The following is a 288,358-nucleotide window of genomic DNA, read 5'->3' on the forward strand; positions in this document are numbered from 1 at the left end:
ACAAAATAAATAATAAATAGGTACCATTGCTGAGGTAAACGCTGACCTGTGGGAAAGAGAGGCCCTTCAAAAATGTAATGACTGATCGGGAAAAACTATTGGGATTAAACACTTGTTGCAAATAATAATATCCACACAGGAAATCTAAATATTAATAATCAAGAGTTAACCACTCCCTGATGTTTCAATGGGGCTTTTAAAATTCCTATTTCATGTCATGAAGTGGGAGAAGGCCTACTGGTAATGTTTACTTTCTCAAGAAAAGATCTAGTTTAAAGGGGCCGGGTATGTAGCAGACAGACAGCAAGAGGAGCCTTCGGCAGTACTTTAAGTACATACACATGCATGTGTGCATTCCTCCCTGTACGCTCATGGATGCCAGAGCCAACCTTTTTCTACAGAAGTCCTGGCTACCTTGACATCCTGCCCAGGTGAGTGCTAAAAGCTGATCCTCTGTATTGTCCAAAACTTGGATTTTCATCCATTTGCCCATGATTTTTTATGAAAGAAATAAACAGAATTGTAGCCTGTTCAGACTCCAGTAGCTTTCCTTGCCAACTGACTTGGACATAGCTGAACAGAATCAAGCCTGAAAGTGAGCAGGGTCACCTTTCATGTCTGCATGATTCTGTAAAATCTGTAATTCCAGGGAAGTTTAACTGAAGCTTGGTTCGCCGCCTCAGCATCTAACTAGGGACAAGAGAATCTAACAGAGACCACCAGTCATTGCCAAAGGAGAAATAAAAAAGATTGTTGCTGCTGCATTTCAAATTGTATTTCATACTCTAATGTTTAGTTGACTCAAAACGGGTGGGCCCAGCTGTGTGCTCCTAAGACAAAGTAAGGACTTTTGGTCTGACTCAGAGACTGAGTTTATTAACCCCAGGACTCAAAGCAGGAACCCTGGCCGGAGCTCCCACGTTGCCAGGGCTCCTCATGTGCTCTGAGTGCCCCCACCATAGCTCACTTACTGACTCTTCTGCCTCTTCCTTGTGTGGGGGGGACCTCCTTGCAGTTGAGGCTTTTTTTTTTTTTTTCTGTATCCCTGTGGCTAACATTGTGACTAGCACATAACAGGCAATTATGTTTTTTAAATATAAAATTCCTTTCTTCCCTCTAAACGCCCTTCAATGAGATAGGAGTTGTGAATACAGGAGAATACAGTGCACACCTGCAGGAATTTTTAGGTAAGTGGAGGCAGCATATCTCAGTGGTTAAGGGCATTGTCATGCCAGATCCCTATTGACTTCAGGAAGGATAGCACCAGATTCAAGAGGCCAAAGACCAAGAGCCAACAAATGCGACATAGGATTTGTTGAGGGGAACTTACATAAGAGGGATCCAGTGGCAACAGGCTGGACAGGAGAACCACCACTGCCTGCAGAAAACATGCAGTTTATACAGCACTTTCATCTAACACCCTCCCGCTAACAACCTCCACCTGGCAACATTCATTTACCATGAAACAAAGGGCCTTAGCCCCCTGTATGGCCCATGTTCCAAGGGCTGGGCCAGGGGCTCAGATGTTCCTCATAGATAAGGAATGAATCTCTGGGTAGGCCACGCTTGGAACAGTAGACACACATTCAGATGCGTCTGCCACACAGGGTCATCCTCAGGGTATACTTAAGGTTAACCGCAGTTAGGCGCATCTGCCATACAGGCATGATCTCCAGAGTCATATTGCCTGGGTTTGTATCCTACTCTGCCTCCTACTAACTGTGTCACCTTGGGAAAGCCTTGACTGCTCCATGACTCAGTTTCTCACCTGCAAAATGGAGATAACAATAGGTCCCATCCCATGTAATTGTGAGGATTAAATGAGTGTGTGTGTATGTGTGTGTGTGTGTGTGTGTATATATATACATATATATAGATAGTGCTTGGAACAATACCTGGTACATTAATAAGAGCAATATAGGTGTTATTTGTGATTATTGTGATTATTATTCTCATTGTTATTAAATTGGCAGAGAGCTTCCCGACCCCTGCTCTCCTTAACAGCCCAGAATTTCTGGGGGATGCTCCTGTTGACAAGGATCTGATCTGGTGGAACAGGGATTATGGCCAAAGATAGATACATCAACAAAATTTAATCCCAGGTCATGCAGCTTGAACCTACAATCCCAGTCACCCGAGGATAAAGGCCCAATACTTTAGGAAGAACTGGCTCCTTCCCTGTTCCCTTGCCCCCTCAGCCTTTAGACTCCTGAAGACTTTAGTACTCTGTTCTTTCATGGGAAACAATGGCAGCAGGAAGAAAGTCCAGAATCAGATGCTAGAAAAAAAAAATACTGCAACAAAAACAAATGGAGGAAGAGGTTGAGCTCTGCACACTCTCCATTCAGGGAAGTGGATCCTTCCATGTTTTACTTCTCCAGACTATCATTACCTGTTATCCAGTCTATCCCAACACATGTGTAACAGGCCTTCTCCAATTCATCTTACACTGATTTTAATTGAGTATTGCTAGAGCTGGGGTTCTCAACTTTGGTTGCACACTGGAATCACCCAGGGAGCTTTTAAAATGATTGATATCCACACAGAGATTCTGATTTACTTTTTTCAGAGTGTGGCCTGGGTATTAGGATTTTAAATAGTTCCCAAGTGATTCTACCATGCTATCAAGGTTAAGAACTACGGCCCAAATGTGTATAAGAATCACTGGGGAACTTGTTAAAATGCAGATGTTTGGTAGGTCCGGGGTTAGGTTCTGAGATTCTGAGTCTCTGATGAACTCCAAGGTGATGCAGATTTTGCTGGTCCATAGACCACACTTGGAGTAGCAAGGGCTTGGAGAGCATGATAATATGATTCCCTTGTTCAATAACATCATGGGCTTCCACATAAGATATCTCAGCCTGGCATCTTAGGCTGGCATCAGAGGCATTTAAAGACTCTAACAGCAATGGTTGTCAAATGTGATCATCTGAATGACTTCTGGGCAGGTTTAAAAAATTACAGATCCTTGAACCCTATACCAAACCTACTAAATCATAATATTCAAGGTACAGCCTACACAGGGTATTTGAAAACACTTCCCAAGTGGCACAGATGATCGACACACTTTAGGCACTGTGATATGCTTCCAAAATAGTTTTCCAGACTCATTTCACATCAATTCAACACACAAACATTTATTGTACCTGCCTCATGCTAGGTCCTACGGAAACAAAGATGAAACTAGTGTCATCCTTGCCTTTGAGGGGTTGGTAAGATAAATGACCAAAACTAGAATATTTACTATTCCCCAGGCATGGTCGAAACACTCACATCTCTGCTAACGGTCTTCTCCTTTTGAGAATGTCTAGGTTCCTCAGCACCCAGGATTGCCTGTCCTGATCAATCAAGGCAGACATCGTCTTTATCCCATTCGAGCCTCCATTCTTATCGCTCAAACTTACTCTGCTGGGTATTAAAATAGAACCAGAGAAGAAAAGGATTTACCAAACGTGAAATACAACAGTTGGCCTTTATGTAGTGACTTTCATGTGCCAGTCATTGTTCAAAGCACTTTACATATGTAATATTTAAAAATTCTCAAAATAACCTTATGAGATAGGTGTTATTACTATCCCCATTCTGAGGACCGAGGAAAGGGAGGCAACAGAAAAGTAACTTGCCCAAAGACATACCAAGCAAGGTTCACTCTCAAGCCTTATGCTTTACTGCCAAGTTGGTGACAGGGCTGACACTGGAATACTGTAACTTCTAATTCTCAGGCCTGAGCACTTTCCTGCTCATCAGTTCCTGTTTCACGACTTAAATTCAAGCACACGGGCGAGAACGAAGTCTTACATTCCCCACAGTGCCTAGTCAGGTTGCAAGCACTTAGTAGGTACTCGATAAATTGATTGGATGAGCTGTCCCATTGAGGGGAGGGGAGAAATGGGTAATGATTTAAACAAACAACAACAGCTATACAAGAGCAGCGACCTGCAGGTCTCACGTCACCGCCAGATCCCTCTTGACTCCCCCGCCAGAGAAGGAGGACCCTCCCGCGCGCTTTCGGAACGTCGGTGGCCCGGCTTCGGCTCTGCGCTCCATCCTCCCAGCCAGCAGGTGCCCCCAGACCCCCGGCTCCTCCTCCGCCTCCGTCACAGCCTCGTCCTCCCCCTCTGGTTCCTCCGCTTCCTGTTCCCTCGATCCGGGCCCGAAGCTGCGGGCGCCCGGGCGCCCGAGGCTTCCCGGTACGCTCCGCCAGGTAACCGCGCGGCGCGAACCGCCGGGCCGGGGTGGGCACCGGGTCCGCGCGGCCCACTGGGGAAGGAGGCGGCAGAGGGCCCGGGCTGGCCTCCGAAGGGGAGCGGGCCTCCTCCTGCCTCGGGCGCCCGAGGCCTTCCTGCGCCAAGCTGCGGCGCCAGCCGGATGCGGGGATAACGGTGCCTGGCTCCGGCTCTTGGTCCGGGCGTGGCCGAGCGTCGCAGGCACCGCGGCGCGGAGATGCGAGCGCCGTCTCTGCGAGGTCCCGGGACCCGCGCTCACCACCAGCCACGCCAGCTCCAAGGCTCCTGCTCGCCAGCCTGGCCCTGGAACGGGAGAAACCAGGAGAGGAGCCTTGGACCTTTGAGCGGCGATGGCCTTCCAAATGCCCTTTCGTTCTTTGGCAAAAACCAAGAGCAAAAAGCCGAAACCCACACAGGGAGTTCCCAGGGTCATAGAGTTGTGTCTGCCATTTACGAATGTCTGTTCTTTTATTTAAGTGTTTGTAAATGGGCTACTGTTTTCTCTGTTCTGCCAAGGAATTAGGATTCAGAGAAGAGGACTCTAAAAATACTAATAGGCATATCCAAATGAGCTGATCCGCATTACTGGCCAGTGACCCTGGCCTTTAGAAGGAGATAGGGGAGGGCAGTTCTCTTCACGCGGGATACTTTGTATTTCTGGCCCTTACTCTGAGAATTGGCCTTGATATTTTACAAAGTTTATTTCAGAACTCCATGTCAGAACTGGACCCGACTGTAGAGTTCTCCAGTCCTAGTCTCTTTCTTTCCTTTCCCTTCCTCTCCTTCCTCCTCCTCCTCCTCCTTATTTTCTTTTCTTTCTTTCTTTCTTTTTTTTAAAATGGGGTTCTAGAGGTTAAAGTGATTTGCCCACACTCTTATGGCTAGTCTCTCTAGGGGCAGAGACAGAATTGGAACCCAAGTCTATTATGGACACGTACTGTTTTCTTGAATGGAAATCTGATTTCAGATGAAAGCTGTACAGACCTTGACCTTCATGACGCCCTCTCTGGATAGCATTCTTGGGAAGTGGCTTGTGTATTGACTTCCACAGATATTATTTCACTGGTCAGAATAAGGTTAAGCAATAAGCATAGCCATGCAGACAATTTCTGCTGAGATGAAGCAGATATCTGATATGTTTTTGACTTTTTATTTGTACGTTTCAATGGAGGAACTAATGAATACTAATAACAACATCTTGCTCATTTTTAGATTTTGGTCCTGTGTGACCAAATTGACTCAGTTATAGCTGTTCTTGTCCTAACGTATTTGTCACCAGTACAGCTTTCTGGCGTCATTTCATTTTTAACTGAATAATTGCCTTAAGTATATTTTTAGATCTCAACAAAACTCCCCACCTCTTGAACCTTAGAATCCTTCTGCTTCACTCTTGGCAAATCTTTGGGTTGGATTTCAGAACTGAATAAAGCCAGGATTTCCCCCCAACCTCCAAGATGTCTGGACTCTTTGTTTAGTTCTATATTTAAGTTTATTCCAAGTATTGTGTTTGACTGATAAACCTGTGACCCAAATCCAGACCTCAGCTGAATTAAGTATCAGCTTAAAACCACATTAAACTGCCATGTGTCATGTGACCTCTCACAGAAACCAAAGTGGCAGTGTTCTATTTTTTCATGAGTGCTTTTCATTGGGGTTTTTGAACTGTAAAGATATTATTTAATACATATGCTTTATTATTTGTGTATTATTGTCCAAGCTCAGTCATCACTGGAGGGTTATTATTGACATTTACTTATCATAAAATGTGATGCCAGCCTACCAGCTCAGAGTGCGGTTCCTGGTTTCCAGTTTACAGCATTCACCAGTTGCTAATATGTTATCTCTGAGGAACTTGGAATTATAAATACAGCCATACTTAAATAGAAGATTCTTGGCTGTGTAGATAAGGAAAACAAGATAAGGCAATATATTTGAACTATTCTATAATAGAAATGAGGACATATACACAAAATGACCCAATGCTGTTTTCTTAGGGTGCATTCTTTGTTTTTCTGGTTTTGGTCTTTTCATCGCAGGATGGCATTAGCTCTGTGTCTGCAGGTGCTGTGCAGCCTGTGTGGCTGGCTCTCGCTCTATATTTCTTTCTGCCACCTGAATAAGCACCGAAGCTATGAGTGGAGCTGCCGGCTGGTCACCTTCACCCATGGAGTCCTCTCTATAGGCCTCTCTGCTTATATTGGCTTCATTGATGGCCCATGGCCTTTTACCCACCCAGGTAGGTAGGGGGTTTTCCCTTAGGGATTTATGATTTGGGGGTAGTCTTAGAAGCATGGGACTTTTAAACAGAATTTATACAATATTGAAGAATAATTCCCATTATAATTTTGTATTGGAATCCTCATTCTTCTTCATTGTTAACTCTGATATTGTCACTTGTTTCTGCTTTTCATAACTCTCTACTTTTAAAATAAATTTTAAATTGCTTGTTACAATTTAATCAGAAATATAAAAACCATAAAGCCAGTATCAACATATTCCAAAAGACACAAATAGAACTGTATTACACATATTGTTGTCAACTTGCAACTTTTACTTGACTGTCTACTCAAAAGACAGCATCTTTCCATGTCTATGTTAAGAGGATGAGATGTTCCTTATCCTATTTGTTACTAGATGTACAAGTGTTACTTTCATAAGTATGCAATTTTTTTTTTTTTTGAGATGGAGTCTTGCTCTGTTGCCCAGGCTGGGGTGCAGTGGCTCAATCTCAGCTCACTGCAAGCTCCACCTCCTGGGTTCGCGCCATTCTCCTGCCTCAGCCTCCCGAGTAGCTGGGACTACAGGTGCCCGCCCCCACGCCCGGCTAATTTTTTTTGTATTTTTAGTAGAAATGGGGTTTCACCATGTTAGTCAGGATGGTCTCGATCTCCTGACCTCATGATCCGCCCGCCTCAGCCTCCCAAAGTGCTGGGATTACAGGCGTGAGCCACCGCGCCCAGCCAACTATGCAAAAATTTTACCCCCTTGTATTAATTGGTTGGGGCTGCCATAACACAGTACCACAGAGTGGGTGGCTTAACCAGATGTTTATTTTCTTAAAATTCTACTCAAAAGACAGCATCTTTCCATGTCTATGTTAAGAGGATGAGATATTCCTTATCCTTTTTGTTACTAGATGTACAAGTATTACTTTCATAAATATGCAATTTTTATTAAAATTCTAGAGGCTACAAGTCCAAGTTCAAGTTGTTAGCAGGGTTGCTTTCTTCTGAGGCCTCTGTCCTTGGCTTGCAGATGGCCGCCCTCCCACTGTGTCCTTCCATGGTCACCCCTCTGTGTGTGTGTGTGTGTGTGTGTGTGTGTGTGTGTGTGTGTATGCATGCATATCTGTGTCCTAATCCCTTCTTTTAAGGATAACAGTCATATTGGATTACTCTAGTTACCCCATTTTAACTAGATTACCTCTTTAAAGGCCCTATTTCCAAATACACTCACATTCTGAGGTACTACTGGTTAAGGGCTTTAGCATATGAATTTGGGGAGGGGGGACACAATGCAGCCCTTAACTCCCCTGGAATATAATTTTTTAAAATATTTCTTTAGCTTCTCTTTCCGAATTTCTGAGTTTTCCCCCCAAACTGTCAAACCGATGAAAGCAACTGTTAAGCTTTGTGTTTTATATGAAGGTTCTAAATGGTTTCAAATATGTCAGGTCCTTAAAACCTACGTTCCTGGACATGAGCACACACTAACTTCTGGGGCCCTCTCCAGAATCTACTTTCAAGATAGGTTAGGGCCACTGAGTGTTCAATAACGTAACCCATTAAGCTGAGAAAAAAAATCTGACATTCAGGAAACAATTATCCAAGAGTCTGGAAATAAACCTTTAGCAGGGTAAAAAAAAAAAAAAAAAAAAAGTGTAGGATTTTAATTGAAGAAACAAAATAATTGGATTTTATGCTGTTCCACGGAGAGGACACAGATTATTGCCTGTGTTCACTGAAGAATGCAAACTCACTGAAGTCAGATTCATCAGAACAGCATTTCCTGAGGTCTGAACATCATTTAGTTTGATAAAGACCTAGATTTTATATTTTAGTCTTTCTTTGGCCCTCATTAAAAAGCATGTGCCTACCATTGTTTTTGTTTTCGTGTTCAGTAAGGTTTGAAAGACAACAACATAGGACCCCTGTGCAAGGTAGCACAATTCCCCGTCACTCAATTTGCTTCCGTCTTGGTTTATTTCAGGCTCACCCAATACACCTCTCCAAGTTCATGTCCTGTGTCTCACCTTGGGCTACTTCATCTTCGACTTGGGCTGGTGCATCTACTTCCAGTCTGAGGGTACCTTGATGCTGGCTCATCACACATTAAGTATCTTGGGCATTATCATGGCCCTTGTGCTTGGGGAATCTGGCACAGAGGTCAATGCAGTCCTCTTTGGAAGTGAGCTTACCAATCCCTTGCTACAGATGCGCTGGTTTCTCCGGGAAACAGGACACTATCACAGTTTCACTGGAGATGTAGTGGACTTCCTCTTTGTGGCTCTGTTCACAGGAGTGAGGATTGGTGTAGGAGCTCGCCTCCTTTTCTGTGAAATGGTCTCCCCCACGCCTAAGTGGTTTGTGAAGGCTGGGGGAGTAGCGATGTATGCTGTGTCTTGGTGTTTCATGTTTAGCATCTGGCGCTTTGCATGGAGGAAGAGCATCAAGAAGTACCATGCTTGGAGAAGCAGGCGGAGTGAGGAACGGCAGCTGAAACACAACGGACATCTCAAAATACACTAGCCAAGGCTTGCTCCAGATTATGGATTGGGTTAAGTCAGCCATGGGAACCAGGTTGGAAATATGACTGTTACGGAATTATGCTTATAACAAACTTAGGTTTCAAAAAAGGGCTAAATTTATGGATCAATTTGGTCAGTCTTCAAGCCGAGCATATATCAGTATTAAAACACCAACTTCTACAGTGGCACAGTTGTAGAAAGTGAGAATACTCCATGGTAGTTGGGAATAAGTCAGAACTGTGAAGTGAGTACAACTGGCATTTGTTTTCATTTGTGGTGACCCTGGGTCCTCCTGTCCCTGGGAGGTTTGATGTTCAGGCAGTTTAGAAAGGAACTGAAAAAAGATTAGTGCTATTTCTTGTTCCTTTGAGAACTAACTCTTTCAATAAACACTTATTTCTGCTTTTCATGTATCTATTTATCTAAGTTTACCCCATTTACTATAAAGTGAGGGGCTTTCAGAAAGAGACATGCCTTTGGGATTCTGAACATTAGATCGGGGAATTGGGCCGCTTAAACAGAGGGGCGTAGGAGGGCAGAGTGAAACTGTGGCAGCGAAGAGGAGCGTTACTGAACCACCTATACCAACTGTGCTAGAGGTGCCCAAGACCACTGCCAGGTTCCATAATTCTCTAGGAGGACTCAGTGGACTCAGCATATAGTCTTACTCATAGTTTTGATTTATTATAGTGAAAAGATTAAAAGAAAAATCGGTAAAAGGAAAAGGCACCTGAGACAAAGTCTAGGGTAAAGCAAGCATAAGTTTCCAGAGTTTCTCCCAATGGAATCACACAGGATACGCTTAGTTCCCCTAGCAGTGATTTGTGAAAACGTGTGAATGGGCTCTCTACTGGACAAGGTCATTACAGACTCAGTGCCCAAGGTTTTTACTGAGGACAGGTCACCTAGGCAGTCTTTCCCTGGCAGATAGCAAAATTCAAGACTTTCAAAAGGAAAGCAGGTGTTCAGCATAAGCCATATTGTTTGCAGAAACAGTTCAGACACAGTAAGCCAGTCTTATCAGTTAATGGTGGGAGCCCTTCCAAAATCTGAGTTCCCAAATGCCGGCCAGTGGCCAACCCTGTAATCAGGCCTCTCCAAGGATAGCAGTTTAGGCCTGCTATGTTAACTCTTTTCTGCACAAAACCTGTAGAGTTAGGGCTTTGGATATGAGATGAATGAAGTGTGGGTAGATTTACTGAGTCCTGTTATATGGGTTCTGCCCTACCAGGAAAACTATGCCAGTTCTCAGGGCTTTTGTGCATTAATCTCCAGGCATTTGAGGCTATGACTAAATTCCACAGGGATTTATCATGTGGATTCCACTGTGCTTGAGATGGCAGTTTAGATTTCAGCTCTGCTGTACATATTGCAAACTAGAACCAAAGACTTTAAAGTGTGTACTGGCCTCAGGGGGATGAGGTCAATTTTTTTTTTTTTTTCATTTTAGATACATTCCCTTTTAGTACTCCTGCTTTTCTTATTTTTATAAAATGGTACCACTCTATGAAGAAACTAATACAACAAGGCCAGTCTTGAAAGGAAAAAAAATAATAATTCTTAGTGTGACAGTCTCCAAGAGAAGCAAGAATATAAGCTTAGAACAAGGGGTTAAGAATCAAGAATTCCTGGGTTCTTTTAACTAATTTTGCTACTCACTTACCAGATCATTTGGATAGGTTACTTGTTTCTTCTTTGCCTGAGTTTAAACCTATTGTGAATGAATGAAATACCCTGTAGTATATTTCATAGAGACATTATATGGCATTTTATTAATGGAGGTCTTTCTTGTAGGGCTTTTATGAAAACATGAAGTATTTATTTATGTATTTATTGATTATTTATTTTTACCATGTTATTTAAGTCAATGGTGTTTGATTAGCTCAGTGGGTGAGCAAGCATATGGTGCGACTGGAGTCAAGTCTGGTCAGTAGGAAGTGTCAGTTCATTCCATGGCCACTGGTAATCTAATGTAATGAGTGGTTTTTTTTTTTTTTTTTTTAGAGATGGAGTCTTGCTCTGTCGCCTGGGCTGGAGTGCAGTGGAGTCATTCGACTTACTGCAACCTTCGCCTTCTGGGTTCAAGTGATTCTCCTGCCTCAGCCTCCCGAGTAGCTGGGACTACAGGCGTGTGCCACCATGCCTGGCTACTTTTTGTATTTTTAGTAGAGACGGGGTTTCACCATATTGGCCAGGCTGGTCTCGAACTCCTGACTTCATGACCTGCCCGCCTCAGCTTCCCAAAGTGCTGGGATTACAGGTGTGAGCCACCATGCTCAGCCATGAGTGGTCTTGAAAATGGAAAATGGTCTTGGCCACAGAAACCAGGCATGAGGGAGTGGTTGGAATGGTGTCAAGTCATCACTGTTCAGGAAACAGTAACTTTAAATGCATATTAACAGTGCATCTTTAAAAATGAATGTCATTTGGTTAAAGAGTTTTGCTGGGCATTGAGATAATCTGTCAGCATCTCCACTTCCTGTTTTTTTTCTTAATTTCCACTTTTTTTTTTCTATGATGAGTGCCCCTAAAATGCTGGTGAGCTTCTTTCCAACAAAATTGCAGTCAAAGTAGGATGCTGGGGAATGCTGATTTTAGCAAGACTCGGAGAAAAGAGTGGCTTGGCACATGAGCTTAAAAAAACAGAAAAAAAGCTGGCTCTTGAATTTTGGCACAGTGCAACCTGTTCCATACCAGATAAATGAACAGGCTTAATCTGGTACCAATTCTTTTTCTCTCTTACTCCTCAGAAATGAAGGGACTGCAGATATTGTTTTGGGAACACTTTCATGGGACTGTATGTAGATTTTTTTGAATGGTGAGAAATCTGAATAATTGGTAAGGGGAAGGGAATCCCTCATTTCAGCTTTTCTTGATGTTGTTACTAATAACTATGAAAAAACTTCTGAGAGAACAATGTGAACTGAAGATGACTCAGCAGTTAAGATGATGCTAAGTTTTGAAACCACAGGTAAATGAAGGGCTAATGAATGTGTGGTGTACTCAGACAAAATGAAGTACTCATTTGCACTGGATTACTATGTAATGATAACGAACACTGTTCAAGAAGGATTTATATTTCCATAAGATTTGTACTAAATTTTATAAAAGTAAAACAACTTTTTATATATCCAGAGTCTGGCTTTATATTTTTGTGGTGGTTTTTTCAAGAAGTTAAAAAAAGCCTTTTGACCTGTAGAAATGTTGACCTGTGTTCATACTTACTAGTGAATTTCACTAATCTGCTGTTCATTATCCATCATTCCCCCTATTTTGTCATTTTGGGGAGTAACAATTGACATACAGAAAACAGTTTGCCAAAAGAGAGAGGAAGAACCTTAATGTGTTTCTTTTTTTTTTTTTTTTGAGACGGAGTCTCGCTCTGTCCCCCGGGCTGGAGTGCAGTGGCGCGATCTCAGCTCACTGCAAGCTCCGCCTCCCAGGTTCCCGCCATTCTCCTGCCTCAGCCTCCCGAGTAGCTGGGACTACAGGCGCCCGCCACCTCGCCTGGCTAGTTTTTTGTATTTTTAGTAGAGACGGGGTTTCACCATGTTAGCCAGGATGGTCTCGATCTCCTGACCTCGTGATCCGCCCGTCTCGGCCTCCCAAAGTGCTGGGATTACAGGCTTGAGCCACCGCGCCCGGCCTTAATGTGTTTCTTGTTCTGCCACCTGTTTGGACACTTGCCTTGAAAATGGTGATGTCAAGTGAGTTGACATCAGAGACATCATCTGAAGACAGCTGGAGGCCCTGTCTTGAGGACTGTACTACCAAGGCCTAAAACAGTCTGGGACGCATAGTAGACACTTAATAAGCATGTTGAAATAATGGACAAGAGGATGAGAATGTGGTTTAGAATAATCCCCATTGGAAAACCTCCTCAAAGAGCATGTCCAGCGGATTGGGTCATCAATGTCATTTTTCTAGGTAAAGTAATACTGACCCTGAGGAGTGTGTTCTACCTAGACTGGCTTGACTTTCTGAAGGCATCCTATAGTTAACAGCCTTTACAACAGTTGAGCTACCAGCAGCTTTAAAGAGGCTTTCGGGTTTTTGTTTGTTTGTTTGTTTGTTTTTTAAATCATCAATGCTTTGTAGGTGACTATAGAGATTTTCATCGTTAAAAAAAATTAGTTCTGGAATGAATAACCACTGCTTAATTCAATCTTTTGCTTACCATCTTCTGAAGCTTTCCCACAGCAAAATGCCTTCTTTGCTCACAGCTAGAACCGTGGGTCTGTTTAAGTTTGGAAAGATCTTGAAAGCAGCTTGCCAAGAGGTTTTGTATGCAAGGAAGAGAAGGTGAATTAGGAAACTTTCCCAGTTTGTTTTATTCCTGAAGCTTAAGTACTGAGGCTTCCCTCAAGTATTAAGGGAAGGGAGGAACTCATTTTTAAAATGCATGATTTGATGAGTCATTGGGTTCAATTAATTTGATACTTAACACTGTAACATTATTAGAATAGGGGAAAATAAGATACTTAATACTTTTAAGAAAGATTTATTAAGTTTGGGAATAAGGTTTGCATTTTGGTCAGTGTGTATCTATAGAGAGATAGATGAATGGGATTCGTTCCAGTTACATGTAAACACTCAATTTAAGAGTCTTCAGGGTAGAATTGTCATGCTAGGATACACCAGCAGGTGGCAATGTGTCCTGGTTTCATCATTAGGAAAGTGCCTTGGCTAATCTGCTTCTATTCTTTCCAAAAATAAACATTACAAAATTAGCTGGCTGTGCCTTGAACCTAAAAAATCGAGCAATAAAGAGTCGTCTCTGGCCTCTGTTTATCTTTTCCTTTTTTTTTTTCCCACCCCCCCCCCCCCCCCCGTTCTAACTAACGTCAGTGTGAGCTCATGCCTCTATTCGGGGATAATGATCCTTTCATGAACTGTTGTGGAATGACTTTTTGCAACAGCATTGTTAAGAGGTAATTGTTTCCTCTCTCCACATCCACTGTTTATTAGATTTGATTTGCTACTTGGATTCCACAAAATGGCTGAAATTCCTTGCCACCAACATAGGTTTACGCTCAAAAGTCTGAAAATAGTTGGATAAAGGGAATAGCCACTTTAGACGTTTGCAGGCAGAACTGAAGACCTGTATTATATACGTGGTACCTAAATTGCCATAATACTGAATTATTCAATCATAAAACTAGATGGGTATCTAAATCTCTCTACCCAGCAGGGGGAAAAAACGAAAAAACGTTTGGAACCCTTCAGAGAGAACCGTAATGCTATCTACTGGATAAATATACTTCGTTTTCTTCTCCCATTTCTTTCCACAACACGCTTGTTAAGTCGCCATGGAAAGCACCATGCCTTCTCAATTTGGCAAATAACACATTTCATTTTGCCAAGGCAAAAACAGCCTAAAAGTAATATTTATACCGAGAAGCCCTGGCTGCAGTCCCCAGCTGCTCTCCTTCAGCCCTGCGCCTCCGGCTCCCGCCGCGCTCTCCCTCCGGAGCCGGCAGGTGCCCAGGTAAGCGGGGTCTGCGGAGGCAGCGAGGGGCGCCGGCGGGTCACTGGCAGAACGCTTGCAGCCAGAAGACAGGAGAGAGAGTACATTCCCTTAAGGAATAAAAGTTTCCAGGACAAGGGGGGCTGGTAATTTCCAAAGAGCCTCCCGGCACGATGTCCTCGAGATCTGGGGGGCGCTCTCGGGAGATCTCTGGTGAAAGTAGACTTAGTACAAACTGGCCTCGAAAGAGAACGTCTCGGCACTCAGGGGCCCAGGCGCCGCGGGAGGTGGGTGGGCCTCCCGGGGCTGCACGGGTCCCACTTCCCTCCGCCCCGCAGGACTACTTTTTCGCTCCCCCAAACAGGGCTCCGGCGGAGGCGTCCTTCAAGGGCGGGAGCGCAAGCCTGAACGGCGGAGGGATCCCGGGTGAGGCGGCTTCCCGAAGTCAGAGGGGAGGGGGCCAAAAAAGTCGGCGGGGGACGGGAAGCTCGAGCTCGCGCCGGACGCGGCTAGGGCCGGGAAGCCAGAACCGGAACCGGAACCCGCGCGCGCGCCCGCGGTTGCGCGGCCCCCCACCGCCGCCGGCCTCCTCCGCTGTCTGCGCGCGCTCCCGCGAGGGCCTCTAGAACCCGGCGAGCCGGCCCTGCGCGGGGAGAAGCCGCCGCCTCCGCCTCCGCCTCCCGGACCAGGGCTTCCAGGCCGGGCCGGACGGGCATCTCCCGCCCCTCGCGGGGAGCGTCGGGGAGTAGCCGCCGCCTCTGGCGACTGCGGAAGAGTCCGGGCCTCAAAGGGATGGGGAGCAGCCCGCGGCGCTGAGAGACACGGGTCCCTGTCACCTCGGGCCGCGGGACCCCTCCCCTGGCGCCCGCGGCTCGTCCCAGCACCGGGAGCCTGGTGGGGGCGGCGAGCAGAGGAGGAGCCCCGGGCCCGGGACATGGAACCGCGCGAGCCCGGCGCGGGACGGCCGGAGACGCGGCCAACGCTGCGGCCAGGAGCAGCCGGCAGCCCCAGATAGAGAGCCGGGAGGGAGGGCCCCGGCCCTTGCCGCGGCGGGGAGTTCGAGGCCCCGAGACTCCAGAGGAGGAGCCGACACCCGTCCCTGAGCTGATCCCGCCCCAGCCCCGGCGGGAGTCCCGGGTCCCCTTCCCACGGCGCGCGGACTTCTCTCTCTGAGGAAGTTTCTCCTTGTGCCTTCTGGAGGATTTCTCGCTAGCTCGACTCAGTCTGGACTGACTCGCTCCCTGGCTTTCTCAATTTGTTTTGGGAGATAACTTGTTTTCCTCCAACCCGCATCCGTTGACCCCTTCCAATCGGATGGTCTAGATGACTGAATGGACTTTTGAGTTGGACTTCTGTGTCCCTGACGGAGTTGGGCCTGATCCCAGAGCACTGGGGGTGGGGAGGAGGTGTTACTGTAAAATGCAAGTTGGATAAAAGGAGGACCTCTCGCCAAGGGCCCCAATGAGTGGCACACAGTCTACTATCACCGACAGGTTGGTATGAATTCCTCCTTCGCTCGGCCTCCGGGAATCGGGTCCGACCTAGCAGGGGAGTCGGTGATTGCAGATTGCCTTTGGCCAGCGAAATTGACAGGCAGAGGAAAGAGGATTGTTTCGGAGCAGTGCAGTTAGCCTGGGGTTGCTGCCGAGTTATCCAGTTGATTGGCTTTTGGAAATGTAATTTTTCCGGAGAGAAACTTCCCTCCCGATTCTCAGAGAAGGGGGAGGCAAAACCATTATTGTGGTTTTCCGCCTGTAGTGTGCATTAGGATTGTGTACTCGTTTGGAAATCAGAGGAGAAGGTCATTTTGGGTGAAGGTCGGTGCCTGAAGTCGGCTTGGTATTCCTGTATTATTTCTCAGCTTTAGCCCTGTCCTGCAGTAGGTTCTCAAGACAATTACATTTTAGGAATTTCTACCTGTGAACTTAATGTTGAGCCTACTGCATGGTGACCTGGGAACTTGATCTCTTTGAGATGTTGACCTGCACAGTGTTTAATTATTATCTAATAACTTTCCAGAATGTTGACATTACCAGTAAGTCACAGGTTCTTGCTGGAAGCAATGTCCAGGAGCTGAAGAAATGAGGGTAAATCATGGGGTTTGCTTTTAATTCTTGTATTTAAATATTTCATCTTCCAGAAACACTTGGCGTTTAAGAGATATAAACCGTAAGCATAGTATAAGCGCGCAGCTGAATTTGTTGAATTCTGTGTCTGTCCTTTATAGCACTAACCAGTGTTGCATGGTGGTTTGTGGCGAATGGAGCTAGACCATGTGTGATTGAAGTACAGTTTGCTTATCCTAAGTTACTTTTGTTTATAGGGCAAGGGATAAAAAGCATATTGATTCCTTGACCACATTTCATTTCTCAATTTCATTGTGACACTGCATGCCAGTCCGAAATGTCAGCTTGCTTTATTTTTAAGTTAATCTTCAAATCATTATATCATGAAAAAATAGATCAAGTCACTGAATTAGAGGGTCAAAGCTCTTTGATGAAAAGTGCAACAATAGTGCTTCTGCACAAAGTAGTCTAATTTCCTAATAAGAGTTTTACCCAATTGTAAGACTCATTTGTTGATTTTAAAAGGGCCAAATTCCATTATCATACCATAACAGCTACTCCAGAAACAGAACTTCCTCTTCCTGTTGATGCTTTCCAGCATCACATGAATGTTCACTTAAAAGAGTCCGTTAAATATTTAAAGTATTTATATTTACTCTTTGTGTATTTTTCAAAGTGGGTTTTCATTTTCAATGAAATAATTTTTAACTTTTCCAAGAATACACTTACTGTAAGTATTGACAATGCTTATCTTGCTTTCTTCTGGTTATCCCCATTTTTTCCCTTTCAGGGTGTTTCACTTCTGAGAAGTCACTTTTATGGGTGTGGGGATAATTGTTTTCCTGGTTCATTCAATTATGGCTCTTTCTGTTGAGCCTGTAAACAAAAGTCTTAGTAGGAACTAATGTAATGTTGGTTTTCATTGCGATGCTGAGGTGTTTCATTTATAGAAACAGAACGAACTCATTCCACACACAAGTGAGTTAAAAGCCCTCAAGTAGCGATTTTTCCTCAGCATTGCTTCTCAGAGATTTTCCTTGTCTTCTCGTTATCTTGGAAATAGAATCTTGGGACTTCTATCTTCTTTGTAACTTAGATGGCATATAAACATTCAATAAGGATGAAATTGTTGAAAGCCTGTTTTTTTTTTTTTTTTTTTTTTGCCAGGCACTATGCTAGGCACAAGAGATTACAAAATGAATATTGTAAGATTAATCTGCAGATTGGTTTGGGCATTAATGTTTTTTGAACAGGTTCAGGTGCTGCTGCCTAATTCTACATTTTTTTTTTTGTTTTTAAAGAAAAAAATCTTGGAAAGCCAATTAATAAGCACTACTGAGACCTGTTTCGTAGGAATTTTTTTTACTAGGGTCTCTTTTTATTAAGAATTATTCTTATTTGACCACATTTAAATATATTTCATAAATATAAAGCATCTGTTTGCTGTTAAGATAGTAGTTGTTCCTAATTTGAATATATGTTGTGGTGAAATCTGGAGGTACTGGTTTAGTAGTATTTCTCTGCCAAGGAGTCTTAACAAAGTTATGAGTGTATAATAGTTTCTAGCTTTGTCTTAGCCGTACCTCATCCTTTTTTTTGCAGTGTCTAGCTCTTACTGTAGGTATATTTTGCTGATTCTAGAGCTATTGGAAAATTAACAGCGCCAGTGTAGCTTTTTAGATAGAGATCCTTTCAAGTTTGAAGTGCTGTATGTGGTATGGCTTTGTTTCGTAGAGTGTGCAGAACCACCAGGCCAGCTGTGTGAGTTAGAGTTCTTTCATTGTGGTGCTTCTGACTACAGAGTCTGTCTGTCCTCAGTTGAAATCAGACTAGCTGGTTTTGGGCGTTGTTCTGTTTTGCAGTTTGTGGCAGGCGACACATGGCTGAACAAGATAAGGGTTTTATTCTTGTGTTAGGGACGTGCTGGGGCTGGGATGGAATTCAGCTATGTTTAGGCTCTGATTGGTCACTTTGGATACTTAGAACTCTGTTACATCCTGTTATTATTTTGCAGTTAAATCAACACATTTTGCTTGCTCTCTTCTCTTTCCCTTCATCTTTTACTCCCCATTCCGCACCCGTTTTCTTAAAACCTAAAACTCGAACTTTTTAAAAAACTTTGAACTCAAACTATGTTCACGGTAGCTGTTACTTCTATGTAGTATATCCAAACAGCTTTTTAAAAAATTCTAAGCAATTTATGAGCCCTGGAGTTTGTAGTTTTCATCATTTAGAATGAGCACTTGACAAGTGTAGAAATGTCTGATTGCTGCTTTTTAGTCTGCATTGATTGCTGCATTCAGTCTTAAAATATATCCCAATTTTTTCCAGTCCTCCTACATGTCTTTCTTGTATCCCTGATAATTTAGGGGTCCTATAGCAATTGGAGTTTCTTCTGAGAGGTAGAGAGGAGAGAATGCCCTTTCAGTAGACTCAGTAAATGATTTCAGGCCAGTGTCTATAACATTGAATTTTCAGGGACAGTACAGGTAGGAATGTTATAAGGTTCTTCCTTGAAATAAATGGACTTTGTTTTGGCTAGGGCTTATGAATTTTGTAGTTTTTGATTTATAGATAAAGACAGGTTTTTGATTTAATTTGTGTGTGTTTTTTTTTTTTTTTTTTTTTTTTGAGACGGAGTCTCGCTCTGTTGCCCAGGCTGGAGTGCAGTGGCCAGATCTCAGCTCACTGCAAGCTCCGCCTCCCAGGTTTACGCCATTCTCCTGCCTCAGCCTCCCGAGTAGCTGGGACTACAGGCACCCGCCACCTCACCCAGCTAGTTTTTTGTATTTTTTTAGTAGAGACGGGGTTTCACCGTGTTAACCAGGATGGTCTTGATCTGCTGACCTCGTGATCCACCCGTTTCGGCCTCCCAAAGTGCTGGGATTACAGGCTTGAGCCACCGCGCCCGGCCGATTTAATTTTTTTAAAGCACTGAATTCAGCTTTAAGCTGTTTAACTTAAGCAAATTTTTTAAGTGAGTGTGGAAACCTGTGACTTTATATGCCTGTACCCAGTAATTAGCATTTTCATTAATGATACTTTTTTCTGTCAAAATTGCTATATAATGCTTTTGATTAAAAAAAGAGTTACTCATATTTATATGTTATTTTCAATGTTGCATGAGTCATCTCTCTGCAAGGTGAAATTATTTGTAACCTTTTCTTGTAAAGTCAGCCAGTCGATAAGTACAAAATTGAAATGGGGGCTAAAGATCACAGTGTTTTGTATTCAGTTTTATCTTTGCCTGTTTAGTTCAGTATAAAATCTTGAGTCATAAAAGTATGCAATAGTACATTCACTTGCACAGTTTTACATGAGTCAACATGCAGATTCTAAAGTAACTTTTTTTTTAAAGTACAGTGTTGTAATCTTCCGGATTAATGGTACATTTATATGACGCTCATATTCAATGAGGTGACAAGAGAAGCTTTATTTGAAATCATTACAAAAATATGTTAACCTTGGAATACCACTTAACACATTGGTGGTTTCCAGTTGTTAACATGTATATATCATTGAGTTAACATGTAGGGTTTTTTTTGTTTTTTTTTTTTTAAGTCTTGCTCTGTCACCCAAGGTGGAGTGCAGTGGCGTGATCTCTCCTCACTGCAACCTCCGCCTCCCAGGTTCAAGCGATTCTCCTGCCTCAGCCTCCCGAGTAGCTGGGATTACAGGTGCCCACCACCACGTCCGGCTAATTTTTGTATTTTTAGTAGAGACAGGGTTTCACCACGTTGGCCAGGCTGGTCTTAAGTCTTAAACTCCTGACCTTAGGTGATCCACCTGCCTTGGCCTCCCAAAGTGCTGGGATTATAGGCTTGAGCCATCGAGCCCAGCGGTTTTTTTGTTGTTGCTGTTGTTTTTTTAACTAAGTTTGAGTTTTTAGTTTAAGAAATGAAATTTGAGGTGAACATTCATGGAATCTGTAAATGGTGAATTTTATACATTTTTCTGTGGAGCATTGCGATTCCAGGGAAAACAGTTGGAAAATATTTCATTATACATATGTGGTTGCCTCTTCTAAATGTCATCCAGAGGTGGGAGTGAATTGCTTCCCAAACTGATATGGGTCACAGAAACAGCAAGATAACATACTGGTTCCCAGGGAATTGAAGGGACTCTTTTGTATCATGGTTGTCTGAGATTATTAGAAATGTTTCTTATATAATTTCTTGTTTCCTAGAAATTGACCATGACACATTTTCAAGAATAGTAGCTTAACTTCCTGTGGTCTCTTCTGTGAAAACTTGGTTTTGATGATGTTCTTGAGCTTTATTTGAAGACATGCTCCTTTCCCTTATAATAATTACAGGTTTTCAAATTAGTGCCATGTGAATTAAAATTTTTAAATCAATAAAATTACATTTTTGCCACCTTTTGAGTAAAATACCATCATGTATGTAATAATATCCTGTGGTAGTATAATTCTTTAACATTTACAATATTTTCAGTTCAGTACAGGGCAGATCATGTTTCTGTCATTTACACTTTAAGCTAACTCATACAGTTTAAGTCAAGATTATGCAACTAGAAAGGACAGACCCAAGATTTTAGCCTTGATTATCTGGCTCCCAAGTCCCCCAAGGTGTTTTTTTTTTTTTTCATTTTAAATTATTGTCTTTCTTTGTACTGTATTTTTCTGTGCTTTTTTCCTTTAGTAACTCTCCAGCTTGATGAAATCAGTTGAATTTTTCTCTTACAGCATACTTTCTAGTACCTTACCCATTCTAATTTTAAATATCTCTTGAGGATAAAGCTTTTGTCACTTCCTCAGGAGACTGAAGCACAATCTGATAGATCTTGCTGTCAGGAAGTTTTTCCTGATCTTTGGGTCTAACTTTTCTTTTCAGTTGTCCTGTTACTTGTATGTACTTGCTGTACCAGGCTAAATAACGCTCTCCTCCCATTTTATGTTTGTATGGTATGATTCTAAATGTTTCAGACGGTTATTCATTATGCTTTCCGGTCCCCTTCCCTTACTCTTTGCTTAGCCAAGCTGTATACTTTCTGTTGATCCATTGTCTAAAAATCAACTTGTTTCTCTTAATATTTTATTAGCTTTTTTCTCAGTTGCTCTCCTAGTGCAAAAATACGGGTAAAGAGATTCTCAAGGTCATGTTGATTCAATTTTATTTTAGATAGTCTTTAGAATGGATACGAGATATGTCACAGTCAAATGAAACACATTTATACAAACAGCATGATTACCCAAATCAACTAATTAAGCAATTACTCATGTTCTAAAAGGCTTTTTACAAAGCGATTCTTTCAAATATGAGTACCCTCAGTGTAACAAATGTTATGAATTCTGTGACAGAAGGGTAGGGTATAGAAATAATGTTAGCCACTTTTGTTTGAAAATCATCTTGTTGCAATATGATGAAATACATCAGGAAGTTTCTTATTTTTTCTAGTGGTTTTCCAGTCCATTATCTTAAATTGTAGGTCAAAACATTCCTCATTGTTTGGTTTATTTTTACCTTATTGTTTTGTCTCCTCTTATTTCCACGTATTAGTGAAATAGCAATGCTTAGCAGTATTTTTTTCAGTAAAATGGATATTGTGAAAATTGAAATATTTTACTTTCTTGCTGTTGTATTTACAAGAATTGTTAATGACAAGACACAGTAATAGAAAAAGTGCATCTTTAGATTATTACAAAATCTATAAGACTGTAGACCTTTTGAATATTTTATTAGCATATTTTCTTTGGTACTAATTTAGTTTCAAATTATTGAAATAGATGTCCTTGTTTTGTATTTTGCTAATATTAATATTTTATATTTTGGTAATATTAAAATTTGCAAACATGCCAAATTTAGAGCATTTTACTTTTTCAACTTAGAATATCTGGAATCATCAAGATAGTCATACAGGAAAGACCACTGTAAGGCAGCTTCTAACTCCAATAGAAGCCTATGAAGCTAGTGCCTGGACAGAGGCTGTGTCTAAATTACCTGAGCATATATTGTTGACTTTTTTTTTTTTTTTTTTTTTTTTTTTGAGACGGAGTCTCGCTCTGTCACCCGGGCTGGAGTGCAATGGCCGGATCTCAGCTCACTGCAAGCTCCGCCTCCCGGGTTTACGCCATTCTCCTGCCCCAGCCTCCGGAGTAGCTGGGACTACAGGCGCCCGCCACCTCGCCCGGCTAGTTTTTTGTATTTTTTAGTAGAGACGGGGTTTCACCGTGTTAGCCAGGATGGTCTCGATCTCCTGACCTCGTGATCCGCCCGTCTCGGCCTCGCAAAGTGCTGGGATTACAGGCATGAGCCACCGCGCCCGGCCTGTTGACTTTTAGTAAAAGAAAAAATACACTAACTTTACCTCTTGAATTAGCATGGACCAATGCAGTTCAGATTCATACCAAAACAGGATCTTTTACTAATTCAAATGCTGAGTCCTGGTTTTTGAGCTCATAGTCACATGACAGGCCTGGGTAGCTTCTCAGTGTCTAGAGACAAGCAAATCGACTGGCCAATGAAAAGTAGGTTTCCTGTCTTGGACTGCAAGTAACAATTCATGCAGAAACTGGAACTATATAAGAAAGGCTGGTTTTAGTTAATGCTTTCAATTAGCTGCTTGTCACACTGCTTTTTCTTTTGGTGTTATATAACACATTAGAGTCATTTAAAGGTATGCTCTCATACTACAGTTTTTGTCAAATATTACATATAAATGTTGATTTTACATTCATACACTCAAAAGATCAAAGAGGACTTTGTAGATCTTTTGTGGATTCAAAAAAATGTAGATTATTTTGTTGTAGAAAAACTGGCCAGGTGGAGTGGCTCACGCCTGTAAATCCCAGCACTTTGGGAGGCCGAGGCAGGCAGATCACTTGAGGTCAGGAGTTCAAGACCAGCGTGGCCAGCATGGTGAAACCCTGTCTCTTTTAAAAATACAAAAATGAGCCGGACCAGGTGGCACATGCTTGTAATCCCAGCTACTCGGGTGGCTGAGACAGGAGAATCACTTGAACCCGGGAGGTGGAGGTTGCAGTTAGCCAAGATTGCGTCACTACATTCCTACCTGGATGACAGAGCAAGACTCTGTCTCAAAACAAAACAAAACAAACAAAAAACAACAAACTGAAGACTTCATCAGCCTCTGAAGGACTGATACCTGAAATTGATCTTGTAATGCCGAAAGTGGCTATATGTTGTCCAGAAGAGTAACAGATACCCCAAATACACTTAATACACAAGAAATCTTGTGAAGGTGCTTAGACATATCCTTCCATAGATTTTAGACGGGTTATCTGCCTGTGTTCCAGACACAAGCCGATATGTTGTGGTTTGCCCAGTACGGTCTCTGTGGTTTACTCAGAGGAAGTGGTTCTTGTGGATGAAGGTCTGATCTTTTCAGAGATTGTTGGTGGCACATGCACTGTCAGCCTATTTCCTGTTTTATTGGCTGTTTAGCAAGACCTTCTCAGGGCAAATGCTGCTGAAGAGGTATTTAAATATTTTGTATTGGCAGGATAGATGGTTATAATGATGTATTATTATATCACTACCTCTCAGCTGATACGGGAGTTAAATTAATGTTTGTGAAGTGCTTTGAGATCCTGGGATGAAAAGTACAGACATGTTCTTAGTCATTTGCAGGTTACTGCTATGTTCAGATATTGCTCTCTTGAAGTTAAAACATGTTCATGTAGTGAAGTGTTATTCTATCAAACTTGATTTCTGTAACCATTCAAGTGTTGTTTTATCACAAGAGTCATGATTAGAATTTTTCCCCTTCTTTCAATGCTCCTTTATTTTTACCCTATAAGAGTTTCCTTAATAGATTCCTTGCTCTAGTACTGGTTAAGGCATATTTACCAAACTTGACACCTAGCAAGCTTGTCCAACCGGCCTTATTTTGCTGTTGTTCTTCTGTTTTGTTTTGTTTTAGGCTTTCAGCAGCCTGAAGCCATGGTTTCTAGTTTCTGTCTCTAGTGATAAAATGGAAAAGAGGGATGAGGCAGGGGCTTTATTGGCCCAACCAGAAACAGAAGCTAAGAACCCATGACTGTATTCTCTCTCTTGGACAACCCTGACTAGACCAAAGTTCTTTGCCAGTTTAACTGGCATACTAAAATAATGAAATTGTGAGGATTTCCTTTGAAATTAGTAACTGTACCATCCATATACAAAACACTGTATTGCTTTGCTGAAACCTGAAATTGAGCAAACTGATAGAAATGCATATGACATACTCCTATACACACACACACACACACACACACACACACAGTATTTAGCCTTGGACATTAAAAAAATTAACAATGAATGGGGGCAGGGAGAGGCTTTATCTAAAGCTAAATTGTTAGCTAATACTTGAGTTCTTCAAGGGTATAAGAATAGTTCTTCATTTTTAAGTAATTATCGGTAGGCTTATTATATTTTTATTTTTATTTTTCAATACTGAAAAGCAGAAGGAAGAAAAATAAACGGCCCAAATGATCCAACTACCCAGATGCTGCTGCTCAGGTTAAGCACATACACACACACACATACACACACACACAAAATTCAAATCATATATAATGGTATAAAAAAAGTATTCCTACACACCTGTTAGTTTTCATACCCTCTCCTCATAGGTAACAGTAGTTAAATTTTTTTGGTTTATCTTCTGAAACATTTAAAAAATATACCAGCCTATAATTTTATTTTTTGCACTTACTCCATAATAAGTGTATCTGTCAGCTTTTGCTAGGTTATGCTGCTATAGCAACACTATGAAATTTCAGTGGCTTGCAACACTGCTTTTCTTCTTGCTTTTGTTACACCTTGTCGTCTGTGGATTGACTGCAGCATTGCTTCACGTTTCTTATTTTGGAACCCTGGCTCAAGGAGCATCCCCTGTCTGGGCTGTGCCATTATTGTGGATGAGGGAAAGAGCAAAAAAACAGATGCAGACATACAATGGCTCTTAAAGCTTTCACTCAGTCATGGTGTATATCACATCAGCTCACATGTCCGTGGCCAAAGCAAGTCATATGGTCAGAGCTCACTGTCAGTGGGGTAGAGATGTATATAGTCCTTCCACAGGTGGCATTGCAAGTCGCATGATAACAGATAAGGCTGTATAAACCTCTTAAGGAAAGTGGAAGTTAAATAATTTGGAAGAATAATATAGTCTACATCAACAAGTTCAGTAAATGCTTGTTAAATGGGTTATTTGGAGTCCTTGAAAGTTTTTTTTTTTTTTTTAAGTGGGAAATTCAAACATAAACAAAAGTACAGAGAATGGTGTCATTAACCTCCATGTTCTCTTCATTACTTCAGCTGTTAACAATGTATGGACCATCTTGGTTTATCTGTTTTCTTTCCCCCCTTCTCACTGGATTATTTTGAAGCAGTTTTTGGATACTATAATTTCACTTACAAGTATTTCACTAAGTAACAAGTATTTCACTAAGTATTTTTAAGAGATAAAGTCTGAAAATGTGACTTCTTATAGTAAATTATTACTGTCTGAGGTAATAGTACTATAGACTGATAGGTATCAAGCAGCAGAGCACGTTAATAGAGTGTATCTAGAATTTGACAGCCCGACCTTGTTTTGATTTCATTTTGAGTATTTCTGGAGGAGACTTACAACAGAATGTCATCTACTTTTCCAGTCTCTCCTTTTCTCTCTCTCTCTCTCTCTCTCTCTCTCTCTCTCTCTCTGTGTGTGTGTGTGTGTAGCAGAAGCAGGTAATTAACCTCTGGAAAAAATAACATTGCAACAGATTTGATTTGCAGAGGTTTCATTTCTCACTGAGCCTCTGTTGGAATGATGCCAATTGAAAGGAATCCCAGCTCTTAATGGCTCCAAGTCTTCTGGGAGCTCTCGGTGATGTTATTTTCTTTGGAGAAGAACATCAGAATCATTTATAAAAATCCTGTGTTCACCCATGCCATTTGCTCTGTGGAGAAAGGATCTATCATATCTTTAAGATGATCTCTAAGATGATATAAAAGTAAAGAAATTCATCTATCTAATTTTAGTGTAGAAATCATTAGTGCCACTTTCAGCTGCTCACGTTAGTTTGTCTTGAGGGCCTGAAAGCCTCCATTTTGATTCAAGATGTCGTAGATTTTATTAACATTCAGTATAGCCAGTAAGTTTGTCATTTCCATGGTTGTAGGGAATATGAGGCATTCTGTTATGGATCTAGGATTACAGTTTCACAGGACATTCTTTTTCGGGGGGTTGTTAGGTAATAAACAGTGGGACACAAAATAAACAGATATACTCTCTTCAGTTTGTAGATTTTCAGGTGACAATGAGGTGGCAAAAGAGGATTTGTGCAGCTTAGGAATTGAATTATTGTATGTAACATGATGGAAATATTTTGATATAGTACCACTATCAAATTAATTTTATTTTCTTAACTAACTTCTTTCATTGTGTACAGAGACACTTATATTACAGTAGTCTTTATAGATATCCAAATAGTTTTAGTTTTTTCTAATTACATTATATTGCTAGTCTCATTTCAGAGTCCATGTAGGAACTACAGTAGAAAAGTAGCTATCATTGGCTTGTAAATAAAATTACTTAATTTTGAGTTTTTCTTGGGAAGGAAAAACCAGTTTTTCAGAATCAGTGGAGTTGATTCTGGCTTTGGTTACTTGGGACAGTATAGTCTATTTAAAATATAAATAAATAAAAATTTGCCCATGAAGAATAACTTTGACTTGCCATGATTCATATTGTTTTTCTGTTGTTGTATCACAATTGAGAACATTAGTTCTAGAGGTAATAGTTTGTCAGTACGAGTTGAGTAGCTCTAATCCAAAAATCCAAAATCAGAAATGCTTCAAAATCTGAAACTTTTTGGGTGCCATGTGCCACAAGTGGAAAATGCTATATATAAGTACATAATACAAACTTTGTTTCATGCACGAAATTATTTACAGTAGTGTATAAAATTACCTTCAGGTGGGGGCCAGGCATGGTGGCTCAAGACTGTAATCCCAGCACTTTGGGAGGCTGAAGCGGGCGGATCACCTGAGGTCAGGAGTTCGAGACCAGCCTAAACAACCTGTCTCTACTGAAAATACAAAATTAGCTGGGCATGGTGGTGCATGCCTGTAATCCCAGCTACCCAGGAGGCTGAGGCAGGAGAATCACTTGAACCAGGGAGGTGGAGGTTCAAGTGAGCCAAGATCATGCCACTGTACTCTAGCCTGGGAAACAAGAGTGAAACTCCATCTCAAAAAAAAACCCAAAACAATAAAAAACAAAAAAAATCCCTTCAGGCTGTGCATATAGAGTGTACGTGAAACAATGAATTCTGTGTTTAGACTTGGGTCCTATTCCCAAGATACCTTACTATGTATATGCAAATGTTCCAAAATACAAAAAAATTCAAGATGAAACGCTTCTGGCCCTAAGCATTTTGGGTAAGGGATACCCAACCTGTACCTTTGTTAGGATAATATACTTGTACCTTGGTTGCGTTTTAGTTGCAATTGTTAGTTGCACAATTTGGGGGAAAGTTTGAGGTCTGTATAGTAGTTACTGTATTTACCAAGAAGCCCTGCATGATTAGAATTCTTGAGACAGTTATAAAGGTGAATTGGGTGTGTTGCCTGGATGTGAACAGTGAAAAAGGAGAAGCTTCTCACCATGCAATTATAGCTTAAAAGGATACAAGGTACAATTCTGTTTCCGAATATAGAAAGTAACTCAAATACTATATGGATATGTAATAGTAATTATATTGATTTTGACTCCCTGGCCAACTTTTTTTTGAAGCTATCATTTTTGTCAGAGATAAAAAGTAGCTTTTAAAGGAAAGATATCTTAGCCCTTAATTGTGTATGTGTGTGTGTGTGTGTATTTATTTATATATTTTAGCCTTTGTAAGAGAGGAGCAGTGGAAGGGAACTGAAGGATGATATAGAGAAAAGAGCCTGGGTTTTGGTGTGTTAGATTTGTTCTGTTACTAGCTGGGAGACCTTGGGCAAATTTACCTCTCATTAGCAGTTTAATTTTCTCATCTGTAAAAATGAGAATAATACCTACTTTGCAGAACTGTCATAAAGATTAAATGATGAGAGTGTGTGTAAGTACTTAGCACATAGAGAGGTCAGGAAGTTATAGTAGCTGTTATTATTTAAACCTCAGGAATTAGCTAGGTTTTCCTAGAACTTTTGTCTGTGCTTGTGAAATCATTTTGAATCCTTTTGTATTTTTAGCAGCTGTGGCTAAGATAGTTTTTTTCCCTTGCTGTGATAATAATTCCTTATCTTTTATATTTCAGACTATTTTTATAATTAAATGCGTTTGCGAGTGAGGAATAGATTTAAAAGAGTTATTTCAGTTCAGACTGTGGAACATCTCTTCACAAAATGGGTTAGATAGTTTGGATTGGCAGTATACTTTTAAATCTGCCTTCGATCACTCAGAATTTGTCCAGTTCTGTATTTATTAACATTAGTTCATTTATTTATTCAGTAAATATTGAATGCCTGTTCTGTGTAGGTCATTGTCTTGGCTGTTATTTTGAGCTCTTGCTACCTGCTGAATTATATCTTAAAATGAAGAAATTTACCTGATAGAGTGATATTTATTCATCTGTGCTGAAGATTAAAGTGAGAAGTATGTGGCCGGGTACAGTGGCTGACGCCTGTAATGCCAGCACTTTGGGAGGCCGAGGCGGGTGGATCACGAGGTCAGGAGATCAAGACCACAGTGAAACCCTGTCTCTACTAAAAATACAAAAAATTAGCCGGGCACGGTGGTGGGTGACTGTAGTCCCAGCTACTTGGGGGACTGAGGCAGGAGAATGGCGTCAACCCGGGAGGCGGAGCTTGCAGTGCTCTGAGATCGCGCCACTGCACTCCAGCCTGGGCGAAAAAGCGAGACTCTTGTCTCAAAAAAAAAAAAAAAAGGTGAGAAGTATGTGTATTTGGGGGAAGTTGTGGAATGAAATAATAATGATTAAATTGATATTATTTCCAAATTAAAGAAACTGTGGTTACTTTCTATCACATACTGTCTTTTTATGTTTTCCTTTTTATTTTATTTTTCAGTTTAGTTATATTTCAGTGAACTATTTAGACCGAAATGGAAAAGGCATTGGTGTAAGTTGAAATCTAAGAAGTTTTAGATGTTTATTGCTTTTGAATAGAGGAAGTAACATTTTAAGGATTGGGCATTGTTTTAGTCACTACTTGAAGTCCCAACTACTCGGGAGGCTGAGGCAGGAGAATGGCGCGAACCCAGGAGGCGGAGCTTGCAGTGAGCCCAGATCGTGCCATTGCAGCCTGGGCGACAGAGCAAGACTCTGTCTCAAAAAAAAAAAGGTGAAATTAAGGTGAAATTTAGGCCTATCAAGATATTTGGGATGTAGGAAAGGAATATATATATTATTTTAAAATTTAATTTTTCTTATTTATTTATTTTTTTGAGACGGAGTCTCGATCTGTTGCCCAGGCTGGAGTGCAGTGGCATGATCTTGGCTCACTTGAACCTCCGCCTCCCGAGTTCAAGAGATTCTCCTGCCTCAGCCTCCCGAGTAGCTGGGATTATAGGCACCCGCCACCATGCCTGGCTAATTTTTGTATTTTTAGTAGAGACGGGATTTCACCATGTTGGCCAGGCTGGTCTCGAACTCCTGACCTCAGATGATCTGCCTGCCTCAGCCTCCCAAAATGCTGGGATTCCAGGCATGAGCCACTGCGCCCGGCCGGATATTACATTTATTGAGTACATATTAAGTAAGTACTGCACACTGTTTTATGTACTTCCTGTGCATTGTCTTTTTTAACCTTTCAACTAAGCTTAATACTGCCCCTGTTTTAAAACTGAGAAAAATGAGCCTCTGAGAGGTTCACTAATACCCAAGCTGACATAGTTTCTAAACAGAAGACTTGGGATTATTACTGCAGTGCCCACTTTTTTGAAACTACTAGTCACAGTCCTGCTTGTGGTTATTGGCTCATCTAGATCAATCAATTGGATGAAACCCAGAAAGTAGATTTTGTCTTCACCAGTACCATTAAAGTGTTGCCTTTACATTGTAATTTAATAACTACATCTTATTCTTTGTACTCTTAATCAGCTGCTTTACCTATTTTCTTTTCCAGATTTCTTACATGAGGAATGTTGTCTCATTTGCTCTAAAGAGTGAACCTAAACATTGTGTTTAGGCTTGTTATTAATTGCTTTAAATATATACACATCTGTAAACATTGTACTTTTTTGATGCCTCATCTGTGTTGCTTATGGATCATTTTCCATCATAATTATTTTAAAGTTCTTTTAAGAAGTTTAAGGCCTATCTCATATATGTTATATATTAATAGTAGATAATCAGACCTTTGGAAGCATAAATTATATAAGTAAGTTGGGCTGAAGTTTTTTCCTACCAAGAATCTGTGTGTGTTTAAGTGGCAGTGGAGATAATATTGTATTTGCATTGTTATAGTGTTATCTTTATCATTTGGTTTATATTTTCTGCTATTTAAAGAAAAAAGGTTTTGTCTTTTATAGCTATAGAGGCATCTTCTGAGCCTTAAAACACTTTTTTTTTTTTTTTTCTTTTCCCCTTGTGGGTGGGGAACGGGGTGTGTGGCAGTGACCCTATGCTTTGCCTCTGCCTGAGTTACAGGTGTGCTTTGTTTGTCTGGCTGGGGTTTGTGTCTCCTATCCTCGGGAGGGTGGAACCAGTTTCCCAGGGCCTGCGCCCTACCTATTATCATCCTCCCCATAAGGGGATCTGTTGCGTGCACTTATGGGACCACATGGTGCTCCAGGCAGATAAGCCTCTTCCTGCCTACATCAGAACCAACATAGCCCACACACCTGGGAAAGCATGCCAGGGTGAGTACCCCAGGTGCCCTATACTCCCAGCCCATCCCCCTTCTTCTTCCCACTCACCTGGAATCCTTGACCCAAGGCACTACCTGTTGGTTCTAATATCCTGATGGACAGAATCTAAGAGTCCAGCAAACTCCGAATCTGAGGACCTCCTTATCCCTTTAGGAACCATCAGTTAATCTCATGATTTCAGAATAGAACCACTGGAGTCAATTTCAGAAGTTTTGGTTTATCTCAGAACCTTCAGATCACACTCATAAGCTTGGGGACAGCCTCAGAACCTTGGGACACATCTCAGCACACAGGGGTCATCAGTCATAGAACTTGAGGTCTGTCTCAGAACCTTCATGTGAAATTCAGAAGCTTGGGGAATCCCAGGACCTTGTGCCTGGCGTTACACCGTTGGGGTCAATCTCAGAACCCTGAGGACAGTCACAGAATCTTGAGGTGTATCTTGGAATGGTGCAGTCAGCCTGAACCATGGGATCAAGTTCAGGGATGTAGGAACAATCTCAGAAACTTCTGGCCAGTCCTACTGGGATCAATCTGAAAACCTTCAAAACAGCAACAGACTCTTGTGGTCCGTCTCAAAACTTGAGATTATGGGCTAAAAGGGACCCTCAAGACTATCCATCCAGTCCCTTCCTGGAATACGAGTCACCTCCACAGCCTCCCTGATCTCGCTGTCTAGTCTTTGCTATGAACTCTCCTCGATAGGGATACGTGGCCCCTGCCCACTGCCGGCCTCTCCTCTGGATGGCTTCAGCTACAAGATGATGTCTCCAAAATGTGAGAATCATTTTTCTTTCTTGAGACTGAAATCTGTCTCCTTTATCCCACATCAGCCCTCTGAGACCTCTGCAGAGATTTCAAGGCAAGACCCATATGCTCGGGGTCAGCTTTGTCCCAGACTTCCCACCCTGGGTTCCTCCCATGGCTTCCAGATCGCCACCTGCCCTCTGAACACCGTTATCCCTAACACAGTTACGTGTTTATGCATTTCAATTTTGAGCCTATAGGATATCTCGTACTGCAAAGGAAAAGTGCATTGGGAATGTCTGGGGTGCAGGTGGATGCCCAGCCCTATGCTGGGTGATGCTGGGGGAATCACAGCAGGATACAGAGCCCCAGAACCCCATGGGGTCCCAGAGGAGGAGCCCAGAGGAGGAAGCGGGACCCTACCTGGAGGGGCTGCCTCCGATCTCCCCAGAGACTGGGGTGCAGTGAGAGGAGAAGATAGGAGATGCCTAGAGACCCTGGCCCCACAGAGATGCCCATGAGAAGAGGGAACATCCCTGTTACACTATTCTCAAGAGCTGGGAGAGCGTTCTGAGAGAGAGCCTGTAATCCCAGTCAGCCCAATTACGGATAGGAAAGATGAGGCTCAAAGAGGGCTCAGTCCTACCCCAGAGTGGTTGGGTGAGTCAGGATTAACAAGTCCTCTTTCCCGTTCCCCTGACATCTTAACTGTCCCCACCATGATGTTATGCTGCTGCATTTCAGTCTTCTCACTGGCCATCTTCTTGCATTCCAGCTTGACACTAACTAGGAAGAAGAGAGACCATAGGGGTCCCACACACCCCATATGGGCCAAAGTGAAAAACAATGTTACTTTTTCATCTCATTTCTTCTTTGTAAATGACCTTTTTCTGAAATTCTGTGACAGGAATCATTTTAGTTTAGTCACTTTTTATCTTATAAAATGGAGAGAAAAATTGCTTAAGAGATATTTAGGCGTGTTATTTTTTAACCCTTTTTGGTTATAAATTGTTTTCTTTCTTTGTCTTAGTAACCCCAGAAAATTTAGAAGAAAATCTAGAAGAGAGGTAGGCAGATTGTTGGTTTAAAGAAGAAGCCCACCAACTAAATCTTTTATTGAGTAAAGTATTGTTTCTAGGTAGAGAAAGATTAGAGAATTGTATTGAGAATTTTACTAGGTTTGGGATTTACAAAGAGGCTAACATGCATGTCTTATAGATGTAGAGACTTTATAGCCCTTAGGGACATCTGCAGACATCCGCTATGCTGAGTTCTGGGAAGCTGCTTTTTCCCATGCTTGCAGCCTCCCTGTGGGGTAAAGGTCTGTTAGTTTTGCATAAATATTTACCATATCTCATTTTAGCTAGCATTGCTTCCTCACACTGTTAGCAGTAAGGAGACCTTTGCTTATCCAGCTTGAAAAATTTACTGTTATCGATATGACTAATCTGGAGAATGTTCTGTCATCTTTGAGCATTGATGAAGTTAAAAAGTCAGATTGGCAAAAATAATGAGGGGGGAAAACAACCGTTCACAGTTGACAAACATTTGCCCATGCTTGTTTTCCCATATTTATTTTTTTAAATGAGAAGGTTATTACACAAGCAGCATTTCAGTCTTGTCACACCCAATAAATTATTGTTGCTTTTATATGTTTATTTGTATACTAGTAGTTTACATTTGCATTTACTATACTTTTACAACTGTTTCCTTATTTTGTAACCATGAACACCACATTCTACATATAAAGCCTCATTCTAGGTACTTTATAAACATTATATTTAATAGATATAATATTCCCATTTTACAGATGAGAAAAAAAAACTTAGATTCAAAGATGTTGATTGACTAAATCAGTATTGCCCAGCTAGAAATTTTTTTGGAACCAGGTTTTAAATTCAAGTCTTTCAGCAGGGCACAGGACCTGTGATTCTAGTAACCTAGGAGGCTGAGGTGGGAGGATTACTTGAGCCTAGGAGCTCCAGGCTGCAGTGAGCTATGATTTTGTCAGTCTACTTCAGCCTGGGCTACAGAGTGAGATTCTGTCTCTTTAAAAATAAAAAATAAAAAAATCCAGATCTTTTTGACTCTTGATTCATTATATTTGCTACTGTACCCAATTTTGTGTTACTCCAAATGAAAAGATTCAGCCAAAGATTATTTAATCTCTTTTAATATGAATTACAGGAGTAATTTCTAAGTTGTGTTACAGGGAATATCCAGGAGACTTTAATAGGAGTATATTTTTTTGACTCATGAGCCCTACAACATTCAGGCATTCAAGGCCAAAGGTAGAATGTAAAATGATATTAAAAGGCAACCTTCAGACTTTGAGTTTATTATTTTAAAAAAGATCCAGCTTATTATGGGAAAATGGCCTAATCCATTTTATTAGTCAAAAACAATCCAATATTTGCCATTTCATGTGATTCAGGCTAGGAGCAATCTAACAGTATGACTGCATCTTAGATCTTGTCAATATTTGATAGGATTCTACTTTAAAATTTTTGTGTTTTGTGTCTCTTACCTTCTGCTTCTTCACTCCATATCTTTAAAAAAAAATTTTTTTTTTTTTTTTGAGACTGAGTCTTGCTCTGTCTCCCAGGCTGGAGTGCTGTGGCATGATCTTGGCTCACTGCAGTCTCCGCCTCCCGGGTTCAAGGGATTCTTTGGCTGAGCCACCTGGGTAGCTAGGATTACAGGTGTGCGCCACCACACCTGGCTAATTTTTTTTTTTTTTTAAGTAGAGACGGGGCTTCACCACGTTTGCCCAGCTAGTCTTGAACTCTTGGCCTCAAGTGATCTGCCTGCCTCAGCCTCCCAAAAGAGCTAGGATTACAGGCCTGAACCACTGCGCCCGGCCTCCCCTTATCTTTTTGCATGTACGCTTTGTCTTTATTGTCATCGTTAGGCTTCTGATCTTTCCTTTGTTACCCCGTCTAAGTCCTCTGCTCTCCCTCAACCTTTTACTTATTTCTGGTTGAGTCCTTTTGCCATTCCCTGCAATTTTCTGACCATGTAGTAGATACCCAGTAGGCTTCCTGGATTACTTGGTTTTTCTGTATTTTGCTAAAAAGTTACTCCAAAGATGATACCTTCTATTTTGACTTTTCCCACCCTTTATTTACCTATCTAGGAGGTAGTAACCCAACCATTAATCTCTCCATTCAAAATACATTTATTGACTAAAAATTATGTGCTAGGCACTGTAATGTTTTCTACCCATTATTTTACTTAATTCTCATAATTACTCTGTATGGTCATGGGTTTGGTATATAATCATTCACAGGTGAAGAAAAAGAAAGTTTAAGTAGCATGCCTAGTGAGTGGTAAAACACGGATTTTAGTATGAATCTCTCTGACTTCCCAACCTGTATTGTTTTTTTGTTGTTGTTGAGACAGTCACCCTCTGTTGCCCAGGCTGGAGTGCAGTGGCGTGATCTCAGCTCACTGCAACCTCAGCCTCCTGAGTAGCTGGGACTACAGGCATGTGCCACCATGCCTGGCTAATTTTTGTGTTTTTAGTAGAGACGGGGTTTCACCATGTTGGCTGTGGCTGGTCTTGAACTCCTGACCTCAAGTGATCCGTCTGCCTCGACCTCCCAGTGCTGGGATTACAGGTGTGAGCCACCATGCCTGGCCCCAGCCTGCACTCTTTAACACTATCCTATACTGCTGGTTATGGTCAAAAGTTGAATCAGGTACTGTTTCTGCCTTTTAGGAACTTCGAGTCTAATAGAGGAAGACAGAGAACTAAGTGTACAGGGCACAGTGGAGACTCAAAGGAGAAAAGTCATTACTTTTTGGACAGATCACAGTTTCATAGAGGAGGTGAATCTGTTTGCTGAATCCTGGAATGTGGGATATAGTTACTGGACAGGTAAGGGATAGAAGAACAATTCAGGTAAAAGAGACAATCAGGTTTTTTTGAGACAAAGTCTCATTCCATCACCCGGGCTGGATTGCAGTGGCATGATCTTGCCTCACTGCAGCCTCCACCTCCTGGGTTCAAGGGATTCTTGTGCCTCAGCCTCCCAAAGTACTGGAATTACAAGCATGTGCCACCGCAGCTGGCTAATTTTTGTATTTTTAGTAGAGACGGGGTTTCGCTGTGTTGGCCAGGCTGGTCTTGAACTCCTGACCTCAAGTGATCTGCCTACCTCAGCCTCCCAAAGTGCTGGGATTATGGGTGTGAGCTACCATGCCCAACCAAAATAAGGAATATTAATAAGGACATAGAGGTGAAATAACTCACATTTTCAGTAACTGCATATAGTTCAGTGTGACTGGAGCATGGAGGTTGGTGATGGACAAAGCAGTTGGTAAAGTTGGAGTAATAGGTGGTACCAGATTATAGAAGGTCTTTTAAGTTATTCTAATGAGTTTGGATTTTAACCTCTGGATTGTAGGGAGCCACTGAAGGCCTTCAGTCAGAGAGGTAGTCAGCATTATGTTATAAAAGATTCTTTCAGTGGTAGCGTGAAGAAAGGATTAGTCTTGAGCAACATTTTCAGGGGCAGAGAAACCAATAGTGAGACATTTTTCAGTAATCCATATGAAAAATGATATTAATAAATTCCTAAACTGAAGTTGTAACAATATACTTAAAAGTAAAGAGACAAAGTTATTAAGAAGATACTAAGAATACCAGTAGGGTGAAAGGTGTGTGGTCAAAGTGTGGGTCTTTCTGGGTTGTATCCTCTGGTGGGTGTTGGTAATACTTAGCAAGATGGGGAATGTAAAAGGGAGAAGGGAGGGTTTTGTTTTGTTCTGTTATTTTTGTTTGGTTGACTGATTAGATGGAAGATGGAGAACAGAACAGACATCGTAAGGGATAGATTTAGTTTAAGTTACTGTATTCGTTATCTGTTGTATGATAGATTATCCCAAAACAATAAACTTGCACAATCCACTATGGTAACCACCAGACAAATGTGGCTGTTTACATTTAAATTAGTTAAAATTAAATAAAATTGAAAATTCAGTTCCTCAGTCACACTAGCCACATTTCAAATGTTCAGCAGCCACATGAAGCCAGTGGCTATGGTACTGCTGGTTGATCATAGAATGTTTTAAATTATTGCAAAAAGCTCTTTTGGACAGTGCTGCCAAACATTTATCAACTCATAGTTTACTAAGATCAGAAGTCGATGAGCAACTTTGCTGGGTGGTTCTGCTTCAAGGTTTCTCATGAGGTTGCAGTCAAGGTGTCTGCGACTAGAAGCAAGGCCTTCAGGCATCTGAAGGCTCAACTGCAGCAGTGGGTCCACTTCCAAGGTGACTTACTCATGCTGGGCAAGTGAGTGCTGATTGTTGGTAGGAAGCCCTGGCTCCTCTGTTGGTTGGTGGACTTCTCTATGGGGATGTGTGAGGCAGCTGGTTTTGCCCTGAGGGAGTGGTTTTAGCCAGAAAGGGAGGTAGAAGCCATAATAACTTTTGTGAGCTGACCACAAAAGTCACACTACATCATTTCTATAATCTATTGGTTATACAGGTCAGCACTATTCACTGTGGGAAGAAACTATACAAGGGCATGAATACCAAGAGTCAATGGGGGCCATTTTGTTTCTTTGAGATAGGGTCTTGCTGTGTTGCCCAGGCTGAGGTGCAGTGGTGTGATCATGGCTCACTGTAGCCTCAATCTCCCAGCCTAAAGCGATCTCTCACCTCAGCCTCCCAAGCAGCTGAGACTACAGGCATGCCACCATGCTCAGCTAATTGTATTTTTTTTTTTTTTTTTTGGTAGAGATAGGGTTTTGCCATGTTGCCTAGTCTGGCCTCAAACTCCTCGGCTCAAGCGATCCGCCCACCTTGGCCTCCCAAAGTGCTGGGATTACAGGCATAAGCCAGTGTGCCCAGCCTATTGGTGGTCATTTTGGAGGCTTCACACCACAGATACTTATGGAATATCTGGGTACAAGTATCTAGTGGACAACTAAATGTATAGGAATGAGTTCTTAGCTAGTGCTATTATATTTGTGATGGTAGTTGAAGAAATTTGAATAGGTGAAGATCAACAAGGATGAGATTGCACCAGAAAGACAGTTAATATAGTATCTTGGGTCACATGTTTGGGGAGGACAGAAGTACTTTCAAAGGCTGGAGGAACAGCTACAGGGAGTAGTAGTAGAACAGGCAGGGGGGAGTACATTATAAAGGAAACCTGAGGGGATGAAAGTTGAAAGTAGAATGTAATTAACATTGTTCAGTAGTTAAATAAGAGTGACACTTAACAGTCCTTCTTTCACAAGCTATTTCTTGAATACCTGTGCGGAGAACCAGAGAAAGATTGGTAGATAAATAAGACCGAGTCTCTAATAACACATAATAGTATATGAGGAGACAAGTTTGGGAGGGTTTCTTGGAGGAAGGTAATATTTTAAGGTAGAGACTCTTTAAAGGGTAAGGAGGTGAGTTGGGTATTTTGGGGGTGTGGTGGTAGAGATATGGATACTAAAATGGACATTTTAGACTATGTTAGATGTGGAACACTGCTAGGATATGAAGTTTTGTGATGAGGGAAAGTGGTGAGAAAAGAGGCTGGAAGGCCAATTAGAGTAGACTTGAATGCATGCCTGTTAAGGAACTTGCCTTTATCCTGCTGTTTCCCATACTTAAATTTGGATACTACTTTAGTGATTTGCTGTAGGCTTATAACCCCCTAAACTGTAAGTTACTAAACATTTTTCTTTAATATTATTCTTTATTATTTTATTTATATATTTATTTTGAGACAAAGTCCTCACTCTGTCACTCAGACTGGAGTGCACTGATGCGGTCGTGGCTCGCTGCAGCCTTGACCTCCCAGGCTCCAGTGATCCTCCCACCTCAGCCTCCCAAGTATCTGGGACCATAAGTGCATACCACCACATTGGATAATTTTTGTATTTTTTTGTAGAGATGATGTTTCACCATGTTGCCCCAGGCTGGTCTTGAATTCCTGGGCTCAAGTGATCCTCCTACCTCGCCCTCCCAAAGTGCTGGGAATTCAGGCATGAGCCACTATGCCTGGCCAGTAATATTACTTTTTGAACTTAGAAACCATTTCCAAAGGAAACTTCATTTTGTTATAAATAGAAAACCAGTATTGTTTGCTACACATAGAAGGGAATAGTAGAAAAAATATAAATGATCATTAAATTAAAAAAAATTAGAAGTGGAATGTTGCAATGCATCCTTTGATACAGAAAAATGCCCACTTGGAAATAAGTTCCTCAGTGAGAAGACTATTTTTGGTCAGTTAGCAATAAAAGGGCCTTTACTTGAGTAGTGTTTGGTTTCTACCTAAGATGAGATTTTAAGGTCATTAAGACAATTCCATTTTTAAATTTTGATGTTAATAAGCACCAAGAATCACAATTCTCAAGTCTGCATACTTGGAAAGATCATAATGCAGTTAATGGTCAACTTTGTCCAACTTTAATTCAAGCACTAACAAAAATTAAGCCCTTTTGTTCCAAGAAGCCATCTAAAGTAATTTATAGCAGGGGTCCCCAACCGCTGGGCCAGGGCTGCACAGCAGGAGGTGAGCTGCCAGGGTGAAAGAGTGTTACTGCCTGAGCTCCACCTCCTGTTGGATTGCTGGGGGCGCCTTAGATTCTCATAGGAGTGCGAAGCCTGTTGTGAACTGCACATGTGAGGGATCTAGGCTGCACACTCCTTAGGAAAATCTAATGCCCAATGATCTGAGGCGGAACAGTTTCATGCTGAAACTGTTCACTCAAACCCCCATCTGTGGAAAAATTGTCTTCCACTAAACCCGTCCCTGGTGCCAAGAAGGTTGGGGTCTGCTGATCTATAGAATCTATTCTTCTGAATGTGTCATTTATTGGACATCTGGAAATGGAGAAGGGATTTTTTTTTTTTTGTCTACTCTTTGTTGCCATCCAGTTTGGAAAAATTCTCACAAAAATTTTCAAAAATTTCAAGCCTCTTTTACAATTTTCAGAATATTTCCAGTGAGTTTTTCAGAGGAATCCTTAACTGGTCCTTTCAGAGAGGAAAAAAGTCTCCAGCTCACCTACATATCTCATAGTTCTGCTTTCACATTTATCTTGTTCACTTTGTTTTGTACATGGAATACTTAAATTTGTCAGGATAAATTTAGGTTGTTCACATAAGCAGATATATTTGTCAAGATATGCTTATTTGCAGAGCCTGTCTCAGTCATGCACATGATCTCACAAACTGAAGATTTCTTCCAGAAATATTTGAAATTTTTCCTGCAGCTCAAAGGGATGCATGAAGAGTTTTCCACTCTTTTTGCCAAACTCTGTATGTAGCTCCAATTTTGAAGTTACTTTTATAAGGTTTTTAATAAATGGTTTCGAACTGTAATGACTAACAAAAGGCATGTGAATGATAGTGCTAGAGATGCTGCTGCCAAAGTATCAAGAAAGTATCGTGCTTGATGTTAAAAAAGAAGCTTTGGAGTGTCTCAAGTTGGCTGAATACATTTAATGAGCTATTAGAGGAAACATGGTAAAGATGGATGGTCATTTAGGAATTCTGAAGTCCTATAATATCAAGGAAGCTAAACATGATCAAATCTTGGAGGAAGTGATCAATATAGAAAGAAGGAGGAGGAGAAGCAATACTTTGGATACTAAGCAGTAGTTTCAATACTAAGTTGAAATTACTTAGCTAACCTCAATTTAATGGACTCACTCCATTTTCTCTGCAGAACATGACTTTTACCCAGTCAGTTAAATGCTTGTGTCTCATGGCTATTTGTACTGTGTCTGAATGCTTCTACTTCTTCCATTTGAATTGTATAATCTCAACCGGTTGTACTTGAATTGGAATTAGGTGATTTAGTTAAATATTATGAAAACTGATGAAATCTGAGCACCAAAAAGAAAGTTATTTCTATAAAGAGTGGGCTGTGTTTGCTTTGGAAATAAGAGTAGAGACTTGTCACTGAAAAAAAATTCTGTCAAATTAGACATATATACAAAACAATTATTATTTGAGAGGTATCGTCTAGATTATTATGAATGTCTTTCACTTCTTGCTCCACTCTAAGGAAACTCAAACAGGAAATAAATCATAGCTGATATATTTTAGGATAGTTTATACGAGAAATCTAATGGGACACTCCAATCAACAGACCCTTACTTAAAGAAAAGGCTTTGATCCTACATTGTAAAATTGGCAAATGAATGTACATTTATATAAATTGAAATAAAGTTTAAGGTATATATGAATGTTTTTAAATTATTTCTTGCTTTAACTATTCTTTTCCATTAAATGACCAACCACTGGTACCAATGGATTGGATAAGACAGTTTTTACTGCATGAATAAAGGAGGTTTAAAAAAAAGGATACATGAAATGCCTTCTTTTTGAGACTGCTACAATGACCAAGTTACAAGTGTGCTGATTAATTTATTATCCCTGTTTCCAGAAATGTCCTACTTGTATTTCATTTTTAATATTTTTAAATTTAATAGTTTACATATCCTCTACTAGTGTTGCCTTCTGTTTGTAGCAAGTAATACTGGTTTTCTATTTATAATAGTGAGATAAAGTTTCCTTTGGAAAGAAAAGTAATGTTACCTTTAAAGAAAAACATTAAGTGACTAATAATTCGGTGCTTATATGACTGTGGCAAATCATGAAGATAGTATTTTAAGTATGGGAAACAATTGCTAGCCAGCAAGATAATGTCAAGTTCCTTAATACGAACTCACTTCTTGGCCTTTGTCTGCCTTCTCCAGCTTCATGTCTCACTACTTTCTCTTACTATGGACTTCATGTTGATCAAGTAGAGGCTCCCCCTCCTCAAAGAGAGTCCCTAGGCCAGATTCAGAAGATGATTGGTAGAGAGGGAATTTTTTAGCTTCTGAAGACAGTGCTTTGGATGGAGGAATATCATGCAACTTAGGACAGTGCTTTGGATGGAGGAATATCATGGAACTTTCGTTTTCCAGCTTTATTGAGCTTTGCCTGTCATATTCACTTTTTTACAGGGGCTTTTTGGAGATAGGGTCTTACTACATTGTCCAGACACAATCATCGTGCACTGCAGCCTTGAAGTCCTGGGCTTAAGTGATCCTCCCATTTCAGCCTCCCAACCAGCTGGAACTACAGGCTGGAACCACTGTGCCTCTTATTTACTTTTTTGTTCCCAATACCTGGAAGAAGATTGGCAGTCTGTAAATATTTAAAGAGATGTACGAATAAACAATTCTAAATAAGGGTTATGTTGCTGTAGTGTAAGGCCAAATCTTGGGCACCAAACAACAACAATAAAAATTCAGAAAAATCCCTGAGCCCGTCCCATGCTGTACTGGGAGCTTCATCCTTCTTTTTAATTGCAATTTAAGTAATAGTTTACTGCTACAAGAGGGTTGTAGTAAAGCAGAATTTCTTATACTATGCAGGTGGGGATATAAATTGGTTTAAACTTACAGAAAATAATATGACGATATAGTTCAAAAGCCTAAGAAATGTTTAAACTTTTTGAATTAGTAATGCCAATTTTGGTATATATCTCAAGACATTAAGGATATACAGTTTTAGCTGTCAATTTTATACAAAGAGGTCACTCACCATTATTTTAGTAGGGGCAAAGAGGAACCAAAGTAAGTCTGGTGCTTCTGAAGAGGTGGACCTAGAAACTGGGATGACAAGGAACTCCCAGGGGACTGCTGTTAATAAATTATGTCATTTGATAAAATAGATGTAAGCATTAAAGACATTTTCAAGTAAACCTTAGTGAGGAAATCGTTCATGATCTATGAAAAGTATGAGATAAAACTTCAAATATAATGCCAGTTACATTTTTAAAAAACATTCATATGATGCTTTTAAAAAGACTTCTAGGACATGTACCACTATTTTTTTTTTGGCCGGGTCCCACTTTGTCGCCTAGGCTTGAGTGCAGTGGGCACAATCACAGCTCACTGTAGCCTCAGCCTCTCAAGTAGCTGAGACTACAGCTACAGGCACACACCACCATGCTCAGCTAATTTTTAAATTTTGTGTAGACATGAGCTCTCACTATGTTGTCCAGTCTGGTCTTGAACTTCCGGGCTCAAGTGATTCTCCCACATTGGCCTCCCGAAATGGTGGTGGAATTACAGGCATGAGCCACTGAACCTGGCCTATACTACTTTTTAACAGTGTTTCTGGGTTGTGAGATTATAGATGATTTTTGTTTTATTCTTCATACTCATCTATTATTTTCTAGGCTTTTAACTATGAATATATATTGCCTTTGTCATGAGAGACACTTTTGCTTTTAAGTGAAAACTCTGTTTAGTTTTTATTTATTTATTTGATCTTTATTTTAATGAAAAGATAACCGTGCTGGTAAGCTAATAGATGATTGGAAGGAATAATTCTTGAGACTAGGAATGCAAATGAAAGACTGCTGGGAGATCTGAGAAGCTCCTGAACTAGGGCAGTGGTGATAGAATTGAAGAGGAATATGGTGATCAGTAAGACATAGGAATAAAGGAAAAAGAGGGATCTAGGATGACTCCCAAGTTTCTGGGCGTTTAAATGTAATACATTTGAGATGAAAGTTTGGCTCTTAAAAAATATTCTCATTTGGGGCATGTTTAAATTTAGTGAGGTCATTAACAACTTCAGGTTCCTCGTATACTTCAATTCTTTAAATGTTGCCAAAGGTCCTACTTCTAATTTGTTAAGGTTAACAAGAAGAAATAGATGATATGTCTATGAAGACGTGTTTCTGACATCTGTCACCCTATGGATTGCCAGTTGATAGACCTGGTTGTCTTGATAAGTATTAGCTGACTCCCCACCAGTTTATTTGCACCACTTCTGAAGCAATAAGCTTGGTTGAAAAAGGGCATCTTCCAAGTAGGGAAGGATACTTTTTAGGTCAAATTATAGAAATTTACATGTATCCCTGTTAGCACTTCCAACACCAACAAAAGAATAGACAGGAAAAATGACCCTGCCAGCTAATTCTCCGTTATAAGACTTTGGAGAAAAGGTTCCATTAAAAACAGAAAAGAGTCTGGGCATGGTGGCTCATACCTGTAATCTTAACACTTTAGAAGGTCAAGGTGGGAAGATTGCCTGAGTTCAGGAGTTTGACACCAGCCGGGGCAACATAACAAGACCCTGTCTCTACGGTAAGTAAAAAATTACTAGATGTGGTGGCATATGCCTGTGGGCCCAGCTACTTGGGAGGCTGAGGTGGGAGGATTGCTTGAGCCCAGGAGTATCAGGCTGCAGTAAGCCATGATTGCGCTATTGCACTCCAGCTTGGTGACAGAGTGAGATCCTGTCTCAAAAAAATAAAACCAGAAGACAAGGAATCTTTCTTGAGGACCCAAATTTGATTTAAATTTAGATGTACTATCTGTTTTGGGAGAGTTACTTTATTATTATTTAGTAGAGACAGGGTCTCACTATGTTGCCCAGGCTGGTCTCCAACTTCTGGCCCCAAGCAGTCCTCCCACCTTGGCCTCCCAAAGTGCTGGGGTTACAGGCGTGAGCCACCAACCCTGGCCTTAAGTTATTTTTTTGATCTTTTCATGACATGCTGTGGGCAATAAAATAATACAATGGGTGATCTATTGTTGCAATTCAAATATGGAGTTCCTTTTTCTTCCACAAAAGTATTAGCTGATTTCTTTCTTTTTCTGACTGTGAGAAACAGGTAAATTAACATGACAATGGTCTGCCCCCAATGTCTAGACTCAGATTTCTTAAGTAATTTTTTTTTTTTTTTGAGACGGAGTCTCGCTCTGTCGCCCGGGCTGGAGTGCAGTGGCTGCATCTCAGCTCACTGCAAGCTCCGCCTCCGGGTTTATGCCATTCTTCTGCCTCAGCCTCCGAGTAGCTGGGACTACAGGCGCCCGCCACCTCGCCCGGCTAGTTTTTTGTATTTTTTAGTAGAGACGGGGTTTCACCGTGTTAGCCAGGATGGTCTCGATCTCCTGACCTCGTGATCCGCCCGTCTCGGCCTCCCAAAGTGCTGGGATTACAGGCTTGAGCCACCGCGCCCGGCCTAGACTCAGATTTCTTAATTTGAATTTTTCCATCTTCTCCACTCCAGGATCACATGACAACATCCACCGTTGGTGGATAGAAATCGAGGCCGGACGGGGTGGCTCACGCCTGTAATCCCAGCACTTTGGGAGGCCAAGGGAGGCGGATTATTTGAGGTCTGGAGTTCGAGACCAGCCTGGCCAACATGATGAAACCCCATCTTTACGAAAAATATAAAAAATTAGCTGGGTGTGGTAGCACGCCAGCTACTCGGGAGGCTGAGGCAGGAGAATCGCTTGAACCCAGGAGGCAGAGGTTGCAGTGAGCTGAGATTGTGTCACTGCACTCCAGCCTGGGTGACAGTGAGACTCCATCTAAAAAAAAAAAAAAGAAATAATTAGAAAAACAATAATAAGTCACTGCCACACTGGCAAAGAAGGGTTGAGTAGTTTTAAGAATCTTAGTTGCTGTCCAACAGTCTTATTGCCTCTGATTCTTTTGGTGCTTGCTTACTCAAGTGGGGATCACACAGCATAGGAAGGAAATAGCAGATCTGTGCTTCTGTTTACATCTCAGAACTGTAGTATGTGAATAGTTTTGAAATTTTTCTTATACAGTTTTGGGAGAAATTTGTTAATGGAAGTTTTAAGGATTATAGGGCAGCACAAAATAATTTCTGTTGTTTAGATGCTTTTAATAATAATAAAAAAATCTGTTAGGATACTTTTTCTTTTTTTTTCTTTTTTACTTTTTCTTTTTTTTTTCTTTTTTATTGTTTTTTGAGATGGAGTCTCACTCTGTTGCCCAGGCTGGAGTACAGTGGCGTGATCTTGGCTCACTGCCATCTCTGCCTCATGGGTTTAAGCAATTCTCCTGCCTCGGCCTCCTGAGTAGCTGGGATTACAGGTGCACGCCACCATGCCCGGCTAATTTTTGTATTTTTAGTAGAGACGGGGTTTCACCATGTTGGCCAGGCTGGTCTCCAATTCCTGACCTCATGATCTGTCCACCTTGGCCTCCCAAAGTACTGGGATTACAGGCGTGAGCCACCACGCCTAGCCTAGAATACTTCTTGAGTGATAAAATAGCTGAGTGCAATGGCTCATGCCTGTAATCCCAATACTTTGGGAGGCTGAGGCAAGAGGATTGCTTAAGGTCGGGTGTTTGAGACTAGCCCTGGCAACGTAGTGAGACCCTGTCTCTACAAAGTAATTTCACAATTAGCTGAGAGTAGTGGCACACACCTGTAGTTCCAGCTGTTTGGGAGGCTGAGTTGGGAGGATTGCTTGAGCCTGGGAGGTCAAGGCTGCAGTGAGCTTTGATTGTGCCACTGTACCCCAGCCTGGGTGACAGAGCAAGACCTCGTCTCAAAAATAAATAAATAAAAGATAAAATAAGACTGAAAGATTTCATTATGAGATAGAGAAGAAAACTTATATGGAATTTAAGATAATATTCTTAGGTTTGAGTGGCCTCTTTTTTTGAGTCTCACTCTATTGCTTTGGCTGGGCCACAGCGGCATGGTCCTGGCTCACTGCAGCCTGAACCTCCTGGGCTCAAGCAATCCTTCTGCCTCATTGTCCATACTGTCTATCTATCTCCATGATAACATCATCTTATATCATGACTGCTGACTAAAATCCTTAGTAGCTGGCACATGCTACATGTACAGGCACATGCTACAATGTCTGGCTAATTTTTTAATTCGTTTGTAGAGACGGGTGTCTCCCTATGTTGCCGAGGCTGGTCTCAAACACCAGGCCTTGAGATCCTCCCACCTTGGCCTTCCAAAGTGCTGGGATTACAGGCGTGAGCCACCACGCCTGGCCTGAGTAGCCTTTTTATTAAAGGGAATTGGCATTTGTTTATTACCTGGTATGTTGTAAGTATCAGGCTATGTACTTACCTAACTTAATCCTGACAGCATTCCTATAAAGCAGATACTTAAAAATTATTTGTGAGGAAATTAAGGTTCAGTGACTTTCAGTAAACTTGCTCGTGGTCACACAATCCATTGAGTGCTTGTGCCAGGTTTTGATCTCAGTCTGACCAATACCAAAACTCATTTTTTCTATGTATGTTTCCCTTTTAGAAAGATTTTCTTTTTTTAATTTTAATTTTAATTTTTTAACTTGTAGATTCAGGGGTACGTGTGCAGGTTTGTTATATAGGTAAACTCTTGTCATGGGGTTTGTTGTACAGATTATTTTGTCATCCAGTTACTAAGCCTAGTACCCAAAAGTTACTTTTTCTGTCCCCTCCCTCCTTTCACCCTCCACCCTCAAATAGGTCCCAGTGTCTGTTGTTCCCTAGAAAGATTTCATAAGTAAATGTCATCTAGCCCTTAAACTATTTCTGTTTGCCAGCATTTATAATATAGGTGGTCATTCTTGAGCTGCTGAAACAGAATTGGTTTTGTCGTTAGTGTCTAGCTGTCTCCATGATAACAACATCATCTTTTATCATGACTGCTGACTAAAGTACTATATTCTCAAATCTTTTTTTTTTTTTTCCCCTGTGACAAGGTCTTACTCTGTCCCCTAGGCTGGAGTGCAGTGGCATGATCTCAGCTCACTGCAGCCTCTGCCTCCAGGGTTCAAACAGTTCTCCCACCTCAGCCTCCTGAGTAGCTGGGACTACAGGCGCACGCCATCACGCCTGGCTAATTTTTATATTTTTAGTAAAGATGGGGTTTCACCATGTTGGCCAGCCTGGTCTTGAGCTCCTGACCTCAAGTAATCTGCCTGCCTCGGCCTCCCAAAATGCTGGGATTATAGGCGTGAGCCATCCCACTTGGCTAGATCTTTTGTTTGTAATTGAAAACTTATAATAAATTTCAGAGATAAAGGAGAGCTATTTCAGAACTGGTACTTATCAGTAAGTTTTAGGGAGTTAAAGTCAGTGAACTGGTGGTATAAGCCATTTAATCATTATGTTTATCATTTTATAGAGACTGATCGGAGTAATGCAGTTTCAACAGAAGTAGTCTGTTTGGGGGTATACAAGAATTTTTATTCTTTAAGCTAATTAATTCTAAATTTAAAAAAAGGAAAATACCTGAGAAACTTACTCTCTCGGTGTTACTGCACAGAAGTCTCAATGTAGCTGCAACATCTGATTTTTAAATTTTGTTTTTTTGTCTTATACTTGGAATATTTGGCAATAAAGTAAAAAGAAAATAATATAATGTACATCCATGTACCTACTACTTAGCATTATCTTTTTGGGGGACGAGGTAAACAAATAAAAATTAGAGATGAAATCAAGGCTCTCCTGGGTATTTTCCCCGATCCAGTTCTCTTCTGCCCCTTTCCGGAAGTAAACATCATAGTAAATTTGGTGTTTGTTGCTCCCATGCATGTTTTTATACTTTGGCTATGTGTTATGTATCTTCAGATATTATGGAAATTTTTGCAGATTTTTTAATTGCCTAACATTTGAATTCATATATATTCAGCAATGTGTTTTATTAACAAAATATCAATGAAAATTACTAATTATAAGTGTTGCTATTAATAGTGAATGTTAATAAAATATGAATATGATATGAGGTAGGGATTGAGTTTTATTCTTCCATGTGGAGAATCAATTGTCTTGCCCCATTCATTGAGTGCAGTCTGTCTTTTCCTTACTGACGGGCAGCACTATCCTTGTCATACATAATGTTTCCATTGTTTGTAGGTTTCTGAACTTTCTAATCTTTTCCTCTGGTTTGACTGTTTCTGTACCAACACCAAACTGTCCAGATTACTTTAGCTTCATAAGCAAAGTAGGTCCCCTTACCTTGTTTTTCTTCTTCAAAATTTTCATTGCTATTCTTAGCTTTTTCTTTTCTCACATGAATTTTGGGATCAGCTTGTCAGGTTCCTTTAAAAGTTTTATTTTTTTTAACATTGTAATTGCATTGACTAGTTTAGTTTGGAGAAAATAGACATTTATGATATTGTTTTCCTATACATGAATGTGGTTTTTCCTTAGACATTCCAGATATTCCCTTATGGTCTTCAATAGTAATTTATAATTGTATCCAAAAGTCTTAAAACTTTTTAAGCTAAGCTTATTTCTAGGTACTTTATGATTTTCTCTGCTTTTAGAATGGTTGGTCAGTCTCTTTCCCTCTCCTCCTCCCTCACTTATTCTTTTCCTTCCTGTTTCTTCCTTCCCATCCCCCATTCCAATCTCCTTTCATTTTTTTTTTTCTCTCTCTTTCCCTCTGCCCTTCCCTCCCTTCCTTATCACCTTTTAATTTTATATTGTGTTGGCTGACAGTTCTATTTAAGGTAGTGTGTTATAGAGAAAAGTATATGGAACTTAGAGTCAAAATTGCTGGAAATGAGTCCCCGCTTCGTCCTTCAAGAATTATATGATAATTAAGTCAACTTTTCTGAGCCTAGTTCTCCTAATCTGTAAAAGGAGAATAGTATTTACTTTTATACTGTCTACCTCACAGAATCAAGTGAGATATGTGCGTGAGTTTTTTCCTAATTAAAAATTCAGTGCTAAAAAGAGTTCTTTCTAGGGGGAAAAAATGCCGATTTCCCCCAACTAAAAGTATAGACATTTATTAAAACTAAATCTTCAGGGCCAGGAGCGGTGGCTCACGCTTGTAATCCCAGCACTTTGGGAGGCCGAAGCGGGCAGATCACCTGAGGTCGGGAGTTTGAGACCAGCCTGACCAATATGGAGAAACCCTGTCTCTACTAAAAATACAAAATTAGCTGGGCGTGGTGGCGCATGCCTGTAATCCCTGCTACTCGGGAGGCTGAGGCAGGAAATTGCTTGAACCCGGGAGGCGGAGGTTGCCGTGAGCTGAGATCGCGCCACTGCACTCCAGCCTGGATAACGAGAGAACCTCCGTCTCAAAAAAACAAAAAACTGTATCTTTAAAGAAGAATACCTTAAGACATAAACTTATTATTTTGACTCTTAAAGATTATAACGCTTATACCCCACTTCCTGAAAAAGGATGTGAAATGATTTATAGTAAAGGCACATGAACATACACTCACCTCAATTAGAGATGTTAAAAATAGAATATCAAGTTATTACAGTGAGATGAGTGCAAATATAATTATGAGGGCTAATACAGCCATTGTGATTAAGCCTTTCTGCTTTCACGATGCTGTGGGAATAAGGTAAATATGATTTGGTTCTATTGGTGCATGTATTTCCTCCTTTGAGACAAACCTAATTTTACTCCCATTAAATTAAAAAAAATACTGTTCACTAAGGTTTCAAGACAAGATTGGGAACAATATCTGCTACGACAGTTGCATAAGTGAAAGAGCACTTTTTCAAATGGTTTTTTGAATGACCATTACTAAAAATCTAAGGGGAAAACAGAAAGCAGCACTCGCTAAAACTGATTCTTTGGAAAAACTAAGCCAAGATTATTTAGATAGCTTATGATCTAACTTGTAAGGTACCGAGTTGGTTTATAACCTAGAGCAGTGATGCTTTCAACATTTTTGCGTTAACAAATATGAACTTTTGAATACTAAAATTTTTGGTGATACGCTGAAGGCCACTAAAACTTCCAAGGGAACATTAGATAAAGTAATAGTAACTATAAGGTAACCACTAGTACAGTAAAAATGCCTTATAGTTACAAATGAATCCAAAGCGATCTCTATTTTACTTACCACTATTAGCACTGCAGTCTGAGTTTGATTAGAACTGTTTACTCTCTAATCTCCTCTGATCTTTTTTTTTCTTAAATTCAGGAACCAAAATATATGTTCTCATATAGATCTACCATCTTGAACATTGGCTTGAAATTATTTAATGCCTCTGGATTGTAGTTATTTGTGCTTCACTACACACTGTCATATACTGGCCCAGTACGAAGTTCTTTCTGACAAGGCTTTCTACCAGTGTGTTATTAACTAGTTTGCTTTATATAATTCAGTTCTGCTCTCAAATACATCTAGGCAAGTAACCAAAGGAGTGCTTGGTTAACTTTCTGCATTTGAAAGATGTATTTATGGAAGACTGAAGCTTATTTTTTATATGGTAAAGCAGGTGCTCAGTTTGTATGGGGCTTTTTTCCCTACAATTTTTCAACGTTTTGTAGAAAGCAGGCAGGATTTTTGATAAGATAGGCCTGAGTTCAGATCCAGGCTCTACCATTTGTTAGCTGAACAACCTTGGAAAAGTTATATAGCTTCTCTACCTTAGCTTTTGTCTCTTTATCCCCAATGTCTCTTATCATGTCTACTTCATAGGACTTCAGATGTGAAGTTTTTAAAAATTATCAAACTGTAACTTACTGATAATTTTCTGCTTAAGGGCACTCTAACTGAGGAACCTACCCTTAGAATTAAAAATAAATGCACAAAATAAGCTATTAATCATAAATGTTGAAAAGAGCTATTCAGTATTACCAGTATAATCTAAACTCAAACAAGATGTTTTTCTTAGAAGTAATCTTTTCTAAGCATAACAATGCTTTAAAATAACTATTATATAAAATTTCTGACATAGATAAAAATTAGAATAGCTTAATGAACCTTCACTGACCTGTTATCAGCTTTAGTAATAAAATACAGTTTAGATTAATCCTTTTCAACCATACAAGATATAAAGTGACAAAGTCCCTCCCTTCTCCCAGTTGTTTAATATGATGTACCTGAGCTAGCCACCATTAACTTTCTTTACAAAAATGAAATCACCCCATAGGTGCTGTTTTGTAGCTTGCCATTTTCATTTAACAATATAGTTTTTAAAATATGTTTTATTTCCATGTGAGTACCTATGTTCTGTGGCTATACGACATTCTGTTCTCTACAATGTTCTATATAATATGCTGGCAGCAAAACACAAAGAGTAAAATGAGGGATGTTTGTTTTATCCACTGCTGTGTTCCCAACACCTATAACAGTGCCTGCACATAATAAGATTCTCAATACATTATTTGGTGAATGAATTAACATCTAGTTAGGAAATGTATTTCTATTATTGGTATAATATTCTATTATATAATTGTATAATGATTTATTCAACTAGCAGAATAATGATGCGTGGTAGGACTTTGGGTTTTTTCATCTTTCTGTTTTTTCCCCCTTGTATGTTTTTTCCCCCCCCATATTCTCTTCAGGGAGCAACTATTACCTTGATAATGGTGGCAATTTAAGAAACTTACTTTGAGAAAATAATTAAAATATGAAAAATGTTTGTTTTGTTTGTTTTTGTTTTTGAGACGGAGTTTTGCTTTTGTTGCCTGGGCTAGTGCAATGGCGAGATCTCGGCTCACCGCAGCCTCCGCCTCCCGGGTTCAAGTGATTCCCCTGCCTCAGCCTCCTGAATGGCTGGGATTACAGGCATGCGCCACCACTCCCAGCTAATTTTGTATTTTTGGTAGAGACGGGGTTTCTCCATGTTGGTCAGGTTGGTTCAAACTCCCAACACCAGGTGATCCGCCCGCCTCGGCCTCCCAAAGTGCTCAGATTACAGGCGTGAGTCACCGCGCCCGGCCAAAAAATGTATTTTTATGGACACCCGTAACTAAATGTTTTTCCATCTAGTGGCTGGTTAACCAAGCACGATTCCTCCTGTTTCCTTTTCCTATGATCATTTCAGAGTATAACCATTGTTCAGTGTAGGAGAGATGCTATGACTTTTAGATATGCTTTTTTTCATAAAAAGGAATTGCCTAGTTAGAATTTTTTAAAGATATCTCACAATTCAGCAGTTTTGACATTGCTAGGGAAATTTTATCCAGGGATACAGAAGAAACGTTCATTCATTTTTATTTAAGCACCTATAAAGAGTAGGGGGGTACTTATGGCAATACGGTTGGGTTACTGTTTGTGGCTAAATGTGTGTGTGAACATTATGACATTTGATGAAAACAACTTCATTGAGCTACCGAGCTCTCCAGCTGATTTTTCTTCTTGGCCTTAAAGGTTTACAAGGCCAAGGATCAATCTCCTCTGGAGTAGATGGCCTTATTTTAGCTAAATACGGATTTTAAATACGCGTTGTGATAAAAGTGATTTTCTTCTAATACAGCATAGTACAAGTTAACTTCCAGTATGCAAAATTGACCTCGTGATTTTTAGTTTAATGATCTCGGTTCTCATGTTCTTGCAAACACACAAAAAAAATAAATATTTTTAAAAAACTTTTTAAATTGTGAAAAACGTATATGATGGCTCCAGTGAAGATTATGCTTTTATGACTAACTCATTACATTGAGTCATACATATTAATGATTCAGATTACTAACATAGCTCTATTAAGTTAAATCCACCATACAATATACAGGTATTCTGTACTTTGAAATTTCATAAATTTGTGGATGTCAACTCTCAGTTTAGAAGGGTATACTAGTAATGTGCTTTTACCGACGAGATCTTCAGATTTACCAGCAAAATGAAAGAGATTGGTATTTTCACTTTAGTTTCTCAGTGAAAATAAAGAATGGGCAGATGAATGGCCCAAAGAGCTAAGAGAGAAGACTTAATTTAAACTCAAATAAACATGCCCAGAATGACTCTCTCTTTTTCTGCCCTTCCTCCTGCCACAATTAGCCACTGTATGCCTCAGGTTTTAGGCAAAGTGAGTCTCCTTATCATGGAAACTGTGAACATTCATTAACAACTGGTTTTACTTTGAAACTTAAACAGCAAACACCAAAGAGTGAATTGTTGGTATAATCCATGGGAGTCTTTTGAGATTGACGTCAGAACACCAGTACAGCTGTATAAGCATTGGGAAGTATTTTTAACATCCCTGTTAGATCATCTTTTTGACCTTTCCTTTTATGTTTTCTCTTTTTACATTAAATAGTTAAAAAAAAAGAGCTTTACAGTATTTTCTACCAACACTGTAATGATAGTCTTTAAAAAAGCACCCATACAATTATTTTTTTGATTCCTTTCACCTTTGCAACTTTCCTTTACCCGTAGTGTTCCGAGTTCTGATGGGGTAGACTTTTGTTTTGTTTTGTTTTTAAATAAAAAGTTTGTTTTTGAGAACAAGGCTAGATTTACAGAAAAAGAGAAGCTAGAAAAGAACATACACCCCATACGCATGCTCAGATTCCCCTATTATTAACATATTACATTTGTATCGTACATTTGACACTGAACCAGTGTTAACATTAATCTTAATTAAAGTCTGTAGTTTATTCAGATTTCCTTAGTTTTTACCTATTATTCTTTTCCTGTCCTCAGAAACCACATTATATTTAGTTTGTCATGTTCCTTAGCCTCCTCTTGGCTGTGACAGTTTCTCAGATTTTTCTTGTTCTTGATGGTTTCGACAGTTCAGATGAATACTGGTCAGGTTTCTTGTAGGATGCCCCTATGTTAGAATTTGCTTGATGTTTTTCTTAGGATTAGACTGGAGTGTGGGTTGTTGGAAGGAAGATCACAGAGGTAAAGTGACATCTTCATCAACTCATGCCAAGGGTACTTACTACCAGCATGATATGTGACTATTGATGATGCCCTTGATCACCAAAATAATGTTTATCAGATTTCTCCAGTGTAAAGTATTGGTTCTGGTAGGAATATCCTAGTTAGGTGAATTGCTCTGGTAATTGCTTGGGCTTTAGTTATTAAATAAATCATCATATTGATATACCACCCATTGAAATGTTACAAATAATGTGTTCAGAGTTGAGAATTAGATTTTTTAAATGTTCAGATTGTATTTTCAAATTGTATTTTTGAAATAAAGGTTTCCTTTCCTGTCAAATTCTGAAGATTTTGTTTATCTAAGGGAAAAACTTAGGTTCCTGTTTTAAGTAGGAAGTTAGAGAGGCTGGTCGGTTTATCCACGATTTAAATTCTAGACACTGGGACTTATTTCCTTCTTTTTATCTTCTAAAGAATAGACTTTGGGATATAATTTACATATAAAATTCATTATATTATAATTTTTATGGGCATAGATATTTATGGAGTACACAAGATATTTTGAAACAGGAATACAATGCATGATAATCACACTGAGGTAAATGGGGTATCCATTACCTCAAGCATTTATTCTTTCTTTATGTTACAAACATTCCAATTATACTCTTCTAGTTATTTTTAAATTTACAGTAAATTATGGTTGACTGTAATCACCCTGTTCTATCAAATACTAGATCTTATTCTATCGAACTATATTTTTGTATCCTTTAACAATCCCAACTTCCCCAACCCCCTACTACCCTTCACATCTTTCTGTCTCCATGAGTTCAGATGTTTTAATGTTTAGCTCCCACAAATGAATGAGAACATGTGAAATTTGTCTTTCTGTGTCTGGCTTATTTCACTTAACATAATGACCTTCAGTTCTATTTAAGTTGTTGCAAGTGACAGGATCTCATTCTTATATATAGCTGAGTAATACTCCATTGTGTATATGTAGCACATTTTCTTTATTCATTCATCTGTTGATAGACGCTTAGGTTGTTTCCAAATCGTGACTATTGTGCTTCAATAAAGATAGGAGTGCAGGTCTCTTTGATATACTGACTTCCTTAAGTTCACTCATTTTAAGTGTGTGCTTTGATGAGCTTTGACAAGTGTGTATACTTTTTAACCACCACAACCAGCATAATTAAGATATATAACATTTCTATCACCCCCAAAAATGCTCTCTGCTTTCTGTCACAATAGTTTTGCCTTTTCTACTTCATATAAATGAAATCATGTACAGTATGTAATCTTTTTGTGTCTGTCTTCTCTGTCTTTTTTTTTTTTTTTCTTTTAAGGCAGTCTCTGTTACCCAGGCTGGCTGGAGTACAGTGGCACAAACACAGCTCCCTGCAGGCTTAATATCCTGGGCTCAAGTGATCCTCCTACCTCAGACTTCCAAGTAGTTGGGACCACAGGTGCACACCACCACACCTAGCTAATTTTTTAGTATTTTGTAGAGATGGGGTCTTGCTGTGTTGCCCAGGCTGGCCTCAAACTCCTGGGCTCAAGTGATCCTCCTGCCTTGATCCCTGCGAAGTGCTGGTATTACAGGCATGAGCCACTATGCCCAGGCTTTCTTCTCTTTCTTTAGGCTTAATGCTTTTCAGATGCATCCAATTTGTTTCATATAGTGGTAGTTTGTTCCTTTTTCTTACCATAATAGTATTACATTGTATGAATAAATCAATTTCTTTATCCATTGACCTGTTGGTGGAGGTTTGGATTGTTTCCAGTTTTTGGCTATTTTGAATAAATCTGAACATTTTCCTGTAAGTTTTTGTGTAGAATATATTTTTCTTTCTCTTTGGTAAACATCTCAGAGTAGAATTGCTGAGTCATATGGTAAATATACAATTAACTTTTAAAAAATTCTTTTACTTATGTTTTTAGAAATGGGGTCTCACTATGTTGTCCAGGCTGGTCTTGAACTTGGGGATCCTCCCACCTCAGCCTCCAGAGTGCTGGGATTACAGGTGTGAGCCACCACACCTGGCCTTGATTAACTTTATAAGAAACTGCCAAATTGTTTTCCAAAGTGCCTCTGTCATTTTACATTCCCACTAGAAATGTGGAAGAGTTTCACTTGTTCTACATCCTCATCAACACTTGGTAGTATCAGTCTTTTTAATTTTAGTCATTGCAGTGGGTGTGAATGGCATCTCACTCTACTTTTTATTTGCATTTCTCTAATGATTAATGATACTGAGGACTTTTCATTTGCTTATTGGCCTTTTGTTCTCTTTTGTGAAGTGTCTGTTCAAATCTTTTAAGAAGTTGGCTTGTCTTTGTCTTATTATTGAGAGGTAAGATATGGGTCCTTTGTTAGTTACATTTAGAAAACGTTTTTCTTTCTGTTTGTGGCTTGTCCTTTTATTTCCTTAACAGTGCCTTTCAGAGAGCATAAATTATTAATTTTGATGAAGTTTATTATATCAACTTTTTATTTTGTGTTCGTGCTTCTTGGTCCCTATCTTAAACATCTTGACTTAACCCAAGGTTGCAGAAGATGTTCTCCTAATTTTTTCTAGAAGTTGTATAGTTTAGCTGTTATGTTTAGGCCTGTGATTCATATCAAGTTAACATTTGTATATGGCGTGAGGAAAGGATTAAAGTTTGTGCGTGTTTTGGCATGTTTTCCAGTACCATTTGCAGAAAAGACTGTCCTTTTCCCATTGAATTGCTTTGGCATCTGTGTTAAAAACTTAATAGACTGTCTATGTATAGTTGTATTTATGGTTTCTTTATTATGTTCTGTTGATCAATATGCCTATCCTTATGTCTTTATTACCTTAGCTTTAAGTCTTTAAATAAGGTAATATAAGTCTTCCAATTTTGTTGTTTTCCTAAAAATTGTTTTGACTCTTCTAGATCTTTGCATTTCCATATGAATGTTAGAGTCAGCATGTCAATTTCTATTTAAAGAAAACAGACTGGGATTTTGTGATTGTGTTGAATCTCAATCAGAATGTGGAGAATTGACATCTTAAATTATGTCTCCCAATCCATTGGCATAATCTCTCCATTTAAGTAGTCTTCTTTAATTTCTCTATAAATGTTACATAGTTTTCAGCATACAGGGCTTGCACATGGTTTGTTAAGTTTATGTGTTTTGAGGTTATAAATAGCATTTAAAAATTGATTTTTAATTGTTTATTGGTAATATGTAGAAATACAATTGATTTTTGTATGTTGATCTTACTGTTACTACACTTGCTTTTTGGTGCTTTTTTATATAGATCTCTGGAGTTTTACATAACGTCATGTTATTAAAAAGTTTTACTTTAAAAGGTGTACGCCTTTTATATATTTATTTTCACTGTCTTACTCATTTGGCTAAAATGTTAAAAGAAGTGGTGAAAGCAGACATGTAGACATCTTTGCATTGTTCTCAATCTTATGGAAAGCATTCAGTATTTTACCATTAAGTATGATTTTTTTTTTTCTGTACTCTTTATCAGTTTGAGGAAGTTACCTTCTATTCCTAGCTTGTACGAAATGTTATAATTAACAGATACTGAATTTAGTCATATGCTGTTTCTGTATCTGTTTAGATGATCATATGGCTTTTCTTTTTTCTTTTTTTTTTTTTTTAATTTGCCAGGAGGTATTTTCATCTGAGGCTTTTCTTTCTTAGACTGGTGATACAGTGAATTACATTGATTTTTGAGTGTTAAACCTACCTGGCATTCTTAGGATAAACCAAATCCCATTTTGTTTATCCTAATGGTCTCTTTATTATGTATTATATATTATTCTTTTTATTTATTGATAGATTTGGTTTACTAATATTTTGACGATTGTTCTTGTTCCTTTGTTCCCAAGGGATATTTTTGTTCAGTTTTCTTGTAATGTCATTGCCTTGTTTTGATACTGAGACAATGTTGGCCTCAGAAAATTTTTTGGGAAGTGTCATGTGTTTTCACTTTCATTTGTCATGTGTAGAATTGTTACTTCTTCCTTTAAATACTTGTGATAATTCACCAGTGAAGTGAGTTTTCTTTGTGGAAATGTTTTTCAACGAGCAATTAAATTCACTGCCCCCTGAGAGTACCCACTATTCTGACTTCTAGTACCATAGACTAATCCTTAAACTTTTTTTGGATTAATTTTTTATTTAGAGAAAAGTTGCACAAATATGAGAAATCTCACATAGAGTTCCCATACCCCACACCTAGTTTTCCTTATTGCTGACATCTTACGTTATGGTGGTATTATCTGTCAAAACTAAGAAACTGACCTCAGTACATTAGTGTTAAGTAAACTTCATACTTCATTTGGATTTTTCCTGCTTTTTCATTAATGACTTCTTTCTGTTCTAGGATCAAATTTTAGGATACCACATTGCTTATATTTTTCATGTTTCCCCAGTGTCTTGGTTTGTGACAGTTTCTCAGTTTTTCCTTGTTTGTCACAACCTTGCCATCCCTGAGGACTTTGTAGAATGTCCCCCAGTCTGGGTTTGCCGCTGTTTCTCAGTATTAGACTGGGTTATGTGTTTTTGGAAAGAATCCCCTTTTCCTCTCATCACGGGTACATGATGTCCACGTGGCATCACTGGTGATGTTACCATGACCACTTGGTTAAGATAGTGTTTGCTAGGTTTCTTCACTATTCTCTGTTAGTCCAACCTGCACTTTGGGAAGGGGGAGGTATCTACATATATGGTTTGAAATTATTCTGTAAGGAAGATTTGGATCTTTCCCCACATTTCTCTGTTTATTCAGTCATTTATATCAGTATGGACTCATGTATATTTATTCTATACTTTGGGTTCTAATGCTAGGTTTCTTTTCTTTTGCTTAAATTGTTTCAACTTTGACTATTGGGAAGGTTTTCCAGTTAGTCTTTATGTCTCTTTCATATGCCCCTATCCTTTTGTTTTTTGAACATCTCCTGATGTACTATAAGATGCTCCAGGCTCATCTTGTATTCTCTTTGCACCAGCTGTAGAATCAGCCATTTGAAGGAACTAGCATTCCTTTTATTTAGGAACCAAAATGTAGTTGCTAGGTGTGCTCATTGCTATTGGAGTATCGTTGCTTTTAGGCCCTCTCAGGGGACAGAGCTAGGTAATATCTGTGTGTATACTAACCCATGTATACACACGCATCTCTTAATTGTTTCTATATGTATCAGTTTGCATATATGTTAAGTTAAACATGAGTTGATATTGATGTCTCTGATTATAATCCAGTACCACAAGGTTCACTCTAGTCCTCGTTTCTTGTTAATCTGTGACTTCCTTGTCCGACCATGAGAAACCTGGCTCTAGTCACCCCTTATCCATTCACTTATTTGTTCAACCCATGTACACATGAAAAGCAAATTTAGAATTGTTACCCCAAACCCCATGAGTACAGTATTTATGTACAATTTCTTTTGTCATTAGCCTTACAATTTCAAGTCAAAACACCGTGTTCCAAAGTTTGTTAGGTTAGCTCCTTTTTCATCACCCCTTCAGTGAAGTTATGTCATACATTTGTAATGCAGTTAGTTTCATTTGTTGCAATCCACATTTCATCTTGGGATCTTCTGACATTTTGGTTGATGTTAGTGGTTGTTGTTTGGTTAACATTTGTTGAAGTTCACTGTCCTGTGTTGTTCTGTGGGTTCAGACAAATGCAATGGGTCATGTATTCACTACCCTAATATACAGAGCATATCCTGCACCCTAAATGTCCCCCTGTGCATCCCCTTTGTGGTTAAACACTCTCCTTTCCTCTAGTCCCTAGCAACTACTAATCTATTTTCTGTCTTCTCTACTTTTGCATTTTCCAGAGTGTTGTATAAATGGAATGATACAGTCTTTGGGTTTTTCCATGTAGTAAAATACATGAAAAATCTAAAGATTGTATCAGGCTTCTTTCATGTAGTAAAATGTATTTAGGATTCATCCATGTTGTGTAAATTAATAGTTCATTGGTTTTGAAAAATGTTGTAGTATTCCATTGTGTGGATGAATCATAATTTGTTTTTTCATTCCCCCTTTAAAGGCCATTGTTAGTTGCTTTCAGTTTTTAGCATTGGGGGTAAAGCTGCTGTAAATGTCCATGGCCAGGTTTTTGTGTGGATATAAGTTTTCAAGTCCCTTGTGTAAATACCTAAGAGTGTGATTGTAGGTCGTATGGTAACTCTGTGTTTAACTTTTGACTGCTTTTGTTCTTTATAGAAATGGAGTCGTGCAGTATGTGCTCTTTTTTAATCTAGTGTCTTTCTTTTGAATTGTTTATGACATTTATCTGTATGAGTGGTCATAATTCATTTGCATTATTGACTAATATTCTAATGTATGAGTATATGGCAGTTTTAAAAATCCATTCTACTGCAGATGGACATTTAGGTAGTTCTAGTTTGGTATTATTACTAACAGTGCTATTTAGGAACCTTCACAGACATGTCTTTTTGTGAACATACATACACATTTCTGCCTAGTTGTGGAATTTGCTGGTTCAGCTTTAGCTGATTCTACCTAATAATTTTCTGGAGTGATTGTACCAATTTATATTCTGATAAGTGGATATAGTTTCTAGGTGCTTTATATCTTCATGAGTACTGTATATATTCATTCATTCTATTTCTCTCTCTCTCATTGTGGTTTTAATTAACATTTCCTTAAAGTTGAGCACCTTTTTATATGTGCATTGGTTATTTGGATATTCAGAAAAATTAAGAAAATTGTAAATTTCCTCTGGGCTCTGAAAGCATTGGGATTTGGAATAAGGGGTGGCTTCCATTAGAAAAGGCAGTAAGGGGGCTGGGTGCAGTGGTTCACGCCTGTAATCAATCCCAGCACTTTGGGAGGCCGAGGCAGGTAGATCATGAGATTGAGACCATCCTGGCTAACACGGTGAAACCCCATTTCTACTAAAAATACAAAAAATTAGCCGGGCATGGTGGTGGGCGCCTGTGGTCCCAGCTACTCAGGAGGCTGAGGCAGAAGAATGGTGCAAACCTAGGAGGCGGAGCTTGTAGTGAGTGGCGATCAGACCACTGCACTCCATCCAGCCTGGGTGACAGAGCCAGACTCCATCTCAGGAAAAAAAAAAAAAAGAAAGAAAAGGCAGTAAGGGAAACAGTGTCTTTGCGGGAGAGCGAGGTGTTGGTTAAGGCAGCGTTTGGAGTGCATTCTATGAAGTTAAGAGTGTAGTGGTATTTGGTTTCTTGTAGAAAGAGTCCTAGGGCAGCGGTCCCCGACTTTTTTGGCACCAGGGACCAGTTTTGTTGTAGACAGTTTTTCAGTGGGACTGGGAGGGTGGTCAGGGGAGGACAGGTAGTGGGATGGTTTCCGTGTGATTCAAGCGCATTACATTTATTGTCTACCTTATTTTGATTATTATTACATTGTAATATATAATGAAATAATTATATACTCACTATAATGTAGAATCAGTGGAAACCCTGAGCTTGTTTTCTTGCAACTTGATGGTCCCATCTGTGGGTGATGGGAAACAGTGACAGATCATCAAGCATTAGATTTTCATAAGGAACGTGCAACCTAGATCCTTCTCATGTGCAGTTCGCTATAGGGTTCCTGCTCCTCTGAGAATCTAATGCCGCCACTGATCTGACAGAAAGTGGGGCTCAGGTGGTAATGTGAGTAATGGGGGGCAGCTGTAAATACAGCTGAAGCTTCACTTGCTCACCACCTGCTGTGTGGCCTGGTTCCTAACAGATCATGGACCGGTATTGTCTGCAGCCCAGGAGTTGGAGACCCCTGTCCTAGAGTACACAGTGAAAAAGTTTGATAGAGAGGGGAACAGTGGAAGATTTTGTTGGAAGAGAGATGTCACGTGATTAATGGATGACTAAAGTTTTGTTTGGTGATCTAGGATGATAGTGATGTTGAGACATGAAATTAGTTGGCTTCAAGTTCTAAGCTGTCCTGTGTGAGAAATTGCCTCATCAGCCAACACAGGCTTTGACATATGGGGAGCTTAGTGTTTCTTAGGATCCTTGGGCTGATCAGAAAGTGCCAAGCATCAGAGAAACATGAGACCTCGATATAGGTGGAGGAAGTCTAATGATAGCGGCAGGCAGTAGTCTAGTCTGACTTGTTCTTAGCAAATCTAGACTGTTATCTTGATCAGTAACTACTTCTTTAGTAACTACTTACAAGCTTCGATAAATTTGTTCTTTCATTCCACGTGAGAATCATTAGTCTATAGTTTAGAAGATATACAGAACGTTTTAAATACATATCTATACCTTTATGTAATATATATATATTATACCTGTATTTATATATAATATATATTTTTTGACTACCTTTGCCAAGGTATGTGTTCCCTGGAAGCTGATTCTTCATAGATCACTAACTGTAGTTGTGAGGTTCTGTGAGTTCCTTCAAAATTCACAGAACCTTGAGCTATAATTTATGTGGATAAAGTGATTAGTGGGATTTAACTATCCTAAATTAGATATATTCAAATGTTTTAAGGAATATGTTTTATAAAACAACGTGTTTTTCATTCATTACTTATATATTGATCCCAGAAATTGGGTGCCTGCAAATTGTCAAGTTGGGTTGATGCTTCAGAAAAGGAAAGTAGAGGTTGAGTCTTCTTAGTATAGCAATGCATTTTTTAGAGCAGTGTTTGAGGCAAATTATTGTTTTAGCAAAATTACACGGCTTCTAGGGATTGGATTGCATGAGTCTGTCTCTTGTTCCTCCCTCATTCTGCTGTAAGTGGCCAGGCTGCTATAGTTAACAGAATGCCAGACATAGTGCCTAGGGCATAGTTTGAGACCTGGGAAGATTCACAGTAATCAAACACAAACAGACAGCGTAGCATGAAGAAATTTCAGTCCTCCCAGACTTGCTTACAGACTTAATTAGGCTTATTGGGGCAGAAAATATTTTTCCTCCCCCCATGTTTTAAATCTGTTTCTCCTCTACTCCCACCTCCTGTCCCAGATTTTCTACTACCAACAAAAGGAGATTTTTTTTTTTTTTTTTTTTTTTTTTTTGGTAAATCCTGGCTTATTTGGTTTATCTGGCTTTACGAAAAGGAGCAGTAACAACAACTGAATTTTAAGGTATTTGAGGGACTCCGTTTTTTGGCACTGTATTTGGGAAATTCCCAATTTAAAAATCATACTGTATTCAAGAAGAAAATTAGGGGTTTTTGTGGCTTTATAATTGGATCTTTTTTGCAAGTATTTTTAATTTTATGGGAGCGATTTGTCCTGTTCTGCTAAAGAATTAGCCAAAGCCTTGCTTTCTTTATATTATGTATATTTTCCTGAGTGTTATTCTAGGGAAATGTACATGGATGCTGTTCTCTGTCTTTCCATTAGCAGCGCAGTGTTGGGCTTCGGATGATGATGGTAGATGATTGGGGGTGGGAGAAGAGGTGGGGTTTCTTCTTACCATCCCTCTTGTGGTCAGTAAAATCATCTGACAAATGCCTTTCCAAGGATATCGAATGTATATGTAAAGAAAAAGCTTAGGATTGCTAAGGGAGTGGTATTTTGGTGAAGATTTCATTTTCTTCTACTCCATGGAAATGAGCCTTTTGAGCTTTTGCTTGTCTGCTGATTTGTCCGGTGATCCAGGTAATCTACAGCAGTCTTTGTTTTCTGGGTTGTGTATAAAATGGAGCAAAATGGTAGAAAAATAGCTTCAGTGAAAGGAATGTACCTGTAGCAGGAATAAAATAAAAAGGAAAAGGATATTTTTACATTGTTCATTATTATTTCTTACAATAGCTTTTAGGATTTTTATCATGTTTTAAAAAACCTAATTTGACCTAAGGAAGAAAATTCCTAGTTTTGAAAACCCATACCTTAATTGCTTAGCTTTAGAACAAAGGTTTTAACATCCAGCATTGCAAGGATATCTTTATTCAAAAGAATAGGATGCAGCATTCTTCTGTTACCTTTTTAGAACTGAATTGGCATAACCTGTCTTGAATCTTAGAGACTTTGACGTATTGTTCTGTGAATTGTGATTTAATTATCTCATGCTTCAGGATGGTTAGTTCCCTTTGATACCCAAGAGACCATGGATGGGATATGGGGGTGGGGATTAATATTACAGTGGGGGAAGGGAGTGTTTTTACAGAGTAATCTTCCTGTTTTTGCATTGGAAACTAAATTGAAATATATAATCATTTGGAAAACGTGGTGTCCATGGCACCAAACAGTCTTATCAACTTGAATTATTTTTCCCTTTGTTCAGTTTGTGGTATTTTTGCTCCTGTCAGCTAAAATGTTGATTATAAATTTGAAGAAGCTGCCGAGTTGCCGTGATGGCACTGGAATTGCATTCTGCTTTCTTTTTCTTTCCAATTATAGCTGCAAATACAAGAACCAAGGGATGCACGTGAAAATAAGTAGTGTAAAATGCTGAAGATTTTTTTTTTGGTTTTCTCTTGAAAGTATTTTTCATGGTGAGAATTATTTTCTTGTGGACAGAAAGAGCTAGGACCATAATTTATGACATTAAAAAGCATTTAAGTGCTACGGACTTCTCTATTTAGGAAAGACAGACTGAAAACATGTTGAAGACTGAGACTGAAAGCTATGGAGCTTTCAGTTAATTCGATTATTTACATCATGGTGATATGAGTTATCATACTGTTTGCACATTTTGAAAGCTGTTTGACTCCTCAGAAGTATTAACAAATTAACAAATTCTTACTGAGCATTTACATTATGCTAGGTACTTTAGATATATATTGGGTTTATAGTCTAGTAGAGGATATAAAAAACTCATGCATATGATGTACCATTTTTGGTGCAAGCATGTAAGTATTGCAATGTTATATATTTATGTACTGACATGTAGGTATTTTACATAAGCTACTACATTTAATCCTCATAACAACCTAGTCATGAAATTATTGTCATTCTTGTTATCGCATGCACATTAGTCCAAACAAGCAAACAAAAATGGTCATTCACTTTTATAGATGAGAAAATTTACATTTTGAGAGGTTAAGTAATTTACCATAAGTAACAAAGCCATGAAGTGATGAAGCCTGGGTCAGTCAGACTCTAAAGCTCTTTCCACTGTTTGTATATGAATAGATTAAAGCATTTTTATCATGATTATTTGACATCACAAATAGTGATGCCAGTGAGTGGAAAGGAGATAGGGATCCTAATCTTTATGCCAAGAACCGAGTGATTGAGCAGATCATTTAACATCATCTGTAAAGTGTGAGGGTTGGACTAGGCAATCTTGGTTCATGATTCTATTCAGTGTAAGATTTTCACATATGGTCTATGGAAACAATTCTCATTACATTAGAGTTTTTATTATATTTAGTTTCTGTTACTGATCGTTCATAATCTGCTGTACATGTTGGAGCGTGTGTGGTGGGGAGGGGAGGGTGATAGAGTGCATATCGTCTTCTATATTATGTACAATATACATTTATTTATTAAGATTATTATTGTCTGTCATCTTCTTCCCTTCCCCCAAATATGTCACAAGGACCTAGACTAGTGCCTGACTACATAGTATGCAGTTATAAATTAATTTTTTGAACGAATGAATAAATAATAGACTTGTATAGTACATTGGCAAAATATAGAAGTAACTTCATAATTCTTAACACCAAAAGATTCCCTGGGGGCCAAAATTACTAATCTTTCTATTACAGTGATCATTTAAGGAACTAAGTGTAAGAATCTTAAAAAGAAGAACACCTACGAAACAATCAAATGTAGTCAAGTAATCTTAAGTTTGCTGGAATTGCCCTTTACAAAATTATTGGTAGTATAGAACTTGGTAACCATAGGTTTACCCAGCATTCTATTTGAAAATACTTTACTAAAGCACTCCATATAAGCAAAGAAAAAAAGCAGCAAAGTTTCTCTTTGGTTTATTTATGTGTTGTTGTATAGATAGTCTCAAATGCTGTAAATTTACAATGGGTAGAAAATATTCAGACCATTGAGTCTTTTGCTTAAAATATATTTCATAAAGTATAACATAACGTTTACTGGTAGTTTTGTTTCATTTAAACATTAGGCTTCTTGAGAGTTTTAACAGTTTTATTGAGATGTAATTGGTGTATAATAAACTGCCTATGGTTAGAGAATAATTTGATAGATTTTGATAAATACACAATTAGGAAACTATCACCAAAATTAAGAAAATAAACATATTCACCCCAAAGGTTTCCTTGTGCATTTTCATAATTTCTCCCCACCTTCACCCCTCCTCACCCATCCCCAGGTATACCCATTGACTCGTCTTTGGTCCTTATAGAGTAGTTTGAATTTTCTTGCTTTCTTTCTTGTCATTATCGATTAATTTGCAGGTCTTTTTGTAAGTGAACTCACATAGTTTGTGCTCGATGTGGTCTCTTTTACTCTGCATAATTATTTTGAGATTTGTCTGCGTTCCTGTGTATCATTAATTCATTTCTTTTTATTGCTGAATGATATCCCGTTGTGTGGATATACCACAGTTAATCCATTCAGCTGTTGAGGGGCATTTGGGTTGTTTCAAGTTTTAGACTATTAGGAATAAGTTTGCTTTGGACATTCATGTACAGGTTTTTGTGTGTACATAAGCTTTCATCTCTTAGGTAAACAACTAAGAGTGGAATGGCTGGATTATGTGGTAGGTATATATTTTAACTTTTTAAGAAATTGCCAAACTGTTTCTCCAGGTGGCTGTATTGTGTTACATTCCCATTAGCAACATTCCAGTTGCTGCACAACTTCACCAATAGTTGGTTTTGTCAGTCTTTTTAATTTTAGCCATTTTACTGTGTGTGATGGTATCATATTATAGTTTTTATTTGCATTTCATCTGATGACTAAAAATGTTAAACATATTGTCATGTGCCTATTTTATCATGCATATGTCTTCTTTTGTGGATTATCTGTTCAAATCTTGTTTTTAGTTGGGCTTTTAGTTATTGGGTTGTAAGAGCTCCTTATATGTTTGGGATGTAAGTGCTTTTATTTTATTTTATTTTGCAACGGAGTTTTGCTCTTGTCTCCCAGGCTGGAGTGCAATGGCGCAATCTCGGCTCACTGTAACCTCCGCCTCCTGAGTTCAAACGATTCTCCTGCCTCAGCCTCCTGAGTAGCTGGGATTACAGGTGCCCACCTCCATGCCTGGCTAATTTTGTATTTTATTTTATTTTTAGTAGAGATAGAGTTTCACCATGTTAGCCAGGCTGGTTTTGAATTCCTGACCTCAAGTAATGTGCCTGCCTTAGCCTCCCAAGGTGCTAGGATTACAGGCATGAGCCACTGTGCCCGGCCATAAGTCCTTTTAGATATGTGATTTAGAAATCCTTTCTCCCAGCCTGTGGCTTGTATTTTCATTTTCTTAGCATCCTCTTTCTCTCTGTAATACTTTTATTGAGATAGAATTCACATTTCCTTGAGCAACAGTTTTAAACTTTGAATTCTAATTTATCATTTTTTCTTTTATAGATTGTGCTTTTGCTATATCTAAGAAATATTTGCCTAACCCAAGGTCACACCTCTTTGCTCCTGGTGTTATAGTTTTGGGTTTTACTTTTAGGTCTGTGATACATTTTCAGATAGTCTTTTCATTTTTAATTTTTGTGGGTACCTAGTAAGTGTATTTATTTATGGATTACATGAGATATTTTGATATAGGTATGCAATGTGTATTAATCACATCAGGGTAGATGGGGTATTTGTCACCTCAAACATTTATCTTTTGTGTTACAAACAATCCAGTTATACTCTTTTAGTTATTTCTAATGTACAGTAAAATTATTTTTTACTATAATCACCCTCCACTACCCTTCTCAGCCTCTGATAATCATCCTTCTACTCTCTGTCTCCATGAGTTCAGTTGTTTTAATTTTTAGCTTCCACAAATGAATGAGAACATGTGAAGTCTGGCTTTCTGTCGCGGGCTTATTTCACTTACCATAATGACCTCCATTTCCATCCATCTTGTTGCAAATGACAGGAACTCATTCTTTCTTATGGCCAAATAGAACTCCATTGTGTATATGTACCACATTTTCTTTATCCATTTGTTTATTGATAGATACTGGCTATTGTGAATAGTGCTGCAATAAACATGGGAGTGCAGATAACCCTTCGATATCCAGGAGTGTCCTAAATCTAAGAATGTGTCATATTATTTTTTCTTTATTTTTTCTCCTCCTGCTGTTCTGGGTCTCTACAGTGTCCCGTACTCCTTTGTTTTATTTGCACACCTGGGTAGTGCCTTTCTAATCAAAGGATAGTTGGATCTGCATTTCACGTCTGTGATCTTTATGTTTAGGGAAATCCGTTTCCTGGTCAAAGCCTACCAGACTTCCTTGGTATCACTCCAGAATTTAACAGATTTGGCAAGTATGTTTTGTAGTTAATGGTTTGAGATCATAATCATTTCCTTCATGCTCCTTCTGCCTTCTATTTTTGCTTTTAGTATTGAGGAAGGTTAATGGAATAGAATTGCTTTTGCTCTCTCCCATCTTTACCTGGAATTGAACACATATTTATTGAAGGAATGAGTGGTTTGCAGGAATGTTGCCATTCAGGTGGAGACATGTTTCTCTTCAAATGTATAGCTGGCAAGTTGCCCATATGACACAGAGATATTAACTGAATTCTCCACTGAGCTCTGGGATTAGGAGATACAGATTGTGTAGGATTGGGAGTTCTTTCTATTGGCTTATCTTTTCCTAAAACTGTATAACGGGATATGAATACCTTTCTACCTAAGTATCTCGTCATTATACTAGATCTAGTTTTCTGAGTCTCACTTGTGAAAGCTTTTGGTTAACTATTAATAAAAAACTGTACGAAGGGAAGATGATAATGGTTTTTGTTGTAAGGTGGTAGTCCAGAGGTTGAAAGCAAGGGTTCTAGTTAGACTGTGAGGTTTTGAGTCTAAGCTCCCTCATCTACTGGTTATATAGCTTGTATATGTTACTTAACCTCTCTGAACCCCACATTTCTCTTCAATAAAACAAGGCTAAACATTTTACTTATCTCATAGAATTATTGTTATAATTAAATGAATTAATGCATAAAAAGTACTTAAAGCAGATATTGTAAGTATGCAAGTAAAGCTACTCAAGTTTTAGCTATTATTGTACTGATTTTAATTGTTAATTATTGTTCTTACAGATAATGGATGACGTGTTTGGAGCTATCACCTAGCATAATTTTTGACTACCAAATGTAGTTTGAGACTTTTGAATGTCTTCAGCTAACCATTCTTCCCAAATGAATATTTTTCAGGGAAGCTAACCCCAGGAAATGTGACACAGTTTACTGTATTGTTCCTTACCTCTATGATGTATGTTTATTCTAGCCGGTTCATCTCTTCCTTATACACAAGTTCCGCAGAATGATTTTTTTCTAATAAGAATTAAGAAACCTTTGTTCTGATGATGAGCTCATTTAAAATTGGGTTTAATTTGATAGAAAATTAAACTAGGTTTCCTTAATGGGGAATCTGGCCAATCACCATCCTCCACCCTCCCAGGGTAGAATTTTTTCCAGGAATTAAATAGCTCTATCTAGCAGGGTCTTCCTGCCCTTGGCAGTGGAGCAGTACAAAGGCCACATTGAGCATAGCTGCTGGGGAAACCCTTTTTCCTTCTCTAGCCTATAAATGCTGTTCTGTCTCTGTGAAAAACCCTGACATCAGCTCTTGGAAAAATCCAAATACTTGTGTTAGAACAAGGCTGAAACACTTGCCTGGGCAGAGACTAATGGCTGAACTATAGTTCTAAGTTTACCAGATTGCGTTTCAGTCTTGTTATGCTTTAAAAAACAAAATAAAAACTATGAGTTTCAGACAATACTCTAGAGAAATTAGGGTAGAAAGCACAACTTAATAGCGCCTCCCATTCTTTACTAGTTTCTTCTTATTTTTCTCTTTTTTCTAAAAATCTACCTTCAAGATAATGTGAAATTCTTGCTTGAGGAGTGAGGGAGAGAAATAATATATCAACATTATAACCTTTATGCAGTGTTTCCCACATATTAGATGCTGCCTAAGTATTTGATGTTTGAGACAAAATAAATTGTAAACAAAACAGACTGTACTTAACTTCCTTAGTGTTCAAATTAGATCATGATGTAAAACTCTCCAGTGGTTTTCCATTATATTATGAACAAACTCTAAGCCTGTTTCTGTGGCTCACAATCTTACATTAGCTGGCCCCTGTCTGCTTCTGTGGATCTCATTTCAGCACTACTCTACTACTCTCTTGGTCATTTTCTATGCTTAAGCCACAGTGGACTTTGTGTATCTCAAATACATTTATCTGCTTATCCTTTGTGACTCTTGTACTAGCTGTTTACTTTACCTATAATTCTGTGGCCCAGATCTTCCTATGGTTGGCTCCTTCATTTAAGTCTCAGCTCAAATGCCTCTAAGATCTTTTTTGAATAAAGTTAAATTAATGTGTTTAGTCAAATAATATATTTTTTTAATTGCACTTACCATGATTTGAAGTTCTTTGGTACAGTTATTTTTTTGTGGAGTTTATCTTCCTCCTGTGGAATGTAAGCTGCTTGAGAGCAAGGCCCTTATTTGTTCACTAACGTAACCTCCAGTATCTTGAACCTCCTGGCATAGGTTGGTGTTTGTGTAACTTTGTATGCACTTGGTTGCCTGTAACGGAAAACACAAGTCAAACTGACTTAAGCAGTAACGCATTTACTGGCTCACATAAAAAAGAAATCTAGAGGTAGGCTTCAGAGATTTTTGATTTAGGGACGTAACTATGTCAAGGGCCCAGATGCTTTCCATCTTTACAGTGTTGCCATCAAAGTCAGCCTCATCCTAAACTAGTCGTTAAAGATGAATGCGAAGTAGCTGTTAAGGCCGCTTGCTTCTTCACTGAGGTTCAGTGGGAGGGAGAGAAAGAAGTTTCACATCGTTCTGTCAAGAATAAGGAAATACTTTCATAGATGCCACCAGTGAACTTTGTTTCTACTTTCATTGGCTTTTTTGGAACCAATTGCTTACCCAAGAATGGAATTACTGTTAGGCCAAAAAGGCCCATCACTGTTGCTACAGATGGGGTTGGCTTGACCTGAGTCACCTGGACTCAGAGGGATAGTAGATAACGGAATAAAATTGGAGTTCTCTTAGAAGGAAGGCTGTGGTTTCTGGAGTAACTTATGTCCTCTATAGTTCTCAATAAAAATGTATGTAATGAGTGAATTCATGTAGTAAAAATGTATTGAATTGTCAGGCATATGCTCAGCACCATAATACTTAATTAGAATACAAAATCAAATAGAATGTGGTCCTTGCCTTCAAATAATTTAAAATCTAGTGAGAGAGTCAGACAAGTTAATTTAATATTAATATTGCTTTCAAAATCAGTTGATTAATTAAAATAATTTAATTTAAAAGATGAAAAAGAGTAAAGGGGAAGTAACAGATGAGATAAAAAGCAAATAGCAAAATGATTGACTTAAATACATCAGTAATCACACTAAAGGTAAATGGTCCAAACACCCCAATTAAAATGTGTAGACTATCAGATTAGATGAAACAGCAAAGCCCAACTGTATGCTATAAGAAACACACCTTAAAATTAAAAATACACAGTGTTTAAAAGTAAAAGGTTGGAAAAAGATGTGCCCTGCTAATCTACATTGAAGGAAAACTAGACCACATTAATATCAGATAAAGTAGATTTAAGATTATAGAATATCAATAGGGATAAAAAAGGTAATTTCATACTGATAAAGGGTCACTTTAAAAAGAAGACATATCTAGGCATGTATACACCTAATAACAAAACTTCAAAATTCATGTAACAAAAACTGACATAACTGAAAGGACAAATAGACAAATCTACAAACATTGTCAGTTATTTTAGTATTCATTTTTCAGTAGTTAAAGTAGATAAAATAAGCAAGGATATAGAATACTTAAACGATACTGTTGACCAATTTGATTTAATTACATTTTTGGAACATTCCAGCCAACAACCAAATACTTCTTTTTTTTTTTTTTCATGTTTGCAAACAAACATGGGACATTTACCACGACAGACAAAATTCTGGGCTGTAAAGTAAATTTCAATAAATTAAAAGGATTCAAGTCATACAAAGTATGTTTCCTAGTCACCATGGAATTAAATTAGAAATCAATAAAAGATCTTTGGAAAGTCTCCAAACATTGGAAAATAAATAACACAATTCTTAGTCAAAGTAGAAATAAAAAAGGAATTGGCAAAGTATTTTATATTGGATGCAAATGAAAACACAACATATCAGAATCTGTTAGTTGCCATTAAAGCATTACATAAAAATTTATAGCATTAAACACCTGTTAGAAAAGAGAGAAGGTCTAAAAGCAATGACATCAACTTCTTTTTCTTTTCTTTTTTTTTTTGAGACACGGTCTTACTCTGTTGCCCAGGCTCAAGTACAGTGGTTTGATCACTACAGCCTCAACCTCCCGGGCACAAGCCATCCCCACCTTATCCTCCCGAGTAGCTGGGACTACAGGTGTGCCCTGCTAATTGTTTTTAGTAGAGATGGGGGTCTCATTATGTTGCCCAGACTGGTCTCAAACTCCTGGGCTCAAGCAATCTTCCTGCCTCGGCCTCCCAAAGCACTGGGATTTCGGGCATGAGCCACCACACCTGACCAACTTCATTTTAAGAAACTAGAAAAAGAAGAGCAAATTAAAACCAAAGCAAGCAGAAGAAAAAAAAAATAGAGATGAGAGCAGGAATCAGTGAAGTAGAAAACAGTTTAACAGTAGCGAACATTAACCCTGAATCTAGTTCTTTTGAGAAAATTAATAAAATTATTAAACCTCTAGCCAGCTGATCGGGATGAAAGGAGAGAAGACAAACATTACTAATATCATAAATGAAAGAGGTGACATCATTACAGATTCTTCAGATATTAAAAAAGATAAGGGAGACTGGGTGTGGTGGCTCACACCTGTAATCCCAGCACTTTGGGAAGCCAAGGTGGGCAGATCACTTGAGGCAAGGAGTTCAAGACCAGCCTGGCCAACATGGTGAAACGCCATCTTTAGTAAAAACACAAACATTAGCTGGCATGGTGGCACGAGCCTGTAATCCCAGCTACTTGGGAGGCTGAGGCATGAGAATCACTTGAATCCAGGAGGTGGAGGTTGCAATGAGCTGAGATGGCACCACTATACTCCAGCCTGGCCAATAGAGCAAGACTCTGTTTCAAAAAAAAAAAAAAAACAACGATAAGGGAGCATTATGAATAGCTTTATGGCAATAAATTTAACAATTTAGATGGAATATGGTTGGTAATTTTATAAATTCCAACAATAATATATATAATATGTAAGTATATATTACATATACATAAAACAGGAAAATATGTAAAATACATATGCACTCTGTGTGTATGTGTGTGTGTAATGACTGGGTAGGTTTTATGCCAGGGTACAAGATTGGTTCACCTTACAAAAATCAGGCAGTGTAAGTAAATGGATGGTAAATGGTGGTAACTAGGTTTCTCAACATCTGAAGGGAGCTAAGCAAGGGAGAAGACTGAAATGAACCCGATGGAATTAGATTAGAATTAGAGGTATCAGTATGAACTCCTGCTGAGCTTAATATAGATACAGATATATGGATAGCTACAGAAACAATTATAGATATGTTGTATTAGCCTCTTCTCACACTACTAATAAAGACATATCTGAGACTGGGTAATTTATAAAGGAAAGAGGTTTAATTGACTCACAGTTCCACATGGCTTGGATGGCGTCACAATCATGGCAGAAGGAGAACTGATTTTCAAAAGTGCAAAAGGCAATTCAGTTTCAACAAACGGTGCTGGAACAATTGGATTTCAATTGGATATCACACTCTATATAAAAATTACTACAAAATATATTGTTGACCTAAAAGTAAAATAGGAAGTCATTCAACTATTAGAAGAAAATGTAGGGGTAAATCTTTGTGATTTGGGGTTAGGCAAAGATTTCTTAGGTATGATACCATAAGCATGGGCAGTGACCTAGTTTCCAAATAAAGTCACACAGGTATGGAAGTTAAGACTTCAGCATATCTTTGGAGAGAACACAATTCAACCCACAACTATAATGGTTTCCAATTAGGACTGCTTTCATGTTTAATACAGAGAAGCTGAGAATTTCTATATGCACTTAGTGCTTTTCACATAGTACATAAGAAATGCATCTTCCACATTTATGTTTACTCTTCAAATGTGTTGGTGTTGTCATTAATAAAACACAAGTTCTCCTGAAAATATTATAAATTGTAGCTTTGGGCATTTATTCAGTTTGTGGATAGTACAATAACTGCTATTATGTATGTCCCTGGGTTTTGTTTGTTTGTTTGTTTTCTACTTTCAACAGAAATAGGGAGTCTCTCACCGATTTCCCGCCTCACTTTGTCACTTGGGCATTAAAATAATTTTACCCGGGCCCTTTGTCTTACAAGGTCTGTTGCCAAAACAGCTTCTTCAGCTTCTGCTGCTGTTTCCATAAAGATTTGACATGAGTTCTTGCAAGTGATCTAGGGGATGAGTGTGTCCTCTCTCTTCTGTTTACCTAGTACCCACAGAAACTCCTTTCATCTCTAGTCCAAACTCCCATCTGGATTCCTTACTATAAATGAATTCATCCCAAGGAAGAAATCAAGGGGGAGTGTAGAACTTGGGTTACAAGGATATTTGTTATAACATTCTTTATTATGCTGAAAAATTAGACCCAGCCTAAATATTTACAAAGGGAACTTGTTAATTAAATAGTCATATCACAGGATACTTTGGAGCTATCAAGAATTATTTAGAACTATATTTTTAAAATATTTACCTGATTTGGAAGTTCAATGTATAAAATAAATAAAAAACAAAGCAGCTCTGATGTGTGGGGAGTCTAGAGCCCCATCTACACACTCCCGCTCTGGGAGGGACCTCTTCTAAACCTCTAGAATTTTATGGAGCACAGTTTAAAACCAGCACTGTAGTGAAATATTTAATATTGTAAACATATGTTGATGTTTTATTAAGTTAAAGTTATCAATATGTCCAGTATGCTTTAATTTTTATGAAAAGAAATTTTAAACATTGTATACAGAAATCTATCTCTGTATTGGGAAAAGATGGGAATATGTGCATAAAAATGCTGGGTGTTGGGATTATGGGTGATTTTCGTTTCCTATTTTGTCTTTAGTTTTTAAAAGTTTATACATGTACTTCTGTGGACATAAAGAAAGTGAGACATTTCTTCATATTGAAGAGGCAGAGAGAACCATTGCTTTATAGGAAACTACGGTTTGTAAAGACGGCAGTCTCATTACTCAATCCCTTGAGAGAGGAATTATCTTGAAAATGTAATAAAAATATTAGTAACAGATTTACTAGTGTCAGTGGTCTTGTGTGTTAAGTATATTAGGATAAGCCACATTTGTAACAGCTAAGGGAGAAAACATAGCTTAATGTCAGTGTTACACAGTGAACTTTGTAGAGCAGTGATTCTCAATTCTGAGATGTTATAAGAGGAATGTCAGAATTCCTAAAACACTCATCCTCCAACCTTTCAAATTCGGTGCTGTGGTGAGCCATCGTTACTGATAAGATTATATCCCACTTGTGATTTCTTTGTTTTGGATCAAGAAAAGCTTTTGTAAAAGCAAGTGTAAAATGGCATGCATATCATTCATTTCCTCATAAAATCAGAGGTCCTTTTATCTATGGTGGTTTGAAAGTCTAGGGTATTCAGATTTGATAGCAGAAAGTGTGGTTTTTTGGTGATGAAATGAGTAGATTGCTCATTCTGATTGAGGAATTGTTAATGTTTGACACCAGAACCAGAGCACTTGTGAAAAGAAATCTCTTTGGTACAAAACCAAAAATTGAATTACAGCATTTGTTTTAACTATAGCCAATAAAAGTATTTTTAATGAAAAAGAATTTCCTCAGAAGAAAATGCTTTCTATGAATGCAGAAGGTGTTATATAGAAGATTTCATCGTAATAATATTGGTTATGATCAGTTTTTTTAGTTTTATCTTTACCTGTATTTTATATTCATATAGCCTCTAAATTTTACATATTATCCATAATACATTTCTTATATAATTAAAAAAATTCTAAGTAGAAAACACGAAATATGCTCAATCTTTATTCCATTAGAGTTCTACTTGGAAAGTGTTAATATATAAGGTTTTTATTTCTCCATAAGAAATAGACCTATACAGTCAGGCACAGTGGCTCATGCCTGTAATCCCAGTGCTTTGGGAGGCCGAGGCTTGAGGATTGCTTGAGGCCAGGAGTTTGAGACCAACCTGGGCAACACAGCAAGACCTGGTCTCTACAAAAAAAGTCTTAAAAAATTTAGCTGGGTGTGGTGGCATGTACCTGTGGTCCTACCTACCTAGGAGGCTAAGGTGGGAGGATTCCCTTCAGCCCAGGAGTTTGAGGTTACAGTGATCTATGATTGTGCCACTGCACTCCAGCCTGAGTGAGAGAGTGAGACATTGTCTCCAAAAAAAAAAAAAAAAAAAAAAAAAGAGAAACAGAGCTATGTCAAGTTAATTCAAGGAGATTGTACACATTTTTAGAGCACATGAGAACTAAGTTTATACTTTTCTGATTTCCTGAGTTTCCTTGATGATTTTTTGGTAAATCCTTGTCTGTTTAGCTTTGTGGCATATGTATGACCGTGGTTGGGCTTCTTTGCACTCAACCAGTGAATGCATACCAACCGTAACACCTGAAAGTAGGATCATGAGTCAATACTCTGTGATTTGGGGTTAGTATAGTTTTGGTTGTTTTTCCTTCTCCTGAGATTTCAGAAATAAAAGATTCCTATTCCTGTGATTTTTTTGGCACACAGTGAGAAATCTTTAATACATAAGATAAGTCATCATTAACTTGTCGAATCACTTTTTCTTGCTGCAGAATGATATTTTTATGAATGCCTTAGGTTTTTTCAATTAAAAAATGCAACCGAACTGCAAATATACTATGATTTAAAGTGGTAATAGCAATTTAAATTTTGAGTAGTACTCTTTTTTTAAATCATAGAGTGCTCTATGTTTATTCAAAAAAGTGAAATATTATGACAGTATTTTATATTTTAATTTTACATTTAAATAAAATTCTCAAGCTCAGACTGAAAAGTAAACGCTGTATGTTGGAGCTTGTCTCAACGACACTTAAAAGCTAAGACTTTCTACTTTTTCAGAAGTACATTTATATCTTTTGGCAAATGTGTAGAAAGCAGCCTGTCCTAACAAATTTTGTTCACCTATTCTCACTTCAGTTTATAGATTTGTAAACATTTAATCATAATATATTTTATATAAAATATTTATGGGAAAAATGCCCACCCTTGATTAAGAGGACTTTTTTTCTACTCTTATTTTTATTATTTTTACCAGTATATTCTGAAGTAGAGAAATGTGAAATGAGATTAAGGTTTACATTCCTAGCAAACAGAATCATGCATTGCCCCATTTTATAAGTCATGAGATCATTTTGTAGAGTCCAGTTTATTGTTTACCTTTGTTAAATGACATTAATATCTCTTCCATAAGCATGGATTTGATGGTTTGGATGGTGTTTAGTGAGGTGAGGATACTTGTTTAAGTATTTTGAGGATCTCCTCCTTTTCTGGCAGTTCTTTCTACTTGGTTTTCTGAAGTGAATATAGTCTTAAAAGAAAGTATAAGGTACTAGTAGTCAGATATTCATGATCACAAATGAAAGTGGTGGAGAAAGCTTTTAAGAAATATTCACAAAGGTGATAATTTTCCAGATTGTCAGTGAGGAAATGAAAGTCTCTAATAAGCTGTTATATTAATTGTGAGCTACATTTCTCAGTCAGCAGCAACTAATAGTCAATCTATAATAGCTCCAGCAGAGGGAATGAAAGTAATTTAGAAAAAAATTTACTATTTGATTTGTCAAAGTGTGTCCAGGAAGTAAGAGAGCCTAACTAAGGGGCTGTTGTGCATTTAAGCTCTTCGGTAAAAGTGGTGATATACTAAGCTATGTTTTGTTTTTTGTTTTTGTTTTTGAGACGGAGTCTCGCTCTGTCGCCCAGGCTGAAGTGCAGTGGCGCGATCTCGGCTCACTGCAAGCTCCGCCTCCCGGGTTTACGCCATTCTCCTGCCTCAGCCTCCCAAGTAGCTGGGACTACAGGCGCCTGCCATCTCGCCCGGCTAGTTTTTTTTTTTTTTTTGTATTTTTTAATAGAGACGGGGTTTCACCATGTAGGCCAGGATGGTCTCGATCTCCTGACCTCGTGATCCACCCGTCTCGGCCTCCCAAAGTGCTGGGATTACAGGCTTGAGCCACCGCGCCCGGCCCTAAGCTATGTTTAAGAAGGTAATTTGAGATTTTATATTACATGCTAGTGAATCATTTTTGGATTTTGTACCAGAACTGAGCTCTTTGGTCCCTGCCTGTCTGTGGTTTGTGTTGCAAGGTCCAGAGGCTTAAAACAAAGAACACCATGGGAAATTCTCCATGAGTCATTCTGTCAGCTGTAGCTTCTGTTTTAGAGTCCTTCGGATATAACTAGTGTTTTAATGTCAGCTCTCCTAGCCACTTTTCATGCTTTGGTTCTATATGCTAATAAAAAAATATGTCATTATGGCTATTGTATTGTAGATAATGTTCAGACTTTTTTCCCCCCCCCCAATTCCACAATTTTTAGTTCTTTTAATGGCTCTAAGCTAGACCAGTTATAAATTGTAGGTGGTGAAAGGGTTTATGACTGTTTATTTTGTTGTTGCTGCGAGGTAAGCGGGTGGTCATTTAATACTTTTGGTTCTGTGAATCTTACTATCCAGAGAACTAAAGATTGAATTGGCAGTTCGGCTGGAGTCAGCACTATGTGCTAAATCCCTGTACTTAAGGGCTCTTATGTATTGCAGACAAATGTCCTCTTAGCTATTTTGTTATTTTGTGAAAAATAATAATAATAGAGCAAGGCAGTTCAGATTCATATTAGTTTCAAATTTTAAGCACTATGTTTTAAGCCGTTCTAATTGTTTTGTAGAAACAGGTAAATTAAAAACTTAATTTAAATCCAGCCCACAGGATGCCTTAATCACCTTTGATATTTTAAAGGAGATGAGGAAATAATGGACTTTTTTGCTAATGAGTGGCAGGTATGGTCAACACAATTTCACGACGTTTGAAAACACTTTTTCCTACTTTTCAGGAAAATTTAAAGTGCAGATTGCAACCCGATCTTTTTCTTACAGTGTAGCATCTGAGGAGTTTAAGTTTTGGCATGAATTTTCTATGATACAACTTGGTAAATTAAATCTGTGGTTTCATCACTGGCTTTGAATTATACATTTCTATGCATTTTACTTAGCTAAAAACTTATTTGAATATTTAGTCTTTAAATTTATTTTTTCTTTTCTACTTAATTTGAATACATATCACTAACATTCAGATGTTATTTTTGTTCTTCTTAATAGTAAATACATAAGTGGTTACTGCTTGCTAGGCAGTGCTTCTTATTTTCCAATTTAATCCCAAAACAAATTTGTGAGGTGTAGGTATAGGTATTAGTAATTATGTTTTAGAGGAGATGCTTAAAGAGGTTAAGCAACTTGTTCAAGTTCAAACACCTATTAAATTGTGAAACTAGAATATTAACCCAGTTACGTTTGTTACTGAGGAGTCTGTTGCCCCCCAAGGCCTTGAAATTTTAGGGAATTTTCATTTATAACAATCAATAATACTATTCCCATCCCACCCTGTCCATTTCTGATTTGCAATAGTATAGTTTCTGCACTGATATTTACATCATCTTATGATGGTTGAACTTTAAAATTACCTTAATTGTTGTCTAATTTGCAGAGTTCTTTGTCTAGTAACTCTTCTCACTGGAGTGGGTTCCAATAAAATGGTGCTGTATTTCACTCATTTCAAGTTACTATGTTTTTTCTCCTCATTTTAACATCACTAAAATCAGAGTGTATCTACTAATGGAATTCTTAATGATTCTAAATTTAATAGGTAACATTGTTTGACTGCTAATAAAATCTTAACCACTATCCAATGTAAGAAAAATTTGTTTAACCATCTCCCCTTCATTTCAACCATTCCTTATTAAGAAGAACCAACTAGAGTCTCAAATGCTCCTTTATAACTAAACCCAGGGAAGACATATCTAATACCCTAGAGGAGAGAGAAAAGGGTATGAATTCAGGTTTGAGTGTGATATCAGCATTTCTTCTCATATGGTTTCAGAACACTTCACACTCAAGTATTGTCAAAAGGCTCTTTATGCACTGAAATCAATAAAAGAAAAAAGATTTCTAGTAGGCTATTTATTATAAGCAAATATGTGACAACATAAAACTTTCTGGTCCTTTGCAATTTTTTAAGTCCAGAAGAAATTCTTTTTAACAATATTAAAGGACTATTCCAGTTATAAAATTGTGTGTTTGTGTATGCTCGTTAGAATAATTAAACTTGGTTAAGATGTAAATCCTACTCTAGTATACATTATTTATTGGGTAAGGGTTATTTAACTACCAAATCACATTTCCCTCTACACTGTAATAACACATTGGGAAGGACCACCTAGGGCTTTAAAATTAGAACTCAGAATTTAACAAGAAAAAGGCATTCTGAGTTGAGAGAATAAATGTATTCTGAACATTTAAGGCCTTTGGTTAAGATTTCTAAAATGTAGCTGTGCTTAATATACAAAATCAAAAGCAAAGGCAGGCCAGGAGCGGTGGCTCACACCTGTAATCCCAGCACTTTGGGAGGCCGAGGCAGGCGGATCACTTGAGGTCAGGAGTTCGAGACCAGCCTGGCCAACATGGCGAAACCCCGTCTCTACTAAAAATACAAAAATTAGCCAGGCATGGTGGTGCGCAGCTGTAATCCCAGCTACTCAGGAGACTGAGGCAGGAGAATTGTTTGAACCCAGGAGGCGGAGGTTGCAGTGAGCTGAGATCTTACCACTGCACTCCAGCCTGGGTGACGAAGTGAGACTTCATCGAAAAAAGAAAAGAAAAGAGGAGAGGAGGGGAGGGGAGGGGGCAGCTAGCCACCATATCCCAGTGACTCAGAGACTCAAATTCCTGATAATTCTTTGCTTTATTAATCATGGTTCTTCATTTTGGAATTTGACTTTTTCTGCTATCGATTAATAGAAAAATATACACACACACACATACAAGTAAACACAGTATATTCATTGTTGACCAAATGTCCAAGTTATCAATATGATATTTTCAAAAACCAGGCACAGTTTCATTAGGCACCTGTAACATTATGTCATAATCACATACAGCTGTTCTACATAAATATCTAACCAAAAGATACTGTCATTATTTCATGGTTAGACTACACAGTAGACAGGGACTTAAAAATATAGGAGTTTTGTTCACTAGAATTTATTTCATCAGACTAATGGTTGAACTGATTTATTGTTTAGAACCTGGCCCCTTTTTAGCTTTCAGACCTGTCTTTCTGTAGCAGTTATAGTATTGATTATCTACTCTTCCTTCCCTTCTGGGACAGCCCTTTCTCTTTTCTAACTCATCTTCTTAATCTCCTTTATTGGCTCCCACCTCCATTCTCAATTATGCAGATGCTAGTTTCTCCCCCAAATTTGAGCCTCGGCATTTTTTTCAGATTTCCTTGTTTTAAATTTCAGTGACCATCAGTAGGTTGATGACTCAAATCTGCAACGTTAGCCCCAGGCTTTCTTTGAGGTTCTAGCTTTCTATTTCCAGCTCTCTGACTACATCTGTCTCAATATTCAGCATATGGTAGGGATTTTGCAAAACTATAGGATTATCTTGGTGATTTTCCTAGCTGAAGCAGAGAGAACTAATGAAATAGCCAAGAAGGTTCTTGACATTGTTACTTATGCATATCAGCATATATGTACACACATATGTACATATGTATTTATTTGCTTTAGCAGATACTTTAAAGTAGAATTCAATGATTAGAGAAAAAATTATGATTTTAATATTATTTGAGAAGTTCTTAATCTATACTTTATTGAATGTAGTAAGTAGATTATGATAAGCAAGTTAGACTGTGGCTGTAGTCCTTGTTCATTTTCTCATTCCATTTTTGTCCTCTTTTTTCCTCTCCTTTTTCGTTACCTTGTAAGAGAAAATAGCTCAGGAAACTGGTTTACAATCAGTAGTCTGGGAACTTCCGGGATTCTTTACCAGCATCCCCCTGAATGTTGCATTCCCTGACGCAAGCAGCATTGTTTTAGGGTAGGAGTTTTTATAATGGCTGTGAGGTCGAGTGGCTAAGGTTGATAAACGACAGTTGTTATCCTTTGCAGAAACTCAGTTGGAATCCTTTTCTGTCAACTTGTATGTTCATCTGTAAATTAAGAAACATGTTCCCATTCCCTTCCTCTCCCACCTCAACAGTTAAATGGACAGACTGCTTAGGAACTCCTATTTCTGAAGATTTCGTGGTCTTCTGTAAAGTCAGTTTGTTCTCTAGAGCAGTGTCATCTTGTCCCAGAACCCCCTTTACTTATTATCACTACTTCTTTGTGAGTTAACATGCTATCACTGATTAGGAAAGGTCTTAGATTCTTTGTCTTTTTCTATGGATAAGTTTTGGTTTAAATAGGTGTCGAAGGGAATTGTAAGTCAGCTTGTGTTTTAGAGGTTTTGTTTCTACCTCCATGCCAGATGAACTGTAGTCATTGAAGTATCATTGTATTATGTTTATTTCTTAACTGTCTTTACTAATAGGCTTTTTAAAAACCCTGGTTTTACTGATGTTCTTAATAAAGTACTGTTCCTATTACTAATCTTTACATAAAATGCATAGGTTGAAATAATTTAAAAGATAGAAATGGAAACGTGGGATGATATTTGAGAAGACTTAGATTAGCATTTATATATAGCATCAAATGCTTATCGAGAAGCTTCCATCAGTATTCATTTAAAAGAGAGACAACCAGGAGGAAAAGCTGTAGTTCTTTCAGCTTATAGGACCCCCCAGAAAAACAAAACAGGAAAGTACCCTTTGTTTTCTACTTTTGGAAGGTATTTTTTGTAACCGATAGTACTTTAATGTTAATTTTTTTCTAGATATCTGTTATTAAATCAAAACCTAATAATTGAGGATCATGATGACATAGATCAATAGTGCAGTAATCAACACCCAGATATTTTGGGAAGTAGTGTGAAGTGATGGGAAGGAAGGAACTTTCCCTTCTAGGAAAACAGTGAGAATAATATTTTAACGACAAAATATTTATTTTTGTCTTGATCTTTAAAAATCTATAAAATGGAAAGAATATCTCTTCATAGAGATTTCTTTTTTCAAGATTAAATGAGATAATACATGTGAAAATAATTCATAGCGTTTAGTAAGCCCTTTATAAATTTAGCAATTGCTGTTATTGGGATTTTTAAAAAGAAAAGCTATATTCTAGGACAGCTGGTAGTAAATGCACTGGCAGTTTAAGATTTAACAAAGTAGTTAAGATACTTAAACATGGTGTTCAACTTCTTTTTCCTGCAGTTTATTGATTCTTGCTATTGGAAAGTTACCATAAGATTTAAATCTCTTATTCAGGTTCAGTAGGATGAATAAATTTAGTAACAAAATCTTATAAGTAAATTAACTCCATCTATCCTTATTTTTTCTTTGTTTCAGGTTTCCCCTCAAAAAACCTATAAGGTAAGTTTGCTCAATTGCACTTCATACTCAAGTTTAGGTTATATTTTAATTATAAACATCCCTTTGAAATTATGGTGGATTTTTGTGGTTTTTAAGAATGTGTATTCAAGTAATTCAAAATTTCAAAATGTTTTACAAATTTAAAATATAAAAGATGTTACTTTTTCTGGAAGACAGCATTGTTTTGATAATACTTCTAATGTAAGCATTTAAAAAATTTGTTCAAAATGATATTTAAGGTCACTCTGAAGAGACTTAATTTTAAAATCTATTTGTGACTGTTTTGAATTATGAGTAGCTTGGGAGGTGAAAATGGAATGCTAATTTTTGATGTATTTTATCACTTGTGTGACTGTAATTGCCTTTAGTTAATGAACTTTGGCACTAGTTTAGTCTTAATTACTTTATTTTTTATTTTATTTTATTTTTTTTGAGACGGGTTCCTGCTGCATGGCCCAGGCTGGAGCGCAGTGGCGCGATCTCGGCTGACTGCAAGCTCCGCCTCCCGGGTTCCCGCCATTCTCCTGCCTCAGCCTCCCGAGTGGCTGGGACTACAGCCGCCCGCCACCACGCCCAGCTAATTTTTTTGTATTTTTACTAAAGACGGGGTTTCACTGTGTTAGCCAGGTTGGTCTTGATCTCCTGACCTCGTGATCTGCCCGCCTTGGCCTCCCAAAGTGCTGGGATTACAGGCTTGAGCCACCGCGCCCGGCCTAGTCTTAATTACTTTAAGACAGTGAAGAAAAAATTCCAAAATGTTCAAATATATCTATGCCTGTATCCATGTCTATATATTTATTCACTTCCAGGTGTTAAATGCCTCTTCCTCAGTATTTTTGCTTTCAGCATTTCTTCTGTTATCTTAATTATCATAAATATAAAATGTAGGTAGCATGTCATTCCTAATTATTATATTTTATCATTTTTAGTGTCGGCATAGTCCAGGATCCAATGCTAATTAACCTTGGCATTTCAGTGAATATGTGTATGTGTACATGTGTGTTACTGTTATGGTCTTGTCACCCAGTCATTATCTGGTCAGTGTAATTGGCTAAACCATAGAAATAATAATAATAATAATAATAATAATAATGTCATTTATGCTTAAAGTGGTTGGCTAAGACTTCTGTGGCTAGAACTACCTAGGCAGGCTTAAAATGAGGCTTGCCTAAGGCTTGCTTTTTAAATTTTAAACCGTTCTCATGCATGCTGTATTTATGCAGTGATTTTGAACTTGACATTTCATATGTAGAGTTGGAGAATGTGTTTAATTCCTTTTAGGCACTGTGTCTTTTTTTTTTTTTTTTTTTTGTCTGTTAAATGGAAATAATAGTATTGACCTGTGAAAACCATACAAAAAAATTGTAAGCAGTTCCTTCTAAGAATAAAAGAGACTTTAATGCTGAATACTATTTTTAATTATCTTAAGCACTTAAAATCAAGTAAATAGACTGTGTTTCACCAAAACTTATTGAAAAATGTAATTAGAGAGGCTTATGGTGCTGTGTAAAGTAAACTGATTTCCTGGTTTCTCTTGTAAGATCCACTTTTGGAATTTTAAATTTTTTATTCTAATGATTTTCTTGCACTAAGCTTTTGATTACTTTGCTTTAATTTAGGCATGGAAGTATTTTGAACCGAGAGTCACCAACAGATAAGAAGCAGAAAGTTGAGCGCATTGCATCACATGATTTTGACCCCACAGGTAAAACACTATTCATTCTTGCAAAGAATATTGAGAGTAGTGAAGTTCAGAATAATAGAGCTTAAGCTACCCGAAACACTCAGAAGTAGTTGTTCAATCTGTTTTAGGACTCTCACATTCCTCCAATTATATCATAATAACACCTTTGCATTTAGCAGGAATGCAAGCATTTTTAACTTCCAACACTGTACATTCCACTACAGAAGTATCATTGTAGAGTATATTATATCTTTAAATAGTGATAGTAATAGAAATGATTATATAATAATTGGAGATTTGGTCAAATCAAGGACTCAGTATTAAGTTGAATCTTGGTATAAGCAGTAGTATGTCATAAAACCAAGGCTCTAGCAACTCTACACTTCTGTAGTCATCTAAAAATTCAATTGTGATTATGGTGAATTGGAGTTTTAGATAAATCAGTTTCACAAATTAATGATTGTCTCATTTTAGAGTAAACAAATGAATAGAAATCCCTTTCTCTTCAGGTAAAAAGTATTCTGAACGTAAAGAACTGTCTTTCAACCTAAGCAATGTTTCCTAGGGTTGTCACGTTAACAGACTTTCAGACTGATCTCCTTTTATAACATACAGGCTTTTGCTTTCTCCTTGTAAACTTACTCAGTATTTGATTCATAGAAAGTGCTTGGTAGTCTTGCTTTTGTCATTTGAAACTGACATATATTTTTTGTGCACATACTATTCAGTTGCATGTCCCTTTGACAAGAGACGAAGTAAATCCTGCAATCTCAGATACATAAAAATAATGTATCTATTTTTAGGTATTTTTACTTAGAAATATAATTTTAAATATAGAGAATAGTATGTTTTATGTATCTAAGACATTTCATACTTTATTAGTATAAACTCCTTTATTTTGAAAAAATATTATAAGTATTATCTAGGAAGCACATAGCTAATCATTTTCTGCATTTCGGGGAGTAGGTAAAATGAAATTCCAGTCATCAATTTAGGAGGCTTTGGTGGTAGGAATATGTATTATGTCACTTTCGGATCTCCATGAAGAGAGAATTTTCCATTCTGATGCCTAATTTTGTAGTCATGGGGCTCAGAGGCTTTCATTTACATGATTAGATATTGTCTTGCCAATAAGGTCAAAAGTTTCTGCCCTATGTTCACAAAAATATAATCTTGTTAGGTTTATTTTGTATCTATGTCTGTGCTGTGCCCATCTCCAAAGACAGATTTAAACAAAGGTGTATGCAGTGCTTCATAATAAGATCATTATAGCTTTTAGTGCTTTTGTCATCCCTACAATTATCAGGTGATATATTTTGTATACTATTCATGTGTTGTTTTGTTTGAACATATTTTTATTGCACTGTCTTTTCTTCGATAAATCTTTAAAATATGTCATTACCTGTGCTGTTTGTGACTATTCTAAGTGCTGTCATCTGTGATATTCATACTTTGTGTTTGCACGATTTAACTTGATCATGATTCATTCTTTTTTCCCCATGAATTTTTCCCCTTACATTGGTCTCCATATTTTCTATATCTCTCTCCTTTTCTCCCGCTCTTGTGCAGATAGCTCCTCCAAGAAGACAAAGTCTAGTTCAGAGGAGAGTAGATCCGAGATATATGGTAAGCTAATGTAGCTAATTCAGACTTGCCCTTTGGAGCTTGCTTCATGGTGTTCCTTTTCTGTTCTTTTTTTTTTCTTTCTTTTTTAAAAAATAACTGCAGCCTTTCTTGTGTCTGCTGTGCATGGCATGATCTACCGCAGGGAAAGGGAGCCTGGGGTTTTTAACGTGCCTGTGATGTGGAAGCTTAAGGTTGCTAGAAACTAACATTGTAGATTAAGAGTAGGCCACATTGCCCATCTTCTCCCGTCTTGTTTATGGTAGGAAGGTGATTAATATGTTTGGGTCAGGTTCCTCCAAATAACACGAATGGGCGTTGAATTCTTGTCATCTTCTTCCCACGTCTCATTTGCAGAGTTTGGATTATGAAGAATTTGAGGAATTAAGTCTTTTCCTCTAAGTATAATACTGGCGTAATTTAGATATATTAGCAGTTCTTTGGAATTTTTATTTCATTTTTTGTTTGTTTAGTTTTAATTGCCTCGTCATGTGGAAAAGTCATTCTTGTATAATTTATCCACGATGGCAAAAATACGTAAGTATTTTATTTTCATAGCTTGAAGAATTTGTGCCTTTGAGAAGTTTCTCTGAAGCTTAATTGGAATGGGAAAATTTCAAAATGGTACCTTTTAAAAATAATCTTAACGAAGAGCAAGTTTAACCTGAGTGGTCAACTTTTGCAGCAGATGATTGAAATGCTAATATTTATAGACTGTGTCCTGTCTTCCAAAGATACGATAAACCGTGTTTGTGAAGTTCACACCTATTTTCCCTTTTCCTTTGCAGTTTTACCTGCCTTCTTTCCTTCTTTTGGGATCTGATTAGGGTTTTGTTTTGGAGTTTTTTGGGTTTTTGTTTTTTGAGAAAAGTGAATAGGAGAGGAATGACCTGGAGCTAAGACTTTAAAAATAATTCTGAAAGACTGATAAATTATTTCTTTTTTTAGGAAGATTCCAAATTTGGCCTCAAAGGGAAATCAGGTCATCTTTAATAGAGCCACAAGTCTATAGAGTAGAAGTTCCCCCAGGTGCAGATGTTTCCTAGCTTGATATATAGGAGAGGAAAAAAAAATACAGGAATTGCCCTCCCCCTTTTAAGACATTTGACAGTTCACAGCTGCTGGCACTTGAGCCCATAATAACAGATACTTTTTAGTATTATGAAAGCTCAGTATTTGGTTCAAAACCAGTTAATGCTGCTATGTTAAGACGTATACACATGTTTCTTTACTTGGGTTTTTGTGACCAGTGTTTTTTCTGTGTATAGCTTTTACAGTAGTTCAGCAGTAAACGTATACTATGCCTTGTGGCACATCAAGTTTACGCTTTTTCTTCCTTCCAGAGTATTTTGGCTACTGATAAGTAAGAAATACCTAATTCCTCGAGACTCTATCTTTCTGTTCTGTATAAAGAGCTTTCTATAGTTTATCCTCTCCTTAGGAACATGAACTTTATCTTTATAGCTCTGTTCTTTTTCAGTAGCCTTTGCAGTGTTCTAGTTCATCTTCCTCTCCATTTTCCTATATCTGCGATGTGTAGTTAGAAGTTTGTTGTGTGCTTTGGATGAAGACTAACAATTTAGGAACCTCTGACTAGAAATATTATACTAGTATTTTTCTCAGCAGTGATAGAAATATTATTACTAGTTCAGACATGCCATTGACTTGGTAGTGATAGAAACATTTTAAGTGGTAATCGGAAAGTAAGGTGTGGCATCTCTGTGTGTGTGTTTTTTGAGAACCCTTGAAATACCTTTTTTGGAAGGAACTGAGTCCACAAGTCCTCAAAAAGTACTCGTTGGAGGGATGAGTTGATTAGAACAGAATTAGTATGCTAACATAAATCTCTTTGACATTACAAATATTTTATAACCTGTGTGAATAGACTTCTTTAGATTACATACAGTTAACATAGATGAAAAAGTCTCTCTGGGAATTAAAAGCTTGAAACTACTGAGTAGAATCATAGCAACTGGTGACATTCTACTTTAGTGTAGGGTCTTATAAGCCCACTTCAAACTTCTGAAATTATACATTGTTTTCTCTTGGGGTAAAATTCCTTAGCTGGGTACTTAACAAAAATGCTAGTTACTCACATATTATTTATTTTAAACTTTCTTGGCTTTTTTTTTTTTTGAGACACGATCTCACTGTGTGGCCCAGGATGGAGTATAATGACATGATCATGGCTCACTGCAGCCTCAACGTCCTGGGATTAAGTGATCCTCCTACCTAAGCCTCCAAAGTAGCTGGGACTACAGGTGCACACCACTCTACCCAGCTGTTTTGTTTGTTTGTTTGTTTTTTTAATAGAGATGAGGTTGTTGAAGGAATGATTTGCCCGGGGCGGGGGAGGGAGAAATAGTAGAGACAAAGTCTTGCCATGTTGCCCAGGCTGGGCTCTGTCTCCTGAGCTCAAGCAGTCCTCCCACCTTGACTTGCCAAAATGCTGGGATTACAGGCATGAGCCACCGCACCCGGCTTCTTAGGCATTTTTAGAGCTACTTTGTGAAATAGATTTACTTTGTACATCTTAAAAGGAAACCAAGTGTTTGCTTTGTATTGACTTTTTTTGTTACGTTTCTGCCCAGTGTGGTCAGTCGGTTATTTATTCCATTTCCCCTTATTTTTCCCTTTCTACCTGTTAGAGTCTGTTAAATGTGTATGGATGTGTTTTCTGATCTACAATTTTAATAATACTTAATTTTAATAATACTTTTATGGGTTACTGTAGGAAATGAGAGATTCAGCAAGTGAATTCTGAGTTAGCCCATAGCTGCTGCTTAACTGCTGTCATGGTGTCATGAACAGATTCCTGCTGACAGTATTCGGTGCAAGAAAATAAGTTACTTCTTTTCAAAGCTGTCTTAGTGTGCTCAGGCCACTGTAACAAAATACTATAGACTGTGTGGTTTAAGCAATAGAAACTTATTTTCTCACAGTTCTGGAGGTTAGAAGATCAAGATCAGGATGTCAGTGTGGTCAGGTCAGAGGATTCCCTTGCTGGCTTGCAGATGGCTACCTTCTTGCTGTTTGTCTCACATGGCCTTTCCTCCATTTGTGCCAAAACGCCCTTTCTTTGGTTTCTATGATATTACATCAACCTGGTTCTTTACTCTTTGTAATTATTTTTTCTCTCTTTATTTGATTGTTTTTTCCCTCTTGTCTTGTACATGTAGGCATGACCCAAGTTTCTGTCCCCAATCTTTCTTCCAGTCTCCAGTCTAAGTGTCCCATAAATTCAGAGTGACCAAACTGGAATTCATCATTGTTCTCTACAGCTGGGAATCACTCTTCCTCTTGATTTCCCTGGTTCTTTTAATGACACTGTCATTCTTCCATTCACCTAGTCTTATATTTCCTTAAAGTTATATTTGACTTCTCCATTTTCCCTTTTCCCCTGTGGTCAGCTATGTGCCAGGTCCCCTTGATTCTACCATCATAATATTTTTCTTTTTTTTTTTTTTTTGAGACGGAGTCTCGCTCTGCCGCCCAGGCTGGAGTGCAGTGGCCGGATCTCAGCTCACTGCAAGCTCCGCCTCCCGGGTTCACGCCATTCTCCTGCCTCAGCCTCCCGAGTAGCTGGGACTACAGGCGCCCACCACGTCGCCCAGCTAGTTTTTTGTATTTTTAGTAGAGACGGGGTTTCACCATGTTAGCCAGGATGGTCTCGATCTCCTGACCTCGTGATCCACCCGTCTCGGCCTCCCAAAGTCCTGGGATTACAGGCTTGAGCCACCACGCCCGGCCCATCATAATATTTTTCATCCTTCACTCTTTGGTTTCAACCCCACTGCCTTGTCCATCATTTTATTAGACTATTTTAATAGATTTATAACTTACTTTTATTTCAGTTTTACATTGATTCATTAACTTTTCTCCATTCTATATTCTGCCTTGACTTGTCAGATTAATATTACTAAAGTAAGAATTTGGTCATTCACTTGCTAAGAAAGTACAGGTAGTTGTTAAGATAATGCAACAATTTGTTTCCAATTTATTCTACTCTGATTCTCCTTCAGAGTTTCATTTTCCAAATATGTGTTGGCATTCTTCCTTTGCACATGCCATTTCTGTTGTCTTGAATGATTTACCTCCTATAACTTAGAATCCTACTCATCTTTCAAGGCTCAATTCAAGTACTGCCTTTTCCTAGGATTGCCCAGCTACTTCTGTTGTTTCTGAATGTTGACATCTTGTTTTATATTTAATTACTTGTATTTATGTTTGTCTTTACATCTCCCATAATGCTGAACACATTGGAGGCCCTCATTAAGTGAATTTTTAATGAATGATTGTTGAGATTGACATAGGAAGTATTTTAGTAGAGAAAATTGATAGAATAAGATCTTGACTCATCCTAATTGAATCTTTCTTTCCTTTTGAAAAACTTTAAGATAGAAGGAAATGTAACTTAGAGACATTTTTCTGGTAGTGGTCTGAAAGAATGAAATCAGCATAGTTGGAATGTAAGGCTCCTCTTGCTGGCAAGATTGTGCATTTAGAATCAAGAAGCTTCTTAATCAAAGGATTATCTGAGGTCTTACTCATAAAACATGTATGTCTGGCACCAGTTTAAAATGAGCTGTTTTTATGAGGTTGCACATGGCCCTTCTCCACTCCCTTCCCTGAAGCTAATTCTTAAGAGGTGAAACTTAGAGAAGTTTGGTCATGAAATAAAATAAAAGGTGAAGAAAGACTAATGTGCTTTCACTAAAGTCAATGTAATATGGAAGATTTAACAGGTTATCTTACATGTTTAACACTCCATTTTCATTAATATTGTCCACACTCTGTTTTCATTGTAGGAGTTATGGCCTTCCTTCAGGAATAGTTATAGAATGAAACTTCATTTTTTTTTCAATTTCAAAATATGATCATTGGTAATTATCTACTGAGCAAGAAGGAAGCAGTCTTTTTATATTGGTTTTAAATGCCACATTGTTATAACAGAAAAAATATGTCTTTTGTTATGATAAGGAAATAAAACTTAGAAAAGGATAGTATTTATGTAAATTTGATATAACATCTTTACTTCACTGATGAGATGAAGCATGATATCAGGTTTATCAGCTTCTAGTCAAAATATGATTTCTAAGAGACAGGAAATAAACATTTTTTTGTAACTAGAGGAGTTATTTTGGGGTAGATGGAAAATCAAATTATTATAGTTGGAATTTTGCCAGGGCAGAAGGTTAATTAGTGTTCTTATAGAAATGTTTCTCTACTTTGCATAGTCTTCAAGGCTGTGATTTTTTTTCTAATTAGAAAGTGTTTGAGTATGTTTATTTAAAATTTCCTTCGTGTATAAAATTCAAATTTATTTAATAACTATTTAGTGAGCACCCATTATATGCCAGGCACTATACTAAGGGATAGAGATACAAAGATATAAGTGACTGTACCTGCTTTGTGGTTGCTCACAGTCTAGTACAAAAGAACTGTAATACATTTTGATAAGGGCAGTGATAGAGGTATGCACTCATTTACCATTACACATATACACTTAAAAAAATAGCTGTGAAGAAATACTCATATGGCACCAAGAACAATGGGACTGAAGAAGTATTACTAGGACTAAGTCTTTTGTTTTTTTTTGAAAAACATGTGTTTATTATTACTGTTATTTTTTGTAGAGAAGAGGTCTTGCTATGTTGCCCAGGCTGCACTCAAACTGCTGGCCTCAACCAGTCCTCTTGCCTTGGCGTCCCAAAACATTGGAATTACAGGTGTGATCCACTGTGCCTGCCTGTTAGGATTATGTTTGAAGGAAGTTTAAGTTTCACTGGTTTTACTTTTTGAACACTCTGCCTGTATCTATGCAAAGTGCTGGCATATAGCACATATAAAAGTAATTAGGTGGCCTTACAAAACTCATATTCACAGATACATACATTTGTATGGTAGTTATGATTAATAATCTTTATACCAGACGATAAAGGATTTAGCAACAAAACAAAACCATGGACTATATGAGTTGTAAAAATCAGAAAAAGTAAAAATGATGGAAGCTGGTTTTTGGGATTTTTTAAAAATAAAATTTGAAGATTGCTATTTTGGAATTATGAGTTTACTTTTATCTTTGACTTTCTCTGTAACATACAGGGCCTATTATCTGTACCATTCTTTGATTCTTAAACATTGTCATTTTTTTCTCCATTTGTTTTCAGTATTGTCCTGCCAGGTTTTTATGTTCTTTGAGAACGAAGACTCCAAGTAGTTTTGGGTTCTTCACAGTACCTATGGACTGCAGTGTTAAATAACTACTATGGACAGATGCTCAATGCAAATTTGCTAAAACAAACAAAAGAAGTAGGATTTTTGTGTGTATATGTCAAAAAGGATATTTCAAAGATATGATAATTTAGCCAGTATTGGTGATTTTAGTTTTACAGAGGGTGGAAGTTATCCCTCTGTGGTAGGTTAAAACAGCTTCTGGTCAAAAACAGAATATTTCTCTGAAGAAAAAGGGAAAACATTTCATTTGATTTTGAATGAGAGGGAACATAATAGATTTGAGCATTTAAAGGACTGGATTTCTGAATTTTGAGTGGTAGGATGGCTTCATTTTCAGTTAATTATTACCACAAATCTAAATTTATGCAGATACCACAGATAGGACAGAACAGTTTTGTTAATTTGTATTTTATAGATTTTGAATTGACTGTATGTGTAAGGTATGTTTTGTTTTTATATTGGTCTACTGATTTAAAGTACGTGTTGAAGTACATCAGTCTCACATTAGCACGTAAATATAAAATAATAAATGTGGCTAATATAGTGGATTTGGGGAGAAGAAAAAATTGAGTAGGATGTGTGCATAGTTCTTTTTCCTTTTCCTCTTTATTCTTTGTCCCTCATCTTCTCCTTTAGCTGTAATTAAGAGGGAAGGTTATCAGACTGAGACTGTTATGAATTAGAGAAAACAGGTTTGCTGTATTCTGAAGTAATACTAATAGATTTTCTTGATTCTTATTAATCTGTTAGGACTCTAGGCATATTTATAAAATTGACTGTGCATAGTGCTGTCTTTTTTTCTCTCTGATGACCTCCCTTTCTGAGTTTCCTTTCATCTCTAGACTCGTCTACTTGTCTGAATTTCATTAATTCATAAGCAATTTTTGTAAGTTTCCTTGTGTCCCAGAATATATGCAAGGTTCTGAGATAAGGTTGTGATCAAGATACAGCCCCCACACCTTTGGAGCATAAAATCTAATGAAAGAGTAAAAACAAATACAAATCAGTGTGAGTAAGGGTGATACAATAGGAGTATACAGAAGGTGCAGTGGGAGTCTGTAAGAGGGACACCTAACTTCAGTCTACATATTTAGGAAAAGCTTGTAAGAAGACTGATTCTTTTCTTAAGGATGTCCGGCTATCTCTCATCTTCTAAAGCTAACTACAATAAGAAGCTCTGCCCCTTTAAATTTCCCTTCTCTCTTCCTTACTCATCCAAAACTACTTTCCTTTTTTGTTTGCTAAAAAACAAAACTTAGACAGAAATCATAATTGATCCTCTTTTTTTTTTTTTTTGAGATGGAGTCTCAAAAAAAGTCTCACTGTTATCAATGATCTCGGCTCACTGCATCCTCTGCCTCCTGGGTTCAAGCGATTCTCCTGCTTCAGCCTCCTGAGTAGCCTGGGACTACAGGCGCACACTGCCACGCACAGCTAGTTTTTGTATTTTTAGTAGAGACAGGGTTTCACCATGTTGGCCAGGATGGTCTCGATCTCTTGACCTCGTGATCCGCCCACCTCAGCCTCCCATACACGCCCAGCCAGAATTGATCCTCTTAAGGATCATTTGCATTAATTGATAGGAGTTTATTAACATAAAAGTACTTATAATTGTACTAGTAGCATGGATAGAGGAGAAAATCCAAGGTCAACCTCCCCCCAATCATAATAAGATAATATTTAACATGTGTGAACCCTTAATATTTGTTAGACATTAAGCTAACTACTTTATATATTTTTTATTTAAGTGAAAGGTGCAGACATAGCAAACTCCTTAACTTCAAATACCCTTTTCCCTCATCTTTTGTAGGTGCCCTGTTCTCTGCAGGCAGAGAAGGTCTATTTAAGAAGCCCAGGTTGCTTAGCACTGCAATCACCCATATTAGAAACTTTTAATTCATTCATTTTCAGCTTTTGTGAGGTGGGGTGGGAGAACAGAGAAGCACGAATATTGTATGAAAAAAATGTATTCAGTGTTATAATTGCCTTGATTTTTAAAGTCACAATGTCTAATTTATTTTGAAATTTCAAATAACTGTAAGGGAGGTTGTGAAATATTTGTTTCCAAAAGTAAGCATGGATTTGAAAAGATGCCTGTAAAATGCTGGTGAGTCTAATAATTTTTTTTTTTTTTTTTTGAGATGGAGTCTCACTCTATTGCCCAGGCTAGGCTGGAGTGCAGTGGTGCTATCTCAGCTCACTGCAACCTCCACCTCCTGGGTTCAAGCAGTTTTCCTGCCTCAGCCTCTCGAGTAGCTGGGATTACAGGCGCACGTCACCACGCCAGGCTGATTTTGTTTTGGCATGTTGGTCAGGCTGGTCTCAATCCTGACTTCATTCAGGTGATCCTCCTGTCTCAGCCTCCCAAAGTGCTGAGATTACAGGCATGAGCCACTGCGCCTGGCCTGAATCTCTAATTCTACTCATTACACACTAGAAATTTATAAAGAATGCTATTTTTACTTGATTTATGTATTCATATCCTGTTTTATAGTTGTCCTAATTACTTGAAGGAAGTAACACTGAACAGATAAAAAAGGTTGAATTCTAATAGGTTATCTCCTGCCCTCATTACAATTTATTGTTTTGTGAGAGTGGTGAATATGTGAATTATTTAGTATTTAGAAGTCTCTAGAATTTAGGGGTAACACATTTTTAAATGTTGAAAATCAACTTTATTGAGGTAAAATTTACGTAAAATAAGATGCACTAATTGTAAGTGTATGGTTAGAAGATTTTGACAAATGAATATGCATACTCATGTAAACATTATCTTAATTAAGAAACAGAACATGTCCATCACTGCAGAAAGTTCGTTCATTTCTTTTTGCAGTCATTCCCACTCCTCTTCCCTACTTCTCCCCTAGGCTGTTGCTATTCTGCTTTTTGTTGTTTTAGTTTAGTTTTTCCTTTTCTATATTGGAGTCATGTTGTGTTTACTTTCTTATGTACTGGCTTCTTTTGCTTACCATGATGTTTTTATGATTCAACTGTGTTTGTTGTATGTATGAGTAGTTCTTTTTTTCCATCCTAATACATTGTATGGACATATCACATGTCCATATCCATTCATGTTTATCCATTCATCTGTTGATGGACATTTGAGTTTCTAGTTTTGGGCTCTTATGAATAAAACTGCTGTGAACATTCGTGTATGTCTTTCTGTGGACACAAATTGTTTTTTCTCTTGAGAGTAAAGTTCATGGATCGTATGTAAATATATGCTTGCTTTTATAAGAAATTTCCGAACAGTTTTCCAGAATGTTAGCACATCCCCACCAGCAATGTTATCATGTTGTAAGAGTTCTAGTTGCTCCACCTCTTTGCTACCACTTCTTTTGATTAGCCAGACTAGTTGGTGTATAGTGGTATCTCATTGTGGTTTTAATTTGTATTTTCCTGACGACTGCAGCTGTTAAGCACCTTTACATGTGCTTATTGGCCATTGGTGTATCTTTGTGATGTGTTTATTTAAGTATTTTGCCCCCTTTAACGTTTATCTTCCATTATTGGTTGGAGAGTTGCATATAATCTGGATACAAATTCTTTATCAGATGTCTATATTGTGAATATTTTCTCTGTGTCTTGCCTTTTCATTTGCTTATCAGCGTCTTTAGAATAGCAAATGTTTTACATTTTGTCCAGTTTCCTAGGTTTTTTTTCTTTTACGGTTCATAAACCCACCTTCAGGTCTTTTTTTAATGTTATAAACTATTTTGTTACATGTATTTTATCTGTTTTCTTTTTCTTTCTTTCTTCCTTTTTTGTTTTTTTAATACCCTAAGGTCTTGACGATTTCCTTCTGTGTTACCTTATGAAAAATTTTAGCTTGTGTTTAGGCCCATGATCTGCTTTAATTTTTGTGTAGGGCATGAGTTCAAGGGTTAAGGTTTATGTTAAGCTACAGTAGGCTCATGTACTCATGATGTGTCATTATCAGCAAGAATAGATATGTATATACACTGTGTGTATGTATATATATATAATTGTTATGTGTATATGTTTTCTATGAGCCATTGTACGCACAGTCTATATATATTTTTTATTAACATATCTTTAACATATCGTTTGGTTGGTAAATCAGACTTATTTAAAAGATTGTGGCTCTTTGTATAAAAATCTTTAGAAAAAGTTTTTATTTTCTAATCATCATTATCTTTGTGTTGCTTTACCTGTTTTATATATTGACTTCGGTGAAATGCTTATTAGATCCTGCAAAGCTGAAAATATATGTTGTCTCTGGCTAACACAGAGTTCAAGATCTTCAGATCTGGTCTATGATAAAACAGCCCTGGGTACTAATCAGGGTTCTACTCTGGCAGGACATTTCTGTTCCTCTGGCTGGGGCCCTCTTTCTCTCACCTTGTCTCTCAAATGACAGTTTTCATTTGCTGTTTAGAAGAAACACAGATTCTCCTTTAGGAATCAGGTAAGTATATGAAAGAGATGAAGGAACTGGTTGAGCTCACAGATTCTTTCTTTCCTACTTTTTTCTACCTTTCTGTTTATGTTTTCTATAAGCCAGGGTTTTTCTTCCCCCTGAACTCTTCCTTTCTCTTCCCTTCTTCGGGGAATAGCTTCAGGTACTCTGTAAGCACCTCCTTTCTTTTTACTGTTTTCCTGAGTATATTTTCTTGGGAGTAAGACTGGATTTCTCCAGAATTTTCCTTGAGATACTCCTAGCCACATGTCCTAAGATAGTTGATTTTTCTTGGGTTAAACACCAATTAGGGTACCAAAAACACAGGGCAGTGGGGGGCGGGACAGGGGGAGAATTTTATACTACAGAGAAATAGCATAGATGTGAATGGGCTTTCCTTCTAGCTGTCTCATGTCTAATACTTAATATTTTGCAGTTTTTCATAGCTGTTTTTAATATTGGAGCAATTCTGTTATACTTCGCCAGTGAGAAAACAGTATGTGTGACTCTGGTGTTCTTGTGTTTGCTTTGTTGATGGGGGTTAGTGTTCTTATTTTACTTTGTGGATTTACATGTGCTATTTTGTGTTTCTCCAAATGGAACACAGTTTATTACTAATATATAATTATTGTCTTTTCCTTTCTCTGTTTTCTCTTCCTTCTTTTTTTACGCTGTGGTTCTTGTGCAGGTCTTGTTCAACGTTGCGTAGTCATCCAGAAAGATGACAATGGATTTGGGCTGACGGTCAGTGGAGACAATCCAGTCTTCGTACAGTCTGTCAAAGAAGGCAAGGCATTTCTAAAAACAATTTATCACTCAGTAAACAGAGTAAGAATAGAAAAGCTTAAATAAAGGCAATTCCCTAGAATAGAATAATTACATAGATTGCAGGTCATGTGGACTATTGTGCTAGATTCGTCTGTATGTCAAATATATGTCATAGTTATAGGAAGGAATTTAGTTGATTTTTTTTTTGTGCTTGTTAGAAAATCAGTTTTTATATAGTTTTAGAAATCATGTGACTCCTTGGTCATGATACTTTATTGTCCACACAAAAGTTTCTGAAATTTCAGTTTTCCGTGGCACCAGTGATATTTTGGCAAAGACAGATTAAAGAGATAGCAGATTAAAGAAAATACCATTTCTTTTCCCAAAACAACAATGACAATATTTTCTACTGCTGTTACCATATATTGAATACTTCCTTTATATTGGGTGCTATAATTTTGAGGTAGACAATTTTTTTATCCCCATTTTATAGGTGATATTGAGGCTTAGAGTAAAAAAACATAAAATCAGTCCAAGGTCACACAACTAGTGAGTGGTAGAAGCAGGATTTGAATGTAAAGTCTGACTTCACAGCCCCCGCCTTTTTTTTTTTTTTTTTTTTTTGAGATGAAGTCTCGCTCTGTTGCCAGGCTGGAGTGCAGTGACACAGTCTTGGCTCACTGCAACCTCCGCCTCCCAGGTTCAAGCGATTCTCCTGCCTCAGCCTGCTGAGCAGCTGGGACTACAGGCACGTGCCACCACACCCAGCTAATTTTTGTATTTTTAGTAGAAACGGGGTTTTACCATGTTGGCCAGGATGGTCTCGATCTCTTGACCTTGTGATCTGCCTGCCTCAGCTTCCCAAAGGACAACCCATGTTTTTAACCACTTTGTTATACTGTTCCTCTGTCAGGAAGATGATCAGTAAATGCAAATGAATCACATTTTAAGTAATTAATTTCTCATACAGATGGAGCAGCCATGCGGGCTGGAGTACAGACAGGTGATCGAATCATCAAGGTAAGGAAAAGCCTATTATAGAATTTATGGTAGGATTAAAAAACAACATATATTGGTCATATTCTGCTTTTTGCACTTGCATTTTTATGAAAAGCATCATATTATGTGTGATCTATTGACTGTAAAAACTTGTTTCATTTGTTTTAATATTAATATTATCTTTTACTGAAGGACATAATAAAAGGATTGAAAATAATGGAGGAATGTATGTTCTTGAGTAGGAGAGTAATTCCATGTTGGAAAGGTCATTTCTCTCCAGATTAGTCTGTTATTAAGCAATTCTCATCAAAGTAAGGTTGAGCATTTCTAATCTGAAACCTGAAATGCTCCCAACTCTGCAACTTTTTGAGTACCAAACTGACGCCATAAGTGGAAAATTTCACACGTGACCTCATGTGATGGGTCACAGTCAAAAGCTGGTTTCACCAGGTACAGTAGCTTGAGCCTGTATTACCAGCTACTCAGGAGGCTGAGGTGGGAGGATCGCTTGAGTGCAGGAGTTGAGACTGCAGTGCACTTTGATCATACCTGAGAATAGCCACAGCACTTCGACCTGGGCAATATAGTGAGACCCTGTCTTTAAAAAACAGTAAATAAAACCAGACCAAAACAAAAAACTTGGTTTCAATGCACAAAAGTATTTAACATGTGTAAAACTACCTTCAGGCTATGTGTGTAAGGTGTATATGAAACATAAAAGGCTCATATTTAAACCTGGGTCTCGTCCCCAAGATGTATCATTATGTATATACAAATATTCCAAACTTCAAAAAAATCCAAAACACTTCTTCTGGTACCAGGTATTTCGGATAAGCAATACCTGACCTGTATGCAAATAGAATTGTAATGGTAGATGTCAATTTGATTATTCTACCAGATGAACTTTATAAAGGTGAAAGAATCACTAAAGAAAAAAATATGTTAGATGTATGTGTATGTATGAGAAGAGATGTATATGACTCTAATCTGTATATAGACCTACCAGTGGAACACAACAGAGAGACTAGAAATAGATTTTGAATTCAGATCAGTAGAGAAAGAATGGTTTATGTTTAAGTTCATTTTGTTGCCGAATATGCCCTGTAGAATCATGGTGTGAAAATGAATATTGAATCAAATACATAAATGTTTTAATGTAATGTGATTACTATATTATAATTGGTTACACTGTGTATGATAATTCCTGAAGTCCTTTTATCCACTCTCTCAATTGGATGTATCTGACATACACCCCTTTCGTTTTCTTACAGGTGAATGGAACTCTGGTGACTCACTCAAATCATCTGGAGGTGGTGAAGCTAATCAGATGTAGGTGAATGTTATTCTTAGTTTTAATTGTTTTCTGAAACCCTTAAAGTAAGGATCAGCAAATTTCCTGTAATAGGCCAAATAGTAAATATTTAGGCTGTGTGGACTGTATAGTCTACTGCCGACTCTGTCATTGTATCATGAAAGCAGCCATAGACAATATGTAAATGAATGGGTGTGGCTGTGCTTCAGTAAAACTTTATTTACCAAAAGTCTGTGATCCTGGTTTAGACCCTTGGTTAGAGTTTGCTGATCCCTGCATTGAAGGAAAATCTGAGGTGAAAACTCTTAACTAACTAATAACTATCTTTTGTCAGCTCCATTTATATGGTTGATTATAATATTCCTGTCATTCTTGGTAATATTGAATATATACATTTGAAAGAAATGCATGAGTCACCTGAGAGGAAGGAGGTTGAGAAATCAGACATACGGCCTTGTGAACTGAAATGGAACTTTAAAAATCATCTAGCACAATAACTTTCCCTCAGATAAGTAAATAATTATACAATCCAGAGTAGCGATCTTCTCTTGGAAATCTTCAGGGTTAAGAATTTGTGATCTTCAGGTTTAGGGGTGAGTAGCCCACTTGGACTTAGTTCTCTGTGGACTTAGTTCTCCGTAGAGAACCAGGCTTGAAGCAGTGGGAGTCTGCAGCTAACCTCCCATCACTTGCAGGGTCAAAGGTAGATTCATGTACCTTCAGCTGGCAGTGAGGTATGGTCGAGGCAGGCTTCAGCCACTCACAGGGCCTCAGTTTTCCCATCTGCACAGGGAGAAGGGAAGGTTCAGTGGCCCTGTGAGCTTTGCTGGCAGGTGGTGATGGGGTGGGTCGTCTGAATCTGAGTCAGGTGAAGTCTAGGTGCTACACCTTCCCCAACCTGGGCTTAGGTTTCATTTTGTTGTTACCCTTTAACCGTACCTGCTTTCCAAGAGAGATTTTATATTTTCTTTTTTTTGGGTGCGGGGGAGGGATCAGGGTCTTGTAGAATGCAGTGGTTCAATTATAGCTCACTACAGCCTCCAACTTCTGGGTTTAAGTGATCCTCCCACCTTGTTTTTTGTTTTGTCTTGTTTTGTTTTTGTAGAGACTGGTGTTTGATATGTTCCCTAGGCTGCTGTCAAACTCCTGGGCTCACCTGCCTCAGCCTCCCAAAGCGCTGGGATTACAGGCATGCACCACACTACGCCTGGCCAAGATTTTATATTTTCTAAGTGCTTCACATATTGAATGGAAAATAGCATGACAGTTATAACAGTAGTAAAGAAAGTCACATGAGAGTCCACCACCTAAAATGTAACTTCCTTTTTCTTTGTTCTGGCCTGGTTTGGGCCTTATGTATTTGTTATTGTATCTCTTAAAAAAAAAAAGAGAGCGAGAGAGACAAACTGAATGAAAATTTTTAAAAAAGGAATTAAAAAAAGAATTTATGATCTTCTGCATCAGATTATTCCACAGTAAAGTAGACTAGAAATAAGAGACAGTTGTTTGTGATCAAACAGAATCACTACCATTTTATTTAATTCTATTTCTCTGTATTGGGTGGATGGACATCTTCAGAAGAAATTTAATAAACTAACTTTTTTCTTGGCCTTTGTACTGCTGTGTGAAGCAACTATGAAAATTTTTAAACTTTTTCATCAGAGTACCAGTGCTCCAAATGGTCACTTTGATCAGCGTTCTTAACTTTATTTTAAAAGAGTGCAGTGATCAAAATTAGATCCCCATACTTGAATAAATTTGACCACTTATTTAATGAGAATGTGATTTATAAATTGTTATGTGCTACATAAATACGGTTTATGTTAATAAGTTTATGCCTGATGTCCATTGAGATGTATAAAAACATTTCTTTAGCTTTCTGGGTTGTATTTTTTGCTCATTCCAGTATAAATTTTACTTAAAAAATTAAATTCTGGGATTCTAGCAATAAATTACTTATCTAATAGTAAGGGCATAGCTACAAACTTAAAGTTCATCCTAAAAACCTTTGCATATCCAAAGCATATATAAATTTGACATCCCTAAAGCCTGGGTATATGTAACAGAGGTCCTGCATGTCCTACTTTTTAATGTGTATTCTGGATATAATAAAAGTGATACCAAATCAGAGCAGTTTAGAAACAGCTAAAGAAAGGAAGGGAAAAGCTAGGAAGCTATTATAAGCAAGTACATAAGCAAGTGAGATATAATAGATGACTTTCTGATAGACAGCCATAAGATTGAAGAGCCTTAGAAAGTGTTTCTACGTAAAATTCCTCCAAATCATAACACTTGTGACTGTTATACATAGCAAAAATAGTTGTTAGAACACCAAAACACTGTGAAATAATTGATGGTGATTTCCATGGGAGGGTTAAATTGGGAGACAAGTGTAAAATACATTTGAAAGTCCTATTGAAATGTCTAAGAAAAAAGTTTTGCTGTATCTATTACTGACTCTGATTATGGTGATTTTTTTTTTTTTTTTTTTGAGACAGAGTCTTGTTCTGTCACCCAGGCTGGAGTGCAGTGGCACGATCTCAGCTCACTGCAACTTCCGCCTCCCAGATTTAAGTGATTCTCCTACCTCAGCCTCACTAGTAGCTGAGACCACAGGCATGTGCTACCACGCCCGGCTAATTTTTTGTATTTTTAGTAGAGACGGGGTTTCACCATGTTAGCCAGGCTACTCTTGATCCCCTGACCTCGTGATCCGCTGGCCTCAGCCTCCCAAAGTGCTGGGATTACAGGCATGAGCCACCATGCTCGACCTGATTATGGTGATTTTTGCTGTCTAGATTTTTCACTCCCATAATAGGTCTAATGAATTCCTGTCCATTCCTCCAAATGTTTTCTACTAAAATTTACTACTTATTATTGATTGTGTTTTTCCCTGTTATTGTAGAATATTTTTTGGTCATACTCATTTTGTAAAGTTAATTTAAAATTGCATTTTATATTCTAGCGTATTCACTAAACCATGCCTAGTTAATATCATCTTAAAATACAAAGATCTAGGCCAGGTCCCGTGTCTCACATCTGTAATCCTAGCAACTTGGGAGGCCAAGGTGGGCGGATCACTTGAGCTCAGGAGTTTAAGACCAGCCTGGGCAACGTGGCAAAACCCCGTCTTTAAAATAAAAAAAAATCCCAGGTACTTGTGAGGGCTGAGGGAGGAGGATTGCTTGAACCCAGGAAGTCGAGGCTGCAGTGAGCTGAGATCGTGCCACTGCACTCCAGCCTGGGTGACAAAGTGAGACCCTGATTTTAAAAAAAGAAGATTTTTTAAAAATTACATTTAAGAAATTAATTAAACATAGCTACTAATAGATGGTTGATTTTAACTCTCCTCTAAATTAAGAAAATATATTCTTGGAGTTATAAATTTTATTTGCTTTTAAGTAATATCTGATCTTGCAAATAGTAACTTGCTATCTGAAAACGGCATCATTCTTCTGGATTTTTAGGGCAGTCGTAAAAGAAATGACAAATTATTTTTTTTCTGTGGAGAAATGATTAGCAGATGATGGTACAGTCTTATGTAACTGGATCTTTTAGAACTATCAAAGATTAAGTAGTAAAATGGTATAAAAAGTTTCTTGACAATGTTATTTTCCCTTCCCTTCCTTTTTTCCATCTCCCCACCCCAAGCTGGTTCCTATGTAGCTCTCACTGTTCAGGGACGCCCACCTGGGTCGCCCCAGATTCCACTTGCCGACTCTGAAGTAGAGCCATCAGTCATTGGACATATGTCTCCCATCATGACATCTCCTCATTCACCTGGAGCATCTGGGAATATGGAAAGAATCACTAGTCCTGTGCTCATGGGGGTAAGAATGGGGAAATTTCTTAGTTAAATACTCAGTCCTATAAGGATGTGTTTACTTTATATTAAGAGTGTTCAAGTATTAGGCTGATGAACTAATTAAATTTAAGGTTCTAGAAAACAATTTACTAGTATAAAAATTACATAATAGGAATGATTAGAATATTGTCATAGCAGATTTAATTTAACAAGTATTAAACACCTGTCATATGTAAAACAATGTGCCACCCACAAAAATATAGTTAAGGTACTCTTATGTTCAAGGTTATAGTCATCTTAGAATGTGTAATTTTAGGAGGGCAGGGATTTTTGTTTATTTTGTTTACTGTTATGTTTCCAGCATCTGAAATATTGCTTAGCATGTAGAAGGTGCTTAACAAAGCTTTGTTGATTGAGATTAAATCAAGAGTATACAAGTAACTATACTACAAGGCAGAATGTAGACATTATGAGGGCAAAAAAATACTAAGTTCTATGAAGATTCAAAGGAGAGAGAAAGCACATAGAAGAAGAACAATAAATAGAAGGAGCCAAGAAAGCATCAAATATTGTGGAGAAGTAGCTAGGATTTTTGTTTAGTTGGTGCCTGTTAAGGATGTACATAGTGGGAGATGAACTTGAAAATAGTAGGTTGACTATTTTGAAAAGTCACATCTCCCAAGCTAATTTACATGTAACTACATAAGCAGTAAGAATCCATTCAACATTTCTTTTTAAGCAAAAGAGTACATGATTATCCTAGGATTATAGGAAGACTAATTTGGTAAAATATTATAGGCTTGTGAAACAAGGAGGGATGATGGGTGATGAATTAGGGAGCTGTCTTCATATTTCAGGTAAGAGGTACTGGGATTTTGAGCTATGCATGGGGATCGATAGTAAAGATCTGAATGAGGGAAAGTAAAAGATACTATTCTTATACTAAGACAACTTAATTTCTCCAATATCAATATTTAATGTTCTCTTGAATCCAGTTTAGTAAAGATGAAATAGAAGGGCATACATTTCTTTGTAGTTTCTTGTCTTTTAAGTGTCATGTCTAAAAGTTTGTCCTCATAACCCAGAAATAAAAACCTAATAGGTATTGATAATTGGAGCCGAGGCAGAACTTTGTATGTCACATTTTCTCTATTTATTTTAGCTTCATTTTCTCTATACTGGTTGTTGTTTGTTTTTTATCTTTTTCTCTTCTAGGAGGAAAACAATGTGGTTCATAACCAGAAAGTAGAAATTCTGAGAAAAATGTTACAGAAAGAACAGGAACGGCTACAGGTATTAAATGAGAAGTAGGGCTGTGTACAGGCCAATAAAAATGTGAGTGGGCATGGTTGAGTTGGTGTTTATCATAGTCACAATCAAGCAGTATTGTAACCAATGCCATTAGTTATATTATTGATTAAGAATGGACTATTTCTGTATCTTTTTTACATAAGTAATTAATTCTGAAAATATTTTTATAACTTTTCAGTTATTGCAGGAAGATTACAACCGAACACCTGCCCAAAGATTGCTAAAAGAGATCCAAGAGGCCAAGAAACACATTCCTCAGCTGCAAGAGCAGTTATCCAAAGCCACAGGCTCTGCTCAGGTAGCATTACTATTACAAGTGCTACCCAACTTTTTGCAGGAGAATTTTCTTCTGGGAATGTGTCAGAGAATGTTGCAGTTGACTTTTTTAAAGTTATTTTTCTAGCGTAGGACAACAGGATGTCCTGTTAAGGATGTTACAGAAGTAATGATTAACAAAAATAAATGTGGGCGTCTGATTGTTTGCTTGCTCATGATATCACATTTCTTTGTTCCATAATAATGTAAAAAAGAATTGAGTGCTTTTGCTTTGATGTGACCAACTACTAAAATGTATTTATATATATATATTTATTTTTTTTGTGGTTCATTCTGCCATCTTAAAACAGAATGGCAGTTGATATGTTTTTAAGTAGGAATTTAAGATTTTAAAATGACAGGCATTGAGCTAAATACATGGAGAAGCATTTTCTTATTTAATCTGCATAACATCTCTGCGGTTACTTACGGTTGTTTCCCTCCAGTTTACATATATACTTAGAGAGATTAAATTACTTGTCTGAGGTCATATAGCTGAAAAGTAATAGAACTGGAATTCAAACCCAGTCTAAGGATTCAAAAGCACATTCATACCCTTAATGACTATATTTTTATTGTAATTTAAAAATAGATTTCAGTAGAATTTGCTGTATAGGTGTAAGCTTTAGAGATAATGGTCTCATAAGAAAAAAAAAAAAAAAAGCTCAGCATTTATATGTTAACCAGACTTACATTCTGTAATATTCAGATTTGGGATATGTAAAGCACCTTGTACTTCATCTTAAAGCAAAGTAGATAAATTGCCTATACATTTAAAATAGGTAAACACTGTTTATTTATCACTCTTCCTGAGTTAAGTCTGAAGGGAAAGCTACATATTCGCAAAAGAATGATTTGAGATCATCTAGCCTAATCTGCTTCCTTTCTGATTAAAGCATACACAGTTAAGAAACCTAGGGTCTAAACTACTTAAATCATCTATACAAGACCATACAGTATGTAAGGTCCCCTGACATCCTAGTTTAGTGTACTTTTCATTCCATTTTTTTTCATTACTTTCAGTCCCACTAGCTATGTCACGTTTTGCGTGTTACACCTCAGTAATGTTGACAGTTTTATGTTATTACTAGACAAATACAATATTCTTACCCTATTTGGGCAGCTGTCTACATCTGTATAACCTGGCCAGGCGTGCGTGGCTCACACCTGTAATCGCAGCACTTTGGGAGGCCAAGACGGGCAGATCATCTGAAGTCAGGAGTTTGAGACCATCCTGGCCAACATGGTGAAACTCCGACTCTGCTAAAAATAAAAAAATTAGCCAAGTTTGGTGGTGCGTGCCTGTAATCCCAGCTACTCGGGAGGCTGAGGCAGGAGAATGGCTTGAACCATGGAGGCGGAGGTTGCAGTGAGCCGAGATCCTGCCACTGCACTCCAGCCTGGGTGACAGAACAAGACTCCGTCTCAAATTAAATAAATAAATAAATGCTTCTAACCTGATCTAAATGCTTATAATAATTTATGTTATAGCATTATGTCCCAGAATTGACCATTGATTGACATTCTGAAGCATTGGAAGGTAGTTAACAAGAAACTGTAGGGTAATAACCTTTATTAATGGGCAGACAATATCAATTAACAAAACATTTTACCTTTTTGCTATATTTGTAAGTTTGAACTTATATTCTTTTTACCAAAATATCACTTGCCCTGTCTTTAAGGTCATGCCATTTTAGAATCCCAGAATTAGTAGTTACTTATGGATTTTACTCGTAGAATTTTAACCATGCTTGAGCACATCAGAATGTCCAACTTTTAACAGTCTCCATGTAGATCGTAGTACCACTCTATTTCTTTATGCAGCAAGTAATGAAAGTTTTCTTTTATGTGTTTGTGTGGGTGTGTTTTTCTTTAATCTGTTTTAGGATGGAGCTGTAGTTATACCCTCCAGACCTTTAGGTGACACCCTAACAGTCAGTGAGGCAGAAACAGATCCTGGAGATGGCCTGGGCAGGACTGACTGTAGCAGTGGAGATGCTTCTCGGCCCAGTAGTGACAATGCAGATGTATGTATTCAGCATTCTAAATCTTTTTTCTTCTGTATTCTTCTTTACAGCCCCTTTCTAGATTTGATTTTAAGTAATATGAGTTAGAGGTGTCTTAGCACTTTTTACCATCCCCATTTTTAATATACCAATTTGATAAACAGAAATCTGGATACTGTTGTACATAAGCTTTTAATTCCAGAGTTCACTTTTTCCCTTGAACACCCATTGCCAACTGTTTCTTTTACAGGGATGGAATTTCCCAGCAGGCATCTTGTTCGTGGGTAGAGAAGTTACTAATGCCAGTGCATTCTTACTGAACCGAGAGACCAACTGTTGATATCTTTAAGAGCATGTTAATATTCCATTTGTGGTCAGAGTGACTCAGTCTTGAATCATGGGGCACTTTGCCATTACCAAGAGGAAAAACCTTAGTCCTGTTAGATAGGCTTCAGTTAATAGCCCAGGTTTAGTAACAGCACTTTCTTGATTAACCCAGAAACTGCCAGATGAACATGAGTATCTGTTAAGATGATAATAAAACATTTTAAACTGAGTATGATGTAGCACTGTGGACATGTGAATACTTAAAAGCTAAAGTTCAGTATTATTTACTCAGCAATACTTTGTAAATTGTATGCAGTGATAGGAATAATGACTTAAATGTAGATCACCCTCTTTAAAAGTGATGAGGGAAGTAATCTGAACGAATGTTTTGTAATTGTGGGTCGTGAAATCAATTTTGTGGGTTATATTTCTTAAAAAAAAAGAGGCTGGGCGCGGTGGCTCAAGCCTGTAATCCCAGCACTTTGGGAGGCCGAGACGGGCGGATCACGAGGTCAGGAGATCGAGACCATCCTGGCTAACACGGTGAAACCCCGTCTCTACTAAAAAATACAAAAAACTAGCCAGGCGAGGTGGCGGGCGCCTGTAGTCCCAGCTACTTGGGAGGCTGAGGCAGGAGAATGGCATGAACCCGGGAGGCGGAGCTTGCAGTGAGCTGAGATCCAGTCACTGCACTCCAGCCCGGGCGACAGAGCGAGACTCCATCTCAAAAAAAAAAAAAAAAAAATAGGAAATACAGTGCTTTGCATATAGAAGAGGTGTCACTTCTTGGGACTTCTGTTACATATACACACATCTACTATTTAACAATGTGAAGTTTCTCTCTTGTTGAAGGTTGTTGGGGTAGGGGTTGTTTTGTTTTGTTGTTTTTTAAAAAGGAATCCATGGTCTAAGCCATCAGTCAGGCTATCTCTTGAGGCTTAGGCCCAATGACCCAGTTGCTCATCCAAAAAACAAACTGAGGATTTGTGGGTTTTTATTTATTTATTTATTTATTGAAAGATAGTGATAGGAGTCTTGTGATTGGGTTAGCTAAAGGTTTTAATGGAAAATTTCAATTTGGGCTCAAGGAAAAAATGGTAATAGCTAATATTTGTTGGGTATATATCCCATACACAGTGATGTGTTTTATGTTCCTTAGTTAATTCTCAGAACAGCCTTATGAAGTAGTACCGTTGTTACTGTAACAAAGGGAGTTCACTTTCCACACTTATTCAGGCAATAGGTAATGTACTTCTGCCTAGCTCCAAAATACCAGTAATCTAAATATAAACAAAAGCACTGAGGTATGAAAATGCATAACATTTTGAGAGAGCAGTGAAAATTTTAGGGCAACCTGGCATATTAGGGTTACAGATGAAATGGCTAGAGATTATCTTAGAAGCCAAATCATGAGTCCAGGTTATAAAGGGCTTCAGCTGGTTCTAGCAGTACATACTGCTTTTGGGAATGCTTCTCGTACTCTCCTTTTCGTTTTAGTGCTGCATCTCCTCTCTGTTTTCATGGCTTGTCCCTACCATGAGATGGGAAGTTCCTTGAGAGCAGAGGGACTGTTTTGTCTGACTTTGCGTTTCCAAAGTGTAACAAATTGTAGGCATTCAGAGCAAATGATACGAATGAGAAATTTGAATTTTATCTTGTATTTAGAGGAATGTTGCAATAAAACATGTGACTTAGAAATATAACTTTATAAAAGAGTGAATTGTCGGCTGGGCGCGGTGGATCACGCCTGTAATCCCAGCACTTTGGGAGGCCAAGGCGGGCCAGTCACAAGGTCAGGAGTTCAAAACCAGCCTGGCCAACATAGTGAAACCCTATCTCTACTAAAAATACAAAAAAAAATCAGCTGGGTGTGATGGCACACGCCTGTAATCTCAGCTACTCTGGAGTCTGAGGCAGGAGAATTGCTTGAACCAGGTAGGCGGAGGTTGCAGTGAGCCAAGATCACGCCATTGCACTCCAGCCTGGTTGACAGAGCAAGACTCCATCTCAGGGGTGGGTAAAAAAAAAGAGTGAATTGTTGAGTATAGAAATAGGCATTCCGTTCAGTTAAGACTGTTTGACATGTAATTGATACTTAGTATTTGAATAAACGAAATCAATTAATAAAGTGGGCTTTATCTTGCATGCAGAAGAGAGGCACCATTAGAAACGTATCTGTGGAAAATAATTTGGAGTAAAGAGGGAGATCTATAGGAAAAGAAGACTGCTTGGCTTAATAGGAATTTTAATAAATGTGTGCTGAATGGATAATAGTTAGCGTTTATTCAATAACTACTTTGTGCCAGAGGTTGTACCCAATGCTTTACAGATACTATTTTTTTTTTTTTTTTTTTTTTGAGACGGAGTCTCGCTCTGTCGCCCGGGCTGGAGTGCAGTGGCCGGATCTCAGCTCCCTGCAAGTTCCGCCTCCCAGGTTTACGCCATTCTCCTGCCTCAGCCTCCCGAGGCGCCCGCCACCTCGCCCGGCTAGCTTTTTGTATTTTTTAGTAGAGACGGGTTTCACAGTGTTAGCCAGGATGGTCTCGAACTCCTGACCTCGTGATCCGCCCGTCTCGGCCTCCCAAAGTGCTGGGATTACAGGCTTGAGCCACCGCACCCGGCCCAGATACTCTTTTTTTTTTTTTTTTTTTTTTTTTTTTTTTGAGACAGAGTCTCGCTCTGTCGCCCAGGCTGGAGTGCAGTGGCCGGATCTCAGCTCACTGCAAGCTCTGCCTCCCGGGTTTACGCCATTCTCCTGCCTCAGCCTCCCGAGTAGCTGGGACTACAGGCGCCCGCCACCTCGCCCGGCTAGTTTTTTGTAGTTTTTAGTAGAGACGGGGTTTCCCCGTGTTAGCCAGGATGGTCTCGATCTCCTGACCTCGTGATCCACCCGTCTCGGCCTCCCAAAGTGCTGGGATTACAGGCTTGAGCCACCGCGCCCGGCCTCCAGATACTCTTTTTTAACACTCATAATAATCTTAAAAAAGCAGTATCACCATTTCATTGATGAGGAAACTGAGGCCAAATAAATAACTGAATATTGTGGAAATCCGAGTGAGAAATGATAAAGTCCAAGCTAGGCTGTCTTCTGAACACATAACACACAGGTTTAATTTCTACAAGTGTCCATTTGAGACTAAAGCTGTGTTGCTTTTAGCTTATGGATTTCCATGTTTGTTTCAATTGTATTGGAAGTATGGGGGAATCAGTCTGCTTTTGTTGTTGTTGTTTTAACAGTACTTTGAATTGCTGTTTTACATTTTATCTTTTGAATCAGTTCTTTTAACTTTTTCATTGTCTTCTCATTTTTATAAAATAATTTCCTGGTGGTGGTTGTGAAAGTTCCTGCTTTTGCTTACCTTGGAGAAGGCTTTAAAGAATGCTCTGATACCCAGTTCTCACAAGAGAAGCAACTTCATAACAAATCATCATCTAAAATTCAGAGCATCTCTCATTTTGATATTTCAGTTTGTGAGTGATATTTTTGAAAAACTATTTATTTTGGAAAATTTTTAAACATATTCAAAAGTAAAGACTAACATAATCCTCCTCAGGTCCCTGAGAACCTAGCCTTAGCAGTTTTGTTTGTACCCGCTATTCCTCACATCCTCGAAACACTGGATTAAAGTAAATCCAAGGCATTAGTTTAATAATATGTCTCTCTCTAAGAGATAAGTTTTAAAAATATAGCTGTAATATTCTTATTAAATCCTAAGAATTAATATTTTCTCAATACACAGTTTTATTACCTTGTTTTTAATGATCTTTTTACAGTTTATTTGATTCAGGATCCAGTCAAGGCTTTCATATTGCCATTGGTTGATAAGTCATTTTAAGTCTTTATAATTTATAATAGTTTCCTCCTTTTTTTTTCCTTGGCCATTTTTTTGTTGTTGTTGTTAAAGAAATTGGGTCATATGTTCAGTAAAACAGTCCATTTTCTAATTATATTTTCGTGGTGTCGTATGACGTTACTTTATCTAGATTTTCTGAAAACTCCCAGTTAAATCTACAAGTCTTGGTCACATTAGGTTTGAGAGTTGTTATTTGGAATAATTCATGGATGATATTGTGTACATCTCATTATATCACATCAGGATGTGAATGGCTGTCTTACTGTGGTTGTAAGCTTAAGGTGTTTAGGTGATATCAACATGATTTCCTTCATTATAATGTTCCCTATCAAATAGCTTTTATGAAATGTTTTCACATGGCCATTCGTGATCAGAATGCCTAGATCCATTGTTTAATTCTGAGTTTCAAAAGGATATTATTGTAATTTTGTCATTATTTCTGTATTTATTACACGGAGTTATGTTACAAGAAATGATTTCCCTTACTAGCTAATAGATTACCCTAAAATATAGCTTATGCAGAAAATGTAGGGTAAATACTTCCCTTGATTCTTTTCAGAAGAGTCTTTTCAGGAGAGATGATACTCTTACAAACTCCAGAGGTGACAAGTAAGAAGGGTATATGTGTGTAATATTTTGAACTCACAGATTTCCGTATGAGTTACTCTTTTTTTTTTGTTGGTGGGAACCCTCTCAAATTTTCTCCTATGTTCTTTTGACATGCCCCTCCAATATCTTTGATAGCTTTCTTGATGTTTGTGACAGAATTATTCTAATCTTTTATGTATCTTGTCCAAGACCTGAAAGTCATTCTTTTCTCCAAGGTGGGGCATACATTTGAAACTGCTGTTTTCTCTTGGTGGCAGAAATATCTTGTGATACCACCAAGATAACTTGGTATATGCATAGGTAAAATGTATCTTCCCTGTTGGCATTCGTTAGGTCTCTGGTTCCTCATTTTTGGTTACTCTAAAGAATGTCTCCCATTGCTTTGGGGTGTTCCTCATCTCCACAAAGTGAGTTTCTGCATCCCATATGGTTTATATTTTATGCAGTCCTTTCTCATTATTTGTGGGCAGCATCTGTGGATTCAGCCAACCGTGGATCACAATATTCAGGAATAGAAATGCATCTGTACTGAATATGCACAGACTTTTTTCCTAGTCATTATCCCCTAGACAATACAGTGTAACAACTATTTGTACAGCATTTACACTGTATTAGGTATTATAAGTAATCCAGAGATGATTTAAAATATATAGAAGATTTGCATAGATTATATGCAAATACTATACCATTTTATATCAGGGACTTGAGCAACCATTCCCCCACAAATACTGAAGAACAACCATATTAGGTATTATATAATACCATACAAATGTATTAAAATCCACCTTTCACATGAAGGGAGTAACAGAATAGTAGAAGCTTAATTGTACTCATAAGTAGGGCAAAATGCTTTTAACTTGAATAGAAAGGATAGTTTGAGAAGGTAAGGGTTAAGGAAAATAAATAAAGAGAGTTTGATTTTGGCCGGGCGCGGTGCCTCACGCCTGTAATCCCAGCACTTTGGGAGGCCAAGGCGGGCGAATTATGAGGTCAGGAGATCGAGACCATCCTGGCTAACACAGTGAAACCCTGTCTCTACTAAAAATACAAAAAATTATTTGGGCATGGTAGCGGGTGCCTGTAGTCCCACCTACTCGGGAGGCTGAGGCAGGAGAATGGCGTGAACCCGGGAGGCGGAACTTGCAGTGAGTCGAGATCGTGCCACTGCACTCCAGCCTGGGTGACAGAGCAAGACTCCGTCTCAAAAACAAAAAAGAGTTTGATTTTGACATAATGAGTTTGAGGTATGCAATATATCTAGTAATTTGGTAGAAAGTAACCTCCAGGCCTAGAGATTAGGTAAAATTGTTTTATTGACTCTGTATTGTTTATCAACATAAAACTGAAAAGGTGAGAGAATAAGTGACTTGTCGAAGTAAGGAAAAAGTAGCAGAACCAAGTATTTTATGAAAGATATTTAGTAGTTGTAAATACAAATATGAAATTCAGAGCAGGCCGGGCGCGGTGGCTCAAGCCTGTAATCCCAGCACTTTGGGAGGCCGAGACGGGCGGATCACGAGGTCAGGAGATCGAGACCATCCTGGCTAACACTGTGAAACCCCGTCTCTACTAAAAAATACAAAAAACTAGCCGGGCGAGGTGGCGGCGCCTGTAGTCCCAGCTACTCGGGAGGCTGAGGCAGGAGAATGGCGTGAACCCGGGAGGCGGAGCTTGCAGTGAGCTGAGATCCGGCCACAGCACTCCAGCCTGGGTGACAGAGCGAGACTCCGTCTCAAAAAAAAAAAAAAAAGAAATTCAGAGCAATTTTTTTTCACACTTTTTTCCCTCATCTCCTTTTGGTGTGCCTATTGAAATGAACTGAAGATCTTGTTTTTTTTATTAGAGTCCCAAGAGTGGCCCAAAAGAGAGGATTTATCTAGAGGAAAACCCAGAGAAAAGTGAAACAATTCAGGACACTGTGAGTATGAAATCCATGCAATGATAGTGCTGTCTTTAGCTTTCCTTATACTTAACGTATGATATAGACACATCTGATGTTTACATATTTTATTTTTTATTTTTTGGAGAAAAAAATTAAATTTATTAAAGAAACTTAATAAAGATTTGAATAAGTCAAGAGCTATTCCATGATTAGTAAGTATTATTAGGTTCCTTAGTATTTGTCGTGGTGGTAACATAGAATGTACTAGTTTAACCACTTTTAAGTGTACAGTGGCATTAAGTATATTCACATTGTTGTGCGACCATCACTGCCAACCATCTTCTCCAACTGCAACTTGGTACCCAGTAAACACTAAATCTACATTTCCCCCTTCCCCCTGGCCCCTGGCAGCCACCATTCTATTTTCTGTCTGTATGAATTTGACTACTTTAGATACTCAGGTAAAAAGAATGATACAATGTTTATCCTTTCATGACTGACTTCCCTCACTTAGCATATATCTTCAGCTTTCATCCATGTTGTAGCATGTGTCAGAATTTCTTTCCTTTTTGAGACCAAATCATATTCCATGACATGTATATATACCACGTTTTGTTTATCTGTCTGTCAGTGGGTACTTAGATTGCTTCCAGTTTTTGGCTATTGTGAATATGCTGCCTTGCCTTCAGTTTTTGTGGGTGTTTATCAAGAAGTAGAATCGCTCAATCTTACATATTCTTAATTGCATGCTTTTAAGCATTCTCATTTTATTTTCTAATTAGATTTGTTTACAGTTGTGGAGTAAAAGATACAATAGCATTTTGTAATGTTTTTATTGTCAGCAACATAAGGACTATTGAAAAATCAGAGACATTAAATCAGTTATAAAATCAAAATTGACTACTGCTCTAAACTCATTTATGTTGTTTCACCTGATTTCTTTTTCTTTTTTTAAATTTTTGTAGAGAGGGATTTCACCATGTTGGCCAGGCTGGTCTCAAACTCCTGACCTCAGGTGATCCACCTGCCTCAGCCTCCCAAAGTGCTGGGATTATAGGCATGAGCCACAGGGCCCAGCCAGTTTCACCTGATTTCTTTTTTTTGGAATTACTAAAGCCTTGAGGTTAAAGAAAATAATAAGAGTTATTAAAAGGCAGAATGTGTGTAGGAGACTCAATATGTAGTGTTGCAATACAAGGAGGAAAAACTACATATACTTATTATTCACTCAGTTTAAAACTTGTGGATCTGTTTATACAGCTTCAGCTGTAACTGCTATAACTGCTGTGCACATGACTCTCAAATCATAGGCCCACCCTTCTTTGCTGAACTCCATCCAGATCTTGCAGTGTTAAACTGCTGTCAGATTTAAGCCAAACTCGGTTTTTTCCTATTTCTTCCAAAATTTTTATTCCCCATTGCTATATGGTCTTTAATTTTAGTACTTATGGTCTTCAGACATCCTGTATGTATATATGTATGTATGTATGTATGTATGTATGCATATATTTGTGTTTGTATATATGAATGAATGAGACAGGGTCTTACTCTGTCGCCCAAGCTGCAGTACAGAGGTTAACTGTAACCTCAAACTCCTGGGCTCAAACTGTCCACCATTTTAGTCTCCCAGGTAGCTAAGACTATAGACACATGCCACCATGCCTGGCTAATTTATTTTGGCTTTCTTTAGAGGTGGATCTCTTTGTTTTTCCCAGGCTGGTTTCAAACTCCTGGCCTCAAGTGATCCTCCCTCCTTGACCTCCCAAAGTGCTGAGATTACAGGCCTGAGCTACTGTGCCCAGCACCGATGTTTATTATTTTATATATTAATGCCTCTGTACTGCCGTTTTTATGCTGAATCCAACTTTGTGAGTTGACAAATGGAGGAGCTATTGCGTGGGGAACTATCTGCCAATCTATAATTTATTCTTAGAATTTTGGTATCTTTGTTTCTGTAGCAGTGTTTGTGAGATTACTTGATGATTTTAGAGTATTTTATCAGTGATTTTTCAACCAAGAATGATTGTGCCTCCGTGGACATTTAACAAATGTCTGGAAACATTTTTGATGTCTAGGGCTTTGAGGCTGCAGTTGGCATCTGGTGGGCCCACAGAGGTCAGGGATGCTGCCAAACATCTTAGAATGCACAGGCTAGCCCCTACAACAAAGAACTCTCTGGCCCAAAATATTAACAGTGCCACAGTTGAGAAACCCTGAATTATACGTTTATGAAAATTAATTAAAAATGAAAAAATAGAGTTCGATGATAGCCTTCAATTATGTATCATTAATGGAAATCTTGGGTTAGTACTTCTCAGGTATATTAACCTCTCTTCTAACTTTGTATTATCATTTCTGCTCTTATTTTGCCTTTGTCCTATTGTCTTCATTCACTTTTTCTTTAATTTTTTAATTGTGACCTTTTATGTAAGCCCAACTTTATTTTTTTCTGTAAGAAGTTCTAAGTATGTATGAATTAATAAAAGAAGTTACAAAAGTGTACAGAAAATGTTAGAGTCTTACTCTATAGTGAGCAAAGGATATTTCCTGTTTCCAAGGGAAATGGTTTTTCCCCTACCCAAAAAAAAAAACCGTTGTTGTGGTCATTTTCTCTGCCAGAGTGGTTCATGGCCTTGAAAATTTGTGAACCCCTACTTTGAAAATAAAGTACTTCAACGGAAATAAACAAAACGAAATCTCACCATTTAAGTGAATCATGTCTTTTTGATGGGTTGGCTTTATTCTTTTTCTAAATTTGACCACCAGATAATTTTTCTGTTTCTTTTCCCTGAATGTTGCCAGGACACTCAATCACTTGTCGGGAGTCCCTCAACCCGTATAGCACCTCATATTATTGGAGCAGAAGATGATGATTTTGGTACTGAACATGAACAGGTGATGACTTTTTTCTTTCTAAAAAATAAATTATTACTTTTCTGCAATGTCTGATTTGTTGCAAAAATGAACACTTTCTGGAGATTAAGATAACATTTGTAAGGCTTTGAAGCTAAATCTTAGAACCAGTAGCTCCTTGGGTTAATTGCTTATTTTAGCTTTGACCAATAGAAATGACCTTGCTTTTAAAGCCAGTGAGAGGCCATTAATTTATATTCAAGTACTTCATTTCTTTGGGGTTGAGTGTGTTTCTTAAAATAGTATTTTTTTTTAAAAATTCACATCCCAGTTCGTTGGTGGTATAAAGGAGTATGATTAGCTAGATTCTTGTCCTTGTATCTTGTGATCTTGCTAACTTCACTTATTATTTCTTGGTGCTTTTAAAAATAAATCTTTTGGAGTTTTCTACATAGATAAACATGTTATCTGTAGTTTTTATTTCCTTATTTTCAAGCTGTTTATCTTTTATTTCTTGTTCTTGGCTTTTTTGCACTGGCTAGGACTTCTAGTATGAGATTGATTTAGAGTGACAAGACATGCTTGCCTTATTCCTGATCTTAGGGAGAAAACAGTCAGTCTTTCATCATTAAGTATGATGTTAGCTGTAAGTATTTTTTAGAGGCTCTGTATAAGGTTAAAGGTTACTAGGTTAAGGAGTACTCCTGGTTTGCTGAGAGTTTTTGTCATGACTGGATGTTGAATTTTGTTGAATGGGATTATTATGTAGTTTTTCTGATTGTTAATATGGTAAGTTACATTGATTGATATTAGAATATTAAACTAGTCTCGCATTCCTGGAATGAACCCCAGTAGGTCATGATGTATTATCCCTTTAATATATTGTCGGTTTCAATTTGCCATTATTTTACCGAGGATTTTTTACATCTTTGTTGATGAGGTATATTGATGTATAGTTTTTCTTTTTGTAATACCTTTGTCTGGTTTGATAGTTGGGTAATGCTGGTCTTTAGAATGATTTGGGAATATAAAAATTGAGATGCTAGTTTACATTATTATCGTTTTCCGTGTTCAGTATATTTAGGGATTATACAAATATTCTAGGATTTATCTTACTTAAAATCATACAACTTCATTTCCCACCATTTCTGCAATTAGCCCAGAAGAAAAGAATAAACAGCTATTTTATGATTGGGCAAAAAGCCTTCCACTACATTTCTAGAAATGTTGTTAGACTGTGTTTTACATACTGATTTGTATACATCCAAGCTACTTGGTAATCATCTCCTAAATTTCCATTCTCCCAAAGTGGTCTTTCTTCTAACCTATCCCCAAGAGATGGTTAATGTTCAGAGAAAGAGATTCCATAGCTTCTGCTGCTAATAAATTTTAGTGAAATTTTTTAAATCTTGAATTTTTTATAGGGAGATCAAAGTGAAATTTGGATAGCTATGTTCAATTGAGCCTACTTTGCATTTAGTATTTGTATGTTGGAGTTACTGATGCATAATCATTTCTTCCTCTAGATCAATGGACAGTGCAGCTGTTTCCAGAGCATTGAATTACTAAAATCTCGCCCGGCTCATTTGGCTGTTTTCTTACACCATGTAGTTTCACAATTTGACCCTGCAACTTTGGTAATATATTTTACAATCTAGCAGATTCAGAGTTCTTCTGTTGATTCATATGCCATAGAACTTTTCCTATCTATACGATGAGTGGGCAGACTTCTTTTAGTTTTCTGTATAAAGGCAGATATGAAAGATAATTAAAACATTATTTTTTAAAGACTTGGTTATATAGTAGTAACTACATTGTTTATGGTAACCTACCTGTTCCAAACATTCCTACTCAATGATGACATAGCAAATTACATTTTTCATGGTTCCTCATTTTGTCTTTTTCATTCCTGTCTCCACTACAGCTTTGTTATCTCTATTCAGACCTGTATAAACATACCAATTCCAAGGAAACTCGTCGCATCTTCCTTGAGTTTCATCAGTTCTTTCTAGATCGATCAGCAGTAAGTTGCCAAGTTAATGTTGTAATCTTTGCTTTAGTACATGGAATTATTGGCCTCCTGCTTCCAATCTTCCCTCCCATGTTTTTGGATTTTATTGTGCTTTCTCACACCTGTATTATATTTCAATTATTGATCACTCTAGACTGTTTTTTTTTTATCATTTCTAAATTAGTTTAGGCATATGAATTCTCACAGTAGGTTTTAGGGGATATGTATATACACACACATATGTATATATTTGTGTTTTTTTGCATGTGTACAATTAGAGTAAGGAAATGAAAAAGGGAATACATATGCTATTACATATATATTAAGACCCAAGGAATAATACTTGAATAACTGAACTCTTGGTGGCCTCTTTGAAGTTTAGAGGCATAATTTTTACAAAAAAGTGCAGAAAAAATTATGCTTACACTGAAATAAATGCTGATAATGTTTTACTTTGTCATTAAAAGTGATAATAAGATTTTTAAAGTAGTAAGTTTCATTGTTAGTCTTGTTACAGGTAAATAGCACCTAGCCCTTAATGCATCCTGGATGATCATGCTGCAGGTCCCTAGTCCTTTCACATTTGCAGTTCCCTTACATGACTGCTTCATACTTTTTCCCCCCTAAAACCTCCATCTCTTCCTTTCCCTAGTCCTTTCTCAGTTGATAACTTTGGCCTTGTTGTTTCTCGGAGAAATTTAAAGTATATAGAAGAGAACTTCTACCAGATGTATCTTCTGCCTCCATTATACCATACCATGTACTCTACTCTTTCTCCTGATGCTATGGAGTGATTGTCCGTCTTTTTTTTCTTTTCTTTTCTTTTTTTTTTTTTTTTTTGAGACAGACTGTTGCTCTGTTGCTCAGGCTGGAGTACAGTGGCACAATTGCCCCTCACTGTAGCCTCTGTCTCCTGGGCTCAAGTGATCCTCCTGCCTCAGCCTCCCAAGTAGCTGGGACTACATGTGCACACCACCATGCCTGGCTAATTTTTGTATTTTGTAGAAATGGGGTTTTGCCATGTTGCCCAGTCTGGTCTTGAACTCCTAGGCTCAAGCAATCTGCCTGCTTCATCCTCTCAAAGTGCTGTGATTACAGGCATGAGCCACTGCACCTGGCCTCAATTCTCCATCTTTTATCTAAGGCCAGCTCTGCCCCAGTTTACGGTGTATTTCCTTATACCTACTCAAAGACCTTACTTTAACAATTATCCTCCCTTCTCCTGCATCATTGGTTTTATATTTTCTACAGATAATTACTCACATTAGTGTGCAAACATTGTTATTTTCCCTTTCTAAAAACGAACACACAAACATTTTGGCTCTACTTCTCCCTCCAGCTCCTGTCCCATTTTCTTTGTATTCCTTTACAAAATTGTCTGTACACTTTCACATTCAATTACCTACTCAGTGACTTTCCTAACCAACCTACCTAAAATCTCAACCCTTTCACTTTCTGTCACTTTTTCTGTTATTTTTATCCATAGAACTTTTATTTATTTAGTTAGTTTATATAGTCAGTGTTCTGTACCTGCAGCTGCCACGGATTCAAACAACCGTGGTTGAAAATATTCAAGGAAAAAAACAAAATCCAAGACCACAATAAAAAATGAAACAAATTTTAAAAAATACAGTATAACAACTATTTGCATAGCATTTACATTGGATTAGGTATTATAAGTAATCTAGAGATTTAAAGTATACAGCAGGATGTGCATAGGGTATATGCAAATACAATGCCATTTTGTATAAGGGACTTGAGAGTTTGCTGATTTTAGTATCCTTGGAGATTCCTAGAACCAATACCCCATGTGGATATCAAGGGATGACTATATTCCTACTCTCCTACCCTGAATATAAGCTTTATTAGGCCAGATATTTTTGTTCTGTTTGTTCACTGCTGTGTGCCTAACACTGAACAGTTCCTGGGACATAGTGGGGTCATTTAGGTATGGTTAAATGAGGTAGGGTTCTGATCATACTCCCATTGTTTAAAATATTGTATTATTTTTATTAAAATAATTTACTTTTCTAAAAAAATGACAGTATATTGAAGTATGTTTGAATTTTGCATTTCTTAAGAGGGCACCAAGCTAAGTCAAAACTTTATATTGTGCTACTCATGATCTGTATATCAATATTAAAGTATAAGAAGAATCCTTACAGTTTGATTTGCTAATTATACTTTTATGCTACAGCTCACATTTATTTCATGTAAACACCATCATACACAAATGAGCTTTAATTACTTTTTTGCACTTGAGCTAGAAATGCTTTTAAGAAAGTTGATTTGAGCTACTCTGCCTGTCAAAGAGAAAGTTTTAAAATCCATTTCACTTTTCTTCAAATGAATATAAAGGGATCTTACAATTTTTAGCAGTGACTTATTTTCAAATTTAAAACTTCATATCTCATAGGACTTGTTTAAATTCTGAAATTATATGACTTAAATAGGTATACAATACAAAATAAGCAGGAAGAGGTTAAGATCTTTTCTCTTGATGCAAAATAATAAAGTTTTCCCCTCCGGTAGTTAGGGGTTGGGGGAAAGCAACAGTCTGGTAATTATTATGCAAGTATTATGGGGAAAATCCTGGCTAGGAATAAGTAAATTCTAAGACAGTCACCTTATTTGGTTCAGTAGCAAGAACTGTAGATTGTTACTGGAGATTTAAAACTCTAAAAACTCAATATTTTCTCACTGGGAGTGTGACATTGTGAGGGTTCTTAAACTTTACATAGGAAAATGATTAGGAATATTATTGGTCTTCAGAATGAGCATCTCAAATATAGGAAAGAAAAATCATGGCTATATGTGAGTATGTTTTTCATATGATAATATATACATAATTTAGGTTTTACTTATATTGATCTAAATGATATATAACTGATGATATTGACCAATGATTCCAGGAAGTCAAAGCCAGTATATTCATTAGGGTAAGTGTGTCACAGAAGCATTCAGTCACCTAGCTAAACGACTGTAGATATTTCCTTTATAGCATGGTCTTTGGGAAAAGGGCTTATTTTCAAGTTTAAAGAATAGAATGTTCTGGTGCTGTAAAACGTGAATGAAAATGAGCTTGTACTTGATTATGCTTGTAGAGTGGGTATCCAAGTAGTATCCCCTTACTTTACACAAGTACTTATGTACATCTTGAAATATCTTTGGTGTTGTTACACCTTTTGTTTGCATTTCATTTTAGCACCTGAAAGTTTCTGTTCCTGATGAAATGTCTGCAGATCTAGGTAAGCTTGGAGCACTGACATCGTGGAGAATTACATCTTAATAGATACGTAGCTCAGCTCATCTGTAAAGGTTTTGTCTGTCTCACGGTGACTGGTTGATCACCTGAATCACAATAGAAAGAGAGTCTATAACACATTGAAGAGTAAATGAGGCCAGGCATAGTGGCTCATGCCTGTAATCCCAGCACTTTGGAAGGCCAAGGTGGGTGGATTATCTGAGGTCAGGAGTTCAAGACTAGCCTCGCCAACATGGTGAAACCCCGTTTCTATTGAAAATACAAAAATTAACTGGCATGATGGTGCATGCCTGTAATCCCAGCTACTTGGGAGACTGAGGCAGGAGAATTGCTTGAACATAGGAGGCAGAGGTTGCAATGAGCCGAGATCACGCCATTAACACTACAGCCTGGGCGACAAGAGCAAAACTCTGTCTCAAAAAAATAATAATAAATAAAAGAGAAAATGAAATCAGAATTCTGGGATGAAATATACGAACTGCCCTGAAGAACTTCCCTTTGGCAAATTCCAACTTAAATTTATACAAAATAGCGTTAATATGTTGCCAATTGTATGTTGCCCACAACATACCTTTAGATAACATAATTCCTTTCATTTATGAAGAAAAGAGAAGACCTGAGCTCATTCCTGAGGATCTGCATCGCCACTATATCCAAACTATGCAAGAACGAGTCCATCCAGAAGTTCAAAGGCACTTAGAAGATTTTCGGTAAGCTTAGTGGTAGATAGAGTTTGATGTGATTATTCTAAATTAATTCTTTTAGGTAAGAAAAAGTTACACTTTAAATACTTAGCTTAGCACTAGATAAACCATATAGTCTTATTGTTATTAAAATATAGTGAACATCTGGAACCAAAGGGTTATAGTGGAACTAAGAGTCTAGACTCTCCATTCCTGGCACCTTCAGGATCTGAGGTCAGGGCTGTGTCTGTTCTAAGTCAGTTCCTTTAAGATACTGTCTGTGTTCTTGGAGTCATTGCTTCTAGAATTTTTACCTCTGGTATTCTAGATGACATGGACCCGTAAGTGGAAAAGTGACATTTTTCCTGTTCCTAGGAATCGTAGCTATGGAGACTGTGATGAAACGTCCCCAGAGTGAGGTAGTTTTTCTTTAGGCTACCTCAGGAAACTTCTCCATTCCCTTTAGGCAGAAACGTAGTATGGGACTGACCTTGGCTGAAAGCGAGCTGACTAAACTTGATGCAGAGCGGGACAAGGACCGGTTGACTTTGGAGAAGGAGCGGACATGTGCAGAACAGATTGTTGCCAAAATTGAAGAAGTATTGTAAGTAATAGAAGTATATGTGGAAATGCCCTCTCTACCGAGATGCTACTTATGCTTGAAGTACCCTTTGGGCAAGTTTAGCAAACTATCAGATTGTGTATGTGGAGCCATTTATTTTGTCACAGTACTTGAGAAACTGAAATTTTTTTTCTTTTTTCTGATACTTTATTTTAGGTAAATTTCTTGTGTTCCTTTTTCTGGGTCTTGGTAAATGGGTAACTCTAAAACTTCTAATCAGTGATCAAAAACAGATTGATTAATTATTTTCAATGTATAGGCCTTGGAAATATTTCTTGCCATGAAACATATACAGTTGGTGACATGAGGGTGAAACAGATATGGATCTTTAGGGGATCAGGGTTCTTTTGGTATTTTATTCTAGGGTGTGGCCCAAAGCATTTGACTCTGTTCTGTTATTTCAGTTATCTGAGTTAATAACAATTTTTAACGCCAGGCATGGTGGCTCACACCTGTAATCCCAGCACTTTGGGAGGCCGAGTGGGCAGATTACTTAAGGCCAAGAGTTCGAGACCAGGCTCGCCAACATGGTGAAACCCCATCTCTACTAAAAACCCAAGAATTAGCCAAGCATGGTGGCGCACTCCTGTAATCCCAGCTACTCAGGAGGCTGAGGCACAAGAATCACTTGCGCCTGGGAGTCGGAGGTTGCAGTGAGCCAGGATCATGCCATTGCACTCCAGCCTGGGTGGCAGAGTGAGACTCTGTCTCAAAAAAATAAGTTAATTAAACTTTCATATTTCATTTTTAAACTTTTTTTTTTTTTTATAGGATGACTGCTCAGGCTGTAGAGGAAGATAAGAGGTAACATAACTTTTTTTTCATAGAATTTTAAGAAAAAAAGAAGCTATGTTTTTTCCTTTTGGCCCTAAATTACAATTTATTTATTTTAATTTACAAATACAGTTTGTGGTCTCCCTCTGGTGGCTTGTATGTTATTTGACTAATACTCTACTGCTGTCCTGAGTAGAATTCTCTTCTCTGTGCAATGACTAGATAGTTCTTTAGTTTTTGTTTGATTCATTTCAATAATTCCAACCTTGGAGTTTTGGAAGTCATTTGATGTCTTTATTCTACCAGCCCTCCCTTCTCAGAAGTCTTAATTTACTTCATCCTTTCTCCTCCAGTTCCACCATGCAGTATGTTATTCTCATGTATATGAAGCATTTGGGAGTAAAAGTGAAAGAGCCTCGAAATTTGGAGCACAAACGGGGTCGGATTGGATTTCTTCCCAAAATCAAGGTGAGACTGAAATAATGTAGTAGTGCGTTCAGACCTTAGGGCTTCTTTACGTTTGGGTGCAGTGTCTTCCATTGTCTTAGTATTTACTTAATCAGCCAATTAATGCTAGTCATACAAACATTAATAAGGTACTATCTGTGTTCTCAAGAAGCTCAAAATCTAGTGAGAAATCCAGACATGTAAACTATTACTAGACAATGTGAAAAGTGAAATTAGCAGTTTACAAAGAGTGCTATTTCTGATTCTGTTCGTGCCTTATACTTTTCTTTTACTTTGCCTGAACTAAATACCCCCTGTGTTGCTACATAATTATTGTCATGAACATCTTTAGTGGCAGTATTCTGCCAATTTGTAGTTATTTGTGTTTTTGTTTAGTGTTTACTAGATTGTAAAGCTGTATGAGTACAAGGACCTTCTTTATTATTCTATTCTCAACTATTAGTAAAATACTTAGTAAATATTTGTTGAATGGATGAATGAATTGTTTAGAATAAGTTCCTGGTAAATGTGCTATAAAACTACCCTTTGATTTTCCAAAGCTGTCAGTGATAAAGGGTTTGAAGAAAACGTCTTGAGTCTGAGGTGTACACAGTACTGTGTGTGAACTTTTAATGAGTGCTCTGTGTGTGCACATACACGTGCATAGGTTTTCATTTACATTTAACAATTTCTTTGAACTAAGCATTAGCATTACACTATGAAAATCGCAAAAGCAGTTTACTCTGTTACATATCTCTTATTTTTTGTACTTCAACTCTAGCAAAGTATGAAGAAAGATAAAGAAGGGGAAGAAAAAGGGAAGCGAAGAGGATTCCCCAGCATCCTGGGACCCCCACGGAGACCAAGCCGTCATGACAACAGTGCAAGTATGTTGAAGTTTGAAGTGCTGCATTTTCGCTATTTCAGACCCTCTTCACATCAGAGGCTTCTTTAGCTCAAATGAATTTTTGGAGAAAGGAGTTGTTAAGATGATTTTACTGAACTCCCAACACGCCTTGTTTCCATTCAGTGTTATTTCTGAACTAAGTACCCCCTATGTTGCTACATAATTGTCATAAACATCTTTTGTGGGCCGGGCGCAGTGATTCACGCCTGTAATCCCAGCACTTTGGGAAGCTGAGGCGGGCGGATCACAAGTTCAGGAGATCAAGACCATCCTGGCTAACACAATGAAGCCCCTCTCTACTAAAAATACAAAAAATTAGCGGGGTGCGGTGGCACATACCTATAGTCCCAGCTACTTGGGAGGCTGAGGCAGAAGAATTGCTTGAACCTGGAAGGCAGAGGTTGCAGTGCATCGAGATTGCACCACTGCACTCCAGCCTGGGCGACACTGGAGCCAGACTCTCTCTCAAAAAAACAAAAAGAAAAGGGGAAAAAGAAAAAAAAACATATTTAGTGGCAGTATTCTGTCTGTCAAATGTCCATAACATAGTTTACTTACCTCTTCTGATTTTGTTTCCATTCAACTTGTGTTTGTTAAATTTTAAAAAAAAGCGTGTATAGATCTCTCCACCACACTGTTTAGTCTCTTTATACATACTTACTTAGTCTCCATACTTCTAAAATTTCTCCACCTCTCCATTGTACTTTATTTGCTGATTTCCCTTCCACCCCAGGCCCAATGAAGAGAGATCAACCCACTTGAGATGGCTGCAGGAGAAATAGGGATGGTGGTACCATGGGGAAGGGTCATGTGATGGTTCTTATCTCAGGAAGTACCACACTTGAAAATACTGAAGCCAGGTGCAGTGGCTCTTGACTGTAATTCCAACACTTTGCGAGGCCAAGGCGGGAGGATCACTTGAGCCTGGGAGTTCGAGACCAGCCTGGGCTACATAGTGAGACCCTGCCTCTACAACAACAACAGCCAAAATTAGCTGTGTATCATGGTGCGTGTGTGTCGTCCGAGCTACTTGGGAGGCTGAGGTAGTATTGCTTTAGTCTGGGGAGTCAAGGCTGCCGTGAGCCATCATCTCACCACTAAGCTCCAGCCTGGGTGACAGAGTGAAACACTGTCTCAAAAAAAAAAAAAAAGATATTGGCATGGTAGGTGGTGTGAGTAGGATTGTGATAGTAAATGTTCCACACATTGAGGAGTTCTCCCTCAAATACCATTAGTGCCCCTTGTTGAGAAACACTGAGAAGATATGAAATTTTCAGAGGAAGTTAAAGAGATAGAGGATTTCACAGATGTTAACTGTGAGTTCCAAGGGATACAAAAGAATTTCAGGAATTAGGGGTTAGATTAGGGTATAAAAAGCCGGGTGAGGGTGTAGAATGCTCTGGAGATTAAACACCTGAGTGGGAGTCTTTGGCTTCTTTTTTTTTTTTTTTGAGGCGGAGTCTCGCTCTGTCGCCCAGACTGGAGTGCAGTGGCCGGATCTCAGCTCACTGCAAGCTCCGCCTCCCGGGTTTACGCCATTCTCCTGCCTCAGCCTCCCGAGGAGCTGGGACTACAGGCGCCCGCCACCTCGCCCGGCTAGTTTTTGTATTTTTTTTTTAAGTAGAGACGGGGTTTCACCGTGTTAGCCAGGATGGTCTCGATCTCCTGACCTCGTGATCCGCCCGTCTCGGCCTCCCAAAGTGCTGGGATTACAGGCTTGAGCCACCGTGCCCGGCCGTCTTTGGCTTCTTGTGGTGACTTTGTGAACAAGGATAATTAGCAGGATGGGGATTGGTCTGCATGGTGTTTGAGGCACATTATGATGATGAAGATGTGAGTGTTGGGAGAGAACTGGGGTGGGAACTTACTAAGAACTCACAGAAATAAAGACTTCATCTTCATTCTTACAAATGAACACAGCTCCATGTCTCTCAGTATTCCTCCTCCCTCTGTCCACCATTGTTCTCCTCCTTTTCTCATGACCCTTCTTCTTTCCCTGCATCTTCCTCTTCCTCACTTTCATCCTCTTGTCTCATCCCTCCTCCATCTCCCCATCTTTCTCATCTACCTTCCTTTCCTTTTCTCTCTTCTTCCGTCCTTCATCTGTCTGTCTGTATGTTTCTCTGCATAACAATCCACTATATATATTTTTTAGGGTCTACCATGTTTCACACATTTTACCAGATTCTTTTACATTGTCCTTTTTTGCTTTTAGCTAATTTGCAATACCGATTATTTTATTTGTTTTATTTATTTATTTATTTATTTTGAGATGGAGTCTCGCTCTGTCTCCCAGGCTGGAGTGCAGTGGCGCAATTTTGGCTCACTGCAACCTCCGCCTCCCGGGTTCAAGCGATTCTTCTGCCTCAACCTTCCGAGTAGCTGGGATTACAGGCACGTGCCACCACCACACCTGGCTAATTTTATTTATTTATTTATTTTTTTAATTTTTTTTTTTTTTGAGGTGGAGTCTTGCTCTGTCGCCCAGGCTGGAGTGCAGCCGGGCGATCTCGGCTCACTGCAAGCTCCGCCTCCTGGGTTCACGCCATTCTCCTGCCTCAGCCTCCCGAGTAGCTGGGACTACAGGCGCCCGCCACCATGCCCGGCTAATTTTTTTATATTTTTAGTAGAGATGGGGTTTCACCGTGTTAGTCAGGATGGTCTCAATCTCCTGACCTTGTGATCTGCCCATCTCGGCCTCCCAAAGTGCTGGGATTACAGGCGTGAGCCACCGCGCCTGGCCTTATGTATTTTTAATAGTCACGGAGTTTCACCATATTAGCCAGGATGGTCTCGACCTCCTGACCTCGTGATTCGCCCACCTTGGCGTCCCAAAGTGTTGGGATTATAGGCTTGAGCCACCACACCCGGCCGCAATCCAGATGATTAACCACCATTTTCTGTTCAGTTGGCAGAGCCATGGAACTACAGAAGGCGCGCCACCCTAAGCACTTATCCACACCCTCATCTGTGAGTCCTGAACCTCAGGACTCTGCCAAGGTGCGCCAGAGTGGGTTAGCAAATGAAGGAACAGACGCTGGATACCTGCCTGCCAATTCCATGTCTTCTGTAGCTTCAGGGGCCTCTTTTTCCCAGGAAGGAGGGAAAGAGAATGATACAGGTGAGCTAGTGCTATAGTTCAGCTTAACTAAGCATCAAGATTTTAAACACACTAACTGAAAAATAGAGTGGCAAGTTAATCAAGACTAAATCCCAGTTTAATTTAATTTTAACACTTTAATATGCTACAACCAATAATAAATCTATGCTGAATGATAATTTAAGTTCTGATTTGTCCAAAAAAATATTTATTAAGCTCTCTTGTCAGGCGTTAGGTTTGTCCCGGATGTTAACATGCAATAATTATACACAGATGCTTGCCTCATGAGCTTACTGTCTTGAGAGCGATAGTCACAAATATCAAAAATGCAAATTGTGCCAAGTCCAATCAAGGGAAGGTAAAGGGAGTATTGAGGGAACTGGTCAGTAGCTAGAGGCAGATGTGGGTGTCTAAAGAAGACTTTTTAAAAATCTGAGATTAACTAGAGGTTTTATTTTTCAATGTTAGTAGGAAGGCAACTGAAAGAAAAGGTAGAATATGTGGGAGACAGTACATAAGCAGTAGAACAGAGTTGTGAGGAGAGAGGTGATGAGATGTAGAGTGTATGTAAAGGTAAGACTATTTACTGAGAGTTCAGTGAGAAGAGCAAGGGAATTTGAAGAGTAAAGAAAGATATGAAGTAATTGTTGTAGATAATTGGGCAAGGAGCTTATTACCATGTCTTCATCCTTGTTCGGGAGGTGGTTCAATTTCTGGTGGTCACATGATGAAGAATGAGGCTCTGGGAGTGGTCCCTGAGGTGCCATAGAGGAGGCTACTAGGGATGAAGACGGCAAGGAACCAAGGAGCCAGGAGTTTGAATAGCTTAATATTCATGGCTTGTGAGGTCACCAAGTGTGGTTTTTATCATGGAGAGGAAAACTGTGAGCCACCAGCCAACTTTTAGCATTGCTGGATGATTGTTTTGAGGAGGAAGAGCATGTGATAATATCCAGAGCATGAGAGTCTCAGTAGAGCAAGAGATTATACAAGAAGACAAGGCCAGATGCAGTGGCTCACACCTGTAATCCCAGCACTTTGGGAGGCTGAGGCAGGTGGAGAACAGCCTGGCCAACGTGGTGAAACCCTGTCTCTACTAAAAATACAAAAATTAGCCAGGCATGGTGATGTGCACCTGTAATCCCAGCTCCTCGGGAGGCTGAGGCAGGAGAATTGCTTGAATTCAGGAGGTGGAGGTTGCAGTGAGCCAAGATCGCGCCAGTGCACTCCAGCCTGGGCAACAGAGCGAGACTCCATCTCAAAAAAAAAGAAAAAAAGAAGACAAGATAATGGTCCAAAAATCATATTGAGGAACAAGAAGGCCATCCATCTCATCTCCTCCCTGACATATACAATATAAGACAGAAACTGATACATCAGTTTCTGTCTCAGAGGGCTGTAGCAGAAGAGGGAAGCCCCTGGGGATAGGCAGGTTTCTACATAAGACAAAGAAGTACGGGTGATATTTGGAGAAAACTCTGGGGATTTTGTCAGATATGGAACTCTGAAGATACTGGATTGAGTATATGCATTGATATTTCATGGCTCCTGTGACTCATTAAAATAAAAACATGGTAGGTGACGGATGAACAGAAACTATAAAGAGAAAGAAAGTAGAGGAAGGGAATATCTTATCAGGAAATAAGATATTTTAACAAATACTTGGGAGATTGAAAGCAGACAAGAGTGATTTGTTGGATAAAATGTAAAGGGAGACGGGCATGGTGGCTTACTCCTGTAATCCCAAAACTTTGGGAGGCTGAGGCAGGAGGATTGCTTGAGCCTAGAAATTCAGGACCAACCAGGGCAATGTGACAAGACTCTGTCTCTCCAAAAATGAAAAAGTCAGCCAGTCGTATGGCATATGCCTGTAGTCCTAGCTAATCAAGAGGCTGAGGTGGGGTGATCACTTGACCTATGAGGGCCAGGCTACAGTGAGCCATGTTCGTGCCACTCTAATGCAGCCTGGATGGCAGAATGGGACCCTATCTCAAAAAAAAAACCCACAAGATAAAACCATAAGGGAAGCCAGAGCCCATCATTGGTTTAAACAGTCTAAGATAGAACCTAGTCTGCTCACTGGAACCCTGGAGAGACTTTGGGCTCAGAGTTAGCATATGTTATGCAGTGCAGAAATAAAAAGAGCAAAAATGATGAACTAATTGCAGGTCTATAATCAAAATAGTTACGTCAGCAACTTCTAATCCCTGAATTATAGAGTATGAGCAGTCTCTGTCACTTGTAGACTAGAAGAAAAAACAGTACTCTTTTTTAAAATAATTGAGTGAATTGTGTAGAGGGAGTTAAGTCCCTCCACAATACTGATGGCTTGGAGTTCTGACATTTGGGAGCCCAAGGCCTGACAGTAGACATGCCGGCGACTCACTGTGCTTAGAGAGCTCTCAACTGAAACAGATCTATTACTATATAGCAGCAAAACAAAGCCAAGTCAGCCACTCACTTTCATCATTAAACACGAACATCATTACTCTCCCTTGTCAGAGTCAAGACGTAAGATAATATATAATGCCAAACATATCAGACAGTGACATAAAGAGAGAACACAGATAAACAGAAAAACTTCCCCTGGAAGAAAAAGATAATTTGATAATAGACAAGAACTTAGCAAAATACTTCTAAGTTAGGTAGTATACTTGGGGACATTAAAGAAGTTATTATCTCTATAAAGCAAGAATAGGGAGCATTCAGAGACAAAAGATTTTTAATATGACTATTAAACACAGTGACATCTGTTATATTATCAATTTATATTTGTCCCAAAGCATAATGGCTTAACACAAAAAACATTTATCTCGACTTTTTGGTGGATGAAGAACTCCAAAGCAGCTTAGTCGGGTGGTTCTAGGTTAGAGTCGGTCATAAAGTTGCAGTCAAGATATTAGCCAGTCGTCAGAAAGCTGAACTGGGGCTGGGGAACCCATTTCTGTGCCCACTCAGGTGGCTGATGGCAGGAGGCCTTAGCTCCTCGCTCGTGGTCTTGGCTCCTTGCCACATAGACTTTTCCGTAGAGATACTTGAGTGTTCCATGAAATGGTAGCTGGCTTTTCCTGAGTATCCCAAAAAAGAGAGTAAAAAGAAGGCCCCAGTGTCTTTTCTGACATAGTCTCTATAGGTGCACTCTGTCACTTCTGCAAGTTAGAAGCAAGTCACTAAATCTAGCTCATACTCAGGGAGGGAGGAATTAGGCTCCACCCCTGAGGGAGGAATATCAAAAAAATGTGTGGATATATTTTCAGACCACCACAACTGTCAGTATTTAAAGGAAAAAAAAGAAGTCCCTAAAATTGAAGTCAAGGAAATATTTTAGAGTGTACATCAGAAATATGAAAGGATAGAAATTTGAGAGAGAAGAATTATATAGAGAACCACTACAGAGGGCCAACATCTGTCTCTTTCACAAAAAATCAGCTGAGGACGTGGAGAAGAGATGGTTAAACAACAGGAGAAAGTTTCCCAGAGTTGAAGAAGAATACCCATCTTCAGGTAGAAAGGGCTCACTGAGGACCATCTATAGCAAATGCTTTTTTAAAAATCCCTTCTTAACATGTCCTTTGAAATTTAGTGCACCAGGGATAAGCTTTCAGAGAAAAAAAAAAGGGGGATTATACTGCATCACATTCCTCATCATAACACTGGGTGCTGAAATACAGAAGAGCCATGCCTTCAACTCTCTGAAGGAAAATGGTTTTGAACTTAGAATCCTATATCCATCCAAGCTATTCATCAAATATGAAGAAAGAATAAAAACATTTTCTGATACGCAAGGTCCACAGTTTAACCGGAATGTACCTTTCCCTTTAAAATCATTTGAGGATACACATTCTAGCAACATGAGAGGAAAAATTAAGAAAGAAAATGTCCTGGGATCCAGGAAACTTTGGAAACACCCAGGAAAGTGGCAAAGGGCAGTTCTGAAATGATGGTTGTGTCTCAGGCCAAGAGAGCCACTGCTCCAGTTTGGAACACAAGAACATCACAGATAAGAAAAGAGGGATCTTAGGCAGTGGATAGTATGACGCAGCAGAGGAAACAGTTTTGAGACTTGATAAAATTATATAACTTTGACAGCAGTAAAAGAAAAGCATTTAGAAATGTTAAGGAAAACAATTGTTCAGGAAAATAAGTCATGATTTCAACATGAAGCAAAATAAAAAGTGGCATGATCTTTAGCAATTGATGGTGTGTAAGAAAGACTTTAATAAACGTTCTATTTGAAGTGGCCCATGAATTGCATCATTGGACCAACCGGAAAAAATATATAATCCTAACTAGTATACTTCTTAATCTGGCGGGAATGATATATACATGTGTGTTGTAGATGACAGTATATATATGTCATAAACACTTTTTCTTGATTTTCAGACTTGTAGAATAACCCTACCAAGCAAAGCATGGAATAGTTCATTATGGCTGCAGATTAGAATACAAATGTAAAAAATTCTTTTATGATGCAAGTAAAAATGTAGTTGAAAGAAATGAAAGGTAGAAGGAAGGAAACACAGTTAGAGGGAGGATGTGGCCACTGAACACCTAATCTGACATAGAACAGAGTTGAGATACTAATTTTTTGATAGAACAAAAACATAGACGTGTCATTTAAATTTAGGTAGTAACTGATAACCCAGTTAGTAATAATGATAAAACTATTAAACATTGGGAAGAAATGGGAGGAAAGTAAAGGTGGAAAGTGTAAGTCAGCAAAATCCTCAGAGGGGAAAGAAATAGATGCTAACTAAAGATAATAAATCATGAAAAAGAAAGAGGTTATTTGTAGTTGGACCACTATAATAACTCACATTTGAAAACATGAAAAAGGATTGATACTGGGGTAGAAAAGCATAAGATGGGAAAATGTTGTTCCTCATCATACACTCTTCTGCACTATACAAGTCCTTGCTATTTCTTATGGTAATTTTTAAGAAACAACTTTAAAAATTATTTTTCTGACCAGGCATGGTGGCTCACACCTATAATCCTAGCACTTTGGGTGGCCAAGGTGAAAGGATTGCTTGAGCCCAGGAATTCAAGACTAGCCTAGGCAAAGTAGCAAAACCCCATCTCTACAAAAAATTTAAAAATGAGCCAGATGTGGTGGCACGCAACTGTAGGCCCAGCTACTTGGAAGGCTGAGACGGGAGGATCATGTGAGGCTGAGATGGGAGGATCACGTGAACCTGAGATGCCGTAATTTTGTATGTTAAATTTTTAGTTCTAGTGAACCTGTGGTTGTTTAAGAATGTAGCTGTGGATTAGACTGAAGCTCTTCTGGGAACTAAATTTTTTTGGTGACCAGTGACTTTATTAAGTGTTAACACTCTTCAAATGTCTGACTTTTGTCTATAGGATCAAAGCAAGTTGGAGAAACACCAGCACCTGGAGACACCTTAGATGGCACACCTCGTACTCTCAATACTGTCTTTGATTTCCCACCACCTCCATTAGACCAAGTGCAGGAGGAGGAATGTGAAGTAGAAAGGTAATTCAGTGATATCTTAGAGAAACTTAGGGCATTACTTAAAGTTTTTAAATTATATACTATTCCTATACTTAGTAGCATTCTAGCACTTAAGCCTGGCATGGTGGTATGTACCTATAATCCCAGCTACTTGGGAGGCTGAGGCAGGAGAATCAATCACTTAAACTCAGGAGTTTGAGACAGGCCTGGGCAATGTAGTAAGCCCCCACTTCAAACTGTAAAAAATAAAATAAATAAATAAATAAGTTGGGTGCATAAAAGAACTAAAACACCTTTTCAGAACTTGTTACTGAAATTTAGAAAGGTACTCAAATTTTCTTCAATTTATTTTATATTAAATTATTACAGAATTATTTATCAAGCTTGTTGGAGTTTAACCTAGCTTTGAGTATCCTTGGTATAAATTTATTGATCACCATTTTGTTTTCATGTTACTTTTTACTCTCCATTGTTTTAGGGTGACTGAACATGGGACACCAAAGCCCTTTCGAAAGTAAGTATATCTTAAGCAGCTTTCAATAAAGGCGCATTTTAAGAAATGTAACCTTTTTTCCTCTTGAAGTTCCAGTTTAAAGGAAAAGAAACCCTGTATACCAATCTGTTAATGTAGTCTAAAAGAAAGCTGTTAAGAAACACCCGTCATTCAAAAGCTGTATTTTGAAGTATGTATAAAACAGCCATTTGTAGGAGAGGATGAAATTTCAGGCTCTGTGCTAAGTCAGATTCAGGAATCTGATTAGAATTTATTGTAATGTAAAGACTTGTGCTGTTTCCCGTTGTCCACCTGAAGTCCTCAAATTGAATTCACTATTTTTGCTTCGTAGGTTTGACAGTGTAGCTTTTGGAGAAAGTCAAAGTGAGGATGAACAATTTGAAAACGACTTAGAGACAGATCCACCCAACTGGCAGCAGCTTGTTAGTCGAGAAGTGTTATTGGGACTAAAACCTTGTGAGATTAAAAGACAGGAAGTGATTAATGGTGAGTGTAATCAATTTGTTGTTGTTTGCAAATACTGAGTTTTGTCAGAGTAAATTAAGTCTCTCAGCCTTGGAGTTTGCTTCAAAATTTCTCCTAGCCTTTTGTTTTAAACAAAGAGGAAATTAAACTGGACAGATAATCCTTGACCTCAAGAAAATGCAAGTCCTTCTGTGATTCTTATTGATAATTTAAAAGGAAAACATGTTTAGCCTTAAAGATATTTAAGATTCATAGCATTATAGATCTTAAAGTTGAAAAGTCATTGTAACAACTAAGTTATTTTTATGTATAGATTTTAAATGAGGAAGGTAAGGCCCAGGGAGATTGAATTCATTAAGATCATACAGCTAATAATATAAAAGGAAAAAAAATTCATTCCTGGTCTTCTTTCTGTATCCAAGTGCAGTGTTCTTCATTTAACCTAGCATGTATGTGATAAATGTGTGGCATGGATGCTGTACCCTTTGCTATCCTTAGCATGTGATTTGAATAAATATCTTGTCTCTGACAATACAGAGACATCATGAAATTATAAGCCTGACCCCAGAAATGAGTGTTTATAGGCAAATTAGGTAACCAAAAGTACTATTATTTCTTAAGAGGGCTCAAATTAAAGGCTATATGATGTTGTGGCTTACAGTTTTCTTAATGACATAGTTGTGATAGGTGGGTATTATTGTAAACAGATAGATGAGTTTGGGAATACACTAAAAAAAATAGTTTTGAATGATATTTTTTATTTGTCAGTATTCAACTCTCAGAGCCAGTATGTAGGAGAATTTCTTGGAATCAGAATGATTTCAGAGATATTTTATCCTTTCTAAATGATAAATAATGTATTATATAATTCATTTGCTACTTCACTCCAGCTAAAGAGTGTGATTGATCCTATGAAATTGTTCTAAGTAAGGCAACATTTCATATGTCTTTCCTGCTCAGAATTGTTCTACACTGAAAGAGCTCATGTTCGAACACTGAAGGTTCTTGATCAAGTGTTCTATCAGCGAGTGTCCAGAGAAGGAATTCTGTCACCCTCAGAGCTACGGAAAATTTTTTCAAACTTGGAAGATATTCTTCAACTTCATAGTAAGAGAAATTAGCTCTGATCTTTGCCCCTAACATTTCCAATAGAGAAAATATTGTGAGTATAAAATTTTGTAAATGTACCCATTCCTGAGATTATATGTGAGAATGTAACATAAATAAAGAAATGATTGGAACTTTGACTAGATCCTTTTCCTCACAATCAGTCTTACATATACAATGTGTCAACATAGGGCTTCCAGTCTAAAGTCAGTGTCTAAGGTGAAAAACATGAATAGTCAAATTCACCGTTGAAAATTTTCTGTCAATTATAGTGTATATATATCTCTTTAAATATATATATCCAATATAATAATATATGTATAAATGTATTTTTTAAATAGTAGTATATGGTATATAATCGCATGGTTGGGTAATTTTCAGGAATTGTTTTTATTGTTTTGAGACGGAGTCTCGCTCTGTTGCCCAAGCTGGAGTGCAGAGGTGCAATCTTGGCCCACTGCAACCTCTGCCCCCTGGGTTCAAGGGATCCTCCCACCACAGCCACCTGAGTAGCTGGGATTACAGGCGTGCACAACCACACCCAGCTAATTTTTGTGTTTTTCGTAGAGACGGGTTTCACCGTGTTGGCCAGGCTGGTCTCAAACTCCTGACCTCAAGTGATCCACCCACCTGCTTCGGCCTCCAAAGTGCTGAGATTATAGGCTGAGCCACTGCGCCTGGCCTCAGAAATTGTGTTATTGTTTTGTGGCTTGGAATACTTGAATAAGTGTATAAAAATTCCACCTTGTTGACATTTTATTGGTTGAAATCATCTTGGACTTTCGTGGACGGTAATATGATGTTCCTCTCATTTATAGGTCACTATTTCTCTATGACCCTTAATTTTTTTTATCTTTCTTTTTCATGTCATCACTACCTATAAACATCTGCTAACCAAATTGATGCCTTTTATTCCTTTGTGGGTAATCTTGGGTTTCACAGGCATGCATTGACAAATTCAGGCTTGATTATATCCATTGCCTGCACACTTACACATTTTGAGAGGATCAGTGAACAGAATTACTTGTACTGTTTACATTCAAGTTCTTTTTGAGCATGATTATAGATGAAGTCTTGAGGTTAAATGAATATTTGATGCAACTACCATGTATGTAATGTGCTAGTTTACAAAACTTTTTTGTTTAGCACCTGTTTTTCAGATAGAGTTTATAATATCTGGATGTATAAGCACTATGTCCAGATTTCTATTTAAGGAGATAAGAAGCAACTTTACTACTGTGAAAATCCTCTTTATTAAAAAAAAAAAAAAAATTAGCTACTCTGTACTACCAGTAATTCTGTCTACACTGAGTGCATTACTAACATTTTTCTATCTTTTTATCTTTAGTTGGATTGAATGAACAAATGAAGGCTGTTCGAAAGAGAAATGAGACCTCTGTTATCGATCAGATTGGGGAAGATTTGCTGACATGGGTAAGGAAATTTTCTGTTTCTCTTTATTATTTTTATGGACACTTGGTCAGATTCAAGGTTGAGTAACTAACCTTTCCAAATAAGCAAACTCACCCATTTTGCAAAGTTAATGTAAAGCTGAAAAAGGTCAAGCAGTAGATTCCATTTCAAGAAACCACTTTTTTTTTGCTCATCTGTAAGAAGCAATCCCTTATCCATTAAAGTCATACCATGAGATTGCAGTGATTCAGTCGCGCCTTCAGGTTCCACTGTAATCCTAGTTTTTTTGCAGTTACCTCTTCCACGGAAGTCTTGAACCCCTGGAAGTCACCTGTGAGGGTTGGAATCGACTTCTTCCAAACTCCTGTTAATATTGATATTTTGACCTCCTCCTGTGAATCATGAATGTTCTTAATGGCATCTAGAATATTGAATCCTTTTCAGAAGGTATTCAGTTTGCTTTGCCCAGACCCATCAGAGGAATCACTGTTATGGCAGCTATCACCTTATGAAATATATTTCTTAAATAATAAGACTTGAAAGTAAAAATTACTCCTTGATCCATGAGCTGCAGAATGAATATTGTGTTAGCAGGCCTGAAAACAACATTAACCTCCTTGTACATCTCCATCAGAAGTCTTTAAGTGACCATGTGCATTGTCAATGGGCAGTACTATTTTAAAAATAACTTTTTTTTTCTGAGCAGTAGGTCATAACAGACGTGCTGCCATCCAGGCCTTGTTGTTTCATTTATAGAGCACAGGCAGAGTAGATTTCGCATTATTCTTAAGGGCCCCAGGAATTTCAGAATGGTAAATTATCATTGGCTTCAATTTAAAGTCATTGGCCCCTAACAAGAGAACTGGACTTTCTTTTGACATGCTGAAGTCGGACATTGATTTCTCCTCTCTAGCTATGAAAGTTCTAGATGGCATCTTCTTCCAATGGAAGGCTATTTCATCTACATTGAAAATCTTTGTTTAGTGTAGCCGTTGTAATTAATTATCTCAGGTACGTCGTCTGGGTAACTTACTGTAGCTTCTACTGCTATATCAACACTTGCCGCATCACTTTGTACTTTTATTTTTATGGAGACGACTTCTTTTCTTAAATCTCATCAGTTTACCCCTGCTACCTTCAAACTCTTCTTCTGTAGCTTCCTTACCTCTCAGCCTTCATAGAAATGAAGAGAATTAGGGGCTTGCTTTGTATTAGGCTTTGGCTTAAGGGAATATTATGGCTGATTTCATCTTCTTTATACAGACCATTCAAAATTCCTCCATACCAGCAATAGGCTGTTTCACTTTCCTCTTGTTCATTTGTTCATTGGAGTAGCACTTTTATTTCCTTCAAGAATTTTTTCTTTTTTTTTTCTTTTTTTTTTTTTTTGAGACGGAGTCTCGCTCTGTTGCCCAGGCTGGAGTGCAGTGGCCGGATCTCAGCTCACTGCAAGCTCCGCCTCCCGGGTTCATGCCATTCTCCTACCTCAGCCTCCCGAGTAACTGGGACTACAGGCGCCCGCCACCTCGCCCGGCTAGTTTTTTTGTATTTTTTAGTAGAGACGGGGTTTCACCGTGTTAGCCAGGATGGTCTCAATCTCCTGACCTCATGATCTGCCCGTCTCGGCCTCCCAAAGTGCTGGGATTACAGGCTTGAGCCACCTCGCCCGGCCCAAGAATTTTTTCTTTGTGTTTACAAGTTGCCCGTTTGGCATAAGAGCCAAATCTCAGCTTTTGACATGCCTTCCTTACTAAACTTAATCATTTCTAGCTTTTAATTTCAAGTGAGAGATGTGCGACTCGTCACTTGAATCCCTAAAGACCATTGCAGCGTTGTTAATTGGCCTAAATTCAATATTGTTGTGTCTCAGAATAAGGAGGCCCAGGGAAAGGGAAGAGAGATGGGGGATGGTCAGAACACACACAACATTTTTCCATTAGGTTTGCCACCATATGTGGGTGCAGTTCATGGTGCCCCAAAACAATAAATAGTAAAATCAAAGATCACTGATCACAGATCACCGTAACAGTTATAGTGAAATGAGAAAGCTTAAACTATTATGAGAACTACCAAAATGTGGCACACAGACATGACATGAGCACATGGTTTTGGAAAAATGGCACCAACAGACTTGCTCAGGGTTGTCACAAACCTTTAATTTGTGAAAAATGCAATATCTGCAAAGTACAATAAAAATACGAGGTATGCCTGTACCTGTAAAAAGTTGAGGAAAAGCTAAATGGTGGTTTGTAACTGTCACATACAAAGAGTTAATTCAGAAGAAGGCATTGGCCAGAAATCATAAAAGCAAGAATCATAAATAGGCCTTTAGATTTTACTCTTGCTGTTTAAATAAAATCATTTTGGAAAGTATTTTTCCAGTATTGTTCCTTAAGATCACTTTACATATACAGACAATCCTTGACTTACTGTGGTTTCCACTTTGGCAGTTTTTTTACTTTACAGTGGTGGGCAAGTAATACACATTCAGTAGAAACCACACTTTGAATTTTGACTTTTAATCTTTTCTGGAGCTTGGCAATATGTGGTATGTTACTCTCGATGCTGGGCAGCAGCAGTGAGCCACAGCTCCTGGTCAGCCATGTGATCACAGGGTAAACAACCACTCTACAGTGTATGTAGATGATTTTGCCCAGCTGTAGGCTAATGCAAGTGTTCTGAGCACATTTAAGGTAGGCTAGGCCAAGCTATGGTATTTGGTAGGTTCAGTGTATTAAATGCATTTTCAACTTAAGATATTTCCAATTTTTGATGGTTGTATTAGGATATAACTTCATCAGAAATCAAGGAACATCTATACTTAAACTGCTTGTAAAACTACTGTAGAGGCCGGGCGCCGTGGCTCACGTCTGTAATCCCTGAATTTTGGGAGGCCGAGGCAGGCAGATCACCTGAGGTCAGACCAGCTTGACCAATATGTAGAAACCCCATCTCTACTAAAATTACAAAATTAGCCAGGCATGGTGGTGCATGCCTGTAATCCCAGCTACTCCGGAGGCTGAGGCAGGAGAATCACTTGAACCTGGGAGGTGGAGGTTGCGGTGAGCCGAGATCGAGCCATTGCACTCCAGCCTGGGTAACAAGAGTGAAACTCTGTCTCAAAACAAAAACAAAAAAAACTACTGTAGAACTGCTTGAGTTTGGGGGCATTATTTTCTTTGGTAAACCCAGCTGCTGTTTGTAGTTGTTTGGTGCTTTGATTGACTAACATGCTAAAAATGCTGCCAATCTCATTGTTAAACATGTTGAATGTCATATTCATCATAGAGTAAGAATACAAAATTGGAGTGACCTATTAAAATATTGCTTTGTATGTGTCCTACTTGAAAAAATACTCTGAATTTATCTACAAATGTGCTACAGAAGGGCTTTTTACAAAATGCCTTTATGTGCAAACTTTTGGGCATATGGCTTTAAATGGAAGATTATATGGAAAACCTATTTGCAAACCTTAAAGCAATTATCTACAAGTATAGATGCTGTATTAAAAAACAATGTATTTGACTTATAAGAGCACCTACTAGTAAATCACTTTTTAGGTGTTTGACCATCAGAAATCTTAAAATCATGGCATATGCAAACTTAAATTTACAAAGTAAAAAATATTAGTGAGAAGTATAATTTTTAGCAAAAGAATTCATAAGCTCATTGATCTCCCCCAAGCCAGCTCCAGCTGCTACACAGGTGAAACAGCAGTGATTTAATTTTATTTCAACCCAGAAAAGTTATGCCCTGCCTGTGGTCATAGTGGGTTTTATAGTGAGTAAGAAAGAATGCTAGTATGCCAAGGATTTGCTTCCCAGAGTAGTAAGATGGTAGTTGTTGTAAAGGCGTCAGGGTGTAAGAAAATTAAATTTTAGGCTGGGTGTAGTGGCTCATACCCATAATCCCAGCAGTTTGAGAGGCCAAGGCAGGCAGATCACTTGAGGTGAGAAGTTCAAGACCAGCCTGGCCAACATGGTGAAATCCCATCTCTACTAAAAATACAAAAAAAATTAGCCAGGCGTGGTGGTGCATGCCTGTAGTGCCACCTACTTGGGAGGCTGAGGCAGGAGAATCATTTGAACCTGGGAGGCGGAGGTTGCAGTGAACTGAGATTGCGCCACTACACTCCAGCCTGGGCCACAGAATGAGACTGTCTCAAAAAAAAAAAAAAAAAAAAATGAAAATTTAGTCTCAGTCTTCAGGCATTTTGTATCTTACATTCTCCAAATGTCAGCTTTTCTGTGTAATTTACAAGTAATGTAGGCACAAAGGTAATAGGTTGTGATAGGCTACAAGTAAGAAAACATTGGGACTCGGCACAGTGGCTCACACCTATAATCCTAGCACTTTGGGACACCGAGGCGGACAGATCAGCTGAGGTCGGGAGTTCGAGAACAGCCTGGCCAACATGGTGAAACCCCGTCTCTACTGAAAATACAAAAATTAGCTGAGTGTGGTGGTGCGTGCCTGTAATCCCAGTTACTTGGGAGGCAGAGGTGAGAATCTCATGAACCCGAGAGGCAGAGGTTGCAGTGAGCTGAGATCGTGCCATTGTACTCCAGCCTGGGCGACAGAGCAAGACTCTCAAAAAAATAAAAAAGAAGAAGTAAGCATTGGAATATGATCAGAAAAGATCTGGTTGTGTCAAGGTCAGACCTTTTTAATGGAGAACCATTGATATTTCACAGAGATACGCAGTTCTGTGTATTTTGTCACTTGAGAGTACTTATTGAAATGTTGAAAGGATTCTGGTTGTCTGTCTCTCTGTCTGGCCTTGTGTAAGCTCAGTATCCCATTCTCTTTTGTGTTCTTTGCATTCTTGGCACAGTTCAGCGGGCCAGGAGAGGAGAAACTGAAGCATGCCGCTGCCACCTTTTGCAGTAACCAGCCTTTCGCCCTGGAAATGATCAAGTCTCGTCAGAAAAAGGATTCTCGATTTCAGACTTTTGTGCAAGTGAGTTGAGTGAGTCATGTAAGAAAAAAAATAAGGCAAGTTTTTATCAATTATCAGATAAACTGGGGGAATTCTGACTAAGACTTTTACAAACATTACATCTATGTTAACTTTTTTTTTTTTTTTTTGAGATAGGGTGTCGCTCTGTCGCCCAGGCTGGAGTGCAGTGGCACAATCTCAGCTCACTGCAACCTCTGCCTCCTGGGTTCAAGTGATTCTCCTGCCTCAGCCTCCCCAGTAGTTAGGATTACAGGCGCATGCCACCACACCCTGCTAATTTTTTCTATTTTTAGTAGAGACGGGGTTTCACCATGTGGCCAGGCTGGGCTTGAACGCCTGACCTCAAGTGATCCGCCCACCTCAGCCTCCCAAAGGGATTACAGGTGTGAGCCACTACACCCGGCCCATATTAACATTTTTAAAAGCTATACATTATCTCTTAAATTCCTGGCAGGCATAAAAATGATTTTGGAATGGTGAATAATGAAAAATATGTCAGGATTCAAATACTTGATACAGAAATCCACATTGCCACGAGGCTTTTATCAGGAAACAATTGTATGCCCTATTAAGATAATTTTGTCAAAGCATGAGAATGGGCTTATCCAGGGAAAAACATAACAGCAGCCATACTCATTGGGGTATATGAATTAAGGGTCTTTCAGCTATGGCCAACAGACCATATCTAGCCTGTTACCTGTTTTTATAAAGTTTTATGTAAACACAAACATAGCCACTTGACAGATTTCTCACAGTTGTGGTGTGTGGCTGTGGTTTAGCAGGATCCTCCCTTGAGAGTTTGACTAGGCTGAGATCACAGTGTCAGTTGGAGCTGCAACTCTCATCTGATGCTCAAGGTTCTCTTCTAAGCTCACTGGTTGTTAGCAGAGTTCGTTTCTTTGTAAATGTATAACTGAGGTCCTACCTTGCTGGCTATTGGCTAGGAACCAGTTTCAACTCCTAGAGAATACAGATATCTCTGCCATATGGCCCTGTTAGGCAGTTTAGAGGTGGATGTATGCTTTCTTCCAGGCCAGTGGGAGTGTGGCTTTCTGATACAGATTTGTTTTAAAGGCTCCTCTAATGAAGTCAGGCCCATCCAGGACAATTTCCTTTCTTACGATCTCAAAATCATGTGGTGGCAACCTAATCATAGGTGTGATATCCCATTGTATTCACAGATTCCAAAATGTTCATACTCAAGGGCATGGGATTACACAGAGTATTAAGAGGATGGGAACCTTGGAGGCCATATTAGAGTTCTTTACTACACAGAGCCTTGTTCATTCATTTATGCCAAAACAGTGGAGCTGAATAGTTGTGAGAGAGACTATATGGCCTGCAAAGCCTAAAATATTTACTAACTGGCATTTTACTAAAAACTTTGCAGACCACTGGTATAGATGAGCTGGCATACTCAGACTGGTTATCCATTGTGTCTTCTTGGAATGGCAGATAACAAATTAACCACTTTTGGTAGGAATGTCAATCATAGGAAAATGGACCTAGATTTTCTGAATAGGTGAAGATAAAACTGTTTCAACACAAGGAAGCAATACTTAGAGCTGCTTATGGATGCTTTCAGTTCCTCCTTAAACAGATAACAAAGAAGCCATTCATTTAGTGATAGAGGCTCCGTTCCCTCATTATGTGATTAAAGGAGAAAGCAGAAGTATAGTGTGGCAATGATATATCTTGGCATTTTTTAAAGATCTTGATTTAATAACCAGAACTGTGATGCATTAAACACTTAACGGTGAATACGTAGTACATGTTAACTATGGTTCTAATAAGAATTACAGATTCACTTATTTCACTTTAATTTTAGGATGCTGAAAGTAATCCACTGTGTCGACGTCTTCAACTGAAGGATATTATTCCCACTCAAATGCAAAGGCTTACTAAGTACCCGCTTCTATTGGATAATATTGGCAAATACACAGGTACAACATTTTCACTGAAATAAAAAGCTTAGGAACAACAACAAAAAAACTCCCAATATACTGTAAATAATATCTTACAGCATCCTGAATGGAGTTGGATTTCCAAATAGTACGACAAGATTTTCTTTCTTTCTTTTTTTTTTTTTTTTTTTTGAGACAGGGTCTTACTCAGTGGTGCAGGCTGGAGTGCAGTGGCACAATCATAGTTTCCTGCAACCTCAAACTCCTGGGTTCAGGCATTCCTTCCACCTCAGCTTCCCGAACAGCTGGGACTACAGGTGTACACCACCACACATGGCTTTTTTTTTTTTTTTTTTTTAAAGCAAGTGTCTCACTATGTTGCTCAGGCTGCCTCAAACTCCCGGCCTCAAGCAATCCTCCCACCTCCCAAAGTGCTGTGATGATAGGCATGAGTCGCCATGCCCAGCCAAGATTTTCTAACAAGATATGATCTAGTCTTCTTCGGGCCACCTCAATATGTTTTGGTGAATTTCATCTTCTTTTAATGTTGTGATCTGTTTTCTTTCTTTAAATATAATCTCAAATTCAAAGAAACTTGTTTTGGAATTATTTTGAATTATGTTATTAAAACATTTTGTTGAGCAGGTTCACTGGACATAATTATGTAGGCTATGCACTGTGAAATTCTAGGGGTAGAAGGGATTTCCTTTTATGTTGTTTACAAAGTAAATGAGACCTGCCCTTCTGGAGTATGTAATCTAGTGGTCCTGGTGCTTCATGTAAAGCATCTCTTCTTGGATTTCAGGTTCTGTACTCTGATTTCTTTTTTAAAGATTAGAATTTATGTTTTAAAGTCCTGTTATAAGAAGTTTTATCTGTCCAAAGACAGCTTGAATTGAGACTCTGACAGAGGCTTTAAGCTGGTGCAAAAATCTATTGCACCGGTCTATTTTTTGCTCTTAAAACTATTGAAATGAAATGAAATCTCATTTACATATACTTTTATGGTTTTCTGCTCATTTCCTCTATTTTACATTTTTGATTTCTTCCCCATATTTAGAATGGCCAACAGAAAGGGAGAAGGTGAAGAAAGCTGCAGATCACTGTCGTCAGATCTTAAATTATGTAAATCAGGCTGTCAAGGAGGCAGAAAACAAGCAGGTAAAAAAGGAAAACAAGAAGATACAGGATAACATTTGGGAGAACATTAAATTAGTATTACCTGGGATCTGTGAAATAGTTGTACAACTATCATTACCTAATGGACAGGGAGAACATTTGTTTACTATTGGCATAGTAGGCAGGTCAAGATCAATTTATGATAGAATATCAGAGTTGTGTTTGACTTTTTGGAACATCTCAAGCTGCTTGTTTGCTCTTTCATTTATCTATTCATTCAGCAGATATTTATAGAGCATCTACTGTATGCTGGGCATAGGGTACAGAGTAGTTGAGAAAATGAGCACGGTATCTGCCCACACTGAGCTTGTTTGCTAGGAGAATAGAAAGGCATTTAACAGGATTATAGTGCAGATATTTTGTATCAGTTGTGATAGCTGCTATCAAGGATAATTTCAAGATGCTATGATATATAACTGTGTGGCCTAGCTTAGTTTGGGGTTGTTAGGTGGTGCCTATTAGAGAAAATTTTCTTGAGAAATTCACACTTGAGCCAAGCTCTGAAGGATGAGTGGAAGTGAACCAAAATGATGTGAAGGGTGCAACCCTAGAGGTAGAGGCAATATATACCAAAGTTCTGACAGAAAAAGAAAGCATGGTCTGTTGGAGGAATTGAAAATTTAAATGAGTGTGGATCATGCCTAAAAAACAAAGTCAGAGTGGCATAAAATGAGGGAAAGTAGACCAAGGCCAACTCATAAAGGCCCTAGAGATCGGATGAAAAATTTTGATTTTTATTCTTAAGAGCAGTAGGAATTCAGCATAGACAAATAAGAATATAGTGTCAGATTTTCATTATATAAGTGTCACCCCTACTACTCTATGGAGAATGAGTTGAAGGATAGTGGATGAAAGAGCCCATTTATTAATCTTGCAGCAATCTAGAATAGCTGATGGCAGCTTAGAGAAGTTGGAGAAGTATTTAGAAGGTAAAATTGACAGGACTTGATGACTGATTTGAAGAAGGATTTGAAGGAAAAGTGATGTCAAGAATAAACCCCCAGGTTTCCAGATTGCATATTTGAATGGACAGGATGAGTGGAGAAGCCCCAGATTTGTGGGGAAGATGATGAGGTCACTTTAGACTATCAGGTAGACTGTACAGTAAGCAGTTGGCTATATGGGTCCACCTTTAAGGACCATGTTGAAGATAGAAATGTAAGATTGTGAGCATACAGGGGCTAACTGAATCCATGAACATGGATGTAGTTTCTTAGGAGCTAAGTATGATTACAACTGTCTTGGTGAGGCTGTAGAAAAACTAGTACTTTCAACTGTGCTGTTCAGAGTGTAAAATGATAAAACCCCAGAGGGTTATATAGCAATATTTATTTAGATTAAAACTCTGTACATACCCTTATATCTACCTTTTGACTCAGCAGTTCTGTTCCTAGTGATTTGCTCAAGAGAAATGAACCATATTAGAGTTCTTTACTACACAGAGCCTGATCATTTATGTATTATCTGTGGCTACTTTTGTTCCAAAACAGTGGAACTGAATAACTGAGAGAGACTATATGGCCTGCAAAACCTAACTGACCTTTTACTAAAAACTTTGCAGACCCCTGGTATAGTTGAGCTGGCATACTCAGGCTGGTTATCCATTGTGCCTGCTGGAAATAGCAGATAACAAATTAACTAACTAACTTTAGTAGGAATGTCAATCATAAGAAAATGGACCTAGATTTTCTGAATAATAAAATATATCTTTATCTGAGGATAAAGATACACCCACAAACAGACTTAGACAAGAATGCTTATAGCAACTTTGTTCATAATAGCAAAAAGCTAGAAACAGCCCAAGAATTATCAACAGAATGGATAAACCAACTGTGGTATACTTATAAAAGAGAATGCCCTGAGTGATAAAAAACAAAAAAAAAAAAAAAAAAAAAAGGAATGTACCACTAAGGCACACAACATGGACAAATCTCACAAACATGCTGAGTGGAAAAAAATCAGAGGCAAAAGAGTACATACCTATGATTCTATTTATATGAACTTCTAAGAGAGACTAACCTATTCTATGGTAGGAAAAAAACAGAAAACTGGTTGCCACTGGGGATGTGGAGGTAGAAATTAACTGGAAAGAAGTATGAGGAAACTTTCTGGGGTGAAATTTTCTATCTTAATAGATGTTTAGGTTACACAGATGTATAAGCACTTGTCAAAATTCATGGAACACACACTTAAAATGTGTGTTCTACTGTATGCAAATTTTACTTTTAAAAAAAAACTGTATGGATACTTAAATGTTCAGAGGTAAAGTGTACTTATGTCTGTAATTTATTTTGAAAACATCCAAAAAATAAGATGGACTGATGGATAGAGGGATGAATAAATAGATACATGATAAAACAAATAGAGCAAATGTTAATTGTAGAATATAGATGGTAATATGTAGGTGTTCACTATGCTCATTCAGACTTTTCTATGTAAAATTTGGAAATGATTTCGAGGGGGAATGTGCTTACCCTTTGATCCAACAGTTCTGGAAATTTATCCTACAGATATCCTACACGGGTATACAAAGACATATATTTAAGTCCACTTTATTACAGTATTGTTTGTTATAGAAGAGTTGAAGTAACTTAAATGCCTATCAGTAAGGAATAATGAAATAAATTATAGTTTATTTACAGAGTTTTATATCCTGTAGTCATTTATAAAAAATGAAATAACTCTCTATATGTGCTAATGTGGAACAATCTCCAAGATATATTTATAAGTCATACACCACACACACACACACACACACACACACACAACACACACACACAGGGGAATACATATATGAATGGTATTCTACCATTTCAATGAGGAATACATATGGGAATACCAAAGGAATGCATATATGAATATATTATGCTACCATATCTTGTTTTTAAAAAGGACACATACACACAACATGCACGAAGACTAGCATATATGCATGTATAAATAAATATACATATCTGTTTGCACAGAATTTTTCTCAAAGGCTACCCAAGAAATGGATATTAGTGATTGCTTCTTTAGGGAAAATTGAGGGAGGTGGGGCAATAGGACAAGGTTAGAGGGAGACTTTTTATTTTTTGTCTTATGTCACCATCTGCATTTTGTACTGTGTGCATAATTTACACATTCAGAAAATAAATATAAGCTAATAAGAGACCAATGACTTTGAAAAGAAGATTGAGAAAGAAAACCCAAGGAGGTAGGAGGAAAACTAGGATAGTATAATATCACCAAAGCCAAGAGAAGAGAGTGAGTTTTCAGTCCTGTCTAGCATTGCAAAGAGCTGAGTAAAATGGAGATTTTAAATGCTTAGTTTGATTCAGAAATAGGTCATTAATGACCAAAACACTAACTTTGGTTCCACCCTGTCTAATTTTCAGCGCCTCGAAGATTATCAGCGTCGCCTTGATACCTCCAGCCTGAAGTTGTCAGAGTACCCAAATGTTGAAGAGCTCAGGGTGAGAGATGGTCTAATCATAATTTAAAAAATAAAATAAAATTTGCTAAAGACCTGGCAGGTAATTAACATCTCAATGGGAATATACATCACCTGAAGGAGTTCTTGTATCATAGATTATCTGTATTTATGATTTTTTTGCTGCCTTTTAAATGCCTGATCTGTATGAAGATTAGTCTTTCATTAGAGGAATATCTTGCATGAAACTGTAATGTTACATGACAGCAATTGGCAGGAGACTAAGGGACACTAATTATTATAAAATTTAATTGTATTGTGTTCTGTAGTTTGTTTCAGACAGGGTCTCGCTCTGTTGCCTAGGCTGGAATGCAGTGGTGTGATCTTGGCTCACTGCAGCCTTGACCTCCTGGACTCAGGCAGTCCACCCACCTCAGCCTCCCTAGCAGCTAGTACTATAGGTATATGCCACCATGCCCAGCTAATTCTATGTTTTGTAAAGACAAGGTCTTGCTGTGTTGTTAGGCTGGTCCAGAACTCCCGGGCTCAAGCGCTCCTTTCTCAGCCTCCCACAGTGTGGGGATTACAGGCATGAGCCACCATGTCCAGCCAGTGTTCTGTAGTTTAAATAAGGGTAGGACTGTTTACTGTGGTAACTTTCCAGGTCATTTAATAACACAAGATAACATATTATTTTCTCATGAGGGTCTTCAAAATCATAAAAGTTGGAACCATTATAGGAAAGATAGTAGAATGTTTACTAATTGCCACTTCTAGTATGTGGGCTTATGTGTTAACTTTTTCGGATTTTAAGTCTTTTTGTACCATTTCACTAGGTGGTGTTTTTGGCAGATTTATTTGGTGGCCGTTAAAATAGACTTTTATGTCATATATTAATACTTTGTCAACAAGCTTGTAAATGTGCTTATTCCCCTTAACTTCCAAAGAATGAGAGTTTTCTAGAGCTGCTAATACTAAAAGATGATTCTCTTACTAATAAGTTGTTAATATTTAGACCAAGCCTGAGTAGTACCTGGACTTTTCATGAGTACTATTTCTTAGAACCTTCTTTGAAATTAGAGCCTTGGAACTCAAGCCGCTTTCTTATAGACAAGCATATGTACCATGCTCATCCAATTATTCATAGAAAAATTAAAGGATACGTTGAGACTCTAGTGGCTGAATGTTTGTAACTTGATTTTCATAATCTGTTATTATCTGTTTAGAATGAGGTTTGGAAGATAGTACTCCTGAATGTTTTTCTGCAAGATACATTTTCCTTTTTAGAAAATCATATGCAGATTACTTTAACATGGCCTTTGTGCCATTTTCAAGAACTGACAAATAGCAATAATGATAGTTGATGTAAATGGTGTATTTTATATTAAGAATTTCTTAAAAAGAGACTGTATTATATAGAATATCATGTTACTGAGTACTTGGAAATTATTTGTGCATGATTTTCTTTATTTTGCCAGAATTTGGATTTAACAAAAAGGAAGATGATTCATGAAGGGCCATTGGTTTGGAAGGTGAATAGAGATAAAACTATTGGTAGGTCTGATATTGTCTGTTAGTTTTGGGGAGAGTGGCAAAAGGGAAGAAATAGGAGTTTCCTATGACAAAAGGAAGAGGAGCGAACCATTCTCCCAGCAGTTAGCAGTGCTACCTCGTGTTACTTGTACATTTGTAGATCTGCTTGTGTTATTTCATTATATGTAACGTGTTATTCATTTAGGAATGTAACAGAGATCTGATTTAGTCCTATTTCCATCATTCTTATATGCTAGTGAGTCTTCGTATGCTTTGTAAGCTTTCTTTAGACCAGTACTTCTTAAACTGTCTATGATGAGGAACTGTTTTTGCTTTTTCAGAAACAAGGTCTTACTATGTTGCCCAGGCTGAAGTGTAGTGGCTATTCACAGATGCAATCATGGTGCACTGCTGCCTCGAACTCCTGGGCTTAAGTGATCCTCCTGCCTTAGCCTCCCTAGTAGCCAGGATTATAGGCGCACACCACCACACCCAGCTTGTTGTTTTTTATTTCCTGTTAGTCACAGATTGACACTTTAGTGAAATACAATAAAAATGAATTATTGAAAATGAAATTTTAAAAGATAATAAACAAGTCAATTTTGAAAATTTTGTAGCTTTAACAGAAATAAAATTCGTCTGTTGAATCATTATAAAGTTAATCAAAGACATCTCAATTTCTGTACTTACCATTTTTTTCTGCACTTTTATTTCTAGATTTATACACATTGCTGCTGGAAGACATTCTTGTATTGTTACAAAAGCAGGATGATAGACTGGTGTTAAGGTGTCATAGTAAGATTCTGGCATCTACAGCTGATAGCAAACATACGTTTAGCCCTGTCATTAAGTTGAGTACAGTGTTGGTTCGACAAGTGGCAACAGGCAAGTATGTCCACCGAAGGATACTAATTTCCAGATTCATTGTGAAGTTGCATAAGATACTCAGTGCTGTTTAAGTAACACAAGTGGCATAAAGTCTTGCTATTTTTATATCCTTAAGCAAATTACGTGAAATTTACTGCTTAGAAAGAGACCTAAGAGTTTATACCCCAAAGTTATTTAGGGTGTCTAGATTCTGTGAATGGTTTTCTGTATTTGAAAATTTTTATGCTATTACTTTGGTTCTTTATGTTCAAATCATTGATAGATCCCAGTGAAAAGCCTTTCATTTAGGGTGGTATGTTTTTTGATTTGGTGAGAAAAAAATAAAAACTGAAGAGATGGATGGAATTTTGATTAAAAATCCAATTTGACTGGCAAGTTATATTTTAACTCTATTAACAAAGGGGTCCCTTTTAAAACTTGTTAGTTTCATGGTGGCAAAATAAATTTGTGACCTCTTTTCTCCACTATTCACTGAATATTATTAACAACTTAGCAAAAGGGCAGTTCAAAATACATGCAAAAGAGTAATAGCATTTGATTTGGTAATTTGGATTTTTTTTTTTTTTTTTTTTCTTTTGAGACGAGGGTCTCACCCTATCACCCAGGCTGGAGTGCAGTGGTGCATCCTTGGCACACTGCAACCTCTGCATCTCGTGCTCAAGCAGTTCTTCAACCTCAGCCTCCTGAGTAGCTGGGACTACAGGCATGTACCACCATGGCCTGGCCAATTTTTTTGTTTTTTGTAGAGGCAGCGTTTCGCCATGCTGCCCAGGCTGGTCTCAAACTCCTGAGCTCAAAGCAGTCCACCTGCCTCAGCCTCCTAAAGTGCTGGGATTACAGGCGTGAGCCACCATGCCCAGCCAGTAATTTGGATTTTTGACATCCTTTTATTTCTAGTAAATTATTGTGGAATTAGTGCTAATTTGTATAATCTTTGTTTTATTGAAGTACAATAAATATAATACAATAAATAGGTTAATATGGTAAGTTGCACAGATTTTAACTGTACATCTTGATGAATTTTAAGTAAATATATGTAACCTTTATCTAGTTTAAGGAGTGGACTATTTCAAGACTCTAAAAACATCCCTTATGATCTCCCAAGATCAGAGTGTTAGAGTAATCTTGTCTTGTTTTTTCCAGATAACAAAGCTTTATTCGTCATCTCCATGTCAGACAATGGAGCTCAGATTTATGAACTGGTGGCACAGACAGTTTCTGAAAAGACTGTGTATGTATTAGATAGGGCTACCTTGCTATAGCTACTATTTTCATTATCCCAAGCATAATACTCTGTAAACTTAACTTTGTTTTTATAATGTATGGAAACCAAGCACTTCCTCTACTCTTTTAGAGATGTTCTACTATGAAATTGTTCTTTTTTAGATTGATGCCTTTTATTTTGATCCTATTCTGGAAGTTTATTTCCTAAAGAAAAAATTATGGAAAATGTCAGGTGAAGTTTTTTTAATGGGTAATGTCTTCATAATGTTGTTAGATTTTTCTTAAGGTATAGTTTTGGACTCTCAGCTTAATAGTGTGTTGCCAAAATAAAGATATTCTCTGGCAGAGTGGAGTGTTTTTTTTTTGATTGGTTGATTGATTGGTTTTTGTTTAGTTCTGTTTTTCTTTTTGTTTTCTGAGTATATTTAAAGGATATTTCTTTTGTTGTTTCTTTTTTGTATTTTGAATTTCTTTCCAACTTTCTGAAGCTGGCAGGACCTAATCTGTCGGATGGCTGCATCAGTGAAGGAGCAATCCACAAAGCCAATTCCATTACCCCAGTCAACACCTGGCGAGTGAGTGTTCCTTTGCATTGTAGTAGGACTTTTTATGTTTTGGGTTGGAAAAGACTAGGATAATTATTACATTTTGTTGCAATGATGTTTAGGTACCTCAGGAAGCTAAAAGATTGTTGTTGTTGTTTTTTCCTTTACAGAGGAGATAATGATGAAGAAGATCCTTCAAAATTAAAAGAGGAACAGCATGGCATCTCAGTCACTGGTTTGCAGAGTCCAGGTACACTTTTCTGACAAGTTCAAGGGAGAATGTGCTCTATTATCTATTAAAATGCTGGCCGGGTGCAGCTCAAACCTGTAATCCCAGCACTTTGGGAGGTCGAGATAGGCCGATCACCTGAGGTCAGGAGTTAGAGGCCAACCTGACCAACATGACGAAACCCTGTCTCTAATACAAAAATTAGCTGGGCATGGTGGTGGGTGCCTGTAATCCCAGCTACTTGGGAGGCTGAGGCGGGGAGAATTGCTTGAACCCAGGAAGCGAAGGTTGCAGTGAGCCAAGATCGTGCCATTGCACTCCAGCCTGGGCAACTAAGACCAAAATGCCAAAAAAGAAAAAAAAAAAAAAAAGAAATAAAATAAAATAAAATGCAAAGAAACTTTAATACTGTTTGATTTATGCAGATTCCAGCATCAGAGATTCAATTTAACAAACTTTGCTTTTGAGCCGTGTGTGTCAGTGTAACACTGATCTATGTGCTGTATGTTTTGCTTACAGATGATCTCTGTAGTGTATGGAGTTGTTTTTCTGATTCTTGCCTGAATACTTCATGTTAAAAGTTAAAAGCTTTGTTTAACTATAGTCTACCTTTTCTTTTTCATTGGACAGACAGAGATTTGGGATTAGAATCTACCTTAATATCATCAAAACCTCAGTCTCATTCACTGAGTACCTCTGGGAAATCAGAGGTACGTGATCTCTTTGTGGCTGAGAGACAGTTTGCAAAGGAACAACATACAGATGGGACACTAAAGGAAGTTGGAGAAGATTATCAAATCACAATCCCAGATTCACACCTGCCTGTCTCAGAAGAACGGTGGGCATTGGATGCACTAAGAAATTGTAAGTTTTATTCATAACTTATTACAGATAAGTATGGAACTGATGTGCCATCCCTCAAGTATGTGGATTTATCAAACTCCACTTATTCTTCTGGTTTTATTGTGGAATTATAGTATTCTCTACAATGGCCCATGCCACAGACACACACACACACACACGCCACCCTGTTAGCTTCCCACCCCGCAGCCTGGTTCAGAATCACTGTTACAATGGGAGGATAGCGTATCTCTCAGTTGTATTGAGGTGAGAAAAAGGCTGAGAACAATTTCTCTGGCTGGGGAGAACCATTTGAAATGTCTAAACCAGCATATGACTAAAGGTATGAAACAAGATTAATCTGGCTGAGAGCTGTGGAAGGATTTGAATGGAAACAGGTATGGAATGGTGTACTTACTAAATAAACTATTATAATAGTCTGGCCTGAGACTAAAAGAGTTTGGACTAGAATGTTATCAAAAGGAATAAGAAGGAAGTGAGAAGTCATCAAATGCTTAAAACAATTGACTTGTTTGGATGTGAGGTCAAAGGAAAGGGAATATTTAGAGATAAAAAGAGTCAGAAAAGGACTACCACTGCTTCCCCCACCTCCTTCCATTGTACTTTCTGTTTTTTTTTTTTTTTTTTTTGGTAGAATTATAGGCTCAGTTTTAAAGCATGTCAAGATTAAGATAATTTCATTGTACTTTCTGTTTTATTTTTTTTTTTATTTGGTAGAATTATAGGCTCAGTTTTAAAGCATGTCAAGATTAAGATAATGAATGACAAAACATTAAAGAGTGAGTAACTAGCAGGAAGTTAGAGTTTTAGGAGTCAAACTTGAGGGAGAGGTTAGGAAGAGATAGAGATTTGAGCATCACAGCCATGAGACTTCCAAGCATCTCTCAGGAAGTGATTGTAGAGCAGAAGGACAGGATCCGAGACCTGAGTGGAACTTGTTGCCTAAAGAAACATGACAGACATTAAGCTAGTGATGAGAGCAGAGAGTTGGTTATTTAAAACTACATTATTTTTTATACATTCTCCTGAATTAACAGTCTTAATGATTTCTGATGGTTTGACTAATATTGTCCCAGTAACTCTGTCATTGTCTGGGTGACCTCATAGCATACACTTGGCCCATTCAAAATTAAATTGGTTCTTATTTTTAGTATATGTATGTATCTCATGAAATTAGAGGAAATAATATGCATATAGTGTCTGGATCTGGAAAAAGCAGAACTTTTAGCTTTTTCTGTTTAGCTTAACACAGCCTTTCAACATTCTTAAGAAGTACCTTTAGGGTATTATTCTAGTTATATAGAAGAAAAAATAGAGGCATGATATTGGTTATTCAGGAGTTCTAAATAGGAGTACCTTCCTATTCAGAAATGCTTAGATCTTTTCAAGTATAGTTTAACGGTAAATCTTCTCTAAAAGATGGTGCTTTATTTCATCTTCAAAATAAAATGGAAAATGATTGTATGAAATAAAATGATTATATGAAATTAATTAACATTTTAATATGTCATTAAAAGATACTTTTAAAGATAATTGATAATTCAGCTAATTTAATTCTTGCAGCCTGAGGTTATAGTTGTGAATATGCTTTTTTTTCCCGCCTCCTTCCTAAATCGTTTAGTGGGTTTGTTGAAGCAGTTGCTGGTGCAGCAGCTCGGTTTGACTGAGAAGAGCGCTCAGGAAGACTGGCGACATTTCCCAAGATATAGGACAGCCTCTCAGGGGCTGCAGACAGACAGTGTCATCCAGAACTCTGAAAATATTAAGGCCTATCATTCTGGTGAAGGACATAGGCCCTTTAGAACTGGAACTGGTGACATTGCAACTTGTTACAGTCCACGGACTTCAACTGAATCTTCTGCTCCACGGGATTCAGTGGGACTGGCACCCCAGGATAGCCAGGCAAGTAACATTTTAGTAATGGACCACATGATTATGACCCCAGAGATGCCTACCATGGAGCCAGAAGGGGGTCTTGATGACAGTGGAGAGCACTTTTTTGATGCCCGTGAAGCACATAGTGATGAGAATCCATCAGAAGGTGATGGAGCAGTTAACAAGGAAGAGAAGGATGTTAATTTACGCATCTCAGGCAAGTATCTTTCACACTTACACTTTGATTTTGTTTTCGATCATTGCTAACTGTCCTGTATGTTGAAATGGGTGTTGTGTTGGTATCCAGGTGTGTGTGTGTGTCCACACAAGTGCAATATTTATTCCTTCGTTTGATAAATACTGAATCTACTCTGTACCCGACCTCATCGTGGGTGCAGGGAGATATAGCAGTGAATAAAACATGGAAAAATCCCCTCTTCTCATGAAGCTAGAGCAAAGAAGCATGGTAAATAAGTAAACAAATAAATAGACTTCAGAAGTATTAGGAAGAAACATAAGTCAGACTAAGGGGACAGAGAGTAATGAAGGCAAACAGGATGATCAGGGAATAGGACTTCTGAAGAGGTAGCATTTGAGCAGAGACCTCAATGAAATGAGGGAGTAAAGCCAGGTGGGTACCTGGGAGCAGATTGTTCCAGCAGAGAGCAGAGTGGGGCAGAGGCTTTGTGTCAAGAGCAAGCTTTTTGTGGTGATTGAACACTGGGTAAGGGAGACAATGGCAGGAGATGGGGCAAGAGAGGCGTTTGGCAGGGGAAGTGGTGGCAAGATCATTTAGGCACTGTAGTTTCCAGCTTTAAACTTTTGAAATGAAATTTTTTGGAAATTACCATGAAAGTTTGCGGAGTTTAGCTTTCATCTGAAGTGAGGAAATTCTGATGTACCTAAAACTAAACTCAGGAATTAATGGCTTTTCCCTCTCTTAATAACTTTTCAAGTTGAAGTTGTCAGCACACTGTGCTATTTCTGTTTTCTAATGGCAGCACTGGTCTTATCAAACTATTCTGTCTCTATCCATAGGAAACTATTTGATCCTTGATGGCTATGACCCAGTGCAGGAGAGTTCCACAGATGAGGAAGTTGCTTCCTCACTTACCCTGCAGCCCATGACAGGCATCCCTGCTATGGAATCCACCCACCAGCAGCAACATTCTCCTCAGAACACTCACTCTGATGGGGCAGTTTCACCATTCACCCCCGAATTTCTGGTCCAGCAGCGCTGGGGAGCTATGGAGGATTCCTGTTTTGAGATCCAGAGTCCCTCCTCTTGTGCAGATTCGCAGAGCCAGATCATGGAGTACATTCATAAGATAGAGGCTGACCTTGAACACTTAAAGGTACCTCATGCTTCCACATCCATAGGACTTGGTTGTAAGAAACATTTAGCGAGGCGAAGAATAGGGTGATCAAAATGCTGATATCAATAAACTTGTCCAGGTTCTAGATTTGTATGTTTTCTTTGACTATGATCCATGAATAGGCCTGGGTAAAAAGTTGAGATTGGCATTGTTTATCTTTTTTTTTTTTTTTTTTGAGACAGAGTCTCACTCGGTCACCCGGGCTGGAGTGCAATGGCGCTATCTCTGCTCACTGCAACCTCTGCCTCCCAGGTTCACGCCATTCTCCTGCCTCAACCTCCCAAGTAGCTGGGATTACAGATGCTTGCCACCATGCCCAACTGATTTTTTTCTATCTTTAGTAGAGATGGGGTTTCACTATGTTGGCCAGGCTGGTCTCGAACTCCTGACCTCATGATCCACCCACCTCGGCCTCCCAAAGTGCTGGGATTACAGGCCTGAGCCACTGTGCCTGGCCCCAGCTAATTTTTGTATTTTTAGTAGAGATGAGATTTCACCATGTTGGCCAGGCTGGTCTGGAGCTCCTGATCTCTGGTGATCCACCTGCCTCGGCCTCCCAAAGTGCTGGGATTACAGGCGTGAGCCACCGCGCCCCACCCATAGTCTTAAGGGACCGTCATAATGTATGCAGGCTGCCTTGGCTTTATGTGCTGCATGACTAGAGCTCATGCACATGATGACAGGACCATGTGCAGGGTGACTCTTCGGGGTGGGAGAATTGCATTTATGGTTACCACCTCTACTTTCTTTTTACATGGAAAAATCCTAAATTATTCATTCAATGGAGAAATTGGTTTTTTTTTGTTTTTTTGGTTTTTTTTGAGGCGGAGTCTCGCTCTGTCGCCCGGACTGGAGTGCAGTGGCCAGATCTCAGCTCACTGCAAGCTCCGCCTCCCGGGTTTACGCCATTCTCCTGCCTCAGCCTCCCGAGTAGCTGGGACTACAGGCACCCGCCACCTCGCCTGGCTAGTTTTTGTATTTTTAGTAGAGATGGGGTTTCACCATGTTAGCCAGGATGGTCTCGATCTCCTGACCTCGTGATCCGCCCGTCTCGGCCTCCCAAAGTGCTGGGATTACAGGCTTGAGCCACCGCGCCCGGCCGAGAAATTGTTAAAAGGAATGAAATTTACTTTTTACTTCCCACTAACAAAATTTTTAGTGATGAAATTAGTATTTTTGAAATTTGGGGGCTTGTACCTGTAATGTAAAAAGGCCTTCTTTTCTGTTCTCAGAAGTTTTTGTTTTGTTTTGTTTTCATGATGTTTGAATAAAAAAAACCTATGGGTTTTATTTCACAGAAGGTGGAGGAAAGTTACACCATTCTTTGCCAAAGGCTGGCTGGATCAGCCCTCACAGACAAGCACTCAGGTATGTAAAAGTTATGGGTTCCCCACTCTAGACTAATCATCCTTCACTGAATGAAATGACTTATCATCCTTTGAAGTGAAAACCTTCTGAGATTCCATTTCTTTTCTGTCTTTTAAGAAGTGCCTGTTTCTAAACATATATCAAGCGGAAGCTCATGCCTGCTGACTCTACTCTTCTCTAAGAGGAACTGCAGTTGTCAGTTCCCATACCATCCCCTCTTCTCTCTCTTTTCACCTTTCAAAGCAGAAGGCAGAGTAGTGGGAAGCCTGGTAAATCACAGATTCGGTGTGAGGCTTACTGGTGCTGCTGTGACTCCCTAGTGTGGAGGATTTGTTGGTGCACTTGCCTCTGCTGACAGTGTGGCTGGTGTCTCCCCTGACTGCAGATGGATCTGTGTTCTATGCAGCAGTTTGTACTCATCTGCTTACATACTGATTCAGAAACAAAGAGTGAACCACGCCCACAGATGTCATGGGTATTCTTTGCAATGTTAATAATTCTTTTTCTTAATATCACTTCCATGTATCTTTATTCTTCTCAGATAAAAGTTAGAGCTGCGTGTCCTGGAGGTGACTGCAGGTTGTTGGATTTGGAGTATCGGCCATGTCTCACCACATCCTGGCTCCAGTGTGGATGCAGAGAGAGTGTGACAGAGGATCTGCCTGTGAACCACCTGGGATTAGCCATGTCCCAAGGTGCCCAGAGTGGGACTAGTTCTTCACAGTGTGGCAGCTGCACTAATCTGTTAGTGAGGGAATATCCATTCCCTCACTCTACTCTCCTCACTATCGGAAATTCATTTTGATTCAGAATAAAAACCAAATGTATAGAGCTTTGGGTGTAGGATATGAAATTGTACTTAGATTTAAGAAAAAGAGAAAATCAGATGTATTTATTTGACTTCATTCCGTATTTGAAAGCACATTTTAATTTGTATTTGCCTTGTTTTGTTTTAATTGAGTAGTGAGAGTTTTAGCCCTTTGTCTTTAGTACACCCAAGGATCGACGGCTCCTGAAGCAAAGGGGTCAGGATGGGGTATGCGCAAGATGGGTAGAGAGGTGAAGACGAGAAGGAAGGGAGAAGGGGAAGGGAGAAGCACCTTGCTTCACTAAACTGTATTCCAAGCTCCCTGCTGTCCGGTGGGCTGCTTCTCTGAGGGTCACCTCAAAGGTGTGCTATGCCCTGTGGCTCTTATGTGCCCAGGTGCTATGGTCAGAGAGTGGATGGGCTTCCTTCCACCCTGAGGCAAGCACCTCTTCTCTGTAGCTGGGATCAACCACAATTAACAGGAATCCTCAATGTACTAAATAGCAGGCACTTGAAAATGGGTGTGTTTTCTTCCATTGTCGTCTTTTCTATGGAGGGTTGGGATTTGGGTGGGAGAGGAAAGCAAATTTTATTTTCTTGACTATAAATTTGTTATTCTTGGTATCATTTCATTTTTATAATTATACATTAGACATTGGCACTTGTGTAAAACTGTCCCTGCAGATTGAGCAGGAAGTAAAAACAAATGGAAATGCTTCGGATAGCGGCAGGGGTGGGAGTTGCTAAGGAAGGGGTGGGATGGGAGTGGGTAAAGAGTTTGGGAAGGTTATCTAATTGAATCACTACTGAGTTGAATCATGGCTATCATTAGTCACGGGTACTGCTGATTATAAGGCCAGTAAAATTTTAGTACCTGGAGGTTTGACTCTAATTTTTGCACTGATGGTGCCAAAGGGCCCTGAGTCAAAAGGAGAGCCAAGGGTGGAGTGGAGAAAGATATGGTGAAGGCAGAACTGCTCACACCAGCTCCAGAAGCACTTCCTCTGACTTCACTGCTGCAGCTCTTTCCACACTGGGCCATGATTGACCTTAAAAATTGCAGACCATCACATACACTGGACACTGCAGGCAAGGTGTTGGTAACTGCCTGCTCTAGGATGAATAGTAGCATTAGCAGCACCCCACAGAGGATGCTTCAGAATTGTAATTTGAGAACTCCTTCAATTATATTGACTTTCTTTGGTTTTCCTTGTGCATTAGGTATATATGTTTTGAAGTATTTTTGCCAACTAAAATGAAGTCTATAAATTCTGTTAATAAACAAGGAGTTCATCCATTGCTCACATCTTTCATTGGTGCCCTCTGAACTCTGTGGGTTGCCAGGATGTAATTGTAATGCTTCCCTGCAGCCCAAAGATTATTTTTTCACCACAAATGGTAAGGGATGCCCACCTACTTTGATAAACACCACTACAACTTAGCAAGTTTATTTATCTATGTCCAGATTTCTGTTTCTGTCCTAAACTGATCTGTGTTTTTAGGTAGATCAACTTGCATCTTTAGACCTCATCTATAAATTGGAATTATATTTTTAGTCATAAGCCAAGTATAATTTAACTCAGAATGGGATTAAAAATTTTAGAAGCAGAAGCTAATATATAATTGAAGCTTGGGATTTGGAACTTTCTGTATCTCTTAGGAGGAACAAGTAAAAACCAAATGGTTACATTGTGCTGCTAGAAATAATGTCATTCTCAATTAAAAGGGTTACACCTGTAGCCACTTGACACGAACACCATCGGGGGCAATTAATCAGGAAAAAAGTAAATATAAAAACTTTCCTCTTAACTTCACACACTACAGGGTAATTATGTAATTCTGTAGCACTCAATTAAGAAGCTTGTAGGTTAGCAAAGTTTCAGTTTCTCTAGTTCAGCCAGTATCTTGTCCTTAGTAATTATTTGCTTTCCCTGCAGTTCAGTTTCTGCTTGGAACTCTTAACAGGACTAACTGGAAAAATACTTTGACCATAGCTCTAGTACTTTCAAATAAATTCATATCTAGATTTTCAAACAAAGCCCCAAGATGAAGTCTAATTCTGAAAATATCTCATAATTTTTGAATGTTCTTTTTGTCTTATCAACCTAACTTCTCTTCTCCCTCCCAACTTGGCCTCCCACGCCTTCCATTTCATTTTGGTCATTATAATCACATCCATTCGGCTTGGGTTATGACATCTTCCTTTCAGGATGATGGAATTAGATATGCAGCCTGTCTTTGAGTGAGACTGGTCACCATCAAAGGAGTTTTCTGTAAGGGACGTGACTAGAAGTTGAAATCTACTTCCCTGCTAAAGGGCACAAAGGTGGTGTACCAAGAAAGCTACCTTCCCAGAGCAAGCAGGCTGCATTTTAGCTATGGAAGTGACCTGCTGTGACACTGTGCTGTCTTCTGTGGGCTTAATGGCTCCTTTGCTGTGAAGTGGCAAATTGCATGTAGAGTGTCTCCTTCCTTTTCAGAGAACAGTTAATCAAGGCAAATCAGCGAGCCCCCAAAGTGCTGTAATTTAACATCGTGATTACTACCTTCTAAGCTATATATTTTGCATACTTTAAAATCACCTAACTTGGACTGCTTGAATTATATTGACTTTTAGAACCGAAATTGTAACTATGTATTATATTATATTATATTGCATGGGAGGTATATTTCATAAGCTTTTTGGCTTTCTTTTTTCCCACAGCAACTTCTAATGGCTGTTAGGAAGGATGAATCCCCTTTTAAAAAAGTTTTTGTTGTTACTTGGTTTTGGGGTAGGAGGGAGGATCTACTGTGGTAATAGAGAAGTCCGTTTAAAAATTATTTTTAGAAGCTAAGGAAAGCAGTTATGCTTCCTGTGAATTGTCTTTTACTGGCATCTTTTTTTCCTCTTTGATGTTAGTAAATTTGGTGTAATACATTGGGGCTTCCATATTTCGAAGTGGAAGCGTTCTTCTCTGAAGTCGATGTATGGTTTTGAGTTACTAGAGCTTTGGTCAATATTTCCTTCCCTATATGTCACAGAGGGCACCATTGAGAACTGTGTGCATAGGACCTCAAGTAGCTAGCACACAAAATTAGCAGACCTGACAGTCAGCTTCCTAATGGCTAGCTTTTCCCCCTTATATTACAATTTTTGTTTTATAAATCATTTTTTTTCCTGACATTTCCACCACTTTTCAGAGTCATCTGCAAAATTTTTCTTTCCTCAAGAGTTCCTTTTGCCTTGTTCCTTATGCCTTTCCCACTGGTATTGAGGGTTTTGATAATAAATTGGTAGGAAAAAAAGTACCTCCTAGAAGGAAGCCTTCCCCGCCATTTCCAGGTGCCAACTGCTAAGCAGATATACTCCAAAAATGGTAACTGTAATATGCACACTGTTGGTTATTTTTAATAAGCCTCTTCCTACTAGAACATTTTATTTTCCTTGTTCACCATACAATCATGTACTCTTTAACAGAAATTGCTTTTAAAAAATACCTGGAACTATCTTTTAAAAAACTTTATTAATAATCATGTATTTTTACTGATCACATTTTGAAATGCCTAAAAGACTTTATTGTTCTAATTATCCAGATGTACCTTTGTAAAATAGCTCTTTTATGAATTAGCTGATAAGGCTGTATGTTTCTGGAACAAAATATTGGTCATCTAAAAACTTTCTGTTTTCTGGGGTCTGGGAAAATAGAAAATAAGAGTTCAAATATTAAATAAGCTTAAAGGAACCAAGTATGTGACTTTTTATTTGTATTCTGGTTGATTTGTCTTGTCCAAGTTGTATTAGAAAAGTTGAGGAGTCGAGGAGCCTGTAATTCATTTTACTGTCAGTGACTGTCAGACATCTTCCTGCTTATTGGAGCATCCCTAGCAACACGGCTAAACCTTCATGACGGTGCTGGTAGGTGGGCTTGCCCTAGCATATGGGGTAGGTTTGTTGTTTTTTTAACTGCTTTATTGAGATATTCACATATCATATAATTCATCCATTTAAAGTGTATAATCAGATGGGTTTCGGTATATTACATTATTGATTTTTAATTGTGGTGAAATATATATAACAAAATTTGCTATTTTAACTATTTTTAAGTATAAAGTTCGGTGAGGTTAATAGGCCAGCTTTTATGACTCGCTTGAAGATAACTTTGGTTTTAATCCTACCCTAATTGAAACATATGTCTCTATGACTCCTGTCCCCAGTGCTGGGCTTCTTCACATACCAACATTTCTGTGCTTTTACCAACATCATTTTAGCTCAGAAGGCTTGCTTGCTTTCGGCACTTTCTGTATTTTGGTTTTGAAATATACTTGTAATTTGACTTATTCTTGGGATAATATTTTAGTTTTCAGTCATTCAGGGGCACATTTGGCTGACGGAGCTAATAAGCATAATAAAATGCTTAATAGTTTATACCATCTTTTAGTTAAACATTTTAAAAATTAAGACTATTCAAATGTACTCTGCAGAAATTAACCTGTTTTATCTCCTGGCTTTGTTTACAAACTATATATATATCAGGTGCAACAAAGAAGTACCCGTACCATTCCCACTTGCTCTTTGATAGCCATCTCCTGGGAATGGAGATAATAAAACTCTGTATTTGCATGTGAGCAGTTACTTCTATTTTTTACTGCCCTCTTTCAAGCTAAATGACTGGTTTACCAAAGGTTTAATACCAACTTCAAATATAAGAGGATCTATCCTGATTAAAAAGTTGCCTTTTAATTGAACTTGTTATCTTCTTGATGTTTTATGACAAATGTCATAAAACATGACAGATAAGTAGCTGAATGTAGGTGTTTCCCATTTTCTCTATAATGTCGAGGATAATTCTTGTTACTAATTGGAAACACTTCTTCAACTTTAGCTGTCAGGGAATATGTTTGTTTTGCCACTTATTTTTACTAGTGAGACATCATCCTTCCCTAAGCATCAGGAGAGGCCTTGGTTTGAAATCATTTAAGGTATGTAGAGCTCTCTTTCTAGATTTTCCCCCTCAATTGATGAGAATGCTTTTGGACCAACCTGTAATTTAAGCCATTTTATTTTAAGGTATCTTTTTCTTTGTACATGTGATCAGAGGGTTGCGGCTGCCTGAACACATGCTAATCAAAAACACATTACGATACATTTTGGCAACCTTTTAGAAACTTAGGGAGGCATCTGTACAAAGACATTTTTTTCTACTATCATTATTTTAAATATTAAAGGCAAATAGCATGACATAATGCAGCACTTTTCAATCTTTTTGATCTTATGACCACTTTTTAAAAATATATATCTGTTTTTTTGTGTGGTGGTGGTGGTGGTGGTGGTGGTGTTTGAGACAGGGTCTTGCTCTGTCACCCAGGCTGGAGTGCAGTGGCACTAACATGGCTCATGCAGCCTTGACCTCCTGAACTCAAGTGACCCTCCCTTCTCAGCCTCCCAAGTATCTGGGACCAACGGTGTGCACCACCAGGCCTGGCTAATTTTTTTTTAAATTTTTTTGTAGAGATGACATTTCTCCATGTTGCCCAGGCTGGTCTCAAACTCCTGGACCTAAGCAAGCCTCACCTTCCCAAAGTGGTGGGGTTATAAGTATGAGCCACCACACCTGGCCAGGACCACTTGACACTCTTAAAAATTAAGAAAGACTTTATGGAGAAGCTTGTATTCATGTGGATTATATCTATCAATAGTTACTATATTAGAAATTTAAAAGAAAATATGAGAAATGAGAAAAATGAATTTATTTAAAAATAGTAAACCAAATTACATGTGAACATAAATCACATTTTTATGAAAAATCACTATTTTCCACAATTAAAAAATTGAGGTTTATGTAGTTTTTGAAATCTCTTTAATGACTGGCATAATAGAAGACAGCTGGATTCTCTTGTATGCATCTGCACACAGTCTTTTGTGTGTGTGTTTTTTTTTTTTTTTTTTGAGACAGAGTCTCGCTCTGTCACCCAGGCTGGAGTGCACTGGTGCAATCTCAGCTCACTGCACCCGCCACCACCTGGGTTCAAGCGATTCTCCTGCCTCAGCATGAAACGGGGTTTCGCCATGTCAGCCAGGCTTTTCTCGAACTCCTGACCTCAGGTGAGCCACTGTGTCCAACCCTGTTGTGATATGTTGAAGTATATAAAGAAAATCCAGCTTCACATGGATACATATTTTTTAAATGGAGAAATATTTGAATAACCTTTTCAGATAATTATGGATATTCTTCTCTGATACTAGTACAAAACTTGGCAAGTGATAGTTTCTTCAAAGATAGCTGCAGTGTGGAAGCTGAAATCATGTCAAGGAAGTTTTTGTACTCTGTTACACTAAAAAGCCACTGACCCATTTTACACTTTATGTGAAGAGCGGTATCTTTTACCCATGCATGATTTTGTAATATCCTGTATTGGTCATTTGGAAAATACTGGTTTACCGAATTATGGAGTTCTTCCAAATGTTGACACATTTCTTTATATAATAATATCAAAAAGTCACATTTGTTAATATCACAACTGATCTCATCAGAAAAGTCCCATGGCAAATGCAAATTTCACAAAATTCTAATTTTTCCTTGGAATCTTGAATTTTATCATTGGCAACAAGTACAGTTTTCCTTAAAATGACAGGCTCACTTTTCTTCATTTTTGAATGAGAAGATAACTGCCAAATATTCAAGTGTGAATGGTGATTGCTTACCAGTCATTCTCTCATGTTAAAATGGTCTTCCATTAAAAAAAAAAAAAAGTCAGGCGTGGTGGCTCATGCCTGTAATCCCAGCACTTTGGGAGGCCAAGGTGGGCGGATCACGAGGTCAGGAGATCGAGACCATCCTGGCCAACATGGTGAAATCCCATCTCTACTAAAATACAAAATTAACCGAGCATGGTGGCGCGCACCTGTAGTCACAGCTACTCAGGAGCCTGAGGCAGGGGAATCGCTTAAACTCGGGAGGTGGAGGTTGCAGTGAGCCAAGATCACGCCACTGCACTCCAGTCTGGCGTCAGAGTGAGACTCCATCTCAAAAAAAAAAAAAAAAGTAGCTAGTACTTTTCCTTCAGCCACAACCATGGGACTGTGGTATGCGGCAGGGTTGCCTCATGCACACTTAACTTTTTTTCCACACAAAATATTAAAAAGATGTGTACTCAAGGGTTGAGATTTCATAAAATTACTAAAATTTACTGCTTCGTCAAGGACATTCTTAAGTGAAACTGGCAGTGTCTATTGCAAGTCTGCAGCAGTGACAAATACAGTGTTAATGAAATTTGGTACAACTTTGATTCCTGCTAAGCCACCAACAGCTTCACCCTCTATTGATTTTGCACCATCAGTGCAATTGTCAACATGGTGAAAAGGCATATGGTGTCTCAGTAATTTTATGAAAAGTTTTTGGGTTTGAGTTTGTTTTTTTGTTGTTTTGTTGTTTTTTCTTCTTTTCTTTTCTTTTCTTTTTTTTTTTTTTTTTTGCAGTCTGCCTCTGTTCTTGCTCTGTCATCCAGGCTGAAGTGCAGTGGTGCAGTTATAGCTCACTACAGCCTTAAACTCCTGGGCTCAAGGGATCCTCCTGCCTCAGCCTCCTTAGTAGCTGGGACTACAGGTGCATGCCACCATGCCCAGATAATTTTTTAAAAATTATTTTTTGTAGAAATGGGGTCTTACTGTGTTGCTCAGGCTGGCCTCCCAACTCTTAACTTCAAGCCATCCTCCTACCTGAGCCTCCAAATGCCAGGATTACAGGCATGAGCCACTGCACCCAGCCTATGACAATAGTTTTGAATCCCTGGGAGTTAAGGTTTGCAGACCACACTTTGAGAACTGTTGGTGTAGTGAAAAGAACCTGAACTTAGATGATGTGGATTCAATTTCAACTCTTCTACTTGCTGTGTGGCCTTGAGTGAGTTACCCCCTCTGTTTCCATTTTCTCATCTATAAATTGAAGTAAATAATATCCAGCCTAACAGTTGTGAGGATTAAATGAGAAATTACTAGGCATGAGGCTGGTATCTCCCCAACATTTTTCGTTTTTTATTTTCCATTTCTGAATTTTTTTTTTTGAGATGGAGTCTCTCTCTGTCACCTAGGCTGGAGTGCAGTGGCGCGATCTCGGCTCACTGCAAACCCCGCCTCCTGGGTTCACACCATTCTTCTGCCTCAGCCTCCAGAGTAGCTGGGACGACAGGCGCCTGCTACCAAGCCCGGCTAATTTTTTGTATTTTTAGTAGAGACGGGGTTTCACCATGTTAGCCAGGATAGTCTCGATCTCCTGACCTCATGATCCGCCCACCTCGGCCTCCCAAAGTGCTGAGATTACAGGCGTGAGCCACCGCGCCCAGCCCCATTTCAGGTTCTTAAGTACTTAAAATAGGAGAAGAGAAAAATAGGCAAGAATATGGTATCTCGCTTGCTAATACAGCCATATTTCCTGTAATATTGTGGTTTTGGTGTGTCTAAACCCTAGACTTAGGGGTGAGTATATGTGTGTTCTTTTTATTTTTTAGAGACAGGGTTTCTTTCTGTCACCCAGGCTGGTGTGCAGTGGTGCAGTCATAGCTCACCTCAGCCTTGCACTTCTGGGCTTAAATAATCCTGCCTCTGTCTCCCAAGTAGCTGGGAATACAGGCACATGCCACCATGCCTGGCTAACTTTTCAATTTTTTTTAGAGACAGGGTCTCACTATTGCGCCCAGGCTAGTCTGGAACTTCTGTCCTGCAATGATTCTTCCATCTCAGCTTCCCAACGTGCTGAAATTACAGGTGTGAGCCACTGCATCGAGCCCCATTAAAAAAAAAAAAAAAAAGTTGCTGACCTCTGTAATAATACACTTGTTTAGCCTGATTGTTCTTTTAAGTGTAAAGAAAAAAATACCCTTTTGATTACATTTGATTTAGTGAGAGCCTTGGTTTTAGAGAAACGTATGTATTGGACTTGTGATGTTTTGGGACTACTATTGTAAAGGGGTGAAGTGGAATGGTAGATGTTCCAGAAACTTCAGTGATTATGTATACCTGTAGTGGTTTTCATCTTGCTGCAGGCTCCCATATGCAATGTGCTAATACTACTTGGATTATCTTCCAGTTAAAGCTAGATCTTCGTAGTTTTGAAACATCTGTATTCAAATATATAAGCTGCTTACTTTCTTTTAAGTCTTAATGGAGATCTGAGTTACTGTGGTTTAGTGAGAGTTTGTCTTCCTAAAACATGCATCGATCACCATGTCTCCTGAACTAAAGAGCATAAGTGATTTTCATATTCGAATCATAATAGCACTCTGAAGCCTTTTCTGAAGAAACAGCACCAGACGTCATGGCCTAAAGTCTAGCATATGACAGGATTTCTGGGATTCCTCTCTGCCTTCCCCTCCTATGCATTGGGAGAGGGCCCGTACATACCAGGAAAGCAAGACCAAACTAAACTGAGTTCCTTCTAGTCTCTGTGCTGGTATCAGCTGGTTATCTAACCTACAACAAGTCATTTACTTATCTGGGCTCAGTGTTCTCATCTTACACTGAGGAAGTTGGATGACAATTCTCTCTAAGGCCCCTTCAACTCTGAATGTGAAATTGATAGCACAGGAAAATAGAGACAGAGCTTGCGCGCTGGCTTGCTTAGGTATTCTCAGGTAAGCTCCACCTTTCCGACCTTCTGTGTTGCTCCCGATAGCAGTGTTCTTTTATTTGTTTATTTTATTTTTGTGACAGGGTCTTGCTCTGTCACTGAGGCTAGAGTGCAGTGGCACAAACATGACTCACTGCAGACTCGACCTCCTGGGCTCAAGCCATCCTACCACCTCAGCCTCCTCAGTAACTGGGACTGCAGGCATATGCCACCAGGCCAGTCTTCCCATCTCAGCCTCCCAAAGTGTTGGGATTACAGGTGTGAGCCACTTCACCCAACTAGAGTGTAATTTTAATGTCACCCACTGAAATCTGCCAGTGGAAAATTCTTTTTCTCCTCTTCTTTGAAGTATCTTTATTTTGATAGCTTACTTTAGTTTACTGTTACCTGCAGTCTGATAAAACAGTTTCATCTCTTCTTTCATCATGGTCTCACTGCCAGTTTACAACAACTTGGAGGCTTTTGTGGAAGAAGATCTGACTTTCCTGGTTCCAAGAAGACTTGCTGAGCATTGGCTGAGGAGAGACCGGAGGTCTTATCTCCGCTTCAGCCCATGTCCTGAGTAATGGCCTGTTCTGAAAGGCTTACGAAATTTGGAGACTTTGTAGAAGTTGAGTCCCCAGAATATGAGCTAACCAGATAGTATAGCAAGCAAATGCTCCACCAGAGAAACTGTTCCAGCCAGTGAGAATAAGTCCCAGATAACTTGGATGCTTTCATGCAATCAAATATTTACAAACCAACACTTCAAGTGACAGGAAAGGAGATTAGACAAAACTGTTTCTATGGCTTGCCACCTACTGAGAGTAAAAGACTCAAATCTTCTCTACTGTTTTTTTTTTTTTTCTTTTCCTTTTGGAAATTGGCCTCTTTGGGATAAATCCTGGTTGGATAGTCAGTGATATTTACCTGCAATACCTACAGAGCCTAATGTTTACTTCTGGTGGGGGTATTGGCATTCTAATAGGAGTGTTTGGGGAAGGTTCTGTTTCTCTCCCTCCCTCCCTCCCTTCCTTCCTTCCTTCTCTCTCTCTTTTCTTTTCTTTTTTTTTTTCTTTTCTTCTCTAGAGAGAGTGTCGCTCTGTTACCCAGGCTAGCATGCAGCGGTGCAATCTTGGCTTACTGCAACCTCTGCCTCCAGGTTCAAGCAGTTCTCCTGCCTAAGCCTCCTGAGTAGCTGGGACTACAGGCACGTGCCACCATGCCCAGCTAATTTTTATATTTTTAGTAGACACTGGGTTTCATCATGTTGGCCAGGCTGGTCTCAGACTCCTGACCTCAAGCTGTCTGCCTGCCTGGGCCCTCCCAAAGTGTTGGGATTACAGGCGTGAGCCATGGCGCCCAGCTGGTTCTGCATCTTTAAACATGCGTTATGATTAACTTACATTCTCAACTCTTTTCTTCCTCTCTCTTCAAAGATGTACTGATCTGACATGCAATTAAGGCTGGGCATACCGAGGCAGATTAAATGCAGGAATCTTTCTATCTAGGGCCAGAACAGCTTGGCAGCCGTGACTATAGACTTGATTGATTAACTGGTTAACTTATTCCCAGCTTTGTTTCAGAAAGCTTTGCAGCAGAGCAGGGTGTTTGAAGATGGTTTGAGGAAAAAAATGAATCATAGGCCTTAGGGAAAGGAAGGTGGATGTTAGGCTCGTTTACAGTATTTGTCACTTGGTGCTATGATTTTTTTTCTTTCAAAATGTCTCTGATTTACCCCTTGCTCTGTTTCCACTGTAGCAGATTATCTTGTGGCACAGCTCCATGTCTAAAACAGCTGCATAGATGGCTGCCTCTGCTCATCAGCCTGTCACACATGGCTACCCACCAGGTTTGCCCCAAAACATTCCTTTCATTATGCCACTTTGCCTGCCCACGGTTACTGCTGTATCAAGATTAAACTCTGCTTTGTTTCGGAGATGTTCATAATTTGGCCAGCTTTATTTCCCTCTACTGTCCATTGTGAGCCCTCTTCCCCAGTAAGGCTTAGGCTCCTTCGAGTCTCCCCACCTCACATTCCAGGCCCTGATCCACCTTTGCTTTTCCCTTAGTCCGAAATGTACTTCAGAAACTTCCAAGATGAGTATTAAAAGTAATAGCTGGCCAGGCACGGTAGCTCACGCCTATAATCCCAGCACTTTGGGAGGCCAAGGCGGGCGGATCACGAGGTCAGGAGATGGAGACCATCCTGGCCAACAGGGTGAAACCCCGTTTCTACTAAAGTACAAAAAAGTAGCTGGGTGTGGTGGCGGGCAGCTGTAGTCCCAGCAACTCGGGAGGCTGAGGCAGGGGAATCGCTTGGACCCGAGAGGCAGAGGTTGCAGTGAGCCAAGATCGCACCACTGCACTCCAGCCTGGGTGACAGAGCAAGACTCTGTCTCAAAAAAAAAAAAAAGTAATGGCTGGCCAGACATGGTGGCTCATGCCTGTAATCCTAGCACTTTGGGAGGCTGAGGAAGGTGGATCACTTGTCACTGGAGCCCAAGAGTTCAAGACCAATTTGGGCAACATGGTAAAACACCATCTTACAAAAAAATAGAAAAATTAGCTAGGTGAGGTGATGTGTGCCTCTAGTCCCAGCTACTTGGGAGGCTGAAGTGGGAGGATCACTTGAACCCAGGAGGCAGAGTTTGCAGTGAGCCATGATCTGTACTCCAGCCCGGCAACCAAAAAAAAATAAAAATAAAAATATTACCTACAACTTAATGAGTACAAACTATGTGTCAGGTGCTGTACACTACATACGTGACTCCTGTCTTCACAAAAACCTCATAAGGTAAGTGGTTTTTCTCCATTTTTACAGAGGAGGTAACTGAAGCTAGTAGTGATTATGATGTTCCCAGTGGCACAGCTAGGATTCAAGATAAGGTCTGTCTTCCACCAAAGCTTTGTCTTTTTTACCCAGCTGCAGAAATAGTTTCTGTACTTAAAGGTGTTTACAGCCTAATAGTGACAAGTACATGAATATTAGTTTTCTGCTTTTCTCCCTCCCTAAATTGCAGTTCTTTACACTGGACTAAGGGGTAGAAATTCTGAGAAGTTTGCATTCCATTCAAGGTGGTTGATCTTGGGAATGACTTGAACATAACTAAACATTAAAGAGATTAACGCAGCAACTGAATTACATTAAAGTAGAGTAGAGTAGGCAAAGGAGAGTTGAGAGGCAGGAAGACTAGCGGAGTGATACATCTGAACAACAGGCTTACATTTGGTAAAGTAGGAACAGAAGGGAGAAATGGTGTAGTTGAGGTAGAAATTATAAATGTTAGCATGTAAGTTAATATGTAGCATACAGGAAAGGGAGGACTTTAAAAAACAAAAGACTTGGCCGGGCGCGGTGGCTCACACCTGTAATTCCAGCACTTTGGGAGGCCGAGGCGGGAGGATCACGAGGTCAGGAGATGGAGACCATCCTGACTAATGCAGTGAAACCCCGCCTCTACTAAAAATACAAAAAAAAAAATTAGCCGGGCATGGTGGCAGGCGCCTGTAGTCCCAGCTACTCGGGAGGCTGAGGCAGGAGAATGGCGTGAACCCAGGAGGCAGATCTTGCAGTGAGCCCAGATCACGCCCCTGCACTCCAGCCTAGGCTGCAGGGCGAGACCCTGTCTCAAAAAAAAAAAAAAAGACTTTCTGTGAACCAAAGAGATTGGCTAACAACTGCAAGGCATAGAGCAGAGATAGGCTTTGAGGGGAAAATCAGTGTAATGTTGGCCATGTTGAGTTTTAGGTAGCAGTGTTGTCTCAACTTAACAGATGTCTAGGAAGATGTGGCAAATACAGTTCCAGAGCTAAATCAAGTCGAGTCATTCATGCTGGACATAATCCATAATTGTGTGCATAACATCTGTGTCATAAAATCTCAGAATTGAAAGTACTTTAGAGTCTGTCAACTAATTGGGTAAACCAAATGCGGTATATTCATGTAGGGGAGTATTATTTGCCCTTAGAAAAGGAATAAAGTACAGATAACATGCGACATACTCAATCTTGAAAACTTTGTGCTAGGTGGAGAAGGCAGTCCCCAATTGTATGGTCACATATTGTATGATTCCTTTATATGAAATGTGTAGAATAGGAAAATTCATAGAAAGTAGATTAGTGGTTGCCAGGGACTGGGGAGAGGGGAGGGTGTTCATGGATATTGAGTAATGAAAAGATTTGGAATTTAGTCTTTTATTTCTTGCCTGCTGCTTATAATATAAAATATCTCATAAGAGGTCAGTTGCTACACTTTGGTTTGTCTGTTGTTTGTTTTTGAAACAGAGTCTCCCTCTGTCACCCAGGCTGGAGTGCAGTGGTGAGATCTCAGCTCACTGCAACCTCCACCTCCTGGGTTCAAGCGATTCTCCTGCCTCAACCTCCCAGGTAGCTGGGATTACAGGCGTGCACCACCACATCCAGCTAATTTTTGTATTTTTGGTAGAGATGGGGTTTCGCCATATTGACCAGGCTGGTTTTGAACTCCTGACCTCAAGCGATCCTCCAGCCTCAGCCTCCCAAAGTGCTGGGATTACAGGTGTGAGCCACCATGCCTGGCCAGTTGCTACACTTTGTTTTGTGATTTCCTCATAGTCCAAAAAGTCTACTGCGTACAGGAACATACGGCAAGGACAGTTGGCATGAGCTGTGAAAATGTGTGGTTTGTTTTTTTTCTTTAAAGAATCTCAGTAGGATCTACTGATGCATTGACATTATGCCAACTTGCCAGGAATTTCGTTTTTCCCTTCAAGATGCCTGTGAACAGTGTGGCAAAAGAGATGAGGCGCCTTGAAGTCTTAAGTGCACGATGGCCGCAAGACACCAGGAAAGCTTCATGTTTTCCCCCCACCTCCAGAGATCCAATGATATTAAGAGTTAAGAGCAGTTTTATTTAGCATCAGGCAGCTGGGCTGACCTTTCCCAGCACCCCCATGCTCTTAGGTAACTAAAGGATAGAAAGAGAAAGACCGTTTGTAAAGTCTGTGAACGTAAGGCGGAGTCCCTTCCCAGATTCTTCTTGTAACCTCCGGCTTCTCATTCTTGTTTTGGCTAAGATTAGACAAGTATTAGGAAGTAATGTGACACTGAAAGGCTAGACAGGAGAGAATTCATATAGATTCAATAATCTAGAAGATTTAGCAGTTTTTTACAAGCCATTTGTTTTTTGTTTCTTGGGTTTTTTTGTTGTTGTTGTTTGTTTTTTGTTCTGTTTTGTTTTGTTTTTGAGATGGAGTCTCACTCTGTTGCCCAGGCTGGAGTGCAGTGATGCGATCTCAGCTCACTGTGGCCTCTGCCTCCCAGTTTCAAGCGATTCTCTTGCTTCAGCCTCCCAAGTAGCTGAGACTACAGGCGCCTGCCACCACCCCCGGCTGATTTTTGTATTTTTAGTAGGGGCCGGGTTTCATCATATTGGCCAGGCTGGTCTCCAACTCCTGACCTCAAATGATCCACCCGCCTCGGCTTTCCAAAGTACTGGGATTACAGGCATGAGCCACAGTGCCCGGCCAAGCTACTTGTTTTATTAGGTGTCCAGTGCGGTCTTGATGCTAGCTGAAGATGTTGGGTAATCTCTTGTATTGCTTCATAAAACACTGTAATAAACCCAATAGGAGCAGCCTTCAATAGCTTTGCACCAAGGAAACATTCCCTCCCTCCTCCCATTCCCTCTGCTTCCTCCTCCCCACTCCCTACCTCAAGCTGGGCAGCTGGAACCACAAATCACCAGCATTACTTCCAGAGGAATCAAATAGCCTGCATCTCCCGTCTGCTTTGTGTTTAGCTGGTTGGTTTGTTTCCAGATGTCAGTAATGTGAAGTATTTCCCCTAATCAATGTTTTAACCTTCTTGTTAATATGTATTCAGCTTGGTGGAATGTACTGTGTTAAAGCATCCGTGAGCTCCATGGATGGGAGAGTAAATCTGAATTTCTCTCTTTTCTCTGGAGACATCATAATATATCCTATTATCAGAGGTTATTGTTTTGCTAGGATATTAATGAGCAGTTTCTCTGCTGGAGTTATCATCGCTTCCCTCTTCCTTCAGCTCCCAAACAAACAATTTTGAATTAACATGGAAACCAAGTTTAATTTCTTGACTCATCTCCTCTGGCTTTGAATTTCCTTTTCTGTTTCATGCTGATGTCAATAATTTGGTGCTTCCATCTGTCCATTTCTGCTCACCCTGTTATTGATAAAGTGATTAATCCCCTACTCCATTGCTATTTACTGATAAATTATTCCTGATCATGTGTGCTATATTTTCTCTATTCAGATCTAAGGTATAATTAGGGAAGAGAGCTGAACGAAAGAGCCCTTTTTCCCCTTCTCTTACCATGGTGTTGGCTGAAACATGCTGTCCAACAGGTCCCTGTCTTTTAGAATGGAAGGGGAAGGTGCTTTTTTATGCAAATCCAGATGTGTGATGGTGGTTTGTTTACCTTACTTTGTGCTTAATGAGATTCTTCAGATATTGTTACTTTGAAGTACTGCTTCTATTTTTATTATCGAACATTTATTAAATGTCAACCATGTGCTCTGTTAAACAAAGAATAGCACAGTTCTGTCTGGACTCAGCGTCTAGATGCTTAGTTTCAGCCCTAGTGACTAAAACCTGTATAATGGACGGTGTATATTATCCTGCGGGACGTTTTCCAAATACTGTATTTTAAAATAACAAAAAATTGGACCCTGCCCCTGGGAGAGACACATCTGAAACAAAGCACATGTATAAAACAAGGTACAGAATAAGAGAGAGAAAGATACAGTTGAACTTACTTTAAAAGTAAGATTGATCTTTTTACCTTAATTTTTACTCTTGAAATTTCAAGTGATGGCTGGGCGCGTGGCTCACGCCTGTAATCCCAGAACTTCGGGAGGCTGAGGCAGGCGGATCACGAGGTCAGGAGATTGAGACCATCCTAGCTAACACGGTGAAACCCCGTCTCTACTAAAAATACAAAAAATTAGCCAGGCATGGTGGCGGGCGCCTGTAGTCCCAGCTACTCAGGAGGCTGAGGCAGGAGAATGGTGTGAACCCGGGAGGCGGAGCTTGCAGTGAGCCGATATCATGCCACTGCACTCCAGCTTGGGTGACAGAGTGAGACTCCATCTCAAAAAAGAAAAAAAAAAAAAGAAATTTCAAGTGATAGGTTGAATTTTCTAGCTATTTTGATTTCACCTATGTTTTCCATTCTACAAAGAATGTTTTGATCTTTTCATTTGGCCCAAGGCAAAGCTGGTGACTTGGCTCAGTTACAAGAAAAGAGCCTGGAACCTTACTGAGCAGGAGTGTAGATTTTAGCTCATTGAAGTGGCACAGCTTGGTTTGGTGAATCACTTTGTACCTCGGGTTCTTTATATCAGGATGGTAGTGGGGTTGTTCAAATGTAACTAATGGAAGAGGAATATTTTTATTTAAAATCAGAAAATACAACTTAAAAGTTCACAATTTACTACTAAATAGGTATTTCGGCCAGGCATGGTGGCTTACACATGTAATCCCAACACTTTGGGAGGTTGAGGCAGACACATCACTTGCACCTAGGAGTTTGAGACCAGCCTGGGCTAGAAAGTGAGACTCTTATCTTTACAAAAAATCAAAACATTAGCTGGGTGTGGTGGCACACCCATGTGGTCCAAGCTACATGGGAGGCTGAGGCAGAAGGATGGCTTAAGCCTAGGAGTTAAAGGCTTCAGTCAGCTATGATACCATTGCACTCCAGCCTGGGCAACACAGTGAGACCCTATCTCAAAAGAAACAAATAATATTAAAAATAAATACAAATTTTCCTATCTTTGAAACAAGGATAACACAACTCAGGGCTGAAATGAGAAATATGATGATGGCTGTGAAAGCACTTTGTAAACTGTGAAGTGCTTTGCCCATTTTCCTCAGAATGCTTCCTACTCATTAGTGCAGGTTTATATATAAGCTCTATGTCCAGGGCCGGGCACAGTGGCTCACGCCTGTAATCCCAGCACTTTGGGAGGCTGAGGCTGGCGGATCGCTTGAGGTCAGGAGTTCGAGATCAGCCTGGCTAACATGGCGAAACCCCATCTCTACTAAAAATACAAAAATTAGCCGGGTGTGGTGGTGCGTGCCTGTAATCCCAGCTACTGGGGAAGCTGAGGCAGGAGAAGTGCTTGAACCCGGTAGGCGGAGGTTGCAGTGAGCCAAGATCATGCCACCGCACTCCAGCCTGGGTGACAGAGTGAGACTCCATCTCAAAAAAAAAAAAAAAAAAGGATATGTATCCACATGTATTTACTTGTGCATTCAGATTGATTTTGTTGTTAATGAGTGAGGTGCAGAGGAAACAGTGCTGAGCTGAGGACTGGAATTAGCGGGGGCCGCTACTAAGGGAGTGCACAGGGGGATGTTGCCTGTGTAGGCCTCACTGGAGTGAGCTGGTTTTTGGGGACTGGAACCACACCCAGCACAAATCGAGGACAGTGCCTGCCACCTAGGAGCCATGGAGTCATTGTTCACTAACTTCAACTGATGGTTGAAAACACAGTCCTGGGAGTAGCCTCCAGTATTTAATAAACCTTTTCTCCCTTCCCCTACCCACTTCCTTAGCCAACTACACCATAAAACAGACCCTTCTATTGCTACCAAAAAATAAAAATCTTGTCTTTGGGGCTGGGAGAGATAAGACTTACTTGGTTAATAACTGTATAGGTATTTGTATATAGGTATTTTCACCTGGGTCTACCTCTTCAACTTTTGTTTTTCAGTTTAATTTCTCTCTTCCTCTTTCCAGTCAAATTTTTAAGTCAACCATATCACTTCAACTGTGGGCCTAATTAATTAGCATTTTAAAAGCAGTATACTCCCTCAGAAGGGTGGAGTGGGAGGGTAGCTTGGAGTCAGTTTGTATTCAGAAGAACAAGGTATTCTTGTGTGTGCTGAGCTTTTTTTTTTTTTTTTTTTTTGAGACGCAGTCTGGCTCTGTCACCAGGCTGGAGTGCATTGGCGTAATCTCGGCTCACTACACGCTCCGCCTCCCAGGTTCAAGTGATTCTCCTGCCTCAGCCTCCAGAGTAGCTGGATTACAGGTGCCCACCACCACACCCGGGTACTTTTTGTATTTTTAGTAGAGACAGGGTTTCACCATGTTGGTCAGTCAGGCTGGTCTTGAACTCCTGCCCTCATGTGATCCACCCGCCCGCCTCAGCCTCCCGAAGTGCTGAGACTGCAGCATGAGCCACCGCACCCTGCCGTGTGTGTTGAAGTTTACCCAAATGCTTAATACTGGAAAATGCTTGAAGAAAACCATCCTTCCTCTGGCAGGAGGTACAGTCTGACATGGAGGCATAAAGCAATATACAGAGACACTTTTTCATTTTTACTCTACTTACTGTTTTCATTCCTGAAAGTATATGCATGTGTGTGTTATAAGAAGTCATTTTAAAAAACAAGCATGATGTTCATCTATATAGATTGGTTTTATTTTGGAACTGTCTTCTTCTCATGTAAATGTATCCTTTTTTTAACAAGGCCATTAATGCTATTTACCTAGTAACACTTCCGTGTGTCAATAACATTGCTTTTGTCAATAGAGCACTTAAGTAATTATTGCCTTTTCTGGTATTAAGTATGTTCGCTGCATTTAAAGAAAAGCACCCATACATCTAAAGAAAAAGGTGCAAATACATAAGGCAAGTTTTCACTTTCAACAATAAGTGTTACATTTCTCCAAAGATCCAAATTTCCTTTTAGCCTTGGGCCAAGGAGACAGACTGAGAGAATCCAAGAATTTAGAGATGGAAGTTACCTCATTCAACCTCCTAATCTACTGCTGGAATGCCCTCCATGGCAGCCCTGGCAGATGGCCATCCATCTGCTTGTATACTTCCAGGGCTGGGGAGCTCATTATCTCCTGAGGCAACTTTTTTTTTTTTCTTTGAGACAGAGTCTCACTGTCAGCCAGGCTGGAGTACAGTGGCACGATCTCAGCTCACTGCAACCTCTGCCTCCCGGGCTCAAGCAATTCTCCTGCCTCAGCCTCCTGAGTAGCTGGGATTACAGGTGTGTGCTACCACGCCCAGCTAATTTTTGTATTTTTAGTAAAGATGGAGTTTTACCATGTTGGCCAGGCTGGTCTTGAACTCTTAACCTCAGGTAATCTACCTGCCTCAGCCTCCCAAAGTGCTGGGATTACAGGCATGAGCCACCACACCCGGCCACCTCCCTGTAACTTCTATCCACTGGTCCTGGTTGTGAAGCAACATAAGAAAGATCTGAAGTATTTGAAGATAGCTACCACATTTCCCTTTTGTCTTTTCCAAATTAAGATAACTGAATTGTTTTAAAATGAAGATTTTTGGCTGGAATCTGGAAGAACAAGATGGAAATGAGTGTATGTTAAACTGTTGCTATAAAGGAAACCTTTGTTATAATTGCAGCTGACTGGTAAGGCATCTCTTCTAGTATTTCATACTCAGGCATAGCCTCCTATGTAATACCCCTCTTGAAAATAACCTATCCCTCACTGAGCTACAAAGAGTAAGAAGTCCCTCCTGGGTGAATAGAATCTTATACCTTTTGCTATTCTGAATTCCTCAAGAGACCCCAAACTCCTAAGCATTGCTCTGAGATAAAATTTAAAGGTTTTCCTTTAGGAGAGAAAATTAAATGCATGAGACTATAAGCTTTTTGACAGTAGAAACCATGACCAGTTTTTCTTTCTGTACCCTATAGTGTCTAATACTATGCTGTACCTGGCAGACAGAAGCTGTACAATAAATTATCGCTCTATTGAGCAATAATGGAAAAACAGAACAGGTCAGCTTACAATACAACAGGTCATGTTACAATTTCATATTACATGATATATATGTAATTCAGCATCATGCTGAATTACATATATATCATGAGAGATATATTTACCTATGAAGTACATATATACTGAAATACGTATACACACATATATGCACATCTGCACATACATACACATATGTATACACACCCTTTTTTGCCTTTGAATGCCTTTATAATATCCCTGTGTTATTTCATAATAATTTATAGAAATATTTAATGCCAGTCTTCAGACAAAACTACACTCTAGATAAATTGCAAACCCCAAACGCCTGGGGCAGTATGAAAACTGCCACCTCATTTTCAATATCCTGGGGTGGTTGCATTGAGAAGCCCCTTTTCTCTGTACCTTCCATTGCTAAGTGATTGCGCTTTGCTCCCAGGTAGAAAATGCCACTCTGTTCCTCATCCTCCGACCTCTTCCTCCTGTTTGAGTGGATTGTTTCTTCACTTGCTGTTACGGAAGTGAAGAAAAAAAAGGATGGGGGAAAATGCTGCGGCTTTAATACTTGCTTAACATTTTACACAATTTGACTTTCATAGTGATCTTTGACCAGTGTCTTTCGTGCAGCTGGAAGCCCTGAGTTTTAGCCCAGTTTTGCTATTTCCTGACTGAGTGGTTTATATCTATATAATGTTGTGTAATGGCACCTAACTGGACCAACTATGAGAATCAAATGACAAAAGATGAATGTGAAAGTATAAAGCTTATCACAAGTAAAATCTGCTTTTATACGTAAGCATCATACCCCTACTATGGTGGAACTGGTTAAAGTCTTTATTTGTGCAAATGAGCAGCAATTCCCCTTTCCCAGACAGGCATGGCCATAGTGGAAGACGCCCGGCTACAATGCAGGTCTATGGGAGATTCAGACTGAGAATTCTGAGTGCATACCCAAGCCTCTGTGTGCTAAAGGCCCTTGGCTCCAACTCTTGAGTTGCCATAAGTCTCACGCCCCTTCCCCTGCCTCCACTCAGACTGTCAGACTAAACTATGACCATGTAACTGAGTTAATTGCAAAATGCCATAAAGAACATACCTGATGTCAAGTGGACCAAAACTGTCAAAAGGAAAATGTGGTGCCTCTATAACATTTTTTACTTGACTGCGAACGCCAAAGGGACCAGCCCTGGATTTGTCTGGTTTTCTATTTTGTCTTTGGCACATAATAGGCACCAAAGATGTCTTGGAGAACTAATTGTCACAGCCGCTTATCTCCTCTGCAGAATAGCAACTAGAAACTGAGACACGTGGTAGAAATGAATTAGGTTCTCACATGAAGGATGGGAGCAGGGCTGCAGAATGAGAGGCAGGTTATATTCTGATTAAGGATGATCTAAATTTTTATTTTAATTTCAGTGTGAGTAGTATTCTTTATGCCTAGACTAATAAACGAGATAAGAGACATTGGGGGAAGGGAGCTGCATAATAATATAATTGTCAAGTGGGGATAGGATCTTTTAACATTCGACGTAGTCTTTGCAGCCAGCTACATTAAACAGCATGCTGCCATGAGACCTGGGGACTGCGTGAACCACACACACATACATGTTTGCTCTTTGCCAACACTTGTCCATAATATCACTGGGCAAAACCACTGCTTACTGCATCCTTTAAAGCATGAGTAAACATCAAGAACATTTCTCCTGCTAACTCACTTCTACTTCAAAACTGGTTCTGTGAGACATCTGCTGTAAGAATGAACCATTTATCCTCCAAACAAGTGACAAGAAGAACACACAGAATTTATTTTCTTTTAATCTGGCGTTTAAGTACTCTGGTGGGATTGATGAATTTTACTACTGTCTTGCAATATGATAAACAATCAGGCCCTTGCTTCCTTCAACCTCAAGTTCCTCAAATGTGAACCCCAACTTCAACTTAGGTTGTAAAGACTTCAAGCTTCCCAAGGACCTACAGTTTTATATCTGCCAGTTAGGATTTCATCTGACTCATCTGGACAAATGACAGGAACAAATCTGATTTGCCAGAATGGTAGACCTCATGAACCCTTTGTCTCTATTGGTTTATCCATTCAACACATTTGCTAAACACCTCCTATGCCAAGCACTGTGTGGTAATTAGTTTTTTTGTTTGTTTGTTTTTGTTTTTGTTTTTGAGACAGAGTTTCACTCTTGTTGCCCAGGCTGGAGCACAATGGCACAATCTCAGCAACCCCCACCTCCCTGGTTCAAGTGATTCTGCTTCAACCACCTGAGTAGCTGGGACTACAGGTTCTATGCCACCACGCCCAGCTAAGTTTGTATTTTTAGTAGAGACAGGGTTTCTCCATGTTGGCCAGGCTGGTCTCAAACTCCTGACCTCACGTGGTCCACCCACCTCGGCTTCCCAAAGTGCTGGAATTACAGGCGTGAGCCACTGCACCTGGCCAGAGGTTTTTAAAAAAGCCTATAGTCTCATTATAAACTTGAGATGAACCTTCAAGGGACCTTTGGTAAAGAAATGGTAGGTAAATTTAAGATCAAGTATCTGCTTTGCGGATATACCTGAGGCAAATACAAAGAAGGGAGAAGGTAAAATATAAATCCAGGAGAACAAGCTCATAGTCTTTCAGTGAGAGCAGACATGAAACAAGCGATCATAAACTCTAACAAGTACAAGAGAGATCCCGAGAAGGGAGTAATTACTTCTGTTGGGAAGGGACTAGATAGCGAGGTACGATAAACTTCTACTAGGAGAGATTCCTAAACAGAATTCTGAGCGGTAAATAGGAACTTGTGTATCTGTGTGTATGTGGGAGGTGGGGTGGGGACTCTGGACAGAATTCAGTGTGTTAAAGGCACAGAGGTATGAAATGGGATGAACAGAGAACTCCAAGCATCTTGGTACTGACTGAAGGTGAGATGGACGGAGGGGAAGTAAGCAGCGACCTTGTATGCCATGCTAAGAAGTTTTGGACTCTGGGCCGGGTGCAGTGGCTCACGCCTGTAATCCCAGCACTTTGGGAGGCCGAGGTGGGCAGATCACGAGGTCAAGAGTTCGAGAGCAGCCTGGGCAACATGGTGAAACCCCATCTCTACTAAAAATGCAAAAATTAGCCAGGCGTGGTGGCGGGTGTCCGTAGTCCCAGATACTCAGGAGGCTGAGGCAGGAGAATCACTTGAACCCGGGAGGTGGAGATTGCAGTGAGCCGAGATTCTGCCACTGTACTCCACTCCAGCCTAGTGACAGAGCGAGACTCTGTCTCAAAAAACAACAACAACAACAACAACAACAAAAGTTGGACTCAGTGTGGGGTCATGAAGGGATTTTTCAGCAAGGGTGTGAAGTGGTGAAGCTTATTTTAGAGACATCACTCTGGCAGCCATTTGTAGACATATTGAAGGGAGCCAATTTAAAGGCAGGGAGACCAGCTAGAGGGCCACTGCAACAGTTTTCTAAGACATGGTGACATGATACGCTATGTGCCATTCAGCAAGGTGAGAACAAGTCACCTGCTCACTGTGTGCCTCAGCTGGCCCCATTTATGCAGAGGGATCATTATGAACATGTGATGAACCTTCAAAGGGACCTTTGGAAAAGACATGGCAGATATATTTAAGATCAAATATTCTTCTTAGTAGACATACCAGAGGCAGATAGATGGAAGAAACTAAAGATAAATCCAAGAGAACAAATTGCTTCTTGTGGGCTCTGGCCACCATGGTGCCCAAGCACAATGAACCCTATCCGTCCTGCACAGCATAGCAGCTGGCTGTGAGGGATGTTTCAGATGAGAGCTTCTAGAGGTGGGAGCCCCGTTTCCCAACCCTTCTGTTTTTTCATTCAAGGCAGCAGCCTCAGAGTATATCAGCGGGGCCAGCCTCGTGACCCTCTGACTTTCTCCCCCTGTGGCTTCCAAAAAAGATCTGGACTGACCTTCCCACCCCTGAAGCTGAGCTTGAGTAGTCAGCTTGCCTGGAATTGAATTTTGATGAGTGATGCTGAAATTCGGTAGTAAAAAAGGTGGAGAGCAAGTAGTGAGTATCCCAAAGAACTCAACAGCTTGCAGCAAGGCGAGACAGGAGAGTAGGTCGGGGACATCCAGGCTGGGGCTACTTCTCTGACATTGTTGCTCACCCTGTGACTGGTAGGGACTCCCTGCTTCTAGGGGCAGAGGCCTTAAGTAAGGAAAAGAAAGTCAGAACCATTCTTGCCAAAAGGGGAGAAACCAGGGCCCTCAAGAGGCCACAGCCAAGACTACCTCCAGAGCCATCAGCAATCTCTCTGACCTGCCAAAAGCTCCTCCCCGTTTCCCTAGTTAATAGGATGAGATCACCAGGCAAAAGAATATGATGAAGCATTTCACTTATATAGTATTTTTCTTTCCAAACACTTAATAAGCCTCTCTGGTCTTGCTGATCTTGCATTCTTCCCGTGAAAAGGGCCAGGGATCCATGCTTGGCATTTCAGTTTGCACGGCTTGAGAGATCATCTAGTCTGCTTCCCTCACTTTTAGAGTTGTGGGAACTGAAGTCCAGGGAAGTGAAATCACTTGCTGGGATCACAGGAATGCCTCTTCCTCCTCCCAGCCCCGCACGCTTTCTGCTAGGCTCATGCTGCTGTTCTGTCCATTTTGCACAAGAGAGAGGGGGTTCCAGAGTGGGGGAATAGAGTTGGAATTAGAAATTAGTTTTGTGTGACTGGCTTTCAGGTGGTCTTAACCTTAACAGGTTTAAGGTCCTCTGTAGAATGGGTCTGGTGTCACCTCAACACCTACTTTGCGAAGTTGATTATTGGGAATCACACTTGTGTAAGTGGTATAGTCTTGGCAAACAGTAGGTGCTAAATAATGTCTGGCTGGAGGAATGGAGCCCTGTTTCCATATGGCATTCATCCAGCCAGTGTGTGGAGCTGGGGGAGGGCTAGGTACGACTCCTGAGGCCCAGATCCTCCCTGAAGCAGGAGGCCCAGCATCCGCCCAGGCTAGCCAGCCAGCCCTCCCAGGGGTATGCAACATCCAGAACGGTCTATAGTCCCGATAGTATGCCTCATGCCTGAGACCTGACCAAGGACGTCTGTGAACAAACCCTTCACAGAGAGCTTAATGAGATTGTGGGAGTGCTGATGGTTGGGTGTGGGGATACAAGCCATTGAAGGTGAAAGGGCTGGTGTGATCAGTTTGGTGGTCTGCCCAAGACAGAGACCCCGTGGGTTAGATAAGAAGGAGCTCATAGGTTGGAGGGAGTCACATGTCCCTTGCACTTCCTCCTATTCCCCCAGGACCCCCTCTTCACCCAGCCTCCTCCTAAGGGCAATTCTGTTGTATTAGGATGAACCACAAGGTGTACTGAAATGAACTGCGTGTCAGAAAGCGGGGTTGCCTCCTGGGTCCTGCCACTTGCTCCCCGTGTGTTCTTGGCCTGGTCCCTTCACCTGTCCTAGCTTCAGGATCTTCATGCGTAACATGAGATCCTCCCAAGATGTTGGTATGTATACAACAGTGCTCTGGAATTACTCCATGCAAGCTGTTGCTCTTCAGCCTCCTGAACAAGGTGGTCTTGTCTCTTCCCATGAAACCTCCACCTCTCTCCATCTTCCGCACCACTGAGGCCGCAGTCTCTTCTAACAGGGCACGCTCGTCCCCCGCGCTGTTCCCCGAATGCCACCAGGAGGCGCCCCTTGCTCGCTGAAGCCGGCCGGGCTAATAACTCCTCGGGGCCGGGGCGGGCTGCCCCTTTGCGCAGGGCGGTGGAGGGTGCGGGCTGCACCGGGTTCCCCACTTGAGGTCGGTACCTCGCAGCGCCCGCTTAGCTGCGCGCCCCGCGCCCCTCGCCCCAGCCGGGCGCCGCTCCCTAGCCGGGCGCCTCCCGCTCGACCCCGGTCCCCCGGCAGCCTCAAGTTTGCCCCCGGCCGCGCTGACCCGCGCCCGCCTTGCGCGCTGCAGCCCCCGCCGTTCCCGTCGCCCCCGCGCCTGGGCTGCCGGGCGAGGCTCCGAGGGACGCGGGGGGGCGTGCGGCTGCCCGCGGGGCGCCGACCAGGTCCCGAAGGGGCGCCCCCCCCGGCCGGCAGTGCGCGGGGCCGCCGCAGTTCCCCGGCTGCCCGCCGGGCGGCGCCCCGCGCCTCGCCGCGCTCCTCCCGCGCTCCCCGCGCCGGGCTCGCTCGCAGCCGGACACAGACTCTGCCTTCAGCTGCCGGCGGATCGGGCTGGAGCCGCCGCGGCTGCTGCGGAAGAGAAAAAACGGCCAACAGCAGCTCCGCGGCGGGCCCAGCAGCGCCTGGCCCCCGGCTCAGCCCCCGGAGTGCGGAGCCGCCCAGGTAAGGGCAGCGGCCCCCGGCGGCGCCCCCGGCCCGCTCCCTGCGCTGCCCCCGCGCCCCCGAATCCCCTCCGCGCGGGCCTCTCCCGCACCCGCACCCCGACTTCTGACGTCTCCGCCGCTCCTGCCCTCGGGGGCCGCGGCCCCGCGCTCCTGCCCCGGCCCCCGCCCCCGCGCTCTCCTCCCGGCTTCCGCCTCCCGCCAGCCCGGTCCCTGGCACTCTGGTCCCTGCGTCTCCAGATTCGCCGCCGAACCCCCACCTCTCTGCTCCCGTAGTTCCTCCAGTCTCCATCCCGGTCCGTCTCCCTCCCACCGCATCCCTTCCCCGAACTCGTCGTCCTCCCGCTCTTGTCCTCCCCCTCCCCGTGCAACTCCCAGCCCTGCCTCTGCCCCCTGCAGGGATGACAGCCCCTTCCCAGCCTGGCGCGTCTACCCTACACCTCGTCACCCTCCGCTTCTCCCAGCGCCGCTGTTCCTCGGCTACAGCCTCCCATCCCGACTCAGCCCGGCATCCCACCAAGCCCCCTCCCCTTTCCCTCACTGCCATCTGCCTCAACTGCCCCCTGCCCCTGCACTGGACTCGGGCCACCACCACACCCCCCACCCGCACACCGTGCCCACCCTGCACTTGCTTGGGGGAACCAGAGCCCTATCAGAAATGACCCTCTTTCCCCGGGCGAATGGGGCTCCCACCCATCTCACCCTAGTTCATCCGAGTGGGAAGTGAGGGAGAAACTCTAGAGACCTGCATTGGGCGCGTGATGGGGGAGGGGGCTGGGGCGGAGGGGGAGGGGAGCTGATTTAGATTCTCTCCAGTGAGGATTGGCAGAGCTGTGCGCTCCGACCTGGCTGGGGTGGAGGGCGTGCAGGCGACAGCTGGGACAGGGGGTTCAAGGCACTGAGAGCACCTGTGTCTCTTTCCCTGGCTCCCTTGAGCTGAGCAAAGTGAGGGGAGGAGTTGGAGCCTGGGGAGAGTTGGCTGAGGGCCTTGGGATGGGGGAGGAGGCGGCGGAGGGGGCTGGGCCCGGGCGCCTCTGGCCCGTCTACCTGGCAGTGGTGGGGCAATGCGGGCGAGCCACTCCCGGGCTGGACCTTGGGCTGCGTGGCTCTTGGCATCTGTACTTGATGCTGCCATCTTCCTCTTGGTGCTGTTGTCTGGTGATGCCACGCGGTGCCACCTCCCTGCCTCCCTCCAGTGGCTCTCCTGGGCATGTCTCCCAAGGGTCTGGGTTGTCTGGAAAGAGGAGAGGAGCTCTGGGCACAGCTGGGCCCTTTTGCCAGGCAGTGGGCAGCTGTCAACACCAGGCCAAGAGGTCTGAGGGCTGGTCAGGAGGACTGAGCCCTGCCAGGAACAAAGAACTACCTTCACTTTCACTCCCTATGGGTCACCCAGGTGTTAGTGACACTTCTAGGAGCACCCGGAAACTGCGGGCGTGGTATCTCTGGGGAGAGGCCGCCTGGGTTGGTAGTGAGCATCTGAGAGACAATTCCGGTCCTGCCTTAATCCCTGTGAGTGTGCTTGCGTGGTCAGGGACAAGGGACTTGTCGAGGTCGACTGTGTTCCGGTCCCACCAGGGACGGGAGCCCCTGGAATTCCACTGGGCGTCATCATCATCATGCTGGTTTTATTTGCTGAAGCTGCAGCTCAGGCTTCATCGTTAATCAGGTTTATTATTTTTCTCACTGGCTGGATGTGTTCCTCAAGGTCACGACCCTTCGGAGAGTTAATCTAATATGCACACATTACAGTGTCTGGGTTTGTTTAATTTTCCATATTTTGTTCATTCCTTGTGGCTTGGGCTTGCCCACCAGCCTCCGGCCTGTCTCACCAGCTCCACCCCCCTGTCCTGCTCTGGACCTGCCACCTGAAACCCAGAGGCAGCACCAGTGCCTCCGGGTCGGGGAGAGGCGGATGCTCGGGAGGGGAGGTTGGGAGAAGATCTTGGTTTTCTGTGTTTTTCCCATCCCCACCACCCGGGCATCTTGATCGGTGGCTGCCGTCTTCCCCAGCACTGAAAGTTCTTCCAAGAACCTGGGTCAGCTTCGTGGTCTGACTTCCAGTTTGGTTTTCCGTTAGGATGTAGAGGGAACTTCAGTACCGGGAGAGAGGCAGAGACTCTAGGAGAAGGTCCCAGCTGCAGAGAGTCAGGGCGTCCAGGAGAGAGGAGCTCAGCTGCTTCTGAGGTGGTTCTCAGCCATCCAGAGAGGGAAGGGAGGACAGGGCGACTGGCCCTGGATGCGGGGAGAGACTGCTCAGAAAGCAAGAGGAGCAGCGAGGCGGAAGCTGGCCTTCATGTGTCTGGGGAGGGTGGGCAGTGCCGAGCCTGTGTGGGAAGGATGCATCTCTTGGTGCCTCTGCATAGTACTAATCCCTGATTAGGGCTTCTGCAGCGTTTCAGATGCCTCTCAGAACAATTACTTCATTTGGTCTCTACTACAGCCCTGCAAGTGTCTGATCACTCCTTACAGACAAACTTATAAGGAGGCATTAATGACCCAACTGAAGCTGAGGCTCAGAGAGGCTGGATGCCTTATCCAAGGCTCCGCAGCTGGGTCCGGTCCAGGCCTCTGGACACTCAGTCCAGTGCTGTTGGGCTAGTTCCTCTTGCTTTTCAAGGTCTCAGCTGTTCAGTTCTCAGAAAGCCCACCCTCGGTCCTGCCTGTTCATCCCCTTCACCCTCTCCAGTGATGGCTCACCGCTCCCACCCCAGGCCTGGTGGAGTCTTTGCTCTGTAGTCTCCTCAGCGTTAGACTGGCTGCCTGGGTGTCCCGCCACCCCCTAGACCCAACTGACCACCCCCTACCCCAAGTGGGCACTGTCTCTTGCCTCCCCCTTGTGGAAGGAGCAGCTGGGTTCCCCTAGGCATGCAGCTGGGGCGCCTGGGGCACCCCCCTTCCCTCTCTTTGGTGCCTAAGGCCTCAGCCCACTCAGTTCTTTTGGGCACTTCAAGTGTCCACTCCGACCTTTGCTTTCCCACTGACGTGGTCCCTACTTGGGCCTTTGGCTGTTCACCCTGGGTTACTGTCCTGACAGCTTCCTTAGTGGGCCTCCAGCCTCAGTTTTCAGCCATTCTGCCGCTGTGCCTGTCTTCTTACAGAGGGTGGCACTTCTCACAGCGGACCCTGTCTCAGCAGCCCTCAGCAGCAGGGCCTTCCAAGATGTCTTGGAGGTGAAGGCCCTCTGCACGCTGATCCCAACTTTACGTCACAACATGGTGTCTGGCATGATCTTGTCTTCCCTCCCCCTGCCACCCAGCCCTGGCACTGTGTCCTCACCCTGGCCCTTTGCGCTTCCTCCTCTTTTCCTCCCATCCATATCTTGCCCAGCCTTGAAGGTGCTGGTGGAAGAGAAACCAGTTCCAGCTACCAAGTGTCAGGCAGACCTGGGTTCCTGTCCTCGCATCACTCCCTGCATGACATCAGACAAGTTGCCTCACCTCTCTGAGCCTCACTGCCCTCACCTGTGAAACGGGGCCGCTGAGCCTCACTGCCCTCACCTGTGAAACGGAGCCGCTGAGCCTCACTGCCCTCACCTGTAAAATGGCGACGCTGAGCCTCACTGCCCTCACCTGTAAAATGGCGACGCTGAGCCTCACTGCCCTCACCTGTAAAATGGCGACGCTGAGCCTCACTGCCCTCACCTGTGAAACGGAGCCGCTGAGCCTCACTGCCCTCACCTGTAAAATGGGGATAAAACTCACCTGCTTCAGAGGGTTGGCCGCATGGAATGTGAGTGGCAGTGTGACTCGTCCGGTGTGAAGGGCACCTGCATGGGTATCGAGGGCACATTCTCTGGGTGGCCTCCTCCTGCTCTCCCTCTGTATGGGCTGGCTGAGTCCCCTGATATTACCTGGTATTGGTAATCGTCTGTCCGTTTGTCTCCCCACCCAGACGGCAGATCCCTGGAGGAGCAAGGCCTTTGCCTGACACCTTTTCACATTCTCCAGCACCCAGCAGAGTGAGGCTGTTCTTCAACATCCTGTAAATCGGCCCTGTCCGTAGTAAGGACATAAGATGTAGTTGTTGCTTGATTATAACATTCTGTTACATAAAATAGGGTATGCCTTACATTTAGCAAATCCAATATGAACAAAAAAACTTACGCCACAGTTGCAGGCTGGGTGAATTATGGGAAGGAAGGAAGGAAGGAATCAATTTAACATTGTATTGACTGCATACTCCGTTTGTTTCGCTCAGTTACAAACGCGAGTTAGCTGTGGGCATCTGCTTTTTCACCGATGAGAAAGGGAGTCCCTGGGGGTCACACACACACACACACACACACACACACACACACACTGTCCCACATCCCAGACTGGTGAGTGCGGCAGGACCCCAGCTTCTTCCCCTACACTTGGGCATCATCTGCTTTAAAAAACAAGAGGGAGACACTTTTTGATTCATCACGGGTTTTCTTTAAACAACTGAGCACTTAAGTCATTTACACAGAGCCCAGCAGGGATGGGGTGGTTGTGGAGTCCCCTGGTTGAGGGGTGGGCAGGACCCTCCTCTCCTGAAGGGTGATAGTTTGGGTGGATAGCACACCAAGACACTCGGTCTCTGGGAACGTGGCGCGTGTGTTGATTGCACCTGCCACCAGCATTCAGACCTGGCAGAAGGGCTCAGGAATGGGGGAAGGCAGACTCACAGTGAGGAGGCTGGGAAGGGGCTGTGCAGGCAGGATGAGGGGAGAGAGGATGATCTGAGGATCGGGTGCTCGGGCACAGTGGACGAGGCAAGTGAGAGAAGAGTGCCGTGTGCAGCAGAAGGCTGGAGTCAGAGCAGCGGAGTGTCACAGTAGACGGGGTGGGTAGAATGGCTGGAATCCAAGAGGACCCTGACCACCAAACAGAAAAGGCTCAGGTCAGTGCAGCAGGCTCGGGGGAGCCGGTGAAGATTCGTGGGCAGAGGAGGGCTGGGCAGAAGCACAGGTTGAGGGCTGGGCCTGGGCGCCCGTGACAGTGAGGCGAAAGCGGGGTAAGCTTGAATGACATTTCCAAGAACAGCAGAGTCCGCTGACAGATTGGATGCAGCAGATGAAGGAGCTGGAAATGTCGGAGATAACTTTGAGATTTCCCGTGCTGGAGACCAGGGGGAATGGCAATGCGAGGAGAATAGGGAAGCCGGAGGGGGAAGCAGGTCTGAGGGAAAGCTGACAGTTCATGCTTGGGTGTGCTGTGCCTGAGGAGGGGCCTGGAGCCATCGGGGCTCACCTCAGGCTGTGGTTGCCTGTGCAGCAACCACTATCTAGTCTTGTGCAGGAACAGGCCTGGGGCACGTGCTGCCACTGGCCAGCTCTAAGGCATCTCACATGCCTCCGTCTCACCTCCCCAGCCTCCTGCCAGCCCTCGCGGCCCTCCCTCCATGGTACCAGGACCCTCGTGTCTGATATTCACCACCCTGGAAGTTCCTCTGTCTGTGCCTGTCACCGGCAGGGACCGAGCGTGGAGCTCCCATCCAAACGGGCAGGGCCTTGTCCACTTTGTTCACTGAGCTATCCGTAGTGCTTGCACAGAACAGGTGTTAAGCCAATATCTGTCCCATTTAAGGGGCCTCAACTCATGTTTAATGGACGCCTGTTACAGAGGTAAATTCAGAGGCTGGGGAGGGTGAAGAGCAGCCAGAGGGGCTGTGTGGCCTTAGGCTTCTGGGAATGGGGTGTCCCAGGCTCCTTGGTGCGACCCTCTCCTCTCCTCAGTGTCCAGCCTCTTGGTGCCCGCTTGTGTTGTCAAAATGAGGCTGGCATCGTTTGCCCCAGGAAGGCCATGGGTAGGCCCCCAAAGGCAAACGGTGCCCCCGTCTGTGCAGCCCTGACTTCTGCCTAAAGTTGGAGAGCAGGGGGACCTGAGTGGTGAGGGTGATAGCTGTGCCGTGCTGCGGGGTGTCGGGAGAGAGTACGCAGACGCCTGAGTGCCGAGTCACAGTGGGCATCTCGGGAAGGGGACAGCTGGGAAATAGAAGGCCAGGCTAGGATTGCTGCCTCAGTTTCCTCTTTATAAACAAAGGCATAGAATAAACTCTACGTCACGGAGTTCCCAGTTGAGTTGATAGTCCTGTGAAGGCCCCCAGGAGAGAGCAGGGAGGGGCCGGCCCTTAGCACAGAGGAGTCGCAGTGGTGGCCTGGGAGCGTGACTGGGGAGTAGACACAGGTTTAGAATTGGAGTTTAAGGGCCAGAGTTAAAGAGGAGGATTTAATAGAATGAGAAATCAATAGCCCAGAGGAGGTTAAGATGTGTAAGCGAGAGGCTGGCTGCAAGGCACACTTAATGAAAAAGAAAAGTTTAAGAAGGCATGGAAGACAGGGCACATCTGGAGACAGGGGAAGCTGGTGTTGGTTGGTTTCCGCTCTCCCTGTTCTCCAGCCTGGGGAGGCTGCTGAGAAGGGAGGTTGTGTTTCAGGAGTGAGTGGAGGGCACTTCCTGTGTCTCCCTCCCTGCTGGGGTAGTCTGGATGGGAACCTCCATTGCTCCCCCTGAGGCTGTGTGGTGCAGTGGTTGGCCTGGCCACTGTCAGATCAGATACACAGGACAAATCCCAGCTCTTCCAGTTCCAGCAGTGCAACTTTGGGCACAAAGCTGTGCAAGCCCACCCTGGCCTCCATGTCTCTCGGCAGCTGTGCTGAGCACCCGTCTGTGGCAGCAGTCGTTATCAGTTGTTATTACTGTGTTGCCTCCTCATAGCGTCTCTCCTAGCCCAGTCCAGTTCCTAAGACTCTACGGAATAATGTCTCTAGCACAGCTGGTGAAAGGATGGGGATTTGGGAGCAGCAAAACTTTTTGCTTTTTTTTTTTTTTTAATTAGAAAAGTCTATAGTGGGTTTAGGCCAAGCCCTAGAGAGATGAGGGGCCCAAAGCCCAGGGTCTTTAAGACACCTGTCCACCCAGTGTAGCAGGGAAGTGGCAGAGCTGGAGCATAAGCCCAGGCCTCCAGGCTTCCCAGCTTGTGTATTTTAAAAATTTTTTTAATTCTTATTTTTTTTTTTTTGGAGATGGAGTCTCGCTCTGTCGCCCAGGCTGAAGTGCAGTGGCATGATCTTGGCTCACTGCAAGCTCCGCCTGCCGGGTTCACGCCATTCTCCTGCCTCAACCTCCTGAGTAGCTGGGACTACAGGCACCCGCCACCATGCCCGGCTAAAATTTTTTAAAATTTTTTTGAGATGGAGTCTGGCTCTGTCACCCAGGCTGGAGTGCAATGGCGCAATCTCGGCTCACGGCAACCTCCACCTCCCGGGTTCAAATGATTCTCCTGCCTCAGCCTCCTGAGTAGCTGGGATTACAGGCGCCCATCACCACCCCCAGCTAATTTTTTGTATTTTTAGTAGATACTGGGTTTCACCATTGACCAGGCTGGTCTCAAACTCCTGACCTCAGGTGATCCGCCGGCCTCAGCCTCCAAAGTGCTGGCTTTACAGGCATGAGCCTCTGTGCCTGGCTTAGTCTGTGTCTTTTGCTGGGTCTTGTGGCCCTCCATGCAGGAGTGAGAGAGCTGGAAAAGAGAGGCTTCAACAAATTGGTCCAATTGCAGCATCCAAACAAAATCGGACTAGAACTAAGCAGGCGGATGATTTTGATTCTTTAAGGCACTAGACAGTGGGCTCCTTAGGGACACGGATAGGGCCTTGTGCTTTTGTCTGTAACACTACGCTGACGCATAGGTATGAATTCGACAATGATGACAATAATCATAGCTAATAATTATTCAATGCTTATTATGTGCTAAGTACAATGCAAAGTGCTTTCCATATATTATCTTAATCTTCCTAATAACTGCTATGAACTGAATGTTGGTGTTCCCCCAGAATTCATGTTGAAATCTTAGCCCCCAAAGTGATAGTATTAGGAGGTGGGGCATTTGGGAGGTGATTAAATCATGGAGCCGAGCCCTTATCAATGGGATTATGCCCTTAGAAAGAGAACCCGCAAAGCCCCCTCACCTCTCCCACCATGTGAGCACACAGTGAGGAGGCCCCATCTATGAACCCAAAGCCCTCACCCAACACTGAATCTGCCAGCACCTTGATCTCAGGCTTCCCCACCTCCAGAACTGTGAGACACAAACTTCTATTGTTTACTGGCTACCCAGTTTATGGTACTTTGTTACAGCAGCCCGAATGCACTATGATAATAACTTTAAGTTTATTATACTCATTTTACAGATGAGGAAGCTGAGATTCAGAGTAGGTGATTCATTAGCCTAAAGTCCCATAGCTGGTAAGAAGCAGAGGTGAAATGTGTACCCAGGCAGTGTGGTTTCAAGCTCTGGTGGGAAATCCTTTGTGTGTGTGCATGCATGCTTGTGGGTGCATAAGTGTATGGGAAGTATGCAGTAATCCCTCCCTAATTCCTAGACTCTACCTCTGGCTACCTCACTACTGCTTCTTTTTTTTTTTTTTTTTTTTTTGAGATGGAGTCTCATTCTGTCACCCAGGCTGGAGTGCAGTGGCGCGATCTTGGCTCATTGCAACCTCCGCCTCCTGGGTTCAAGCAATTCTCCTGCCTCAGCCTCCTGAGTTGCTGGGACTACAGGCGCCCACTACCACACCTGGCTAATTTTTGTATTTTTAGTAGAGACAGGGTTTCACCATGTTGGCCAGGCTGGTCTCGAACTCCTGGCCTCAGGTGATCCACCCGCCTCAGCCTCCCAAAGTGCCGGGATTACAGGCATGAGCCACTGCACCCAGCCTACCTCACTACTACTTCTATACTTTGATTCCTCATCTCTTAGGCAAGGAGGCCAATGCTCATTTCCAGAACCAGCACCCTCAAGCCAGTCCCAACCCGTTCAGCCATCAGCAGGCGTGGAGAACGGGTGGTGGCACCTCTATGCCTTTTGGGACTCACCTTCCCTTGGCCTGATTTCCTTGATCCCTGAGTGAGAGGGTCACTGGCAGTATTGGGGAAGTGATTAAAGAGCCACCTCCTGAATCATGTGCCATTCTTTCCCACCATGGAGGCCATCCAGGGAAGGGCCCGGTGTGGAGGCAGGAAGAAGGCAGTGACATCAAGCATTGATGAGACCCTCTCCTGAGCTGCTGAGTCTGAGCACTGAGTAGTGCTCAGGTGAGACGGGACTCTAGGAGGTTAAAGGCAGCCCTGCCCCCACTGGAGCAACCACAGTTGTGTCCACTCACCACCTCCTCCAAGGGCCTGGCTGGCTGGCCTGGCTGCCCCAGGTTAATAGCCAAGGATTAGAAGGTGTGGAATCTGACTGGGGTCTTGGACTCTCAGCCACAGCAGCAGAATAGGGAGTCTCTTTGGAAGAAACCCAATGGGTCTAGTCTGGTCTCGTCTGGTCTGCTCTGGTCTGGTTTGGTCTAGTCTGGTCTGGTCTGGTCTAGTCTGGTTTGATCTGGTCTAGTCTGGTCGGGTCAGGTCTGGTCTAGTCTGGTCTGGTCTGGTTTGATCTGGTCTACTCTGGTCTGGTCTGGTCTGTTCTGGTCTGGTTTGATCTAGTCTAGTGTGGTCTGGTCTGGTTTGATCTGGTTTGGCCTGGTCTGGTCTGGTCTAGCTGGGTCTGGTCTGGTCTGTTCTGGTCTGGTTTGATCTAGTCTAGTGTGGTCTGGTCTGGTTTGATCTGGTTTGGCCTGGTCTGGTCTGGTCTAGCTGGGTCTGGTCTGGTCTGCTCTGGTTTGATCTGGTCTGGTCTGGTGTGGTCTGGTTGGATCTGGTCTGGTTTGGTGTGGTCTGGTTTGATCTAGTCTAGTCTGGTCTGGTCTGGTTTGATCTGGTTAGTCTGGTCTCGTCTGGTTTGATCTGGTCTAGTCTGGTCTGGTCTGGTCTGATCTGGTCTAGCCTGGTCTGGTTTGATCTGGTCTGGTTTGGTCTGGTTTGATCTGGTCTGGTTTGGTCTGGTCTGGTCTGGTCTCGTTTGATCTGGTCTGGTCTGATCTGGTATGGTCTGGTTTCGTTTGATCTGGTCTGGTCTGGTCTGGTTTGATCTGGTCTGGTTTGGTCTGGTCTGGTCTGGTCTCGTTTGATCTGGTCTGGTCTGATCTGGTATGGTCTGGTTTCGTTTGATCTGGTCTGGTCTGGTCTGGTCTGGTTTGATCTGGTTTGGTCTGGTCTGGTATGGTCTGGTCTGGTCTGGTTTGATCTGGTTTGGTCTGGTCTGGTTTGATCTGGTCTGGTCTAGTTTGATCTGGTTTGATCTGGTCTGGTCTGGTTTGAGCTGGTTTGATCTGGTCTGATCTGGTCTGGTCTGGTTTGATCTGGTCCGGTCTGGTCTGGTTTGATCCGGTCTGGTCTGATTTGATCCGGTTTGATCCGGTCTGGTCTGGTTTGATCCGGTCTGGTTGGATCCGGTCTGGTCTGGTCTGGTTTGATCTGGTCTGATCTGGTTTGATCTGGTTTGATCTGGTCTGGTCTAGTTTGATCTGATTTGAACTGGTCTGGTCCGGTCTGGTCTGGTTTGATCTGGTTTGATCTGGTCTGGTCTGGTTTGATCTGGTCTGATCTGGTTTGATCTGGTTTGATCTGGTCTGGTCTGGTTTGATCTGATTTGAACTGGTCTGGTCCGGTCTGGTCTGGTTTGATCTGGTTTGATCTGGTCTGGTCTGGTGTGATTTGGTTTGATCTGGTCTGGTCTGGTCTGGTGTGATCTGGTTTGATCTGGTCTGGTTTGGTGTGATCCGGTCTGGTCTGGTTTGATCTGGTTTGCGCCGGTCTGGTCTGGTTTGATCCGGTCTGATCTGGTTTGATCTGGTTTGCTCCGGTCTGCTCTGGTTTTGTCTGGTCTGGTCTGGTTTGATCTGGTCTGGTCTGGTCTTGTCTGGATTGATCCGGTCTGTTCTGGTTTGATCTGGTTTGGTCTGGTTTGATCGTTCTAGTCTGGTTTGATCTGGTTTGCTCCGGTCTGGTCTGGTTTGATCTGGTCTGGTCTGGTCTGGTTTGATCTGGTTTGGTCTGGTCTGGTTTGATCTGGTCTGGTCTGGTCTTGTCTGGATTGATCCGGTCTGTTCTGGTTTGATCTGGTTTGGTCTGGTTTGATCGTTCTAGTCTGGTTTGATCTGGTTTGCTCCGGTCTGGTCTGGTTTGATCTGGTCTGGTCTGGTCTGGTTTTGTCTGGTCTGGTCTGGTTTGATCCAGTCTGGTCTGGTTTGATTTGATCTGGCTTGGTCTGGTCTGGTCTGGTTTGATCCGGTCTGGTCTGGTTTGATCTGGTCTGGTCTGGTTTGATCCGGTCTGGTCTGTTTTGATCTGGTCTAGTCTGGTCTAGTCTGGTCTGGTCTGATCTAGTCGGGTCTGGTCTGGTCTGGTCTGGTCTAGTCTGGTCTGATTTGATCTGGTCTAGTCTGGTCTGGTCTGGTTTGATCTGGTCTAGTCTGGTCTGGTCTGGTTTGATCTGGTCTGATCTGGTCTGATCTGGTCTAGCCTGTTCTGGTCTGGTCTGGGTTGATCTGGTCTAGTCTAGTCTGGTTTGGTCTGGTCTAGTTGGGTCTGGGATGGTCTAGTCTGGTCCTGTTTGATCTGGTCTGGTTTGGTCTGGTCTAGTTGGGTCTGGGATGGTCTAGTCTGGTCCTGTTTGATTTGGTCTAGTCTGGTCTGGTGTGGTTTGATCTGGTCTAGTCTGGTCTCATCTGGTTTGATCTGGTCTAGTCTGGTCTGGTCTGGTTTGATCTGGTCTGGTCTGGTCTGATCTGGTCTAGTCTGGTCGGGTCTGGTCTGGTATGGTTTGATCTGGTCTGGTCTAGTCGGGTCTGGTCTGGTCTGGTCTAGTCTGGTCTGGTCTGGTCTGGTATTGTTTTGTCTGGTCTGGTCTGGTCTGGTATGATTACAGCTCACTGTAGCTTGAACCTCCTGGGTTCAACCTATCCTCCCCATAGCTTGGGACTACAAACATGCACCACCACGCCTGGCAAATATTTTGATATTTTGTAGAGATGGAGTCTCACTGTGTTATCCAGGCTAGACTCAAACTCCTGAGCTCAAGTGATCCCTCCTCTTGGCCTCCAAAAGTGCTGGGATTACAGGTGTGTGCCACCACACCTGGCCCACAATGCCACTTTCTGATGGTAGTCACATACCCAAAGGCTTATTAGATTCTTGGTGATTTGTACCCTCTCCCGCAAAGTGCTCACAGGATCACAAATCTGAGAGACAGAAGGGTGGTTAAAATTATTGTCCCAGACTCTCGGAATTTCAGTAACTAGCCAAAAGCCACATAGTTATTTGATTGGACTCCTACCCCTTGACAGGACTCCCACCCCTTGCCCAGGGCTGCGTCTGCCACCCTGTGCCTTCCAGTTTGTGCGATGGTAGAGGCAGTGGTCCCTGGGAATACCTGCTCTTCCCAAGGTAGAGAATATCACACGGAAGAAAGCAGCATTTGTCAGGTAATGATATCGCCTGTTGTATTGCTGGGAAAACTGAATGCAGCCTAGGGAGGTTAAATGAATCCTAGAATCTTTTTCTTGAAGGCTCTCGAGATCATTGCATTTGACGTCCTACCTGAGCTTCTATTATCTCCCGTGGGTGGTTATCCTGCCTCAGCTGCTGCCACCTTCTCCTCTTCTTCCTCTTTCTCCGTTTTCCCCTTCTTCTGAAAGCTAACATCATTGAGCACTTACCACCTTCCATTCACTGTTCTAGATGCTTTGTATGTATTCAGTTGATTCTCCAGCCAAGCCTATGAAGTAGGTACTTTTGTTGTCTCACTTTACACATGAGGAAATAGACCCACGGAGGTTATGTAGCTTGGCGAAGATGACACATGAGCCAAGTGATAGAGCCGGGATATGAATGAGGCAGGCTGGGCAGTGCTCTGGAGTGATCCTAAGGCAGGCCATCCTCGAGTTGGGTGGCTGTGAACAAGGGAGCACATGAAAGCACCCAGTGCCCTGCCCGGCACAGGGAATGTGCTCAGTCAGTGCAAGTGATTTCTAAACATACTGGGAGGCTTTACCTTAGATTGAGCCAAATCGACTTCCCATGGATCTTTTCTTTCTTTCTTTCTTTTTTGAGACGATGTCTCGCTCAGTTGCCCAGGCTGGAGTGCAATGGCACAACCTCAGCTCACTGCAACCTCCACCTCTCGGGTTCGAGCGATTCTTCTGCCTCAGCCTCCCAAGTAGCTGGGTCTACAGGTGTGTGCCACCACACGCGGCTAATTTTTGTATTTTTAGTAGAGACAAGGTTTCACCATGTTGGCCAGGCTAATCTCGAACTCCTGACCTCAAGTGATCCGCCCACCTTGGCCTCCCAAAGTGTGGGATTACGCAGCCACTGCGCCTGGCTCCCATGGGTCTTTGTTCTGCACCCTCCTTGGAACCCCATTCCAGCCTTCTGAATGTGAAGCTACCTAATGAACAAGAAGCAAAGCCAACTTTGTCTCTTCCTACCTGAGTTTCCAAGATTCTTTCCCAAAATGAAATCCTCTGGCCTGGGGGGGCCTAGAGAAATGTCCAAGGCTGGGACCTGCCTCATAAGGGAGATAGATCCTTGGCCACAGGGCTGTGCTGAGGGTTGTCACACATCTGTTCTTTAGCACATGTTTCCAGAGTGCCTCCTATATGCCAGGCACAGCCACAGAGCAGCACAGGTGGGCCCATCCCAAGGCTGGACCCTTGCAAATGTGCGCACAGACACCTGCCGAATCTGTCAGATGCCAGATTGGTGGTGGGGTCCTGGGGGCAGGAGCCTGAGGACTAGGCAAACTGTTGCTCCTCTGCTGCTCCTAGGAGGCTGGGTGGGGATGCAGATATCCCATCAGGGGGCCAAAATTTCAGTTGACCCAAATCTAAGAGCACAGAGTAGGCAACTAGATGGAGGAAGCTCACCAGTTTATTTGTGCTAAAATAGCACCAGCCGACTCTCCTTTGAAAAGTAACAGTCCTGCCAGAGTCCAGAGTAAATAGGCCGGAACATGAGATCTGCCAGGTGGGGTGCAAATTGGCAGTAAACAAAGCAATCGGGCTGTCTGAGTAGCGGAAGTCAGCTGAGAAAGTGCATTTCTCCTGCATGGAGCTGCGGGGTGGCAGCTGCTGGGCTCTCTCTTCCCCTCACCTCCTTTGGGGAGGGGAGTGAGAGGGGGGATGTCAAGAGCTTGACCTTGGGCTCTAGGGTGGAGGAGGAGCCGACTTTTGTCCTGTATTCCTGGGCCAATAATGCTGCTACTTCTCTAGCTGCTTCTCCAGTTGCCATCCTGCGTTACTGCAGGTCCTCACACCAGCCCTCCATGGCAGGTCTTCTTATTCCCATTGGACAAGGGAGAACACAGATGCCCAGAAAACCTGAGACACTGGCGCAGGGTCACACAGCTGAACCTGGGCTTTGTGGGTCAGTGTTGCCTGGGTCTACCTTCGCCTCTTTAGCCACTGCTTCTCCATGTGGCCAGTGCCTTTCTAAGGAACTTCCACCTCCCAGCAGGGGAAGAACCTGAGCAGCCCAGCTGGGAGATGATCAGGGCGGGGCTGGTAGAGCAAGATCAGGCCACCTTGGATGCTTTGGGGAGGTCATCAGAGATCATCATCTGTCACCCCACAAGGCACGGGCTCCACTGCACAGGGTCTGTTTACTTCTGCTTCCTTTTTTTTTTTTTTTTCTGAGACGGAGCCTTGCTCTGTCACCAGGCTGGAGTGCAGTGGCATGATCTCGGCTCACTGCAACCTCTGCCTCCCAGGTTCAAGTGATTCCCCTGCCTCAGCCTCCCAAGTAGCTGGCACGCACCACCATGCCCGGCTAATTTTTTCTATTTTAGTAGAGACGGGATTTCATCATGTTAGCCAGGATGGGCTCAATCTCCTGACCTCATGATCCACCCGCTGTGGCCTCCCAAAGTGCTGGGATTACAGGCGTGAGCCATCGCACCCGGCCGTTTCTGCATTCTTTCCCCAACAACCGAACAGCACTGGGTGCTCGGTATGCGTTTAGTGGGTGAGCGGCTGCTTTGGTGAGCTGCTTGTCTGCAGAGGCCCTGGACTCTGGAGCCCTAGACTAGCAATGAGCCTTGGCTCTGGAAAGCTTGGATGGGCTGCCTGCGACTCGCAGGTGTATGGGATTGAAAAGTCAGTTATGTGATCTCAAAACACATTTCCCCTGGTGGATGACAGGACTGGTTTCTTAGGTTAGTGTAGCTGGCGATGGAGCTGAACCAGTACAAAGAGTAACCCTGGGCCTTCCTGGACTTTGGCCCCAAGCACTTTATCCCTTCCTTGAACCCAGATGAGCCTGGCATTAATGGGCCAAGGGGGGACTGTACTGGGGTGACTGGTGAGAGCAAAGGTGGCATTTGGGGTGACAGCACTAACTTCTGGATCAGGCTGTGGGCATTGCAGCTGCCGTGAGTCAGGAAGAGGCTCTGGGAACATGGACTGGACCTGGTGTGCGCCTCCAGACATACCCAGTGTGAGCTAGGGGCTGCATGCATCCCGGGGGCATTTATCCTTATGCGGAATTAGTTATGTGGCAGAACACTGGGCAGCTCAGGATTGGGTACTGTGGTGGCAGAGAGCCCTAGGAAGCGGTTGCCTTTGTGTGGGGATGACAAAGCTCCATGTGGTCTGCAGGGTGAGCTGAGGTCCTGTTCCACCTTCCGTCTTCTTGGCTTCTGAAGCCCATTAGGGGCTGCACCATGAATGTCCAGTGGCTCTGGACCTCTCTGGTCAAGGCTGCTGGGCAGGCTTCCCCTTCTTACCCTTCTCGGTGGATGCATGGTGCCTGCAGTGCTGGGTCGAAAGAAGCCTGAGGCCAAGTGTGGGCTCCCTGGGAAGGGGCGCTGGACTCACTGTGATGTCTGACATGGCCACAAGGTACCATGGCTTTGTCAAGTTAGATTGAGTCCAACCGTCTCATTTTACAAGTGAGGGTACTGAGGTTCAGATAGGGGAAGGAACTTGCCCGAGATCATGTGACTTGAAGAATCGGGGTTTGAAATGGGGTCCCCCAGCCCCTAGTGCCTTTGGTCTCACACTTTTCATTAGACAAACTCACCAGGAGCTTCTCATCAAACCAGGGGAGCATGTGCCCTGCTCCCCACCTGACCTAATGCAGTGACCATCCCGACCCCAGCGCCCAGCCAGCCCCATTCATACTGGGAAGGGTGTGGAAAGAGCTGCAGAAGCAGCCCTGTCTTCTGGGTGTTGTGACTCTGAGAGGCATGTGGAGAAGAGACCAGCAGGGGTGTTGCAGAAACTGTAGCAGGCAGTCAACACACACCCATAAGACCCACACCAAGGTTAGCCGCATGCTAAGTCCCCGTGTCTAGGCTGGGGGTGGGGGCAGAGTGGTACAAGCTGATGGCTGTCTTCTGAGCAATCCAAGGAAGCTTCCTGGAGGAAGTAGGGCCTTGGGGAGGAGTGGCCTTAACTGGGGCACAGGGAGAGGCTGGTTTGATGTGTGGGAAGTAGCTTGGTGACGGGAGGGCTTGGACAGCTGGAGTTAGAGTCCCTCTCTCTACTCACTGTGTGGCCTTGGACAAGTTTGTTCATGTATCTGAAACCTCTGTTTGCTCAGCAATAAAATGGGAACAATAAAAAACCTAATCTCCCAGGGGTTGGGGAAGAGCAAATAAGATACCATCTATGAAAGGGCTTCTTAAGTCTGAAGGTGTTTTCAGTACATACTCTGTGATTTTATTTATATAAAGTTCAAAACCAGGCGAAGTAATCTATGGTAACAGAAGCTGGAATAGCAGTTAGCCTTGGCAGGGGCCTGAGAAAGGACCTCTAGAATACTGATAATGCCCTGTTTCGTGGTCTGAGAGCTGGTTCTGTGGAAGTTCCTTGAGCTGCACCCTTACGTGCACTTCTCTTTCTTTTTTTCCTTTGAGGCAGGTCTCACTCTGTCACCCAGGCTGGAGTGCGGTGGCATGATCTCCATCTCCCAGGCTCGGGTGATTCTCCAACCCTAGCACCCGCCCTCTCATCCCAGTAGCTGAGTCTACAGACGTGCACCACCATGCCCCACTAATTTTTTATATTTTTTCTTTCTAGAGACAGTGTTTCTCTATGTTGCCCAGGGTTGGGCAACTTCTGGGCTCAAGCGATCCTCCCACCTTGGCCTCTCAAAGTCCTGGGATTATAGGAGTGAGCCACCATGGCCAGCCATGTACACTTTTCTGTGTAAACAGTATACATCAATTTAAAAAGTTTGTTTTTAGGCCAGGCACAGTGGCTCACGCCTGTAATCCCAGCACTTTGGGAGGCCGAGGTGGGTGGATCACTTGAGGTCAGGGGTTCAAGAACAGCCTGACCAACATGGTGAAACCCCGTCTCCACTAAAAATACAAAATTAGCCATGCATGGTGGCACACGCCTGTAATCCAAGCTATTTGGGAGACTGAGGCAGGAGAATCACTTGAACCTGGAAGGTGGAGGTTGCAGTGAGCCTGAGGTTGCAGTGAGCCGAGATTGCATCATTGGACTCCAGCCTATGCAACAAGAGCAAAACTCCATCTCAAAAGAAAAAAAAAGTTAGTTTTTAAAGTGCTTATCACAGTCAGGTTATAAATGGCTAAAGGTTTGACAACATGTCCAAGAGGAAACCTGGAATGATGTTAATAAAAATAGTAGTTGAACACTTTAGGCAGAAGAAGCATTTTCTCATTTAAACCTCAACAACTCACATTTTACAAGTGGGGAAACTGAGACTCAGTGAGGTTGCAGAAGTTGCCCAAAGTCACACAGCCAGCCCGTGGCAGAGGGTCTGACCAGAGCCAGCGCTCAGTCCCGGGGAGCCTGGAGGATGCAAAGGCAGGTGGGGTTGCCCTGACCCCACCTCGTCTTGCTGGGCCTTTAGCTTCTGGAGCTTTCTCATCTTTGTGGCTCTGCCTATGCCGGGGTCCTGCCAGGCCTCAGCTTTCGTGGAATGTGGAGAGCAGCCTCAGCTCCCTGCAGCCCCAGGGTGGAGATGGTTCCAGAGTGGGAGGAAGCAGGAGCAGGAGCTGGACAGCATCTGTCTGCAGGGTCTGCTGGGTGGGGACCCCGGGGCAGATGGTATTTCACTCACTTAAAACCCCTCAGGGCAGACCCCTGCCAGTGAGAGAGGGAGCATGACAATGCTTTTCCCAGCAGAGGAGGGGAGCAGGGAGCTGCTGCAAGTTCCCTCCTGCCTCCCTGGAGCCCATACTGGGGATTTATCTCCTCCCAGAGACCTAACTGTGCCCCAGACACTCGCACTTGCATCCCCCAGGGGTGGGCTTGGGGCTGGGAGGAAGACGGGCGTTCAGGTGCTTTTGTTACCTTTGTGATGTGTCTGAGCCAGACAGCCTAGCTCACACTAAGCCACCCCTGGCGTGTGGCCTTGTCTGGTGAGAGAGAGGTGGCATTGTGCTTGCATTTATATGCAGCTGGCAAAGCAGATACAGCCTCATTGTTGTCCAAGGTTTCCAATCAGGTGGGGAAAAAGAGGGCCTGGTGGTCCCACTTGGGGGTGGAGGAAGAGGCTTCTTTACCAGCTGAGCCAGCCTCACCTCCTCTGGGAGGCCTGCTCTGGTTAACCCCTTCAGCTACTTTATCCTGGCCCTCAGCAGGGACACATGTGCTGTGAATAGAGCGAGCTCATCAACAAACAAGTCCTTTTATTTTATTTTATTTTTTTGAGACAGGGTCTCACTCTGTTGCCCAGTGGCGGGATCTGGGCTCATTGCAGCCTTGATCTTCTGGGCTCAGCCGGTCCTGCCATCTCAGCCTTTTGAGTAGCTGAGACCCCAGGCATGGGCCACAATGCTGGACTATTTGGGGTTTTTTTTGTATTTTTTGTGCAGACTTGGTTTCACCATGTTGCCTAGGCTGCTCTTGAACGGCTGAGCTCAAGCAGTCTGCTTGCATCAACCTCCCAAAGTGCTGGGACTACAGGCGTGAGCCACCACGCCCAGCCTAAAAAGTCCTTTTTGCTTATAATTTTTTTGTTTGTTTGTTTTTTGAGACAAAGTTGCTCTGTGGCCCAGGCTGGAGTGCAGTGGTGCGATCTCAGCTCACTGCAAGCTCTGCCTGCTGGGTTCATGTCATTCTCCTGCCTCGGCCTCTGGAGTAGCTGGGACTACAGGCACCTGCCACCACGCCTGGCTAATTTTTTGTATTTTTAGTAGAGACGGGGTTTCACCATGTTAGCCAGGATGGTCTCGATCTCCTGACCTCGTGATCTGCCCACCTTGGCCTCCCAAAGTGCTGGGATTACAAGTGTGAGCCACCATGCCCGGCCCTATAGTTTTTTTGTATTAAGTCTGTCTTAAATATGTTGGTCCTGTCACCCCTGTTTGACTGGACGCTGACTGAGGGCAGGGACTATGGGGGACCCTTCCTTCCTCTGAGCCTGTCTTAGGGATCCCATCTGTATTAGTCTGTTTTCATGCTGTTGATAAAGACATACCCAACACTGGGTAACTTATACAGGAAAAAGGGTTTAATGAAGTTACAGTTCCACGTGGCTGAGGAGGCCTCACAATCATGGTGGAAGGCAAAGAGGAGCAAGTCACATCTTACATGGATGGCAGCAGGCAAAGAGAGAGCATGTGCAGGGAAACTCCCCTTTTTAAAATCATCAGATCTTGTGAGACCCATGAGATCTATCATGAGAACAACATGGGAAAGACCTGCCTCCATGATTCAATGACCTCCCACCAGTTTCCTCCCACGACACTGGGAATTGTGGGAGTTACAATTCAAGATGAGATTTGGCTGGGGACACAGCCAAACCATATCACCATCTATTGAGCAGGTGCCTGTCTACAGCACTCTAGTTTCCCAGGGAAGCTTTGGCTCCCTGCCTCAGGACCTTTGCACTTGCTGTTCACTCTGCTTGAAACCCCTCCTTCCACCTCCTCTCTTTCTCTTGCTTCACTACTCCTTATCCATTCCTCTTCTAGAAAGCCCTTTCCTGATGCCTCCCTGAGCCTCCGTAACCCCCCACCCCCACCCTCATGTGTTCTTGCAGCCCCAACCCTCCTTCCCTTTGGAGCACTCCCACCTTGCACTGTAACCTACAACTTGCATTGTAGCACTGAGCTGTGGGAGGCCAGGCATCAGGCCACCACATCCACACCTGTGCCACACTTTAACACAGTGCCTGGCTTACAGGAGGATCTTGCCAAATGTTTGTTGAAAGAAGCAAAGCCATTGAGCACCCAAGAGAGGAGCAAGCCCAGCTGCTGTGCCCATCAACATTGGAGGGATTCCCCTTGGCTGAGACCTCCTCCAGCTGAGTCTGAGCCCCTAGCAGCTACTACAGGGAGGAGCCTAGAGCCCAGCCTGGGCACCAGTGACCACATCTGTTTTGCACAGCACTGGGTTCCTGAAATCTGCACAGAGATGCAGCATAATAGTGTCTCTCAGAGGTGCCTGGATAGTCACACATGTAAGACCCCTGTCGAGAGTGGTAGGGGAAGCAAGAAAAGTGCTGTCCATCACTTACCCTTCTGTGGAACAATGTGGAGATGATTTCAGTATATCTCTTGACTCCTGATAGGGAGTAGCCTCCCTCGCAACCTACCTTTTCCACCTCAGCCACCATCCCCACTATGTGCAAGTACCCTTTTAGTTGCTTTCACATCCAGCATTCATTTAATCTCCCCAACAACCCTGGGAGGCAGCTGCTGTTGACCCGTTTTATAGATGAGGAGACAGAAGTTCAGAGTGGTTAAGTTGGCATGCCCCAAGTGACACAGCTGGTAAGCAATAGAGCTAGGATCCCGTTCTCCTTTTTCTCGCATTACAGCTCCACTTGCCCTTCCTTCCTGGTGGCTCACTGGCCTGCTTAGGAATAAGGGTGCCCCAAATGTGAGTCCTATGAGGCCCCCTGTTCTTGCTTAATGCCTGAGAGTCCCGACCTTGGAAATGCCTGTGTGCCAACCACAAGGTGCGGGTGTGGAGAAATGTCTGCCTTTGACAAATAGCCCTGTGGTCCCAGGACATGCAGGGCTAATTCAAGTGCAAACAGTGTATTAGTATTTATTACTCATGCTCCACTGCTAATAAAATTTGAGTTTAAAAAATAATGGTGAGCAAATGAATCGGTCGATGGCCTGTGGGGAGAGGCTCCAGGGGAAGGATATTTCATGGAGAAGAGTGACAGGAGCCCAAGCTATTGCAGGCTCTAGAAGATGAGTCCTTGCTGGGGTGGGGGTGGGGGTAGGGGGACTTATCCTGGGGGCAGCTCTGCACTCTGGTCCAGTTTGGTGAGTCGTTAATCTGCACAGTAAAATTTGTCAGAAAGCACATTTGCCAACGGAGGCAGCATCTCCAGGCTGAGGAGGTGGCCGTTGGCTGGGTGAATAGCTTTCAATATCTATTTCAGTCATCTTTGCTTAAAATCCTTAATTTGGGAAGCCATTTCCTGCAAAGACCCAAAACTGGGTTCCAGACAGAAGCCTCTGTCTTCGACAACTGCATTATTACAGGGTGGGCTGGGCTTTGCCACGCCGGGCTGAGAATGCGGTTCAGAGACCTAAGAAGGTTCTAAGTCTGAAAAACTAAGGGGCCTGCTACAGGTTCCATGATGTAGGAAAACAGAGATGGCCTTGGGTTGTGGAGGGGACTGAAAGCTGGATGGCATTTTGGGGTGAAGAGAATTCTGATGTTAGATCCCTCTTCCCTACAATGGATGGTACCTGTGTCCTACTGATGTCTCTGGAGCATCATCGGCTGGAGAAAATGCCAATTCACAAACAGGAGACCTGCTACGGTGTGACTTTGAGCAAGTCATTTTACTTCTTTGGACTTAGTTTCCTGTCTGCAGAGCGGGGGTGATGAGTCCTTCCTGGTTCCCTTCATAGGCTCAGGAGGGGAAGGATGGAGCTGTCTAAGCCGAAGGGTGTGACAGCCCTTTAGATATTTGGAGACAGCTCTCATGCTTTCCTTGAGAGAGTGCTTTGCTTAAGACTAGACTTTTGGAGGGCTTAGAAAATGTGGGTGGATTTGCGATTCTTATGTGTAAATGCTACCCTACAACCTCTTTCAGAATTCATCCATCAAGGCCAGAAAGATCAAGAGTGAAACTCAGAGCTTGTTGTGCCTGGTTCATGCATGTTTGTTTATGGAAGAAGAAACGACATTTTCCTTCCCCACATCCTCCTTTCATGTCCTCTGCCCCTGCCACAGGCACCTGCTCCATAGCACTGCCCAAATAATCATTTAGACACCAGGAGTTTCCAATGCTCTGTACCTGTGCTTTCCAGTGCTTACACCAGCCTCGGGGTGGGTGCCAGGATCATCCCTTGTTACTGGATCAGGAAACTGAGACTGGAGCAGTGAGGGGTCTGCCCAAGGTCATGGTTACAACTGAACTCAGCCTATTTCTTTTTTCTTTGTTTTGAGACTGAGTCTCGCTCTGTTGCTCAGGCTGGAGTGCAGTGGTACAATCTCGGCTCACCAGAACCTTCACCTCCCAGGTTCAAGCAATTCTCTTGCCTCAGCCTCCTGAGTAGCTGGGATTACAGATGTGTGCCACCACATGCAGCTAATTTTTGTATTTTTAGTAGAGATGGGGTTTCACTGTGTTGGCCAGGCTGGTCTCGAACTCCTGACCTCAGGTGATCCGCCTGCCTTGGTCACCTAAGGTGCTGGGATTACAGGTGTGAGCCACCGCACCCAGCCCACCTGTTTCTCTTAGCAGCCTGCAACCTCATGGTTCTGGCCTGAGGATGTCATACCAGTGACCTTTCGGTGTCCCTGTGGAGCAGGTGGCATCCCTTCTTCTCCCCTTTACTCCCAAATGGCGACCTTCCCCCTGCTCCCACCTCTGGATGTGAGACAGGGGGTAGGTCTCCACTTGGGAGTGCACCTGGCAGGTGCACAATTCAACACGGAGCAAGACAGCCACAGGTGGAGCCAGGCACCTGTGGCCACTCAGGCCCTGGGCTGCTGGCGCAGGGTGATTGCATGGTCCTGAGTTGCGCTCCTGAGTCCTTGGTTGCTCCTCCCTAGTCCCCAAAGTCACCTGGCCTCACTGCTCTGAACATCCATCCCCCAGCTCCATGCTGAGTTCTCTGCAACCCCCTAGGTCCTACCCCGCCCCCAGCTTCCTTTGATCTGGGTGCCCTTGTGCCCGGGGGGTTCGCCCTGGGTGTAGACCCAGGAGTCGGGTGGCCCTGTGGTGTTGTTAGGGCATGTCCCAGCAGCTGAGAGGCATTGAATCAAAGTCCTCTCAGAGGGGAAAGGGTAGTGTTTAGACATTTTGTGTAAATTAGTAATATTGTAACCGTTAATTGAATGTCTATTGATTGCCTGTCAGAGGTTTGATTTACTCTGCCCTTCCCCCTCTGAGCCGGCTGCCTGCTTAAATAGTTTGCTGGCTTTGCCTGGTTTTTCCTTGCTCTGGTGTGGACTGTTTCCTCCCACCCCACAAACCTTGGTTTCATTTCACTGGCTTCATAATTAGCATCTTTTGCTTTCTGGTGCTGGCCTGGGTCTCCCTGCAGCCACTGGTCCCTCCCAAGTGGACACCTGTGCTTCATCCCTCAACCAGAGTTTTCTGAAGTATCTGGAGACTCAGGACAAAGACAGAGTCGGCCTGTCTTTGTCACCTTTCTTTCGGGGTTTTAGATGCTTTGGGCGTCTCCTTGGAAGGGAGTGGGAAGGGCAGTGCCTGGAGACTTAGGGGATGAGCCCGGTAGGGTTGCTTGCTTCATTCACTCAGTCATCCATCTATTCAGGGGATATTTTTTGGGGCACCAACTCTACACCAGGCCCTGTGTTCAGCACTAAGGGGACACATTCCTGAGTTCAGCACCTTGTGGTGGAGACCGAGAAGGAAACAGATGATGCAACGCGGTGTGATGTGCCAAGGTGGAGGCCAAGGTAGGGGGGCCCCGAGACATGGAAGAAAATGGTAAAATCAGATGTGGCAGCGTGGAAGGCTTCCTGGAGGAGGAGTTACCTACAGTGCAGTTGGAACTGCATTTCAAGAAACAAAGAGGGATTAGCCTGACAAAGGAAAGGGCAAGAGCCTCCTAGCAGAGGGAAAAGCACATGCCACAGCTGGGTCAGAGGGGACTTCTAGAGTGAGAGATGGCAGAGAATAAGGTAAGGGTTAATAATATCTACAGAATGATAATATACTGCACACTCACTAAGCATCGGGCAGGGTTGTGAGGGCTTTCCTTTTGTATTATCTAGCTTAGTCCTTTTAACAACCCTGTACGCAGGTGCTGCTAGCATCCCTTTTAGTAGCTGAGCCTAAGATATGGGCACAGGCAGTCTGATTCAGGGGTGCTGGCTCCCCCGGTGCCCCTGCTGCCTCACAGCTGCTGTCTGGCTCATGGATGTGATACCAGGGTTGGGTCATTGTGGGATCCCTACAGAGCTGGATTCTGGAGGGTCTTATGCATACGTTCAAAAGTTTTAACTTGGCTGGATGTGGTGGCTCACACCTGTAATCCCAGCACTTTGGGAGGCCAAGGTGGGTGGATCACTTGAAGCTAGGAGTTCGAGACCAGCCTGGCCAACATGGCAAAACCCTGTCTCTACAAAAAATACAAAACTTACCCGGGTGTGGTAGTGCGTGCCTGTAATCCCAGCTACTTGGGAGGCTAAGGCAGAGAATTGCTTGAATCCGGGAGGCAGAGGTTGCAGTGAGCCAAGATGATGCCACTGCACTCCAGCCTGGGTGACAGAGTGAGACTCTCTCAAAACAAAAACAAAAACAAAAGCAAAAAAACATTTTAACTTTATCTGGAAAGCAACTGAGAGCCACTGAAAAATTTTAAACAGAAATAGCTTGACCATATTTATTTTCAAAAATAAAAATGATCACTCTGGCTGTAATGTGGAGGATGGTGGCCCCGACAGGCTGGAGGCATGGAGGCACCCACTGAGCCTGGCAGTGATCCTGCCAAAAGGGCCGGGCACAGGGTGACAGAGGGGAGTGTGGGCCCAGAAGGACGAAGGAGGTGGAATCGCAGGACACCGAGGGGCTGGTGGATGTGGGTTATCAGTGGTAGGTGGAAGGCAGGTCTTTACATGAAGCTGAGATTCTTCATTCGGGGTAGTTTGGAGTCAATTACCAAGACACTGGAGGTGGGAGGACCAGATTGCAGCAGAAGGTGACGGATTCAGTTCCGTTTTAGGCTGGTTGGCTTTGAAGTGACTGAGGGACATCTATGTGGAATTGAACACACACCCAGAGCCCAGGATAGAGACAAGGGCTGCGGCTGGGGATTTTGAAATTAGGGCAAGTAGGGGGCAGAGGGGCTTCAATGAGCTCCCTTTGAAAGAATGTTTTTGTTGTTGTTGTTGTTTTTTTTGAGGCGGAGTCTCGCTCTATCGCCCAGACTGGAGTGCAGTGGCTGGATCTCGGCTCACTGCAAGCTCCGCCTCCCAGGTTCACGCCCTTCTCCTGCCTCAGCCTCCCGAGTAGCTGGGACTACAGGCGCCCGCCACCTTGCCCGTCTAGTTTTTTTTTGTATTTTTAGTAGAGACGGGCTTTCACCATGTTAGCCAGGATGGTCTCGATTTCCTGACCTCGTGATCCGCCCGTCTCGGCCTCCCAAAGTGCTGGGATTACAGGCTTGAGCCACTGCGCCCGGCCTGAAAGAATGTTTAACGCTACCAAAGAGGAGCAGATGACGGAGCTCTAAGAACCACGCACACTGGTGCCTGAGTCCACAAAAGAGACCAGGAGGAGCAGCCACGGGTAGCACAGCCAGGAGAGAGGTTGCTCAGAAACCCAGGCAGAATGGGGGATAGTCCATGGTGGAAAACGCTACAGTAAGTACAGTAAGAGTCAAACAGTGTCTAGTGGATTGGGCCACTGGGAGGTCATTGGTGCTCTTCCTGGGTGTGGGAAGGAGGTGACTGCAACAGTAGAAGAGCATTGGATAGGCCCAGAGGGCACCTGGGGACAGACAGATGGCCTCTGCAGCCCAGCTGGGGAGAGACCAGGAAAATACCTGGGCACAGAGGCAGAGATCTGAGGGAGCACTTCCCAACGGGGGGCACTCAGCAGGGATGAAGAGTTTAGGGTGACCAACCATCCTGGTTTGCCCAGCTCTGAGGGACTTCCTGAGACACGGGACTTCAGCGCTAAACCCAGGATGATCCCAGGCAAACCTGATGGTTGGTTGCCCTAGGAGAGTTTACTCCTTGCAGTAAGCTGGCCAGTATTCAACAGCGGGCTCTCCTGGGGGAAGCCCTGACTTGTAGGGTTTGCTGATTTCCACGGTGTAAATACCATGGTCAATTTTAAGCTGCCAACATGACATCACTAAATGCGGAGCTGGGAAGAGGTGCGTATGGCCCACTCTTGTGAGCCTGTCTGAGCCGGCTCCAGCACACCCAGGAGAGAGCCTGGTGGGTGGGCAGATGGGGGCCCTGAGGAGGTGGGGGATCCAGGGAAGAACGCCCTGGGACCAGAGGGAAGAGGGAAGGGTGGGTTGCCTGCAGATCTTTGCAGGGAGGGTTGGGGAGGGCTTGGGGGCATGGCCACAACATGGCCTTGGTGGTCTCAAGAAAGGAAGAGAGGAGTGTGAAGGGGGAGGTAAGAGGGAGGGAGGGAAGAAGGAGTTTGGAAAAGCCTGCAAAAGGAGGGGGTAGGCAGCAGGCCGGGACCCCCACCCAGGATCCTGGAGCAGCACTGAGGGCAGGGTGGTGACACTATCCAGGCACCACACTGCTGGAACAGCCTAGAAGTGGGCGTGTGGGAGGGAAGGAGCTGGCTAGCTGGGGTGTGTAGGGCAGGGTCACTAAAGGACAAAGGAGCAGGACAGCTCGGGATCCCAGTTCTACCTCCCTCACCTCACAGGACTGTAGCGAGGATTAAATGAGTTAAAATACATGAAACACTTACTACCTGAGCAAGGGCAGTGGTCTAACACATTATTATTATTGCAGCAGCAACTTGGTGAACGTTGCCTTTTTATGTGTATATCTGTGCACATTTGCATTGCTGCACCTTTTCCTACCTTGCTCCCACGTACGTGCAGTCCTTAAGATGTGAAAGTGACACTGTGCCAGCCTTCAGTCGGCAGGCATCACTCTACTTTTCCCAGGGTAGGTATGCACGTGCCTGAATACAGTCCTAACACGCTTGACTGGCTCCTCCTGACCATCTCGCTGCACATATCTCATGCTGGGCCCAAGCCAGGGGTCGGAAAAGAGGAGAAGATAGATACAGGTGAACTCTTATGTCAGGCTTGGGGGAACAGTGGAAGATTATAAAGCCATCCTTAAAGTATTGTGCATAACATTAAGAAGGTGAGAGGTGCCAAAAATCAAGTCAGGCAGATGTTTTCACAAAGAGCAGAAAGGTAGATTAAAAAATACTCTAAAGCAATAAGTGTGAGGCTATTTTCCTGCAACAATTCGAAAGAGTGTATGAAGCAGATGGTCCTGCAGCTCTGAGAACACAAAGAGGAGCTCACAGGACTGGCAGCAGTTCCTGAAGGACAAGTCGGGCCCAAACCACCTTCTTTTCTCTGTTTCAAAAGCCTTCCGTGTCTAAGTGTCTCAGTCGGGGTGTCTTAATTTCAGCGAGGCTTAAGCCAATGCTTGATGGTGTCTGTATGGAAACGGTGAGAAGCTGTACATCGCCCTGGGCTGCAGACAGGTGGATGCAGAGCTGGTTGAACAATTGGACCTGGAGCCTTGATTACAGATCAGGGTGGGCATGGAGAGAGGTCACATTCATCTCTTTATTTATTCAGGTACTCGCTTAATCACGTGACAGATATTAACCAAGCCCTTCCTTTGGGTCTCTGGTGCCAGAGGGTGTCGTCCTTGGGCCTGTTCTGATTGACGTATGTATTGATGGCTCAGGTGAGGAGGGAGAAGGTGAATTATCCAGTTGATATGAGGCTCAGCGGGGAAAGAAGCTACCCTACCGGATGAGTGGGGAGTGATCAATAGGCAGAACAATGGACCCACACCAACAAGCTGGAGTTAACCACCAGCAAAGGAAGAGTCCTGCATCTAGAGTTCTAAAAAGTCAGTTACATAAACAGAGCATGGGAAACCTGATTGGCGGAGGACTTGGAGGCAGGCTGACCACCAGCTCTGCCCGGCCCAGACCCCTGCTGAGGAGGTGGCCAGGGGTTGAGGCCTAGGCTGTGCTCCCCATGCTCTACCCTGTGAGCATGTGCTCTGGGTGCACTGTGCCCAGTGTGTAGGGCCTCACTCTGAGACACAGTGATAAAATCCACAGTTCTTTCAGAAGAGAACTGGCAAGAGGGCGAGGGAGCCGAGACCTGTTTCCTGGGAGGCGTCCCCAAAAGACAGAGGACTCAGGGTAACTGATTCACAGACCCAGAGGGCCACAGGAGAGCCTAGCTTATTTATGTTGCTGTCCCTTACTCTTTGCCCCCAACTAGTGGACACGCAGGGCCCCTTGTCTCTTCCACAGCTGCATCGTCCTCTCTTGACCTGGCCCACAGGTTCTTTAGGAATGAGAGATTGGGAAGCACAAGAGCCTTGGGTTGTGGTCAGAGGCAGAAGCTCAGAGATGGAGATACTGAAACTCTGCAGAGAGCCTCAGCCTCTTAGGAAGCTTCAAAATCAAAACTACTATCCTTAATAGGGATGTCTCCTTCTCTTTATTGGGCATGAACAGAAGGCAGATAGATGGGTGTGTGCAAATGAGATATCTGGGATCTTGCCAGGCAGCTTCTGTACTGCCTGGGGGAGTCCTACCTGGATGCCCACAGTGAAGGAAGCAAACACACGTGCCTCCTGGAAGCTCCCCGAAACCCTGAGGCGGAATTAATCATTCCTTCTTCTTAGGCCTGCAGACGCTCTGCACCCACCTGTGTGGCGGGCGATCACAGTGCACTGTGGATGGGCACACGCCTTCCTCCTTGCCGCTCTGTGCAGCTTCCTTTACCTACAGCCTCAGTCTTGGCCCGGTGCCACCCACAAAGTAGATGCTCGTAATGAAGGGATCTGTTGTAGAATAAATATATGATGTTCTTCTGTGTACAGGTTGGAACCCATACTTGTTTGTTCTTAAAAAAAAAAAAAAAAACCAACAAACAAACCTTGAATGAGTTTTCCTTGTGGAGGAGATAGACCTAAGGTGGAGGGCAGGGAAGTGTCTATATCCTATGACAAGAAAAACCACGTGGCAAGTCCATGATGTGTGTGGCCATGGCCGAGGTTTAAATAAAAATCTTTTCTTAGTTATTTAGCTTTAATAAACAAAAGTGTATCACAGCCACAGACTTTCTTATATTGCACTTTCTAACAAGGACAGAAGTCTTTCCTGAGGAATACAAAGATGCTTGCCCTCCGGCCTGACCTGCTCACGGCCTCTGGAGCAGCACACATCCCATCCCTCCCACCGTGTGCTTGTCCCCAGGTGGAGGCTGCTTTCCAAGACAGGGCCGCACATCACTTGGGTGTCAGGGCAGTGGGAGAGGACCCGTTTCTGGAGATGGCATCTCCTCCTGGGGAAGAAAGAGGGGAGAGGGGAGAACAGCAGTCGACTACAGGTGAGAAACTTCAGGGAACTCAAAAACGTCCAGGCGACCCCTAACCCCTGCTCCACCAAAGTGTCTGATTCCCTCCTCAGGGGGCGTACATTGTAAAAGACCTACTCTCTCAGCACAGGCACATCCAACCATTCCAAATCCTTGAGACTTAACATTCCAAGCAGGTTTCCCTTTTCTTTCTCCGTGAGTTAGAATCAATTTTCACATTAGTAATGAAATTGCATGTATTGCATTAGCCATTATCATTGGCTTCCTGGCCGTTTAGGGCTGGCTGGGCAGACTGCCTCGGGTCCCTTCTCTGCCTGAGGTGCAGAGGCGGGCCAGGTTCTCAGGGTTGCTGCTGGTCTGAGATCTTGAAACTGGCAGCCCTCCTGGGTAACTACCTGTCTGTCCTCAGAGGAGGAGGAGGTCAGGAGAAGCAAAAGGTTGGATTTCTGCATTGGCAAGCCAATGCAACACATTGACAAGGAAGTGTGTAGGGTGACTCTGCTGATGCCAGGCTGGGGGCTCAGGGCTCTAACTGTGCTTCAGGGATGACTGGCATCTTCCCAAGGGAGGTACTAGAGAGAAGGTCTAGTGTCCTTGTTGGGCCAGGGGCCAGATTAGACATTTCTCCTCTCTTCACTCTCCAGGTTGGGAAATTCTGTGTGAGAGAAGGAAAGTGGGGCTGACTACCTGCCCCCAGAGCTTCTTGGGTGTATCCAAGGCCAGGGCCACCTCCAGAGCAAGTGAGAGGCACCCAGCTGAGACTGTAGCTGGGGGGAACTCTCTAAGGTTTTGGAGGCAGCACAGGGAACACTCTATTAGGGGAAGGTACCCCTCAGAGGGACCAGCTCGCTCCCTGTGGGAGGAGAGGACAGCCCCTTTGGTGATGCTGGGTGGTTTTGGGGGGCCTGTGGGACAGTCCTGGACCTGTTGTCCAACTTATGTTCCCTCTGTCCTCAAGAGCTTCCAAAGAACAGGTCTGGCCAATCCCAGGGCAGACCCCCGAGGGTGAGCCGGGAGCATTTTTAACTGCCAGTGATAACGATCCCTTACGTTTGTATCCACTTCATAATAGGTCACAAAAGGAACCACTTATGCAAACATGATCTTATTTGCTTTTCACAACAGCATGAGGAAAATAAGCACTATTTTCCCCTTTGCAGATGGACTCCAAGTTCAGTGGCCTTCCCAGGACACACAGCTGTCCCATGTGGCCATCTGCTGTGAAGGAAGCTGGCCAGGGAGTTAATTCGTATTTTAGGTTCAACAAATCTTATTTGATCTGGAGTTTAATTTGAGCGGCCATCAGCAAAGTTATTGCCATTGCCAATGTCTTTAAACTGGTTAAATATTTGAAGCCATGTCAGCATCTCCCAGCTGAACAGGGTCACCAAATACATAAGCAAAACGCCTCCACTGGGGGCTGGACGGTGGGTTTCTGCAAAGAAAATGTGTGCCAGGATGGATTAATGGAGCTCCTGGACGGCTAAATAGGCAGCCAGATAAAGGGAACCAGCAGCTATAATCTGTTTGGCTTTCAAAGGCCTTTTCAAGGTTACCCACCAAAGGCAATGTTAAAATAATTGAGTTACCGCAGGGCTGGGGCTAGGACTTTGTCACAGATGGAGAAGCCGTTTGGCAACAGGCAGTGAGTCGTGGGACCTATGGGACCAAGAAGGGAGTATTTCCTGGGCTGGGGCTGGTCTTAGGTTTATTGAGCATCTATATAAATGACGAGAAAGGTGCTCACAGGGTGACTGCCAGGTTTGCAGGAGGCTCTTCCAGGCCTCTAGGGAGACATCACTGAAAGGCTTCACTGTCCTGGGCAAGCAGCCGAGTAAGAGGAGGGCAGCTTGGATGTGGGAAAGTGCACTGGGACGCTTTTAGGGATTAATCATTCAAACCAGTGTGCAGGGTCTGAGCCATCTGACAGAGCTGGCAAAGGGACAGGGGCATATTACCAGGGCTTCTTCCTTAGGATCCTCATGGGAGCTTAAAACCTGGGGCTCGGCTGGGCATAGTAGCTCATGCCTGTAATCCCAGCATTTTGGGAGGCCGAGGTGGGCAGATCACTTGAGGTCAGGAGTTCGAGACCAGCCTGGCCAACATGTCAAAACCCTGTCTCTACTACAAAATTAGCCGGGCATGGTGGTGCGCACCTGTAATCCCAGCTACATGGGAGGCTGAGGCAGGAGAATTGCTTGAACCCAGGAGCTGGAGGTTGCAGTGAGCCAAGATCATGCCACTGCACCCCAGTCTGGGTGACAGAGCGAGATTCCATCTACAAAATAAATAAATAACAAACAACAAAAAACTGGGGCTCACTGACACCCAGGCGGTCATTGGTAGAGTTGAGGGGTGGGAAGCCTCCTGAGTTACATGCAAAGATGCGAATACGGTAGAGGCATTTTTGGGTACAAGAACAATAGCTTTCATCAGATTTTCAAAGAGGACTTTGGCCTCAAAAAATATCAAGAACAACCAGGCACGGTGGCTCATGCCTGTAATGCCAGCACTTTGGGAAGCTGAGGTGGGAGGATCTCTTGAGCCTGGGAGTTGAAGAGCGATGATCACAAATCATTGCATTCCAGCCTGGGTGACAGAGTGAGACCCGGTCTCTTAAAAACAAAACAAAGAACAGCTGTTTGTCTGCTACACGTGGCCCTCCCCAACCTGCCCCAGCCCTTCTCTCCAGCATATTTTTACCACATACTGCCCTGTAGCCTGGGGCCCTGGCCCTGGACTGAGGTGCAGCTACCGGAATGTGCTGTGCTAGTTCACACATCTGGGCCCTTGCCGGTGCAGCTCTGTCTTTACCTGCTTACCCACCTGCTGAACTCCTGCTCATCCTCTAAGACCCAGCTCGAGTCTTTGCTGATCCAGCTCCTCAGAGCAGAGCTGACTGCCCCCTCCTTTGAGCCAGCATCAAACTTTGAACAGTTATATTGCAGCACTTATCACACAGTGTGTTGAAACGATTTATTCCTGTGTCGGTTTCGCCCAGAAGATTAGGTACTTCTTAAGGGCAGGAGTTGTCCTATCTATTTCTGAATAAGCCTTTTGAGTAAGTCTTCACTAACATTTGTCGATTGACCTGAATAAGCTGTTGCAACCAAAAGGGCCATAACAGGTAGGTGTCAGGAAAAATACTCTCTTTTTTTTCTGAGATAGGGCCTTGTTCTGTTGTCCAGGGTGGAGTGCAGTGGTGTGACCATGGCTCACTGCAGCCTCGACCTCCTGGGCTCAAGTGATCTCTCACCTCAGCCTTTCGAGTAGCTGGGACTACAGGTATGCCATCACGCCTGGCTAATTTTAGTATTTTTTTGTAGAGATGGAGTTTTGCCATGTTGCCTAGGCTGGTCTCGAACTCCTGGGCTCAAGCAATCTGCCTGCCTTGATTTCCCAAAATGTTGAGATTACAGGCATGAACCACCACACTTGGCCAAAAAAATACTCTTAATTGAGAAGATAAATAGAAAGGTATCCCATGTTTTGGAAGATATCCCATGGATTAGAAGAATTAATATTGTCAAAATGTCCGTACTACTCCAAGTGATTTACAGATTTAATGTAATCCCTATCAAAATTCCAAAGGCATTTGTTTTTACAGAAAGACCAAAAAAAAAAAAAAAAAAACCTAAAATTCATATGGAACCATAAAATGCCTCAAATAGCCAAAACAATCTTAAACAAAGTTGGAGGCATCATACTTCCTGATTTCAAACTACATTACAAAGCTATAGTAATTAAAACAATATGGTACTGGCATAAAAATAGACACATAGACCAATGGAACAGAATAGAGAGCCCAGAAATAAATCCACACATATATGGTCAACTAATCTTCATCAGAGGCACTAAGAATATACAGTGAAAAAGGACAGTCTCTTCAATAAATGGTGTTGGGGAAACTGGATATTCACATGCAAAAGAATGAAATTGGACCCATATCTTATGCCATACATAAAAATTAACTGAAAATGGATTAATGACTTAAACATAATACCTGAAATAAAAATCCTAAAAGAAAACATAGGGAAAATGTTCTTTCACATTAGTCTTGCCAGTGATTTTTTGGGTATGACGCCAAAAGCATATGCACCAAAAGCAAAAATAAACAAGTGGAACTACATCAAATGAGAAAGCTCCTGCACAGCCAAGGGAACAATCAACAAAATAAAAAGGCAACCTGTGTCATGGGAGAAAATATTTGCAAGCCATATATTTGACAAGGGATTAATATCCAAAATATATAAGGAAATGCCACAACTGCACAGCAAAATAACAACCCAATTAAAAAATGGGCAGAGGATCTGAATAGACATTTCTCCAAAGACACGTAAATAACTAACAGGTATATGAAAAGATGCTCAACATTGCTAATCACCAGGGAAACACACATGAAAACCACAATGAGATGACATTTCACAACAGTTGGGATGGCCATAATAAAAAAAAGACAAAACATAACAAATATTGGTGAGGATGTGGAGAAAAGAAGACCTTTTTATGGTCCCTTTTCACCAAAGGACTGTAAAGAGGAAACTGAAGACCTAGGGGAAGGAGAAACTGAGGCATGCTGAGCACAGCCTAGGCTCTCAGCATGTGCTTGGTGTGGTCCATTGTCACAACAACCCTGTGCTGCAGGGTTCCTGCTTTCTCTAATTTGTGAATGGGGAAATTGAGGCAGGGTGCTTGCGCAGCTAGCTGAAAGCCTCATATCTGGTACAAGTGTACCCCTGTACACTGTTGGTGGGAATGTAAATTGGTAGTCATTATGGAAAACAGTATGGGGTGGGAGGAGGGATAGGAGCTGAAAAAACTATTGAGTACTAGGCTTAGTACCTGGGTGATGAAAAAAGCTGTACATCAAACCCTGTGACGTGTTTGCCTGTTTAATAAACCTGCACATGTACCCCTGAACCTAAAAGTTAAAAACAAACCTAGGGCCGGGTGTGGTGGCTCAAGCCTGTAATACCGGTACTTTGTTGAGGCAGGTGGATCACAGGAGGTCAGGAGTTTGAGACCAGCCTGACCAACATGGCGAAACTCTGTCTCTACTAAAAATACAAAAAAATTAGCCGGGTACAGTGGTGTGTGCCTATAATCCAGCTACTCGGGAGTCTGAGGCAGGAGAATCACTTGAACCCGGGAGGCGGATATTGCAGTGAGCTGAAATCACACCACTGTACTCCAGCCTAAGTGACAGAGTGAGACTCCATCTCAAAAGAAAAGAGTATGGATGTTCCTCAAAAAATTAAAAATAGAACTACCCTACAAGCCAGCAATCCCACTTCTGGGTATTTATCCAAAGGGATTGAAATCAGGATCTCGAAGAGATGTCTACATTCCCATGTGCATTGCAGCACTAGTCACCATAGCCAAGATAGCGTTCCTCTTGGAAGAATGGAATCCAGAATACGTGGTCCATACATGCAATGAATATTACTCAGCCTTAATAAAGAAGGAGATCCTACCTTTGCAAAAACATGGATGAACCTGGAGGACACCGTGCTAAATGAAATAAGCCAGGTACAGAAAGACAAATATTGTATGATCTCACTTATATTTGGAATCTAAAATAGCTCATAGAAGCAGAGCGTAGAATGGTGGTTGTCAGGGGCTGGTGGGGAGGGGAAATGAGTTGTGGGTCAGAGGGTACAAAGCTTCAGCTATGCAAGGCGAGTCCGTTCTGGAGAGCGGCTGCACTGCGTAGTGCCCATAGCTAACAATACTGTGTTCTATACTTAGAATTGCAGATAGGATGGATCTGATAGTAAGCGTTCTTATCATACACATATGAAAATAATCATAAAGAGGGTGAGAGAAACTGTGGGAACTGACGGATGTGTCTATGGCCTTGGTGATGATAGTAGTTTCACCAGTGTATACTTGTCCCCAAACTCACCAAGTTGTATACATTAAATATGTATGACTTTTTACACGTCAATCATACCTTAATAAAGTGGTTAAATAATACTATTTTTTTTTTAAGATGAAGTCTTGCTCTGTCACCCAGGCTAGAGTGCAGTGGCATGATCTTGGCTCACTGCATCTTCTACCTCCAGGATTCAAGCGATTCTCTAGCCTCAGCCTCCTGAGTAGCTGGGATTACAGGCATGTGCCACCACATGTGGTTAATTTTTGTATTTCTAGTAGAGCCGGGGTTTCACCATGTTGGCCAGGCTGGTCTTGAGCTCCCAGCCTCAGGTGATCTACCTGCCTCGGCCTCCCAAAGTGCTAGGATTACAGGCTAAAGAGTACTATTTGTGGCCGGGCGCGGTGGCTCAAGCCTGTAATCCCAGCACTTTGGGAGGCCGAGACGGGCGGATCACGAGGTCAGGAGATCGAGACCATCCTGGCGAACACAGTGAAACCCCGTCTCTACTAAAAATACAAAAAAAAAAACTAGCCGGGCGAGGTGGCGGGCGCCTGTAGTCCCAGCTTCTCGGGAGGCTGAGGCAGGAGAATGGCGTAAACCCTGGAGGCGGAGCTTGCAGTGAGCTGAGATCCGGCCACTGCACTCCAGCCTGGGCGACAGAGCGAGACTCCGTCTCAACAAAAAAAAAAAAAAAAAAAAAAAAAAAAAAAAAAAAAAAAAGAGTACTATTTGTTTTCAACTTGGACATTTCAGCACAGCTGTTACTAGGAAGTTGTGTCCCTCCGCCCCTACCTTGTGACGTTTCCTAGGGTTGAGTTACCACAGGGACACGGGAAGGAGATGTCCTGTGGGCCATCAGAGCTCTGGTCCTAATGTACATGTGAGAGGTTAAGGCTTGATAAGGAGGGTTGGGAAGAATCGACAGAGATTCTTCAACGGATTCACTGAAGTCGTATTTGTCCTTTTCCACCAAGGGACCATAAGAGGAAACTGAAGACCTACAGGCAAGGGGAACTGAGGCTTGTTGAGCACAGCCCGGGCTCCCAGGGTGCGCTTGATGTGGTCCGTTGTCACAACAACCTGTGCTGCAGGGTTCCTGCTTTCTCTAATTAGTGAATGGGGAAACTGAGGCAGGGAGCTTATGCAGCTGGCTGAAGGCCTCACAGCTGGCCGGAGGCAGGGCCAGCCCTCTCTGCTGCAGTGGTCCCCTCAAGCCGCGTGGGTGTTGCTGTCTCCCATGGCTCTGTTAGGGGAATTGTCACAGAACCTGAGAGGGGTGGACAAACCAGTGGACATCCAGGCCTGGCCCGGGGGGTCACTGGCCGGTTTCCTGTGGCTCTCTGCAGGGCTCCCACGATTCAGCCACAGCTTTGAGCCCTTTTGTGCGTCTCTTACTACAAGTCCTTATGTAGTCAAACCAGAAATGGAGCTCTTTCCCTCAAAACCGCCTTATCTCTAGTTGTTAAGAGTGTTCATTTGGCTGAAACTATATTAAGTGAATTTAATTGAAGGTTATTTTCCTAAGATACATTTTTTTTTGTTATAAAATGATATGTGCTCATTGAAGAGAGTTTAAAAAATACAGTGAAGTAAATGTAAGAGGGTGGAAATTGCCAACAATCCTGCCATGTAGCCCATTATCAATAACAATAGTAACTGGCATGGAATGAGTAATTGCCATGTTACAGTGAGTGCTATTGGAAGTGTTTTGACATACGATTATTATTAACCTTTCTTTAATGTATGAGGAAAACAGACTCAGGGACGTTAAGTAACTTGACAAAGGTCACACAGCGAGGACGTGATGAGATTTTAATATACACCATTTGACTCTAGGGCCCAGGCTCTTGACTACCTCTGTTTTGTGTGAAACAGCAGTGACAATGGATTTTAAATGAAAGGGAGAACGGTTGATTGAGTTTCACCTGCCCTGGAATCCAGAAATCTTGATTATAATGGTCGGGTAGGGAGCACCAGTTTTAGGGATCTTTGGATAACAACACCTAGACGTTCTTTAACTCAGGCTTGATGGAGACTGAGAGTTACTGAGAACTGCGGAGGCGTGTGCTATGCCCTGAGCACTTTCCTGCATGTTTTCAGAGAGCCACGGGCGGCACCCAGGCTCCACCCTTCCCGCTCTGACCGGACTGCTTCACACTTCTTCTGGCTTCTGCTCTGTGGGTCAGTACCCCTCGGTGTGGCTGGGTACCCTCGGTTTCTCCCCTTAGTGTCTCTGTGGCCCATGAACAAAGAATCCATGGTCTGTGTGGGTGTTGGCCCTGAGGTACAGCCATTCTCTGTAGGGCTGCATCCTCCATGGGGGAACGCCTGTGTGGAAGAGACAGGAGATTTTAGCAGCAGGGACCCTCCTTGCAAACCAGCCCTTGCAGCGTTGGCGCTGCTGCTCCTGCTGAATTGGTTTGCCCCCAGTTGCTGTGGGTTTGCTCCTGCAGTCTCCCTTGCAGTCCCCGGTTAGTTCTCAGGACTGCACCTTGAGGGAGACGGGCCAGAATGAGATATGCTCCGAAAAGTGGTCAGGGGCGTTTTTCAGTTGGGAAGGATTCTCTCTCGAATGGCAAATGGCTTCTCAAGGGACCACACCTGCCTGTCCTTCTAGGTGGTGGAGACTGCACCTGCTGGGCTGGGGCAACATGGCTTCTGTGCCTGCCTCTGCAACAGCCTGATTCCTTCTCCCTAGCGATCCACCTAGAGGAAGGCGGAGGCAGTCTGGATGGGAGTTCAGCACTGTGAGGGGCTGTGCATAGCATGTCCCCATGGGAGTCCTGCCCCAAAGTGCGCCAAGGTGAAGGATGGAGTCTAGGGAACGTGCAGTGTGTGGAGAGGGCCTGGGACATACTTCTGGCTCAGCTCTCTCGTTAGCCTTGAGTTTTAGTATGTCACTCCCCTTCCTGAGTCACAGACGCTCCGCCCACCTCCTGAAGTCCCCCCACTCCTGAAGTAGCCACTGTGTGGCTACTAGGAGTAAGGAGGGAATTTGTGGGGAGCTTCAGGCCCAGAACTGGGCATGAAATGGAAATGCAAGAAGATGATTCATAATCTTGCTAGAGAAACCAAATACGGCTTTGCTTCCTCTCTGATCCCACCAGGTTCTGGGGCTGAGCGCAACTTAAGAACAGCAAGGTCGGGGGGTTGGCATTGCCTGACTGTCCAGCTTAAGCCTTGTGCATGCAGAGCTCCGTGTGCCTCCCTGGCACCCTGCCCCTTGGGCTCCGGCAGCGCTTCCTCCACACCCTCCTGTCTCGTGTGCCTCAGTTCCTTTGCATGGACAGTCCCCTCTATTCGAAGTCCCCTTCCCTCTCTTCCCTCCACTCATCCTCAGGAGCCAGCTCAGTGGTCATTCCTTCCACAGTGCCTCTCCTGGGAGACTGTCCTGGACACACTCACCCTCCTCTCTGCCTCCAGGGTACCCTGGGCACTTGGCTATCGTGGCTCTTGGCATCTTAGACTCTGAGCTCCCAAAGGCCAAAGACCTTGCCTTGGGCGTCTGTGGATGTCTCGCCCCTAGCACAGTGACCTCAGCTGGTGGGCGAGTGGCTGCACGGGTGGAGTACAGAGGGATGAGTGAATAGTGTGGTGAGATGGAGTGGGGCTCCTTTAGACTCTGGTCGGCGGTGACCACATCCTCACACAGGCATAAAATCTCACCGACATCTTTAAGGCAGCAGTTAGATAAAGGGAGGGAGAAAGTGTTTGAGGGGTTAGCACCAGAGGAGCCAAGCAGGGAAGACTTCTTGTTTCCAGACATTCAGGGATTTTTTTTTTTTTTTTTTTTTTTGTCCTGACATAAACACTTGGTTTTTCCATGGAAACGTCTGACATGGGAAATCAGAAAATCTTTCTTAGGGAGGGACCAGACATTACATGAGCTTGTCATCATTATTTTTTAATTAAAAGACAGCAACTGCCTAGTGTTTGGTAAATTCAAGCCCCTCCCCATGGGTCTACTAATACGCTGAAATCTGGGTTTAATGTGCTGAATTTATTTTTTATAAGAATCTGTTACTGAACCTGCTCGGTGGAAAGAGCCTTGTTAGAGCTTTAAGAACTCATTAGCGGGATAAATATGCTGGATGTGAGGGGAGTCTGCAGTCCAGGGCTGCTGGGTACCTGCCAGGGTGGGCACGGCTGCCTGGCCTATGACTCAGAGGGTGGCTGTGGGAGGGCACACATGGGAACTGCTGTCCACAGGGTGAAGGACGCTGGGAGAATGCATGCATGGGCACCCTGCCTAAAGCCTGTGTGTGACAGTGATCACCTGTTACTGGCGTTGGTAGGTGACTCAGCCTGAATCGATTGCAGGCCTGCTGGGCTCTGAGGCCCACGCTGTCTCCCTTGCGCTGCCTGGCACCCAGGGGCTCTCGAAGTATGAAAATAGACACCATGCGTGACACATGATAAGTACTAGGTACAGCAGGAGTAGGACCCGGTACCATGGATGCTTAATGAGGGGTCTTGAATTCTGATTTGGGGGTGGAGTAGGCAAGGATGCACAGGGGCCATGTGGGCAGAGGCTCACTTACAAAGTAAATTGTGCGAGTGGAGACGTAGGGCAAAGAGGCAAGGGGATTGCAAGCAGAGGGGACAGCCCCAGCAAAGGCATGGTGGCCTGGAGACAAGGGGTGTGGTCAGAGAAGGGCAGGGTGCCTTGCTCAGCTGGCCATCAGCTTGCAGGAGGAGTGGGAAGAGATGAGGCTACAGAGGCACCTTGGTCTCCACAGCCTGCTGAGGGATTCAGACTTCCTCTTCTAAGCACTGGGTTTTAAGAGTGAATGGCACAACATGATCCTTTTGACATTTTGGGAAGAGACCTCCGATGGCAGCTGGGAGGATTTTGGAGAGGGAAGATTTCTGTGCCCTGTATGACAGTTCCAGAGCAAACACCCCAGAGCAGAGGCACATCTGTCCGTGGGGCCGCCTACCTCAGCTCCGAGACCCCTTCATTTTACACACGACACCCCAAAGTCCTGAGAGGTGAAGGAATCCATCACACTCACTCAGCAGAGGGGGCTGAATCTGCAGGGGAGAGAGGGCTGTCTTGCACAGGAGAGCGCTTCTGCTCAGGGGCACATGTTCCCCGTGAGAGTCTGAGACCATATAGTGCCTGTCTGACGTGTGGGGCTGGCGTGGCCTCAGGCAGACTCGGCCTAGCTCCAGGCAGCCCCAGGACACAGCACCTCCTGCATGACCAGGTCTCCCCTCTTCCTGGCTTTGTCATCCCAGGCAGCTGTGGTATCAAGGGGGCTCTGAAGGATGCCTGTTTCCTGACTGTTCTTTTTTTTTTTTTTTTGGAGAGAGTCTTGCCTTGTTGCCCAGGCTGGAGTGCAGTGGCGTGATCTCAGCTCACTGCAACCTCCGCCTCCTGGGTTCAAGCACTTCTCCTGCCTCAGCCTCTCGAGTAGCTGGGATTACAGGCATGTGCCACCACACCTGGCTAATTTTTGTATATATATATGTATTTTTTTAGTAGAGACGGGGTTTCACCATGTTGGCCAGGCTGGTCTCAAACTCTTGACCTCATGATGCACCCACTTGGCCTCCCAAAGTGCTGGAATTATAGGCGTGAGCCACCACGCCCAGCCCTGGCTGTTCTTTAATAGAAGGAACATGTCCCCATGTGGTACCATTAGGTGATCAATGTGGACAGACACACACACTAACAAACAAGGAGTGAGCCCTTCACAGGGAGGCTCCAGTGGCACCTGTGTGCAGGTCCCTCTCCTGGAAGAGGTGAGGGCGGACACAGGATGGGGAGGGGTACAGCAGGTGTCCCCTCCCGGCACCTGGCTAGGGGATGTGCAACAGTGAAATGCTGCTCAGCTCACAGCAGGGGCCTGGGACAAGACAAGCAGAGGCTGAGGGCCAGTCGTGGGCCGCTGGGAGATCCGGGGTGCAGAGAAGGAGTGGGAGAGGCAGGCAGCCGCTGCAGAGAGGGGACACAAGGGAATCATCAAGGAGGACAGAGTCCCCAGGGACCAAGGAATCAACTGAACAGCCAGGTGGCTGCCAGTCTAGCAAACCCTTTGTGGCCCTTAGAAAAAGGCTACGCTGGATATTGAGATGTGAACCTGTGAGGCAGATGGCAGCCTCAGCTATTTTCCTATCAATAAATTACCCTTTATCATTTAAGCCAGTTTGAGTTGTGTTTTCTGTCACTTGCAAGGGGTTTGGCTCTAAGTGCAATGAAAAGCCATTAAAGGAATTTGAGCAGAGGGATGCCATGGTCTGATTTACATTTTAACAGGATTTCTGTGGCTGCCTGGTAGGGGGGAATGGGTTGCGGAGGGTCAGGAGTGGGAGTGGGAGGCTATTCAGGAGGCTGGTGCAGCGCTACAGGGGGAAGAAGGGGCTTACACCCAGGGGTGGTGGCAGAGCGGACAGATGCAACAGTGCTGGTGCCTTTGGACCTGGCGTCCCAGGTTGCTGCTGCCGCCAGGGCTGAAAGAAAGAGGTGGATCAAGGATCTGGAGTGAGTGGGAGGTGGATGGGGCTGTTAGGTGAGACTGAGTAGGAACAGGGGTTGGTGGGGGTGGGGTGAGTTGGGAGTGGGGTGGGGTTCTCCTTTGAGCTGATGCTGATTAGACAACTCAGCAGAGAGATGGCATCAGCAGTTGGAGACCATCAGTCTCTCGGCCAGGTGAAGGGTCCGGGCTGGAGATGTAATCTTGGAGTCATCAGTGTTTAAGAGGAAATGAAGAGGCAATGTAAGAGGGGATACAGATATTGAGGAGGGGCAGAGGATGGTGTTCTGGGGTAGGCCAATATTAGAGGTGGGCAGAGGCGGGGAGCCCTGAAGTGGACATGGAGGAGGAGTGGCCAGAGAGGAGGCAAGTCAGGGGGATGTGGCGCCATAGAGAGCACAGAGGCCAGCTGAGTCCTGAGGCCCAAGGAGTCACACGGGAGAAGCATACAGACATGAGTGGAGGGTTTGGCAACAGTCAGGTGGTCACTGGTGACCTGATAAGAAGCCAGACTGGGGTGGTTGGAGAGTGAGTGGGAGGAGATGAACGGAGGAGTGGGCACAAACTGTTCTTTGAGGAGTGCTGTGCACAAGAGCAGGTGCACAGAGCGGTGGCTGGACGGGCATGCGGGGCCGAGTGGGGTCTTTTATTTGTAAGGGCAGGAGACAGCGGAGCATGCATGAGTGCACAGTGATAGGAATGATCTAGTGTGGGGGTATTCATGGATAACTCAGAACAGAGGGGTGACTTCCAGAATGAAGGCCTTGAGAAGGTCAGGGGCTGGGATTCACGAGACAAGTGGTTTGGCTTCTGATGGGAGCAGGAATACTTCTCCAAGTGTACGTGGAGGGAGGGCAGAGAACATGAGATGAGAGTGAGGGAAGCGGGTAGATTTGGTAGTGGGAAGTTAATGAGTTCCTGTTTGCTTATGTATGTGTACGTTTTCATCCCCAGTCCCTGGCTCATAACTCCCATAGCCCTTGTTACTGTAAGCAGAATCTCTCTGTCTCTGACCTTCTCCTGCCCTCTTTTCACCTGCCCAAGGCAAGACTCTGATCTGACTATGGGTCATGAAACCCTCATTCCAGAGTGGGTCCCGACCTCATACCCAGGAGGAAGGAATGCTACATAGAGAGGCCAAGAAGAATCTGAACAGGCAGGACGTTTTGCATCCAGATCATACCCTTTTTGTCCAATTAAATTTTTACGTGGTTGTTGGCCGGGCGTGGTGGCTCCTGCCTGCAATCCCAGCACTTTGGGAGGCCGAGGTGGGTGGATTGCTTAAGACCAGGAGTTCAAGACTAGCCTGGCCAACGTGGCGAAACCCTGTCTCTGCTAAAAATACAAAAATTAGCTGGGCATGGCGGTGGGCGCTTGTAGTCCCAACTGCTCAGGAGGCTGAGGCAGGAGAATCACTTGAACCTGGGAGGCAGAGGTTGCAGTGAGCTAAGATTGCACCACTGCACTCCAGCCTGGGAAACAGAGTGAGATTCTGTAAAATAAATAAATAAAATTTTACGTGGTTGACAATCACGTCTATCCAATGAAGTCTCCTTAAAAGGCCCAGGAGGGGCCGGGCGCGGTGGCTCAAGCCTGTAATCCCAGCACTTTGGGAGGCCGAGACGGGCGGATCACGAGGTCAGGAAATCGAGACCATCCTGGCTAACATGGTGAAAGCCCGTCTCTACTAAAAATACAAAAAAAAACTAGCCGGGCGAGATGGCGGGCGCCTGTAGTCCCAGCTACTCGGGAGGCTGAGGCGAGAGAATGGCGTAAACCCGGGAGGCGGAGCTTGCAGTGAGCTGAGATCCGGCCACTGCACTCCAGCCTGGGCGACAGAGCGAGACTCCGTCTCAAAAAAAAAAAAAAAAAAAAGGCCCAGGAGGACTGGGTTCTGGGAGCTTCTGGATAGCCGAACATGTGGCAGTTCCTGGAGGGTGGTGCCTGGGGAGGGCATAGAAGCCCTTCCCCCATACCTCACCCTATACATCTCTTCATCTGTATCCTTTGTGATATCCTTTATAATAAACTCTAAACACAAGTAAGTGTTTCCCTGAGCTCTGTGAGCCACTCCAGCGAATTAATCAAACTCAAAGAGGGGGTAGTGGGAATCTCAACCTGAAGCTGGGTGGCCAGAATTTCCCCTGGGGCCTGGACTTGCAACTGGTGTCTGAGGGGTGGAGGGCAGTCTTGGGACTGAGCCCTCACCCCATGGGATCTGAGTTTATCTCCAGGTAGACAGTTTTGGAGTTGAATTGGAGGACACCCCATTGGTGTCTGCTGCAGAGCTGATTGCTTGGTGGTGGGGAGAACCCCCCCACCCCACCCCCACACATTTGGTCACAGAAGCCTTCTGTGTTGGGGATTGTTGGGATGAACAGCAGAGGAAAAATAATTTGAGGGTTTTCCCCAACACCTTGTTTTCTGATGGATGGAGAGACAAGGCAATGAGCTGAGGGTGTGGGGAAGGCTGAGGCGCAGGGAAAATCATACCGTGGCAGTGTGAGGGAATAAAGTGACAACTTTGCTGCATCTGTAGGAAGGGCACAGGACGCTGTTGAGGGCCTGGCTAGAGGTTGTGGTTGTAAGTTGAAAATGCAAGAAGTAGGCCGGGCGCGGTGGCTCAAGCCTGTAATCCCAGCACTTTGGGAGGCCGAGACGGGCGGATCACGAGGTCAGGAGATCGAGACCATCCTGGCTAACACGGTGAAACCCCGTCTCTACTAAAAATACAAAAACTAGCCGGGCGAGGTGGCGGCACCTGTAGTCCCAGCTACTCGGGAGGCTGAGGCAGGAGAATGGCGTAAACCCGGGAGGCGGAGCTTGCAGTGAGCTGAGATCCGGCCACTGCACTCCAGTCCGGGCGACAGAGCGAGACTCCGTCTCAAAAAAAAAAAAAAAAAAAAAAAAAAAAAAGAAAATGCAAGAAGTCAAACTGGCTTTGTGGTTTTCTCTAGGAACATTCAGTTGCTGGTACAGGCGTGGAGAGGGTGGGTAGCTGGGTTTAGCTAGGCTTGCGATTTAGCCAGGAGAGTAAAAAAGAAAGGAGAGGCCAGGCGTGGTGGCTCGTGCCTATAATCCAGATCATACCCTTTTCATCCAATTAAATTTTTTTTCCCAGCACTTTTGTAATCCCAGCACTTTGGGAGGCCGAGGCGAGTGGATCACCTGAGGTAAGGAGTTCAAGACCAGCCTGGCCAACATAGTGAAACCCCGTCTCTACTAAAAATACAAAAATTAGCCGGGCATGGTGGCAGGTGCCTGTAATCCCAGCTACTCGGGAGGCTGAGGCAGGAGAATCGCTGGAACCTGGGAGGCAGAGGTTGCAGTGAGCCGAGATCGTGCCATTGTACTCGGGGACAGAGCCTGGGGGACAGAGCGAGATTTCGTCTCAAAAAAAAAAAAAAAAAAGGGAGGAAGGGGCAAAGGATTGGGGGTTATCTGCAAGGGAGAGCTTAGAGTGGGCTGTAATCATGCATCTCCAAGTATCTTCTAGATAGAAAAGACGCTGGACATAAAGATTTGGGGCCACCAACCCATAGGCAGTAGGTAAAGGGTTTGGGTGAACTTGCCCAGCCACTGTGTGTGGAGTGACAAGGAACAAGGCCAGTCGTGAAACTCTGAGAGTCAGTGTTGGAGGGTCCAGGACAGGAGCCTTCTGAAGAGACAGGGGAGCAGGAGGAAACCAGGAGATGTGGCACTGGGGACACCCAGAGGAAGGAAGAATGGGAGGAGGGGCCAGCCCTGTTGTATGCTCCTAGGAAGTCACGGGAGACTGGGGTCTCTCATTCCAAAGCCACTGTTGACCAAGGAGAGAACATTTTCAGAGGAGAAGTGGGGAGTGGGCTAGAGTGAAGAAGGAAAGGGAGAATGTGGAAAGAGAGGGTGGAACAGAAGGGATTAGAAGTCTCGAACTTACAGGAACTTGACCTGGGCCTGGAAAATTGAGAAACTGGTTCATTTTCCAAGAGGTTATAGGGAAAAGAAGGTTTGACCTGAACTCATGGGTTATATTTGGAACTAGCAAACAGCACTTGGCCTCCTCAGGGCCTGGAGCTGTGAGCAGAGAGAGTCCTATGGGCCTGGGGAGGGGAGGAGAAGTTAAAAGGGGTCAGGGAGCAGGCTGGGAGTGCGGACTGCAGTACTGCTGGATGCAGAGCAAGCCCAGGAGCTGTAAATTGCTTGCCTGGATGTCATTTGTGCCCTGAGATGTCTCTCTCTGAAGTAGAGTGTGCTGTCTCAATGCTGACAGAGTGGAGTGGGGACAGAGGAGGACTGGGAAGGTTCAAGTCACAGTGTCAAGGTCAGGCTTTAAAACAGGGAAACCTCCTGAGACTTGGCAGGGTTTTAAAAAAACAAAACAGAGAAATCACTTTGGAGGCTGATGCAGATGAGACTAAGATGGATTTGGGGACACTTATGGATGATGTTAAAGGTTCCACACCCCCACCCACTCACACCCCCACCCACGGCATCTGTAGTAGCCCTGTACTGTAGGCACCCATAGGGCTGCATGAGTGAAAGGTAGATGAATATATGAAGTTTCAAAACTGGAGTTGGGCCCAAATGGGACCAGCAAAAATATCTGTTAAATCTACAGATGAGTTTCTGAGCCAGGATATCATCGGTAGAGAAGGTTTATGTTCTAAAACAGCCCCGGATAGATGCTGGTGGCAATTAATTATCTTTAGCTGTGAAAGCCCATGCAGCCTCTCCCCGCAGGGTAAGCGCGGGTGGGGTCAGGCCTCAGCGCGGGATGAGGATGTCTCCCAACCTTGCAGCCCCTGCATGGGCTCCTGCCTCCGCTTAGGTTTTGTTTTCCTCCGAGTTTCTCTCCACACTCCCCACACTGGTGAGTGGTATGAAGTCAAGGGGAGAGGTTTGGCTTCCTTTTCCTTCCAGTCTCTCTCTCTCTTGGTTTTTTTTTTTTTTTTTTTTTTTTTGAGACAAGGGCTCGCCCCGTCGTCCAGGCTAGAGTTCAGTGGCGCGATCTCTGCTCACTGCAACCTCCTCCTCCCGGGTTCAAGCGATTCTCTTGCCCCAGCCTGCAGAGCGGCTAGGATTACAGGCGTATGCTACCACGCCTGGCTAATTTTTGTATTTTTAGTAGAGATGGGGTTTCACCATGTTGGCCAGGCTGGTCTCGAATTCCTGATCTCAAGTGATCTGTCTGCCTTGGCCTCCCAAAGTGCTGGGATTACGGGCGTGAGCCACCATGCCCGGCCCCTTCCAGTCTCTTGAGAGTCAGTTAGAGAGTCTGTGTGCATCTGTTCCCCTCTTTCCAAATGAGGAATGTCTGTCCCGCCTGGTGGGTGTGGTGAGGATGGCACTGGAGGAGGTAGGGAGAGGAGACCACAACCACGCTCCCACACAGGCATCCCGGAAAGGTATTCCACGCGGGCCCACAGAAGTTGGTTGCCTCTGAAGCCTGTGAGGCATGAGAAGGCACTCTGCAGCCTGAGACCACAGGCTGCTGCCCAGATGTCCTCCGGGCCATGCACATGCAGGTCACCGTGTTACCTATCCATCTTTCCCATGACTTCAGGCTTAACTCCTGCAAATGGAGACGGCAGGCCCCAGAAAGATCTATGCTTTTTGCTGGCTGTCCGAATGCAAAGCCCAGCAAGCGGCTTCCTGTTTATGCATTAGGTCTGGGAGCTCTCATTACTGGGTGTTGAACCAGAAGCCACCGTGAGGTGGCAAGGGCCAGATGAGAAGTGGAAACGTGGCTCTGGAGCTGACACAGCAGGCGTAGGTCTGGCTTTTGTTTCTCCAAATCTGATTTGCATAGAGCTTGCTAAAAAAGCTTTCTACCGGGCTGCTTATGTACTTGCCGAGCCAACACTCACACACTCTCCTCTTCACTCAGTAAAATTTGCTCTGGGGCTGAGGCTGCTGCCAGATGTACACAGCGGGCGTCCTCTCCCTCACGGTCTGCCTGCCCTTCCTGACCTACCCACTTCTGAGGAGTTTCTTATTTGGCAAATGCGACCCAGACGCATCCAACGCCCAGGTGGTGAGGTGGAGGAGGGGCAGAGGGGAGGTCTGCCCTCCCTCTGCCCAGGGCCCTTTCGACTTCTCAGGAAAGCTGTGAGTGGCACAAAGTTTGCAAATTCCTTTTACTTCGTCCTTGTCCTCAGAGGCCTTGGGGCTTCTTCCCACCGTCATTATTGATGCCCCTGCCACCGAGAATCATGGCCATGCTGGGGCCATGCGTCTTGGGAGCAACAGAAACTGGCTTGTCTTGGATGTGACAACTGGGGCAACGACCAGGTTGACATAGGCACTTCTTACTACAGACAGGTCATATTTCTCATGGTTTACTTACATGTTAGACTGTCGGCTACTTGAAACCAGTTCTTCTCATGGAAATACATTTTCAGGAGGTGGCAAGGTTGCCATGCCAGCACACAGAGCGCTGTCTAACATGGGTTAGAGGAAATGATCAGCTGGTAGGGATGGCAGGTCTAGGTCAAGGTTTACATTGAAGAGAAGATGGCGGGGAGTGCAGGTAAGCCTGGGGGAGGGAAGAATCAGTGTCCCTGGGCCCCTGTCACAGCACGGTCCAGGAGGGCATTCATGCATGCATGCATCCACCCTTAAGTCCTTTCTTTATCTCACACCCCATTTCCAATTCCTCAGTCTTGTTTGTTCTGCCCTCAAAAAATACCCCAAATCTAACCACTTGTCACCTTCTGCTCACTCCCAGCCTCATCCAGACCACCCGTCCTCTCTCCACTCCCCCAGTCTGTTCTTCACATCACAGCCAAAGTAAAGCTTTTAAAATGCAAGTCAGATCAAGTCATCTCGCAAGGATAACTCCACGTGCATCCTGGAGGCAGCACCTACCTGCCCTCCACCCCCGACCCCAGTCAGTGCCACCTGGCACTGCCACTCACCTCCTGCCACTCCAGAGGGGTGCGTTTAGGGTTTCTTGGGTGCGCCCACATTCTTTTGGATCAGCCTGGTTTCCTTTCGGCCCACCTGATCTCTCCAAGGCCCCAGGTTCCTCAACATTCTGGGTAACACCTGTCTTGGGAATGGGCTTAACCCCTGTTCTTTGCTTTAGGAGGGGAAATAAATGCACTCTCCTGTCACCTCCTGCATATACACAAGAGGAACACGTTTTTAAAACTGTGCTCCATAGGTTCATAATTACACTAATCCATCTCCTCTCCGCTCCTTCCTTAATTGTGACTGGCAGTCACGTCCCCGCCCCCTGTGTCAGTTGAGCTCAACTCTGCACGGGGCCTCTCATTCCTCCTCATTAGTCACTCTCCCTCCCCTCGCCTTGTCACCCTTACCTGGGTTCCGGCCTCCCTCTTGACAGCAGGCAGCTGCTTGCTCCCCTTCTTGGTGTGAGCTAACATCCCTCCTGAGCTGACCCGTCCAGTCTCCTCTTGCCCACAGAAGGCACCGACCTCTGACTCCTGCTGCAAAGCTGTCCTGACTGAGGCTTCACTTACCCTGACTCAGGGCAGGCGGCTTGTCCTTGGAGCCTGCTTAATGGCGGCATTCAGGGACTCAGGGCTGACTGTCTTTCTCTTGTGGTCCGTTAGTGCATTGGAGGACCGGATAGAATTCAGAAGGAGCCCCTCCCTTGCCTCTCTTGTCCCCCCACAACCCTTCGAGGACTCTAGTGTTCAGCACACCGTCCCTTCCCTCTACCTGCAGTCTTTCGGCTGCACACTCTAGTTCTGCTGCCTTGGGGGAAGAAAACGGCACCTCCTGCCGTCCAGTCTCCTCTCAGGCTGCGCCTGCCCTGACTGCTGCTCTCCTGCCCACCGCAGCCTCTTCTCTTGACCATTTGTTTACGGTTTCCCAGCCTCTCTTGCTGTCTGGGTGATGAGAGTACCCAGCCAAGACAATCTGAATTAATTTTGCAAGTAAAATTTCATCAGACGACCTATCTAGTGCTTCCCTAAATCAAGACATATTACATCTCATGTGTGCCCTGAGCCCATTCATCATCTTAAGTCAGCCCCTGAAATGCCAGCCAGGCTCAGGCCGAAAATGAGCAGCATTTTCTGCTGAAAATGCTGGAAGGGGTCTTCTTTATCCCCACATTTGCCACAAGAGAGGCTTCTGTCTGCTCTTTTGCTGGTGATAACATCAAGAAGTCATCGACGGTGGTCCTTAGAGTCAGAGTCAAGGGACCTGAAACAATCCCTGTTTTGACACTTACCAGCTGTGCAACTTTGAGCAAGTTACTTAACGTCTCTGAGCCTCAGTTTTCTTATGTGTGAAATGGAGATAATATCTACTTGAGAGGGCTATTATGAGATTAAATGAGATAAACCTACATGAAGTGTCTGTACTATAGTAGGTATTCTATAATGGGAGCTCCTTTTCCTCCATATGAAGTAAGTTAAAACCCTCAGGCTGGGCGCAGTGGCTCACGCCTGTAATCCCAGCACTTTAGGAGGCCAAGGTGGGTGGATCACGATGTCAGGAGATCGAGACCATCCTGGCCAACTTGGTGAAACCCTACCTCTACAAAAAATACAAAAAAATTAGCTGGGTGTGGTGGTGGTGGGCGCCTGTAGTCCCAGCTACTCAGGAGGCTGAGGCAGGAGAATCGCTTGAACCCAGGAGGCGGAGCTTGCAGTGAGCTGAGATCACACCACTGCACTCCAGCCTGGGCAACAGAGCAAGACTCCGTCTCAAAACACAAAGCAAAACAAAACAAAACAAAACAAACTCTCACAGATGTGTTCAGTTCTGACAGTTGTGCTGATAAAGAGGTATTTATACACAACATAAATGATGGAAAATTAACAAGTGAGTAGATTGTATACAAGTATCAACTGCATATATTTAGTTTATAGAGAGGGTTGAGGGGCATTTTAGGTTCACATTGAATGTGAACAAGAGTTTTCCCCTTTTGGACATGGTATGGGTCACATAGATTGGTCCTTCTCTTGTGTCTTACTCTTTTTCTTGCTCTGGCTCATTACCAGTGAATGTTGGTTTTACCGAGACTGCTGAGGTCCTTGATAAGGCCTCACCATGGTGATGCTGAAGGGCACTCATATTTTTGCTGTGTTTACTCTTCCCATCACCTTCCCTGGCAGCAACTGACCAGAGCCATTTAGGACCAGGCCAGGGGAGATGGAGAAGCCTTCTCTGTTCTCAGCTGGGGGTTGGCTGCTGATAACTTAGATTAGGACCCTTTCTTGAGAAGCCTGGGAGTGCTGACCGGCGTGGCATAGCAAAGGCCTGCTGCTGAGGCTACTAGGTGGCAATTCTGCCCTCAGCTTGGCCTCCAAGGAGCTGGGGAAGTGAGATCTGTGGTTTCCCAGGACGAGCTTTGGAGGGGTCCCAGACTCCCTCGCTTCGGCTAATCTCTTGGCTGTGGATGAATAGGCTCGTGGTCACCAGCATCCTGGTGACAGCCATCCTTTGTTGGGTGCTTACCCATGCTGGACCCTGAGCAGAGTGGGTCAGACAGAACCTATTCCTGTCCACCAGGGACTCCTAGTCCTGACCAGCTGGATGTTTCATTACACATTGGAATCTGAATTTCAGCTAGCATCTCAGGAGAATGTAACTTACCTCTTTCATCACCAAAACATTAAAAAAAATTATTTTGGCCACTTAAATGAAATATTTCTATCCAAATGGACATAAGAAAAGTATGCAGGCCTTCCAAAACAGCATGCACAGAACACGGTTTGATCATTTTTTCATTACTCAGGGTCATCATTATAAACACCAGCTACTATCCTGTGCACTAATAGACACTTCCGAGGCAAGTAGGTGATTCTGTTTTCCCGCACACCAAGTGACCCAAGACAGCCGACTTCCTGATTCTTTATTAAACAGCTTTTTATGTTTTCCTCTTCATTTTATCAGTTGCCTCTTACTTTTGCCAGAATGCCTGCCTCTTCTGTGTTCTGCATTTAGTGCATATTAACTGTATCCACATTATACCAGCAGCAAGAGGAGACAGGCTTAGAGGGAGACCTGAGAGGGTCTCTCTGGTTCGTTCTGAGGTCTTCTGGTTTCCTTCTGTATCTCAGGAGAAAGTCGGGTCCCTAGCAGCGACATTCCTGTACTCCTTGTGTTGGTGTGGCATTGTTTTGAATATATGCCCAGTTTTCCAAGCAGATTTTTTTTTTTTGAAAGAGTCTCCAGTCTGTTGCCCAGGCTGGAGTGCAGTGTTGCGATCTTGGATCACCACCTCTGGGGTTCAAGGGATTCTCGAGCCTCAGCCTCCCAAGTAGCTGGGATTGCAGGCGTGCGCCACCACGCCCAGCTAATTTTTTGTGGTATTTTTAGTAGATACGGTGTTTCACCATGTTGGCCAGGCTGGTCTCAAACTCCTGACCTCAGGTGATCTGCCTCCCTTGGCGTCCCAAAGTGCTAGAATTACAGGAGTGAGCCACTGCGCCTGGCCTCCAAGCAGATTTTAAGATCATGATAGACAGGGACCTAGCCCCACATTTGTTATTCTGGCCACACAGCAGTGCTCTGGGTGTAGCAGGGACCCTACCTAGTGTCCCCATTGAATTCATCAATGAGTCTCCTTCACAATGATACACAGAATTAAACTGAATATAGTATGTTTATGTGTGTGTATGGTATACATAGACTTGTATACAGGTCTGGGAAGAAAGAGGTTTCCATCAGGCACACACAAGAGACAGTATGATAGTAAGAGTCAAATTGAGGGTCTAATTTCAGCTCCTCCATTCATTAGTTGGGTGGTCTTAGATCACTCGGTGCCTCAGTTTTCTCATCTATAAAATGGGATAATTATAGTGGCTACCTTATTGGGTTGTGAGAATTAAATGAGATCGTGGCTGTTAAAATTGCTTAGCACGGTATCTGGCACATAATAAGCATTCGGTGATGTTAATGACAATAACTAAAAAGCTTTAACATTTGTTTCAGTGGAAGAGCGGTGGGGATGGTGTGATCTCGTGGAGGATTTTCTGTGGGTCCTTCCTGTCTGCCAAGGATTTCATCTTCCTCCTTCCCCGCTTCCACGCCTCTGGGAAGATCTTTATTTGGCCTCAGCCTTAGATGGATATTAATGCGGAAATGTTAGGGCTGGAGATTTCCACAGCCTTTGAATAATAGACATTTGGAAAATTAAATATTTCTGTCAAGTGTGCCATAAATCTTAGCTGTTTAGGAAGGTGAGAAATTAAAATTTCAAGACAGCCAGGGAGGGAGTGAGCCTGTCCAGTCCCCTGGTGTGTGGTCTCCGAGTAAGGAGGGGTGAGGCAGGGCGGAGAGGTGGGGCAGGAGCAGGCCCTGGGTTTAGGGGCAGCCAGGGGAGGGTGGGTTGCTGCGGGTCATCAGCCTGGCTGACTTTGAAATCCAGAAGGTTTTGCTGGAGCGTTTCTGTCTGGTGTTCTAGAAGATAGCTCTGCATCAAGGTGCCTGCTGCTGAGCTTTGAGCTTTCATCTCCCTTCTCGCCTTCATGCTTTCGCCTCTCTTCCTGCACGCCCACCAGCAAGGCCTCTGCTCGGGAGGAAGCAACATGGTGCTGGTGACAGGCAGCACTGTAGGTTCCTTCTGCTGCTGGAGACGTGGGGACTAGGGTGGCGTATTCGGGGACTCCCCAGAATTCCCTGTAGGCAATATCCCCGATCCAGCAAAGGCAAAAGCCATGAGAGGGTCTCATATATAGAAAGGGTGTCCCAGGCCACACCTTTGGGAGCAGCCCATGTATGCCTAGAGGTCAGGAAACAGCAAAGAGAAGGCGATGTGGGTAAGGCCTCTTTACTACCACATGATTCTGTCCTCCAGAAGAACGTGGCCACCCCCACATCTCCTCCCTCTCCTCCAAACCCCAAGATGACCCAGAGGCTCTAAGCCACCTTCAGTCTTAGCTGTTTCTTTTTCCTGCCTTCTCCTCCAGTCATGTATCGGGATCTGACTCCCAACTGCGGCACTCTACACATCCGATGATAAGACTGTGACTTGGTCAACACTTCTTTGTGGCCCACTTGAAAAGGGTGCCAAATAAAGCAAAGAATATCCAGGGTGGTACGGCCAAGGTGGTGAAGAGCCCCAGAAGGATGTCGTGTTCTTCCTGTCATCATTCATTAGCTCAACAATTAGGAAGCAGTTGTTAGAATGTGCCAGATGGGCTGACACTGAGGGAATACACACAATAAGCAGAGGGAGAATCTGCTCACTGTGGGCCAGGCACTGTGCTAAGTCCTTTAAACACACTGATTCACCTAAGCCCAACAGCCTTAAGATATTACTGTTATCCATTTTAATAAGGAAACTGTGATTCAGATAAATTATGTGACATCCCAGATGGAAGAGCTAAGAATCAAACTGACATTTGACTAACTCCAAAGCTGAGACTTTTAATCATTTGCCAATAAGGCCTTGTGAAAATGTCAACAGGGACCCAGGCCTTGCCCCTAAGAAGCTCACAGTCTAGTGAAGAAGCAAAATATATTTAGGAGGCTAACTAAGTCTTGGATGGATGGCAGGGAGCTGGGGAGGGCTTCCTGGAGGAGGTGATGCCTGAGCTGAGCCTAGAAGGATGTATAGGAACCAGTCAGAGGAAGAAGGGGAGTTAGGGTATTGTGAGGCTGGTGGGGGCTGGGGAAGAGCTTGCACACACAGAAGTGAAGACTTGTGTTTGGGTCATGGCAAGCAGGCTGGAGCCAGGGTGCAAGGGGAGAGAAGCTGGAGACGTGACAGTGATCAGGTCATGGGGGGCCTTGTATACCAGGCTAAGGGTGCCAGGAAATGGCTGGGGAGATTTATATAAAAGGGAACAGGTTGAGATCCTCTGGTGGTGGTAGAGCAGTGTTGGTGAGAAATGTGTGCAGCTTTGACTAATTTGAGAGACTTTCTAGAAGGTAGAACCCACAGGACTTAGTGATGATTGGGCATGCAGGGTATCATGTGTGGAAAAGGGAGGAGCCAGGTCGGGGGATCAGAATGGGCAGCCAGCCCTCTTATGCAGGGTCCAGCTGCCTGGTGGCAGTGGGGGACCCCATTTTGGCCTTCTGGCGGAAGTATGATGTCCACTGGGCTGTGGATGTATGTGACTGCCGAGATGTCAGTCATGCAGGCTGGCACCCTGCTGCTCCAGCTTCCAGAACAGGGAAGTGAAGCGTGTCCTTCCACTTCACCATCTCCCTGGGTAAAACCTGGGAATGAGCTCCCTTCTTTCGTCAGTTGCAGAGGAAGTGGGCTCTTTCTCTATTAGACATACTCGCAGTGTCTAGTATCAGCCTTTTTGTCCATGTGGGATAGGGATTGCTTGGCCGGTAAGCACTGTGTTTGGGTGTAGCATCTCCTAGGATACTAGCATGTGGCCACTTGGAAGGCGGCTGCCTAGCAGCCCTCAGCCTAGCTTCAGGAGAGGAACTATGGGATCCAGCTTCTCTGGGCTCCAGAGAAAAACTTCTGGGGCCTGGAAGAACCCTGTGCCCAATGACAAGCTTGTAAAAGGAGAGAAACAATCCCTATATATTTCGTCCCTGGGAAGGAAGCAGGGTGGACAGCAGCCTTAACTTTCTGGAGCAAAATGTGAACTTTTGCGAGCTGAAGGCCAAAAGCGAATTCAGCTTTTGAACTCGCTTTTTAAAAACCAACCTAGGCCAAAGGCTGGGAGAAGGCGGCAGCAGCTGGCCGTGGGTTACAGGTGGGATGGATGGGTGCTTTGCTCACGGTCCAGCTGGTCTTCCCCCAGCTACTAGACCCCAGGAACTTCTGGAGCTCCGTCCTTGGAGCCTCCTCTCAGGAAGTTAGATGTGGCACTCAGGGTGAGTAGGCTCTTGAGTTCTCCTCCACCCTTCCCCAGGGCATTCAGAAGCCTACTTCCTGAGCTACCCAGAGCTCTGGAATCTCCACCTGCTTTTTCACTTCTGTTTGCACCACTTCTGGCGCCTCCCACACCTGGGGTCGGTTGTGCCTCCAGGCCTGCTCTGAGCACAGTCACCGTCTGGGCCCCCTCCCCAGTGACACCCCAGGTCTAAACATTATCTTCCCATGGCGGAGGAGGTGTTCCTGGTGGGTCTCATGAATTTAACACAAGTTGCCAGAGAGCCTTTGAAAGGCTAGCGGGTGGGTAGGGAGGCAGCTTTTGTATTGGGGAAGTTGGGGTGGGGGAGGCAGTGTCCCGGAGGAGTGGCTGCTGGCCTGAGGAAGGGCCCGGGCGCGCAGGCGGTGGCTAGCGCTGGAGCCCCAGCCAGCTCCCTCTCCCCACGTGCGCGCTAGGCCTTGGTTACTCTGGCAACTCGCCCCGCTCAGACGGCACCAGGCAGCTGAATCCAGCCCCTTGTTACGGGGGAAAATGCTCTCATTGAAGCGCCGGAGCGCAGCTTCTGCCTTTTATTGCAAGCGGCGCCACCGGCTTCCATTTGTAAACTTATTAGTGTGCGCTCGCGGGGAGGGGGCTCGGGAATCCGGGCCCGTGCGACTGGCGCCGCATGCTAATCAGGGGCGCCCGCCCCCGCCTTGCCCGTGGCTCTCCTTTCTCGATTCCTCGACGTTTCGGGAGGAGTGGGGTCGGAGCGCAGGGCTGGAAAGGGTCTTAGGACCCACGAAGGAGAAGGGTGCCTCCCAGAGAGGACCCCACCCCCTCCGAGGTCCGGGCAGCTCCCAGTCTCTCCCTGGGGTGCCATAGCCCTCCCTCGACCCGGCTTCCCGCAGCCGCAGTCGTTCGAGGCTGGAGGTGGCAGGGCCTCGGTGCCGACGCCGCGAGGGCAGCGCCCGCGGCGGGAATGCTAATGCGCCCTAAAGGGCACGGCTGCCGCCGCAGCAGGTAATTAGCTGGACCGCAGCGGAGCGCGCGGAGGTGGCTGCTGGTTGCAAGGACGGCGCCCAGCTCCCGCCTCGCCCCTCGAGGCTCCCGCGTGGGCCGGCGGGCAGCGCGTGGGCCACCGGAAGCGGGCTGATTGGACCCGGCTCAGGACTTCGCACAAGGGCAGCTCTTTGTTTACAGCTCCTCTCCCAGCTCCCCGCTTGCCTTTCGCCCACCGCCTCCCTTTTCCGGCGATCTGCTCCGCCGGCTGTGGCGGGGGGTGTCCTGTGTAGCCGCCCACCTCCCGTCCCGGCCTCGTGCTCCCGCTGGGGACTGTTTGCGGTGAGTCTGTCGCACGCACGTCAGGGCCGAGGCAGTGATGCCGGGCAGCGTGGGAGGACGGGCTGCGGAGCCCACGTCATCCTGCCCGTGGGGAGCGCTGTGCCTGCTCTCCTGCCAGCGCGCCCAGCTGCCCTGGCCGCCGCCACGCGGGACTGCCTGTCATGTCGCCACCGGCTGCTGACCTCATTAGGCCTCATATCATGGAGGAGCCGGCGGTTAAAGGACTCTAAGAACCAGAGCTAAGTGGCTGCAAAGATATTGACAGCCTCCCTAGAAACCCACTTTCCAATGAGCTGCTGCATTCCCTCCTCCTTTAATTAGCAGGAAGGCGCTGGACAAGTTGTTACAACTGCAGGGAAAACGATAAAAGATGGCTTTGTATTAGTGTGGTAAATTTTATTAAACCGGGAGAAAGGGTAACTGAAACATGACAGCCGTGTGTGTAGTGCCTCCTGAATTTGTAATAACCCAATCTTGTTCTGAATCATCCCTGCGTTGGCTAAAGGAATATAAAGCGTTTTACAGATCCAATATTGTACGCGGTACAACAGAACACAGCCGAATGGGGAAGGACAGGTAGGAGAAGGGGGCCACCAGCGCTGGGCAGCGCTCACAGTTAATGAGACCGGAGTAGAAATACAGGGTCTGTCTGCAGGCTCTGTCTCACTAATTACTCCTGCCCCCTGGCTCTTTTCTACATCTCAGTCCTTCCACTTATAATTCAGAGGTAATACCTAGCCACATGAAAAAACTTAGCTAATACCACGTTAGTTGCCAGGGAATGGACAAAACCGTCTTTTCCTATATAGAGTGAAAAGCAAGACAGGAAATCTAGGAGAAAGACTTGAGACACACGTGGTTATTCTGGGCTTGGGGTGCGACTTTGGTGTTAGGCTGGAAAGATGATGCTGTTTCCTACCCCTTGAGCCATGTTGAAAGTAGGCGTCATTATTTCTAGGATAAAAATCTGAGCCAGGCCCACAGCAGTTAAGTTTTACGTCCAAGATATAGTAAATGGCAGCCTGGATTTGTACTTTGCACTTTAAAGCCTATTCTTTGTCTATTACCCTAGGCCTCAGATTTTATTTGACAAATGAAAAGGCAAAAAATTCTTCATTTGTTGAAGCCGTTTAGTGAGCAATTGTGGCTCTTGAGCTGTAAGGGATTTCCAGAGATCTTCTGATCTAGGCAAGATATTCTTTATTCTGCTTTTCAGAGGAAGTCATTGGAGTCCAGAGACATTAGGCATCCGGTCCAGGGTCATCCAGCCAGGAAGTGACTGAGAAAGGAGGCCAGACTTCAAATTCCTTCTGACTGAGTAAGGTCTCAGGTGTCAGATAAGCCCATGCTGGTGTTAAAGCAGACTATTTAAGGTGATTGCCAGCTAATCTGTGGACTAAATTGAGCCAACATGTGATGTGGTTTGAACCTTCCAGATTTGGAATAAAGAAGGTGCTTAGCATATGTGGCACATACTGTTCCAACAACTTGTAAACCCTTTTTCGTCTTGAGGTTCAGTTTTCTGACTAGGTAGGACAATAAAGTGGCTTCATGACTGGTGAGCAATTAATGGGTTGACATCAACTAAGAAGGAGATTCTAGGGACATATCACAAGATTTTTTTCTTGTTTTTACCTCGACTTTTTTTTTTTTTTTTTGAGATGGAGTCTCACTCTGTTGCCAGGCTGGAGTGCAGTGGCGCCATCTCAGCTCACTGCAATTTCCACCTCCCGGGTTCAAGCGATTCCCCTGCCCCAGCCTCCCGAGTAGCTGGGACTACAGGTATGTGCCATCATGCCCAGCTAATTTTTGTTTTTTTTGTATTCTAGTAGAGATGGGGTTTCACCATCTTGGCCAGAATGGTCTTGATCTCCTAATCTCCTGACCTCGTGCTCTGCCCACCTCGGCCTCCCAGTTTTTTTTTTTTTTGCCCCCTTGCTGTGGGGGCAATTTTTCCCCCTCCCAACACAGGGTCTTGCTGTGTTGGCCAAGCTGGAGTGTAGTTGCTATTCACAGGTGTGGTTGTGCTGTGCTGCTGCCTTGAACTGCTGGGCTCAAGTGATCCTCCTGCCTCAGTCTCCTCAGTAGCTGGGACCCCAGGCCATGCCATCACACCCAGCTTGTTTTTTGTTATTTTTTTAGAGATGCAATCTTGCTTTGTTGTTCCCCAGGCTGGAGTACAGTGGTGTGATCATGGCTCACTGCAGCCTTGACCTTCCAGGCTCGAGCGATCCTCTCACCTCAGCCTCCCAAGTAGCTGGGGCACACCCAGCTAATTTTAATTTTTTGGTAGAAATGGGATCACTCTTTGTTGCCCAGGTTGGTCTTGAACTCCTAGGCTCAAGCAGTCCTCCCACGTCGGCCTCTCAAAGTGCTGGGCCTCCAGTCACTCTTTGGAGATGTGAAGGTTGACATTTAAGTCTCACTTCTCCTCTCATGCAATCCTTCTTGCCAAAGATGGAGTTAGACCCTCAGAGGGGTTCCCTCCCCACCCAGCAGTAATTAACATGTCCCTTTTCCAAGCATGGAGAGGAAATGAGCAAAGCCCTTCTGTTAAAAAAAGAAGACAAAAATATGTAATACAACCCCAGGCTCCAGTTTGGGTTTGCAAAGTGGAAAACAAAACAGAACCATTTTCCAGGTACTTTTATGTTATTGCCTATCTAATGTGCCCCAAAATATTTTTCAAGTGATTCATCTACAATCCAATAAGAACAACGGCTGTTGCCATTTGGATGAAAGGAACCGAGGAGCATTAATGAGCGATTTGATTTTATGAAGGGGAAGTGGCACAGGTGTTTAGAGCCATGTGCTTGAGGCACCGAGGTCTATGCCCGGGGCATCTGCAGCTCCAGGCAGGGCAACTGGCAGTGCTGCAAGCTGGATAATAGACCTACCAGGCACGCCCCGCCCCATGGTTAATATGGGAAAGGGCTGCTCGCAGTGGAGGCTTTGAACTTCAGTGCATTGGTCCCCACCACTCAAGGATCTCTGTAAGGTCTGCTGATTTAGAAAATTGCTGTTACCAATGATGATAATATTAATAATTCACATTCATAAGGTACTTTCTAGTTTATAAAGCTGCCTTCCATCCATTATCTAACTTGATCCTGATAACCACTCTTGGACTGGAGCAGATACTGTCATCCCCATTTTACAGGTCAGAAAACTAAGGCTTCAAGATGTTTACTGCTTTGTCCAAAATCAAGAAGCTCCCCTTCTCTCATGCCCCCATTTCTGTATATGGGTATTCCCTTGTGAACGTCAGGGATTTTTGTTGTTGTTGAGTTATAATTTGAGAGAGGGAAGAGTAGCTTCCCTAAAGAGTAGTGATGCATAGAGTCAGTTTGGGGATAACAGTAGGGTCATTAGCCAGGGAACAGGAGCGGCAAGAGAGACTCCACAGTGGCAGAGGAGAAACTCTGGGCTCTGCTCTTGCGAATACAGACTTGGAGGAGGCTGGGTGTAGGGAACAGTGGTGGCCCCTATGTGATTGGTGGGGAGCTAGGTGGGGTGAACTGGGAACCTGAGGGAGGGTCTCATCTCTCATATTCCCAAAGGCCACATATCCTAAATGCGTATGCCTCTTGTTCCTTTCCCATTTGTATTTCCAGGCTGTTCGAAAGTCTTATTTAATCATTCTAGTCTCATTAGTTGTGCTTCTTGGGATTAAGACCAGGACCCATTTCCATAGCAAAGGAGTTACATAGAACTCTCCATAGCAGAGTTACATGAAAATGGTGTTGGCTGCCCTGGGAGCCCATCCTGTTGGTGGCAACAGTGAAAAGTGAGAGACCGCCAGGGCAAGATGAAGCTTAGGTGACAGGGATCAAGGTTGAAAAGGCTGCAGCTTTTCTCATGTGGGGAACCTCGCTCTACTGCCAACCACAGAGGATCGGGGTTGGGGATTTTAAAAAGCTCTTGTGATAATTACTCCTAGTTTGTAAGTCAAATCGTATTTTAAAAGGCTTATAACAATATTCACTATTTCTCTGTCCCAATCTTCCTGTCCCCCAGCCTCCCTTTTTTGAAATAATGGCTTTCAACTGTTTAGCTGCTTTTCTCTGAGATTTCCATCTCTAGTTGTAAATATGTGTGCATTGCTATATTTTAATGTATTGATTGTATACATCATTAGTTAACTTTCTGTTTTTGCTTTTTGAGAGGGTGGCTCACTCTGTCACCCAGGCTGGAGTGCAGTGGCACAATCACGGTTCACTGTAGGCTCAAACTCCTGGGCTCAAGGGATCACCACGCCTCAGCCTCCCAAGTAGCTGGGACTACAGGTGCACCATCACACCTGGCTATTTTTTAGTTATTACTTGTAGAGACAAGTCTTGCTATGTTGCCCAGGCCGGTCTCGAACTCCTGGGCTCAAGTGATCCTACCACCTTGGCCTGCCAAAGTGCTAGGATTACAGGTATGAGGAATGCCCAGTCAATTTTCTATTTATGGTCATGAGGATTTAGTTTCTTATACTACCATCCCGTCTGACACTTACCTTCACCCATATGTAGTATTTAAACTTTAGTTAAATGAATATTCAGAATTTACATTATATCTATGTGAATATTATTTACAATTATTGTGTAACAGTTGTTTCCTTACCTCTCATTTTGTTCTGAAGTTGGTAACTGCCTTGTTTTATCATTTGCTTAGTTTTCTTTGGACTCCCCAACAGCCTCTCAGAATGATTTTCTGCAAGGTCACTCTCTCCAGGTGATCAGTCAGCCCCTGTGTCTTGGAGCCTTCACTCCTGGACACTTCTGTTCTTATGTATGGACTGCTTGCCTTCTAGGCCTGGTGCCTGGCTGCTTTCCTGGGACTTCCTTCTTCCCCCCTCCTCCCTGGACTCCTTTTGCGTTTCCCTGATGTATATTCCCTGTTTCTGAGACCTTGCATCTTCTTCTTTCTTGGTTTACTCCATTGTTTTGATGGAGCATGCTCTCCACGAGTTTTCTCAGATTGAAAAGCTGTGCAGCAGCTGAGGACGTGGTGATGACTGTCCTCTGCGTGCCGCTGCACACCCTGCACTCTGGCTGGTTGCCTTCCACACCTGTGCACAGCGGTCTGTTTTTTTCCCTGGACTGGATCTCCTGTTTTCGGTAGCCCACATGTTCCTTTCGCTTAGATTAGTCCCTTATGTTGCTGGAAGATTTTGATTTTTTAGGAAAGCTGATTGGTGGCAGGACCCTCCTGCATGCCACACTAGTAAGTGGCAGAATTGTGACTCAAACCCAGGTCTGCTGGTTTACCTCAGGTGTTCCTCCTCCCTCAAGCTATGATTCTAACTCCTCCTCCAGTGGGGGCCCAGGAGCCGCACCCTCCCCTGGCTCTCACCACCCCTCATCCACCTGGCCTGGCGCACCCCCCTCGTGTCCCCTCTTCATCCTCTCTTGCCAGCCCCCATTGTGGATGTCTGTCTCTCTGACAGCCAGCACCTTTGCCTAGGCTGTGTCTAGGACCTGGGTTGCCAGGACAGAAGCCCCAGGTCTCTGAGGAGACCTGGGTTCTTTAAACTTCCCCGGGTGAACGACCTACTTGGCGGTGGGGAACATGTTGGGGAACATGAGGACTGAGGCCATCACTGTGGCACAGCCCTGCTCATGGTCTTTTGATTGGCAGGAAGTCACCAGAGGCATCCTGTCTATGTCAGCTGGAGCTGCTGTAACAGATCATTCTACCGTAGACTGGGTAGCTTAAACATGGATTTCTCACCATTCTGGAGGCAGAGAAGTCCACGATCAAGGTGCTGGCGGATCCAGGGTCTGAAGAAGGCCCCCTTCCTGGATTGCAGATGGCAGTCTTCCTGTCGTTTTCTCACATGGCGGAGAGCAGAGAGAGCAAGAGCAAGTTCTGTGTCTCTTCTTTGAAGGGGCACGAGTCTCCTTCGTGAGGGCTCCACCCTCCTGACCTAATCACATCCCAAAGCCTCCATCCCTTAATACTTCAACACCAGAATTTTGAGGGGGTGACACAAACGTTCAGTCCATAACACATCCCCACTACAACATGCCTGATAGCCCTTGTCCAGAAAAATTTCCATCTAGATCAGGCAGGTCAGGGAGTAGAGCTCTGGGGAGAAGATCAGGTGGGAACTCACCTGAAGTCCCTTACAACTTGGAACATGTGAGCGTGTCGAGGTGGGAAGTGGAAAGAGGGCGCGCCTGTCTACTTCGTAGGCTATCTTTGAGAGGATTTGCCTGGCCTGCTTTAAGGAGGCTGCCTCCTCTTGTCTGGGCTCTTTTTCTCCCTCCCGTCTTTACAATCATCACCTCCTAAAGCATTGCCTTTCTTGGGAAGTTTTCCAGGCAGAGTGGGAGCAAAATGGCAATTCATGCCAGAAGTCATACATAAATAAAATCCACAGATAATTCCCAAGCCCTGCTTTAGCCATTAGCTTCAATCTTGCTTACCCACTAAACCCTCTCCCAGAACTGCTGAAGGGAACAGCACTGATGGATTTGTATCTTTCCCCTTTTCATTTCCGCTGTTCCCTTCTTCTGATTGAGGAACAAATTAGTAATGAAATGACCCAACTAAGGCCATTAAATATTGTGCAAGAAGATTGGAAAGCCAGAGGCGTTGGTAATCTCTAAATTAGACCATTGGGCCCAAAGCCGTTGAGAGGTAACCATAGTCCATTCACCCATTCGTTCATTCATTCATTCATTCATTCAGTAGTCTTTTATTGGTCTAATACAGTTCTAGGCCCTGGTGTTACGAAATCAGTGTCTTTTAATTTGAAATTTTTAGAATGTATTTAAAGCAAAGTGTTCTCTTGTGGATTGTAGTTACCTTGAGGCCATGAGCCAGGCTGGTTTTGCCAGCTTGGTGTGGTGTCCTGGGTATTTCACTGCTTGGGTTGAAGGACAAGTGGTCTGCTGAGAGTGAGTCCCATAAATGTTTGTTGTTGATGATGGTGGTGTTTGATCAATAAAGTTAATGCTGCCATTGTCATCAGGGTATAAATCTTTAGTCGTCTGTGTGAGAATTTCTCCTTGAACGTGATGCTAAAGATGTTTAATCAGACTCTTCACAGCTTCCAAGAGCTGGGCCATGATGAAAAAGACCTTGGCACGCGGCTGTTGAGGGGAAGCTGTGTCCATAACGAGGAGTCAGTCGATTAGTCATGGCCCCGTATACCCACTCCCAACCTGCGACCATCCCCACCACTGCTGCAGACACTTGGCCTCAGCTGTCCTTTGCTCTGGCTTGTGGGTCCTTGGAGGTCCAGCTCAAATTCATCTCACTGGGTGGGAGAAAGAGGTACACAGGGGATGGAGAGACAGAGTTGGAGCATTTGGGACTCAGAACAGTCACTGAGCAGGTAGACAAGGGCTGGCAAGACACATGGGGAAAACTAGGACCAGAGAGAGCAGTGGGGTGTGGCCTGGACTGGGAATCAGCAGGTGCTGGTCCTGGCTTCCATAGACAGTGTGTGGATGGGCCTGACTCAAGAGCCAATTGGGCACAGAGCTCCAGGATTTGGGGCTCAGGGACCCTCTCCCAGCCCTTCTGGAGGTGGCCTGGACTTACAGCCAACCCAGGCTCTCCTTGGGTCCTTCCACATCCCAGAGGCCCACACAGAGCTTGGCTGCAGCAAGGCTGATGGCAGGGCCTTCAGGCTCCTGCTGATTCATCTGGCTGACTCCAGGCTCGGGATTGTGACCCCAGGAGGGCCTTAGAGTCCTGAGAGCATCTCCTGACCAATCAATCCTCTCCCCTGAGACCGACACCAGTGACTCAGATAGAGTGCACACTATGGAAGGTAGTATTTGTTGTGTGTCTCCCTCCAGCCTTATCCATGAGCTTCTTAAGAGCAAGTCACACACTTTCTCCCACGTTCCAGGTGCGTGGTGGGGCTCTGTCATGCTGGTTGAGTTGAGCAGTGGTTGTGCTGTGTGATTATGCTGAATGTATGGGGGACTGTGCCAGAAGCAGCCATCCACGATCACATCACTGGGCTGGATGGTCCTCCTTGGTTTTAGATCTTCTCCCAAAGAGGGAATGGTGGAGGGATGATCGTAACAATAATAGCCAAAATAGCAAACAAGTCGCAGTACCAGGGGCTGTGGTGACACCTTATGTATATGGTCTCTTTAATTTTCCCAACAGTCCTATGAGATGGGCACCATTACTTCCTTTTTACACACGAGGACATGGAAGCACCTGGCTCACTCTCCTTCATTCTTCAGGCCTCCATTTGAATGTCTTCTCCTTTGGGAAGGCAAACATCCCCTACCTCCCTAACACTGCATTTTTGATACTTCCTGGCTTTTGATGATTTGTGTCTCTTCCCTGCTCTGTAAGGGCGGGGGCTACACCTGTCTTGCTCACTATTGAACCCATGGTGCCAGGCACTTAGGTGGTATGGAGTAGATGCTCAATAAATGTGTTCGAATGAAGGAATGAACCAATTCTTAGAGCATCACTTGGTGTCTACAGAAACACTCCATCAGTCTGTGGGGAGGGGAGGCACTTTCCTCTGTGTCTCCCTGCAGTGCCCACCAGGCCGAGAGGTGTCCCAGAACCAGGTATTTCTTTAATAAGCATTCATTTAGCGCCTACTGTGTGCCTGAGTCTACACTGAGTGACAGGAAAGGGAGCCCTGACCTCAAGGAATGTCTAACATTGAGGACATGGGATCTAGAGACTGTGTCTTCTGCAAAGGACTCCCTTCACTCGAATTTCTCCTAAAGCTGGGTCATGCGTTGAGAATGCATCCTGCGCAGCCTTCTAAGAGTTCTGAGAAGAGAAGAATGGGCTCCCTGCTCAGCAGGCTTCTCAGCTCCAGAGGACCCCGTTGTGGCCACCATGCCTGAGGTAGACCAGTGGAGGTGATTCGGTTCTGCACGTTCATGCTGGGATCCTTTGCACCCTCCCTTTGAGGACATGAGCATTTTGGCAAATTCTGAAGAGCACACGTTTTCCGCTTAGCTCAGTCTGTGACGGACTAACGGTACCTTGGTGCTACTATCTTTCCATTTATCATCTCAGGCCTCCCTGCCTCTCCCTGCCCAGCCTTTTACCTAATTTAATTTTAACACCTTATTCAGTGACTTCTCACGGAACTTGTCTGCATCGTTTTACGTTTCTTCCCTCTGGCTCACGGGTCCTCTCGCCATCTATCTTCCAGGCTTCCTCCACCCCTCAGAACATTTTGCAAGAAATACAAAGAGCTTTCTTTCCACTGTGCATCTAGGCAGGTGCTGGCCACCGCTGAATGGGGTGTGCTCCTGAGAGTGTGGGTATGGGTTTGGGGTGTGTGTGTGGATTTGGGGCATGTGCCTCCCACACCTACCCGGGCACAAGTGTAGACCTGTTTCCTGCTCTTGCTCCATTCTCTCTCCAGAAACCACAGGTCACTCTGACTTCCTGCTGGGCATCCCTACAGATGTTGGTGGCCCCCTCCTGCCTTCCCCTTGTGCTTATTAACCAAGCAGCAAAAAGCCCCCTGGTGTTGGGGAGGGACCCCAAGGAGCGCTTGAGGATGATCCAAGGCCAGGCATGGTAGCATGTGCCTGTAATCCCAGTGCTTTGGGACACTGAGGCAGGAGGATCACTTGAGCTCAGGAGTGCGAGGCTGCAGTGAGTTATGATCATACCACTAAATTCCTAGGCAACAGAGCAAGATCCTGTCTCTGAAAAAAAAAAAAAAATGCCATCCAGACGGCATCCTGCTGCATGCAGCTGGAAGCTGCAGCCCCTTTTATTTTCTGGGAGGCAACCATAGGAAAACAAAGTGTGAGTGGCCATAATTTACTGGGCTCCTGGGTAAATTTGTATTTCATTCTGATTATTGAATGTGTCACCTAATTGCAGCTATAAAAAGGAATAGTCCATCTTCCCCATGAAAGCCCGTTGCTGGCTGATTGTTGTTTAATTAGTTGATTCCAGTGGTCGAGGGGTGAGTTTGGAATTACAATTACAACTCCTATTATTTCAGGGAGATTGCTGAATTAATTAGTAGGACAATAGGATTCCTCATAGTTGACATCTTAAGAATCCACAATGATAACTTTAAAAATGGTTGCAAACATGAAAGTAGGTGATAGATTTGTCTGCTCTGCCAGGTGAGGCTAGACTTCAGGAAGACCACCCATTTCTGTTCACCTCCTGGGCTTGGAGAAGAGTACAGCTGCTCTTGACTGGTGGGACCTTTGCTGGCTAGGGGTGATGAGAGAAGCAGAGAGGGATCCACACACCTGCGCTTAGCCTTCTATGACCTGGGCAGGTGGAGGCCAGAGGTAAGGTGGGACGAGAGAGAATAAAGACAGGAAGGAAATGGCTCAGCCAAGAATGTATGGGGTTTAATGCAATGTCGATGAAGAGCTCTGCTTACAGCTCTGATGGTCGTGGGCAGCCACCCTAGACAGGGGCAGGTGGCAGTGCCCTCAGAGAGGGCCCAAGACGACGTAACAAGGCCTCAGTCATGCTAGGAGCTCTGGGAGCTGGATGGGTCACCATAGTGGAGCCTGTGTTCCCAAGGCCTCTATGACCAGCAGCCTGTGCTGGGCCCGGGACATAGCTGGCTGTTGTTTGGTTCTGGGTGACCGCCAGCCTTCTGGTCAACGTCTTGCCTTAGCTTCTGCCCAAGTTGGGGTGGGGAGCTGGAAGGACTCAGCTCCCTGTTCTCCTAAACTTGCCTTCTCCTTCACTTTCTTGTCGTCTTTCCCCTCTCCCCGGGAGTCACCAGAAGCATCTTCTCCTCTGGATATAAAAGAGAAATATTGCACTTTAGCTGGCTTTAGCAAGAGAGGTGATAATGAGAACATAAGAGAAACTGTTTATCCAGGTGGTTAATAGTTGAATAATCCTGAAGGTCATATGGCATGTTTCTTTCAAGGAAAGATTCTATCCTCACCTCAGTGCACGTGTGGAGAGGTGGGGCAGGCATGATGCCGTCCTAGACTTGCCTCCTGTGGAGCTGCTGTGGTCTAGAGACATATGTGGAGCCTGGGGTGGAGGAGAGCCAGCTGGATTTCTGAGGGGGTGAGTGGACTGTGGCCTGAGAGGGGTGTGTGGAGGGCAGAAGTCCTATGGGAAGAGTGAGATGATGGAGATCTCTTGGGTTAGAAGGGGCTGCTTCTGGTTCTGAAGGCAGTTGCCCAATAAAAGATGGATGGGAGCCCATTCCAGACACCTCGGGGGGTTCATCTTTTCCTTTTCTCCATCAGCCTCTTACCCTGATCTTCCAGGGCTAGGTGTCCTCCAGGGACCAAAGGGGCTGGGGAGTTTCTTGGAAGGCAGATCATTAAGATTTAATGGGACATTTCATGCCAGGCAGAGGGATTGTAAAATGCAGCTAATTTAGAGAGCCAGGGGATCACAGAGTCATTTTGCCTGTCGTTGGGAAAGGCCAGACATGAAATTATGCCAGTCCCTGCCCTCCCATCTTTAGTCCTCCCCAGCTACACCACTGGGCAGCTGCTGAGCTGCCAGAGTATCAGGGGACAGAGCCCCTCCCTGCTGGTGGCAAGGGCGGGTGGGTGTTTAGCTGGCTGAGGGCTTAGTGAGGAGGGTGGTGTTGGAGCAGGGTCTATGCAGCCACAAGCCCTTATGCAGTGCTTGGATGTCTCAGCTCAGCCCCAGGACCATAGCCGCAGCCAAGACTTCCTTTCCTCCATCCCCTGTAGTGGCTTCTCAGAGCCTTGGTCTGGCAGGGTCCTTTCCTTTCTGTAGAGTGAGTTGGACAGTTGAAGGAAGTGAGTTGGAAAAGGGGTAGTGGCAATTGTGTATGTGTGTGCATGTGTGTGCATGCATGAGACAGAGACATAGAGATGAACAGAGAGACAAAGACAGGGAGATGAGGCAGCAACAGGGAGAAGGAGAGAAACAAGACCAGAGGGCAGGGAAGTAGAAGGGCACCTGTTGCCTTCTCTAGGGCTGGGCCGTTTGGTTGAAGTTGATCTCAACTGTGTGTCTTTACCCACAGGTGACAGGAAATGAGAACATGGAGGGATAGCTGTGGGCACAGCCCAGGAAGAGGAAAGGGGAGGTGAGAAGTTCCGATAGCAGTGGGATCCTCTGGGGCCCTTGGGCTGAGATGCTGATTCCGTACTGCCCAAGAAGCTGGAGTTTAGAGCTGCCCCTAAATGTGCAAGGGAAATAGCCATAGACGTGGACACCAAGAGGTTCTGCCACACACAACGTGCATGACCTCTGTGCGGTCCCATAAAAACGAGGATACCGTTGCCAACCTTACAGGCAACACAGCTGAAGCTTCTGGGACATACAGGCATCCAGTAAGTCTGTGTTCCACCTTGCCTTCCTTCCGTAGCGGGGCATACACTCAGTACAACTTGGTGGAATTGGATTCCGAATCCCAACAGCCACTCAGCCTCTGCCCCTCGGCCTTGGGAGCTGGAGTCAGGCAGAGCTGAGGGTTGGGCCCAGCTGGCCAGTGGTCTCCCATCCGGGCCAATGCCCCGCCTGGCCCCTGGTTTCTGGTATCGCCCTGCTATGTCATCCCGCTTCCTCACTTGGCTCATCTCCACATATACTCAGAGAGGGAGGTAGGGAGGGTTGCAACTGTCCCCAGCCCCATGGGTGACTGGGTTTGAGCCCCGACTCTGCTGCTAACCAGCTGTCAGAAGTTGTGGGTTAAGTAGTGGGGGTGAGGCGGGAGTTCCTGCAGACAGGGCCGTGCTTCTGCCACGTGGAAGCGATACCCTATCCCTCTGTGAGTGCCCAGGAAGGCTCGGAGGCATGCTCCTACCTGAAGATGACAGCCCAGCTCAAGTGGTGTTTTTTGAGCGTGCACTGTATGCCAGGCCCTGTCCCAGCACTGAGGATCCAGCTGTGAACAAGGCTGCATGATGGTGGAGTGGGGACAGCCAGCTGTAAACAAGGATGATCGGGAAGTGACAGCACACGACAAAATAACCCTCCCCCCTTTTTTTAGATGGATGAGGCATGGGGGTGCAGAGTGATGGGGGTGCGGAGTGATGGGGGCGGGTGCTTTGTAGGGTGAACTGAGGAGGTCACACTTATGTCAGCCCCTTTCAGAAAGAGCCAACCACAGAGTTCAGGGCAGAGCCTTCCAGGCAAGGGGAACAAGGCGGTAGCAAGGTGGGGACAGGCTGAGTGTCTTCGAGAGAATGGACAGATGGCCAGGGTAGACACCGGGGTGTGGAATGAGAGGAGGTCAGAGAGCCATGCTGGCCTTGTGCGCCAGGGAAGGAATTTGGATTTTATTCTAAAATAAGATGACTTTGGAGGAGTTTAAGCAGGGGAGTGACAGTCTGATTTATATTTGAAAAAGTTATTTTGACAGCTTATAAAGGATAAATCATAGGCGAGGAAGAGTTAAGCCATGAGTAGCTGTAGGCTGGGTGAGAACTGACAGAGGCTTGGACATAGTATGGCCTTGGAGGCAACAGACATGTGTGGGTAGGTCCCGATCTGTATAGTTTCAGGTTTTTATTAAGTTTTTACGCACAGTAAAATTCCCCATTTAGCATAAAGTTCCATGACTTTTGACAAAGTCCTGAGTTGTGTAACCACCACCACAATCAAGATATGGAACATCTCCGTCACCCCCCAAATTCCCCCGCACCCCCGGCAGTCACCCTCCCTCCCCACCTCCCACCCTTGGCAACTGCTGATCGTGTTCAGAATGTCATATAAATAGAATCACATAGTATATAGCTCTCTGAGTCTGGCTTCTTTCACTTGGCATAATGTGTTTGAGATTTATCCATGTTGCTGCATATGTGAGTAGTTCATTCCTTTTTATTGCTGGATAGTATTCCATTGTGCGGAAATGCCAGTTTGTTTATTCATTTACCCGTTGAAGGACGTTTGGATTGTTTTCAGTTCTTGACAATTTCAAGTAAGGCTGCTGTACACATTTGAGTACAAGGGTTTTTTTTTTTTTTCCTTTCTTTTCTTTCTTTCTTTCTTTATTTTTTTGAGACAGAGTCTAACTCTGTTGCCCAGGCTGGAATGCAGTGGCGTGATCTTGGCTCACTGCAACCTCCACCTCCTGGGTTCAAGCGATTCTTCTGCTTTAGCCTCATAACTAGCTGGGATTACAGGCGCACACCACCATGCCCAGCTACTTTTTGTACTTTTAGTAGAAACAGGTTCCTCCATGTTGGCCAGGCCAGTCTCAAACTTCTGACCTCAGTGATCTGTTCTTACCAAAGTGCTGGGATGACGGGTGTGAGCCACTGTGCCTGGCCTCTTCTTTTTTTTAGAGACAGGGTTTTGCTCTGTCATCCAGACTGTAGTGCAGTGGTACGGTCATAGCTCCCTGCAACCTCTACCTCCTAGGGTGTAGTGATCCTACTGCCTCAGCCTCCCCAGTAGCTGGGACTACAGGCGTGAGCGACTGCACTCGGTTTTGAATGCAGGCTTTGATGTGAACGTAAGTTTTCTTTCTCTAGGGTAAATACTTAGATGTGGGATCTCTGGATTCTATGGTAAGTGTATGTTTAACTTCCTAAGAAGCTGCCCACCTGATCTCTGTGGTGGCTTCCTATCACCAATGCATGAGAATTCCAGTTGCTCTGCATCCTCACGAGTATTGTCCTTAAAACAAATCTTACAAATTTTGTTTCTCCATTTTATGAGGTATATGGTTGTATCACGTGGTAGTTTTAATTTGCATTTCCCTAGCAACTTAAGATGTGTCTTTTCATCTGTCTATTTGCCAACCCTATATCTTTTTTTGGTGAAATATCTTTCAGTCTTTCGTACATTTTTATATTGGTTGTTATTACTGCATTTTGAGAGTTCTTTATATATTCCAGATACAAGTCCTTTATCAGATGTGAGGTTTGCAAATAGTTTCTCCCAGTCTGTGGCTCGTCTTTTCATTCTCTCTTCTTTAAATTACAAGACTAAGTATACTTATGAAAATAGAACAAGGATTAAAACATACGTAATTCCTTGATCACAGACACTTCCTTTATTGTTGTTTAGAGAACGGTTTCAGAAGACAGCCTCTTTGAGATTCTTATTTTGATGGTCCAGATTTTGTAGTTTCTTGTTTTTAATTGTAGTAAAATACACATAAAATTTCTTATCTTAACCATTTTAAGTGTACAGTTCAGCAGTGTTAAGTACCATCACATTGTTGTGCAATCAGTCTCCAGAGCTCTTTCAATCTTGCAAAACTGAAACTCTGTACCCCTTAAATAACAACTCCTCATTCCCTCTTCCCCTCAATTCCTAGAGAACACCATTCTGTCTGTCTCCGTGAATTTGACTACTCTAGATGCCTCATGTAAGTGGACTCATATAGCATTTACCTTTTTGTGACTGGCTTATTTCAGTTATAATGTCCTCAGGGTCCATTCATGTTGTAACATGTGTCAGAATTTCCTTCCTTTTTTTTCTGAATAGTTCATCATGTACGGTTTTATTTCAGTGAATGGAAGATTTTTCTTTCCTTTCTTTTTTTTGAGACGAAGTCTCCCTCTGTCCCCCAGGCTGGAGTGCAGTGGTGAGATCTTGGTTCACTGCAAGCTCCACCTCCCGGGTTCAGGCCATTCTCCTGCCTCAGCCTCCCCAGTAGCTGGGACTGCAGGCACCTGCCACCACGCCCGGCTAATTTTTTTATATTTTTAGTAGAGACGCCGTTTCACCGTGTTAGTCAGGATGGTCTCAGGAGATCGATGCCTCGATCATGATCTGCCTGCCTCGGCCTCCCAAAGTGCTGGGATTACAGGCATGAGCTACCGCACCCGGCCTGAATGGAAGATTTTAAACACTAAGAATAGTTTGTAGGCAGACTTGAGAAAAACCTAGTAGAAGTTTCTTATACCATGAGCATCTATAGGGCCATCCAGACACCCAGGCCTGAAAAGTAATAGCAGTCTTTCTTTTCTTCTTAAATACTATGTGTATGTATACATATACATATACATTATACATATGTGTATATGTGGATATATATAAAACTTGTATTTTAGGTTTAGGGGTACATGTGTAGGTTTGTTATATAGGTAAATTGAATGTCATGGGGGTTTGGTGATCAGACTATTTCATCACCGAGGTAATGAGCATAGTGCTTGATAGGTAGCTTTTCAGTCTTCTCCCTCCTCCCACCCCCCACCCTCAAGTAGGCTTTGCTGTCTGTTGTTCCCTCCTTTGTGTCCATGTGTATTCAGCATTTATTAGGTTGGTGCAAAAGTAATTGCAGTTTTTGCCACTAGTAGTGTATTAGCACCCACTTATTAGTGAGAACATGCAGTGTTTGGTTTTCTGTTCCTGCATTAGTTTGCTTAGAATAATGGCCTCCAGCTCCATCCATGTTGCTGCAAAGGACATTATCTTGTTCTTTTTTTATGGCTGCATAGTATTCCATGGTGTATATGTACCACATTTTCTTTATCCAGTCTACCATTGATGGGCATTTAGGTTGATTCCATGTCTGCTATTGTGAATAGTGCTGCAGTGAACATATGCATGCATGTATGTGTCTTTATGGTAGAAAAAGTTTTATTTCTTTGGGTATATACCCAGTAATGGAATTGCTGGGTCAAATGTTACTTCTGAGTTCCTGGAGAAATTGCCACACTGGTTTCCACAATAGCTGAATTAATTTACATTCCCACCAGCAGTGTATACGTGTTCCCTTTTCTCTGCATCCTCAGCAGCATCTGTTATTTTTTTACTTTTTAACGGCCATCCAGACTGGTGTGAGATGATATCGCCTTGCCGTTTTGATTTGCATTTCTCTAATGATTGGTGATGTTGAACATTTTTCATGCTTGTTGGCCATGTATATGTCTTCTTTTGAAAAGTGTCTGTTTATGTCCTTTGCCCACTTTTCTTTTTTTTTTTGAGACGGAGTCTCACTCTGTCACCCAGGCTAGAGTGCAGTGGCGCAATCTCCAGTCCCTGCAAGCTCCGCCTCCCGGGTTCATGCCGTCTCCTACCTCAGCCTCCCGTGTAGCTGGGACTACAGGCACCCGCCACCATGCCTGGCTAATTTTTGTATTTTTAGTAGAGAAGGGGTTTCACCATGTTAGCCAGGATAGTCTTGATCTCTTGACCTCATGATCCGCCCGTCTCAGCCTCCCAAAGTGCTGGGATTACAGGCGTGAGCCACTGCGCCCAGCCCTTTTGCCCACTTTTCAATGAGGTTGTTTGGTTTTTGCTTGTTAATTTAAGTTCCTATAGATTCTGGATATTAGACCTTTGTTGGATACATAGTTTGCAAATATTTTCTTCCATTGTATAGCTTGTCTGTTTACTCTGTTGATAGTTTCTTTTGCTGTGCAGAAGCTCTTTAGTTTAATCAGTTTCCATTTATCAATTTTTGTTTCTGTTGGAGTTGCTTTTGGTGTCTCCATCATGAAACCTTTGCCAATGTCTATGTCCAGAATGGTATTTCCTAGGTTATTTTCCAGGGTTTTTGTAGTTTTAGGTTTTACGTTTAAGTCCTTAAACCATCTTGAGTTGATTTTCGTATTTGGTATAAGGACGAGGTCCAGTTTCAATTTTGTTCATGTGGCTAGCCAGTTATTTGAGTACCATTTACTGAATAGGGAACCCTTTCTCCATTGCTTGTTTCTGTCTACTTTGTTGAAGGTCATATGGTTGTAGGTATGTGGCTTTATTTCTGGGCTCTCTATTCTGTTCCATTTGTCTATGTTTCTGTTTTATGTACCAGTACCATGCTGTTTTGGTTACTGTAACCATGTAGTGTAGTTTGAAGTCAGGTAACATAATGCCTCCAGCTTTGTTCTTTTTGCTTAGGATTGCTTTGGCTTTTCGAACACTTTTTTGGTTGCATATGAATTTTAAAATAGTTTTTCCTAGTTCTGTGAAGAATGTCATTGGTAGTTTGATAGGAATAGCATTGAATCTGTAGATTGATTTGGGCAGTGTGGCCATTTTAATAATATTGAGTCTTTCTATTCATGAACATGGAATGTTTTTCCATTTGTTTGTGTCATCTCTGATATCTTTCAGCAGTGTTTTGTAATTCTTGTTGTAGGGATCTTTCACCTCCCTGGTTAGCTATATTCCTAGGTATTTTATTCTTTTTGTGGCTGCTGTGAATGGAATCGTGTTCTTGATTTGGCTTTCAGCTTGGATGTTGTTGGTGTATAGAAATGCTACTGATTTTGTACATTGATTTTGTATCCTGAAACTTTGCTGAAGTTGTTTAACAGCTCTAGGAGTTTTTGAGCAGAGACTATGGGGATCCTTTCTCTTGTCTGATTGCTCTGGCTAGGACCTCTAGAACTATGTTAATAGGAGTGGTGAGAGTAGACATCTTTGTCTTGTTCCAGTACTCCAGGGGAATGCTTCCAGCTTTTTGCTCCATTCAGTATTATGTTGCCTGTGGTTTTGTCATAGATGACTGTATTAGGCCAGTCTTGCATTGCTATAAAGAAATACATGAGACTGGTAATTTATAAATAAAATAAGTTTAATTGGCTCACAGATCTGCAGGCTTTACAGGAAATATGGTGCTAGTATCTGCTCAGCTTCTAGGGAGGCCTCAGGAAGCTTACAATCATGGTGGAAGTTGAAGAGGGAGCAGGCATGTTACATGGTGAAAGTAGGAGTGAGTGAGATAGAGACAGAGAGGTAAGGGGAGGTGCCATACACTTTTAAATGACCAGATCTCATGAGAACTCACTCACTATTGTGAAGACAGCACCAAGCTACAAGGGATCCACCCTCGTGATCCAGTCACATCCCACTAGGTTCCACCTCCAACACTGGGGATTACATTTCAAGTGAGATTTGGGCAGGACAAATATCCAAACTGTATTAGTGGCTCATTGGTTTGAGGTGTGTTCCTTCAGTGTATAGTTTGTTGGTGGTTTTTAACATGAAAGGATGTTGAATTTTATGAAAAGCCTTTTCTGCATCTATTGAGATGATCATATGGTTTTTGTTTTTAGTTCTGTTTATGTGGTGAATTACATTTATTGATTTGAACCAACCTTGCATCCCAGGAATAAAGCCTACTTGCTCATGGTAGATTAGCTTTGTGATGTGCTGCTGGATTTGGTTTGCTAGTATTTTGTTGAGGATTTTTGCACCTATTAATATGTTCATCAAGGATATTGGCCTGAAATTGTCTTTTTTTGTTGTGTCTGTGCTAGGTTTTGGTATCGGGATGATGCTGACCTCATAGAATGAGTTAAGGAGGAGTCCCTCCTCTTCAATTTTTTGGAATAGATTCAGTAAGACTTTCCTTCTCTTTTAAGGTTGAATAATATTCCATTGTATGTTTATACCCCATTTCGTTTATCCATGCATCTGTCAATGGACCTGTGGGTTGCTTCCACAATTTGGCTATTGTGAATAACGGTGCTGTGATCATGGGTATACGCATATCTCTTTGAGACCATGCTTTAAATTCTTTTGAGTTCTTTTCATTGTCTCTCTCTCTTTTTTGTGAGACAGAGTCTTACTCTGTAGCCCAGGCCAGGGTGCAGTGGCCCTATCTCAGCTCACTACAACCTCTACCTCCCAGTCCAAGCAATTCTGGTGCCTTAGCCTCCTGAGTAGCTGGGATTACAGGTGTGAGCTACTGTGCCCTGCCCTTTCGATTCCCTTAATTGTGCCTTTCGAAGAGCAGTCGTTAATTTTGATAAAGTCTAATTTATTATTTTTTCTTTTATAGATTGTACTTTTGGTATTGTATCTGAGTATTGCCTAATCCAAGATCACAAGTGTTTTCTTCTACTCTGATCTAGTTTGAGTTATTTTTGCGTATGGTGAGAAGTATGGATTAAGGTTCTTTTTTTTTTTTGCAAGTGGGTATCCAATCATTTTAGCACCGTTTGTTGAAAAGTCTGTCCTTCCTGTAAATCTGTTTTTGAGATAGGATTGACAGGATGTGATTTTGGATGTGGAACGTGAAGGAGGGAGAGGAACTAATGGTGACTGAGTTTTGGCTTGAGAAACTGATTGGGTCAGGGTGCCATTTCTAAGATAGGAGAGTCTTGGGGAGAAGCATCTTTAGCAGTTGGGAATTCAGAGTTGTGTTTTAGAGATGCCCATGGGGCATAAGAGTGCCCAGGAGACAGCTGGACGTTTGAGTCTGGAGTTCAGGACAGAGGTAAGAGCTGGAGATATGCATTTTGCAAAGCATTGACACACAGAGACAGGCGTTTGAGCTGACACCTGGACATGTGTTGAATACAGCTGTGGAGCTATAGCTGTAGCAGGAGCTCTGGGTGGAGTACATGGGGATTAGTGAAGAGCCTTACAGGAGGTCATGTGAGTGGGTCTTGAAGGATGAATAGGAGTTTGCCAAGAGATAATCTAGGGGGTGGTTTTTCAGGGGAAGTACCAGAATATGCAAAGGTTTAGGGGCATGAAGTGTAGGGTGTTGAGGAAACAGAAAAGAGTTTGGAGCAGCTGGGGGAAAGGTGCAGGGGGAGGAGGACAGGTGATGGGCTGGAAGAGAAAGCAGGGCCAGTTCAGGAAGGGCCTTCATTTAGGGAGAGCAGTTTGGACTTTCCCACATAGACACTGGGGAATCTGTGAAAAGCCTGCTGTAAGGGAGTGCCTATTGCTTCCTTCCTCCGAGGTGTGTTTTAGGTGGATCACCAGGGCCTTGGTGTGAATTAGAGGAGATAGGAAGATCAGCGAGGGGCTCTCGTTCCCTGCCAGATGCCGAGTGTGTGGACTCAGCGGAGCTTGTGGGGATGGGAAGTGAGAGGTGACAATGGAACATTCGGGTGACTGTCCTGGTCCTCCTCTTGTAGTCTCCCTTCCCTCTGCCCCACAGCAAGGCTGCCCTTCCTCCAACCTGGAGAGTGTGTTTGTCCCTAGGGATCCCTGATTCAATCAAGCCCCAGGGTGCCGAGAAACCTCTCCCTGCTTTAGCTTCTCCATTCCTGATGTGTGGTTGGGATCAGGCCCTGTGGTCATGCTGCCCCAGGCATAGTAGTGAGGGGAGGTCCAGATACTGGCCTTCAGTGGGCTGGCGTCAGGTCTGATGCCTCATCCATCGGCCTAATCAGACCCTGTCAGCCCTGACAGGAGTACAGATGTGACGCTGCTTCTTTGCTCTGTCTGAAATTGCTTTGTAATAACAGTAGGAGTCAGAGAGGCATTTTTATTGATTAAACAATCGAGGCGATTTGTCTTTACAAAACTGAAAATATAGAGGTGTCTCTTTCTCTCTCTCTATGCATTACACATGCTTATTTATTAGAGGCGGCGGTCTCTGCTTGTAATCAAGCTGATGTTTATGATGGGGTTGTTTTATAAAGCCAGGCTGAGATGATATAAGGGGAATTGGAAGGTAAAGGAGTCCTAATATAACGACACCGACAATCAGGGTGAGAGGCCCCTGGGGAAGGCACCGCAGCCGGTGTGAGTGCGTGGTTGGAGGGAAACTTGAAGCCACTTTGACATGGAAAAAATCTTATAATGTCACACGGAAAGGAGATCGTGAGCTTTGGATCAAATGGCTCAGGGTTTGAATCTTAGCTCTGCCATTTATTGCATGTGTCACCTGGGAAAAGTTACTTAAAATCTGTGACACTCAAAATAGGGATAATGGTATCTAATGAGATAGCATATGTGAGTTACTTGGCACAGTGTAGACATACGTAGTTATTATCATGATGTCTCCAGAATGGAGTTCTAGATAGGAAAGGGCATGTTAAGGTGTTTGGACCAGTAACTTGTGAGGGGAGCAAGTCAGCAGCTGTTTAGGATTGATTTTTGGGCCCAGCCCATTCATCCTAGACTCTGTTTGCAAGGCCAGCCTGGCCATGGCTCAGCCAGTGGTCAGCTACGCTTAGTCTCGGGGATTTTAGGCCTGCTGGACTATGTGGTCAGGTACCGGTCAGCTCTGGTGCTGAGTCAGTCTGCGGGGTGGCACAGGCACCAGAAGGCTGATGAGCTGCCTTTTGAATTGGGTGGGAGGAGCAGGGACTTATTGGACAAGGATGCCACTGTCGGAGCAACTACCCACATTATTAAGAGATCTTTCTAATTCCATCCTGATATGGTGTAATTATTCCAGTTCTGCAGGGCTCAGTATGAAAACCGCTGTCAGTCACTTGGCTGCTGGGATTTGTCAAACTGTATTCATGAATTTAATTTATCACCCCAGACGGTGAGCTGTGGCAAATTTAGGAGGGCAGGTGTGTGGGCGGCCAGAGGGGCACGAGACAGAGATGTCCAGAGCACCTGTCTCTGCTGGTGTATGGCTGGGCTTGGCCCGCTCCTGGGGCCACCCAGAATCCAGCGGGAGGTGAAATAGCTTCTGGCCCTCTGATTTCTCAGTACCCCAGTTCAAGATCTATTTGGGGGAGGCTTCTTGGAGTATGGTGTTCTTGAAGTGGGAGTTTTAGGAAGAGGTGATCATCCTGCTAGCCAACTCCCTTCCTTTTTGCCTGGCCACCAGTCATCCAGGACATATCTGGTACTTACTGTGTTCAGGCATAGAGGGAACAAGGCAGTGGGCCCTCTATGGTCTCAATGGGATGGGGAGACCACAGGCACGACACAGGGTCTTTCCCTGGCTAATTTTTGAGTAGGTTTTCAGCAGGGACTTACTGCGATCCAGACTGGTCAGGAAAGCCTGACAGCAGGAGTGGGGTTTGCAGGAGGACTCAGTGAGGGGTGGTGGCTCGGAGGCATCCCAGGAGGTCAAGGATGTAAGTCAAGGGACCACACATTTGGAATAATGAACGGAAGAGTTTGGCAGCAGGGGATAGTGTAGGGCAGGGTTCTCAACATTTGGGCCACATAATTCCTTGTCGTGGGGGTGCTCTCCTGTGCACTCCAGGGTGTTTGGCAGTATTCCTGGCCTCTACCCACCAGATGCCAGTAGCACCCCCTGTAGGCCCCAAGTTGTGATAACCAAATACAATTCTAGACTCACTGCATGTCTCCTGGGTAGCCAAGGTGTCTCCAGTTGAGAACTGTCGGTATAGGGGACAGAGCTAAGAGTGCAAATGTTGGCTGGGTCTGGAAAGTCCAGAAGAGACTTGGCTTTCAGGTCAAGAAAGTTGGGACTTTATTCTAGAAATAATGAGGAGCCTTTATGAGCAGATGGTGCAGAGAGGCTGTGGTATCAGGAAACTGCCAAGAAGTTGTGCTCAGGATAGAACTACCTTCTCTGCTAAGGGTTGGAAAAATCAGATGCCCTCTGGGCTCCAGCTGAGTGGTGACGTGCACCAAGCAGGCCAAGCTGAAGCAGTACTTGCTAAACATCTTGCAATAGGCTCAATAACTTGCATTTCTAACAAGTTTCTAGGTGACACTAATGCTGATACTGCTGGTCTGTGGACCACACCTTGAGAGCCACTGCACTACATGATTTTAATTTACTGCCTAGGCCAACCATAACGCAGTTGGCAGGCTGTAGGTATACAGTCCTTATTTCTTCCTAGCAGAAGTCAAAATCCTACCTTGGCCACCATCTAAATGCCAAGGGCTTTTCTAGGGAGGACTTGATAGATTGGATACACCTGCTTTTGACTCAAGCTACAGCTTGGGAACTCCTGCTGGCTCAGTCCTCGGAACCTCCACGGTGCTGGCCACCCGTGTCTCACTATAGCAGTCGAGTCTGTTGAATTAGATGCAACCCCTACAGGACAGGGCTCAGGACGTTGGAAATCTGAACAAAATCCTTCAGCCAGCAGCCACTATTTGTTCTGGGAGCATTCTGTTTGCATTCCTTGGCTCCTGGGGGAACTCAGAAAGCAAAGTGTAACCCTCCCCGAACCCTCAGGTCACCACCCCCTGCCTGTCCAGCGCCTCCTATCATCACAATTCCCGGCCTCAGCAGGAGACAGGCACATTTGTCTCTTTTCATATATATTTTAAAGGTATTGATAGCCAAAAAGGCCAGAGGGACACACACAGTGCTGCTTGGGCAGCTGGCATTTTCACACTTCTTTCTCCCTTCACTCCTAGAAGGCCAGAGCAGGAAAGGACCTCAAAGGTCATTGGACCTAATCCCTTGAGGCCCAGGGAGGGAGGTGAGGGTTGCAGGGTAGCACCGCCAAAGAGGGGCAGAGGCAGCCTTCAGTGCTTTTGACTCATGCCTCTTGCGGGTTCAAGGACATAGCTGTGTTCAAGGCCAAGGTCTGGAGCTGGGAAGGAGGGTGTGTTTCGATGCGTTTTTCATCCATGAAGGATTCCTTTCATTGCCTTTTTCTTCTTTCTCTTTAGTGTTTCAACCAGAGCCTTCACCTTACCCCTGATCCTGCGCCTTACTCCTGACCCTGCACCTTGTCCCTGACTCTCTGCCTTCACCTTGACCTTATACCTTACCCCTGCCTCTGCTTCCTCTCATCTGGCCCCAGGAGGCCTCCACCTGCAGGCCTTAGCACTGAATTCATTCTGCCTGGGCAGAACATTTCCTCCTAGCTGCAGGCTTTGTCTGAATTGGAATGAAATCGTCTTGCAGACTCTGCTCCCTTACCTGGAACTAGCGCCTGGCCTTACATGTCAGTCTGGTGGCCTGGGTCTGCAGCCCTAGATGAGTCTTAGTGATGCCTCCCTGTACCCTGACATCCAGGTGCCCCCTACTGCTGGCGTAGCATTGTGATTATTGCTATATTTCTAGGCTGAGCACAGTGCCTGGAATGTAACTGGCATTCGCTTCAATTGTAGAGTGAATAAATGGATGAATAAATATGCTTTGCTCATTCCCTTAATTTGGACTCAGGCCTCTTCTTTGGGAAGCCCAAGGCTCACCACATGGTGACTCATGCATGACTCAGGGATTTTAGGCCCCTCAGTCAGTCGCAGCTTCTGCCACAGGGTCCTTGCCTCTAGGCCCTGGCTAGCCTTTCTTTCATTTGTGGAATGCTTAGTATATGCCAGGCACCTTGCTAAGTGATTTATACAGATTGTTGATTCAGCAACCTCTGAGATGGGTACTGCTATCTCTGTCCTCCTGGCAGGTTAAATGAAGCTGTTGAGGGTTAAGGGATTTAATAAATCCTCGGGTTCCTCCCTTCCTGGGGTTTCTGTAGGCCAACTCTCACCTGAGGCCCAAGACACTCCCAAATGATGATGGTCATTGCCAAGAGGTGTTATGTGCAGTGGTTAAATCACAGGAGATATGGCTGCTTCACCTGCTTCCTTCTCACACTGGAAGCATAAACTGAGGCAAGTCACCATACTGCGCAATCCAGCCACATCTGAAAGAATAGGACCGTGGTGTCTGAATTTGTGGTCTCTGCTTCCCTTACACATCTCCTCCCTTGACTGTGGGAGATACCCAGGTGGCGTCTCCCACAGTCAAGGGAGGAGATGGACTTGGGCATGGCTGTGCACCTGGATGTCAGGGTGCAGGAAGGCATCTCTAGGACTCACCTGGGGCTGGTGATGCCCCTTGACCCTGCCTCCCAAGCCTGTAGCTGGGCCGTGATGCTGGCGGATGGGCCTAGGCATGACTGTGCTACTGGTTGACAGGGAAGCTGATGCCTCAGTAGGGCGCCATCCCATGGCCACCTTCTCAATCCAACTCCATGCCGTGTTCACTCTTCCTCTTGGTGTCTTCCCACTAGCCATAGCGCTAATAAAGTTAGAATTTAATGTAAAAGTGTGTTGTAAGGGTTAACTGTAGCATACACTCCGTGTGCACCCCACCTGCCTCCTGCCTCCTCTGGTCTTTTTGCCTTCTCCCCTCTTCCCTTCACCACAGCCTCTTCTCAGAGGTTCTCCTAGTCAGTACTAGGGATGAATGCACCCGGCTTTTTCCTCTCTTTGTCCTAGACACTCAGTTGTGTGTTTGCCTGTGGATTGATGCTCATAGACAAACATTTTGGGTATAAGTGAAGTGCTGATGCTTGCATTTTTATAATATAAGCTGCACAATGCCTAGTCCATGCCTCTTCCTCCTGCATCCCTCCTCCTCTTCTTGCATCCCTCCCTCATCTTCTGTATTTGCATCAGCACGGGGTCTGTTATTCCCACCGGATGAGTCAGGGGAGAGATCTTGGAAGAGTAAGTAATTTGAGCAAGATGTGTGTCAATGTCCTAGGAAATAAAATATGTCAGTACAAACCACCTGTGCAGGCTCCACTTGGGTCACAAAGCCCTGGAATGCGGGTGGACCTCTCTTTAGGAAAATCCAATAGGTGGAGGTCATTTGCGTCACAAAAGACCTCGCTTTACAGAAAAAGATTCGCTGCTGGGGTCCTTAAAATCAGAGCTCTTTTGGTTTATTTAAGTGTTTTACAGGTCATTAAGTACTTGACAGAGAGGCTTTAGGGACTGGAAAACTTTATGTTCAAGCTTAAGAATCAGTGCCAATTACAGATCCTTCAGAAATGATGATGAAGCAGCCCAGAAATTGTGCAGAAGTCCATGGGGAAATGCAGTCTGACCTGCTAACGAGTATGTGCACACGACTCTTTGGAGATGGCCGCCGTCCTATGATGGCCAGGCCCCCCCTACGTGATTGTGCCTGTTTTTCTTTAATGACGAACCCTGAGAACAAGAACGAAGCTTGCTGTGCTAGTTTCCCAATTGATCCTCTCCTCTGCTCGGCACTGCATTCCCATGGGCTGGAAGATTTCCTAACTGAAAATCATAGTTCAATGCAGGGGCCTTTTAAGATTTTTTATCGAATGATGTTGCTCTAGTAGACTCCCTTTCTACTCCCCAAAGCTTGGATTTCCTACCTTCTCTGGCTTCAGATCTCCCCCGGCACTTCCCACACCCTTCCTCTGAGCGCAGCATCTCACCTCAGCCTTCACGGAGGAAGCAGAAGACATCAGACTGGAGCCCCTTTTCACCCTGAACTCTGCAAACCCACCTGACCTCCCACCCACATGTGCCCCTCCTGCAACTCTGAGGGCCTGGTCCTCTGCATGGCTGCCTCCCAGCCCCTCACCTTCTCAGGGATCTCACCCTTGGATCATTCGCAACAGGGTAGGGATGTGCTCTGTTCTTTTGGTTGTATTTGAAAAAGCTGGCTGGGTGTGGTGGCTCACACCTGCAATCCCAGCACTTTGGGAGGCCCAGGCGGGCAGATCACTTGAGGTCAGGAGTTCGAGACCAGCCTGCCCAACATGGTGAAATCCCATCTCTACTAAAAATACAAAAAATTAACCGGGCCTGGTGGCACACTCCTGTAATCCCACCTACTCGGGAGGCTAAGGTGGGAGAATCGCTTCAACCCGGGAGGCAGAGGTTACGGTGAGCCAAGATCGTGCCATTGCACTCTAGCCTGGGCGACAGCGCGAGACTCTGTCTCAAAAAAAAAACAAAAAACAAAAAACAAAAAAGCCACCCGCAGTTGTGCCTCTTCTTCTCCTATTCCATTTCTGCTCCCTTTTGTAGCCAAACAACTCAGAAGAGTTGTGGGCACACACTGCCTCCACTTCACCTCCTGGTCACTCTCCTGCCCACTTCAATCTGGCGGCCACCCCACTAATCCACTCAACAGCTTGTGCGGGTCGCTCGTAGCTTCCATGTTGCCCAATCGTGTGGACACTGCTATCCTCATCTTGGTTCTTAGTGGCATTCGACACTTCCCTCCTCCCTTGAGACGCTTTCTCCAGGCCCTGAACACTCCATTCCTCCTGCGTCCCCCACCTCAGGTCTGTCTTTCTCATGTCCCTTTCTGTTGACTCCCCCTTTACTCCTGTCTAAATGTCGGATGTCCCATGCCTTGCCCCCCGCCGCCTTCTCTAACTGTGTATTCTCTCTGAGTGAGCTTACCTGTTGCCACACTTTCAATACCATCTATACAGTGATGACCTCCAACTTTCTCTCTTGAGTGCAGCTCTAGCAGTTCCATCTATCTACTTGACTTTTTCATTTGAATGTCCTCCATAGATCCTAAACATGGAAAACCACTTTATTCCTCTTCCCAAATATGTTTCTCCCTCTTTCCCCATCTCAGTAAATGGCATGATCCCCAGTTTATAAGACCAAAAGAATGGGGGTCATTCCTGATCTGTCCCTTCTCTCACTCTCCACATCCCATACCCCACCAAGTCCTGACAATTTACCTCCAGCAGGTGCCTCAAATTTATACCCTTCTCTCTCTCCCCGCTTGCTCTGCCACCCTTCTGTCCAGGCCATCACCATCTCTCTCCTGACCTGACAGTAGCCACCTAATTGTTTTTTCTCCTTCCACTTCTCTTGCTCCTTGTTCTCCACAAAGCACAGCATTTTAAAAACTATGCATTGCAAATACATCATCTAAATTGTTTCGTGCTACTCTTGTGCTTAAAACCTTTCAGTAGCTATTCATTACCCTTAGAATAAAATCGTGCTGGGCGCAGTGGCTCATGCCTGTAATCCCAGTATTTTGGGAGGCCAAGGCAGGCGGATTGCTTGAACCCAAGAGTTGAAGACCAGCCCGGGCAACATGGTGAGACTCTGTCTCTTAAAAAATATGTATACAAAAATTAGCCAGGCATGGTGGCTGTTGTCCCAGCTACTCAGGACCTGTTGTCCCAGCTACTCAGGAGGCTGAGGTGGGAGGATCGCCTGAGCCTGGGAGGTTGAGGCTGCAGTGAGCTGTGTTTGCACCATTGCACTTCAGCCTGGGCAACGGAGCACAACCCTGTCTAAATAAATAAATAAGTAAATAAATGAATAAATAAAATCCTGACTCCTTGCCATGCCTTATAAGGCCCTCATAATGCCGTATAAGGTATGATCTGGCTCATCTAATTCTCCAGCCTCCTCTTGCACTCTCTCCTTGATCAGTTACCCTCCTAACAGCTGTTTCCTCCCATCTTCCATGTTAGCAGAAGCCTGATTTTGTTCAGATATAGGGTACTTTTTTTCCATGAAAGAGGTGGTGATATTTTCCGGGAAGGTGTACCCTCCTGCGATTCACCGCAGTTGGGCCACGGTTAATCCAAATCACTCATGGCCGTATCATGACTCCATTGCCACTGACTGGGGTAAATGGTGGGACTGAAGAGAATGTCTGCTGGTGGCTGTGGGAAAGATGGGCTGCCCTCATACGAGAGTGATGCGTGAAGAGGAGATGCCTGCATGCGTCCTTCCTGCTTTAGGGATGTCGGAGGGTGAGGAGCCACCCCCAGAGAGGGAGACACCGTCCACATACTGAGGAAGGCAGATGGAAGGAGCAGGCCTCTAAAGCCACAGTTGAGTTTCAGGATCAGCCACAAAGTTGCCATCCTCCTCTTTGAAGGGATAATGAATGCCTTTATAGTTCCAGCCACATTTATGAAGGCCGTCTGTTGCGTGTGGCTGAGCACACGCTAACCGGTATCTTTCCTCCCGCTTGCTGTGTTCCACTCTCCCTGGCCTTGCAGCCCGTGTTCGAGCCACGCCCTCTCCTGCCTCAGGAGGTGTGCGCATGCTGCTCCCTCTGTTTGGAGCACTCTTCGTCCTGCTTTTCACACATCCTTTAAGTCTCAGATTATTTTCACATAAGGGTTTCTCTGTCCTATTATTTTCTTTATGTCTGCTTCTTGTTAGTTTCATCCACAGCCACTAGCACATTTTGAAATTATTTTTTCGGTGTACTTTTTTTCTTTTCCTCTAGACTGTAAGTTCCATAAAAGCAGAGACTGTATATATCTTGCTCACCTTACAAGGTACATGGCAGAGGGAAGGTGCTCACCACCTGTTTACTGACTGAGGGCGTGCATGGAGGACTGGTGTTCATCTTCCTGACTTTATCCTCTGCTGCTTGATGACCTCTCACACTTTCTACTTTAGCCACACGGAATGGTGGTTTCTAGAATGTTCTTTAGTCTCTATCACCTCTGGGTCTTTGCATGTGCATTCAGTTTGCTGGAACAGCTCTCCTCCTTCACCCAGACACCTCCTACTCTTCCATAGGTCTTGGCTGAGCTGCCACTTCTTCCTGGAAGCATCCCTCCACTGACCGTGTGCCCTCGGGATCCTGCTCTCAGCAGGCAGAGCACCTCCCACTTTGCACTGTAGGCCCCTGATCGCTTTTTTTATTTATTATTTTTATTTTTTGAGATGGAGTCTTGCTCTCTTGCCTAGGCTGGAGTGCAGTGGCGTGATTTCAGCTCACTGTAACTTCCACCTCCTGGGTTCAAGCGATTCTTGTGCCTCAGCCTCCTGAGTAGCTGGGATTACAGGCGTGCGCCACCACGGTCAGCTAATTTTTGTATTTTTAGTAGAGATGGGCTTTCACCATGTTGGCCAGGCTGGTCTCAAACTCCTGACCTCAATGATCCACCTGCCTCAGCCTCCCAAAGTGCTGGGATTACAGGCGTGGGCCACTGCACCTGACCAGGATGGCTTTTTAAAATCACCATATCCCTAACATGCGGCCTGTAGTAGGTGCTCAAAAAGTATTTGTTGAATTAATTCCTTTGATTAATATTTTTGAATGCCCACTGTGTGTCAAACATTGTGTTAAGTGTTGAGAACATAAAGATGAATAAGAAATTGTCTCCATTCTTATTCTAGAAAGGGAGACAGGTCTATTAACCAGTAAATAAAATGCAAGGTGATGAGTGTGGGAAAAGAGGCTGTGGGAACACTGATGAGGAAACAATGAAATCTTCCAGGGAAGTAGAAGATGAGGTGTTAGGGAGACTTCAGAGAGAGGTGGGAGAAAGACAGAGTGGGGTTCAAGCCAGCAAAATGATTTCCAAAGGGGAAGGATGGATGTCTGTGTCTACGTGTCTAGGTCTATGCCTTCGTCTATGTGTCTATGTTGAAGTCTATATGTAAGTCTTTATGCCTAAGCCTCTGTCTCTCTGTAAAGTATATGGAGAAGGGGCCTTGCTGGAGAAGTAAGGGAGAGTATGTGTAGGGAAAGTGAGGGCAGAGAGTCTGAGAAGGGGCTTCAGCAGCTAGACTTGTTTTTTTTTTTTTTTTTTTTTTGAGATGGAGTCTCGCTCTGCCGCCCAAGCTGGTGTGCAGTGGCCGGATCTCAGCTCACTTCAGCTCATTGCAAGCTCCGCCTCCCGGGTTCACGCCATTCTCCTGCCTCAGCCTCCCGAGTAGCTGGGACTACAGGCGCCCGCCACCACGCCCGGCTAGTTTTTTTTTTGTATTTTTTAGTAGAGATGGGGTTTCACCGTGTTAGCCAGGATAGTCTCGATCTCCTGACCTCATGATCCACCCGTCTCGGCCTCCCAAAGTGCTGGGATTACAGGCTTGAGCCACCGCGCCCGGCTGACTTGTTTTTTTTTTTTAAACAGAGTGTCACTTTGTCGCCCAGGCTGAAGTGCAGTGGCGCCATCTTGGCTCACTACAACCTCTGCCTCCTGGGTTCAAGTGATTCTCCTGCCTCAGCCTCCCGAACAGCTGGGAATACAGGCGCGTGGCACCATCCCTGGCTAATTTTTGTATTTTTAGTAGAGATGGGGTTTCGCCATGTTGGCCAGGCTGGTCTTGAACTCCTGACCTGAAGTGATCCGCTCACCTCAGCCTCCCGAAGTGCTGGGATTCCTGGTGTGAGCCACAGCGCCTGGCTGAGACTTGTGTTCCATCCAGTTCTCCTTTCACTTGGGGCTTCTGTATATGTAAGCACTGGGGGCCTCGGGACCCCTGGCTTAGTCGACGGCTGCTCCCAGAGCTGGGAACATAACAGCTTCATGCCAGGGCAGCACCAGGTAGCTTTGTTCTTGGGATGCTGAATGCCAGAGGCAGCTCCACTCACCTTGCAGGGCTGCTCCCTCTCCGCCTGGGTTCCAATTTGGTTCTCCTCCTTACCTGCTGGGTGACAGGGGCAAGTCCCTTCCCACCGTGATGGGGTGCCGATGTTTCCCGCAGAGGGTTCTGGGAGGATGCAGTGAGATCATGTATGCAAAGCACCTCTCTTGGGGCTGCACACGGTGGGAGCTGGGCAGTCGCCAGTTCCCTCTCCTTTCTCTCCCTCCTTGACTGACTGCCCAACAGGTGAAGACCTGCCCTGCTCTCTGACCGAGCCCTGGGCGCCCCCAGCTGAGCCCTGTGGCAGGCAGCAGAGTCTCAGTGTCACACAAAGGCAATTTCTCTAGCTGCTTCTTTTTAAAGAATAAAAAGCAAATTGCCTCTCAGTCTTACTTGGCTGCCTCAGCTGTGCGCTTTGCCAGTGTGTTTGCATTCAGGGATCCATGGGGGTCCTGAGGTGGTGGGCCGTGTGTGCTGCCTGTTCCGAGCAGCAAAGTGAGCTTTGTCTGATTTCCTAATACAGTGCAGCATTCGAATTGTCCTCTAAGCGTCTGAAAGGGAAAGGGAAATTGTGACTGTGGATGAGTCCCTCTTTAGTGGCCTCCATGAGATCCCCCCAAAGTTGTTCTCCAGCCCAATTAGAAACCTGTCTGGCTTTTAGGAGCGGGAGTGCCTGCCGATGAAGACTCCTGTTCTGAGCCCTAATTACTGCTTGATGGAATGAATAAAGACGTCGTGTTTTCTGCATTTTACTTAACAGAGTTGCTGATGCGGTGATTGTTGGATGAAACATCTCTTTCCTCAGAGTGATGAAAAACTCAATGCCTCAGCGACAGAGCCAAGCGACTGTTTTAGCAACAGACTTCCCCTCCTGCTCTCCCTTGGTCTGGCAGTTGCAGCTGGTCTGGGCCTTTTCTGTTGTTTCCACTCCTGGAATCAAGGTGGAAGATGCCTTGACCATTGAATTTGGCTGGTTAAAAAAGAGACACAAGCATCTATTGATGTGTCTTGCTGTGCATCTGAGTTTTTCCATCCATTCTCTCATTTCCTTCTCACAGCAACGTTATGAAACGACTTGCTGTGCCCATTGTGCAGATGAGGAAACTGAGGGTCACAGTTAGTGTCTTGCCCAAGATCACATGGCTAGCAGGTAGCAGAATGGTGGTTTGAATTCAACCTCCAGTGCAGAGTTTGTTGTCTTTCTCCATTGGCCCCAGGGACACTTCCTGGCCTGAGTGGTGGAACCTGCCCACCCCCTGAGGAGCCAACTAGTTCTTTTCCTTGACAGAAAATGATAGAGTATAGTGTTAACTTCCACCATATGACAAATCTCCCCAAAACTTACTGGCTCAAGACAATGAACTTTACTTTTATTCATGGCTCTGTGTTTGGCTAGATGGCTCCTTTGTTCTTGGCCAGGTTGTCTGGGGCTGCAGGAACTGGGATGGCCTCACTCAGTTTCAGCTGTGGCAAGGAACACATGGCCTCTTGTCTTCCAAGAGGCTTGCCCAGGCCTGGCCTCTTCCCCACACGTTCTCCATGTCCATGTAGATGTAGACAGCCATTCTTCCTCTTTGAAAGTAACTGAGCTTGGCTGGGCGCCGTGGCTCAAGCCTGTAATCCCAGCACTTTGGGAGGCCGAGACGGGCGGATCACAAGGTCAGGAGATCGAGACCATCCTGGCTAACCCGGTGAAACCCCGTCTCTACTAAAAAAAATACAAAAAAACTAGCCGGGCAAGGTGGCGGGCGCCTGTAGTCCCAGCTACTCGGGAGGCTGAGGCAGGAGAATGGTGTAAACCCGGGAGGCGGGGCTTGCAGTGAGCTGAGATCTGGCCACTGCACTCCAGCCTGGGTGACAGAGCGAGACTCCGTCTCAAAAAAAAAAAAAAGAAAGTAACTGAGCTGGCTTGGACCCTGTTTGTCTTGCAGAAGAGGGAAGCCTGATGCGTAAGTACTTTTTACATCCTCTGTTATTTCGCGTCTGTTAATATCCAGTTGGCCAAAGGAAGTCATATGTTTTTTTTTTTTTTTTTTTTGAGACGGAGTCTCGCTCTGCCGCCCAGCCTGGAGTGCAGTGGCGGGATCTCAGCTCACTGCAAGCTCCGCCTCCCGGGTTCACGCCATTCTCCTGCCTCAGCCTCCCGAGTAGCTGGGACTACAGGCGCCCGCCACCTCGCCCGGCTAGTTTTTTGTATTTTTTAGTAGAGACGGGGTTTCACTGTGTTAGCCAGGATGGTCTCGATCTCCTGACCTCGTGATCCACCCGTCTCGGCCTCCCAAAGTGCTGGGATTACAGGCTTGAGCCACCGCGCCGGCCAGGAAGTCATATGTTTAAGTCCAGACTCAAGGAATGGATAATGGACTCCTTCTCTTGATGGGAGGGGCCAAGAAGCCCCATTTCAAGGGATGTGCCTGCAGGAACGGGGAAGGCTTTGTGGTCATTCTGCAGCTGCTGCAAAGGGTAACACCCACTCTTCGAAGGCTGTTTCACAGCTCCTGGTCCTATAAACTAAGGGCATGGAGAGGGGGCTTACTGAGCTTCCACATCTGGACAGGATATCACGAGGCTGTGCCAGACAGATGCCTCATTTTGTTGGTTTGGTGCGTGTGTTGTTGTTTTTAAACAAGCAGAGAATGTGAAAACATAACTTCCCTTTTGAGTTGATCCTTGTTCTCACAACTAGTCATCACCTTTCATGATTGTTATTAATATTTCCGTGGCCCAGCTGCTGCCGATGAGCCTGGAGTGCACGTTTGGAGTTGGTGGTGGGGAAGGTCCCTGTTCTGGGCTTGAGGCTTCAGGGATGGAGGAGGGGACATTGGTGCCCATGCCTGCCCTCTTTTTGGGCTCAGAGCGTGCCCTGGTTTTTCCACCTGGACTTAACAGAGTTTCCGCTATCATCTGGGAGATGAGGACCATAGAGTTTTAGGCCCTTTGAAGGAAGGAGGGGTTCAGAAGAATGAGTCAGTGATGGAGTCTCTAGATGTCTTGCCAGCTCCATCTCAGCTTCTGTGTTCTCGGCCCCCTAGCCTCCCTCTTGTGCTTCCAGGGACATAGTGCCCTGTTTTCAGTGCAGAAAGTGCTTTGATCAGAGGTTTGTGAAAACCAGTTTCAAGGCTGCCAACTTTGGGTATTCCTGGGGTGTGGGCCTCAGTTCCAGGTTGCCCTGAACTCTTCTTTTCAACAGGCAGAGAAAAGGCAGTAGGAGCTACAAACACCTTGGGCCTTGTTCCCCAGCTCAGCCTTCTCAGATGACTCACCCAGGAGCAAGTTAAACAGGGCACAAGGGAACCCCTGCCCCAGGGCCCACGACATAAAGGTGAAAGAAAGGCTTTTGGTGCCTGTTGCAGCCAGAGTATGTTTGAACGTTAGAGGCTGGTTTTAGGTTTGACTGTTTCTCGTGTTGGCATGAGCACCTAGCATGGGGCCTGGCGCATGAGAAAAGCTCTAGAAGTGACCTTGCCATTCACCCACTCTGCAGGTGGCCGAAGCACTTGGGTGGAAGGTTCCAGGGAGGGTAGTGCTGGCAGCCCTGATTCAGGTGTGTTTGGGGAAAAAAAACCCTGAGGCCTGCAGAGTTTGTGGTCTTTCTCCATTGGCCCCAGGGACATTTCCTGGCCTGAGTGGTGGAACCTGCCCACCCCTTGAGGAGCCAACCAGTTATTTTCCTTGACAGAAAATGGTAGAGTATAGTGGTTAACTCCCACCATATGACAAATCTCCCCAAAACTTACTGGCCTCCCCAAAACACCTGAGGCCTTTTCCTAAGGCCTGCAGAAAAATGAGACTCTTAAAGCTGCTCCTCGCACAGTGGGAGGGTACCTCCACGCCCCAGGCTTCTAGCTTTTCAGCATGGCTGATTCCTGGTGCACTGTCAGCCTTTATGGGTCCCATTAGCGCAAGAGAGTAAGAGGTTTTATGAGAGTTTTTCCCCCCACTGTCTTAAAAAAAAGAAAACTACAGTTTTCCTGCAAATTAAACAAATGTCACATCAGCTTTGGTTGCCTGAATGGCAGCCTTCCAGAAGCAGTGCCTCAGGCTAACTCTGGGAAATACCGGTTCCTACTCTCTGGGCCTCCCAGCAAAGCCCACCTGATTTTTGTTCTGCTCCAGAGGGCTGAGGAGGCATGCTGCTCTTTGTTTTCCTCCTACAATCAGAGCTGGAGGAGATCCTGTTCAGGAGTGCAGAGGCAGGGGTCTGGGGCCCCGCTCCCCACCAAGAAGGTCTTCAGGGGTTCTGGGAGCCCCTGGCATTACAGGCAGCGTTGCAAATATGTAGGGAAAGTGAAATTGGAAGGGGCAAATCTGTAGCTTTGTTCCGATTCTCAAAGCGGTCGGTGACCTTCAAAAAGATGAAGAACTCATGAGAGGCTGGGCACGGTGGCTCACGCCTGTAATCCCAGCACTTTGGGAGGCTAAGGCAGACAAATCACTTGAGGCCAGGAGTTTGAGACTATCCTGGGCAACATACTGAGATCCCATCCCTACAAAAAATATAAAAAGTAGCCAGGTGTGGTGGCATGCGCCTGTGGTCCCAGCTATTCGGGAGGCTGAATGGGAGGATCACTTGAGCCTGGGGAGACTGAAGCTGTAGTGAGCTGAATCGTGCCACTGCACTCTAGCCTGGTGACAGAGTGAGACCTTGTCACAAACAAACAAACAAAACTCTTGAGACCTGTTACAACACCTGCATTTTGGACAAGAAGAACTTTGTCCGGGGGCTGGGTGTGGTGGCTCACGCCTGTAATCTCAGCACTTTGGGAGGCCGAGACAGGTAGATCACTTGAGGTCAGGAGTTTGAGACCAGCCTGGCCAATGTGGTGAAACCTCATCTCTACTAAAAATACAAAAATTAGCCAGGCATGGTGGTGCTCTCTTGTAATCCAGCTACTGGGGAGGCTGAGGCAGGAGCATCATTGGAACTCGGGAGGTGGCGGTTGCAGTGAGCTGAGATTATGCCACTGCACTCCAGCCTGGGCAACAAAGCGAGACTCTGTCTCAAACAAAAACAAACCCCAAAAGAACCCCAAGGAAGGCCTACACAGGGCAAATGACTTGATGATTCAAGTCACACAGCACGTTAGTGGCTTTTTGTTTAAAGATCAGATCCCTCTGTTTAAGGCCAGCGGCTGGCGGGGGGCGGGGTGCAAAATTGAGGAGGGGAGGCTTTTTCTCATTTACAAGCAGCTTGTCTCTTAATTGACTAGTTTTTTTTGGTTTTGTTGTTGTTGTTGTTGTGTGTGTGTGTGTGTTTTTTTAAGTTGGAATCACTCCCAGAAGTAAAGGGGCTGAGATGAGCAAAATAAATAAGGAATAAGCAGGCTCAACGTGTGGGGGAGTATAAAATACAAAGCAACTGAGTTTGGGGTGAAACTGACTCAGAGCTGAACGTGAACAGAAGTGAGCTGTGCCCTGTATGTCCCTGGTCCAGGCTTAATGAGAGGAAGAGAGCAGCCTGAAGGATAAAGAAGCCAGGTGAGCTTCTTATATAGTTTTCTGGTACAGTGGACTAAGGGGCTTCTTTTTAAATGGGGAGCCTGAGGCTTGGGAGTGTCCCCTGACTCCTGCAGGTCTGGAGGATTGAAATGGAACCCTCACCTTCTGGGCCATTGATCCTCTCTCTTTGATTTTGCCCGAGTCCCTCTCCCCAGCTCAGTCCCAGCCAGGTCCCCCGGGGCTGCCTTCCTGGGGCTCTCATCCTCCTCTTTCATCCAGCGGCTCCTTACAGCATAGTTCAGGAAGCCCCTGGGAGCCAGCTCCGTAGATTGCCCCCTCTTCCTTCTTTGTTGCCTTTGACAAGCTGTGGAGGCCCCCCTCCTAGTTTCTCTGAAATGATAAGAAGGTTGAAAACATCCTTTTGCTATTCTCAACTGATAGAGTTTTTGCTCCGGGAGCTAATCTCCATTTAGTGAACAAATAGAGCCCTATAGGAATTGATAACCATCCTGCTGGCTCCCGAGGGGACTGTTCAGGGAGTGCCAGCCCCTCTCTGGGAATGGGTGGGTAGCCGTAGGAGGACCCACCTGAAGAGGAAGGAAGGAATTGGCCTGGCAGCTTCTAGACATTCCCTCAGGCCCACCTCATTTCCACCCTTTTGGATAGGCATTGATAGCCCATTTTGCAGATGAGTAAACCAAGGCACAGAGAAGTAAAAGAGCATGCTCCAGTGTTGACAGAGAAGGCTCTGAACACAAAACTGGCTGAGCCCAAAGCCCATAGTCCCGATTGAAGGCCTATCTGGGTATGAGGGTATCTGCCTCGCCTTACTTTTCTGACTGCGTTTTCATTAGTATCTTATTATTATTATTATTTGAAACTGAGTCTTGCTCTGTCATCCAGGCTGGAGTGCAGTGGTGAAGTCATAGCTCACTGTAGCCTTGGACTCCTGGGTTCAGGTGATCCTCCCATCTCAGCCTCCCCGGTAGCTGAGACTGCAGGTGTGCACCACCAGGCCTGGCTAATTTTTTTATGTTTTGTCGAGATAAGGTCTCACTATGTTGCCTAGGTTGCTCTCGAACTCCTGGCCTCAAACAGTCTTCCTGCCTCAGCCTCCCGAAGTGTTGGGGTTACAGGCGTGAGCCACCACACCTGGCCAGTGTCCTCTTAATATTAAAAGTATGTCCACTGTATTGAGTGCTAGATCTGACGATAGAGGCCTGAAGGCAGGAGAGAAGGAGGAAGGTGGCAGAGGGATGATCTTCTGATGGGGCATCTCCAGAGCTGAGGTCACAAATGGGGAGACTGACTCCCACTGGCAGATAGGTCATGTGCAGACATGCTGCTCTTTTGTTTGGCTTGGCAGTGACTTTCATGCCTGTGGGTAGGGCAGGCATCTTCCCATGGGCCACAGGCCCACCTCTCCCTGCTGCCACACACCTGCCAGGCTACACTTACTTTACTGGCTTGATCAGGTTGAGAGTGGGAATCTGCCTATCTCTCCCTGATTCCGCATTCAGTGACATCAGGCTGGCAGCTTGAAATTGGCCATCTTGGGTGTATTCCACCATAGAAGTCAGCAAACGCTGCAAATCAGGGCTTTTTATTTCTTCAGTTCGTTGTTTATTTTTTGAGAGCCACTTTACCTGCACAGTATTGCCTGTAGGCATTTTCTTTCAGCCCTCCTTTGAAAACCCTCTCCAGTTTGTACTAGGCATGGTCATCCACCTTGCTTTATTTAATTCAGTCTCGTTTACGCTTCACGACCAGCCTGCCATGGAAGATGTCCCTGACCCCATCTTGAAGGTAAAGAAACACATGCCGGCCGTAGAGGCCAGGGCTGGGGTTCAAAGACAATTCCTTTGCCTTCAAGCATCATACCCCTTGATGGGGCTTAACTCCTTGGTTTTCCTTTTTTTTTTTTGAGACTGAGTCTCGCTCTGTCACCCAGGCTGGAGTGCAGTGGCGCGATCTCGGCTCACTGCAAGCTCCGCTTCCCGGGTTCATGCCATTCTCCTGCCTCAGCCTCCTGAGTAGCTGGGACTACAGGCGCCCACCACCGCGCCCGGCTAATTTTTTTGTATTTTTAGTAGAGACGGGGTTTCACCGTGGTCTCGATCTCCTGACCTTGTGATCCACCCACCTCGGCCTCCCAAAGTGCTGGGATTACAGGCGTGAGCCACCATGCCCGGCCAACTCCTTGGTTTTCATTTGGGTGGGAGGTTTGGCAATATCTGAGGACATTTTTGTTGCCACAAGTAGAGGGGGTGCTACTGGCACCTGGTGGGTGGAGGCAGGGGAAGCTGCTAACATCCTACAATGCACAGAGCAGCCCTGCCACAAAGAATGATCTGGCCCCTGGCTGGGTGCGGTGGCTCACGCCTATAACCCCCTTCCTTTGGGAGGCTGAGGCAGATGGATCATGAGGTCAGAAGATCGAGACCGTCCTGGCTAACATGGTGAAACCCCGTCTCTACTAAAAATACACCCAAAAAATTAGCCAGACGTGGTGGCAGGCACCTGTAGTCCAGCTACTAGGGAGGCTGAGGCAGGAGAATGGCATGAATCCAGGAGGCGAAGCTTGCTGTGAGCCGAGATCTTGCCACTGCACTCCAGCCTGGGCGACAAAGCGAGATTTCATCTTAAAAAAAAAAAAGGAAAAGAAAAAAAGAAAGAGTGATCTGGCCCTCTTCGTTTGGAAGCTGACATCCTATCGTGCACAGGGGAGCCCCGCTGCAAAGAATGATCTGGCCCCAGATGCCAGCCATGCCGAGGTGTGAGGAGCCCTCACTTAGCAGGTAGCGCCCCCTGGGCATCTCATTGCTTTTCCTATCTCAGGAAGGCATGAACTGAATAAAGTTAACACTCGTCTTGGTCAGGAACGGGGAAGCACCGTTTGGGCAAAGCTAACTGTGCTACCAAGGTGGCTTTCCAGATGGGCTGGCAGGCAGGTTTAAGACCTCACTGGGCTTGTGCCCAGACCTGGGAGGTTAAAGTCAGGTAGGAGAGGGTCACAGTCATTGCCCAGCAGTGGGAACTGTGACCTGAAGACACATACAGACAGGGAGGAGTTCATGAGAAAAGAGAATATGGGAGTGGTGAGAAACAGCAAAAGCCCTGTCCCAGGAAGGGGCCAGCCGGCTCCTATTAGCCATAAGCCAGAGCTGGAGAAAACAGAATCAAGATCCAGATAGGTTTACAGGGCTGCATCAGTGGTTCCCAAATCTGCCTCTTTGTCGCAATCATCCAGAGAGCTTTAATAAGAAAAAACAATGTATATGGCCAGACCTTGTATCAGACTTATTTGGAATGGCCGGAAGTGGGGCCTGGAAGGCTGATATATATATATATATGTATGTATGTATTTGAGAGAGGGTCTCACTCTTTTGCCCAGGCCAGAGTGCAGTGGTATGATCATGGCTCACTGCAGCCTCGACCTTTTTGCCTCAAGGAATTCTCCTGTCTCAGCCTCCCGAGTAGCCGGGACCACAGGTGTGCACCACCGTACTAGCCTAATTTTTAATGTTGCCCAGGCTGGTCTTGACCTGGGCTCAAGCAACCCTCCCGCCTTGGCCTCCCAAAGTGTTGAGATTACAGACATGAGCCACTGTGCACAGCACAGCCAAGTCTGAATTTTAAAAAACTTTCCAAGTGATACTGATGACTGACCAAGTTAGGGACCCCTGGGAAAGACGAACATGTTACTTGTCAGTGACGGCTGTTAAATATCAAAACGTGTATTTGAGGGAAGCTAGGCACCAGCATCACTCATGCAATAAAGTGTTTGAAGACTTGACACTGCTCTGCCCTTGCAGCAGTAGGTGGGCCGGTCTCCTGCCTTCTCCAAGTGTACAGAATAGAATTAGGCACAGGGGACAAAATCTCTCTTAGCCTCATTTTCCTCATCAGTTAAATAAGACAAATACTACTTACAGCATGGGGTCTTTGCGAGGATGACATGAAGAAGCAGTGTGACAGCCATCAGCAAGTTCCCAGCTTAGCGTCCGGGTGGGGTGCGTCCTCTGTAGCTGTGGTCCGAGGCTTTTGCTGCAAGAGCTTCCTTTTTCAGTCCAAATTCTATGTGGATTGTGGTTCTACCTTGTGTCAGGGACGTTCCAGGCCCTGAAGGATATTGAAGTGAGGGAGGCTTAGTCTTCATCCTCAGAGAGCTTACAGCATGGCAGGGAGGTAGATGTGTAAAACCCCCTGCCCTTTAGCCACACTGTGCACAGAGCTTGCCGTGGGCCTGGCACAAGAGGGATCATGGGTCAGGGAAGCTGCTTAGACAGAATTCCAAAGAAGTTACAGGGTTTTTGCAGGATGGAGAAAGTTCTTTAGGTGTGCCAGGTGAACGAGACTGGTGGGCAGCAGGGAAAGACTGCACAGGCGGTGGCTGGGGAGAGGGGGTACCTGGGGTCTCTGTGCGTTTTCTAATAGGCTCCTGGTTCTTGCCCTCTTTTTCTCTCTTTCCTCCCATCTCCCTTCCTGAGAAATGATACCCATCAGGTGCAGACACTTGAAAAAGTTCATCTGCTTGGTGCTTGATTTATCATTCAAACCTTCAGTAACTGATTTCCAGTCTCATAAAATATTAAATACATCCATTTATTGAATATCGCATTTTGATATGTTTTCACGCCTCATTTGCCACTGAAGTCAAGAACAGATTCACATTTTTCATGGCGTGGGGCCCAGATTTGTCCTCGTACCGTGTTTTATTAGATCCCCTCCCCACGCCCCTCCTCCGCAGACCCGCACTCCTCCGCGTCTCACTTGAGCAGCCACCCTGATGGCCCAGTTGGCATGGACCATGGCAAGCCCAGGGCAGAATGGCCACATAGATCATCCCCAGGGAGAGTTATTTACATAGCACTGTAAACATTTGTGGAAGGAAAGACAAAGTCTCTGCCAGACATCTTTAGATTCCGCATCAGACAGTGGCCAAACCAGGGGTAGAGCCCGAGGGGAAAAACTGTGACCTCCCACAGGCCTGTGAGCATACTCATTCCATCCATTCATCCGCTCATGCTGGCAACTGAGGTTTAATGAGCACCTACGAAGTGTTAGGTACTGAGCTAGGCCCTGGGGATTTTAAGGTGGAAAGCTGTTGTGCATGAGAGTGCCGCAGGTGTGGTGGGAAAGGTGTGTCGTTAGGAGCTGTGAGCGTGGAGAGGAGGGCACACGGTTCTCCCACAGAGGCGACTGGGGGTGACGGGGCAGTGGAAAGACTTTAGAGAAGGAACAGCCTTTGAGCTCAGGCTTCAGCTAAGAATGAGTTTGCAGATGGCAGAAGAGGATAAGGACGTTCCAGTCAGGGCGTGCTGCTGGAGCAGCGGCATGGGGGGGAATCTGCATGTTTTGGGACTGGGTGCTATTCTGTGTGGCTGGGGTTGGAGGGTTCCGGAGGGGCGTGGTAGGAGTTAAGGGTGGCTAGGAGGTAAGGGCAGGTCACAGAGGGTTTAGAAGCCGCAAAGGTGAAGGAATTTGGGTGGTCTCCTGGAGATTGCGAGGGAATGCCACAATTCATTGACATGAGAGGATGGTTTGGAGCAGGGCAAGACCAGAGGCAAGGATGCCAGTTGGAAGGCTTGGCTCAGTGGTCCAGGTGAGAAATGAGGAAGAGGAGGAGGACAGGCTTTGGGAAACATTCAGGAAGTCGACTGCATGGTGGTGACTGGTTCAGTATTGGTGGGCCCTTAGGCTACGTTTCCCCAAAAGTACACCCTGAGAAAATGACTTGTGTTGTAAGGGGTTTGGTTGAGGAGTGATCATGGGAATCAGCAATGGCGCAGTGAGGCAGGGAGGGGCACCTGTGTTCAGCACCACAGCACGTTGGTGTGCAGGAGGCCAGGAGAAGGCCTTCATGCAGAGAGCCCAGGTGCTTGCAGCTCGGGGAAGGGGCTGGGGCAGGGCCCTGTGGGCATCTGCTCGGTGGGTGGGGGAGGGAGGAGTCAAGGCTGATTCCCAGGACCACAGGTTGGGTGGAGATGCCATTCAGATGGAAAGAATTTGGGGGAGTGGCCATTTGGGGGCAGAAAGAGGATGACCAATTCAGCTTTGCCATGTTGAGTTTGGGGTGCCTGTAAGCCGGCCACATGAAAGCACCCAGCAGGAAGCTGACTGATGGAGTGTGGAATCCAGGAGAGGGGTGTGGGCGTGAGACACAGATTTGGGCTTTATTTGGGTAGAGATGCAGCCAAAGCCATGGGCCCAGATTATGTCACTTATAGTCACTTAAGAAGAGCAGAGAGCAGAGGAAAGAACTGGGAAACACAGGAATTTATGGAACAATCTGGGGAAGAAAGCCTGGCAAGTCCACTGAGGAGCAACCGGAGAAGGCGGAGGGAAAAATGAGGGCAGGTGAGACCCCGGATTCCAGGGGGTGGTTGCTGGTTGGAAGAGATTGGAAAAGACAGTTGCTACCGAGAGGGGTCAAATCAGTTGAGGGTGCAAAAGCGTTAATTGGGCAATGAGGAGGTCATGGGGCTTTTGCAGGGAATATTTTCAGTTGAGTGGTAGGAGCAGAAGCCAGAGAAGCAGCTGTATGAGGTTTTTGAGCAAAGAAGTGTCAATGTCAAAGTGGCATTTTAGATTATTCTGGAAAATGTGTGTAAGGTCAGAGATAGGAGAGGCTGAGGTCAGGAGGCCAGCAATGAGGCTGCTGCAGGCTTCCAGCCAGCTGGGAGTGCAGCAGTGGGCTTAGAGAATGTGGGAGGCTTGCTTGAGCCCAGGAGTTCGAGACCAGCCTGGACAATGTAGTGAGACCCCATCTCTACAAAAAGTACAGGAGGAAAAGGAGATGTCTAGGAGGAGGAGTGCAAGGAAGACTTGCTAGGGCTCAACATCGCTAGGCTAAGGGGACACATTTACAAAGGATCTTGGGGCCAGCCCCACTGGCCACACTCTACTCTGTGTGTGTGTGTGTGTGTGTGTG

The 288,358-nt window shown here is 43.1% G+C and overlaps 2 protein-coding genes across 7 annotated transcripts; both read left to right on the forward strand.

Annotated features, from left to right (window-relative positions):
• The first annotated feature begins 3,883 nt into the window (after positions 1-3,883).
• TLCD5 (TLC domain containing 5) lies at positions 3,884-12,108 on the forward strand. 3 transcript variants are annotated; one of them, XM_033206009.1, is made up of 3 exons: positions 3,884-4,204; positions 6,263-6,462; positions 8,436-12,108. In XM_033206009.1, the coding sequence occupies exons 2-3, from the start codon at positions 6,264-6,266 to the stop codon at positions 8,972-8,974; spliced, it is 738 nt and encodes a 245-aa protein (XP_033061900.1). In that variant the 5' UTR covers positions 3,884-4,204; position 6,263; the 3' UTR covers positions 8,975-12,108. The 3 variants fall into 3 exon arrangements, with proteins under 3 accessions (XP_033061900.1, XP_033061901.1, XP_033061899.1); XM_033206010.1 differs by having other exon boundaries at positions 3,922-4,190; XM_033206008.1 differs by lacking the exon at positions 3,884-4,204 and having other exon boundaries at positions 5,091-6,462.
• Positions 12,109-15,064: 2,956 nt separating this feature from the next.
• Positions 15,065-164,750, forward strand: ARHGEF12 (Rho guanine nucleotide exchange factor 12). Of its 4 annotated transcripts, none has more exons than XM_033207811.1 (41): positions 15,065-15,933; positions 84,047-84,070; positions 85,690-85,775; positions 87,324-87,380; positions 98,723-98,821; positions 99,773-99,822; positions 101,073-101,130; positions 104,765-104,943; positions 106,134-106,211; positions 106,408-106,527; positions 108,431-108,571; positions 115,184-115,258; positions 118,025-118,117; positions 119,602-119,712; positions 120,000-120,098; positions 123,292-123,334; positions 123,956-124,061; positions 124,501-124,638; positions 125,428-125,460; positions 125,784-125,898; positions 126,659-126,764; positions 129,693-129,905; positions 135,249-135,381; positions 135,839-135,874; positions 136,206-136,360; positions 137,300-137,446; positions 138,795-138,880; positions 143,694-143,819; positions 145,648-145,762; positions 146,784-146,884; positions 150,280-150,357; positions 151,793-151,868; positions 152,565-152,732; positions 153,879-153,966; positions 154,448-154,534; positions 154,675-154,754; positions 155,364-155,597; positions 157,216-157,686; positions 158,508-158,824; positions 160,144-160,213; positions 160,755-164,746. In XM_033207811.1, exons 1-41 carry the CDS (start codon positions 15,902-15,904, stop codon positions 160,763-160,765), a joined length of 4,635 nt encoding a protein of 1,544 aa, XP_033063702.1. In that variant the 5' UTR covers positions 15,065-15,901; the 3' UTR covers positions 160,766-164,746. The 4 variants fall into 4 exon arrangements, with proteins under 4 accessions (XP_033063702.1, XP_033063703.1, XP_033063705.1 ...); XM_033207815.1 differs by lacking the exon at positions 15,065-15,933 and adding an exon at positions 63,662-64,019 and having other exon boundaries at positions 160,755-164,750; XM_033207812.1 differs by lacking the exon at positions 87,324-87,380.
• Positions 164,751-288,358: the final 123,608 nt, after the last annotated feature.

The sequence above is a fragment of the Trachypithecus francoisi genome, unplaced genomic scaffold (assembly GCF_009764315.1).
Source record: "Trachypithecus francoisi isolate TF-2019V2 unplaced genomic scaffold, Tfra_2.0 Lachesis_group8, whole genome shotgun sequence".
Taxonomy (NCBI): domain Eukaryota; kingdom Metazoa; phylum Chordata; class Mammalia; order Primates; family Cercopithecidae; genus Trachypithecus; species Trachypithecus francoisi.

Bases quoted from the DNA above. Each gene is read 5' to 3' on its own strand.
- TLCD5 (XM_033206008.1), top strand. From the start codon at position 6,198: ATGACCCAATGCTGTTTTCTTAGGGTGCATTCTTTGTTTTTCTGGTTT. The intron at 6,463-8,435 runs GTAGGTAGGGGG...GGTTTATTTCAG, and splicing joins ATGGCCTTTTACCCACCCAG to GCTCACCCAATACACCTCTC.
- ARHGEF12 (XM_033207811.1), top strand. From the start codon at position 15,902: ATGAGTGGCACACAGTCTACTATCACCGACAG. The intron at 15,934-84,046 runs GTTGGTATGAAT...TCTTTGTTTCAG, and splicing joins CAGTCTACTATCACCGACAG to GTTTCCCCTCAAAAAACCTA. The intron at 106,528-108,430 runs GTAGCATTACTA...AATCTGTTTTAG, and splicing joins AAGCCACAGGCTCTGCTCAG to GATGGAGCTGTAGTTATACC.